Raw genomic sequence first — 244656 nt, 5'->3', positions numbered from 1 at the left:
CAAGTAAAAAGCAGCCAGCTGTATCACGGAAGAAACTTCATACCTGGCTTCAAACAGAAATACGTTAGAGACACTGGGGCCTGTGCCTGGTGCTGCAGCGCAGCCCCTTCTGCATCTACCTGCATCCTGGAAGCAACTTCCACAAGGTTCCTGTGTCCTGCCGGGCCTGGGGCGGCCGCCGGGGCACCAACCGCCTGCTGTGAACAACCCTGTGACGTGTGTAATGCAGCGGCTGAGGATCCTGACCGCTCACCCCCTTCCCAAGCCTGCACGCGAAAGGCCTGAAGCTGCTCCCGTTACGGGTCTGCGCACAGAGCGTATCGCGAAGGAAGCAGGCGGTAGTTTCTGAAGGAGCTGGCGAGCAGCTTGGCTCTAAAGGTCAACTGCATCAAGTTGCACAGACACAACCTTGCTGCAGCTGATTTCTAACCTCTCTGGCTTCAAACAATCCTACCAACTCAAACAGAACAAAGGCGTGGAGGGAATATAAGCAGTGTGCCATGTCCTGTCTGTGCTCTCCAGGCAAAAGCAACTTTCCGTTTATTCCTGTCTTGTTTATCCCATTCTGCATCACCTGAGTTTTCACATCTTAGGAGCCAGGGAGTCATTCTGAACCTGCCCAGAGGGTCTCAGGGCACCAACCAACCTCCCCCTAAGCCCCAGAGCCAGTCAAGATAACGACATCCTTCAGCTGATATAAACACACTCTTTGCTGCCATGTGACTTTAAAACTCATTTAAATTTAATTCAGCCTTACTATAGAACAGATGTTTTTGCTAGAATGCATCTCACACACAATGAAAAACTCACAACAGTGTCGGTAAATGTTAACGTAACTGAACAGTGTCGGCTGTGTTTCACGAACATGAAGCAGCAGCTCTCTCTGCAAAGGCCCCGCTGTCCCGGGTGGGACACGCAGCGGCAGCCGCGGCTCGGCCGGCCCCGCGCTCCGCGTCCGGGCTGCGGAACGAGCCCCGGCTGCTGCGGGGGGCAGCGCGGCGCGACACGGACCGCAAACGCTGCTGCGGGAACCACGCACCACGGCCCCCGGGCTGACACCCGGACAGGAGAGCAACCCCGGCCCGGGGTGGGGGGGCTGACACCCGGACAGGAGAGCAACCCCGGCCCGGGGTGGGGGGCTGACACCCGGACAGGAGAGCAACCCCGGCCCGGGGTGGGGGGGCTGACACCCGGACAGGAGAGCAACCCCGGCCCGGGGTGGGGGGGCTGACACCCGGACAGGAGAGCAACCCCGGCCCGGGGTGGGGGGGCTGACACCCGGACAGGAGAGCAACCCCGGCCCGGGGTGGGGGGCTGACACCCGGACAGGAGAGCAACCCCGGCCCGGGGTGGGGGGGCTGACACCCGGACAGGAGAGCAACCCCGGCCCGGGGTGGGGGGGCTGACACCCGGACAGGAGAGCAACCCCGGCCCGGGGTGGGGGGGCTGACACCTGAACAGGAGAGCAACCCCGGCCCGGGGTGGGGGGCTGACACCCGGACAGGAGAGCAACCCCGGCCCGGGGTGGGGGGGCTGACACCCGGACAGGAGAGCAACCCCGGCCCGGGGTGGGGGGCTGACACCCGGACAGGATTTGTTCTGCTCTGGACTGGACGAGGTGCTGCAGCGCAACTCACATGATCACCTGTCCAGAACGAAACAAGCAGTGCTGGCAAAACAGGACAAACTTCAGGAATAATTTGTCTCTAAAGATTTTTGATGCCTCGTTGGCACACGAGTATTAAACTGCAACTTTTTATAACCCTTCAGGAAAAGCATCTAAAATGCAAGACCCTTGTAGTTAAAGGCCAAGTGTAGACACTGACACCACAGATTTGCTCTAGAAGCATTTTAATTTACAAACAGCAATTCCCATTGACTTTATACCTTAAAAAAAGCAATTTACAGGCAAGAAACAAATTCATCAGAACAAAATAAAGCAGCACTGAAATATTCATGTCACAAATCTAAAACCAAAGTGAATACAAGAGTAAAATATCATTTGAATAAATATTTTAAAATTCATGCTATAAAATAATCCTTAATGGCAAGTTATTAACCGTTACAGCATCAGCTTAGCTAGCTTCATTTACTTCATATGGTGATGAAGTGTGGAGGTGTGAGGTTACCGGTTTATATTGCAAGATAATGACACAAAGTCAAGTCATTCAAACTGTTCAATTATTTATCATGAAAAACAACCATACGAATAAAACATATTTAAAAATACACTTTTTCAGTCAGAAACAACACTGTTAAGCCGTGCAAGAGCTGCGCCCCAGGAGCCGCACGCCTGCAGCTCGGGCGCTGAACTCGCTGCACCTGCCGCCCGCCAGAGGCCAACGCGCCCGGTCACGGAGACACGGAGACGTGGCTCCGCGTCCCGCAGGACACGCAGGGCACGGGAACGCGGCTCCGCGTCCCGCAGGACACGCAGGGCACGGGAACGCGGCTCCACGCCCCGCAGGACGCACAGGGCACGGGAACGCGGCTCCACGCCCCGCAGGACGCACAGGGCACGGGAACGCGGCTCCGCGTCCCGCAGGACGCACAGGGCACGGGAACGCGGCTCCGTGTCCCGCAGGACACGCAGGGCACGGGAACGCGGCTCCACGCCCCGCAGGACGCACAGGGCACGGGAACGCGGCTCCGTGTCCCGCAGGACACGCAGGGCACGGGAACACACGTCCCGCAGGACATGGAAACATGCGTCCCACAGGACACGGGAAGACGGCTCCGCACCCGCAGGACACGGGAACGCGGCTCCGGCTCCGCATCCGCAGGACACGGGAACGCGGCTCCGGCTCCGCACCCGCAGGACACGCAGGACACGGGAACGCGGCTCCAGCTCCGCACCCGCAGGACACGGGAACGTGCGTCCCAGGCTTACTTGTGTTTTTAGCTTTTTTTTTAATGTAAACTTGCGAAACTTACGTTAATGCCGTCACAGGGACGTGCAAGTAGTATTAAATCTACAATATTAAATACAATTATTCTGGCACTTGTTAAAATACATGTAAAATGCACACGGATTATAAACGTTGAACATTTTGAATGACTTTACTAAAACTCCAATTCAGTCACTGAGTATTATGAAATTTACAATTCATGAAATAAACAGATTCATATAAAGAATTTACATAATTCCCCCAATACTTTCAAATATAAAATTTAATAAATAACCCTGACCAGTCAAAAAGCACCATTCAAGGGTAAAATTCCCTTGGAAAATAGATTAGGTGTTGCATATTTGAGTCCCTTTCAATGGTTTCGTGTGAAACCTGTTTAGAAAATTGACAATAAAAGAATCACAGTAAACTAATACAAAAATTCAAATTATATATATATATATATTTCAAGGTAAAGCTCGTTCAATCTTTTTCCCAGCCCTTGATTTTATTCCTGCTGTTCTCCCCATAACTCAGCCCAAAGCCACGGAGAGGCTGCCCCGCTCCGCTCTGCAGGCGAGGGGAGCGGGGGCTGCCGGCAGCGCCAGCGGCGCCGGAGGACGGCGCCTCCTGCCCCACAGTGACTCGACAGTATCCTTCATGCTATTGAGAGGTTTCACACTACAGAAGCAGAGCCAATCTTGAGGCCTTGTTGACCAAAGTGAACTTATAATATACTGTATTTACAAAGCTATTTTCTAAATGTATTTACAAGTTTAAAAGAAATCGTATGGAAGATAACTGATTAAGAAAACTAAAAGAACTGTTCAAAACCACAAACATTAGCAAAGGTATAAAATCCTTTCTTTTCACAGTTTGTCATAATAGGTTAAACATCAAGGACACTGTCACTGTTTTCACATTTGTCTATAATTAAAAAGGTAGATTAAGAAGAGACTCAATTATGAACCAGCCTATATAATTTCATGATTTATTTTGCTGTCAAATACTTCACATATTTATCGACTTCTGCATTTATCGTGAATGAAATGTGTAACAGCTCTGTGCTAACTTAAAACCGTACAGACACACGACACCGTACAGTACTTCCATAATTTGCTTAAAAGAGCCCGGCATACTCTGTTGTGGTGGACTTGTGAAATGAACTTCAGTCAGATAATGCTTCATGTTTTGTGACGATGCTAATCCTGGCAAACCGTTATGTGACAAGGCACAATTTAGTTGCTGTTACCAGGCGTGAAGTTCGTTTCCCACCAGAGTCCCACGCTTACGCGGCCCCGGTGGCGCTCGGGTCAGCCCCGGCGGCGCTCGGGTCAGCCCCGGCGGCGCTCGGGTCAGCCCTGGCGGCGCTCGGGTCAGCCCCGGCGGCGCTCGGGTCAGCGGGCCCTGGCGGTGCTCGGGTCAGCCCTGGCGGCGCTCGGGTCAGCCCTGGCGGCGCTCGGGTCAGCCCTGGCGGCGCTCGGGTCAGCCCTGGCGGCGCTCGGGTCAGCGGGCCCTGGCGGCGCTCGGGTCAGCCCTGGCGGCGCTCGGGTCAGCGGGCCCTGGCGGCGCTCGGGTCAGCCCCGGCGGCGCTCGGGTCAGCCCCGGCGGCGCTCGGGTCAGCCCTGGCGGCGCTCGGGTCAGCCCCGGCGGCGCTCGGGTCAGCGGGCCCTGGCGGTGCTCGGGTCAGCCCTGGCGGCGCTCGGGTCAGCCCTGGCGGCGCTCGGGTCAGCGGGCCCTGGCGGCGCTCGGGTCAGCCCTGGCGGCGCTCGGGTCAGCGGGCCCTGGCGGCGCTCGGGTCAGCCCCGGCGGCGCTCGGGTCAGCGGGCCCTGGCGGCGCTCGGGTCAGCCCCGGCGGCGCTCGGGTCAGCCCCGGCGGCGCTCGGGTCAGCCCCGGCGGCGCTCGGGTCAGCGGGCCCTGGCGGTGCTCGGGTCAGCCCCGGCGGCGCTCGGGTCAGCGGGCCCTGGCGGTGCTCGGGTCAGCCCCGGCGGCGCTCGGGTCAGCGGCCCCGGGCGCTGCCGCACCGCGGTCCCGCGCTATGGCTTGGGGGTCACGGCGCCGCGGGCGGGGCGGCCGCGCGGCCAGGACGGCGCACGGGGTCGCTGCCCGCGACAGCCCCGACAACGTTCTGAACCTGAACCTGCACAAGTAAAGTGATGTGGGGTTTTGTTTGTTTTTGTCAGAGACAATTTTGGATAAGTCACTCTTTGGTAAACTCAAACCATTTAAATACATTTACAAATACAAAGAACTAGATTTAAATAATGTTAAGATTGTGACACGGACAAATTCAAGAAATATAAAATTAGAACCCATAACCTGCTATCCTCAACTCATACTTCCATGGGAAAAGTCACACCAAAGGCACCACAGCACAGGCCCAAGGTAATGGGTTAAAAATAACGGTACATTTCCTGGATTTTGCGTGTCTCAAACTTAATTCATCAAAGCACATTTTTTTTCTATTTAATGACTTAAACCAAACATTTAGGAAAAAAACCCAACAGTCTCAGAAACACCACCATGTGCTGTAGTGGGTAGACACACAGACCACCCTCCCCAGACACAGACACACACCTTCCCTTCCTGCAAACAGAAGTTCTGCTGTTGCTTCAAGGAGAAAAACAGCTCCCCCCGCCTGTCTGTTTAGGCGATCTGAGGACAAACAGGCGAGGGCCGCACCCACGGAACTGACGCTGCTCCGGGGGAGCGGTGCTGTTCTCCTGTCCATCTGTACGCAGGGAAGTTGACTCTTACTGCAGACCGCCACAAGGTGAAGAACTAGTGTATTTAGTAAAGCTACTGCACAAATACGCCCCAACTTCGTAGGAGCCAAAAAAAGCTTCACAAGATAGCAAAACCACCTTTTTGCTTCCCCGTAATTCAGGAATGACCTTTTATTGTCTAAATTCCAGGAGTTAAACAGCGTGCTCACAGACGTGTTCTCAGTATTTGCTAAACAGACGTAAGGCCCGGTTATCTGAAACGTGCATTGTAACGGAGCAGGTGATGAGTTCTGTTGACCGGGTAGTTTTACACAGCAGTGTGTGCCAGTTCGGGCCTCGAGGGCTCTCACGCTGTCGGGATTTGGGGATTTGTTGCATTTGTTTGGGATGGGCTTTTTTTCCTTTTTTTTTCCCTTTTTTTTTTTCTTTCTTCTTTTGCTTCTCTGTTACCATCGGGTTTCACATTTCATATATTATACTGACCTAAACTATGAACTTAGCACCATAGTGAAAAAAACATTTGGTGAAACAAAAAGATTTAGAGTATTTTTAAAGTTGTCGGTAGTTCCTTTATCCAGCAAACGACCACTGAAAGAGTCGGGAAGCCACAGCAACCCTGTGATACTCACACATGAAACAACAGACATATTGCTTGAAATTCCCATAGATTACTAGGTTTTTTTATACAAAAGAAGTACAAATTCCAAGTGCTGACGTGTCACCTGGAGCTTTATACAGGAAGTCAATGTGCACCTGAAAACGGCTCTCTGAGAAGAGACCTATTAAACACTGCCTGGAAATACTGTACTTGAACTCCAGCTCCCTCCGGTTTTAACCAACCATGAAGAGTGCTGAAGTTAAATTTAATTACCTGGTATGGTTCTACAGTACGAAATGAAGGTAGATTCGGAGGCCAGTAAAAACACATTTAAAACCACAATGCTACTTTTAAGTTTGCTAATATTTTTTTAAATATATATAGATATATCTATCTCTATATATATAAAAAGGTCAGCACCACAGGTTGTCCAGCTTGCGTTCTAGACAACTAACAAAACCCCTCAACAATTTAACCATAATTTAATAGATTTATGGCATTTGGTTTACATATGTTATAAAGCAAAGCTATTAAAACAAGGTAATTCACTTTGCTCACTTTTGCACACAAAGTAATAGTTTAATAAAATGAAAACCAAACATTCTTTTAAAACCAAAACCATCCTCCCAAAGTCCGAAGTCCTAAATCCTAAGGAGAGAGGACACCTAGCAGTTGAAAGAGTGGTACTCGGTATAAACTGTGACATACCTTTACATTACCTCAACCAGAATAGGAAAAGTGAAAGCATTTTTTATATATATAAAGCAAGTTTATATATATAAACAGACTAACTACCAAAAACAGTTAGTAAAAGCCAACTGATTTCATCGGGACACACGGAAGGAATCAAAGCCAGAACAGTCTGTCTCCCCAGTGCTGCGGAGCCACCACCAACAGCAGGAGCTGGGAAATGCAATAAGGGAGATGACAGACCCCTGGTGCACCAGCAGAGCTGCCACTCTAGTATCCTTCTCCACTGGAATTGTGTCTTGCCAGATCAACCAGCAGGAACACGTTAGCGGACTCTTCCTATCCTCTCCCCAGTACACTGTCTTTTGTATTTTGAGCATCTTCAAAAGTAAAGTAAAAAACCAAAACAAAACACCAACCCAGCCTCCTTCAAAAACAAAGAATACTTATGAGGCCTTCTCCAGAAACCATTTCAAACTGATTTCCAGAAGGTCAGGGAAATTAAAAGGCTGTTATACTTGTACTGAAGATTACTGAAAGAATAAAATATTCAAAAATACATTAGTAATGTGCTTATTTGTGTTGCACTTAGAATGTAATATTTTAATCAGATGTGTTAGACATTGCACGCATTTCCATACTAGAATCCATAGCTTCAGAAGCTGAAGCATCATTATCTACCTTGTGTTCCACAAATGCTTCTGTTCTGTCTGGAGACTCGACCCTGTTTCTTACTTCTGTTACCCCAGGGTGATTCTTTCGCAAGTGCTGGTTTAGTGTACCCTGGAAAGGAAAACATTTTCCACAGATCTCACAGCGAAAGGGCTTGTCATCTGTGTGCCCCCGAATATGATACTCGAGTTGGTCCTTGCGGGTGTACTTCTTCCCACAAAACTTGCACACGAAAGGAGTTATTCCCATGTGCAATCGCATGTGTCGATCAAGGCTCCCTTTCTGGTTGAAAGACTTTCCACAGTAAATACAAATCAGCCTCTCATTGTACGGATACCAGTGACCTCTCGTATTTCTCTCTCGTGGACTATTTTCATATCCCGGGTTACTCACCATGGATTCACTGTCAGCCCCTTGCACCAAGCCCTGAACATCAGAGTGCAAGTGACCCGTGGATACCCGTTTTTGGCGTGCGCGACCCCCTCTGAAGCAGCTCAGCATTGACCTCGAAGGACTCGTATTGCTCAGGCTCCCGAAGGCTTCAGACACACCTGTAGCCTGTGATGAGGCATGAGTAAACGAATAAACATGTTGTAAGACAGACCCATAGGAACCGACATTTACTGCCACCACCTGCTCTCCATCCACCATTTCTGTGTGGTATCCATCGTCGCCAAGGGAAGAGCTGTCAGAGCAGCTTGGCCTGTCGGACTTCTCCATTTTAACCTTCACCTCTGCAATCTGACTTTCCCTTACTATCAGGTCTCCTTGCTCATGATCACCTTCAATCTGAATCTCATATTCAGAGATACTCCCACTGCTTCCTCGATCTGAATGCCCTTCTTCTTGCAGACGGCTACGCAGAGTTTTGCCTGGCGTAGTTTCCATCCTAAGATCGCTGCCAGCTGCTGACTGTCGCACCTGAGAGCAATAGGGGGGAGATATCTCAATAGGATTGGCAAAGTAGCTGCTGTCTTTAACTCCATTGCGATTTTCTGAGTTTTCTTCAGCACCAACAGTGACAGAGTCAACGTCACCAACACTGATCTTTGAATGAATACTCTCCAGTATCTGAGTGCATTTATCAATGACGCACTGCATCTGTAGGAAGCTCGCTGCAGTTAGAAAACTAACAACATCCTTCAGCTGTAAGGACATCCTTCCAGTGTAACAAAAAGAAAGCAACTGTTCAAAAACATTGGGATTTTTAATAACTGATATTGATAAGCCACTCATGGTGCTTAATGCTGAATGGTCACGGAAATATGGAGAACTGGCAGCTAAGACAGCTTTATGGGCTCGAAATGGCTGACCCTGAATGTGCACAATTATGTCACACAGCTTTCCTTGCAAACGGAGTTCATTTAACTGGCTCAGAACAGTGTTGCTGTACTCGGGCACATCAAACTGAATGAAACTGCTGCTGTCCATTTCTACTGATGTAAAGAGTAATCTGAAAGAAAAACAAGAAGATTTACAACTGAGAATGAATACAGAGTTTTCCATTTCAAAAATAAACGCTTGCACATATTGAAGTTAAATCACCACACCGATCTGTTTCAGGTGTGTTACAATAAAACAGTTGATATAAATACTTGATATAATACCAAAAGTAGAGTCTTAATCTACCCATTTCAAGGAATTCCTAGTGAAAGGAAACATTGAAGCGTGGTCTCGATTCCAATCTATTCAGCCAGCGTGCCAGAGGTTCGCAGACAATAATGGATTTGAGTCAACATGCGAGGCAGCATTTGAAGGAAGCCGCTTCAGCCACCCATGGACTTTCAATTTTTTTAACTCTCCTTTTGTGATCTTAGTTATTATTTTTCTTAATAAACCACGATGTGAATTTTGATGCTCATCTGACACGGCAGTGATTTCCTGGCTAGAATGATTTGACATTTACATTCTGACCTAACTCACAAGCCATGGATTCTCAAACTTGCCTGAACCACCGGGAAAGGATGTTCCAAGGCACTTTGGAGAAAAGTGTACATTTCAAAACGAGATCTAAAGAAAAGCACTTTACCGATTTTTCACAGAGTATTATCACCAAAAGCACACGGGTACTTGTGCCCTCGAGAGTGTCTGTCTGCACCAGACACCCCCTCACATTTCCAAGACCAGGCCCCTAATCAAGTGCCCAAGAACCTTCAGACTTTTATTGCTGTTCTTGTTCTTATAAATGCAGAAGTCTAAGCACATAATAATGCCACCATACCTGCTCTTCCAATTGAACAAATAGATCCCAACATCATCCACTGACTTCTGATGCAGGAAGCGTGTCCAATGTATCACAACATACTAGTGGGTTTTTTTTCTATTTATGTCTTATGTTACATGCTGTAATGGGACACATGAACAATTTAAATCAAATTATGAAAATTCAGGCAGTCTAAAACCAAAAATCAATAGGTAGGAATATGATAAAAAGCCTGTGAGGAAGAACTGAAACTGTATCAGCTGGCTGTCGCTTAAAGCTAACATTCATAATCTTCACAAACGGAACTTCTTTTTAGCAGAGAAACACGGCAATCAGCGTCCTGACTTGACCAACATTATGTCTGATAATTTGTTTGATGCAACATTTGATTTCTGACCTATGTCTGACTTGTATCAGCTCACAAGCTCCAAATGATTTTGTGGCTTTATTCACTGAATAGAAGAACTGTCTTGCCACAGCTGTCTTTACAGATGGCTGTGATCGTGTCACTCCTGTTAATCACCTTTCAGTCCTTATTTCCCTCATCCGATATAAGAGCATATGAAACATCTTTTCCCCTGTTTTTACATGACAACTGCAGAAAGTCCAACAACGATGTTAGCTGCTCTCATTGGTAGGAGTAATGCATTTTGTCTTGCTTCAGCTTCCACCCGGCTGTGGGCCCGTGCAATGGTAGGTTAAGGTCCTGTACATTTTAAGTCCACTGCTGGGCAAGTGGGCTATGAATAGGTCATCTCTTGACCTTCCTGCCCAAGCAGGTCAAGGTGTTTAAGGTTTTCATAGACCTTGTGTATGCAAGAACTTGGCTGCAAGCTTTCTAGTTTTAAAGCAGAGGCCAGACCTGGAGGCTAAGTTCAGTAAGTCTTAGCAGCCAGCGCTCTGTGTTGAGCCTCCTGTCCATTTCTGTAGGAGATGATCCACACTCAACGGAATCACAGAAACTCTCTTTGTGTCTGCATTACATTTGTGTGTCAGGGCCTCCTACAGCAGACGCAGACCATGGTACAAATTGACTAGTAGTGGATTGCTGCCCCACGTCTTCAAACAAAAGTGTTCATTGAAGTAACCTGCGAACATGACTGTGATACACATTCAACGTTTCTCCTTAGATTTCAAAACAAACTTGCTTTAAAAGTTATGTTCCATGAAGGTCCTTATTTCACTTAAAAAACCCCAAGAATAGACAGTGACAAAACATATTTGGTATTTAATTTTACTGACATCATACAGTAGCAGCAGGGAAGCATCATATAACTACGACACGACACTGTGTCTGCCAGCGGCGTATTAGTTTCTGCTGCTAAGTCTGCACCTGTTTAATTTCATTCGCTCACTGATGCATGATTCGCCGTTCTCATAAACCAGTGAATGATACACACTATGCCCATTTCAACTCACACAAAGGTGTGAGAAAAGATCCCTTGCCATTTTGCAGCATGAAGGTTCATTTTGTTTGCAGCTTCTCCAATAGGATAAAATGCTCTTTATTTATGGCATCTTTTGCATCTGCAGTGATCTCAAAACCCTTCCCAGCTCAGTTCAACACATCATTCTGTTCGATGCGCCTCCACCGGCTAAATAAAACAGCCAGCACAAGCCGCGTGTACACATAAATACCTGCCCACACGTTTGTAAAGCTCAGTACTGTTTTGAACAGTCTACAGTACAGTTGATTCCTCACTCAAAAGCCATCCAAAAACCCCCTAAATGAGAACTAAGCTACCTTTCCAGTAGCCTAATAACACTAACGCAAAAGTTATGGAAAATCAACAAAAAATCTCAAAACAAACAAAATCTCAGAAACTCTCAGACAAAATCTCAAAAATCAATGGATATGGAAGCAATTAGCTCCTTTCTTAACAAAGCAGGATTTCAAATCTTCATTCCTCTAAACGTTAACCATCCACAAATCACTCTACAGAGGTGCGCTAAGTTTTTGGAAGTTTGAGTTAAGCTTAAAAAAGCGCCCATTGGAATCAAAGGAAACGTAGACAGGCCAAAACTTTAAACAGTGAATTATCTGTAGTAAAGCACACAGTAAAAGGTACATACGCCTTATTAACTAGAAAACAGCTTTGACAATGAGCATGCCCCACTTCTGCTTTACACTAAAATACAGAACCTGTTACAGCAGTGGAGACTACAGAACAATTTAAAACTTCATTACTTTACCTCAAAAAATGCAGGAACCCCCAGTTTCCTCAGAAACTGAAGCCAGTTAGTATAGGTTGAAATGAAGTTTCTAGAAAACGGAGCTCTTGGACACTTTCAGCAGTGAACATCAGAACACTACGGGGCAAGGCAGCGTGGTTACTCCTCTGCAGTCAGAGGCAGCGCTCAGAGCGCCGCACAGCGCGGGGCGGTCAGCCCGCCGGGGAGGCCGCAGCGCCGCACAGCAGCCGCGCCGTGCGCAGGGGCGCGCGATGCGTACAACACCCGCACCTTCTCTAGCAAGGGTTTTACTAATTCGGACTTTCGTTCAACGAAAATTGAAAAGGATTTATTTTTACTTCACCAAAATTCAAAACATACGAAAAGAAAACCACTTGAAGAAGTGGATGGCTTTAATATCAAAATGAAAAGCAATTGATTTATATGCATCTATGCACACACACACACGTATGCTAATATTGATAGCTACAAACCTATTCTCAGTGCTTAGTATGGTGCAGCAGGGAAATTACTGGAACTGCATATTTAGCGTTTAATAGAAAAACCCCAGCAGCTTCTTATTTGAGCAAATATCCAAAGAAAGCAGTTGAGAAACTGAAGCCAAACTGCCGCCCTCATCCCAGTTCTCGAACTGTCCTCACAACTGCCTGTTTGTACATAAGCAACTGAAGGGTAAAAATAAAATTACTATCAATGCATAAACAAAACTTCACCCAACAATTAGAAACCTCAATACAAATAATCTCTAACTATTGGCTCTAGAAGTCAAGTTCCTACAAAAGCAGCTACAGGTATTGATTTATTTCTGAATACAGAAAAAAACCAGTTACTGGAAGGCAAACTGCAGATAACCGAGATCAGCAGAGGTGTGCTGTCAGGTAAACAGAACAAAGGGGCACGTTTGTGATGCATACACAGATCAGCAAGATCTTATCGGTAATGAGCAGAAACGTTTATTTTGTGCACAGGTTTCATTATATACCCATTGTGTAATCTTAAATAGTTACTGTCCAAGTTTTCTGAGTATCTGACAACCTTGAGGTGTATGCGTCAATGAGCCACTCTCAGTGTGGACAAATCCCAATTGAAAGCATCACATCTGCAATACATACACTCAGAAATTTAAGAAGTGGGGAGGGACAGAGGAGGAGAGAGCTTTTGTACCTCCTGCTATTACAATAATAAATTATTTGCTACTAAGATGACACTTGGTCAGCGTTATGCATTTTAATCTATCTACTTTTTCTTTTTTGTGAACCTTAGTCATTCTTTATCAAACCATAAGTTTTTAGCTCCAACGTTTCTTTTAAGCAATGAAGCAGCTATATTCTCCAGCCATAAGCACCATTTCTGCGGCAGTTAGACAGAGCTCTGAAGAACGCGCACTCGTGTTTTCCCCGAGCGCTCCTCCTGTCAGAAAGGATCCCGCAGCTCTCCGGAGCGGGCAGCGCGGCGCAGGCACGTCCTGCTTCCAGCCGGGAATTCATGGCATGGAACAAGTGCAGCGCAGCTAATCGGGCGCCTCCCTCCTTCCCCGGCAGCCACGCTCTCCCGAATCAGCGCTTCCGAGCCTGTTCCAAATTCACCCTCAGCTTTGGTTTGTTCTAAAACAAATCCAGTTCTACGGGCTGTGCACACGCGCCGCGATTCTGAAGGGCCGGGGCCATCCCGGCGGCCGGGGCTCCACGCGAAGCTCCAGCGCCGCTCCCGGCACGGCCGCAGCGGCCGGTCCCGCCAGCCCGGCAGCACCGCAGCAGCCGGTCCGTGTCCCGGCCCCGCAGCCCGCCCGGCCCCGCTCGGTGCCCGCTGGGGGCCGAGCAGACCGAGCCCCGGCAGCTCCCGCCGCTGTCACCGCCCGCGGGGCGGCCCCGGGTCACAGCCCCGGCGATGCCGTGACAGCTCTGCGGGGCGAGGCCGGGAGCGAGGCAGCCCCGCAGCCGGGGCCGGCGGCAGCAGCGGAGGAGCCGCCTCCAGGCGGCCCGCGCCGCGGTTCGGTCCCGCGGCAGATCCGGGCCCGCGGCCGAGCCCTGCGCGGCGCCCGGGCCGCCCGCCCCGCCGCCCCCGCGGGGCCTGTCAGGGCGCCCAGACCCCCTCCCAGAGCACGGCCTCCGTCCCGCCCGGGAGCGCCGCGCCGGCCCCGGCCCGGCAGGCGCTGCAGCGCGCGGCCCGCCCGCCGCTCACCTGCAGCTGTCAGGGCGCCTCACATGGCGGGGCCCGGCCCGGCCCGGCCCGCTGCCACCGCCGCTTCCCGCCCGCTCCCACAGCTGCTCGCCCGCGGAACTGATTTCTCTGGCAGCGCTTCCGCTTCCGGGTGACGTGCCCCGGCAGCGGGCGGAGCAGCGGCAGCGCCGGGGCGCGGGGCCCGGGACGAGGACCCGCCCGGAACGAGGACCCGGCCCCGCGGCTGCGAGCCCGTGGGGCGGGAGTTTGAACCTTCCCGGAGCCGGTGCGCGCAGCTCCCGGAGCCGTCCCGGTGTTCAGCGCCGTCCCGCCCGTTCGGCAGCTGCCGGGGCCAAGGACGGCAAAAAACGGAGACAAACGGGCCGGGAGCCCGGCGGTGCCCGGGTCACCGGGCCTTGTGACAAGCAGCTGCTGCCGAGCGCGTTCCGCGGGGCCCCCGGGCCCGAGGATTCGCCGTTCGCTCCGGCGGGACAGCGGGAACCGCTGGGTCAGCGCATCCGGTTCCTCACAGCAGCGGCACGGGAACTCCGCACAGTATGAAGTTTCTTGCATACTTAGACAAGAAAAAAAACTACATGTTTTCTGTACATGGTTCAAATGTACCTGCGGGCTCTTCAGCCGAGCAGCCGCTGTCCCGCCCGCCGGCGCGCTGTGCACAGCCCGAACACCTGAGCAACAGCGCAACGACACCTCTTCCATAACTCTGGACTAACATGGGGACTAAATCAGGTTTTAGTTCAGTGTTTTCTTAGGCTAGGCTTAGTATGTTGTCAGTATTTCAAGAAGACACATTACTAGATACGCTTCTCCTTTATATATTTAATAAAGTTATATATCAACAACTTTTGGATTTGTACTTTTGAGCACTCATTGTTTTGGCAAAAGTGAAATATTAAATACTAGTACTAGGCATGCATTCCTTTCATTCAAGCTTAAGAAAACATTTACAAAGTTGACAGATAACATTTATTAAAACATGTTATACAAAAAAGGGACATGGGACTCTTCTATAAGAAGAAAATACTGAATAACAACATTAAATTAAAACCATGCTGTACAATTAGGACAGCAATATTTATCGACAAAACTATCCAACCTCTGCAATACAGGCATAACATCTCACAAAATATCAAGATATGCAAATTTACTATTATAAATGACTTGTTCAGAATAAAAACTTATCTTTCATTAAGGAAGATTCACTTGACTTGCATAAACAGTTACATTTCTGGAAGAAGTATGGAATTCAATGAATAATAAAAAAAGGAGCAGCAATCGACAGACACAGGCTTCAAGCAAAAATCAGAACTTACAATTTAATCACATTAAAAATATACCGTTTTGATTTCCAGCATCTTCCCCTAGGGCATGGACAGTTTACAGCTTATAGCTAAAGAAGCCTAGCTATCCAATGAAGCATTTAAATGACAAAAACCAGCTTTCCTTTGTTATGTTGAGAAAGGTTCTTATTCTGTTAAAGCAAAATACCCAATATACTGCTGTAGGCTCTCATAATCCAGAGACAGGTCACCCTTCTGGCACCAGCGCAGAAGCATTGAGATGACAAGACACGATGTGCCTCCTTTCAGGCTTGATAATAGAGGGATATCAAATATATTTTATAGAGAGAAACCCAATGCATCACCTTTGATCATCCGCCTGGGTTTTGGTACAGGACAAAGTTTCTCGACCCCAGAAACACCTCACATGAAAAAAACAAGCCAAGACCAAAAATTGTAGTGACAGTACCTTCTAGAGTCCACCTGCTCACCCACAGAACACCAGGTAACGTTTAAAAAAGCCAAACAAACCCACAACAGTGGTGTGTGAAACAGGAACATCCTCCCCCAAAAGGGTCACGTACACACCTGAGCAGAGATCTTAACCCTCCTAAATAGCTGAATTTTTCAAAGGGCAGTTACACAGATTGCATGGTAGTTAACACACCAGTTACAAAACGGAATGAAAAGAACCCAGTGTCCTCACCGCTGACAGGACAGAGGATGGCTGTTCTGAAAGCCTCCTGTGTGTACCACAGCCCTGGTTTTCAGAAGACATTCACTTTACTACAGCCAACAGTGATCAATATAAAAATGCACAAACGTTGCTAAGCCGTGGCATTTAGCGTGATGAAGCTTAAGGGACGATTAATGACATTTATCACATACATATGCATTCATATTCTATACATGGATTGCTCCCTCCTCCCCACAAACAAGGAATAACTTCCTGTATCTTGAACAAGACCACTCCTTCAGCAAAGATTAAGAGCTTCACAGCAGCTGCATCTGTGTATCTTGGTTTACTGTGTCCAACTGGATTGGCCATAAAGGGCAGAGCTTCAGCAGCAGGGGCTGCACGGTGACACGCGGCAAGAGGCTGCGGCTGCCCCGTGCCAGCGGCACCCAGGCTGACGGCAACAACCCACCCTGCCCGAACTTCACCGGCGCTGCTCCCAGCGCCTCCGCGTCACCACAGTTAACAGCGGCAGCTGCCAGCAAAGGTGCAGGGAGACACAGGAGATACTTCTGGGGAAGAAACACAGACGGAGAAACTGAAGAGCTGCTTGTGGGAAAACAAACGGGAAAGACACTGAGCACACGTACAGAGACACACCCCGTGCGTCACTCCCAAGGGGACTTTGGCCATGCCAGAGCAGGGACCCCTCCGAAGGGAGACCCGAGCTGAACAGGCGCACCCCTGGAGGGGCTGCGGCTCGGTGCCACCGCGAGCAGTGACACCCACCAGCGCCGAGCAGCAGAGGACACCCAGGTGGAACCAGGAGCGTCAGAGAAGCCGGCACGCCCAGCAGCCCAACCTCCGGTGGATCGGGCACCTCACAGAAAGAACCGGCACGAGCGAGCCCGGCTTGTGAAAACAAGGGAAACAGACTGCAAGGGCAGGGAGCAGAGGCGTCAGACTTCAGTTCAGCCTGAGGAAGGGGGAGGAAAGATGTTTCAATAATGGTTGAAGTACTTTTTTTGTTATATTTTTCCCACAATACCTGAATGAGTGATTAGAAGCTTGTCAAAGGGCAAGAAACCAAATTCAGGAAAAACACAAGTCAACAGTTTTGCCTGTGGTAAGCAAAAGTAAGGATTTCAGACACATATCTCAAGCTTCCCTTAAATCATCAATCCTCTCAACTACAGCTCATCACAATCATATCAGTATTTTCCCGCAATCGATTGTTTTCATGTAAATTAACATCAGAAAGCCAAGCACTACAAAATCAGTGGAGCAACATCTGTTGGACTTTCAAGACAATATCATAATGTGGTGTAAAACGGTAATAGGCAAATATTAAAAAGTTACTATTTGTGCTAAGTCATTAAAAAAGAACACGGTTCTATAATATGATCTACTGTACCTATTATAAAACCTTTAAAGTGTCTCTCGCAGTACATTGTATTTTAAAGCTTTATTTCAAAGTAATCTAACTGCAAATAAGAGTAATGTTTAACTTTGAAATGTCCCATAGAAAAGTCATTCCAAGCTGGTAAAGAAAGTTTTACTGGCAGCTCTGTAGGGTGGTCTGGGTTTAACAGAAATCAGTTTTTGCTCGAGCGTGGTTTTCAGCCTGGTGTTTCTGACCAGCCTTCTCCACGGTTACATGGGAAGAGGCACATTTAGCCTTTTTATGCTACACTGAAGTGACAATTTGAAAGGGGCTGAGAACTAATGTAATATACAAGATCATTTGTGGAATGAGTATGACGATACCTTCCCTCAAATGTGACGATGGTACTTGCAGAAATGACACCCTGTATGTAGTAAGGCCTTGGAGAATGGAAAAATAGGGCCACTGAGTGCAGGAACCCTTTCCTCTACGCTCATGTAAACAGGCAAGCATTATATATATATTTTTAAATATTAAAAAAGACAGTGTTAGCAGTGTGGAAACAAACCATAAAGGGAATATAATTTCTAAAGTTAAAAAACATACTTATAAAGTTTTATGGTGTGGGCTTTTTTTTTTTTTTTTATAATACAAAGTGCTTCTATACATTAAGCAGGTTACAGTGTTAGTGAGCAAATCCCTGTTTTGTTACCTTGATTACAAGGGTTATATATGGCCACCATGGTATATCATAGAGTTCAATTAAGTGCTAAGAATAGGAACTCTGTGGTGCTGACCATTCATGCCCATTGCCAGCAATGGGTTCATCATATTTGGGAATATCTGTTTTAACAAAATTCCATACGAAAAATATCTGAAGCATTAGAAGATTAAGAATTAAGAGCCTCTTAAAAAAAAAAAAAAATCAAAGTTTGTAAGCAGAATGCCAGAAAAGAAGTTACAGTAACTACAGCCCACTGAGCAGTAAACCCCCAGCTTATGCCAAACATTCATGTTCAGGATACAGTTCAGTTGCATCTTCAGACAGTTTGTAACTGGGAGTTCAAAAAAGCATCTAAATAGTAATTCTCTTTGTGTGGCTTTGCTTCACCATACAGGGTCATCTGTTTCAGTACGTTATCCTGCACATTGCAGTACCTAATACATAAACTGGGGCCAGACAGTCTTAAGCCTTTGATGCTGGTTGGGTTTTTCTCCCCGTGTTACCTGCACTGCATTTGGACCTCATCTCTTTCTGCTATATTCCATGCAGGCTCTGGAGGCTCTTTCCTTTTTATAATGTTGCGGTAAACTACAAAGAAGGGTTAGTTGCTTCTGCATAGGACCGCATTAAGCTTTCACCCAAAAAATCCCATTGCCACCTTTACAACCGATGCATCCCCTCTACCTGCAGAGCTGGCAGCATCTCTCAGAACTACCAACACCGCACCTGGCCCCAGGAACAAGAGCCCAGCGTGTGGATCCTCATCCTGACGGAGCTGGATTTTCCCCACCAGAAATCCAGACTCCGGCCGTAAGCGTGGTACCATGTTCTGCAGTACCATTAGCAGATCCAATGACTATACTTTCCACAAACAACTTCATTTGAAGAGGTAAACAGCTCTGGCTGCTTGTGATCACATGTAACCAGTCACAGTAGTTCAGTACCAAGAATCTGTATTATCGTTCTTACTACTCAAAGAGTAAAGAATTAAAAGTATAAATACCTATCAGTGACTAAATAATTTTCCTAAAACAGGTTTCTGAAACTAGACAGAAGTTCTCAAAGAAGTTTTTGTACCAATAAAAACTCATTTTGTGAATGCACAGAGTTTGGTACTTGCTACTGTAGTAAGCCACAAAAATCTAAACAGAAAACTACAGTTTAGCTCTCACGATGTAGCAATCAAATCAAGCCAAGCCAAGCCATACAGCATTAGACCCCAGCGGATCAAAGACAAATTATACTTGATACACAGTGAAGTTTATATAGTGCTCAACTATATTTAAGTGCTTTACAGACTCTAAATAGAAGTCGGCACAAAATTAAACAATGTTTGTTTTACTGAAGATGGATAGAAAATGGAAGACAGATAAAGGAAAGCTAAACCATCTTTAACACAGCCTTTCATTAACCAATACAAGCAGATGTAGGCTGTCCGCTGATGCATGTTAAGTATGTGGGCAGGTAGAACTCCAATTTTTTTTCATTAAAATGTGAATCATGTAACCTTGAGCATCCTAGTTCTCTTTTTCATTAAGTAGGTCTACTTGAATTCTTGCTTCATGTATTTGCAGGGTTTGGGTCAATTTAGAGCTGGGGTTTACTGTGAATTCAGGAGACTTAGAAAAACAACAGGGCTTCTAAATACTGCTGTGATTACAATCAATGTCACAAAAACCTTACAGACCTAATTTTGCAAGCACCTTTCAGATTAACCACTTGCACTTCACACATTGAACACCTGGAGTAATACTGTGGAAAGTAAAAGTTCGGTCTGCTTACACTAGCATAATCATTAAAACTTGATTCTTTGAGAATTTACAATAGCAAGTACCAGACATTATTTGCATAAGTAGTTTCTTTTGCTTACTCTACTAAACAAATATAGCACTAATGTCTTAGTTCATCTCAGTAGTAGTCTGCTCAGCTTTAGAAGCTTGATACGACTTGGTACAAGAGGTCACATGCCGATGAAAACTGTCCCGCCACATAAATCTTTTCCCACAGATGTTACACTCATACGGTTTTATGCCGGTGTGAATTTTCATATGGCCTACAAGATGGTGTTTCATTTTAAATTTCTTACCACAGACACCACAGCCATAAGGTCGAAGGCCAAGGTGCATACTCATATGCCGATCTCTCTGACTTTTGTGTGTGAAGCTTTTACCACACTGACAAGGATACAGCTTATCAGCATGTGAGAATCCAGTGAGGGATGTTTCTTCTTTGATTCCCGAGGCCATTTCAATGCCTTCACCATAGCCTGCTGCTATCATAAGATCCTGTCTGTGAGCACTTAAATTTCCATCTGCCCTTTCACCAGAAAATTCTTCCATAGAAGAGCCATAGAAGTCAACTTGTTCATCATAATTACTTTCATCTGCCTGTTCATCAAATTCTGCTTCCATCTTTTTGTCACCTATATGAAAGTCTTCAACACCTGAAGACTGGATTGAATGATCTGCCTGAATGGCATTCATGGATTCAGAAACTTGGTGTTCATCATACGGATTATCAACACCTTCACAGTCTTGTTCAAACCTTTCTGGTTTCACATGGATCCACCTCTTGTGAGACATGATGCTGGGTTTGCTGTACATTGGTCTGGTGTACTGATACTCCGCGCTGTCACTGGTTCCTTCTTCACCATCCTGACTTGTCATTCCAGTGCTGAGTCTATCATGTTCTGTTGAAGAATTACTGGGAAGGTACTCATGTTCTGTCAACTGACACGACAGTTCATCTTTAGAGATCTCCTCTTCGTTCTCACCATCCCTTATTTCCTGAGCTTTGTGGAATTCCGTCTGTCCTCCCGAGCCAAGTTCAAAGGTCTCAACAAGGCCGTTGTAACTGCTGCTGCTGGGGGACTGATGGTCACTGACATGGTTCATCTTCTGGCAGAGGACGGTTGGGTTCCCCTCTAGCACTTCCGTGCATTTATCCACTACATGCCACATCTGAAGAAAACTTGCTGCTGTCAAATAACTAACAATTTCTGGAGCAGGCATTACCAGCCGACCTGTATAGGTAGACAGAAGAATGTTTTCAAATACTCTGGGATTCATCACATCAGGCAGGACTATTCGTCTGCTGTTTTTTAGGAGAACCTGATCACAGAAGTAAGGTGAACTGGCTGCAAGAACAGCTTTATGAGCTCTGAAGAGATGGCCCTGCACGACAATGGACACATCACATAATTGTCCTTGCTGGCGCTGCTGGTTTAACTTCTGCAAAATGGTGCTAGAAAAATCTGGAAATTCCACTCGAAAAGAGCTTGACCCAGACTCCATTGCATTACAAATTTAATGTTGTGCTGCAAGGAAAAAAAAATAAAATCAGAATTTCTGCTTGTTAAAGTACTGATCTTCCAATTTCCTTCCACACTTTTGTCTTCAACAAATAACACTCAAGCAGACTCATAAGGAACTCAACCCCCCATTCTGTGGAACCTGTGCCACCGCTATACTTCTATGTCTCCTACCCCAACTCATTTCTCTCTTTTCTGAAGGTTGTACTGAGACCACAGATTGCTATACCAGCACATTTTGTTGTGTTTCTTCTATCCACGAGGACTCATCAGCTACAGCAGGAGCTACAGACACCACGTTACCCAGTTGAGATAGATGAAGCATTTCAAGCATGAGTTTAGGAGAACAAAACCAGTTATTTGACAAAATGATAGTAGAGTTCTGACTGCAGGATGTTGCAGAGCTTGTAACAGCGCAGGAAAGACTCTGTACTTCAACTGCCAATCATCGCACTGATCCCCAAACGAAGACTGGCTGTCCTCTTAACAAACACCCCAGTGAGAATGAGGCGTATGACTCCTAGCGATGTTTCCCTGTCATTTTATTAACGGAGAGGTGGAACAGCAACACTAGTGCAGCTGCAGAACTATAAACCAATCTTCTAGTTCTGAGTTTTTCCAGACATTATTATTTAAGAAAAACCTTACGGAATTTGAAATATTAATCGGGAAAGTGATACCTCTGCTGTACAGTATTTTTTTAATGTGCCTTTATATTTGTAACAATCCAACAATTATATGCAAGAAACTCAGCTAAGGTCAGAGTTTAATGTTTCTGTTCCCACATGATCCAGGTCTTATTCAAAAGTTACCAGACTTTTAAGCAGTAATATAATTCTTTAGAAGCTCTACTTAACTTTTTAAACTGAATTTGAAATAAATTTGTATGTTATTATCATTAGAAATAATGACAGAAATTTAAATGCAACTACGAAAGACCAACACTGGCTGAATAAGTCAAACCTTTGAAATTTTTAAATGTCATCCTTTCAGACTATTCTCAGATTTAAGACTGTTTTTCAATACTTGCCTACAAGAAGACAAGCCTTCGGGATCCGGGCAACTGACACGTAAAGCGGCGCCTACTGAGCTGATCTGCGCCCTGCCAGCCTGAGCACGGGCTCAGGACGCACCGAGCTGATCTGCGCCCTGCCAGCCTGAGCACGGGCTCAGGACGCACCGAGCTGATCTGCGCCCTGCCAGCCTGAGCACGGGCTCAGGACGCACCGAGCTGATCTGCGCCCTGCCAGCCTGAGCACGGGCTCAGGACGCACCGAGCTGATCTATGACCTGCCAGCCTGAGCACGGGCTCAGGACGCACCGAGCTGATCTATGACCTGCCAGCCTGAGCACGGGCTCAGGACGCACCGCGGGAGCAGCTCCGGGTGGGAGCACTTCTAGTGACCGTAAGTTCTCACGTAAACCAAAGCTATCAAAACGTAAGTAAAATATTTTCTATTAGTAAAGCCACATAAATCAAGAAAATTTTGTTTTTCCAATGGGGCTTCACTTCCTCCTTTTACAATCCGTTCCGTTTCCACATTTTCTTTACCCCAACACATAACAAAGTCTATTTTAATTAACACAAAGTGTCCCTGCTGCAACACCGAGTCAAACACACAAGGCACACGTTACTTGCTTAAAAATAAACCCCCCGTAAGAAGCGCCAGCAGGCGGGCCCCGCCGCTCCCGCACCGGGAGGTGCTGTTAATGCCTTCGCATCCGCCGGGCAGCACCGGCGGGGCCCGGCCTGGAACAGCGGGCCCGGCCAGGCCCCGGCACCGGCCCCCGCGGCCCAGCGGCTCCGCCCGGAGCGGGGCCAGGAGCGCCGGGGCCAGCACCGCCCCGCCCCGCCGGAGAGCACTCGGGGGGCGGGAGGGCCGCGCCCGGGCGGGCAGCACCTCACCTGCGCGCCTCGGGCTCTCTCGCATAGCGGGATCGACCGCGGGCCCGTGTCGGTGCGGCCGGCGCTGCCTCCGCGCCCCAGCCAGGCCGACGCCGGAAGTAGCCCCCCCTTCCTGTCGATAGCTTCCGCATCCTGGCCACGTGACGACCCAGGTCAGCCCATCTGCTTCCTGCCCGCGAGGAGGCGCGAGAGTTGGGGCCGCGAGGGGCAGCCCTGCCCCGCCCCGGCCCCGCCCGCCCCGGCCCGGCCCCGCCCCGCCCCGCCCCGCCCCGCCCCCTCCGCGGCCGCTGAGCCCCGCTCCAGCGCGCGGGCGCGACTCTCCCTGGGCAGCGGCGGCGCCCCCTGCTGGCACGGGCTGCGCACACCAGCGGCGCTCCGCGCGCCCCGCGTCCGGCCCGCCCGGCGGCAGAGCCCGGTGTTGTACAGACAGCGATCCAGGCAGAGCACCAGCCTCCCGGAGTGTGAGTGCTGCTGGGAAATCAGGGAGAAACTGAACATCCATCGAACCTCCTGGAGGAGAAATAAACGATAATACATTGTTACTATGGTGTCCCATCTCCAGCCGCTCTCTGAGGGCTGTGGGTGATTTGTTAACACCCACCTGCCTGCCCCACGGGAGCAGATCTGGAAGCAGAGGGCCCAGCAATGGGCATCTGGCCTGCCCTGCCAAACGCTACTGCTGCCAAAGAGCGAATTAGTTCAACAAAACCAAATCTAAACCAGCATTTGGCAGCCGCAGCTAAAGAGAGCGTGATCATTTTATCAAAATTTCTCGGTTGCTGAAAAATATTGTTACAAGAGACCACGATGTGCTCTGTAATGTCTCATGAACAACACGGGAAGCATTAACTCTGGCGAGCGTCAGATCTCTGCAAGTTGTTTGTGTTACAGGGAGCAGAAGCACGCCCCGCCGACCCGTCACGGGCTGGTCCCCTGCACCGGTTCCCCGCACCGTTCCCCGCACCGGTTCCCCGCACCGGTTCCCCGCACCGGTTCCCCGCACCGCTCACGGCGCAGCGCGGTCTGGGGGGGGGAGCGCAGGAGCGGAACAGCGCGTCGAGCGGAACAGCGACCCCCCCGCGCGGGTCCGCCCGGCAGCCGCTGTCTCCTCCGGAACAGCAGGTGGCGCCCGAGGCCGCGGCGCCGCCCGGGAACGGCCGCGCTGGTCGCGGTGCTGCCAATCCCGACCGCGCGGGGCTCTGCTCAGGGTACAACTTCTAGCAAACAGTATTTATTAAGAGTGTGTGTTTAAGAAAACGGGGGATAAGCTCTGGATTTTCAAATTAATCACAAAGACTTCAATTAGCCTCGAGTCACCAGTGAAATGCCGCGGTCTGCAGAAGGATCCCACACGGACAGTGCAACGGGTGCGGTGACAGTCACAGCTCTGTCCCACCCTGTCACAGCTCTGTCCCATCCTGTCACAGCTCTGTCCCACCCTGTCACAGCTCTGTCCCATCCCGTGTCACAGCTCTGTCCCATCCTGTCACAGCTCTGTCCCACCCTGTCACAGCTCTGTCCCACCCCGTCACAGCTCTGTCCCATCCCGTCACAGCTCTGTCCCATCCCGTGTCACAGCTCTGTCCCATCCCGTGTCACAGCTCTGTCCCACCCTGTCACAGCTCTGTCCCACCCTGTCACAGCTCTGTCCCATCCCGTGTCACAGCTCTGTCCCACCCTGTCACAGCTCTGTCCCATCCTGTCACAGCTCTGTCCCACCCCGTCACAGCTCTGTCCCATCCTGTCACAGCTCTGTCCCATCCCGTGTCACAGCTCTGTCCCATCCCGTGTCACAGCTCTGTCCCACCCTGTCACAGCTCTGTCCCACCCTGTCACAGCTCTGTCCCATCCCGTGTCACAGCTCTGTCCCACCCTGTCACAGCTCTGTCCCATCCCGTCACAGCTCTGTCCCAACCCGTCACAGCTCTGTCCCATCCTGTCACAGCTCTGTCCCATCCTGTCACAGCTCTGTCCCACCCCGTCACAGCTCTGTCCCATCCCGTCACAGCTCTGTCCCATCCTGTCACAGCTCTGTCCCATCCTGTCACAGCTCTGTCCCACCCCGTCACAGCTCTGTCCCATCCCGTGTCACAGCTCTGTCCCACCCCGTCACAGCTCTGTCCCACCCTGTCACAGCTCTGTCCCACCCCGTCACAGCTCTGTCCCACCCTGTCACAGCTCTGTCCCACCCTGTCACAGCTCTGTCCCACCCTGTCACAGCTCTGTCCCATCCCGTGTCACAGCTCTGTCCCATCCCGTCACAGCTCTGTCCCATCCCGTCACAGCTCTGTCCCATCCTGTCACAGCTCTGTCCCACCCTGTCACAGCTCTGTCCCATCCCGTGTCACAGCTCTGTCCCATCCTGTCACAGCTCTGTCCCATCCCGTGTCACAGCTCTGTCCCATCCTGTCACAGCTCTGTCCCATCCCGTGTCACAGCTCTGTCCCACCCCGTCACAGCTCTGTCCCACCCTGTCACAGCTCTGTCCCATCCCGTGTCACAGCTCTGTCCCATCCCGTGTCACAGCTCTGTCCCACCCTGTCACAGCTCTGTCCCATCCCGTGTCACAGCTCTGTCCCATCCCGTGTCACAGCTCTGTCCCACCCTGTCACAGCTCTGTCCCATCCCGTGTCACAGCTCTGTCCCATCCCGTGTCACAGCTCTGTCCCACCCTGTCACAGCTCTGTCCCACCCTGTCACAGCTCTGTCCCATCCCGTCACAGCTCTGTCCCACCCTGTCACAGCTCTGTCCCATCCCGTCACAGCTCTGTCCCACCCCGTCACAGCTCTGTCCCATCCCGTGTCACAGCTCTGTCCCATCCCGTCACAGCTCTGTCCCACCCTGTCACAGCTCTGTCCCATCCCGTGTCACAGCTCTGTCCCATCCCGTCACAGCTCTGTCCCACCCTGTCACAGCTCTGTCCCATCCCCTGTCACAGCTCTGTCCCACCCTGTCACAGCTCTGTCCCATCCTGTCACAGCTCTGTCCCACCCTGTCACAGCTCTGTCCCATCCCTTCACAGCTCTGTCCCATCCCGTGTCACAGCTCTGTCCCACCCTGTCACAGCTCTGTCCCATCCCGTGTCACAGCTCTGTCCCATCCCGTGTCACAGCTCTGTCCCATCCCGTCACAGCTCTGTCCCATCCCGTCACAGCTCTGTCCCACCCTGTCACAGCTCTGTCCCATCCTGTCACAGCTCTGTCCCACCCTGTCACAGCTCTGTCCCACCCCGTCACAGCTCTGTCCCATCCTGTCACAGCTCTGTCCCATCCCGTGTCACAGCTCTGTCCCATCCTGTCACAGCTCTGTCCCACCCTGTCACAGCTCTGTCCCATCCCGTCACAGCTCTGTCCCATCCCGTGTCACAGCTCTGTCCCACCCTGTCACAGCTCTGTCCCATCCCGTGTCACAGCTCTGTCCCACCCTGTCACAGCTCTGTCCCATCCCGTGTCACAGCTCTGTCCCACCCTGTCACAGCTCTGTCCCATCCCGTCACGCGCTGCCGGTGTCCGGCAGCCGCACTCGGAGGCCTCAGCCCGTGTCTCCTCACGTGTCACCCACAGTAAAGCCACAGAGATTTTCTTTGATTTTGCTTGAGCAGAAACCCCGCCGAACGCAGTGTGGCCCGGGAGAGCCGCTGCCCGCTGCGCCGCGGAGCGCTGCGGCGGAACCCGCCTCCCAGGCGCCGCGCCGAACAGAGCCCGCCTGCGCGTCCGCTTCCAAACGAACAGAGCACGGCCACGATTCTGAGTCCGTATCCTTCCTACATTAATAGGAACTTTAATACAAGCACGAGAAAAGGGAAACCTGATATTTAATACAACACAATTGTCTAGTTGTGCTTCGTAGTCATTATCAAACTACATTAACAAATTAAGCAACGTATGAGAATGATAAGTAGCAGGGCAAGACAGTTTCAAATGGGGAAGGACCTATTTTCAGATGAAATTTGTGAAGGAAACAACTATGTAACATTGCAGCTGCTGTGTAAGAATAAGCCCTAACGCGTCAAATCTCCGTGTTATCTGACACTATTGTAGAATGGGAGAAAATCTGGGCATTGGTGCAAGTTCCCAAAATATCGTGTGTGTACAAACGTATTATTTGCTCACAAAAGGGAATGTCACAATGATAACATAGATACACTTCACAATGCAACAGAAATTATACGTAAAATTTTACAGCACTAATCAAGAACAGGAAAGTATTGAGTTCCACGCCACCTTTAAATTTTAAGCAGACACACATTGCAAAATCCGTTGAGCAAACCTCAAATAATACATTATGAAGATACACGTTTCTTTCTGCTTCTCCCCAAGCAGGGGAGGCTGTGTGCTGAGCGACCAGCCCGCGCTGAGACGCCAGCAAGGATGCTCACGGAAAACAAACCAACCAAACAAAAACCCGTTTATGATTCAGCTACAGACTTGTCTTTATTGTACTTATAAAATATACATAGCCTTTTATTGAATTGCCTGCTGTCGAAATCTGCAAGAATTTTATTGCTTTTCACTGTCCTGGAGAGGAATAAAGCATCAGCCTCTGTGTAATTTCATAAGAAGCAAGGACAGTAAATCTAATTTTGCTGGATATGGGATTGATGATAAAAAAATCATGCAATGACCAAAATTTAGAAGTTTTGGAATACACAGTATCTGTGTGTTTCTCCTCATTTGTATGTTCCAAGCATTTTTTTATGGTTTTATCTGAACACATGTCACATCACAGTGCTCTGTATGAGCTATTTCAAGCGTTGTGTTTATAGATATTCCCCACATAAGCACATCAGCCTGTTCCGATATTAAATCAGGTTTAAGCCTGTGCACTTCACAGCAGCATCTCCTCCTTCCCTGTGAAACGGGACGGGGTTGGCCCCGCGGTACGGGGGGTGAAGGGCACCTGCTCATCTAACAAAACCCCTACCCGGCCCGTGTCCTCTGGCCGAGTGAGGGATCAGAGCACGGCGCCCGCACCGCCTGCAGCGGAGCCGCCATCCTCAGCTTCAAAACGGGGACATCATTTTAAAGCAAACGTGTAGCTCCTGAAGTTCTCAACGAGACGCACGGCGCGCTGGTGCTTCTGCGCGCGGCCCTGGGACCGGGGCGCCCGAGCCGCCCGGGTGCGCTGCGGCCAACGCGGCACCGCGCGGCGCGCCGGGGACGCGGGGTCCCCGTCCGCCTCCTCCGGCAGCGCGGGAAGGCACCTGCACCTCAACTGGAAACGGGGCTGCAAGCACCTTGAAATTCAGTTCTGAATCGTGGTTGTGGTTTTAGACGTTTTCTGAGGGGGAAAATCAAATTATTTGTCACGTATCTCAAAGTGCCTTATTCCAGGTATCCCCCTGGGTCTGCTTCTGCCTGAACTCCTTCTCTTGCGTTTTTTAAACTGCACAGGCTATGAGAAGATGCTTATCTGGGGCACCACGGCCAAAAAGAACGTTAAAAAAGCCATTTGGCGTCACACGCCATATCCTGGTATTATCGAGAAGCAGTTTGATGCCAAATGCCTGCAAGTAAATACGTATTTAGGAACAAACTGATACCAGGATCCTGCAAGAATAATTTGTTATCAGATGATGAGTCTTTAAATCTCTTAGATATTGGATACCTGAAAAAATTCAGTTCATTCTTTCTTGGGAAACAAACCTTATTTTAAGTGTTTTACTGTCTAAATTCTGTCATGAGGCCAGGAATGAGACATAGAACATTGTGTTAATACTGACGCCATCTCTTTTCTTTCAGCAACCTTGATGAAAAAGGAATTCCGAGAAACACAAATGAAACTTAAAATCAAGTCACTGGAGGAGAAAAACGCAACATTAACCTTCCCTTAGATGCCCAGCCCCGAAAATCACCCGTGTTCCAGGGGCTGAACCTCCGGCACGCACGGGCAGCGAGGGGCAGGAAGGGCCGTCCCGCTGCAATCCTGCAATCCCCCAGGCGAACGCGCGCTCGGCGACGCGCCGGCTCCCGCACCAACCACGGGGCCGCTCCCGCACCGACCACGGCGCCGCTCCCGCACCGACCGCGGGGCCGCTCCCGCACCGACCGCGGGGCCGCTCCCGCACCGACCGCGGGGCCGCTCCCGCACCGACCGCGGCGCCGCTCCCGCACCGACCGCGGCGCCGGCTCCCGCACCGACCGCGGCGCCGCTCCCGCACCGACCGCGGCGCCGCTCCCGCACCGACCGCGGCGCCGCTCCCGCACCGACCGCGGGGCCGCTGCCGCACCGACCGCGGGGCCGCTCCCGCACCGACCGCGGGGCCGCTGCCGCACCGACCGCGGGGCCGGCTCCCGCACCGACCGCGGCGCCGGCTCCCGCACCGACCGCGGCGCCGCTCCGCCGGGTGCTGCCGTCCCACGCCTCGCGGGCTGTGCGGGGGCCCTTCCGTTCTGCTGCCTCTAGAAAGCGAAACACTGCCTTTCACACCACTCTGTTTGGAGAGTGGTGCTGGTGTAATTTTAGCTTTCACACCACTCTGTTTGGTGCTGGTGTAATTTTTGCTTTCACACCACTCTGTTTGGAGAGTGGTGCTGGTGTAATTTTTGCTTCTGTGACTTTCACCTGCCCACACCTGCCCTGCTGTCGGGAAGTGGCCAGTCCGAGCAGCACAGACGCTGCTACTGGCACAACTTGGCTGATTAACACAATAGATCACTCTCGCTGTGCTGGAATCAATGACAGTGGTTAAAGGTCTGTCCAATTGCTGTTTTTCCAGTAATGAGTTTATAACAAAGCTGCCACCAAATAGTTTAGTGTCATGTGTTTTCTCCTTTATTGATTTCAATAAAAAGGCTAATTTGGAGATATGCTGGATTGCCATTTCTGAGTGGAGGGTAGTTAATGTAACTAACGGCATTGCTGCAGCACCATGGAAACATCAAACCTGCCTCGCACACAGAGAACGGGCTGAGTCCAGCAGACAAAGGAGGGTGTTCCAATGCAGGTTCTGGCACGACGAGACGCGGCAGCTGCCAGGACGCGCGTTGACGGACCTGCCGTGACCAGCGCGGCCCAGCCGGCCGGCGCCCCGCTCGCCCTGGGCTCTGCGCCCCCAGCGCCCTCCCCCAGGCTGGTCTGCACGCTGCCACGCTGCGCGGACGGCAAGGCCGAGGGCCCCCGGGGGTCTCAAGGACGCACGGGCCCGGGACACGCCGGCCGCGGGCGCTGCGCTGCGGACACACGTGCGGGGCTCCCCGCGCGCGGGGCGCGGAGCGGGGCCGGCTCTGCTCTGCTCCGCTCTGCTCCGCTCTGCGGGGCCGCGCCCGCGCCCGCTGCGCTGTGACAGCCGGCACCGCCGCGTCCTCCAGACCAGGACCGCTCCTCGCGCTCCCGGCGCAGCAGCAGCGTCTCTGCAGAGAAACGCCTGGTCCTCTGAGCCAGGGAGCTGCAGAGGCCCCGAGCGCCGCGGCGGCTCCTGCACCTCCGCGTGCTGCTGTGATCACGGGGATTATTCCTTCCTGGGCTCACATTTCCCTGGGCTTAGATACGAATCTGTTCACTGCATCCTCTCCCGAGTGTTAGGATTACAAATTCTTACGCCTTTCAGAGTGCCGTGAGCAGTGCTTAGGAAACGGCTGCCATAGCAGAAGCTGATGCAAGAATTACCACAATAGTTTAAGAACACAGAACTTGCCTGGAGTAAAACGTTTTAGTGTCAGACCTTGAGGAATGTGGCTCTGAGCCATTTGAGATCGTGCCCTTAGCTTTTTAAAGAATTCTGGCTTTGGAAATATTAGCCTAAGCAGTTCTGAGTAATATTTCGGGAAAGTATTATATTGACTTTAGCTACTTTAAGTCCAGCATTAGTAACAAAACTCTAGTTAAATACCTGATGAAAAAACAGCCGTTCTCAGAAGACTGGGCCTGTTTAAAACCAGCACCCGTTCCGGCTCTGTTAAAGGTTCCCTTGTTTCAAAAGTAATGGATTGAAGAGATTTTTTTTTAAGAAAAAACCAAACCACACCAAACTAAGCATAGTTTGAGAATGCAGAAAACCTGCTCCTGTGATGGATTCTAAACACTGAGCTTCATTCGGTACGACCTAACGGGAGTGTGCAGACACCTGCTGAGGACTCCCTGTCTGCAGCCGGGCTCCGCAGCGTCCCCACGGCCACCAGCCCCAGCAGCTCCTGTTCACCAGTGGGCTGCTGCTGCCTGTGCTTTAGCTCGTCGTGACCCTGCAGGTATCCCTGCATTTGCGGTATGCCGCCGTATGCTGTGTGTGCAAATCTGCGCACGCATGTGACCACTAACACATATATAAAGATGAGTAGCACACAAAGACCTGCTTTCTCATTTCACCTCATTTCACTGTCGCCTAAGTGGACACAAGCACACAGGTGCGTCTCCAGCTTATGTGGTATGATAGGAGAGTTCTTAAGTTTTCATCTCTGCTTATAAATGAAATTGCTCAAATCACTGAGGTTTAAGATAGAAAAACACAACAAAAGCTGCTCAGCTGAATGATTTTTGGCACAATATGAAGAAAAAAATAGATGCTGGCTTCTCTTTCAAATAAGTGTTGTGCTCTGCAGAGCAAAGATCAAGCCAAAGTTCACGTTATCAGCTCCCGTAGCTCACCTGGGGCTCTGTTATTGATAGGTCTGTCATCCTCCCTAATATTGAAGGGGTAATAGCAGCCGATGATTAGGCCACTCTCGAGCTATTAACTACATTTCTTATCCCTTTTATAAGAGCTTCTTAGCCAGCTGGGAAACAAAGGCTGCCTTCAGTGAACAAGAGCCCAAATTGTGGGTCTGCATCCTGCAACCTGAAAGACACAACTGTTGCACTTAGAGGAGCCTCGGAGGGCAGCGAGGGGGTGGATGTCAGAGGTTGCCCCGCGGCGCTATCTGAAATGAGGGGGCTCCGACCGCCTCTCGCGCTGACAGAAGCTCGCAGAGAAATTACAGAAAATTGCCTGTTTTGTCAACATTTTCTCGGGAGGTTTAGAAAAAAAAAAAGGACTCTAGTTTCAGAGAGTTAAAGGGGCTCAGTCAGCCTAGAAGTGACTGACAAACACTCCATTATTCATCTATGTAAAAAAGTGATATTTTATATCATTTCTTTGAGTGATCATTAAGTGACTGGATAGTGACACTGACATGCAAGATAATCCCAGTAATATTTCCAGTTCTGGTTTGAAGACAGGCTTGCACATCCGTCAGCACTGACAATAGATCCTCAAAAAGCAGTGGTGATGAAGAACCTGCTCCCAGTACAAACCCGAAACACTGGGGGCATCTGCACCTCAGACCTTAGCACAGGGCGGACTAGAAACGGACTGTGCTGTGGTGAAGAAGACAGGCACCAGCCTCCGCAACCGATCGCTTCACTTTGAGTGAAACTACAGATATGACCAACAGGACTTCTGCCCACTGCAGCTGGAAAAGTCGCTTTTCCTGCATGGCACTCGTTTCAACCATACAGCAGATTCTTTCCTGGGTAGAGTCTACACTGTGGGCTGATACTGAGTCAGAAAAGTTTCTGCAAGAACGAAACAGCTAGTACGCTTGAAGACAAGGGATTTGCTAAAGGTTGGATGTGGATGGCGGAGAGCCCGGCCTGCGCGGCTCAGGCTGCCCCCAGGACGCGGAGTCCCGGCCACTGTCACCTCAGACCCGCCGTGCGGACACGGCGACTGTGGTGGCTCATTCTCGGTGGAAGGGGCAAGCAAGGGGTGTGTAGCAGAGGAAAACCCTGGCTAGTGTCTCTTACCGCGAGCCTGCAAAGAGTCGTGTTGCGGTGTAAAGCCGATCCCTGGCGCTCTACTGAAATGGCCCTGCCGTGTCTTCCGGCACTTCTCCGGCACTCAGGGCCGTCATTGGCACCTGCAGAGGAGTATCCGTGGCACTGCAGCCGTCGCTTTGCGTCAGGGTTCGAACTGTGATGCTTCCCCTCGGCCTTCTGCATTAAGCAGAGCAGATGTGAGAAGTGACTGAATGAGGCCCATGAAGGCTATTTACACCTTAGCTGAAATGATGTCTCTTAGCTACAACTCATAAACCCATCAATAACTTGTTGGATTTGTAGGCTCACCGCTGGTCAGTAGATCTTGACAGATTGCCAGGGAAAATGTTACAGAGCAACTCAACTAAAAAGACAGTTTGGAACAAATACATATGAGCTTCCTAAGGGACACTATCTGGGATCAAGTAGGAATTTTATAATAAATGTGGCTTTGAAGTATTCTACTGACACACTTTTTGAGAAAATCTAACTTTACTTTGGGCACACGGTGCCTTTGGCGCTGCTGCTGCTGGTGACAGAAGATGTGGAGAGGGAAGCGTGCTAAAGCACGACAGAGATGTTGTTCGGAGCAGGACTGAACCTTGGGGCGCTCAGCAGGTGCTAGTGGCAGAATCAGTGCGATGTAAGACCTCCAGCAGCACGGGCCGTGCGGATGCGGGGTGCCTGGGTGCCCTCAGACTTAGAGCGCAGGGAGAACGTATTTTGGCTGTGGGCAAGAAGGAGAGCAGATGGTTTGGGAGAGCAAATTCTGCAAAGAAAAGTGGTAAGCAAACATCAGGCAAACTGAAAGCTGTGGTAACTGTGTTACTCAGATCCAAACTTGAGGGCTACTCTGCCCAGTTCTCTCCATTCTCACAGCGATGCAATACAAAGATCAGTGAGTCCAGAGGCAGGCAACAAAAAGGGTTCAATTTGACTGTAAGTAACTTGGTTTTGCTGAGACAAAAAATAATGTAATAATGAGAAGTCAAAAAAGTCCACAGAAAATCATGCTCTCACCTTTAACCTTTCTCATGATGTCTCATAATGTCAAGAGCAAATGCTGTTGAGGACAGGAAAGGCTTTCCCTGGTCATCCTGTGGGTATGTGAGACACCTCTTGAGCAAACTCACATTTGGGATAGAAACATATGCTGAACGCTGCCTTATCAGAGAGTTTACCATTTCCATTGGAAACAGTGCAATCTTTAGAACTCTTTGTAGTCCTGCTACCTACAACCCTTCCCACAGTGTCTCAACTAGACAAACGTGACAAATTCTGAGCAACAGGGAAGAGCAAACCACTATTGGTTGAAAACACAGAAATTCAGAATTCTACCAGTTGGCAATATTCAGTAATGTGTTTTGTTTGTATAATTATCTTTCCCTCTCTCCCTTAGCTTATACTCTCCATTTGGAATGTTTGTAACCTTAAATTAACCTGATTTCTATCTTCTGATTAGTGAATTGGGCAGTCCTACCTTTAGACTTTTTCATGTGCAGGAAGAATTTCTACGTAGAAATAACGCATGTGTGACTGATGTCCACTGGCGCTTCATATTATTGTGTATGATTTTATCAAAGGAACAAGATTAATGCAACATCAGAGAGTCCAGTAGTATTCTCAATAACCACAAAGTCACGCGTGCAGTAAAGTCGCGACACCGTCCCGAAGACCGGAGCCCTCCTGCCCTGCCCCGCAACGGCGGCTCAGACGTACCGGCCACGCCGCACCGGAGCTTTCTCTGCAAATACTTTTTAAAGAGAACCTTTAATGTGCTCTGAAAAGCCTTTTGGACCTGAGCTCTCTCGCAATGTTATTAATTTTTTTATTACAGATCTTGTTATTTTCAGGGTTCCCAAGGGACCTATTAACAGCGGACTTTTATGGAAATGAAGAATGGTTAAACTGGTGAAAATAACTGTGCACAAGTCATAAGTAAGTAATATAAGCTGCAGCAAGGATACTGTGTGTTGTTTTAATTTCCAAAATAGCAACAGTTCAGACATTTAATTGCATTTTTTATGACTTTTTTTCATAGCTGCCTAGTGTAAAATATGTTGCCAGTAATATATAACTGCTAAAAACTTTTAAGATTCTTAAGCTGGCATTAGATTTCTTATCCTATTGGAAAGGAAGGTCACTAAATGTGCTTTTCATCCTTATGAGGAAAAAAATGTGGATGGTGGATGCATCTCTCTGCTTTTATGTTCTTATATCATCACTATTACCCAAAATCTTTTCTGCAGTAAGAAATATATAGGACAGTGAATTATTTATGTCTTCCCACAGTCTCAGGTGTGTAAAGGGAGCTTTTTCACCATGAATAGCCAGTTTAGCTTCATTTTGTAATAACCAACTCCCAGAGCCATGGCCACATGGACCCTGCGGTCCCTGCGCCCCGTTACGTGCCCCCCGGTGTCCGCGTGTCCCCCCAGCCCGGCAGCACCGCTGGCGCGGTCCCTGCGCCACGGAACAGCCGCGTTCGTTAGAGCGCATCTCCCCGCATTTCTGAGCTGCTTGAGACAGGCGATCGGGAGGCTGCAAACAAGTCTGACGGAGCAGGCAGGACCTGTCTTTTCCCCTAGACATGGTGGAGAGAGTTCAGCGGCTGACAAGCGTCTCAGTTTTTTCTTCTTTCCTTGTTTTTGGCTTCCTCCCTCGCCCCCCAGCCCCCCTGTAACATTGACAGGAGAGCCTCTTATGTACTGTGGACATTCAGTCGGTATCAGTTCGCCATCCTATAGGCTCACTGGTAGAGGCCCTTTAGGGTTATATCTATTAGCATTTAGTAATGCATTACACATTCTTCCATGTGATGCACTGCTAATAATTCCTGTGGGGATTATTGAAACAATACTGCCACTGGGAATATACATGGCAACTGTTCAGGTTAATGGCCCAGTGATTCATTAGACAAGACATTCTTGGAAAGTAATTGATCGCTTTAATTGTTTCACTGAGCAGTGAGAACCGCAGCTGCTACCTGGCTGTCCTGGCGCGGGCCCAGAGCCTCTGCCGTGGCAGTCGCGCGGTACGTGCCCCGGAACTTCCCGCCTGTCACTCTTTGGCTCAGTTTCTGAGTCCTTCAGGGGACCTGTGGTGTCATCTCAGACTAGAATAGATGGGGAGGGACATTCGGCAGGCAGTCCCAAACACTGCCTGTTCTTTGGCAGTTAGTGGTATAGTGTTACGGGATAGTCTTATTCAGTGGGTTTGAAAACACGGGAATTTTGCAAAACTTCATTATGCTCAAAACAGCAAATTAGCTGGTGAAAGTCATATTGCTCAGAGTGAAAGCAGGTATGATTTAGATGGCTCTTACAATTGCAGAGGAGGTGAAGACTAAATGGCCCGTGGTAGTGAGAGATACAGGAGAATGCAGGGACTGTATGACCACCTCTTACGTCACGTACCCCATTTTGCACGTGGTAATGTTCCCCTTGCTTCTGCTGCAATGACCTAAGGAAGATGAACAGAACTAGCACAGCTCCTACTATATCTGAGATTTAAAACAGCATGTTGGTCTGCGCAAGCTGCCGGTTTTCCTGCCCTTCCCTGCATCCACTATGATGTGCAGCTGGAGGCGACACCTGCCTTCTGGGGTTTGGCTTTATGTTTAACACTAGTAAAGGCAACACAGCAGGAGCTTCACGCCTGTGGGTGGCTGGATGGGTTTCTGCAGGGTCTTCCAATTGGTGGTTGTAGTTGTCTCTGATCAGAGATTTATAGCCACCCCTTCCTAGTCTGGCAGCACAAAAGCTGGCATTTGCATTGAGTGGCAGCAAGAGCCGTTCCCTGCGGGGGACGCACCCCGACAGCTTTGTGCAGCCCTCTGTGTGTGTGTGCGGCTCGGAGCGCCATCCTAACGCGTCAGAGAAACCCGCTGCAGCAGAACTGGCGCTCAGGTATGGGCACGACACTGTATGGAAAGATCTGCTTTAACGACACGGGGAATTGCTGCCTCCAGGTGACAAGGAAGGTTTCTTTTTGGAATGAGCTCACCGTAGAACGGCTTGTCCCAAGATGAAGAGTAAGAAGTCGCCGGCTTAGGGAGCAAGATCTGGTGCTTTGCTCTACGTGTCTCTGAGCGGCCCGGGCGGAGGAGCCGTGCTGACAGGCGGCCTTTCCGAGACGGCATCGCGTGGCGTGGCACACGTCTGTGACGTCCCTGAGATGTAAAGGTCACCTACCACACAGAAGAAGAGGCTGTTAAGAGAGGCACAGAGCTACTGCTGAAGACCAAGGCAGCCAGCACCATACTCTGCTCGCAGGTGAAAGCACTGCAAGCCATGGCTGCAAACCTCTGTGAACCATGCATCCCTGCTTATTAAACCACCACTGTGGCAGTGGTGATGATGATTCTTACAGCATGTGGCCTTACAAAACACAGAATGTATATCAGACAACATAATTTCTGAGCATTTTAGGGGTCAGACCAGAGAAATTTGGCAACTTCTAAGATAAATGTAGCCCAGGAGGCTATAAATTAAGGTTACAAATTGTAGGAGACTTGATGATAAGGAATACACAGTCGAAAGTGTGATAGATAGTAACCTTTTGTAATTATAGTTTGCTTAAATACTCCCTTTGAGACGTCATCATTATAATTTACTCTGGCTCAGAACGTTATCTTCGTGAGGAGTCATGGTGATTGATTACTTGATGAGTGTCTGTGCGGTCAAATGGGGAACAGTTGGGTAACTTCTAACAGAGAGAAGCAGAATCCCTAAATTCTGAAAATTCCTGAGAGGACAGTCCTCTAGATATTGTGTACTTGATCCAACTGCTTCACCTGGCACATAAATAATGTTGCTACATCGATTTATGAAACCTGCACACCTTACAGAGAACATTGCCCACGTTTGAACACTCCTCTGCTACACACGTAAGAAAAGCAGTCTATTAAAAAAAAACCAACAAACCAAAACTGGAGGACACCTTGGAATTTAAAGCTGCAGATTCTGAAATGCCTCACTATAGATCAGTTCTTTCATGAAAAGACACATGAACCTGTTTCTTGCTAATGGAAGAGAAATGAAGGCTGCTGGCCAGAGCAGCTGCCTGGCAGCCGGGCACTTACAACTGGGCACCCGGGCACGCGGATCGGACCAAAGGTCCTGTTTCTGACAGCGGCTGTCGCGGGTGCGAGGGAGAACCACGAGAACAGAGCCTGCAGGCAGCAGTTCCTCCCACGGGGCCTCCCCAGACAGCGGCCGCGGGACACTGAGCGGAGGGACCGGCGCAGGGTCCCCATGGCCAGGGGACACTGAGCGGAGGGACCGGCGCAGGGTCCCCATGGCCAGGGGACACTGAGCGGAGGGACCGGCGCAGGGTCCCCACGGCCAGGGGACACTGAGCGGAGGTACCGGCGCAGCCTCCTGCCGCAGGGTCCCCACGGCCAGGGGACACTGAGCGGAGGGACCGGCGCAGCCTCCTGCCGCGGGGTCCCCACGGCCAGGGGACACTGAGCGGAGGGACCGGCGCAGCCTCCTGCCGCAGGGTCCCCATGGCCAGGGGACACTGAGCGGAGGGACCGGCGCAGCCTCCTGCCGCAGGGTCCCCATGGCCAGGGGACACTGAGCGGAGGGACCGGCGCAGCCTCCTGCCGCGGGGTCCCCACGGCTGCAAGGAGCTGCTCGCGCTCCAGAGGAACCGGAGCCCAAAGGTTGTGTGTATGCATGCAAACTCCATGTATCTGCCTGTGGGACAGTAGAGTGAAGTATGTTTTCAGAGAGATGCAGTAAGACTGGCTTCAGAGAGAAATTAAAGAATAACCTCAACTAGTTTGAATTAGGAAAGTATGTTTGTCGTATGAAAACGTAACATCACTGTCAACAAAAAAACACCACAAAGAGCATACCATTGTTTTTTGGTGACTGAAGAAGGTTATTTGGTGTTTTAGAACTGGCTTAAATGATGCAGCTCAAGGCAATCTTCACTAATCATTGTTTTTAAAAGTATATAAAATTCAACACAAACCTTTAAAAAGAGATATCTTAAACACAATATCAATGTCAGGGAGAGTAAAACCTTCTTTGAACTTCCTGCCAACTGCTAGTCATTTACTGAAGTTTTATAGCATTAGCTTAGTAGTGGTAGCCTTCTGTATCTGTCACATCTTGTTTTATTTGTATCACAGGCTATAATTATATTCATACAAACTTTACCTTATTTTACAAGCCGAAAGCAGCACCTGATTTATGCTCCCTACAAGGCAATTCTTTCTCTTCTGGATGTCATATGTCACAGAAAGGAGCGAAGCTGCAGCACCGCTGCTGTCCCTCCGCCTCCTCCATGTGCGTGCCTTCGGGACACCGCAGATACATTAAACAGCGACAGCAAGCCCCGGCTTCTTTCCCCTCTCGTGCGATGCTCACACTCAGGGGCTGCCTGTGCCTTCACAGTAGAATTTGTAGGTGATGACCTCTCAGAAATGCTAAAACATGTTCCAGAGAACCCATCCACGTTCAGCCCTCTGCGCTTGCAGGAAACCCCTCTGAGAGCACAGCAAGGCCTACAAGGGCAACCAGTTACTCCATCTCATTAGCAGAAAGGTGAAGGGATTGAACAAACACAAGCACAAGCACGGACTGAAGGCCCAGAGAAACACCGTACTTGCCCGGGCTGGCCGTGGCTCTGGGGAGAGCGCTGGCCGGCCCGGGCGCTGGGGCCGCTGTCCTCCCCTGAGCCCCACGGCCAGCGCGAGCGCCCTCGCCCCTCTGCGGCTCCTGGGGGAGAAGAGCCCCTTTGTCCCACGGAGGCCACACTGGGGGCGCGGGGCTGTCAGACGTGCAGCCCAGGTCTCAGGCTGGGTTTGCCCACACAGGCACAGGTTACTGGAGCCGCGGCAGTAACATGCCTGTCTGTTCTGGAGAGCCCGTGTGGCTGTGCCCCCCAGGCAGGTGTGTCCGGGGCTGGGGACGGCAGTCGGGCAGCCCAGGTGCAGGCTGGCGGTGGGCTGAGGACTGGCGGGAGGGCCGTGAACGCGCGGCTGGGGGCAGCACTGTGGGCGCAAAGAGCCTGAAGGCTTACATTTTAAAGTAGGAGCAATGGTGATGGCATGGGGGTATTGCAAACCCCGCTGTACGTACCCTGTCCACTTTTGGCTAGAGCAATGACATCCTTGTTTGATCTGTAACTTCACTCAAAAAACTTCTAGAATAAATTGCGGACAACAAAGCTTTCCTGAGAGTTCAGACTTACACCACCAGTGTTCCCCTTTCAAAGGCACTGGTGTGAAGAATTTTGTCTCTAAACTACTGAATCTTCCAGCAGTATCCCTTACTTCACTTTTACAGAAATTCAGCTGCACACCCTGTCAAAATGCCATTAGCTGACTAGAAAGACATGGCTTTTGGCTAAAAGATTAAAATCAAGATTTATGGCCTGCAATGCTTCCCTGTAGGGTCATTCCCCAAACCTTCCTGCAGAAGGAGCCGGTGACACTGTCTCCTTTCCATATGTATGTTTCAACATCTTCAAGCTTGCTGCTTGAGTCTCTTAAGACTCCTTTCAAAAGAACCTTCTGAAAACTCTTAGTGGTGTTAGTAAACATGAAGCAAGCTTTTGTCGCTGAGCAATGACTTGTCTGAGGGTGGCTGGTGTTTAAGAAACAAACATTCAAAAAGTAAAAAAATAAAGAAAGCCTCTAGAAAACAAATCTGAGCTGAATACTCAGAATGTATTTCCTACGCACAAATATTGCAGGGGTTTAAGGTTCCAGATGAATTGGATTTTTACATTTCTGTAGAAAGAACTGGGAAAAGAAAAGCCAACCTCAGAATCCACTCCAGTCAGTCACAACGTGTGGAAATGCCAAGCTTTGCGACGTTTTGCTTCTTGTTCTTTTACATCGTTAACACGGGATTCACAGCCCAGTCAGCTCTCACAACGCAGGCGTCATGCAGGGGCCCTGCCCGCGACACAGGGGTCCCGGGCTGTCTCCTGCCCCGAGGGGCACAGCTACGTGGATCAGCAGTGAGAGTGCAACTGGCATTGCTTGAGCTTGGGAACAGCTGGTAAAACTGCATGATTTATTCTGTACATTAGCCTTCCCTTCCTATATTTCCTGTTAAATGTGATGAGCCTGTTAAGGGAATGCTTTTGCCTGTGATTTCTGTGCATGTACAAAGTGAACACACGGTTTCTTGTGGGTACACTTAGGGGTCAGTTAACTATTTACAAGGAAAAGCTGCTGACTGGGGTACAGTGCAGTGTGAGCAAACCCCCCACGCCGGGCAGCGGGCCCGCCAGGCTGGGCCTGTGCGCACCTGCCGTGTATTCCCCCAGGGTCTCTGCATGGCTCACTGCTGAATGAACAACTGGCCATGTGAGAAGGATGGCCAGAAAAGCGATGTTTAGCTCTGTTTGGCAGAGACCTTCAGGAAGAGAGCAGCACTGGATGTGCAAACCCCTTGCATTTCTGAGCCACCACTGGACCCAAATTCTCCAGCATCTTCCCAGGTAAAGAGTTCCCTTCTTAAATCCCTTCCCTGTTCTTGCTTCCACCATGCCATTTCCCCAGCAGCTTCCCAGACCCTCCGCGGCCGCGGTGGGGTCTCTGGGGACACGTGGGTCACAGACGGCTGCAGGAGGAGCAGGCCTCTGGAGCCAGTGCCCAGCGAGTGGGGCTGAGGAATTTACAGCCCTTCTAATGCTCACACATTATTTCTCTCCACAGTTGTTACTGAGCAGCCACGTGAGCCTTCTGTGTTGTGTCAGCCAGAGACCTCTGACGCAGAAGGAGAGCGCTTTCCAGTGCTGTGTTCGTTGCTATTATTCTGAGTTTCCCATCTCCAGACCTGGGGAGTGTTTCAGATGCCTCACAGGAGGTCGGCGCTGTGGCTGCCGTGCGCGGGGGATTTGTTCCGGGGCGAAGGCGTGCGGCTGCCATCGTCCGGGGAGGCTCGGACCCGAGCCACCCGCTCGGCAGAGCTCAGCTCCGGCGTCGCTGGCCCCGTGCGCGGGAGCCTCCTGCTGTCCCACTCTACTGGCTTAAGACAATGCGCATTTCTGTGTTGCTCATAAACAAATGTATCTAAAACACCACACTTTATATCCACTTACAATTCTGAATACCTTTCCATTTATCTAAAGCTTGTTGAGGTGAGTTCCTATAAGGGAAGACTTATTTCATTTCCATGAAATGTTTATATTTTCTGGGAAGTTTCTCTCTCACCTCTTTAAATTTTACTGCAGTTGGCGTGCAGCCTGCAGCAGGGTCCTCCCAAGGAAGCTGGTGAGGCAGGGAGGTTCAAGAGGGACTATAAATTTCAAACTCTCTGGGTTAGAATAATTTAAGTGCACCAAGTTCTTAACCTTTAAAGATCAATACAGACTTATTTTTTTCTTGTAGTGCTGTAAAATTCAAGAAAAAAAACAAAAGGCACAAACCAAAAAAACCCACCGAAACCAAAACCAACCCATCCAGAAATCCCAAACCTGAAGTAAATAAAGATTGTATGTGAACAGGGGATTGATTCTGAACAATGTTTCTGGAGCTTCAAATTATAATGTCAGAAGGATGTCTGTTTTGGCTGCTCCTGAGAATAGCCATCTCAGGAAGGTTTTCTTTAAACAAAATCCAAAGACCCGTGACCCAGTACTCATCCTTGCAGAATGGCTGCAGTTCCCTTTCTGCATCTAATTTCTTTGTCTAAAGCCCAGAAGGGACCTGGCCTTTTCAGCACTGATTTTTGGACTGGATTACAGCTGGCAGATGTGATATGGCCCCATGGGTAAGGGGACTGTGGCTGTACAGACCACTTCTCCTCACCTCACCCTGCTGCAATTACAGCTTCTGACTAGTTTGCCGAGTGTCCAACTTAATACCAAGCATGTATGGCATTTGTATTAAAGAAGGCATCGACTAACCTGTTCTGTTCTCAGAGTATCAATGAATTGCCTCGGTGGAATCTCTAAGCGTATATTCCAGGCATCTGTATTTGGTTGGCTTTTTTGGAAAACAAACAAACAAAAAACAATCAACCAAACTACTTCAAATGTGGCTCACAAACTTTTACCAAAAAAGACACAAAGAATCCTGATGCAGAATAAATCTCAGATGTTGTTTAGCCAGAAGGCACGTAAGGTAAATGCAACTTAAAAGAAAGACTTAAATACCATATCCTGTTTACTATTTCAGCCAGAACTTGGGGTTAGAATTTTCCATATTTTTCCTGGTGACATCACAGGCACCTAAGCCAGGTTTAAAAATCTTATTTTAGCAGAATATATGAGATCATCAATCTAATATGGGAAATATAGGAGCCTGTTGTCAATATTTGACAAGTCAGTGCAGGATAAGCTGTTATATAAAATACAAATTCACGTTTAACCTGTAACCCTACACACAGTTTCCAATAATAATCTTCAGTCTGAAACAGTTTGGTCCCATGAGCAGTTTTTGGCATCTACAAATGGAGTTTCTAGATAAGAAGCCAAAATGAACTTTATCTCTGTAATCCCAGATCAAGTTCTGTATGCCCTCACTTGAAGAAGAAATAAAGGATACCTTGTGCGATAGTGACGAGGCTTTCTGTATAGCAAGGATCATCTTTACAAACCAGATCCACAGCACAAAACCACTCAGCACACACAGTCCATGTGCTGCTTCCCCCGCAGCGCTCGGCGCACCCGGCGCAGGGGTCACACACACACCGGCTCGCACAGCGGCCATGGCCCACGGTGACACCGGCTGGTGACCACGCTCCCACCGCTGCCCGCCTCCAGAACCACCACCTCGGCAACGCGCCTTCCTTCTCAACGACAACGCTAGCCTTGCCAGGCTCGAAGAGGCGAAACTGGATCCAACTCACCTCTGCAGAAGTCTGGGAACAAACTGTACCAACAGTTCTATCTTCTACAGACTTCGTATACAGGGTAGAAGTGGCAGAGTTTCTCCTGAAAGAAACATTTAAATCGGGAGAACTCAACCAGTGCTGAAAAGGGATGAAACCAGTGTGTTAGAGTTAGCTATTGTCTACTAATCCTATTCTGTATGTTTTCCACCATTTTTTTCTGGCATAGTTTCTAATTCCCAGAATCAGTTCCGGGCAGCGAGATAAGCTATGAATTCACACTTGGAAATCCCCCCTTGATAGAACCATAGAACCAGTTTGGTTGGAAGAGACCCTCAGGATCATCGAGTCCAACCATAACCTAACTCTAGTACTAACCCCTGTCCCTGAGAACCTCATCTCCACGCCTGTTCAAACCCTCCAGGGACGGTGACTCCACCGCTGTCCTGGGCAGCCTGTTCAGTGCTTCACAGCCCCGTGGGCACCGGGCGGCAGCGCCACCGGGGGGGAGCGATCTACCGACCACCTGCAGACAGCGCTCAGCACAGCACGCTGGGTCTTTTCAGTACTAAATCCTCAAAAACCAATAAGGCCTTGCAAGAGGGGTAATTTCTAACTTGCACGTTCCAAAAGCGATTCAGCAGGAGAATGCATGAATAGACCTTCTGAGAAGCCAACAAATAGCAAAGATAGAGTGGAGTCAATGTTCATGGTGCTTCTGGTGACATCAGCTTCATGCGAGGCTGGTTTTATCTGTCTTTGGCCAGCTGGAGCCAACAGGGACCAGCAGTAGGATCCACGGCTGGCTCCCCAGGGTGCACGCAGCCACTGTCTATCTATCGTATCGTCAAAAAAACACCCCAAACACGTTCAGGCTTGCCAAGCCTTTCCAATAGCTGACTGAGAGCACGTCAGGGCAAAGGTTTGTAAAAGTGCAGCCCGCTGTTCCACAGCAGCATGGCAGGGGCCAAGGCAGAGATCCACACTAATGTGATTTGTCCTCCCATAGCTTTCAAGATAAGAAGGGGAATGTGGTATTGATTTACCTAGGAAAAGTGACACCTCCCAACATGCGGAACGCATTCCTGCCCGTCACTCAGCGCTGCTCTGCCTTCCGGACAGGGCCGCTCGTGTGCGCAGTCTGCAGCAGGAGCGCGCTGCCCGGCCTGGCGGCCCAGCAGCCCCAGCACGGCGGGTCCCGCCGGCCCCAGCAGCCCCAGCACGGCGGGTCCCGCCGGCCCCAGCACGGCGGGTCCCAGCGGCCCCAGCACGGCGGGTCCCAGCAGCCCCAGCACGGCGGGTCCCAGCGGCCCCAGCACGGCGGGCCCCAGCAGCCCCAGCAGCCCCAGCACGGCGGGTCCCAGCGGCCCCAGCACGGCGGGTCCCAGCGGCCCCAGCACGGCGGGTCCCGCCGGCCCCAGCGGCCCCAGCACGGTGGGTCCCGCCGGCTCCCCCGGCCGCGGGGCCGGCTGCGGGGACCGCGCGGCTCCTCCACCTGCAGCCGCGTTTCTGCTGCCGGACAGGGCACCCCAAACAACTCCTGGCAAATGTGAGCTTAAACCAACTCTAACTCAGAACCAGAACCATCCGCAGAAACCAATGCAAGCGGGGGGTAACCCAAAACCGGTCAGCGCTCCGGCAACGTGACGGGTTGGATGTACCGGCTGGGGATGTTGTTACCACACAAGAACGACGGTCCCGGGCCGCAGCCCGCACTCCAAGGGCCGCTCTCCCCGCGGCACCCAGGCAAGGCCGCACTCCGGGGTGTCTCCAGAACACTCGCTCACCGCGGGAAGGGAGCGCGCTCCGCCCGGAGAGGCTCTTCCGACGGTCCCATGGGGGGCCCGGGGGAAACCCCGTACCCAGCCCGGGCGGGCCATGTCCAGCAGCTGCTCCGGGCCCAGGCAGCTGGTTGGCTGAGGAACCTGTCTATTGGTCAAAGAGCCTGTCTATTGGTCGAGAAGCCTGTCTATCCTGTCCTCCTGCCCCGCCGGGTCACGGCGCGGGACACAGACCCTGACGCGGCGTCGAGCGCGGTGGGGACGGTGGCCCAGAGGAGCCGTCAGCCGCCCTGTTGAGAGTCCTGGGCCCTGCCGAGTGTGTACAGCTGCCACAGGCATAAATCCCATGAGATGGTTTAATTAATAATTAGTTCAAGCAGCTTCTAATCCATATTTTTATTTGACAGACCTAAGAAGTGATATGAGCTTATACTATGGAGAAAATCTTACAGAAAAGAAAAAGTCTTGGAAATCTATCCACAGCTGATCACATGGGAAGGTAAGTGGCTCTTGCTTGATAAGTTTCACAGTTTTCAGTTGTAGCTAGTAAATAATTAAGGCCGATTACACTCAGCTGGTTAGTAGTTCTTCCCAGGGCCTGGGGATTCGAAGTAATGAAGGGCTGAGCAGAATGGAATGGATATTTGCCTTTTGTTGATATTAAAAAGGTGAGAACTGGAACTGTGTCTGGGAGTAGTGTGAAGCTGGGCTGTGGTTGTGGCGCGGCAGCTCGGTGCCGGCTCGGTGTCCGCTCGGTGTCCGCTCGGTGCCGGCTCGGTGCCGGCTCGGTGTCCGCTCGGTGCCGGCTCGGTGTCCGCTCGGTGCCGGCTCGGTGTCCGCTCGGTGTCCGCTCGGTGTCCGCTCGGTGTCCGCTCGTCCCGCCTGTCGGAGGCGGCGAGGCGCGGGGCCCTGGACCCGCCTGCGCGGCACAGGAGGCTGCGCCGGCTCGGCTCCAACGGCCACGGCAGGAGCTGTGGTGAAGTACCTGAAGGTAGAATTTGTGAGCTCTGTACTAACATGAAAGTAGTAAATAACTGTGATTAGCTAGGTAATTCACAGGCCTGTGAGCCTGGCAACAGTCACAGGAAGGATCTGCACGAGGTGATATCAGATTCAGTCAATAAGAAGGCAAAGCTGTTATCAATGCAGATAACCTGGGTTATGGAAAACATTTGTCAGCTATCTGAGATTTCTTTTTAATTATGAGAAAAGATGGAAATCCATAATTGGTGGTCGATGTGAAATGGGAATTTTTCCTGGGGAAGGCTGAGCCATGTGTTTCCCCTTAGCATTTGCTGGTGGTGGTGGCCAGGCTGGGAAGAGAAGGAGCCCCGAGCACCCTGACACGGCCGCTGTGGTCTGCGTGGGCAGGGTGGCAACGCGGGCACAACAGACTCAAGCGTGTCATCTGGTTTGGTACCATCTGCTGTTTTCTTCAAGAAAGCCGAATGTCATAAGCATGCATGACAGGGCAGATAGTAAATATGGTATCTGGAGTGGAAATGGGGGGTTTTTATTTTCCGTGTGTTTGGCATTGCAGTGAATGCTGCATACCTTATTTCATTATCTGAGTTCAAAGAGTGGGTATGTGAAAGTACAGCAGAGAAAATCACTGAGGTGTCGAAGTGTTGGGCAGAGCGTGTCCTGAATGTTTGTGCACCAGTGCGGCCCTGTCAGTGCTTCGCCTCCTGCTGGGCAGACCCTTGGGGACCTGGGCCAGACCCTCCTGCTGGGCTCCTCAGCAGCAGAGTCCCACTGCAGGGCAGGCTCCTTTGCCAGCCCACGTTTTATAGTTATAGTATTGATAAGAGACTTAGCATGGGACTTGTTCAGGTATTCCCCATCTTTCTTTACCACTTGCAGCTGCCCTCTGTCATCACAGTCATCTTACTGTGCAAAGCGAGTCCTTTTGGCACTTCTGACGCTGCAGAAATAGTGATCTTCATTGATAAATGTCCTTATTAAAAAGGAAATCACTTTTGTCTTTCTAGTTCATGCTGGGTAGACTGCCTACTTCAAATGATTTTTCAGCTAGGAAAGTAATGATATAAGTAATTCATTACAGACTGTGGTCGCTATAACTGCAGTGAGAAAAACTGTTGGAAATCCTTTTCTTTGTAGAAGATACTTTCTAGGATAGTTAAAACCAGTGGTACATGCAGAGGCCTTTGTTACATGAATGTCTCTCTGGGGAGAAGGAAAAGAGAAAGGGACACAGAGGAAAAACTCTGTGAGCAAGGTTATTCCTGAACTGAATGTTTTTCACACTTGTTGGGAGGCCCATGGATCTTAGATGAGCAACAGCTTAAATGTTCTTGCACAGAATCTAATAGCAAAAGGTTCTTTGCAGTGGCAAATAACGTGAGCTCCACAGTAAGATGAAGCGTGTTCTCTCAGGTTACTTGTGCTGTGTGATCTAGCATAGAACAAGCTACGCAAACAATAAATGACAGAATCAAAATGCATGGAAGCCTTTTTCCTGTAGCAATATATATCTTTTAGTGAAACACTCTGGTCTCACAGAAGTAATGCACCGTTGTGCCCCTGAGGCCACTCCTCTGATTCCACATTTTATGGTCTAGCTCTTTATTCCTAAATTCAGCAGATGCATGGCTTGTAGCTGGTCCCAGCATGGAATGCATCACAAGCAGCTTGTCTATTAGCAGTGACCTGTGAAAGAGAAGAAATAGTGTTTGTATCCTCTCTAGCATTTTTAAGGCTGAAAAAGAAGACTTGGAAGATTTCTTTCATTTTTTTTTTCTGGATCCTGCATATTGCTCAATATTAAGTATCTGGATTATAAAAAAAACCCCAAACCTGAAGCCCCATGATTCATTTATTTTTCTGTTGGAGGGGTGGAAATGGAGGATGAGTTGTAGAAATCCTTGGGAAGGACTCTGCTTGAACAGTAAGAGAACTAGAAATTATCCACAGCTGCTCCCTGGGATTTTGGCTGAATAATCCTCCTCACATGGAATTTTAAAGGCTTTACTAACAGTATGATTTTTAAAATCATCTGTTTCAACTGCTGGGGAAAGTTTTGTAGTGTTTTGTGTTTTGTTTTGGTTTTTTTCCCCAAGATTTCTGTTCAAACCTTAGTCTTTTCCTTTTTAGTAAGAGATTATTGTATTGCTTGTTGTTATAGCATAGTACATACTAAGTAATCACAGCAGCCTTCTTTTGTCCTTAAAAATGGTCTGTTACTTTTGGGGTGCAGTGCTAGGCTGTGTGCCAGGCTTAGACTGGAGTAATAGAAGTGACGCACAGCCTATAATCCCAGTTAATATCTATCCAAATTCCTGAGATAATGCCAGACAAATATTTGTGTGTGTGTGTTTACCTGTGTATACACACACACACACATATATATATATATGCATCAAGTCCCTGCAGAAATGTTTTGGAGTACGTGGTCCACATGACGATGAGAGACACAAGCAATAGCAAGTCAAGGCTGCAGCTGCGGCTGCTGAGAGCTGACAGCCACTGCCTGTCCTGACTGACAAGTGCCCATCTCACACGGAAATGAATAGAAGTTCTGGTCCCTTTTGCATTGTGCTTCCGACTGGCTTGGCCGTGGGCAGCAAAGCCAGTCTCCCGTATGCGAGGTCGTATCTCTTTCTGGCAAGTAATACTGAACTGGCCACCACCAGAAGCACGATAAACTCCACGAGGACCTAAGCAGCATTACTTCAGGATCTTTCCACTTCCAGTATTTTTTGTATTGTTCCAATCCCAGAATGCTGCAGCTTAGTCATAATGATATACGTTGCTTTATTTGCTTTCTTCAAATTTTCTTCATCACAGCCTTGTCCTTTTCTTTCCCAGAGCTTATTCACATCTCAGCTTTCTTGGTGTTTTTGGACAAGTATTCCAAACAAACATTCTGGAGCTGCTCAAAGCAGACACCGATCTGTGAGGGGGACGCTGAACGAAAGAGAATCCGTATATGTATATGCCCTAGTTAAACAACACCTGCATACTGTGTCATGTCTCAGTTGTGGCATTGCATGGGGACTCCAAGTTCCACTGCAGACTGACTATTCTGTAACAGGACACCAAAGCATAAGGCACAAAGCAGAGCTAATATTTTCTTTGTCTCTTATTTTCCTTCTGCTGGCTCCAGGAGCCTTCCCTGGCCTACCCACAAAAGCCAGCTTTGTACGTGAAGACACAGCAGTCCAGTGGTTTGCGTCTATAATTCCTGCATGGAGATTAAAAAGCAAACAAACAACAAACCAATCAACAACAACAAAATCACCAACAAATAACAACAACTCCCCACCCCCTGTAAACTAAGGAAGAGATTGTGCTGTGGTATATTTATTGAATGAGCATGCACACCCTGAAAACATTTATTCAAGTTTGGTAGAGGACAGGCATAACAGAGAACTGGTAGTTTCAATTCCTTCACAGGAAAGTCTGGAGCTGTGTTCTGCAGTTAAGAAGTACTGATGTGCTGTGGTTTAACCCCAGCCGGCAACTAAGCCTGACACAGCCACTTACTCACTCCTGCCCGATGAGGTGGAGGAGAGAATCAGAGCAGTAAAAGTAAGAAAATTCATGGGTTGAGATACAGTTTAATAAATAAAGTAAAATCTATGCATGCAAGCAAAGCAAACCAAGGAATTCATTCTCTCCTTCCATGGCAGGCAGGTGCTCAGCCACCTCCAGGAAAGCCGGGCTCCATGACATGTAATGGTGACTTGGGAAGACAGACGCCATCACTCCAAACATCCCCCCTCCTTCGTGTTCCCCCCACTTCATATGCTGAGCGTGACGTCAGGTGGAGGGAACCCCCTGGGGCCAGTGGGGCAGGGCCAGCGTCCGGCGGCGTCTCCTCCCGGCCCCCCTGCGCCCCAGCCTGCTCACTGGTGCCTTGGCGCTGTGTGAGCACTGCTCGGGAGTAACTGAAACATCCTTGTGTTGTCAACACTATGCCAGCGTAATCTCCAAAACATGGGCCCATAATAGCTGCTATGAAGAAAATTAACTCTACCCCAGCCAAAACCAGCACACGATGATATCATGAATATTGAAAAAATGCACTTGTACTTTTTGAAGCTAAGTTTCTTAACTCCTTTCCTTATGGGGAAGTCAAACCGTTCTAAAAGCTCTGTGTTACCAGATTGCCCAACTTGCTCAGAGTGCTACCCGCGTCAAAGAGGGTTTGAAATTTGCTCTTTACAAGTGTTTTTTTGCAGAATGTTGTACTGCAATACTATTTTAAGAAAGATAACATGATGGGCAAGGGAGAAGGCAGTGGAAGGATTGGCTCCCAAGTTACGGAAGAGTCTGATCTTGGTTACCTGGAACCATATGACCACCAAACACAACAGGACTGCAGCAGGAAAAGGGAGGGAGAGCTCAGTGCTTCCCTGGAATGGAATGACATGTTTCAAACTAACACTTGGCCAAGAAGCTTTATTATTGTTGGTGTGATTTCAGAGTTGTAAGGAAAAAGCTCATGTGCTGATGGGGAGGACTTGCACTCTTGCTTCATGGTGCTTAGAATTCTAAAATAATCCCTTGAAAAAAGAGCACAATTGGAATCACAGTTGAATGTGTTGATTCTTCTCCTTGCAAAGTCTACAGAGAGCCTTACTAAAATAGGAAAAATCATCTGTGTGGCCTTGAAACCTTATATAATGCTTCTGTGTTGGGCCAATAAAAAATATCCTAACCATTATTTTGTCTGAGCTCAAGTCTTGAAGGAAATGTTGGGCTGAGTAGGAAAAAAGTTCTACGGTTACAGGTCTTATAATTCTCAGAGCTTTCCCCCAAATACCCCCTGCTCCCAAGCCCTGTCTCCAAACACTCAAACTGTGGAAGTGATAACCTGCAGACTTGGCAGTGTACATGACATTTTACTAGGGGAGCTTACACAAATATTATCTCAAGTGAAATGAGGGTTTAATTCTATTATCTGTGGCTTTTCTTTCCCTGGGGTCAAAAGTACAGAAAGTGGTCATGTTGTCTTTATAGCCCAAGAAACAAAAGACCTGTTTTTAAACCAAATAATTAGTCATCCAGAACTAATGTCCCACAGCACTAACCACTAAGGGGCTCTGGAGCGATCGGAACCAGTTTGCCGTTCCCCAGACGCGCTGGTCGGGGTGCGCTGCAGGGGATGCTGCTGAGGCGGCCGGCGCTGCGGTGGGGAAACAGGAGCGGGCTCTGCAGGCACTGGGAGGAAACCCTACCACGGCCAGCCAGACACGTGGTTTTAGCAGCTCTTGTGCAGAACAAGAGGAGTCCAGACTCAGGTATCTGCCTTTCAAACTGTTTGTGATCCAGATCAGGGAATTCTGAGGTCTGTGAAGACTGAAAAGTGCCAAAGAAGATTTTTTAGCTGTGGAGCTAAAACCTTAGTAACTGCAGTGCCTGAATCCCGTCCCCTTCAATTCTGCTGAGAACGTGCGCTCCAGGGAGCTCGCGGTCTAGACAAAAGATGATGCTGAAGTTCTGTATTCGCCATGCAGTCTGTTTGGCCCTCGCTTTTGTTACTTCTGTCTCGGTAGTGAGTACTCTGAGGAAGAGTGGCACCGGGCCTCTCTCACCAGGATTTTGGCAGAGGATGAGGTCAGAGGTCGTGCAGAAGAGCTTCTGGAAGCGGCGTGACCTGAAGGAGTGAGCTGGAAGGCTCCGTGTCCGTGGCGCGCACGTCCCGCGGTGCTGCCGCGGCCGTCAGGCGGCCCCGCGGCCGGAGCTCTGCCAGCCTGGCTCCGGGCGAGCGGAACCCGCGGGCTCAGAGCGGCCACGGGGCTGGCTCCGGCACCCACGTCTGCCGGGGTTAACCCACAACATGTACCTGACAGCCACTGAGACTTTCAGCTCTCTCGTATTGTTTGTCAGGTAGAAACTGCAGTTGTCGCTCAGGATTCAAGAGGTACTCTCACTTTCTGCTACTCCCAAAGTAATCTCAGACGTTTCTTTCAGATTGTTTTTTCCTCAACACTGCATTGGAAGCTCTGAATGAATGCAAAAAGCGGTTGGTTTAGTGAAGAAGAAATGAAAAATGTGATTTGTTTACAGCACGTACTAGAATAATAAGATCCAGTGATAACTGCTATGGCAGTTACAAGTGAAATAGTCCTTCACCCTAAAAGATAGTATGCAGACTCTGTTTGTTCAGATGGCACGCTGTCCTTTTGGTCTAAAGCTATTACTTAAATTTTCCACATAACAACTTCCCAAAGATGCCTTTGAAAATTTCTAAAGACAACATGTACTTAATACTTTAATATAAGCAGGTTTGATTCAATACAGATTGTTCAGAAGCACCAAATATCTATGGATGTATCTTAGGTTGTATCTAAATCTGTACTTCCGTGCATAGTTTTGTGTCTGAAAGCAATCCCAAGCCACATGGTCTGTGAAACAGCACAGTGAGCTTAGTAGAAATATGAACCATGTGAACTGTGATGCCACTAAACCACAGATCTTCCTTTTGTCTGTTTTGATAGCCCTTGATCCTCCAAGGACGTGGAAGTATTTTTCAGTCCAGCAACTGAAAAATAAGGCCACTTTGGATTCTGGAAAGAAAAACATTCTGTTTAAATCCATCCCCCTATACTTTTGTTTTCAGACACTGTCTGTCAGTCTAGCCTTTGAAATTAGCACAAATACCCAGGAGAAATATAATCCTGCTCAAGGCTCTGAATCAAATACATTGCAGCCGATAAATAGTTGCCCTTTGACTTCCAAATGATGTTTAAACTCTGAAACAGGTACAGTAACCTTCGATAATCTGCTCATCAGTTTTCTAGGTTAAATAAATGGATATATTAGTTTCCTCTAGATTTCATTGTTCTATAATAGCGAGGGGAATGTAAGATCAGCACCACGAAAAAGAACTGTCTGCTACGCTTTGTGGAGTCTATTAATGAGCCTCTGGAAGAAGGATCTTTGTCGGCCCCGAAGTGGCTCCGTGGTGCCCAGTGAGACAGTCGGCATTTCTGGGGCGAGGAAGCTGCTGCGGGGAGGTCCCGCCTGCCTCGATCAGATGTGCCCGGCTGCAGGGGGTGGTTGTTAGACTGGGCAACCGTGCTTAGGATGGGCTGGGGAGACGCTGCGGCCGCACCGCTGCCGGCCCGAGCTGCCTCTCAGGGTTTGCCCGTCCTTGTCTGTATCCCCGTATCCTTGGCTTTCACAGTTACTTGCTGGAGACTGATTTACTTGGAAGAAAGCACATAAAAAGGACATGATCACTTCAGATGTTTAAAAAGCAATAGAAACAAGATTAGTTAAACTGCTACATAAAATTGGGCATGCTCAGTAAAAACCGCTTGGGAAATTGTGTACTTAGATGAAAATACTTCTAAAATTCGTATTCAGCTCAGATTTAAATGAGTGGTTGACAGAACCCATTGTACAGTCCATAGAACTCACATAGCTCATGGTTTTAATGCTTGTAAGAGTCTTCATTTTTTACAAAGCAAATCAAGAAACAAAAGTGAAGCTCATATAGTACAAAGTGTTCTCGATGTACCCTAAGGACAAAGCAGCCCCAAACTCTGCCAGCCTGTGTGTCCATGAAATGGTGTCCTGCTGAATTATCTTTCGGTAGGACCCTGTTACACATTGTTTTGAATACAAGGGACAACAGTCAGCTTGTCTTCCTTGTCACATAAGTCATGAGAACAATTGGAGCATGTACAATTACCTGCCTCAAATCCATACTTGTGTAGGACAGACAGTCAATGGGGAAACTGTGTAAAATTCATTGTTTAATGCAATTTACAGATCATTTGGAGAGATAATTTATGGAATTATAAAGGTCTGACATTCGCTGACCACTGAATTACCCTTTAAATTATTCAGTGCTTTGGAGACGATGTGCTGACCGCTGTGACCTGCGGGAGCGGCGGTGGCCGCGGCGGGGGGCGCTGCCGGCGCTGCGCCGCGGGCCGGGCACACGCCGCTTGTACACCCTGTCGCTGGTAAAAACAATTCATTAAGTCCAAACTGGTTCTGCAATATGAAGCTATGAAAAAGCATTAAAGTGAAGGTCATATCAGGTCAAGAGTCCCCAAACCCTCTTCCAAAAAGAGAGCAAGCCGCCCACACCTCTACTTTATTGAGGCTGAAATCAGGTTAGGTCCCTGTTTGCCATAAGTAACAAGAAACGTGAGGCATTTTTGGCAGGGTGGTGGGGGTACACGTACTGCGGTCAGCAGGAGCCGGCAGCAGTCGTCGTAACCGGGCTGCTGAGGCTGCGTGAGCAGGAAGCGGGTCGGGTGTGCTTGGGGCAGTGACAGTGGCACTAGCCCTGTACTCCAGAAGCCCTTGCTGGCAGCATTATAGGTAGTAATGGGTTTTTTTCTACTTTGGATTAACAAGTAGATCTCAGAAGCCAAAGAAGAAAGCAACAGGACTTCCCAGCTGTTCTTGTCAGTGTGTTACTCAGAGATTAAATAGTCTGTGTCACATTTATAGAAAAAGAAAATTTAAAATTTTGTTATGGATTTCAGACTATGTTAAAATGAAAGCGTTTCCTTGGCACATCATGCTAAACAAATGAAGTTGATGGGGAAATTGCTTTTCAGAGAGTCACAGAAATGGCTAGCAAATGAACAGACATTCAGAGGTTTGTGCAGGAGTTCTCAATACTGATAGGGTCTGTCCACACCTCGTGCACAGTAGGCAGAAGTTAGAGAGTAACATCTACGAAGAGATGACAAGCTGAAGTGGGTCTAGGCATATGGGTGGCAAAAGGCTCTTGTGTAAGAAACCTTTTGGTACAAACGAAGCATCTCCCACAGCTGTACCAGAGACACTTAGACACATGGTTTAGAGATGGACTTGGCAGCACCAGGTTAACGGTTGGACTTCGTGATCTTAAAGGTCTTTTCCAACCAAAATGATTCTGTGATTTCTGTGTGTTGGAAATCTGTCCTGTGGCCTTGGAAAGCAGAAGGTTGGATTGAATACAGTGAGAACTGACACACTGCTTTCACTGAGCAACTTCTCCTTTAATTTGTTTTCTCTTTGTTTTCACTGTGATATCAGAATGCAAAATCCTTGGGCTAAACTGAGGAGCCCATGAGAAAAAGTAAATGCCCACTTTGATTAATTGAAACATTTTAATGTGGCTTTCCAGAGGACCCGTGCCCGTCCCCTTTGGGCTCCAGCTGCGATACTGCTCAGCAGGGAGAGACTGGACTGTCACTACAAATCCTGAACTACAGGTAGGGATTTTTTTTCTCCTGCACTGGGATAACTTAGTTCTTAGACATCAGATTTAATTTAACATACCCTTGGCATAAACCCCTCTTTGCTTTATTTTCTTTCTCAAGATCCGTGATGCACAGGGGCTGAGGGTGTGGGGATGTGCACTTGTGTGTAACGTAAGGTACTCTGCTCCGTCTTGCCAATGTCCAGGATTAGTAATTGACAGTTCGAACTCAGTGGAACAGTTCGGTTTTGACTGTGCCGCCTGTTGTGTCAGTGTTGGTACAGTAACTAGCCAGCTACACGGAGAAGGAGCTGAGGGTTCTGACTCACCGTTAGGTGGTGCCCCTGCCTTTTACTAAAAAAAAAATAGCCAAAATCAGCCCGACACACAAAAGACTCCACTGTCCTAATTTTAATTATGCTAATAGGAGCAGCTCTAAGAAAGAATCGGTAGGGAAAGGCTAAGTTCTAATGTGGGAATAAATTATATATATATATATATATATGTATACACGCTTTTAATGAAAGAGCTGTTGGCTGTGGAAACGGTCAGCAGGGCAGAGCCGGTTCTCCGTGAGCTGAGCTGTGGCGTGTTGCGCCAGAGCTGGGGACGCGCTGCCCGCCGCCCGTCCTCGCCAGGCGCCTGCGCCGAGTGCCTCCCGGCCTGTCCGCGGCGGCGCGTGCAGCTGCGGAAAACCACATCCACGAGGGGGTCGCTGACCCCCAGACGCCGTTTTACACGCCGGAGCACGCTGTCTTCTGCAGCATTGCCTAAGCTCCTGTGTTGGTCTGGATTATTTTGGGTTTTGCCAGTTTATATGCCCTGTTTTAAATCCTCTTAAAATGACTTGCCTTGTAACCTGCTAAAAGAAATGCTGTGGTTCTTATTGACTGATTTTCATTTTGTTGCTGTCAGCCCCCTTGCCCAGTGGTGACAAGACATGGATATTATTCAGTAGAGCAAGTAAAGCTCATGATGTGATCTCTGTAGTTGCGAGCAACCCACACAGTTCAATGCGATGTTTTATGCGTGTCATCCCTAGGCAGCGGCTTTGTTCTGAGGCTGAGCTCATGGGATGAGGTGAATGAGCCAAAATCCGAACCTTTGCTGGTGACCAGCAGTGGAGTGAAACTCGAAGCTGCTGCCCTTTACTCCGGGTCCCACAAAGGCACCCAAACAGCTGGCTCAGCTGAAAGAGTTTGGCTGGAACCACCTAAGGTTTTAAGAAAACAAATGTTCCCTGAATTAGTTATTTTTGTTTCAGATGCTTCTTAGATAAACTCCACTATCTAACTTGGAAAAATTGCAGGTAGGGGTGGGGATACTGTTCAAGATGTTTGGGCCTGGCTTGATTTAGACCTTATTTTACCTTTTTGAGAAAACGATCACCCCCTTTTTCCTGTCCATAGATCCAGGACGTTCTGACCATCTTGGCAAGAGCACAGGTCTGGGAGGCGCCTGGTGCTCCCGGGTTCCTGCAGCGCCAGCTAAATCAGCAGCCTCGCTGCTGCACGTCAGCTTTGCCGCTGACATAGTAGAGAATAGTGAACTGAACCAGCAGCCTCAGGTTTGACTAATAACTACAGCTTCTCTGATGGTGAAAAGCATGCCATATCCTGTTATTAGCAGATCAATGCGACTAATTGGAAGACACAAACCAAAAGCTCTGATCACAGAGATTTCATTAGTTTTCGTGTAAAATTTTAGCCCCTACATTTTGATGATCTAAATATTATCTCTTTGTTTTAATCTCTTGAAACATTCAAAATTGCTATTATTTTTATAATTTGCTTACCTGCAAGTACAGAAACCAGAACGTTGTGTTTGTCGTGTCCCGTTTTTTCTTACACTTGGGTCACTCTCCTGTCCTCGTGATTGCTGTTACAAAACCTGCCATCCCAGCCCTGCCAGTCTTACCTTGGTGTCAGCAGAAGCAGCTGCCGCCGCCGCGTGCTCCCCGTCTCAGTGAATTACCCACCATTCTGGCGTCACCCGGAGACTGTGCTCAGGTTTAACCTGCAAGCTGCTTAGCAAGAGATTTTCTGCAGCAGTTCTGGCCTCACTGTCAGGGAACATTATTTTCCCTTCTGCAGGTCTGCTGAGCATAAAGCTGCAGTATTCAGTTGGAGGGAACAAAACAGCTGGCATTTGCTTTTTGAAACAGAGATGCAATCACCTGCAAAGCTGAAGAAGGCAGCACTGGGGCAGAAGGGTGTTGCAGAGGGTGCCGGGCTGGAGAGGCAGCTGCCGTGCTGCACCCTCAGGCAGCGGAGCCGGGGCTGCTGCAGCGGCGGGGGGCAGCCCGCTGCGCGCGGTGCTGCTGCCACGGGGTGTCCTGCAGTCCAGGGACTGGAGAGGTGACGTGAGTTTAGGCCACGCTGTCAGGCGTGCGCACGGCAGGCTGAGCACGGCGCGAGCTGCAGCGCCCGTGGGGTCCTCGCGCTGGAGAGGAGTGACTGCAGCCCCTCCAGCTTTGGCAAAGCTGGTGCCCACAGGCCCGGCTGAAGAGGTGTGGGAAGAAGTGTTCTCTCTGAGCTGCATCACTTTCATCCTTTTTGTGCTGCTTATTCCTTTGACTTCAGAGTTTCCTGGGAATCCTACCTCATCTTTTGCCCCAGGAAGTTTGCTGTGCTGATGCTGTGGGGAGTGGCAGCTGTGCCTCAGCAGTCTGGTAAGACTGTCCCTTTGTTCCCTGACGATGGTGGAAACAATACTCGAGAATGTGGTTTGCACCTGCTTCCTTTCTTGCATGTCATGTTTGGAGATGAACTTTTAGGCTGTGTCAAACATTGAAAAAACCCCCACCAAACAAAAGCGGTAGTCATTGGTGTAGGATTTTCTTTCTTGAACCCTTTCCAAAATGACTGGCTGCGTGTTACTTCATCTGCAGGTGAATAAGAACATTCTCTGGGGCAATAGCATGCTCCAAAGACAGAAGCAGTTGCGTTGTTACTGCATGTGTTTAACAGGAGGATGTGGATCCACCCTGGTGCCAGGTGAGACAGGAAAGTTGCCGGGGCAGAACGACTCCGAGTTTGCTGTGTTACTCTCAGCAGTCCAGCTCCAGGTCTAACTGGAGACAGGGTACGGTTCCTCGCTGCGGACAGGGAGAGGTGCAACTCAGCAGATCCTTTCCTTGTCTGGAATACCACGTTTCTACTCAATGAGGACACAGAATCATAGAATGTCCTGAGTTAGAAGGGACCCACAAGGAGCATCTAGTCCAACACAAGGGGCAGCTGAAAGGAAAACAGACTACTTTTAGATAAGCACGTGGCAATTAACATCTGGCTTGTGTTCCTTTGAAGTTCCTTGTTTCCTTTTGGTAAGACCAATTATCATCCAAAACAAATACTGCAATTTCTAATTTGAAATTGCCCTTAGCTTCTGGAAGATGATCATTTATTTCTCCTGCTTCTTACCTCGTTTTTAACTTTTCTTCTTCTGTAATATTTCTTTGGCCTGAGTGAAAAGCTGGCCTCGTACCGACTGCCTTTCCATCCTAATTTCATCTGGTCCTGTAGGCACCTCGTGGAGCTACTAATGCAGAAGCTCATCTGCACACAGACCCTGCGTTTGCGGCCGCCCTCCCCTCCGGCGTCTTCTGTTCCATAGGCCTTGGTAGGAGAGGAAGCAATTGATACCAGATCTTGGCCTTCACAGGCTGACTGTGCTGCAGGTTGACTGGACGGAGTAGGAAAAAATCGGCCTCTTGTGGAAATTTTTAACGTTCAGACATAATATATTGAAATGTAAAATGCATTCAAATTGGAGACTAGGTGTGACAGCGTTAGTGGCTTACCGCAGCTGGAATTCGGTGCTGAGCAAGGGAACCGGCGCGGGTGCGCTCTGGCGCGGATCGGATGGCAGCCAGAGCACGCGTGCTGAGCCAGGAAGGTTTTCTGTGGGTATGCAGGGGGTATTCTACCCCACAATAGCAGCACACATTTGCAGTGGCCAGCCCTGCTCTTTTCCAGGAGACGTATGCATTGAACAGATGGGTCATTGCGCTGAATGGGAGATTGATCTCAGCAGGTTAGCCTATTCAAATAGCTGTCTGTAAATAAACAGAGGGAGTAAAATATCTTCTCAATTTACCAAAAACCCCTGGGCCCTCCTTGAGGAGGATGGGAGCGGCAGCGCAGGGCCATGTGCTGCATGGGCCGTGGTTGTGCCGGGACAGCCCCGGCTCGACGCCGTCCCGCTCCAGGAGGAGCTGGTGGTGCCAAAGGCCGCTGCCGTTGGGCACGGAACTCCCTGCCAGGTCAGGCCATGAGCTTCTGTGACTGTTTTACACCATCCTGGGCCTCTGAGTGTTTTCCAGGACACGTCCTCACGGCGCTTCAGCAGCCCGGGCGCCCTGGTCCGGCACGGTTCCCCGGGCTGGCAGGTGAGGAGCCCTGGCCGTGCTGGCGCTGCCTCCGCAGGGCTCAGGCCCAGCTGCCCTCGCCGTGTTCCGGTGGGAGAGCCCTGCCCGGCACTGCGGCACAGGGCACGGCGGCACAGGGCGCTGCGGCACAGGGCACGGCGGCACAGGACGCTGCGGCACAGGGCACGGCGGCACAGGACGCTGCGGCACAGGACGCTGCGGCACAGGGCACGGCGGCACAGGACGCTGCGGCACAGGGCACGGCGGCACAGGGCACTGCGGCACAGGACGCTGCGGCACAGGGCACGGCGGCACAGGGCACGGCGGCACAGGACACTGTGATACAGGGCGCTGCGGCACAGGACACTGCGGCGCAGGGCACCGCGGCACAGGGCACCGCGGCACAGGGCACCGCGGTACAGGACACCGCGGTACAGGACACCGCGGCACAGGGCACCGCGGCACAGGGCACGGCAGCACAGGGCACGCCGGCACAGGACACTGCGGCACAGGGGCACAGGGCGCTGCGGCACAGGGCACTGCCGGTTCTCCCGGGTGTTTTGCCCAGTTCTGCATCTTGCTGAACATCCAGCACGATTTCCAAATACTGCTTTGAATTGCCAGAAGGAGAGGGAAAGCTCTTCAGCATCACTCACAGAATTTTGTAACAGATGTGACGTATGCGAGTTCGTACCAGTTGCAGTTTCACTAGTCTTTATGTAAAAATATTATAATTGGATGGTGTTGGGCTGGGCAAGGCAGCAATATTAGATTCAAGGGGTTTTGGTAAGGCAGAAATTCTGGGGATTTTGCTTTGTTTTGCTGCAGAAATACAAAGTGAGTCTCGTCAGCCTTTCGCTCTGTGTGGCTCAGACATCTTGTCCTAGTTTCCCGTTGATTTTCGTTGCTGTGTGTGGATTGTGCGGAGCTCCGTCGGTGCTGTGCGCTGCCTGGAACGGGGCTGCTCCCAGCGCTCCCCGCACAGACCGTGCGCTGACCGCCCCCAAAGGGAGACGCTGCTCGCTGGCCCGACTGACAACTGATCTTGTTTTAACTTAAGATGTCAAAATAACATGGAATAAAATCCGTGAGGAATGGTCTCCCATTGCTCATGGAGAGGAGGAGGGATTCCTTCTTGCCTCCTGCAGAGTCCTGCGGTGGAAGGTGGGGAAGGAGAGGTGGGGGGGACGAGGCGCGTCGGAGGAATGGAGCGCAGGGCTGGCGACCGCAGGGACGCGTGGCTGCTGCCGACGCGCGGCTGCCGGGGACGCGTTTCTGCGGGGAACCGCCGCGCTCCCAACTCACAAAAGGCTGAGTTTTCAGCATTTAAAGGTTTAGCTGCTGCTGACAATAATCACACCCTCTTCCCTGCCCTCGTGGGGGACGATGGCCTTTCTGACTGTAGTCTGTGTGTTTGACAGTGCAGCTTTTTGCCCATTCACACACCGTGGCAGGTGAGGCCGGCAGAGGAGTTACTTGCGTGTTTGTGCAGTATCAATAGCAGGTGGTGCAGGTTCACAGCCCGGTTCGGTGGCCAGAGGCTGCAGCAGGTGCAGTCAGGGCAGACTCTCCCTGTTGCTGTCTGCTATCAGTGTTTCGTGCAGGAAACGGAAGAAAATTGGCCCACATTTTCCGTGGCCTCCAAGAAACAATAAAACGCAAGCTGGGGCTCCCAGGAAGGGCTGCCGGGAGCATGGCGGCCTCGTGCACGGCTGAGCTGGGGCGCCGGGCCCCGATGCCGCAGCCGCACGGAGCAGTGGCGGTGCGGCACGGGGCTGCCCCGTGCTCCTGCCGGGCCGCCAGCCGGGCTCGCGGCACGGAGCGCTGGACTCACTGGGCCTGTCCTGTGTTCGGGGATGCTTGCAACAGTTACAGTGGCAAAGAGCGTAATACAGAAAAATATGGAGACCAGGACCATGACATTTCAGAGTAAAATTGCAAGGAAATTAGGTTCAAAATATGAGTTTTGTTTACAGAGTAATCTAGCCACAGCAGACAGCTTCCTGCTAGATTCTGACCGTTCTGGAATTCAATCTTCAGCTCTATCTCTGCACTTTCTTGGAAATGCTCTTTCATGCAAAATAAAAAATCTCACTTTTGAGACGTTTTATGGCTCCTTATCAGGCCAGCTGAGCAGAGAATGAAATAATTTGAAATGGGGTCACATCAGCTGCTGTTGCGCTCCCGCTCTGCGGGGAGGTGCTGGGGACGTTCTGGCGGGTTGCTGGCTCTTGCTAGTTGGTTGCAGCTCGTGCCCCAGCTCAATTAAGCAACAGAATTATCATTTAGGCAATTATTGTCTTCCGCTCAGAAGTCTGGAGCAGTGCTAGAATATTAATAGCACATAGATGCCGTAAAGGAGAAGAGTTTTAAAGTAGAGAGTAACTACTCATAAGAAACACTGGGTGAGAACACTGAGTGAAGAGTGATGTTGAACCCCTGGTAGTGCTTTGACGCAATGGCTGAGCTTGGTTGGACAATGGGGCTTTACTGCTCTCCGTAGACTTTCACAAGAGGCTGAGAGCTGCCCTGACGCGGGGCAGGAAGAGAAAGTCATCCGACTAAATTTCATATAGCGCTCCACAAAATGGCCAAGTGCAGCTGTATCTGAGCTGAGAGCCCCTTGGATGTGTGAAGTGGGAAAAGTCTGACCACTGTCTCTACCCACAATGCAATAAACCTCCCCACTAGCAGAGCACAAGGCATTAGTGCTGTAAGAGCTAATTGCAGACAGGAGATTCGTTCAACACTGTTGATAAGATATTACTGCCTTCACTTGGTACTTGTCAAGAAAATATCGCACCTGTCTTGGAAGGGAATTTTACCACATCCGCTGAAATGGGAGAATGGTAACATACCCATGGTAAATAAACACTGGTATCAGAACCTGAACTAAACATTTTCACTTGGTTTTTTGCGTGTTGTGCCTGGTTTCTTTAGCTATTAATATGAGGACTCTAGAGGATAATTTCCAGCAAATAGTTTCTTTGACAAATTTATTTTCATTTTCTGCCTGTGAAATACCATGAAGATTTTGTGTTTTTTAAAGACTGACTCAAGTGCTTTTCCACCTTTTGTGCTAATGATTATAAATATTTGGAATTCAAGCTATGCCGCCTAACAAGGAGTGGTCAGACAGCGTATGTGGTGTTGTCAAATCTTCTTTCTCATACAGATTGAGTTAAGAAATCTGGTGCAAAGACTTGTGGCATATGGACATGGAAGTTCATTTCCATGTCTTTAGTCTATCGCGCGTGGGTTCCGAAGGCACACGGCTCCGTGGGAGGGCGGGGGCCTGGAGGGGTCACCCCTGCGCAGCGCAGGCTCAGCACCGCGGGCCCCGAGCGCAGCGCAGGCTCAGCACCGCGGGCCCCGAGCGCAGGCTCAGCACCGCAGGCCCCGAGCGCAGCGCAGGCTCAGCACCGCAGGCCCCGAGCGCAGCGCAGCGCAGGCTCAGCACCGCGGGCCCTGCGCCCGAGTGCAGCGCAGGCTCAGCACCGCGGGCCCCGAGCGCAGCGCAGGCTCAGCACCGCGGGCCCCGAGCGCAGCGCAGCGCAGGCTCAGCACCGCGGGCCCCGAGCGCAGCGCAGGCTCAGCACCGCAGGCCCTGAGCGCAGCGCAGGCTCAGCACCGCAGGCCCCGAGCGCAGCGCAGCGCAGGCTCAGCACCGCGGGCCCTGCGCCCGAGTGCAGCGCAGGCTCAGCACCGCGGGCCCCGAGCGCAGCGCAGGCTCAGCACCGCGGGCCCCGAGCGCAGCGCAGCGCAGGCTCAGCACCGCGGGCCCCGAGTGCAGCGCAGGCTCAGCACCGCGGGCCCCGAGCGCAGCGCAGGCTCAGCACCGCGGGCCCCGAGCGCAGCGGCCACGGGCCGGGCCGGGCGGAGGAGCTCGACACGCTGCTCCCGCACAGCTCGCCGGTGCCGTCTGGCCTGAGGGCTCAGCCCTCTCACCTGAGGGCAGACGGTGTCTCCAAAACCCTGCGTAGTGCAGCAATACTGTGCGTACCGACCGTTTTTTGGAATGGTGTTAATTCCAGGCTTTGCTGTCTCCCAGAGGAGACCAGCAGTTTGCACCCTCTGCTATCTCACTTTGGCACGACTGGTGTAAATATTGTTGAGACTACTGGAGTCGCAGCCTTTGGGGAGAGATATGTAGCTTCAGAGTGGAGGAGATTCTCTGCATTGGAAACTTGTTTATGTATGCGAAAGGAAGGCATTGATAGAACAGTGTGCGAATAATATGTCCAACGTGTGGCTACATACTGGGAGAAGAAAGAACAAAAATAGCTGAAGTTTCAGCAAACTTTAACTCGTCCTTTCCTTGGTCTGGCATCCCTGGTAGCTGTTGGTGTAACCACAGCTGATGCTTGTGGTAGACTCGCTGACTCTGCCTTTCTTGGGCTCAAGTATCCCCTGTAACTTCACCTTTTTTCTGCTAAATAATACAGCCCATTGTCTGCAGTTCCCCTCAAGACATTTCAAACAGTTCTTAGTGTCAGCTATAATTCTGTCAGTAACTCAATCCAGGATGGGCTCTCACTGTTTAGCAATGCTCTTGAACTCTGTAGCTCCTTGGAAGCAGTTGCTAAATTAATGTAAACAACGCCCTTGGGATAACAGACGATACTACTTTTTTATTTTTTATCTGTAAATAAAATAAGACTCATTTCCACTGGGAATGCAACTGGCCCGGTAATATGATCCCAGCCCGGGCTAGCTTCAAAGTCCACATTTCTTTGTCAGGAGAGGAGTCAGTCCTGAATGTGAACATGATCAGGGTCCCACACTTGGAAAGGACAGCAGATGAGATGAAATATAGGAATAAAAGTGTGGGCTGAGATGTCATATTTTGTTTTCTTGAGAGGCCAAGGGTGATCACAAAGATCAAGAGAACAAAATGTGCAGAGGCGCCAGCACTTCGGTGTCAGCTGCTCGGCACTTTCCCTGCTCGCCCGGTTGTCAATGGATGCAGTAGCTTGGATGAGCAGAACTCGCTGTCCTCCTGGCAGGATCCTGTGCCGATCCCAGCGGCCCCTTCCCCACCGACGGAGAGCCAGACTCCAGGGGTTTTTCCCACCCTGCATTTTGGGTAAGGTGGCCCTGAATATTAAAGATCCAAACTGATAACTTTGCACTTCGTGCTTCCTTCTGTACATTAGCACAGTGCCTGTGCTCTCCGGCAGTGGCTCTGGGTCAGTCAGAAGCTGTCGGACGTGGCTTGCAGTGGCTTTGGGAAGGTGCTGCTGCACCCCGGCTGAACACGGGACGAGCATTTGACTCGCAAGTTTTGAGTTGGTCTGATCCCCCTCTTCCCTTTCACTAAAAATGCAGACGTGGACTTATAACTATAAAACAAATACTTCTCTAAAATGTCTCTATTTGAAATGTATTATGTAAATCATCAGTGTGACACCTGGAACCTACCAGCTTAAATGGATAGGTGGTAGCAAGGGCTTTTGTGGGATCTTCAAAATACTTCTGTATTCAGGGTTCAGAAGGCTGCTCCGGGGTGGGCGGGAGAATCCGCTGCAATGCAGCCGGCGCTGCAGGAGGTCATATCTTTGGCAAAAGAGCTCTCGTTACGGTCAGTAAGCCCTGCAGCCTCTCCGGTGCATCGCGGTGCTCGCGCGCTGGCAGCGCGGTGCCTCCGCGTGCTCCGAGCAGCACGCACCCTCGCTGAAAGTGGATTAGGAAGGTTTTTTATAACTTCCTGAGAAATTGCTCTCCCCTTCAGTAAGTTTTTACAAGTGTCTTGGATGAAATTTTTAGGATTTTTCAAGGTTCTTGAGACTGTTAATAATCCTGCACAGGGCCTCAGGGAATGAGCAAGATGATCTAACAGGTTGTTTCCATCGCTTATTTCTGTGTCGTTTTGATTTAAGGATTTTCTGCATTTATTGGCTGCTGCTTCTCTTGGCCACTTTATACACTGTCTAGTGATTTTACCAATCATGGGTAATGGCAGAGGCTACTTGAGACACCACGTTGTCATGGAAACACAATAGCATCTGGTTGGGTCTAACCTCTCTCTCTCCTGTATCAGCCCCCATGGGAAGCAGAAATTCAGGCCTTAAAAGTTAATCAATTTGATGTTAAGTTTTAGAAGTGATTTTCTTTTGGTTGCCTGGGTTTCCTGCTGGACATTCTCATGCAGGTTTAATTATTTACACTACTAATACTATATTAAAATTACAGCAACTAATTGTTAGCACCACTAACACTGTAGTTACCAGAGCCGTCGTAACTCCTATTAGCACTCCTCTTGTTAGTATTATTGTTTGCTTGCTCGAAAGGCTGATTTGGTTTCTGTTTCAGTCATCTGCTGATGCAGCCATGGATGCTCTGGGAGATGCGAACCAGAGAGGGCTGGGCGAGGCCTCCGGGCCGCGCGGGGCTCCGGCGCCCTGGGCGGCGCGTCCTGCGCCCAGCGGCTGTGACCCGACCGGCGGCTCCCGCGCTCGCAGACCCTGCTCAGAGCCGCCTCCCGGCCCCCCGCGCCCTCTGGGTAGCCTCGTATTCGGAGACATGTGACTCAAGAATGTGTTCCCCTCTTTCACTGGCGGTTTTGAGAGTCTTCCCTTTTTCTGGGAAGCACTGGCCATCGTGTGGGCAGCAGCCTGACCCCGGCCCTTTACGAGTTCCATGTCATGATTCAGTGAGCACTTCAGCCTTAGAATTCTGTTATATCCTCCTCCTACTCCCATTTAAGAATGGCAATATCTACAGGTCACAAGGGAAGGAAAGCACCTTTGTAATAAAAGTGCTGGTGAGCACTGTTGCTATGGTATTTGTCTCAGACAGGCAATATCACTTCATAATTGGGTGCATAGAGAACAGTAGTTTCAGGTAATCTTTAATAATTTGCAGCTTCAAGGAATCCATGGGAACCAGAGCTTTTTGTTGTATTCAGTCCTTGTGAGTTGTGGTGTTTGGATCAGTTTACTGACATTGCACACCCTAGTGAGCACATACTCCGGCATCAAAGAGCGGGCTAGTGCTGTGATACTTCAAACAGGGTGGAAGAAACCTCGTATAGCTATTGTTTTAAATTGCCATTGCTGATTACAAAGAGGTACAAACGGTCAGTGCTGGGTGAGTGCTGCATCATTAAGAGCCGAGCAGATTCAGGCCCACGGCAGATTGTGTTATCAGAATCGCCCGCTTCTTCCACTTGCTTTTCTACAGCAGCTGCTGCTGCCAGAGAAGGCCGAAGAGGACAAAAAGTTGAAGAGGATTTGCAATACAAATGGCTTCTGGCAAACAAATACCATGTCTCAGCTCACTCAGAGGTGACAGCGGGCTCTGCTACCCCTTTCTTGTCCTGGTCCATGGGAGTAGGAAGTCTTTAGGAATTTTACGTAAGAGTTGGCTTTTATTGAATTTGCTTAAACTCTAAGCCAGTAGTTCCTCACAGTGAGAATGCCGACAGGCTTATCTCTAGTTAGATAAAGGAATTCAGTGAGGAATTGCCCTCTACGAATGGTGTATGCTGCAGGAGCTTAGTCGTGCCAGGACTGGATTAGGAAATGACAGATGCAACTGTAAGGCCCTGTCTCCTGTGCTCCCGTGATTAGATCAGGCTGTAACCTTGCGATACAAAAAATGGAACCGGTTTGTACCTCTGAAGCTTTTGGAGACAACTTTAGAATGTAAATGGACTATAATCAGCACTGCTGCAGTATGGAGACAGCGCCTGTCTCTGAGGAGGGTGTTGAGCCGGCTGTGCTCGGCTGCAGCGCAGCAGCTCCCGGGGGCGCGGGCGCTGGAGGCCCGGGCTCCATCAGCCGCCTCTGCGGGCGGGGCGCGGGGACGCGGGCGCTGGAGGCCCGGGCTCCATCAGCCGCCTCTGCGGGCGGGGCGCGGGGACGTGGGCGCTGGAGGCCCGGGCTCCATCAGCCGCCTCTGCGGGCGGGGCGCGGGGACGCGTCTGGGGGGCAGAGCCCAGCGCCCCAGCGCGACGCGGGAGTGCTGAGCTCTGCTCACCATCTCATTGCTGTAACAGGAATTTATACTGGTTTTCTTGTGTAAACAGCAACAGCATGGATGTCCTTGGTCTTGTTAAACTGAGTTTGCCTCCGTAAAATCTGTGCGTGGCTCTGCTGCAGCTCGCAGCGCCTGTGCCCGCTCCATGCTTTTCTGTTTCTTTGAGAGCTCCTGTTACCCTGCTCTTCCCTTCTCTCTCCTCCTCATGTGTTTCTGATCGGTGCCAGCCCGTATAAAAGCCCAGAGAGGAGAAACACTCTCTGCTCTTTCCGTGCGCTGGTAAACCTCTTCCTGAGGCTTCGCAACCCTTTGGAAGCACACAAGGTACATTTCATACTTTCCAGGTACAGTGCATGAAAATTCTGCTAAGTAAACACTATAAAGTAGGTTTTGAGAAAATATTAGTCACCATTATGCAATTCCAAAACCAAAACCACAAATAAAGTGCTAGTATATTTTGTTTTATTGGTTGTGACTGCAAATACTGTGTACACAAAGGAAACCTTTGAAAACCAACCAGCCTACGATTGTATGCATTTGACTCTTACAAGGCAATTTGTCTGGTAATCTCGGTGTTAATTTTTTTCATCTGGAATACACAGCTGATCCACCGGATGGTGTTTTCTGTAATATAGCTGAAAAATCCACACAAGGTGATTTTATTTTTTCTTCTGATTAGCTTATTCTCTCTTTTTTTTTTTTCTGCAATCTTACCTGCTCTTCTTTTTTGTATTTGCTGTTAAGTATAGTGAAAATAATGTTTTATACCCTGTCTTTTCACTTCGGAGCTTTCAAAATAAACGTAAGCAATGTGTACTCCACTGAAAAAAAACATACGAAGCATTTAAATCCTAATTTTTCAGGCCTGCCAGAGCTGCATCTGTTTAAACATGTTGCTTATCTGCATGTGTACGGTACAGGAAGCTGGAGCGCTTTTCAGAACTGCCTGCAGTTGTCTCTTTTTTATCCTTCTCTTTCTCAAAACAATTTTAAATCTACAAGGAAGGGCAGCGGAGGTCGCGGTTCCTGACCCAATGCTGAACTGAGGCTGCCTGTACCGTCTTTTTGATGCTCCGACCGGGTCACTGCACTGGGGGTTATTATTGGCTCCCTGTGTCTGTGCGGCACAGCCTATCCCAAACAATTTCTGAATTACCACTGGCATGATCCTGTCAGGAAGGACAGGAGCTGGGAACGTCTAGACACAGCTCCCCCGGTGCGCGGAGCCCGCGCGGGGCGGGAGGGGCCGGGAGCCGGCTGGCCCGAGGGACCCAGCTCATGCCCCGCGGTTTGCTCCCCGCGGTTTGCTCCCCACGGTTTGCTCCCCGCGGTTTGCTCCCCGCGGTTTGCTCCCCGCGGTTTGCACCCCACGGTTTGTGCCCCGCGGTTTGCTCCCCGCGGTTTGCTCCCCGCGGTTTGCTCCCCGCGGTTTGCGCCCCACGGTTTGCTCCCCGCGGTTTGCTCCCCGCGGTTTGCTCCCCATGGTCTGCACCCCACGGTTTGCTCCCCACGGTTTGCTCCCCACGGTTTGCTCCCCATGGTTTGCTCCCCACGGTTTGTGCCCCGCGGTTTGCACCCCACGGTTTGTACCCCATGGTTTGCACCCCGCGGTTTGCTCCCCATGGTTTGCACCCCGCGGTTTGCTCCCCATGGTTTGCTCCCCACGGTTTGCACCCCACGGTTTGTACCCCACGGTTTGTACCCCATGGTTTGCACCCCACGGTTTGCTCCCCGCGGTTTGCACCCCACGGTTTGCTCCCCGCAGTTTGTGCCCCGCAGTTTGCACCCCACGGTTTGCTCCTGGGGGTGGCCAAAGAATTTAAGATAAGGAAATCTATGGGCCTTAAAACTGGGGGAATTTTTAAGTGCTTTATTGCTTTCCATAGATTCTAAAGCCAGCTGTCTGCTTTTATGAGCTCTTTAAATCACACATCACATTATCTCTGAGCTTCAGCTGCACTAAACTGTCGTGAATTTGTACTGATTCTCCTTGACTTTATTGTGTAGAAATTAACAGTGAGGTATGATTGTAGGGTTGTGCCAAAGGATTCTCAGTGTTCCGCAGCGCTCCGGCACTTTGCGGGCGGGTCGGCCGTCCTGTCCCGCACAAGGCAGAGCGGTCACAGGGCCTTTGGGCGCCCTGTTCCCTGTTCCTCGCCCCGATAGGGCAGAACTGCTGGAGAGAAGAGATTAAATCTACTTCCTAACCTTTCCAGCCCGGTGTCTGCGTGTTCACCTCGGGTTTCATTGGGTTCTTTAGGAAGTTTCATCCAGAATGTGCTGGCAACTTACTTAATAATGATATATCAAAAATTATTTTGTAATTCACACATTAATAAATACCTTATGATTTAAAATAACAATACAGTCATTTTGAACTTTATACTGCAGCATATTTTCAACAGAAAAATGCCCTGATCAGTTGGGTTAGTCTGCATCTAGTATTAAACTTTCACCCAGATTTGAAACAAATCTGTAATAAAATTTTGAAATAGGAATGATTAATTTTAATTATATTTTTGAGAAGAAAGCGGCATGTGTTTCTTTGAAAGCAGCTGGGCGGCCGTTCTTTGCGCAGGAGCGGCGGAGCTGCGTGGGAGCGGAGCGCTCGCCCTCGCCGCCCCGTTCAACAGTCGCCGCTGTCCAAAGGGACAGTTTCTGGCTCTCCCACCTGGCCCCCCCACCGCACTGTTTTACAGCATGCGCGAGCTAGTCTGTGTGTCAGTAGGAAAAAGACTTTCCAGACACTTTTCCCACTATTTTATTTCTTAAATGCACACCTCATTTATATTTATAGTGTAAAAGATACAATCATAGCACCTGAGACAGTAGAACTCCGGCTCCATCGCCATTGGGCGCACGGAGAGAGCTCAACACAGAGCGACGAGGACATCAGCTTGCTTCAAATGGAGCAACAACTTTGTTTGTCACACCTGTTGTAAAGTTCATTTGCTCACCGGGTAAAACAGGAGTGTCCTCTTTGTCACTGAGCAGAAAACGGCCTAATACAGCTGCAGCCAAATTTGCAGCATGAATTAATTTACACTGCAGTTGTTAGTTATATGGAATTTAATAACAAAAGGAAAACAACCCAAAGAGATGATACTGCATGTGCTAATTAGCTTTTGAAGGTATCAGTGGCATTAGGGAAGTGACAGCCCATGCCTTGCTCCCAGCCATAATCCTTCAGGTGAGCAATCGTCACACTTGTGCCCAGGCCACGGACAGAGGGTCGCGTGTGGATTTGTAGGAGAGACGCTGCCGTTCGCCCCGGAGCGCGGCTGCGGGTCTCGGGCGCCGGGCGGGGCGTCCCCGCGGCCGGCAGGTGCCCCGTGCAGCGCCCAGGAGCGGCCGGGCCGTCCCTCTGCCGGCGCCCCGTGCAGCGCCCAGGAGCGGCCGGGCCGTCCCTCTGCCAGTGCCCCGTGCAGCGCCCAGGAGCGGCCGGGCCATCCCTCTGCCAGTGCCCCGTGCAGCGCCCAGGAGCGGCCGGGCCGTCCCTCTGCCGGTGCCCCGTGCAGCGCCCAGGAGCGGCCGGGCCGTCCCTCTGCCGGCGCCCAGGGCTCCGCTGCCGAGCTGCCCGCGCTGGCGGAGCCGCTGGGAGCCGCTGGGAGCCGCTGGCAGCGCGGCTCCGGGGCCGTCCAGCATGGGCAGCGCTGCAGGTCAGTGTATCTGCATCTCTTTTTCTTACATCCTGCAATAACTGTGTAGCAAACATTTTTTTAAAGTTGCATTTGCCTGTGAATAATCCTATTTAAGAGTCTTTCTCATGAACTCAAGTGCAGCTTTGTATGACAACAGATCCCATTGCAGAGGATGCAAGAAAAATCGGTCTGCTTCCCTTAAGGCAAATGTTTGCAGAGAAGTACGTTGACCTGCCTATTGCTGCTCCAGCCTGCTGAGGCTGGGATGTGAGTGCGTGTGCAAATAAGGGGTGTTGGCGAGCGCCGTCCCGCTCACCCCGACAGGCTCTCTGGTCTGGCTGGGCCCCGAGGCGCCCGACAGCCCGTGCTGCGGGCTGGTCACCCGCTGCGTCTCGGACCGTCCTGCGTTTTGTGGATGAACCAAGTGGCAAAGTGCAGCCGGCCAGCCTGACCCAGCGCAGGTGGGAGGGGCGGCGCCGGGGCCGCGGGCAGGATGCGGCCCGTGGGGCCGCTGGCGCACAGGAGCTCCCGCGCAGGGCCGCCCAGGACCGAGGATAGACCTGCGCTTGCTGAAATACTGTGCGAACCAAAACCACTTTGAGAAGAGCAGTAATAGTTAAAAATAACGGAACTAAACATGCTGTTCTTCCCTTCGCGATCTTCTTTTTCTCTTTTCACTCATGTCTTTAATACATATTCAGAAGTAACCTGAGTTACAGCAGGTTCTGTGTGGATCACTCTCCATTGACTACAAAAGAGTCAACTTCAGCAGACAGTGTATTTTAAACATGTTCTCTCTCAGTGCTGCTGTTTCGCAGATCAGTCAGCGTTCTGATTAGACAATTTTCAGAGCATCCAGATTCTCAATTATCAGCATTCGGAAACAATAAACCAGCACATTTAATTTCTAAAAATAGAAAGAATCTCATCTATTAATTTACTGGGGGCAGGAGAGCAATAATATAGACAGAGTTACAGCCCTGAAGAGTTTTATGTTGTGCTTTAGTCTCTCCAACAAGGTATATAAAATGTTTTGTCTCTCCGTCTCCAATCTGAATTTAATATTCACTCCTATTGAATCAGATTCTTCAAAGTCTGCAATAAGCGGATTCTTTGTTCATTTTAACATGAGTGAACTTAATTTTTCAGGTTACAAAGGAGCTTATGATAAGTAGTTGTGAAGTTAAATAGAAAACCCAGGGAGCAATATTTATGAAGAAACGTGGCCAAACGCATTTAAAATGCAGAATATTCAGGACCCTGCTAACAAGTAACCTCTTCTGTTCTCTGGTTGGCTGCAGCAGCTGGTCTCCAGTTTGCAGGTACGGTGTCAGCAGCAGAGCATTTGTTTGGTGACAAAGGAATATAAGTTGCCGTGGAGATTTTTAATTAACTCTTCTCGTGTAGCTCTGCCTGCTTATCATTTCAGATTTTGGATATTGTTCTTCAGAAATGTCTTCTTAATCTCCTCAAATTAGCATTTCAGCAAAACAGTGTTTCCATAATGCACCGTTCATTCCACCTTTTTTTAAAGGAACAGTTAGTATTTACTGTAATTAATTCAGCCTCGAAGAGCAGAAGAATCCTGAAAAGGGAACCTGCACGGCTTCGGCAGCTAAAGCAAATGAGAACTCTGACTGTGAACAAGAGAAGCCGTGGTGGTGACTTTCCTGCCTTTAATCAGACTAAGATCCTTCTTAATCACTTCTTATGATTTGTTCTTGTCAATAAGCTAAGGTGATTAGATAATTTGGTGAGGAATTTGGATTACTCAGACTCATTTATTTAATGCAGTAACATTAATTTAGCAAATAACCTTGCAGAATCTATTAAACTTGCTCGTTGCCATTTTAGAATGGCTGATTCTCTCAAGCAAGGGAGTAAAGATGCATATTTACATATATAAGTAGAGGGGATCCAGCTGGAGGAGGCAGAGAGTGCTGCTACAGCAGCCAGAAAACGTCTCCCTTGCTGTTCTTTTCGGAAGTGTGGAATGTGCTGTCACAGGACCCTTAACGCCATTGAACCAGCAGTGGGTTTTAGGGGTTTTTTCATCCGAATTATAAATGTCATAACTGCTTCCAAGAATATAGAATCGGAAGCCTTTTCTGCCCTGAAAATGGAGGGATGAGTTGAAGCAAATACGGTTTACAGATACAGGTTAATGCCATAAGCTAGAGGGAGCTCCACCACAACGAAATACACAGGTTCGGCTTCATTTATCAATGTGCTTTCCTGGCTTTGTCTGCTTCTGAACATAAAGGACCCAGTTTTATTGCAGATATTATCTACACCATTCTGTGATATGAATGTTATTGTTTAAACTGTCGCTGAGACGTCAAACAGCTGAAACCCTTCACCAGCACCATATTTATGCCAAACCGTTTGATAAATACACTGCTCTTTTTGTTCGCCATCACTGTCTTTGTCTTCATCTTAATGCTCAGCCATCTTTAATGAAAACGCGCCGTCAGTGAACCCGGAGCACAGGTCCGCGTGGGGAGCCCGTCCCGTGCCGAGCCCGCGGGTCCGTGTCCGCCGGCGGTGCCGGAGCTCTGGACCCGCCTCTGCGGCGCCGCTGTCCCGGGCTCAGGTGTTCCCCAGCGCTTTCCAAGGTGATCTACACACCAGTTCGTCCTGCCGCCAGCCCGGTGTATTCCACGCCTGGGCTGAAGAGGATGGGCAAGGCTGGCCTGCTCTGCAGGAACAGGGGCCGTCACGACGGGAGCGCTAGCAGTCTGCTGGCTGCTGTCGAGCATCTCGGAGACAAAGTAATCCATTAATAGTCCCAGTAATTCTACAGTGAGCTTGTTACCCATTTTATAGTATTGGCTGAAGGACAGTATTTGTCTGCTATTATTATTAGACACAATTTCTGTATAATAATGATTTTTAGTTTGTTCGCATCCCCGCCTCACCTCTGGGTGCTGAGATTTCCTGCCCGCGCTCGAGGTCCTTCTTTCTTACCTCCTGGCCCTTGATCTCAGCGGATGGTATTGCTCTAGTCGTGGAGATAGTAAGAAAGCACCTAATATCTTCTCATTGATTTCTGTTAATGAAATACCACTTTGCAGCGAAAGCAAAAGCTGAAACCATCAAGGCTGGGTTGTGGCTGTGTATGTGAACTTTATTTTTGTCTATATTGGGTGTGTAATTCATGGTGAATCATTTACTAAATGAATTTGGCCTCTTTTCTGTTTGTGGAATGCCCACAAACAAATTATGACCTCATTCCACTTTTTAGAAATTATATTATTGTTTTCTTCTGTGAATTTAAAAAGCTTTAAAATGTAATAGACGAGCTCCCTTGTCCTTCTCCATTAGCCCAGTGGGACGCGTTGGTGGGGCGCAGCGGTGTCCTGTCAGCAAACAGCAGCCAATTTAAGATGGGTTTCCAAGGGTGCCGCGCAGAACCCCGGGGTGTTTGTGAGCGCGGCCGCTGTGCCGCGCAACACGGACCTGCAGACAGCACGCAGGGATTCGTCTGAACCTTATTTATTTTCTGCTTTTAATGTTTCTTCTCCGGCTTCTGAAGAGTGAACGAGAACAGCAGGACGTCTTCATTTCCCATTTCTTGTGGGAGACATGGACTAATTTCTGCTCCTGTTATAAGTTATGGTAAACTTCCTGAGTTATTCCTTACACATAGGTATATGGTTTTGTGCAGCATTTTTTATGCCTCTATGTTTTAAAAAAGAAGTCTGAATGCACGAATATGTGGGGGAAGCTAGAAGTGTATGCAACCAAAATATTGAAGTTTTCTAAGAAGCTGAAAAAAAAATTGCTGCTCACACAGGCACAGAGTCCTGTTCCCAGGAAAGGGAGTTGACCGAAATTGTCGTGAAAAATCGGTGGTGACTTTTCTGAGGTGATTAAAAGAAAGAAAATTAAAAGAGGACTGAATTTTGGCTTGAGCCTCTCGTGTTGGTCGTACCACCTCTGCGCCTCTGCACCTCTGTACCTCTGTACCTCTGCACCTCTGCACCTCTGCGCCTCTGCACCTCTGCACCTCTGCGCCTCTGCGCCTCTGCGCCTCTGCACCTCTGTACCTCTGCGCCTCTGCACCTCTGCACCTCTGTACCTCTGCGCCTCTGCACCTCTGCACCTCTGCACCTCTGTACCTCTGCGCCTCTGCGCCTCTGCACCTCTGTACCTCTGCGCCTCTGCGCCTCTGCACCTCTGTACCTCTGCGCCTCTGCGCCTCTGCACCTCTGTACCTCTGCGCCTCTGCACCTCTGCACCTCTGCACCTCTGTACCTCTGCGCCTCTCCACCTCTGCACCTCTGCGCCTCTGCGCCTCTGCGCCTCTGCACCTCTGCGCCTCTGCGCCTCTGCACCTCTGTACCTCTGCGCCTCTGCACCTCTGCACCTCTGCGCCTCTGCGCCTCTGCACCTCTGCGCCTCTGCGCCTCTGCACCTCTGTACCTCTGCGCCTCTGCACCTCTGCACCTCTGCACCTCTGCGCCTCTGCACCTCTGCACCTCTGCGCCTCTGCGCCTCTGCGCCTCTGCGCCTCTGCACCTCTGTACCTCTGCACCTCTGGGCCTCTGCACCTCTGCACCTCTGTACCTCTGCACCTCTGCACCTCTGCACCTCTGTACCTCTGCACCTCTGCACCTCTGCGCCTCTGCGCCTCTGCACCTCTGCACCTCTGCACATCTGCACCTCTGCACCTCTGTACCTCTGCACCTCTGCACCTCTGTACCTCTGCGCCTCTGTGCCTCTGCACCTCTGTACCTCTGCACCTCTGCACCTCTGCGCCTCTGCACCTCTGCGCCTCTGCACCTCTGCACCTCTGCACCTCTGCGCCTCTGCACCTCTGTACCTCTGCGCCTCTGTGCCTCTGCACCTCTGTACCTCTGCACCTCTGCACCTCTGCACCTCTGCACCTCTGCGCCTCTGCACCTCTGCACCTCTGCACCTCTGCACCTCTGCACCTCTGCACCTCTGCGCCTCTGCACCTCTGCGCCTCTGCACCTCTGTACCTCTGCGCCTCTGCACCTCTGCACCTCTGCACCTCTGCACCTCTGTGCCTCTGTACCTCTCCGCCTCTGCGCCTCTGCACATCTGCACCTCTGTACCTCTGCACCTCTGCACCTCTGCACCTCTGCGCCTCTGCACCTCTGTACCTCTGCACCTCTGCACCTCTGCACCTCTGCACCTCTGTACCTCTGCACCTCTGCACCTCTGTGCCTCTGTACCTCTCCGCCTCTGCACCTCTGCACATCTGCACCAGCCCTCGCCGGGCGGAAGCTCGGGTGTGCTGTCGCGCTGGCGCGTGTCCCGGGGGGCAGCCCCGCTGCCTGCGCGGGTGCCTGACGGCGCAGGAAAGGGCCCTCTGCGCGGCGCGGGAAGGAGCCGCCAGGGTTTGCGTCTGGGCTGGTGAGCTCCATCCTGTGAAGATCCTCAGCAAGAGCCGTGGCCTCACAGGGCTGGGTCCAGGTCTTTGTAGACATATCGTCTAAGAAGTCTGTCCTGAGACACTTAATAACGTTACCGTCATCGTCACATGCTGTGCACGTGTCTGTGACACTACAGAAGACTACCACGCATAGTTAAATTGCAGTTCTATTTTGTACCGTTTTCAGGAAAGAGGCTTTTGAGGCCAGATCCAGAAGATACATGTAGCAGATCCATTTTGTGTTACAGGTTTAGTGTCGATATAGGAAAGAAATAAAGACCTGCCGTGGCTTGTCAGGAGTATCAGTTCAGAAACTGAGGTGCAAAACGTACAATGCAGATGTAGAGTCTGTCGCCCTGTGTCAGAGGAGCAAGGTGTCCCTGACAGCTTTTCCGCCTCTCTTTTTTCGCTGTGTCCATTGCAAGTTTTACATTATTTACTGATAGAAGTCTCCTTTTCCAGGGGAATTGCTTTCTGCAATGCCACCGAGTCAGCTGCCTGCAAGCAAAAGGGACAAGCACGTGTTCCTCGTCCAGGTGTTTTGCGTTGTTATGACCCTGTGTACCCACAGTACAGCACCAGATTTGCTGGAAACATGGCAGAGGTGAGTAAACTAGAAATTTCTGGATGTCCTGCTTCGCACAGGGTGTTTGCAGGAGAGCTGCGTGCCTCGCTGCCCGGTCCCGCGTAGCCTGTTGTCCTCACTGTGCTGTGGGTCCCGGCCCCGGTACTTTGATCAGAGGTGAGGCTCCTGCGGGCTGGGGGCTCGGCTGGGCTGGCACGGCCCAGGGGGGCTCCTGTGTGCCGGTGCTGGCTCAGAATCCAATAGTTACAGATGTGTCTATTGGTCAGAGGTGCTTTCATTTCTAATTGAAAACACTAGCTTCAGAAAATGTTGTTTTATTTGGGCATCTTGTTCATGGAAGGTGCAGAGCCTCTGTTGTGGTACCTTTACTGCATGCTGTTTCTCCGTGATGCGTTCATTATACAACGGCTCTGTCCTGCGACAGCAGAGAAACGTGGGTGCGTGGCTGATGTCGCACCAGAGCTGTGGGACGCTCCCTGTCGCCATAACTGGCGCAGCTGTGTGTGGTTCGAGGTTTTACCTCTGACGTCTTCAGTCACCTGGGAAAGAGATTCCAGCTGTGTGAAACTTTGCTACTCAGTGAGGAGGTAAAAAGGAGCATATTTGCAAACACCAGCTGTTCTGGGAGGGGGCAGGCGTTGTCACGGGGAAGGTCGGGTCCTGCCCCCTCGTCCCGTGGCGCTGGGCGGGTCTCGGCCCGGGGCCAGCGCGGTTCTGCGGACGGGCCGTGCTGCAGCTGCGGTCCCGGCGGCAGGGCCGCGGGTTCAGCGGTGACCGGTCGGTACCGCCCTCGTGGGGATCGGGTCTTCACCTTGGGGGTTGGTGGGAAGACGATTGTCTGGTTCAGCGGGCTCCCGAGCGGGCCCCGGATGAGTGGCAGACACTGTTCATTAAGCATGCAAGAAATGTTCATCCTTCTGAGAACTCTGACTACAGAAGTGGCATTAATTTACAGGTCAGGACATTTGTTTCCAGCAAAATGCCTGAACTTGTTTCTTAAAGGATTTTAATTTCTGTAACACAAAAGCAAAATACTTAATCGTTTGTAAATATCCTCAGAGATCACACACAGAAAAGGACTTCTTTTGAAAGTGGTTTTTCTTTCCCTCTCTTGACTTGAAATGAACTTTCCAATGTAGATACTGTAAGAAAAAGGGGTTTGGTCAAAAGTGTCAAAATGGAACTTGCGCTTTCGCAGCAAACCGGGGCTGCGTACGGATGTTACCAACGTCTGTCCTGAGACCGCGCGGTCGTTCCTCAAAAATAGAATAGAAAGGCAGAAAGTGATTTCTAAGCTCTGTACCGCTGATAATCACTAAAGCCTTTTATCTGAGACATTCTCTTGATTTTTTTTCTTTATCTGCTATTTAATATTGAATGTTTAATTATTAAGAAGTTCTTACTGGTTTTATGAACAAACATGCAAGAAGCAGTTGGAATTGGTTGTCAAAGCCATGGTTTTGGTGTCACAGTTTCGGATGGCTGGGGGAAGCAATAGCCTGAAAGGCTTTCTAAAAGGTAATTTTAGATTGAGCTGTTTGACAATCTTCAGGTTTTTTCTGTGTTTGCTGAAAAGTCCTGCTCAACACCTTTGTGAATGGCCCTAAAACAAGAAAAGAAGCTTTTAAACTGTGTTTGTTTCTTTGGCATATATGATACTGCCTTTGCCTTCTGATACGACCGCTTGGGATGCAGCCTCATAATGCAGGTTTCCTGTCACACTGGCACCTAGCAGGTTGCCATAGTGACAGACGTAAGAAACATTACTTCAGAAATGTTGGTTTATTACAGTTAAAGTGCATTTTGAAAAAGGTTCAAATTTCAAGTTACTCCCTGTGTTCTGTGTAGGAATAAGCAGAATTATTGGCTTCTGCTGACGGGAGCGTTTGCAGCTCCGTCCCCGCACACGCTCGCGAGGGCGCGCGGGGACCCGTGCGCTCCAGACTTCGGGCGAGGCGGCCGGCGTCCCTTGCTCTGCAGCCCGTGCACAAACGGCCTTGGCTGCTTTGCTGCGTTCAGAACGGCCCTGGCTGTCAGGCGGACTGGGAAGCGCTGAGTCACTGCCGCCTTAGATGCGCTGTATCTTTTATTTATAAAGGGCATCTTACTTCAGGCTCCATCGATTTTGTTCACATTAATGTAGAAGAGACACAGAGGGGGACATCTGGGGAGATTTCTGAGGTATTCCTGGCTGTGTTATGTTCCAACAAATTAATCAAATAACAAGCATTCCGTAAGCGCTCGCGGCCTGTGCCGGGCAGTCTCTCGGATCTAAGATGGGCTTCCCACGTGCGCGCGAAGCCCGTGGAGACTCGGGCGGCAGAGCTGGTCGGCGTCCTGTGCCCCGTACACAGCGCCCGCCGCTCGGCGTCCCGTGCCCCGCGCACCGCGGGCCGTCCGTGCTCAGTGTCCTGTGCCCCGCGCACCGCGGGCCATCCGCGCCCGCCGCTCGGCGTCCCGTGCCCCGCGCACCGCGGGCCGTCCGCGCCCGCCGCTCGGCGTCCCGTGCCCCGTGCACCGCGGGCCGTCCGCGCTCAGTGTCCTGTGCCCTGCGCACCGCGGGCTGTCAGCGCCCGCCGCTCCGTGTCCTGTGCCCCGCGCACCGCGGGCCGTCCGCGCCTGCTGTCCTGTACCCCGCGCACCGCGGGCTGTCAGCGCCCGCCGCTCCGTGTCCTGTGCCCCGCGCACCGCGGGCCGTCCGCGCCCGCCGCTCCCCGGCCAGGCCCACCCCGCTGCTGGCCGCGTCAGTGGCATTGAAGGGTGCACTGGCGGGGAGGAGCTGGGGCACAGCTTAGAAACAGGTGGATTGAAGGTTTGCAGGAGGAATGTTCGGCTCCCGAGAGCCGTCTGGCCACAGGGCTCCCCTCCCCTGAAAGGGTCCCAGTGGGGACAGCGACGGGGACCCGCAGCGCCAGCAGCGCCGGCGCCAGCCAGGGACAGGCTTTCTTCACCAGGGTCGGGAAGGCCTGAAGTGTTTCAGTTCAAGTATTTGAAACTGTACGTTAAAGATGATGGGCTGGTTCTGTGCATCCGCCCGAGCAGCAGCTGCACTGCGGTGCCCCTGGTGCAGGGGGTCACAGGTACAGAGAAAAGTTACATCTTCACTTTCTTGAAAGCTGTATCTTTCCATTCCCTGTTCAACATCACTTTGCTGTACACAGGTGATAAGCAGTGAAACCAGTTTGAAAGTACAATTCATACCTTGTGACCATTGCTGACTGTGCGTTTAAAAAACAAATCTGAACCACCCACAAAAAAAGCCCGTGTTACTCCCACGGCCCATAGTGGTCCTGTCCAGAAGTTCCTTTATAGGAGAACACTTGGCAATTATTAATACCAATGTGATCAGTTGGTTGACTTCCTGACCTAAGAGCTGCGCAGGACAGAAAATCACCTGTTCTGCGGTGGACGGCTGCAGGGCTGGAGGCAGTTCGCACACCCTGCGCCTTGCGCGTGTGCTTGCAGCGGTGCTGGCGGTCCGTACTGCGGTATAGCCACAGGTGGAATGCTGACACCAGGCCTGCCCAGCACCCTCCTTCCAGCGCGAGCTGTGCCGGCAGGCTCCCGCGCCAGCGAGCAGCCTCGCTGTTCTGACAGCGCCCTCCCTCCCGGCTGACGTGGCCCCGCGCGCCCGCGGCCGGGAACTCGGTGAGTTCCTCTGGCATTCCCTCCGTGCACCCCATGCCGTGGTGTTAATGGGCTCCGTGTTAGGGAGATTAGGCTTCTTCTTTTGCTTCTGGCTCATTCCTCATCTTTCTGCTTAAGCAGACACGACTCTATTTCCATTTAACACCAGCCTTCAGTTACCAAGACAAGTGACAAGCACCAGCACTGGATGAATTCTTGTCTGGCATGATTTTGTTTCTCTGTCCCTCAGCTGGCAGTTGGGCAAAGAGGCAGTTAAAATGTAATGCTCCAGGTGTGGTACAACAGTAGAGAACAGTAAGAATAATTGACATGGGGAAAACGTCCCTGTTTTCTCATCTGGAAAAGACTGAACCTCTCTTCTATTGAAACTTTGAAAATAAGAATAAAACGGAACTGAAGAGCACAGGTGCAGTTTGGCACAGGCACAGTGTTCACGGCCGCTGTGTCTGCAGCTGACGGCCGGTGGCCATCAGCGAGTCCCCTGAAGGGTGGGCCGTTTGAGCTGTTTCATGAACGAGATGGACACAGAGCCAGAGGGTGTAATGTGCTCCAGCTTGCAGCAAAGCCTGTGGAGAAAACCTGCATCAGGAGTTAGAGGAGCTTGCTGCAAAGAGCAAAGGCTTTGGCACTAGGAAAGGTGAGGCTAGTTGAGGATCTAAGTCTTAAGCTTAAGTGAAACTGTGCCCTGGCTTTTCTCAGGTGTGGGAAATAGGCTGAAAGGAAGCAAAATGTAACAGCCTTTATGTCTGATGGTGTTCTGGATACCCTCATGCAAACATTGTCTTTTATTTCCTTATATCCCTGCATGAAACCACACACTTGTGGTTTGCTGTGTAATTAGTTTTGGTGCTGAGAGAAGACAAGAGAACTTCTTGTTAGATGGATTAAAGGGATCTGCGCTCTACAGCGTTTGAGTGACAAGAACCATGTCAGACCAGTCTGCTGTCGAGTGGAAGAGGTGGGAGCGCAGCCTGAGCGAGACGTTCTCCCGCCTGCGTGGCAGAGGCGGCGCCAGCTGGCCCTGGCGAGGAGCGGCCGCGGTGCCGGGGTCAGAACGGCTGCGGCAGAGCCGGCGCGGCTCGGTCCTGAAGGCAAACAGCCCGGTTCCTCTTTGGCTGGGTTGAAGGTCTCCTGCTGGCGCTTGTGTCTTCCTCCCAGCAGAATCAGAAAATGTTCTCAGGTCTAAAAGAGGGATGGGGAGGAGGTTGGCACCAGCTCTGGACAAGTATTTGCTAGGTTGCAACCACCGTTTTGGAGCAGTGTTTACATGCAGTGTGCAGAAACTGTAATTCTTGTAGAGTAAAAAGCGATGGAAAGTAAAATATGATGAGAAGAACAGAGCTCCTTTGCCTGTGGCACAGTGTCGGTGTGTCTGAAACCCGCCTTCAGCAGCAGAGGAAGAGCGAGAGATTCCCTTTCAGTTTTCAGTTCCCAGGAGTTCTTCTAACACCAGATGTTGGCACAGCTGGTACCGTGGGAGACTGACCATGCGCAGCGCTCGTGAGTGCGCTGTTCAGCCCCTCGCAAGCACCCCGTGGTTGGGGACAGCTCAGTGATGCTCTACCTCGATTTCTTAATCCTGCTTGTTTCATTAAGATTATCGTCCAAAATAGCTGGTTCCCAGCTTCACAGACTCTAACAGCATTCCGGCAGTGTCACGTTTATTCAAGATCCAAATCCTTGGGGTGCTGCAGAAGTAAGCTGGTGAGGAACGAGTGCTCCAGGTTTGGATTCATAGAATTCATCCCATGCTGGTATAAAATGGATGAGGGCCCCATAAGCCGCCAGCCGGCACCCGCGCGGGCGGAGCGGGGGCTGGGCTGGGCACGGAGCTCCGGGGCGCCGGCGCGGCGCCTCCCCGGGCCCGGCGCCCAGGGCCCCGCGCGCTGCCCCCGCACACGTGCAGCTGCAGGCACCGGCGACTCTGTCAGATCTGCGTCCGTGGCTATAAAAGCATCGGCGGCGCTCGGGCTGCAGATGTGCCCTGACCGCATCTGCCCACGTGCGCCAGGCGCCTTATTTCTGCAGATCCTTGTGATCCTTACCTGTTGTGAATCATCTTGTACCCAGACTGTCGGCTCTTCAGGGTAGATGGTGTTGGTGCAACACCGTATAGCTGCAGCTGAGAAGGGTCACGTGTGGCTGAACGATGTGTGCCAAAGCAACGAGGAAACGGTTGTGAAATGCATCAAGAGTAACAGGGCAAGAAGGGCAAAGAAAGCGATTTAAATGCTCTAAAGAAGAATGAACAGCTGTGTAATACTGATGCAGGAGATGAGGAAATAAATCATTTGGTGATGATCAGCAAAATAATGGCATGAAAATAACCAGCAGCGTGACCACAAAACCAGACATGTGCAGAGGGTGAGGCTCAACATCGCAGCATCACAGCCCTCCGATCAATAGTAAGAGTGTTGAAGCTGAGAACTGCATGCAAAGCTGTCAGGGCACACACAAGCCATAAAATCTACGGTCTTTGGTACAAAGTGACAATTGTCTTTCTCTCTCTCTCTCTCCTGTTTTTTTTACACCTTACTCTATGACTCTGAAATGTGGACAAGTTAGTACAAGAACATCAGAGGGACCAGAAATCATTAATCAACAATACCTCCAAGCTGTTACGCTTATAAGTGTCAAGATAAAATAATGAGTAATGATTTTCTGCAGTACTTTTTCACAAATTGTTTTAAAAAAATACTTAGAAAAATATCAGCTGTTATGGGCTGCACTTTTTTCCTAGCTGAAAGAAACAAATATGTTAAACCACAGTGCTATTTTAATGGACAGGTGCAAAATGCAAAAAAGGGGTGGAAGCTGTAGGAAGATCTTGTCTGTGGCGAGTGACAAGCGGTCGGGATGGCACACTGAGAGCGGCTTTGACGTGCTGCTTACAAACCAGAGGAGAAGGGCTTCTGCATTCATTCGCTGTGTTGTGAAGTAGCCTGAAAATGAGGAATTGTGATTTTTAAGAGTCGTGCAGCTCACAGAAGCCTTTGAAAAACCGATGGACACCTGCCTGCAGAACAGCTTCTTTTCCATGAGTTTTCCTGCGCTGGGTTGAACGTTTCCCGGCGCGGAGCTCTGGCTGAGGCGCGCGGTCCCGGCGTCGCCTGTCGCCCGGGGAGCCTGCGGGGTGATGGATGGAGCTCCATGCTTCGCACGCGTCCTGCTCCTGTTGCCTCTGGTTTAGCATCTGAACGTAGAACTTCTTGTTAGAATTTTCCACAGCAGGAATTTCTTCTTTGCATTTGAGATGAACAAACACCTCAGGAGAAATAGTATCATCATGAAAGGTCAGAGCGGTTCTCTGTGAAACGTCTTTTAAAGAAAACTTCAAAAATATCAGGGTAGGTCAGACAAACTTTTCAAAACTCAAATAACTGGGAAGTTATCAGCCCACTTCAATTAAATGATCTTACATTTACATTATCACCTGAAATAACACTTAGTTATTAGTATTCTGTGAATACGAAGGCCAGCATTTTATACTGTTAAGACATGGCACTGAGGAGGAGAAGGAAGAGCTGGGAAGCAGTGCCGGGGCAGAAGCGCCGTGGCCTGGCAGGGCTTTGGTGGGCGTTTGCTGCCCGTCCTGCCGCTGCCGCCGTGTCCCCCGGCGCGGCTGCCGGAGCCGCCCGGGCGCGCGCTGGAGCGCCGCACATCTGGGGAGGCAGATGTGCTCATCTGTGCGGGGGCACCCGGCCGCTCCCCGCGGGAAACCCTTTGCCAGTCGGGGGCCCAGCGGCTCCTCGCGCGTGTCCGTCCGCAGCGTCACCCTGCAGCCGCACGGCACGCACGGATCCCCCATCCTCATCTCGACATTAAAGAAATAGATTTAATTGTCAGCCCTCTTAAACAAGCGTTTAATTCCATTCTGTGGGGACTAAAGACACTCTTAAATAATTGAGCAGCTAAGAGATTGGTTATTTCTGTTTTCATTGCCCATATTGATTTAAGTGTAGTTAATCCTTTCAAATGCCCATGTCGCGCAGGGCCTGATGGCTCTCTTTAGGGCAATATTGTTCCTCCGGCTAGATTATTTGACATCAAGCATTGTAATGTCACAATAAATCCTTCATGTGGGCTGTTCTTTTCAAAGAGAAGTACCAGATGGGGACTTTGCCTCTTAGATCAAACTCTTGGTTTTACTAGTCAGAAGTTGGGCTTGTGAATAATTTTCATTAAATTTTCTTTTGTGCCTCATAAAGGCTGCCTCTGCAGCAGTGACATTAAATAATCAGAAGCCCAATTAAACAGGCATGTGGACATAAACCAAGGTGTTCCCCTCACTGCAAATTAAATGTAGTTGTGTGTAAAATAATCTCATTTGGGATATAACCTACTACAGCTTGCAGGATGGATTTTACAGACAGAAGTGGGGATGGCTGAAGCCAGGAATCAACAGACATGTTTTACAAGTCGTTGGAACTTTGCTTTTAGTTAAGTCCTTAGTCTGTCTATCTGCCTTGAGCTTGAGCCAGTTAGCTGAGAGATATTCCACTTGTTACGTACAAATGGATCCAAATGGACCCAATACATTTTTGTTGTCTGAAACTTCCCTTCGTTGATGCAATCATCGTCTTTTCCCCCTTTACGGTGCTTTTCATCACCGCCGAGCCTTTAGAACAACCCCGGTACTGGCTGACAGCGGAAGGTAGCGTTTCCATTGTCGTTCTCGCTGTCACCCAGGAGCTCTGGCCCCGTGGGCTCGGCTGACGTGGTTTTCTCCTGCTCACGTCGGTTGTGTCTCAACGTGCCTTGGGACGCGGCAGCAGCAGGAGCGGGGCTCACGATTTCAGTCTGTGCTCTGGGGAGTGACTCACTCTAATATCAAGCATCTTGACGCTACCTGCACCAACCACCTTTATATTAACCAAGAAAAAAGTCATTCTTATTAATAAGAAATTCTGCTTTTATTACTGCTTTTTTTAGTAACCAGATGTGTATTTGAATTTCCTGAATTGTATGCATCATCTGGATGAAGCATCTGGATCCCTCTCATTGTGTAGCCTTTGCTGACATGGAATGTTCTGGACCGGCAGCCAACGGGAAGCGGGGCCGGTGCCGCTCAGCCGCCCGAGCGGACGCGCGGCACCGGAGCCGCCGCCTGGCCCGGCGCGGGCACGGCGCTGCTGTCCCGCGCCTCCGAGCGGCGAGTTCTCACTCGGGAGGCAGAAATGCTCCTGCGTTTCACCTGCCAAAACGAAACCTGGGTTTACCCCGAAGATAAAAGTAAGTTTTCCCAGTCGAGGTGCAGCCACAGTGTGTTTGTAGCTGCAGACGGCGGTCCTTTTCCTTTATCCTCACAACAGTAAGGACTGAGCAGTAGGAAGACTCTTGCAACAGCGTTTTTGATCGTTTTGATGTATCTGAGGCTGTCATCCGCGCACAACCTCCATGGAAAGGGTCCCCTCCCTTTTCTGCCATTTGAATGATGTTTCCCTTCAGGGGTATTCTCTGAAAAGTCAAATTATGTGTTCTGTGTGATGCAGCGCACAATAAATGCCGTGAACTCCTCCCCTCGAGCAAGCCGAACAATCCCTGCAGACCTGTGCAGGCATCACAGGCCCATTCTTAATATTCCAGAAGTGACTTTTACAGTCGGTCTGGTTCCGCGGTATGTTGTGCGGTCGCATTCTTCACCTGAGCGGTCAGACGGCGCAGGTGCAGGAGCAGCCGCCCTTCTGCCCGCGCACAGCACCTCGGCTCGAGAGCCCGGCCTCCCCAGCCCCAGAGCACGCGTGGGGACGAGTGCCCGGAGCTCCGCCCGCGCGGGGCGCTGAGCGGGGACCTGCCTCCCGGAGCCCTGGGGCTGGCCGGGGCCGCTGCGGCGCGGTGGCCACTCAGAGCTCCACCCTGCCTGGAAATCCTCTCAGCCCGGACAAGTTCCCGCAGGCACATCGCGCTAGATTCCTGCTGTTCTTCCACAGCGCATACGATTTTTACAACATCTAGAGCGTTACGTGGTTGATTCTTTCCGCACAGCACCGCACTTCCATTCTCAGTTGCACGAGACAGACGCGTTTCCTTTCTTTCCCAGTTTTGTTCGGTTACTTTGAGGGCTGAGGGTGATTTTCAGGACTACTTTCAGATGCGGGATTAAGTTGGACTTCGTATTTCAAAGGCAGAAAATGGTCTCCAGAGATACGTGGAGGTCTTAGGGGATGAGAGATGCAGGAAAGGGAGAGGGGTTCACATAGAATTAAGCAATGTCTTTTCACTGATCACTTTGGCAGTGGATCTAGTTCCTAAGAGATCCGCAGCAAAATGCAGCGTGCCCTTGTGTTGGCTCTCCTGCATGGGGGACGGACACCTGGGGCTGGGCCCGCGCTGCACCCCGGCTTTTCATACCTGAGCTCCGTGCCGAGCACACAGAGCTGTGCCAAGGGAGAGCGGGGGCACGGGCTGGATGGCGAACCCGGCACAGCCGCTGCTCTCGCCAGCCCTTGCAGCTCCTCTGCAACAGCTCTGCTGCGACAGCACCACTGCAACAACTCCGCTGCAACAGCACCGCTGCAACGGCACCGCTGCAACAGCACCACTGTGACAGCTCCTCTGCAACCGCTCCTCTGCAACAGCACCGCTGCAACAGCACCGCTGCAACAGCTCCTCTGCAACAGCTGTTCTGCAACAGCACCGCTGCAACAGCTCCTCTGCAACAGCTGTTCTGCAACAGCACTGCTGCAACAGCACCACTGCTACAGCACCATTGTGACAGCTCCTCTGCAACAGCACCACTGCAACAGCTGTTCTGCAACAGCACCGCTGTGACAGCTCCTCTGCAACAGCTCCAAATCAGTTACACGTTTGCTCAAACAGATTGCGTAAAGAATTGATGATTCTTACTGGCCTGCTTGGGGTATTTACAGCATAGTAGCATGCCCAACGCTTTTTTTACTTACTGATTGCCTTTATTCCCTTCTCTTGCACAGAGCTGCCCTGAGCTCTTTCTGGGTGGTCAGAACAGATCTGGCGCAGAAGAATGTGCAGTTCAGTTCAGTCTTTCTAATGTACATTCGGTCCCTTTTTTTCACAGTCAGTGTTAAGAAATACATGTTACTGACAAATGCTGCTCTTATTAAGTAAGAGTTTACATATTTGGTACATTTTTAAATGACGTTTTAAAGAAGTTTTCTTAAGATTATAATGGAGACAGTCTGTCAGGAAGGCAGCGAGCGCGGCGAAGGGGAGCATTCCAGCGGCATTACCGGGGCCTCTGCCGCCGCACACCCAGCGCGCAGGCTTTGCGGCGCTATGCCCAGAGGTGTAAGAATAGCTGTGAACAGCTAATAAGAATCAATGCTATTGGAGACATCTGTTTCAGTTTTCATTTTTCAGTGTTATTAGTGCTTATTGGTACAAGGCTCAGGAATGCAGCCAATCCCTTTGAAGTGAAGTGTATTGTAAGGCTAGAGGCATTGTGAGCCTTGTTGATGACCCTGTGCGTAACCTTTCAATTAAACATCCCTAATGCAGGGAATGAGAAAAGACCTCTCTAAAAGAGAAGACTGTTATACTGAAAATCGCCTTTCTGGCATTTTAGTATTAATTTTGGATTGTGTAAAGTAATCTCCAAACAAATAACAGCTACTTTAATTTTTCAAGATTCTTTCGTTTTCAAAAAAATCGGTGACTCTGGTCATGGGAATGTGCCACTGTTCTTTTATTAGTAATATATAACAAAAATCCTTACTCTGTGTACAGTACAAGTCACCAGAGAAAAGGGCTGCTTTCCCTACACCTGGAAGATAAGACGGAGACGAACCAGCGCTGCAGTCAGCCACCAGCGCCGTCCTGCTTTCCGCCAAAGTGGGTCCCGTCACACGCGCCTCAACGGAAGCGGGATCAGGACAGTCTGACTGTCAGTAAACGGGTCTGCACGAACCCGCAGGTGAGGAGTTTTCCAGAGGGGCGGGCCCGGCGCAGCGCTGGGAAGCTGCTGCGGCAGCCGGCCGGCCCGGCAGGGCTGCTGGTCCCCGGGCGCTGTCACCCGGCCCGGCGGGGCTGCTGGTCCCCGGGCGCTGTCACCCGGCCCGGCGGGGCTGCTGGTCCCCGGGCGCTGTCACCCGGCGCGGCGGGGCTGCTGGTCCCCGGGCGCTGTCACCCGGCCCGGCGGGGCTGCTGGTCCCCGGGCGCTGTCACCTGGCCCGGCGGGGCTGCTGGTCCCCGGGCGCTGTCACCCGGCCCGACGGGGCTGCTGGTCCCCGGGCGCTGTCACCTGGCCCGGCGGGGCTGCTGGTCCCCGGGCGCTGTCACCTGGCCCGGCGGGGCTGCTGGTCCCCGGGCGCTATCACCCGGCCCGGCGGGGCTGGCTACAGAGAGCGTCTCGAGCGCCATGGTCGTGTCATCTGGAGAAGGTGTCTGGGCCATGGAGGAAGCTGATGCTCAAATGGCATCAAAAGATGGGACTCTGGTACCTGACGTGTTTTAAAGAGACCCGGTGCTGACTGAACACAATGCTGACAGGTGTAGATGAACAGGAGCAGGACCAGCGGGACCAGCCTCATGGCGTGACAAGAAGCGGGACAATACACGAGCAGTGACGGTGGCACCTTCACCTCTGCTTCTCATTAGCAGTGGGGAGGATCAGCTTGGGTTTTCTACAACTGCTGCAAAGTTTGAACTCATTAACTTGATTTTTTCATAGAGTGATTAATACAGTTATTTAATTGTACTTAAATGGAAAGAGTTGCAAATATTAGCAAGAATCAAAATACATTAAAAAGGGGCCGAGAGGGAGATGAGAAAAGTGCCAGGAGTTGGCCTCAGAGATGAGACGTTACAGCGTACACATGAGTGGGAGGGGAATTACTTCGGATCATAAAAGCAGCAGTGATGGAAGGAATGAATAATGGCAAACCTTGGGCTGGCAGTGAACTCTGCTGGGCTGTGGGACTCTGAGCAACGGGTGGAGTCGCTCTCTAAGGACACTTACATCACCTGGGACAAGGTAGAGTAGAAAATGTCTTCTGCGGCGGAGCGGTGCACCCGCACTGTGAGGCGGCACGTCCGCGTGCGAGGCGGCCGAGGCGCGGGGCTGCGCGCCCTGCGGCGGAGCGGCGCGCCCGCGCGGAGGCGCCAGACAGCCCTCGGTGGGGTGCAGAGGCGCCTGGTTCGAGTGGCAGCAGCCGGGGCTGCCCACAGCGTTCATGCTCCGGTCTCGTGCCCGTGGCTGCCGTAGCTCGTTGGAGTTCTCTGCAGTGTCTGCCCAGCGCGAGAGCGTGTGAGCAGCGCCACGTCTGCTCTCTGCCCTTCGCTGCACCCAAGCGGCGCGTCTTGTCTGATGCTGACGTTAGCCTGGGACATGACACAAAGCATCCGTCTGTGGATCTTTTATTTAAGAGTTAGTCACACCTGCATTGTGTGGTAGCCGTGCTATTCAAGGTAGACATGCGACATGGGCACCTTCCTTGTGTTAAACGCCATTTTCCGTCACCATTGGTACACGGCCGCCTTCTAAGGCCGGGCTCTAGTCCCAGCCTGTAAAAACCTCTGGCAGGTAACGGCACAACACTCTGCAGCTGAGCAGCAGCAGCAAAGACTTAAATTCACCCTGTGGCTTCAGGAAAGTGACAGACACTATGGGAAAACCAAGATGCATTTTAGGGACCTTGTTCTCACAAGAGGATTAATTCACTGAACAAAATCATATATATGCACAGTATTGTCTCACTCCCTTCCACCCCTGTTTAAAACAATAGGATCAAAATCCGTGCTTACCTAAATCCATTTACTGCACTGGTTACAGAGAAGCCCGGTGGCACGTTGCGATGGTGGGTAGAAATGTGGAACAAAGAAAACCGGCCCACCGTGAAAGTGGAAATAGAAAACGGCACATTCCTGTGCCTGGGGCGTCTTCGCACCTCAGTATCCTTAATTGCGTTCCAGGGTATTTTGGCGTTCCTTCTATTTGCATTCAGATCTTTCATCAGGAAGTTAATGTTCTCAGAGCAAGTAAGATCTCAAACCCCATAAATCCTAATGTTTAATATGTTAACGATATAGAGATAAGTATTTAATTTTACTTTATGCATGACAGAGAAGCCAATGACAAATAGCACTGAGTAATATTTATGAGTTCCATGCCTGGAGGAATAATAAGCACCTTAAATTATTGTAAATTCTGACAAGGCACATACATTGAAGACTTTATAAAACTTTATACTTTATGCATGTAACTACAACACTGTTCCTCTCCCTGTCGCGGTTCAGCTCCTGACAATTCCAGCTGCTGTGATCATCTTCCCAAGCTGAAACAATCTGTGAGAATGTCTCTACTGTTCTGCGTCGTATTGCTCTGGCCTGCGCATCCAGCTGTACGTGAGTGCCATGGGAAGGGCAATACGGAAATCTATCAGAGTGCTATGGAAATTGCATAATGTTATTATATGGCTAGAAACAAAAGAGGGTTGTCCTTTCCTGCTTTTCTTTCATTATTTGTATATTAATGTTGCACGTTCTGCACCTCCTCATCTGGAATGCAGTTCGCAATCCCTTCCCACCCACACCACCAGGACGGGTTCCTTTGTGAGCGAGCTGAGCGTGTCTTCCGATGATAAAACAAAGACCTGGTAGAGCGTTTGTGTGCATTGCTGCCTCGTCAGCCTCGCAAGCGCTGGGGGTTCGGCTGCAGTCAGCGGTGGCTCTTGGAATGGGCTGTGCTGGTGAACATCCCTGCCCAGGCTGCTGGAGCAACAAGCCTGCACCTCCATTCTGTGAGCCCCTGGAAGCAGCTGCGGCGCAGAATGAGGAGTGCGGGAACAGCAGACAGCAAAAGAAGTCTATAGGAAACCACTTAATTTCTTGGATTTTCAAGGGCACCTTACAATGGGACTCAAAAGAACAGTCGCAAATGAACACGAAGGTACCAATCCCTCTGGCTGTATTTGGCTCTGACAGTGATGGCAAATTGAAGCTGCCTTGGTAGTCAAGAAAGTGTTTACAGACACTAATGAGAGAGGATGACAACCTTGTGCAAAATGACACGGGTGCCAATTGCCGTTGTTAACACTGTACACTGCAAGATTTCAAAGATGTTTTGCAACTCACTATTTTAAGAGCACAGTAGCATGGAGCAGCTGCCAGAGTGAACAGAAAGTGACCTGCTGCATGAATGATTGGTTTTTGCTCTGTTCTAAAAAAAAGGGGGGGAAACAAGACAGAATTAGATACTTTAACTCAAAGAGTTTTTATTTGAAATACACGTGTAGAGCAGAGGCAGTGGTTGACACATCGATGGGCACAGTTGTGTGACTGGGTTTCATGACATCGCTTAACCAAGCATGATGACATGGAAGGAGGTAGGAGGTGGGAATTTTCCTGTCTGGAGTCATGTTTAGACTGGTAAGGAGGTAGTTCTTCTATCTCTGAACACCACATCTTACCACCCATCCTCCACAGTGCGGAGGTGTGCGGCCACGCGTCGGTGTGCGGCCCTGGCCCCGTGTCGGTGGGCGGCCACGTGTCGGTGTGCGGCCACGCGTCGGTGTGCGGCCACGTGTCGGTGTGCAGCCACGTGTCGGTGGGCGGCCACGTGTCGGTGGGCGGCCACGCGTCGGTGTGCAGGCCCGCGTCGGTGTGCGGCCCCGGCCCCGTGTCGGTGTGTGGCCACGCATTGGTGTGCAGCCCCGTGTCGGTGTGCGGCCCCGGCCCCGTGTCGGTGTGCGGCCACGCGTCGGTGTGCGGCCACGTGTCGGTGTGCGGCCACGCGTCAGTGTGCGGCCACGCGTCGGTGTGCGGCCCCGTGTCGGTGTGTGGCCACGCGTCGGTGTGCGGCCCCGTGTCGGTGTGCGGCCCCGTGTCGGTGTGCGGCCACGCGTCGGTGTGCAGCCATGCGTCGGTACACGGCCCGTGCCGTGCCGGGCTCTGCACCGCGGTCGTGTTGGCAGCGGTACCAGCGAGACTCCCCCCTCCCCCGCTCATGGTCACGCTGTTTGTTGGGGAAAAAAAAAAAGCCAAACAAACAAAAACCCCCAACAAACAATAACACCAAAAAAACTAAACCTGAAAAAAACCTGCAGCGGTTCCCAAAGGAAGTGTCCTTTTCCCTCTTTTCCTTAAGGGCAATTTACACAACCTGTACCTTGGCTGGGACCTCTTCCAACAGACGCTGCGTTTTGTTTTTGCTCCGTTAATCAGGCGTGGCAGGAAACTGTTCCCAGTTGTGCCCTGTGCATCCCGTCTCTTCCCTTCTCTGTTCCAAACGTGCTTGGATTTATTAAGGTACAGAAGACTTTGAGAAATGTGATGTTGTGGCCTTGCCAAAGTAAACCGCAAGTGATGATGAAGCAATAATGTGTTAGTGTCTGCAGCTGCGTAGAACACAACCCCGTGTGTTTAGTGAGCGCTCCGTGCACACGCAGCTGCCGCGTGAATCTACCCAGGCTCGTGTGCTTCCCCCAGTTCTTTAAATTCTGATACCAACTCTTAAAAATATGTTGGGTAGAGAAATCTTTAGTCACATCCACCCATTTATAACAGCAACAAATGATTCTTGCCGATACCTTTAGAAGAGACCTTGTGAGCAAGACAAGGCTGCAGAAGGAACGTTCCTCCGCCCGCACGAGGAAACCGCGGCTGGGGGCACCACGGCTGGGGGACACCAGGGCTGGGGGCACCACGGCTGGGGACACCACGGCTGGGGACACCACGGCTGGGGACACCAGGGCTGGGAGACACCAGGGCTGGGGACACCACGGCTGGGGACACCAGGGCTGCGGAACCCAGCGAGCGCATTTCCGGCGGGAGGTGATGCTGTGGGGGTGGTGGTGGCACACGTGCTGGCGGTGCCGGTGCATGGATCCTGGCGGTGCCGGTGCGCGGTGCTGGCGGTGCCAGTGCGCAGGCCCCACTGCACGGGTGCTGGCGGTGCCGGTGCGCGGGTGCTGGCGGTGCCGGTGTGCGGGCGGTGCCGGTGCGCGGATCCTGGCGGTGCCGGTGCGCGGGTGCTGGTGGTGCCGGTGCGCGGATCCTGGCGGTGCCAGTGCGCGGGTGCTGGCGGTGCCGGTGCGCGGTGCTGGCGGTGCCGGTGCGCGGTGCTGGCGGTGCCGGTGCGCAGTGCTGGCGGTGCCGGTGTGCGGATCCTGGCGGTGCCGGTGCGTGGATCCTGGCGGTGCCGGTGCGCGGTGCTGGCGGTGCCGGTGCGCGGATCCTGGCGGTGCCGGTGCGCGGTGCTGGCGGTGCCGGTGCGCGGTGCTGGCGGTGCCGGTGCGCGGATCCTGGCGGTGCCGGTGCGCGGTGCTGGCGGTGCCAGTGCGCGGATCCTGGCGGTGCCGGTGCGCGGATCCTGGCGGTGCCGGTGCGTGGATCCTGGCGGTGCCGGTGCGCGGTGCTGGCGGTGCCAGTGCGCGGATCCTGGCGGTGCCGGTGCGCGGTGCTGGCGGTGCCAGTGCGCGGATCCTGGCGGTGCCGGTGCGCGGTGCTGGCGGTGCCGGTGCGCAGGCCCCGGCGCTCCTTTGGGCCGCAGCGGGAGCCCGCGGTGCAGCGAGGGGGACGCGGCTTTGGGACGCGCCGTTGGGTGTTTCGGTGTGTGCCGCAAACCTGGCTTCTCCTCTCTGCTGGGGGATTTGTTTCTGCATTTGGCATCTTCCCTTTCGCAACTGGGTTTCTAAAAATCACATAATAATATATGCAGCTAATTCTGGGCACGTATTTCTAGTTCTGTGTTTAACGGAAGCAGTGCAGTGCCCGCCTCTCGCCAGCCCTTGCTGTGTTTTGCATTTTGGGTGAGAGACATGTACACAAAGTGTCTTGAACAAATAGTAGCATTCTGTTGTGCTCAGTGCCCATCTGTAATTCATTTTCAGCTCATTCTAAGACTTGAACTAACGAGTGTGCTGGGGACACTCCGGGCACAAATAAAACAGAACTCAGAAAGCTGGTAGGTGCCGTTTTCCTTGGCAGGAGGCGGCAGCGCTGCCGCGGGCCGTGCCGGGTGCCGGAGTCGCAGCGCCCGTTTGGAGATGGCGCGCTCTTGATACATTATTGTTTATATTGTTGAGTCTTATAACTTTTGCCCTCTTCTTGTTCAGCAGAATTAATTCACAGCGCTCTGCTGTTTCTGAGTTATCGGCACCACCGAATAGTGCAAGAGCAGTGAAAATACCAGGCTATGTCTTTTCCTTTTCAGTATCAGCGCTGTATTTTTCTCTACCTTTTTTCGTGATCAGTTTTGCTTCAGTATAGTATTTCCAAATGATGAGCTACTAAGTAGGAGATTGGGATCAGAGAGCTATTGAAAAAATGGAACATCTTTGTGAAAAAATGCAAAGCAGAATTGTGGAGGAAACGGATGATGGAACAACCAGCGATATTTCCAGGGATAAGCAATGGCGATGGCGCTTCCCACCTTCATTCAGTCAAACTGGTCAAACTGATAGTGATCAGACGTGTGGCTCTGGAGCTGCACACGCTGGAGCCGCCCGGGTCCCTGCGCAGCGCCAGCCTGTGTGGTGGGGACACCCAGTGTTGTGGGGACACGGTGTGGCAGGGACACCCCATGTTGTGGGGACACCCGGTGTTGTGGGGACACGGTGTGCGGGGACACCCTGTGTTGTGGGGACGCCCCATGTTGTGGGGACACGGTGTGCGGGGACACCCCGTGTTGTGGGGACGCCCCATGTTGTGGGGACACGGTGTGCGGGGACTCCCCGTGTTGGGACACGGTGTGCGGGGACTCCCCGTGTTGTGGGGACAGGGTGTGCGGGGACTCCCCGTGTTGTGGGGACACGGTGTGCGGGGACTCCCCGTGTTGTGGGGACACGGTGTGGCAGGGACTCCCCGTGTTGTGGGGACAGGGTGTGCGGGGACTCCCCGTGTTGTGGGGACAGGGTGTGCGGGGACTCCCCTCTGGCGCGGGCGGGTGCTGCGGGGCCGTGGGGCCCGGGCCGCGCTCCCGCAGCGGCTGCCGCGCTGTCCCGGGCCGCGCGGGGACTCGCTGCTGGGCCGAGGTGCCATGTGGGATAAACCCACGTCTGGGCTGTCGTCGGCTGCTGTGGAAGGTCAGGCCCAGCTCAGTTCTTACTAGTCTCTGCTTAAGAAAAATGAATAAAAAAACATAAAACAATTTATTGTAAGTGTTGCAAAAGGATTTTTAGAAGCATATTTCAAAGCTCTGCTTAATAAGGGTGCATAGTGTTCTTGCCTTTCTTCACTCATTTAACAGGATTAAATGAGGATGCCTCCCTCTCCAGCCCCCGTTAGAATGACTGAGTTACCTGGCAGAGGCGTTTTGAAGTGGTCAGAGTAGGGGCAGGCTGGGAAACGAGCGAGGTTTTAATCTTACAAGGCTGTATTTCTCTGCTCTCCAAACTACTGAAAGTATTTATTTGGGAGGAGGATTTTCCTGCGCTGCCAAGCAAAAGTTGCAGAGAGTCTTTAAAACGTCGCTGTCAGTGCCTCCTGGCACTAAACCCGAGAGCGGTCTCGTGTCTCGGGGCCGCACCGGCTGCCGTCGGGAGAGATCGTGTCGCTGCGCGAGGTGCCTCTGCAGGAAGGAGCGGGTGACCGTCGGAAACGGGTAGCTGGTGCTTATAATATAGACTCAAGAAACTGATTGCCTTTTGCTGGCAGCAGGTTTGTTGTGGTTAAATATATTTTTTCTTTAGCCAAGAAAAAATACTCACACAAAAATGGCCGGATGCGCAGCAGCAGAACAGCGCTATGGCGTGAGCGGCGTCCGCGGCGGCGCCCGCGCGGGACTCGTTCTTCCCGCCCGAACCGCTGGGAGGTTCTTGCTCTCACAGGACGGCGCTCAGCCCGCTGCACCGTGGTGGGTTTGCTCCCGTGCTTGGCCCTGTCGCAGGTCGGGAGCTCCTCCGCAGAGCTCGCTCCGGGCTGTCGCTCCCAGCACGAGTACCTGTGCTGCCGCTCCTCCCAGAAGGGATTTTATAGACGGGGTGCTGGAGCCCTTGTGAACGCTTGTCAACCCAGCCCTGTTTGCTCATTCCAGGTTCACTGGAAGGGGACCCGCTTCACTCTTCGGCCTGTCGCAGCAGTTCTTTTCACACGTTTTCTCTATCTTTTTTCCATAGCCATCTCTCAGTGAGATCGCTCCACTGCCAACCAGCTCTTCCAGGCTGTGCAGCCTGGCACGGGGAGACAAAGCCGACTGAGTCAGCTACAAAAACAAGGCGCCGCCCATTATCCTACAGGCTGGACTGCACTGCTGCTGGGGGATCGCGAGTGCCAGACAATAAATGGATCCTCTCCGGTTAATCGTCAGCCCTGCCAATGGGACGGAGGTTGGTTGCTCTTGCAATAAAGGACAAAAGTCTTTTCTTCTGCTCTTTGTTGGCGGTAACAAAGCTGGTTGGATGCAGCTGGGATCAGGCCCACAGCTGATGCTCCTCTCCCGCCCCTGGGCCATTCCCCTCAGCTCAGCTGGGCAGCCGGACAATGCGGGGGCTGCGTTTTCCACAGCTCAGGATGTCGGGGCTATAGTTTGCACAGCCCGAGAATACGTGTATTCTCTCCATTGATGTTCAGGGGCTTGGTACCTCTTTGTTTGGTTTGCTTTATTGAAAGGTAAAGCGGAAGAGGGGATAATGCCCCTGCTTAGAAATATAGATGCACAGTGACCTAAAAGGGACGAGAAAGGAACATTTCAGACATGAGAGCTGGAGCCGCACTCTTTGGGGGTGGAGAGGGAGGGGAGCTGTGCTGCCCCACGCGAGGTTTCCCGGGGCAGGATCCCTTCCCCGGTCCCGGTCGGATAACGGCTGCCCCGAGCACAGTCGGGGTGATGTGCCGGTTCCTCCTCTGGCAGGGCCGGCACAGCTGCATGCCGGCAAGCCGTCAGAAAACAATGATCAGAAAATAGTACTGTCTGTTTTCTGGTATTGGAACTCTGCTTCCCCACTGTGTTTGATGTAGGTGCATCAAAAGTACAGGATAATTTTTTCCACTCTCTGTTTCTGTATTTTTGCGGTTACCTTTCTCCCAGCTGGGGAGCCAGCAGGCAGATCCTGGCATGTCCATTTTCTACCCACTTGCGCTCAGCAAGAGATGGAGCTGTGCAAGCCATGGCTGCCTCGCTGGGAACCCAGCCTTGTTACCGGCCTCCCCACGTCCTGACCAGCTGGGCCTTGCAGGAAATCACCACACAGGATCGTCATCTCCGTGAAGTCAACTGCTACAAGGGCGGCCCAGCATCTCGCTACCTTGCCCGCAGGTCAGTGTATGTGGTGGCTAGGTTTCATTTAATATGCATGTCAGGCTGCTGAATAACTGTTTTCATGCCTTCAGTGCAGGGTAGCGGGGGCTGATAAGCATCTTTAAAGAGATCATTTAAGTTGTATTTACCTATGCACACAAATAAAACTTGAGACAAGACAGGCAACAGCACGTTCTCTGGTATCTAATGTTAAAGATAGGAATGGTTCTTAGTCCATTTACTATTTTCAGATAATGTATTTCCTGATTTTGCAGGTGTCATTGGATTATTGATAGTTATTGTGTTCTATCTGCATATCAGTGCTTGTACTCCCTCCGCAAAAGATGCTCACCTAGAAGCCTATGGAAATTGAATACATATTCAGGACTCAAAACAATCCTTGCCTGATGTATTCAAACACAGCAGCAGAATTTCATCACCTACCTCACCACTAAATTCTTTTCAGATCTTATCTTTTCCAGTCATAAGCTAAAAAAGATGCATGATACAATATCCTACCAGTGCTGCAGGGGATGTGACTCCATGGGTAATTTGTGAGATAGATGTTGGGAGTGTCCCTAACTGGAATTGTTTGAGGATAAGATTACTGAGCACAGTGCTGAGACGGTGGATCACCCACTGGCCTGGGCGAGGATTTCCAGAGGGCTGCTAGGACCTGCGTGCCAGACAGAATGCTATTGAATATCAGTTGAAATTGTGTTTCTAATACAGTTCCTTGAAACTCAACTAATCCTTCCCCAAACATTTCTTTCAGCTTTTGGATGGTGGTTACATTAGAAATCCTGTAGGCTTTGATCATAACAGGCAACATGGTTATAGCAACCGATGTATGAAACACTAATGGGGCTGACTGGACAGACTGACGAGTCAGCGGCGTCCCTGGCGCACAGAGGGCGGCCCGCGCCCCGGGTCGCGTTCCTGGCCGGTCTGCTGCGCGGCCGCTCGGCGCGGCCGGCGGGGAACGGCCACGGGCAGCTCCTGATCCCGTGGGGCTTGTGTTGTGGGTCGGCTCTGAGCGTTCTGATAGTGGCAAGAGAGGAGGAAAGGTTTGGAGACGGAGTTTGTGTCTGTAATCTCAGTTTTCGTTGAAGCACTGAACATGCAGTTATTTTAAGAACCAACCTCTTCTTAGTGTGAGGTCTCTCATTGTCCGAATAATGTTAGTTCTCCCCCGGCCTTGCACTGAATTCACGAATAACTAGGACTGAAAACCATTCAAAGCTTCACCAGGATTCAGGGAAGAAAGTGTTAGTCCATGGGAGTTTTAGAAGACAGGAAACCATTTCTGTATGTGAGAACATGTCTGTGCTGGGCATCGTGGCGAGCGGCGCTGTGGACGGGCCACCGCGGGCCGGCAGAGCCGCTCTGCCCGACTGCAGGGCATGGTTTTCCTTTTGCTGCCCACGTGTTTGTACAAGAAAGACCTACACGTCTGACTGAGAAGAAAAGAATATTTGTACCTCGCGTATTGGAGAAATTGTTCCAGAACAATTGTCCTTGTGAAAACCTTGCTCTGGGCCGCTCCGGGCGCCGCGGCTGTGCCGTTGTCTGCCGTGCCAGTGCCGGTCCGCGAGCAGCAGCCTCTTGCCGTACAGCACGTGCCTTGGGCGTCTGACCACAAGAGCGGGCGGTTTTCTTGCAGAGGGACCCAGCAGGTTCTGTCGCTGGTGCTGTGGCCTTTCCTCACCACGGGCGCTTTCTCTGTGTGCTGTGTAGCTGTGGAGATGCTGGTTTCATCATGTCCTACAGATGGAGCACATGGGGCACTTTTTTCGAGTATGTCTTACCTGGAACACTGTTTCACACGGTATGAACATATGTGTGCACTGTGCAGCTATGTTATCTCATCTTTTCATCGGTCGCAGCCTGTGTCCTGGATTCATAATCAACTGATTCCTGCATTGTTGAAGGCAGCTCCCGGCAGCTCGCGGCGCTCAGAGGGACGTGCTGGTGACCCTGCACACCGGTGATGCTCATCACTTCGCGTAACCCTGTGCTTTCCTTCAGGTTTCAGTTTTAATGCTTTAGCAGCCATAACAAGTCTGAAAAGCAAATGATGTGAAGCCTCAAGTATAGAGGGCAAGATTGTTTGATTCTCCTGCAAAACTGGAAAAGGAACACCACAAACACCTTTTGGTTTTCACATAGATAAGACGTTGTTCATGTCACAGCCACGCTAGTCTCAGAGAGATGAAACATGCTGTTTTCTTTTTAAATTGGTGCTTCCATTCCCCACCCCCCAGCCACCCATACAGTCCTTACATATAAACTTCTTTTCAACAAAAGAGTATCTTTAATTCATTAAACATTTCCCTGCCCTTTCTATCTGATTGGAATAACTGCCTCTGCTCTTTGGCAGCCTTTCTGACAATGAAACTATTCCCCGAATCGTCGTGCCTGTGAGCGCCTTCTCCGATGGGCAGACGCGGCTCCTCCGACAGCTGCTGCAGGACGCAGCTCCTCACGGAGTCTTTGGGAGAATGTGCTGAAGATATTTTCTCTAATTCTTTCTCTACCCCGTACACACCGGCCCTCTAAACGCTTCCACGTTGTTCTCAGGCCGTTCGTGGGTTTAGGTGCAGGTGGTTTGCTCTGCTCCTCTCCTGGCTCTGATCCGGGAGGACACGGGGGGTCCTGGCCACGCTCAGCCCCCCAAATGTGGGGTCCCTGTCTGACCCCCACATGGGACAGCCCAGGTGCCACCAGCACCAGCATCGCTAGGGACCATCGTTAGTAAAAAATGTAATCACTCATATATGCATTTGCTTCCAAACCAGCCGTTGGAGGGTTTTTCCCAGCCTTCGGAAAGTTAGCTTTTCGTTCCGGCCTGTCAGGTTTTTCACCAGAATAAAAAAGACTGTTTTCCACCAGTGTTATATGATAAAGTTTGGCAAAGGAAATTAATGATGATTGATAAAATATTACTCCGTGGCCTTGATTAAGCCTGTTCATTTTTATTTACTTAGTCTGCAGAGGTTTGTTTTTCTTCCTGTGGTGTAATTGTTGCTTTTGGTACAGAAACACAAATATTCTCGACTTGCAGATAGCAGCTCCAGCTTTCAGGAACTCCCGTCTGGCAGCTAATGGGGCATTGCTTCATTAGCAGCTCGAGCAGGAGCAGAGCCGGCTCCCTCACCTGTGCCGCGGTTCCCTGGAGCGGGCGAGGAGAACAGGATCGCGAATGTCAGGGGTTGGGAGGGACCTGGAAAGCTCATCCGTCCAACCCCCGGAGCAGGAACACCAGATGAGGGTACACAGGAACAACGTGAGGAAAAGCAGAACCCGGTGAAGCGAGGGCTGGCGATGGGGATGTAACAGCTGTGAACCGTTCGGTCCCGCCTGTCTGGAGGTGGCTCTTCAGGGTCCCCTTCAAACATCTGGATGCTGCTGCATGTTTAGAGCAGAGTAGGAAAGAAAAAAGTACAGCATTCTTCAATGGGAGCTGAAAATTGCGGAAAGCAGTTAATAGGTTCGGTGTGCAAGTTTGCATAATAGTTTGAACATGTGAATTAAGGTCCAGAAATGTTCTGTGATGCCCTCAGGGGCATGTCTTTGCAGTAGCTCTGTGTAGAGATAAGCAAGGTACCATGAAAATGAATTTGTGCTTTTGGTAGGTACGGTAATTTGGGTAATTAGGGCAGGCTCAGCACCACCCTGACGCAGAACAGAAACCTGCACAGAAATTCAAAGGAACAAAGCTGTCAACTTCAGTGAGTTCCTCGCCCAGAAGACCTCACTCGCAATCACCCATGGAAACCAGGTACTTGCACAGGCAGGCCGTCCCGAAAGCATCCAGATCCACAGAAAGGACTTCAGTTCCGAAGGAGGTGAGATGTTTAGAGCTTGCTGCCAGAACTCCCCAGCGGTGCTTGCGGGGCGCGCAGGCTGCCGGCAGCCCCACGGAACCGCCGGCAGCGCCACGGAACCGCGGGCAGCGCCACGGAACCGCCGGCAGCGCCACGGAACCGCGGGCAGCGCCACGGAACCGCGGGCAGCGCCATGGAACCGCCGGCAGCGCCATGGAACCGCGGGCAGCGCCACGGAACCGCCGGCGCGGACACCGGGAGCCGTGGAGCCCTGGCACGGCTGCCTGGCCGCAGCGGAGGCCGAGAGAAGCCGGTTCGCACCTCATCTGCTCTGCCCGGCACCCACGGCCGGCAGTGCTGGCAGCAGAACCGCGCGATGAAAGGCCGAGATCTGCCCCGGTTACGACACTTCCCTCCCACCCAGCCCAGCACCAGCGATGCCCCTGGGGCTGCTGAATCATCGCTGCTGCACCAGCATCTGGCGCTTTGCAAAGCGTTCAGTGTTTAGTGCCTGTCTCTGCTCCAGTTCCCACTTCGCTGAAGTGACGAAACCCTGCACAACACCAGCCTGACACGGCTCCTTTCTCCTGGACAGGAGTCATTTGCTGTATTGACAAAATTGCCAGGTATGTGGAAGGGGAAGGGCTGGGGCTGTGCTCACATGCTCCGAAAGCAGTTGAGAAACCTGAAAACACAGGACAATCTGATGTAAACAAACAAGTTCTGCATATTCTCCTTTCCCAAATATTCAGAAGTCTTAAAAGAATTGGGCGTGTAATTGAAAGTAGCCGAAGGCAGCTTTATCCTGTGCTACCAGCACTTACGCAGCCGATCGCCCGAAGTTTCACTTGGCAGGTTGACAGGGTTATGCATTCTCACATGGGTGAACAGTTCTCTAACAAAGCATCGCAGCTCCAACAACACAGAAACCACATCATCTTGTTCCACTGATTCTTATTTCAACAGCCTGGAACAGAAATTTTCATTCTTTGCCCCAGTCTTCCTGTCGAGCCCCTTGCCTGATAGAACCGCTTTCCAGCCCCAGAAGCTGTTTTCTTTTACCTCTTGGATATCACTTACATTGTCTTTGAGAGGCAACAGAAATGATCTTTGCTGTGCAAGGTCCCTTGTGCTCCTTCCTTGGTTCTTGGTGGGCACATTTGAGGACGCCGTTCTCGGTGTCACCGGACGGGCAGCAGCACTGTGGGTTCGGAAGGGCCGTGGTCAGAACCGGCCCCGGCCGGGCTGCGTGGCGCTGGGCGCGGGCGCCGGGGCCGCCCTGGTGCCGAGGCCGGAGCCCAAGGTCACCCCACGACGGAGCGCCCAGCAGCAGCACCTCACCGGACAGTCCGGTGGAGAAGGGGAGGGTGAGCCTCCTGGAATTCTGCGTTTGAGGGAGCACAGAAAGTTGCAAATTCAATAGCTCTCTTAAACCCAGTGTATCTCCCACTTCTGGTTACTTTGTTCCAGGCTAAAAAAACATTTTTTTTTTCTGAAATATGACAAGATAAACAGAAAACCCCATAATATGGGCAGAAATGACACAGTACTGAAATCCGAAACTTTATTCCAGCACTATCACTATTTTAATCCATGTATCTTCTGTTTCCTTGGTACTCTGCATAACTTAGAAATACATGAAGTGGGAGAGCGAGTGCAGGTCCCGAGAGCTCCGTCCCACGCGGGAGCCGGGCTGGGGCGGGAACAGTCCGTCTCCCCACTCATTCATAGTGAGCCGTCTTAAAAACAAGAAAGGAAAAAAGAAAGCAAAAAGGAAGAAAGGCTCTTCACACCGTTGATTTCTGTTATTGAGGGGAAAAAAAGTGCTTTTCTCAAGGGCTGCTCTTTTGAGAGACAGAAAAGTCCATCTACAATACAAGTCGTATCGTTTAGCAGAAGCACAAGTGGGTGCGTTTCTGGCTCCGTCTGCGGAGCTTGGACGTCGAGCGGCGTTCCCGGCGTGGAGACAAATTTATTTATTCATTAACTTAATATATTCAATAAACCAACCGGCACACAGACTTATTCTTTACAAGTAATTAGAATGTACTACAAGCATACAAATGTGCCTAAGATTGAGAACTTGGGTTATAATCTAATGAAAATATTGTCGCTGAATTAATTTCCTATGTGGTGCCAGAGCCGTGGAATAAAAAGTATATTGAGAGTCTTCAGAGCCCTCCTGTCAGCAGCCTGGCGCTGCCGCTGCTTCCGGCTGCAGATTAGGTTTCAAAAGCCTGTTCTTTTCACGCGTGTTCTGGGTGTCTCACCGGAACCTTCCGTGCTTGGGAGACCTTGCGGAGGTTTCCGAGCTAAGAGGAGAAACCAGCGGTGTCTGCTGCCAGTGTCATTCAATGCATCAGTCTCACAGAAATGCAGTTCAAACGCAGATCTACTGGGAACTCGAGGAGCTGGTCTCCCTGTGCCGAGTTGCAATCTCAGGAGCTGCAGATGGCAGCAGGTGAAACTCACCCTGTGTCCGTCTGTCCTGGGGCAGCCGCAGCCTCTGTCTGTCCCAGCTGCCACAGCAGAGGGGTCAGTGCTGCTTCAGTCCTTCTAAAGAGGATCACATTTCACACTTGCCTGGCATTTTCATTTTCTAAGCATTTTGATAACTAATTAATGATGTATCAGTGAGGAAAAGATGATTTTTTAAGAATGGGACATTAGTTGCCACCACTCAACCCATCCAGCGAGCGGGCACAGCGCGGCTGTGCCTGCTGGCTCCTCGGGAGAAGCTGCCATCCCAGGCAGCGTTGGACACTCGTTCCTTGACCCACCGCGGGAAGCCCGACGAGCCCGTGGACCGCGGGGCGCTGGCGGCCGGTTCTGCCCCAGCCAGCTGGTGCCAGGGGTCCAGAGAACCAGCATCGGCCCTGCTTGGGCAGACGCTTCACATCCAGGCTGCGCCCCTGGAGCGCCGCTGTTCGCAACCTGCCTTCAAACTCACTTGGGTTTCATTCTGTGTAGTGTACAGATCTCAGGGCTTCTCCCTCTTTATAGTAACCAAAAAAAGAGACCAGGTTATCCAGGTCTTTGTGATTAATTGTTATTAGTTACACATATTTTGCCTGCTTCAGTAAGCAGCAGGTTTCCGTTGCTGTGTCCTGCATGAAAGGCTGTTGCCACTGGGAGCATAATTACCTGGTTCCTCCTCTCAGTCCTAAAGCAGAAGGTTTTCACATAGCACCGAGGTGTAAAGAAAAATCAAGGGAATGCACCAGATCACAGGGAGCACTTGTGTGCAGTGCTTATCAGCAGCTCCTTATCGGGTTAATCTGACAACACAGGTGTGAGGGGATGCCCCAGCTGGGACACATCACCCCTAATCTGATCAGCAGGAACTCTTTGTGTTTCGCTGGACACCAGTTTACTCGTGACCAGCTGAACAAAGGAACAAATTAAGCAAGGCTGAGGAGGCAGAGCGGGTGAGGAGGGAGCTGTCTGTGGGTGTGCAGCTAAAACCATTACACAGCCCCGCAGACACGCTCCCCGGGGGAGGGCATGGTAATTACAGAAGGGCTGTTTAGAAGGAAAAGGCATTTCAGATCCCGTGTTCCTCATTTTAATAATACAGACGACTGCGTTGTGAAACACCTTCCTTGGAAAAGCATCAAGTGCCGTGACCGAGTCGTCGCTGCGCCAGCGCGGGGAAGGTCCCGTCCCCTGGCTGGGGAAGAACCGCTTCAGACCTCCAGCCTCCCGGCACCATCGTGTCACTCGCTGTCCTTTGGCCAGTAACGTTACCTTGCTTCCCAGCTTCCATTTGTCACCTGTCTCTGCTCAGTTCCCAAAACAGAGTCTTGAACACTGAGCTGAAGGAGCTAAAAGTGTTTTGGGGGAATGTGTCATAGTCCCAATACTCCAAAAGGAGGTTGATGGTTTATGCAGGAAATATCTGAGGTAGAAAGCTGTAGGAAATCCTCCAGAGCATTACCCTTTTCTACAGTAATTGTATGAAAAAAGTCTCAACTCTGACAAAACCACTTGAATTCTGAATAAGCTTGCTTAGAAGTAAAATACCATGGCAAACTGAAAGGTTTTTTTGGGAAGGAGAAGGACACACAAGCACAAGACAATGAGAAAAATGTGTGCGCTGCGGAGAGATGACAGGAGTGGTCTGAGCGCTGGAGCTCTGCTCACAGCTCCAGCTGTGGCTCTTGGTGCCTCTAGTAAATGCTCGTGGTAAAAGCATTGCATTTATCTGCCTGTCTTCCAAAATCTCTTTTCCTTTGGACATCATCTGACTATGCCAGAGTCTAATTAAACCCTCGTTATCCGTTGCCACTGAGAACGGATCTCGTAGTCACAACCAGGTGAGGTGACCCGCTGGCACAAGCGCTGAGCAGATTTCTGAGTGGGCAGATGTTGTCCCTGCATGGTTCCTCGTGGACACACCATCCCAAAGGCACACAAAAATACCCCTCCATTCCCATTTTTTGGTTAAAGAAAGAGAATGTGATGCCCTCTTATTAACTAAAGGTCAAAAGATTGTCAGTTAATGTAGATCCAGAGGGCGGAGAAAAGCAAGTTCTCTATCAAGCGCCAGTAAAACGTGCATTGCTCTAACTCAGTTGTGTTTGACGTAACTCCCTGTTCGGCCTTATTCTCCCTGTTCGCCCGCGTGCAGCCGGGCTGGCCGGGCTGGCCGAGGCGCCGCGGGACGGGCGCGCGGTGGCGGGGACCCCGGCGCTCGCAGGTGCGGCCGCGGCGCCGCCGCCCCCGCGCTGTCCCACAGGCTGGGAGCGCGAGTGGCGGCTGTTGCTGTGATAAAACTGCAGGCCCGCGTTGGTAGTGGCTTTCCAATAGAATCGTTTTGTTTCCCCATCACCAGTAAACAGAGAGATCGCGTACTCCACCACCTCTCACATTTCAGAACGTACCTGCTGGTTCTGGTGCTCATCACCCTGTTCCGTCTGTGACGGAAAACAGCCCCACAGCAGCCTGACTGCAAAATTTGGTGTTCAGGAAAGAACAGTTTTCTGAGAATGCAAAAGTGTGTTTCATTCTTACTAATTGGTTTTATATTTGAATATAAATAAATGAGAAGAAAGTATGTTTTTTATTTAGTAGCATTTAAGGAACAATCATTTTATACGGTGGGGCTATACTCATCATGTTTCTTTTATGTTATTGAAAATATTGATAAAGCAGTAGATATTCATTAGTTACACCATTTCCAAGTGCACAGAAGGATGAACATATGTGTTTTCATTATAAGAGGTAATAATAATTAAGAGTGACAGCACCTTATCCTCGGGATCTGCCTCCCAGCAGCAGTTTGGCTGATAAAAACCCAGAAGTTAAGATAAGGCAGCAATTATTAAGACAGATCTTTTGAAGGGCTGTTTGAACTCCTGTGTCCAGCAGATAATCTGATTCCAGGGCGCTGGGAGGGAGGGCTGCACGGGAGCAGCACCCAGGTGCAGCCCCTCAGCCCTTGCACCGGCATTTTCACCTCCAGCCATTTCCCTGGATGCTGCTGCTTTTGTTTGCTACAGCTGTGGCGTATAAATCAGTCTTCATTCTGTCTCACTGACACCAAAGAGAAACGCAGCGCAAACAATGCAGAACACCAAGCCCCAAATGTATTAATCATCTTTTTTTTTTCTGATCCCTTTCACCTATCTTTTTTTGGGAGATTCAGAAATAGCTATAGGCAACTCAGTAATTCTTCCTTCATAAATATTAGATGCATGCAGAGCATGAATATTTGAGTAGCTAACTCTGACTTAGGTGAAACCAATTGCTAATGGCAATTCATTTTTCCTCGGTGACATTCCACCAATAACAAGCACGAGGGGGACGGGATGATGCAATTTGGAGCTGGACAGAAAAAGGGAAAGAAGGCGTCAGCTGGGAATAAAGATGCTTTATTGATCAGGCCCTCGGGTGGAACTCGGGGCCGTCTCCTCCCGCACCGTGGAGAGGGCGCTGGCGGAGTTGTGCTCGCAGTTGTGTGTGCAGCCTTAGCAACTGAATAGTGAAACAAGTTTTAAAGACTTACCACTGATTTGTATGATGTCATTGAGCTCCTGCCTCTGTATTGTGCCCTGTGTGATGTGCAACCTGCAGCAGGAAGGACCAGGCGGGTCCCCGACATCCCGCATCCCCGCCGGTGACACCGCGCTGGCCGTGGGGCCGGGTGCTGGCCGTGGGGCTGGGTGCTGGCCGTGGGGCTGGGCGCTGGCCGTGGGTTGGGTGCTGGCCGTGGGGCCGGGTGCTGGCCGTGGGGCCGGGCGCTGGCCGTGGGGCTGGGTGCTGGCCGTGGGTTGGGTGCTGGCCGTGGGGCCGGGTGCTGGCCGTGGGGCTGGGTGCTGGCCATGGGTTGGGTGCTGGCCGTGGGGCTGGGTGCTGGCCGTGGGGCCGGGCGCTGGCCGTGGGGCTGGGCGCTGGCCGTGGGGTTGGGCGCTGGCCGTGGGGTTGGGCGCTGGCCGTGGGGCTGGGCGCTGGCCGTGGGGCCGGGTGCTGGCCGTGGGGTTGGGCGCTGGCCGTGGGGCTGGGTGCTGGCTGTGGGGCTGGGCGCTGGCTGTGGGCCCAGGCGGCTCCATGGCCCGGCCCAGCGCCCCCGCGTCCCCGTCTCTCGCTGGCTCTCGCAGCGCTGTGGTTGTAGCGCCGGTCGGACTGAGCAGCCGTTGGGGGAAGTGCTGTCACTTTGGTCCCCCGGCAGCTGAACTCACCCTGCTGCACCGGGGCTGCGAACATGTGCAGAGATGGTGTGACCAGCAGTGGGGGTGGAAGCGGGGCTGCCCCTTCTGCTGCTATCCAGTTTGCTCTAAAACTCTATGTTTTGGTTTTTAATTAAAAAAAAGAAATTGTGACTTTATGCCTGAGGCACAGAAAAGAAATGTGTCGTCTGTGGACATGGACAATGGCACTGAGCAGTCAGATGTGACCAGATCAAACCTCAGCTGAAGTTCAAGTTCATGTTTACATGGCCCAAGAGACACAAGTGCATATCTATCATTTTATATTGGTCTCGAATTTGCCATTACTAGAAGAGTGCTTTATAATGCATCGGTGATGCTCATCCCATTAGTCCGTGTCAGCCTTGGTCAGGCAGTGGCGCTGGCTCGGTCCTTGCACAGGAGCCGCTGCCGGAGCGAGGACTCGGAGCCCCAACGCGCCGGTGCCGGCGCCCTGTTCTCCACGAGCCCGCTCGGCTCCTCCGCGGCTGCGCTGGCGCCGCGCGGGGGTCCCGCAGCTCCGCCGCGTGCTGCCGCTCCAGGGCGCCCGCGCCGCCGGCTCTTCAGCTCTAATGGCATTGGGCAAGATAACAAAATAACAACCGCGTGGCCGCTTCTCGGTTAAAAACCCGGGCGCAGCTTCTCTGGCTGCCCGGGCCTGGAGCTGGGGCACTTTCCACACCTGCATTTGCTCTGCTTTGCTGCCCTTGAAAGCATCTCTCCTTCAGAAAATGTCTGGTGAAAACCTAGCGGGTTTTGGTCAGAAATTTTCCATTTGAGACATTTTATTTCTATTATTCAAAAAATCAAAGCATATGCTTTCTGTAGGTGAAAACAAGCTTTTAGCTTTTGGTTTTTGCCATCATCATGGCAAACTTCCAAGGGCGCCTGTGACCAGTGTCCAGCTTGCCTGACAACAAAACCGGACGGACAGGACCAACCGGGTCTGCGTCCCCGGCTGGTGCCGCGGTGGTTGCGCCGGCACCGAGAGGACGTTGGCGGCTGCTCGGCCACCGCGGCCCCGTTTTGCCCCCGGAGAGCGGCGGGGCCGTCACCGCGCAGAGAACGCGCTCGCCGTCCGCACGAGCAAAGAAAGAACCGCACGCCGAGAGGAATTCCTGCTTCGTTTACAGGTTGCTTTTATTTACAAATATACTGAAGTGTAATATTTCTCTTAATTTTCCGTTTCTGTTTTTCTGTAGGGGTGTGCGCACACGTGCACATGGGAGGAGCATCATGTACGAGAAACTCGTGTCTGAGCTGCCAGGCAGTGGTGGCAGGAAAAAAGATGCAGTGAAATGAAATTTAAAAACACTAATAAATAATTTAACAATGACAAGTAATTAAATTAAAAAAAAAAAATCCGATCTACATACATTATGGTTGGTTGTTACCAACAGAGGGAAAGGAGCAGAGAATCTATGGTGAGAGGCAGCTGGTTAAGTACGAGAGAGCATAGTCATATTTTTTACAAGTTAAACAAATTGTAACAGACAGCTACAAAATACTACATTTTGATAACATAAATACAGAATATATAAATATACAAGTAATACAGCCATACACAGCTAAAAAAGAGGGTGTTCACTTAAAAACAGAGTTCCCAAAGCAAAGGACCTGGCAGTCCCTCCCAGGCCCTGCGGAGCAGACCCGGGTGTGCGGGGCCGGGGCGCCCGGGCGGGCTGTCGCGGGGAACGGTTGTTCCTTTATTCAGACCGCCCTCAAACCAGCAAGACGGTGCTTAAACCCCACCAGAGCCTAAAGCCTTCAGGCACCTGCCAAGCGCCCGATGGCGCCGTAACCGCGTGGCCAGGCGCCGAAGCCGCGGCCCGGCGGGCTGACACGGCCCCGCGCGCGCGGGAGCGGCTGCGGTTCGGAAACACCCGCGGGGGTTTGGGCACGGGCAGCAAAGCGCTGCCCTGAGCTCGCGAGACTCTGAGACTGCGGCTCCAGCTCCCACGGCTTTCGTGGGCTTCAGTCACCTCCGCGTCTTCACCATAAGGCTTGTTAAGAACCCTTTCCCCTCCCGCTGGATCCCGCTGTTCATTTCTAGTGACTTTTGGGGACACCCAGAATTACGATGACACGGTTCAAAAGGTGCTCTCACAAACCCCCGCCTGCAGCATTCCTCGCGGGCTCACAGAGCCGGGTTCCCTGCGGGGACGACTTGGGACATACCTCTGATTCTTACGGAAACCGGAAGGGAGTCCTGAGCACAGTAGGAAGAGGTAAGTAGGTTCACACCACCCCTGGAAGGTTTGCCAGCAGGAAGGACCGTCCCCATGCGACGGCAGCACGGCGAGCGGCTGAGCTGCTGCTGACAGAGCGGCAACGACCCCTCGGGAGGAGCCGGCAACATCATCGACCTGTGCGGGCGCCTGAGCGTCCGCCGCAGCGCGTGACGCCAGCCCGAGCCACAGCTGAGGCGCCGTTAGCAGCGACTGAGCCAGGTGATCTGGAGGGTTTGATGACAGAGTTGAAGGAAGAAAAAAGATCACAATGCCTAGGATGGTGTTTCGATCTTTGTGACTGCAACCACCTCTCTTTACTCCCAGCAACATAATTGTCTCCCATGTTGTGACAGTGACGCACACCTACCACCAGCCCCCAGCTGCTCACACTACCAGGTTTAGTCCATCGCACTGTGGTGAACAGGGGCTGAGAACAGCCGGAGGGGTGGGACCCACCCCCGCGACAGTCACTGCGCAACGGGGACGCTGGTGCCCGCCAGAGCCCGGCAGCGCCACCGAGGGATGGAGGGATGGAGGGGTCGAGGGCAGCGCCACCGAGGGATGGAGGGATGGAGGGGTCGAGGGCAGCGCCACCGAGGGATGGAGGGATGGAGGGGTCGAGGGCAGCGCCACCGAGGGATGGAGGGATGGAGGGGTCGAGGGCAGTGCCACCGAGGGACGGAGGGATGGAGGGATGGAGGGGTCGAGGGCAGTGCCACCGAGGGATGGAGGGATGGAGGAGTCGAGGGCAGCGCCACTGAGGGATGGAGGGATGGAGGGGTCGAGGGCAGCGCCACCGAGGGATGGAGGGATGGAGGAGTCGAGGGCAGCGCCACCGAGGGACGGAGGGATGGAGGGATGGAGGGGTCGAGGGCAGCGCCACTGAGGGATGGAGGAGTCGAGGGCAGCGCCACTGAGGGACAGAGGGGTCGAGGGCAGCGCCATCGAGGGACGGAGGGATGGAGGGATGGAGGGGTCGAGGGCAGCGCCACCGAGGGATGGAGGGATGGAGGGATGGAGGGATGGAGGGATGGAGGGGTCGAGGGCAGCGCCGCCCAGCAAACCTCCCCCTGCAGCCATCACAGGTCGGGTAGCGGCACAGGAGGGACCTGAGGAAGCCGATACCCAGCATGTTCATCCTGATCTCACAGTCATCTTTTTGAAACATCATTGAGCAAACACTGAAACCTAATCAATCATCTTTTAGTTAATTGCATCTTGTCACCACTTATCTTAACATGTATTCCTTGCTTAGCCAAAACAACATGATTGAAACGCTGTGAAGAGCTCACTTGATGCATTTATATTAGAGAGGGGTCAATTTCCTAGGGAAAATGATCACTGCGAGGCGCAGGTAATAAACTGCTGTCGTGACCTCTGGCCTTCGAGCTCCCATATGTGCAATCATTGTTAGTGTTTCTGTGGAAGTGCCAGATGCTAAGAATTTTTGGCAAGTTTATCAGTTTGACTCGGTGTAAGATATTACCGTGATATGGCCCATTACACATTTTACTTTCACCTGATCGGTGACATTTCCCTTGACAATAGAAGAGTAAAGCAAAAATCAAAAGGTCAGGGGTTGCTACATAATCTTTTACTGCAGGTCCCAGGTTAAAACCACAATGATCACACTCCAGTAGGATAATTCATTCCCCCAAAAAAGTGACATTTACTTTGCTTTAATGAGCTCCGGCCTGTGCCAGGTACGCGGGCTCTGCTGAGCCCCGTGGCAGCTCGGGGAGCGGCCCCGGCAGAGGCCTCGGCTGCGGCTCGTGGCGCCGGCGACGGGACAGCGTGGGAACGAGCAGCTGGGGCATCGCCACACGGCACCAGAGGAAGGGGAGATGGAGAGCACGAGCAGTGCAAAGGAGAAAGGAAAGGGTGCCAGTCATCCGAGAAACCAGCGAGAGATTGTGATTGCTTCAGCTATAAAATGGGGTGTCTGATTTTTTCCTTGGAAGTGGATTGTTTGTTAAACATCCAGCCCAGAAGCAGAGGTAGAATTGGGACAAGACAGTTCTCCGAACTGTAGGTCACATTGTAGTTCTCATATAAGTCCCTGTAAACGCTAAAAATGCCATTTTGATCCTGCCGGTAATGAGGGATGAAGGAAGGTTCTGCCTTTGTGCAGAGTCCATAAACCTGCTGTGTTTGAGAGGGTGAAGATGCTTTCTCTGTTAAGTAGCACAGCAGAGGGGTGGAGAGAAACCTGATGAATCCATTGAGACAGGAGGTGACAAATGTTTGTAATGTGCCACATGAAGTTCACTTGCCTTCTGCCTGCAGGCAGTGAGGATCACCTGAGTTCTTTACAGATGTTTGCTATCGTGCAGAGAGAAAGGAAATTGTTATTTTGAAATACAAGGAAAAATAATTGAAGGGGGTCGCTAAGGAAAAGAAAATTCTCCCAACTTCAAAACATATCCAGGGGCTCACGACTCCCACCTGAAACCCACATCCCTGTCAGAGCGCGAGAGAACGGTCGCCAGCAAAAGCGCGGGGGGCGATGGACCCGTGTCCCGGGGCCTGGCCAGGGGAGCCGGGACGGAGCGTCACCCGTGTCCCCGCAGCCCCGGCCCTCGCCCGCCAGGCTGCGTGGCACACGCGGCCCCGCGCTGCACACGCTGTCCTCCCCTGCACTGCACACACGGCCCCGCGCTGCACACGCTGTCCTCCCCTGCACTGCACACACTGTCCTCCCCTGCACACACACTGTCCTCTGCTGCACTGCACACACACTGTCCTCCCCTGCACTGCACACACGGCCCCGCGCTGCACACGCTGTCCTCCCCTGCACTGCACACGCTGTCCTCTGCTGCACTGCACACACACTGTCCTCCCCTGCACACACACTGTCCTCCCCTGCACTGCACACACTGTCCTCCCCTGCACTGCACACACTGTCCTCTCCCTGCGCTGTCCCCGTCTCCACACAGTGAGTGCCGGACATTGACTCGGAGAGAAAACTTTGCTCTCTCTAGAAAACACGGCTGCTCCCCGTTTCCATGCTGGGGAGGAGCGTGATCTTATTTCTTCCCTTGGCCCATGGTCTGCCCCTTGCCCTCCAGGACACGAGGACCGCGCCGCGGTGCCGGCTCGGCGGGGCCGCTCTGTGCCGGTGCCGCGGGTCCCGCTCCGGCGTCCCCGCCACGGCGGGAGCCCCAGCGCCGCGCGCTCCTGCAGGAGCTGCCGAGCCCCACGGAGCCGCTGCAGCGCGGGCGGGGACCCGGCCCCAGCCTGGAGCACTTGGATAAACCAGTGCTTTGGACTTGTTTTCAGCTATTATGGTCAATATATTAAAGGTATTTACTTAAGAAAGTGCCTATCCTGCCAATCTTTCCCCATGAGCTCTATTTTGAACACACCCTATAATTATCGATATTACCCTGGCAAATTTTCCCCATGAAGTTTTCTCCACAAAGAGCCATGACCATACTTGTCTGCCTCTCTACATTATAATTATCACCAGGCAATATTTATAACTATACTATTATTATTTATGATATTTTATGCCCTACAAAAACCTATGTGACATATGCTCAAACTTCAGCACCTGAGACACTCAGATTTGCCTGGGACATCAGTGTGCCCGTGCTCGTACGCCGGCACCAGCGGGTCAGCCGCAGCGCGTACTGGAGGCAGCGCTCGGGCTGCACTGCGGCTCAACACCCCTGAACCTCCCCGTGGGATCTCGCTCGTACTTTTTTTCCCCTGGTTGATCCACATTTTAGGCCTTTTAATGGTTCGGGCTGGAACTGTGTATCACAGATTGTCGCCAAGGTGAGATAATTAACTAAAGGAGCGCTTACTTATTCCAGATGGACAATGGAGCACAGCACATTTATGCCTCATGCAAAACATAAATAAACAGAACAGAATGAACAACATGTTTGCCAATCATGGTCTAGACTTGAAATTTGACATTGCAGCACCTACAAACAAATGTAAATGTTTTATTCTCACACTTCAAAAAAATTAAATAAAACTCTGTCTTGTTTTAATTATTTAAGATCAATACTAACCTAAATGCCTCTGTCCCTAACATGCATCTCCTCGCCAGGGCCATAGACCTTTCTTATCATGGAGTCACTGGCTTTCTCCACAAATATCACCGTTAACCAGTCTCCTCAGTATCATATGCATAAGGGCTATAAACTAATGAGCAGATCTAAGTTATGTAGAAAAAGCGTAGAAAGGAAACAAATGTTGAACGTCACATTTACATTAACTTCTCACAGTTCAAATGGCAATTTATCCACAACATAGTATGAATCATGCAGTAAGAAAAGGGAGGAACCTCCAGTTTCTTTGATTTATTTGTCATATGGTCGACTGATGTCAGATCAGTGGCTTTAAAAAGAAAAAAATAAAAGGGTTTTACCATCCAAAACAAGAGAGAAAGGAGGAAAAGGTGGAAAAGGTCGAAAAGGTCTGGCTTTCCGCAAAATCCGTCTCCTTTACACGATGGGCTCAAGCCAAACCAAACCAGAGGCTGCTGACGAGCAGGGTCTTGTGTTCCTTCCGCGCTTGTCTCGTGGTCTGGTGCAAGCTGGGAATCAAGGGCATGGGACTGGCGGACGTGTTTTGGTTATATATATATGTATGTAGGTAGGTATTTATATATATATATACATACATACATATATATGCACACAGATACAGTCTTCCTAAAAATGCTCTTTGCAGTCCAGAGGCAGCTGGAGTCACTGTGAAGGAAGAGCTGGGCAACATATGGCTGTAGAGTCTGCACTGGAAAGAGTCACTGGCTAAAGACACGCCGGCTGTTTGTTTTCTTTATTTTCATGAGGCGAAATAGGAGCTCTGCATAGAGTACAGCCTGTCAATGGGGTTTCCTACTCTAGCCTGCATGGAGTTAACTTCGGAAGAGGCAAGAAAACAGTCGCTCAAGCTAGTTAAAGAGGTATCACTGTCGATATCATGAAAAATGGAGTCGTTTCCTGCAAATGAAACGTATACGTTAAGCTGGGTTCTGCGCAGCCAGGAGGACACAGTACACACGGATGCTCACGTGCTGCGCGCGGCAGCGAAAGGGAACGCTCCTGGTTTTGTCTGTACGTGTTACCGTAGTTTTGCTCTAAGGGTCTGACCTACAAAGAAGGGCAGAGCCCAGGCGGCCGGGCGGGCAGCGGTGCCGCCGCGGTGCCGCGAGTCGCTCACAGCCGGGTCGGCAGCACCGAGGGGCCCGGCTGACGATGTGAGCGAACGGCAGCGGGGAGCGATTCCCGGCTCCCCGTGAGCCCAGACCCGCGCCCACGGGGCGCCGGTGCCGCCGAGGCAGGTGGCGCAGACACCGAGCGCCCGCGCAGGGAAAAGCGCCTGAGCCGTAACAGCAGCGGTCCCTGTTACACACAAGGTAACTGATCTACAAGTGCGACAGGACCGAGGAGGAGACCCCGCTTCCCTGTCCTCCAGTGATCTACAGTTGGAAACACACTTACATACATACAGCACCTTCTCTTTCCCTTAGCAACTGAGATTTCGGCTTTCTCCGCTCTCAAGGTACGAGCTCTAGCTCAAGTCCTGTAAGCACTAAGAAGTGTTAGTCCGGCTCTTTTCCTCATGCGCTCATTTGCAATGGTTTGTGCTGTCTCCTGCGCTGGCTTGGGAGCACAGAACCTGCCTCTCGAGGAGTTTTGCTTAGAAAGCCAAGCAAATTCCCAGCAACAAAACGAGAAGCCACCTAACGCTCATTTGCACTTCAGATGTCCTCAGTTCCTCACAGGATTTACCAAATTGCCTGGTGTGCACCCTGGACTTGTCTCGGTGGGAAAGGCAGTAACGCAGACCCCACGCAGCTTTGTTGTTGGCCCGTGCGCACGAAGGGATCTGCACGTGGGCCGCTAAGTGACGGCTCCTGGCCAGCAGACAGTCTGACGTAACAGGCCCTTGTGGGCTACAGCAAGGCCAACAACCACAGTCTCACAAATACACTTACATTTTATTTAAATGCCACCTTCAATTGTCCAGAATAAATTACTAGGCATGTAATGCTTCTGGTGCATTGGGTGTACCTATCCACTTGATGGTGCGTGTCAGGAAATCATGAAAGCAAACCATCATCTTGAGTTTGGGCAGAGAATAAAATTATGCAGGAGAAATGTCCTGTGGTGACACAGCTCATAGTAGCTCATGGGCTGTTCTTTAACAAATCCGTGCATCAGTCTGAGGGATCTTAGACAGGTGCTTATTCATTTTGGAATGAACAGCTTATTTCTCTTTATTAGACCACTTTTCAAGGCACTTTTTCCCCAAAGTTTCTAAGAAAAAGGAAAAACTTGTGAGGGAGCTAGAATTTGGTACTGTTTATTTTTCAATGTCTTGGATAGTGGTTTAAAAAAGTGGATCTGGAGAGGCGATGCTGCTTGGTTTATCAGTTATCAGAACTGCTGTGAAATGCTTCTGGCGGGTGTTCAGAGCCTGGGATGAGCTCTCTCCTACCCTGTGTGTACGTGACAACATACACACCAAGCTGACTGGTACAAATTCCCTGAGACGAATCCCAGAAAAAGCATAGTAAAAGCCATCAGCTCTACTGAACCTGCGGTGTACCAACCAGCATCCGACCCCTGCTATTTCTGATGCGGCAGAATGATGCAAGCCTTACCATAAGGGTTCATGTGGTCGCCTGGCATTTGTGGCGGGGTAAGACCCTGCTGAAACGGGTCTGTGCCATAACTGCTTTGATCCATTGCTACAATCTGCTGCTGTGGTGGTGCCAGTGGCGTGTAAGACGTCATCATCCCTTCCATTCGGTTGGACATCACTTCTGCAAAGCAAACGAGAGCACAGTCACTGCTTGGGAGCAAGGCGGCCGCAGCCAGGAGCACGGGCTGCGGCGCGGAGCCCGAGCGCGGAGCGAGAGCCCCGTCCTTCGGAGCGCCTTCCCAACCGTGTCTGAGAGCACCGTCCTGAGCACTAAGCTGAAGGACTTGCAATTTCTGACTATATAATTCCTGGAGCTCCTGGGGGCTAGACCGTATCTTCCCAAGTCTGTCCTGTGCATGACATGGCCCTTTATTCTCTGACTTCAGCTGGTACCGGTTTTTCTGCCCTGCATGAAGAGGCGATTTGAGGCTGAGGCCTGGGGGCTGGAGAACCTGGAGAGCAGCGGGGCCCGCGCGCTGCGGGCGCAGGAGGCGCCGCCCTGTACCTGGGACACTGAGAACGGCACTTCCAGACACCTCACAGATTCTCCCCCCTTTGCCTTTACCACGAGGCCCATACCTTGCCCCAGCCGCTGCGAGTTCTGCTGCTCTTGCTGCTGCTGATGCCTTCGTGCTAGTTTCTTCATCTGAACAAAAGAGGAAGAACAGAACAATCTCATGGCTCTGAATGCAACCATTTTGTTTCCTTGCAAAACTCTCTGCAAACATTAAATCAATTAATTCAGACCATTTATATTCATACACTCACCACTCTGGGTTCAGTTTCATTTCTAAGCTTAAACATTTCAGTTTCCAGCTCATATTTGCATGCAAAATTTACTCCCAACCTCCCATTGCTTTGAGCGTAAGAACTTTGTGTCTGTGTTGGAAAGCTGCCTTTCCTGTATGGATGCAGACAGCCGTGCATGCACAATCTGTACAGGGCGGCCCTGGGATCTCTGCAGCACGCACCGCGGGGAAAGGGAGGGAAACCTGTGCTGGGGACAACCTGCGTTTTACTTTTGAGAACCTGACAGACAACCCACCTTTGCTCTTTGGTTTTGGAACCAGACCTGGACGACTCGCACGCTGAGTCCTGTTTCAGCCGCCAGTGTTTCTCTGACCTGCAAGAGGAAACGTTTCATGACATGATTTTAAATATTTTAAAAAACCTAATCAGTTACGTTAGGAGAAAGATGCCTGTACTTACAATAAAAATGCATGGCCAAAATTACTTTAAAAAATTCTTCCTATTTTTGCCGTTTGTTCAAGTTCTGCCCTTCATGCCACTACCAGTTTCCTAAGCACTGAACAAGTAGCCTGAGCTGTGTAAAACGACTCTCGGTTATTTCATGATTTTTATTTTACCCACAAAACAGTTCTACGCAAACGGTACCAATCCGGCTATGAACATTTTTAATATTTCTGAGGTACAGTTTCATACTTTAAAATGGCAAGAAGGCACACTGCCCGGTCCCAAAAACGTGCTTAGTATGTCAGCGGGACAATGTCACGTTTGAAAAACAGCAGCTTTCAGGATGCGCCTCAGTTTATTTTCCAGTCAAACTTAGCAGGAAGCAATTGCCCGGGCTGCTTTGCCTACAGATGTGCTGCTCGTCAGCGAAGCAGCACGTTGCACCTTCCCTGCTGCTCCAAACGAGCAGCAGCAGGCGCAGCGGCAGCGCGGCTGGCGGGACAGCGGCCCCGCCGCGCGGCGACACCTCTCGCCGGGCTCTGGCCGCCAGGGCCGCCCGCAGCCCGTAGGAGCCAAACGCGGCTGCTCAGCCCGAGTCGGCCCCGGAGCTGCTCTGCACACCGGGGGCCAACGCCAGGACTAAGCAGCTGCTGGTCGCCCAGGCGGAAGCGGTTTGGGCTGCGTCGCTGCGCGCTGCCCCGGGCGCTCCGCTCGCTCCAGGCGGCGGCTGCTGTCCCGGCGAGGGGCAGGGGCTCTCGGAGCTGTGGCCTGACCCCGTCACCCCCGTGCTCTGGTGCCAGAGCTGACTCCAGGTCCCTGATGAAGCGTTTACCTTCCTACAGGGCTTGGAAGACACTTCAAAGGACGCTTTGAATGCTCGTCTCTGCTGTGTAGTAAGTATTGTCCTTGGCCGTTTAGGTCGTCTCGGGTCCTTCCCATCATCGCTTCCTTTTCCTTGGTTTACTTGTCCTTTGGTGGGCTTAACATCTCCATCTTCATCATCACTTTTAACTGGTGAAAAATAGACAGGATATAAAATCAGATGCCACAAAAGCACAAAAATGTGTTGAATGTTTAATTGAGGACATGTAACCGATCAGGGGATGGAAATTCAGAACGTGCTTCAGTAGTTCCCGGAACGGGGCACAGAGGGACGTTGTGCCCTCGCGGCGGCGCCGGGCGGCGTGTGCTGACCCGCAGCCCCAGAGCACCGGCGGCCGCCGCCCGGCGCCGCGGCGGCACAGCCGTGCCGAACAACGCCCAACGGGCCGCAGAGCCTGCTCAGCTGAACACAGTGCAAACTCCGGTTATTGCTCTGACTATCTGGCACTCTAGAGATAACATTAAATATCATCTTTGCCATCTCATTTCTGCATCCCACAGAACACACCACTATTCTTTGTCTGGTTTTTTCAATGTGTCTATATATGCATGCACAAATGTATTTTTCTTGGTAAATATATACAAATATATATGTGCTTGTGTAGACCAAATAGGTTATTTATATTTTCTGTAGTTAAATGACAATCATCTGTACAATCTGGTGATAATGCATGTGTTAGTATATTGTACTTAGAAATCTCAGTCCCAGTGGCAAAGGTTGACGTGTAAGTACAAGTTTCACTGTGAAAAACAACTTTCAACTCAGCATATTCACCAGACTACTGATTTTTCTTCGAGTAAACGTTAATACACTATTACAGGGACTTCAGTGTGAAGAAGCACAATGCAATTTTTACATACTCAAAGATTACGCTTAGGGAATTAACAAATTAGACTTTAATTCATTTTAGAGTCTGATTATTATGCACCTAGCAATCTAATCACCTTTTACTTTAATAAGCATCTTTTGCCTAATGATTAAAGAGAAGTTCAGCCATTTTAATAACCATGACATTATTAACTTTCCAGCATGCCATTTCTAAAGAAAGGTTTGTGAGGATTAATATTGCTCATTGGAGAGTTACTTTTGTGTCCAGTGGATAAATATTTGATTGGAGAAGGACGCACACTCAGCCGGGGCTCGTGAACTGATCTGCTCTCACACGGGCATCTGGGGCAGCTGCGTTTTCAGCGTATTAGACAATGGGAGACAGAACATCCCACTTCATTTGTCAACTTGTTTTTCAGGTTTGGGTTTGGCTAACAGAGAACAGCGAGGGCAAAAGAGCATCTCCAGGAGCGAGAAACTGCCCCTCGCGCCAAGGGGAGGCGGAGCAGAGCCAGGCAGGCTGGAGCGGCTGCGGCAGCGCGGCGCTGAGCGCTCGGGCCGTCCCGCGCCCCGCTCCCCGCCCGCAGCCCCGCTGCGTCTGGACAGACGGGCGGACAGCGCCACGCCGGAGCTGGCGATGAGAACGACATGCTGAAGGGCAAACTCACAAAGAGCCCAAACCCTGTGACATGAGCTTCACAGAGCAGAGCACTCGGGGTCCTGCAAATACAGTATGGCAATCAATAACATGCTGCTCCAAGAAAGGCCCCGGTCCTGCGCGTCCCGCTGAGTCAGCGCTGACCTCTGTCCTGCAGCATTCCTGACATGAAAATATAACTCTATGCCATGTGGAAAATACGGCTCTCAGATTAGAGATTATGGATAATGACTGCTCCTAGCTAAGCCAGAATAATGCATTTTCCTATAAAGCAGAGGCAAACATTCATGTCATTTGCACGCCTAATAGAATGGCAATTGTTGGTTTTCGTAGGCATTTTCTTGGGAAACAAGTGCTCGATTTCGATGGCTGGCAGCAGTTCGTGTACACGCTGTCCCGGGAGCAGCCCTGCACACCGGCACAGGGTCCCCGGTCCCCTGAGCGCACATGGAGCAGCCCTGCACACCAGCACGGGGTCCCTGGTCCCCTGAGCGCACATGGAGCAGCCCGGCACACCGGCACGGGGTCCCCGGTCCCCTGAGCGCACGGGGAGCAGCCCGGCACACCGGCACGGGGTCCCCGGTCCCCTGAGCGCACGGGGAGCAGCCCGGCACACCGGCACGGGGTCCCCGGTCCCCTGAGCGCACGTGGCATTCCCTCCCTCCGGGAGCTTTTCTGTCCTTTACTAAACAGCCAGTTAAGGATGGAGTCAGGGATTGCTTCAGCTGTTCCTGCTCATTTGCATGGGCGGCGTGTGCATATGGATAAAGTGGATGTGTAAATGGATATACTTTTCTATAAGAAAGATCTACAAACCTTTGCGGCTTTTCCAGTCAGAGCAGGTGTGGGAAAACTCACCTGAGTCTGAGTCGTCGGGGCTGACCGAGCTCAACAAGTCCTTCTCTTTTTCGTAGTCACTCTTGCAGAGCAGTTGCCCTTCCTTGAGCACAAACTCGTCGCCTTTCCTCAGCTGTCGCTCACAAACGCAGCAGCAGAAGCAGCTCAAGTGGTAAACACACTCCAGGGCTCTCATCACGAATTCCGTCGGGGCGATTTTTTCCATGCAGCCGCTGCACTTCGCGGCAAACAGCCTGTGAGAGAGAGGCAGGAAAGTCACCGCATGGATTTAAACACGGCAAACTCTTTAACTACAGCCCAGCTCGGCGCAGGCTTCTGCACGCTGGGACACCTGCATCCCTGTCTCGGAAACATCACAGCCGTGCAACTCATCCAAACCCCTTTGGTCTAGGGCTTCCCAAATCACCTTTGCTGGATGAAAAACACTCAGATTTGTCCTTATCTCACTATTTTGTTTCTCTTCAAAGAGAGAAACAAAAAGGAGCGCTCACGGTTTGGATAACTTGTTCAAAACCAAATTAGTCTTAATTCACCTTTTAGAGGAAGGGCCAATTCACACTTTTTCTTATACGGGCTCTGCAGTTTCAGCACTTGAACCCCGTTCTGAACAGATTCCACGACTCTCCATTTTTGGTGCTGTCTGTCTCCGAGGAGGCCGATAAACGAACACAGAAAGCATGAAAACTCCGGGTTATTGCTGGGGAGAAGACGACACACACGCGCAATCGCACACATGCAACTGATAAAGAGAGGAGTGGAACAACATGGCTTTTGCTCGGATGTTGAGTTATTCCAGAACAACCTGTCTCTGAAGGGAGTGCTGTGCATTTTAAATGGTGTGAAACATCCTTTGGCAGAGATAGGCTGTGATACAATCTGCTACATTACCACTATAATCACAAGCTCTAGAACGTACACTGTATTCCAGACCAGTTCTTCTGAAACCTCTCTAAACCCCGTCCTTCATCCACCATTAATTTTCTAAGATAAAGTTAGAATGATTTAGATTAATTTTATTTTGCTTTTCTAATGGCAACTGGGAATCTCCCTAAGCGAGCTTTTAGGAGAGGGCTGCTCCAAATAAAGATGAATAGCTAAGCTACGTCCCTGTATCGCACAGTGGCCTTGGTGATTTGAAATTCAGTGTCCTTTACGGCAATACATCAAAGTACAAGGTGCATTAATATTTACATTTCAGCAACAAAATTAGCACAACTGCACCCGTGTGTTCAGAGGAAAAAAGGACATTCTGCCTCTCAGGACGGGCACGCCCATCGTTATTTTCACCCTCGGAGTTCTCCCCCGTTTTAGAAGAGGCGATTCTCTGATGTCAGAAGGCACAGGCTGCGGCGATTCTGATTCCTCCATTTGCTGAGCGGGGCAGCACAGCCAAATGGCAGCCGGGATGCTGGCGAGGCGCGGGCCGAGGGACGAGGAAATGTGAATACATCCGCACAGGGCGGCCAAGGGAAGGCTGAGTGCCCAAGAACTTGTGGGTTTTCCCCATCTGTATCTTTCGATCTAGTAGCAAAGATCTCCACTGCTGCCCTTGCTGCCTCGGCGTGGACCTGCGCACGAGCGCGGTCACGGCCGCGTGTCGAACCAGCCGCGCCAGATGCGCCGAGGGCTCGTTCTGGGTGCACATAAACTAAATCTGCTAAAGGGACACTGGTGCCACACGGGACTTATGGCCAGCGCCAGTAAGAAGGCGCCCTTATTTCATAGGTCTGTTGGGTTCGTCTGCAAAGCTTTTCTTCTGCTGGGTGCAAACTTTAACAGAAAGAGAGAAATAAGATTTTATGTTCTGACCGGTAAACATAACAAAAATATGATAATGCTTTAGCTAGCAAATTCTTCAGCGGGAAACATTTTTATCTATATACAATAACATCTCTGAAAAGATTAAAACACGAAGGGGAAAAAAGAGCAAGCAGATTTTAAGCACTTTAAAAAGTTGTTTCTATTTAACTGCTTAAAGCTATTCGACTCAGCGGAATTAAGCTTGTATCGTTTGTCTGAAGGCTGTTGGTACAGCGGAGCACACTGCAAGACTCGAAGCTCAGCAGCTCTGTGTGCAGGTACCTGTCTCCCCGGACCGGCACAGCTCACCTGTCCCACGGTCCCCCTGCAGGAAACCCCACCGTGGGAGGGATGGGGCAGCGCAGGAGCGGGAGCAGCTCTGACGGGCTGTGCGGGCCCTGCCCGCAGGAGAAGCCGCTGCTGCCGAGCTGCGGCCTCGGCTGCTCTTACCAGTGCTCTGGGAAATCTTCAAAAGGAACCGCAGAAACGAGCGCGATCCCGCCGCTGCGGGCGCTGCGACCCGCGCGAAACCTCGGCAGCGCCGCTGCGGTCCCGGCGGCCGCGCCCAGCGCCGCGGAACGAGAGCGGGCAGGGCGGCGGCCGCGGGCCCCGGCACTCCCGCCCCGGCAGACGGACCCGCGGAGCTGCGGGCTCCGGCACAGCCCCGCACAGCTCTGCGGGCTCAGGCACAGCCCCGCACAGCCCCGCACAGCTCGGCACAGCCCCGCACAGCCCCGCACAGCTCTGCGGGCTCAGGCACAGCTCCGCACAGCCCTGCACAGCCCCGCGGGCTCCGGCACAGCCCCGCACAGCCCCGCACGGCCCCGCGGGCTCCGGCACAGCCCCGCACAGCTCCGCACAGCTCGGCACAGCCCCGCACAGCTCCGCACAGCCCTGCACAGCCCCGCGGGCTCCGGCACAGCCCCGCACAGCCCCGCACAGCACCGCGGGCTCCGGCGCAGCCCCGCACAGCTCCGCACAGCTCGGCGCAGCCCCGCACAGCCCCGCACAGCTCGGCACAGCCCCGCACAGCCCCGCACAGCACCGCGGGCTCCGGCGCAGCCCCGCACAGCTCCGCACAGCCCCGCACAGCACCGCGGGCTCCGGCAGCAGCAGCGGGGCCGGCGCATCCCGCGGGTACGGCCGGAGCTGCCCCACGAAACGTGCCAGTGAAAACACCGATGTAAAACAGTTCACAAATTATTTTAAGCAGGAAAGCACAGAGCCCCTGCACATTTCTTCATAAAAACAACCAGGTTTTTCCTTAGCCTGCGCTGGGGAGTGTATCTGTATTAAATGGTCTGAGCAGCATCTTCCCTGTCGTTCTGCTTTACAGAGTGCTTTGTTTTTTTTCTTTCTCTCCAAAACAAAAGATTTCTAACAAATAAATAGAAAATATTTTTTGTTATTTACTGGCAATGGTGCTTTGGCAGCAATGTTTCAAAGGCAGTCTTTCAGTTATAACAAACCATATTGTTGCCAATGTAGCAGTAACTCCTCCAGACATTAACTGGACTGACACCACCGCACGGACTTCGTGTCTGCTGTTTGTCTGCTGTACAACATCAGAGATGTACAACATGCTCGGTCCTCAGGTACCCTCTGCATGACAACACACACACAGACCGCGCCGCGCTGGGTCCAATTCTGAGATTATAAAATCTTCATTAAATCTATCTTATAAAGTGTTTATAGGTATTTTTTCAGCTTCCAGAGAGTAACCCACGGTTATGCACTCTTCTTGCACAAGGCAATCGCACAACAGGAAACTAATCTTGACAAATGACCAGACTTTGATATCTGTGATCTAAACCACTGCTCATTAGACTGTTCATTTTATAAATGAACGGTAATAAACCTGTTGAGAAGTGTAGGATAGCAGGAATACTTTACAGATCACCCCTTTACAGGTTTCAATCAAAGCCATAAATTTGAAGGGGAGAATGCAGATATTCTGTGCTGAAACAAAGAGTCAGTCCCACAGCAACCACATTTAAAGAAATATTCCTTTTGCTTTCTATACATTTTACAAATAATTTGCATAACTCTGCCTTTTTACCCCCATGGCTGATTATCTCCAGCTCTCTTAAGTTCATGTCAAACCTCAAAATCCTTGGACTTGTTAAAGTATGTGGAGAGTGGAAATCAAATGCCTTTATGAGAAGCCCCAGGAAATCTCCCGACTCCAAAGCACAACGAAAACATTCCAAAGAAAATTGTTCAATGAGGACAAAGGAGAAAAGCAGAACAAGAAAACCTTGTTTTGAATCACTGATTGCAAGAGTTTTATAAATAAATTCTGTTGCCTGGACAATTCTGAAAGACAACTCAATAGGTTTAGCAGTTTTTAAGTGCGTTTGCCTCTATGCCTGAAACACTTGGGGGATTCAGCCGAGCTAAAGCTTGGAGCAATGGTCTGTCTGTCCATCAGAGTATTTGTCGTAATTGCTGTGGAGCAACTTTACTAGATAGTAAAAAAGTTTTCACCAGCTAAAGCTGGGTGAACGTAACACATTAATTTTGCATATCTTTGAGAAGCAATGAAAACGCTAAGACATGTGGTCCTGTCTTTAAACAGTAGATGAAAACGTTCAGCAGCGGAAGAGGCCATAAAGATTTGATTTGTCAGGATATCGCTGGATCAGTAAACCTCAGAACCGAGCACCGCCACCCGCCCCGCTGTGCGTTCTGCACGGGCACAGCATCGGGCTCCGCCCGCCCGCGGGTTCATCGTCCCCCGCGCGTGACCCGCGCACGGCCGGCCCGCGCGCTCCGGGACCGCGGCGCCGCTGTTTGCTCTGCGACGTCCTGACAACACCGCTCCTTCCCACCGCTCACCAGGCCCTTCATTTCCTCCTGGCTGGGGGCAAACACATTTTAATTGTTTTATGAAAACTAATTTAATCTGTGCTGAGAGATCTCTGTGTGCAGGGCAACATTTGCTGTTCATATGAAGTGTGGTTCAAGAGGTTTGTTCCACAGGACAGAGGGACAGGAACAGCCTGGTTCAGCCAGGTGGTTTCCTTCCTGCCCTCTGCCGCGCAGCAGTGACCAGGAGGGCATTACGCCCCGTTTGACACGTGCAAGGGGACAGATGCTGCGTCTGCCTGTCAGAGGTGTCAAATCAGTTTGCTTGCTGTGCTATTCTGACATTAAGTGTTGCAAGAAACCAAAGCGGATACCTGGCTTGATTTAATAAATATACAAAGAGGGTGATCACGAGCTTCTGTAAATATTGTAGGTATAGGCTCTAGCTCTGGCGCTTTTCTTTCTGAAAACAGCCTGTATATGACATCTCTATCCTGCCTATACACCAGCTGGGAGTTCGCTTGGCACTCGTGTAGTACAAAATATGTTAGAGCTGAAGTAAAATATATTATGTTTTTCACACAACTGAGTTTTATTAAGAGAAGAAATTAAATTACTAACAAATGACATCTGTTACTTGTTCTTTGGGAGAAATTTTGATACTTCCATCATCTTCAGATGACACAGAATGGGGAAAATACCATGGATGGGGTTTTTTCCCAGCATAGTACTTGGACACTTGTGTGGTGCCTGACGGCTCACGGGTGCTTATTAAAAATAAAGATAAACTGTTGCTTGGTTACGCTGAATTCTGAGCATTCAAAACATCTCAGATGCACTAAAGCAAACCAGAAATATCGTAACTTTACTATGGGGGGGGGAGGGAAACAAAAACAAAACAAAAAACAAGAAAGAAACCCTAAAAATACCCACAATCCATTTAAAAGATTTTCCCAGCAGAAAAAATAATTACATAGTTTATTAAAGCCAATTTCATAGCTGAAACTCCAGAAAGAGAAAGCTAATTCCCTTTCACCGCCTCATAATAAAACATGCAAGAATTAAAAGTTTCTAGGAATGGAAACAAAGAAACCTTTTCTTTTCAGGGAGGAGAAGAGGTTTCTGGAGCGTGTGCGCTGCAGGGAGAGCGCCCAGCGGTGCAAACCGCACCAGCGCTGCGCCCGGGGACACGGCCGGGGCTGGAGTGCGGCGCACCCGGTACCCGCTCACGGTGGTTCTCGGGGGACACGCTCCCGGTGCTGTCACGGGAAGCGGCGCTGCCGCGCACAGGCAGCGCTGGCACGAACCCCCAGCCCCGCGGCTGTGCCCGGAGACGGCTGGTGTCACAACAGCCGCGCGAACGTCACCCTCTGATTCCTTCCCATAAGAGCAAAAGGTCCCACTGGTCTCGCCAGAGCAGGTTTGGCTCACGTTCAGCATTTCCCACCTGCGCCAGGGCCGGCGGCGCTGCCCGCTCGCCACAGGCCTGTGCCGCAGCGGGCCCGGCACCTGCCACAAAGGTCATTTTCTCTCTTTACGTGGCTTTAACAAAGGCAAACGTCCTCTGTGGACAGTGAGCTGACGGCCCCCCTGGGCAGGGCGCAGGACCCGCACCCGCTCCACCAGCCTGGGGCCCTTTGTCCCCGGCTCCCCCGCCACGCCACGCAGCCCCGGTGCTGTCTGCAGGGCAGCGCTGGCACAGCACCTGCTCAGCACCCTCCCGAGAGCTCCTCGGCCACCAGCCCCGCAGCGGAGCTCAGCGTGGGCTGCAACCACAACCCCGAGACAACTGCAAAGACACAACAATGGATGCGCTAAAATGCATAAAGGCACGCAGAATTCAAAGCTGCCATCCTAACGTAACTTGCTCAAGTGGGGCCAGAATGACCTAAAAAGTTACATCTTCCTTAACTAGAAACTAAAACATAAAATGTAAAGTGCAGAGGAGTCTCTTGCTTCAAGCAGAATGTGACAGAACAGATTCTTCTCTTTGCTTAATTTTCATCTCCTAATTGACCACTTTGTTCAACTGTCTTCCATCACTGCCACGCAGTTCTGGTTTATAGCATTTTTCCTTACAACGCTTTGATGGAAAAATTTATGAAGAATCGAATTATTGCTGTTAGAAGGGAATTAAAACAATTTTTCATTTACAAAGTCACTGATATTGCTCTACTGTGCTCCACCTTTGGGAATCCAATTGCTCTTCTCAGCTACTCCCATTCCTCTTTATAGCACAGCAATTGCACTGTACAGATTATAGCTGCAATTTTCTGCTAATCTGTTCTGTAGAACAGAAACTGTTATAAAAGTTAAGGGTGCCAATTGAATTGATAAAGCCACGGCTGCAATTAAGAAGCCTAATAGATTAACAAAATACGATTATTTTGTTAGAATCATAATTTTAGGCAGTGCAAACATTTGGGAAATAGTGTTATTTTTGCCTATGAGTTTAAAAAAGGTTAACTGGGCTTGTGCTGTTGTGCGTTTTGTATTGCTTCGAATCATTGCGAAGCGCTATAAAAGCATAGCGTGTGTTGGGGAGTTTGTCCTCCTGCTGTACTGCTGAGCTCGGCCATCGCCAAAACCAACCTTTTTCATGTCTCTTCCTTTGGATTTTTGTTCGGTTATTTGCACACATTACACTAAGCGCCGCTGTCCCAGCTGCTCGCCCCACGGCTCCCGCGGGCGCGGCCCCGTCCCAGCCGCTCCGGCGCGGCGCTCTCTGATGAGACGCCGTATCCTTCTCGTTCGCTGAGTGGCACCCTGGATCTACAGCCGCCTTTGAATTTACATCACAAACAACACAGGGAAATTCTCCTAATGTAATTTCGATATGAAAATTCACCCTAAAGGCCCTATAAGCAGGGAAATTGCACTGGTGGTGATTCACTACCCCGGCCTTCACTTTTACAGAAAAAAATAATCATGTGTCAAAGCAATCCAAATGCAATTTCTAAGTTATTTCTTGGCTGGCAGGAATGACTTAGGGAAAGAATTTACACAGGGCCTTTCCTCTCAACTAAGAACATTAACAGGAAGAAACGTTATTTGCCAGTATAAAACAAAATCACTTCCTGTGCCGGCTGCACCGACGCTGTACGAGAGCTTGTGCCCAAGCATCAGCACAGCCAATTTAGCAACTGATTTGCAAGGGAGAGATACCTTAGTCCTGTGGTGTTAATGTCTTTGCAGCGGGGGGTCTATTGCCAGCTTCTCCAAACTCATCAACACAATCTATTATTAATACCCAGAAAGGCTTTATAGTATCTTTATAGCACAAGGCAATGAAAGCTCTGTGGTGTAATCTGTTATCTATATTGCAAAAACATGGGAAATAAAACAAAACATAGACACTTCATAAACAAAATGTTTCATCTGTTACATCTCTCTGCCTCTCCTATATATAAAGCAGTAGGGTGCAGGAAAGGCATTCAGCGAGATTTGCTGTGAGATGTGGGACCAGCTTCTTCTAAAATGTTACTTGAAATGTGACAAAATCTAAATTGAATGAAAATTTCTGCTTCTTTCACTGGGATGAAAATCCTTGTGTCTTTGCAAGTCAGGCTGCATTTGATTTGTAGAGCAAAGGGGTTTAGGAGCAAAACGAGGCATCTGAAAACCCTGAGGGCGAGATGTCCGTGCTCCAGCGCCGGGCACAGCGCAGCGAGGGGCACAGCACAGCGCGGGGCACAGCACAGCACAGCGAGGGGCGCAGCACAGTGCAGCGAGGGGCGCAGCACAGCGAGGGGTGCAGCACAGCGCAGCGAGGGGTGCAGCACAGAGCAGCAAGGGGTGCAGCACAGCGCAGCAAGGGGTGCAGCACAGTGCAGCGAGGGGCGCAGCACAGCGCAGCGAGGAGCGCAGCGCAGCGAGGGGCGCAGCACAGCGCAGCGAGGGGTGCAGCACAGCGCAGCGAGGGGCGCAGCACAGCGCAGCGAGGGGTGCAGCACAGTGCAGCGAGGGGCGCAGCACAGCGCAGCGAGGGGCACAGCACAGCGCAGCGAGGGGCGCAGCGCAGCGAGGGGTGCAGCGCAGCGAGGGGCACAGCACAGCACAGCGAGGGGCGCAGCACAGCGCAGAGAGGGGCACAGCACAGCGAGGGGCGCAGCGCAGCGAGGGGTGCAGCACAGCGCAGCGAGGGGCGCAGCACAGCACAGCGAGGGGCGCAGCGCAGCGCAGCGAGGGGCGCAGCACAGCGCAGCGAGGGGCGCAGCACAGCGCAGCGAGGGGCGCAGCACAGCGCAGCGAGGGGCACAGCACAGCGCAGAGAGGGGCACAGCACAGCGAGGGGCGCAGCACAGCACAGCGAGGGGCGCAGCACAGCGCAGCGAGGGGCGCAGCACAGCGCAGCGAGGGGCACAGCACAGCGCAGAGAGGGGCACAGCACAGCGAGGGGCGCAGCACAGCACAGCGAGGGGCGCAGCACAGCACAGCGAGGGGCGCAGCACAGCACAGCGAGGGGCGCAGCACAGCGCAGCGAGGGGCACAGCACAGCACAGCGAGGGGCGCAGCACAGCGCAGCGAGGGGCGCAGCACAGCGAGGGGCGCAGCGCAGCGAGGGGCGCAGCGCAGGGACACGGGCCCGCCGGGCACTGCCGCGGCCAGAGCTGGAGAACGCGTCTCCAGCAGCACCGAGTGCCCGCGGGCACGTTCCCGGGGGCAGCTGCTGCTTCGGAAAGCGTTCAACAGCAGAACTGGAGCAGAGCTGGACCTTTTCTTCTGTTGTTGATCTACAGGTCAATATTTTACAGGAAAAGCCCAGAACCACCCTCCAGTTTGTCCCTAGGAACAGCCACAACCAGAAATGTCACCTAACAGCAAACACACAATTTAAAACCCAAGAAGATGTCATTTGAATAAACAGATTGTGGCAAAGACGGGACTGAGAGGGGCTATGGAGGAAGTTTTGGGTCCTTGGTGCGTGTGTGTTTGCAGTACAGTAAGAACCAAAGCAGCTCTCAGCACAGGCCTGTGTCTTATTTCCCAGATGCCCTTTTATTTTCTTTGCCTGTTGCAAATAAATCGTTCTTTTGTAGTGTTTCTCTTTTCAGTCCAACTGTCAGCTATTATTTTTCTATTTCCTCTTTTTGTCACTTTGCATTATTTTTGGTGCTGTAATTCCCATTTGTTCCCACTCCTATCTTCCTGTCTGCCATTGTTCCATTTTTTAATCCCCAGTTTTACTCTTCTTCAGCTCTTTTTTGGCCCATTCTCAGTGGGGTTTGAGAGAATACCCAGGCGTGACTCCCTGCTATAGCAACCACACCTCCCCAGGAAAGCCACAGCAATCTCTTCGGGAGCAGGAAAGTCTTTCACAGGCTGGCAGCAAAAGTAAATCCTTCTTCAAGGAACAAGGAGGATTAGCAGCGAGCAGTGGGCTGCAGACTTAACCCTACCCTCATTTCTTTAGAGCACCAGTCACTCAGAACCCTGCTGTGATGTACAATTAAACAGGACCCAAAAAATCCTGAATGACACAAGAGCCGGATTGTGTAAAGGTTTAATTCCAGTTTAATACCTTTCCAAGTTCAGAACTCAAAGATAGCAATTTAACCCAAGAATCCCCATCCAAGCGTGAAAAGTTGCTGCTTGTCTTACAAAAGTCTCCACTATATTCTGCTCTAAATCGTGCTCTATTAGTCTGACCCTCAATGGATGACATTTTCCCCAGTCATCTCACACTGTCTCTCTTTACTGTCCGTCTTTCACAAACTCTGTTCTTCTGAGGAGACAGAGGAGTCTGATCACGGAACTTCGGGAGAAACCCCGCAAAAATGCCACTAACAAAAGGAAAGAAACACTAAAACACGCCGCACAAAACCCCCTCAAACAGACCAGCCCCACTCAGGCACCTGGAGCTGTGTCCCACAGCAGTTACCGCTTGTTCTTGTAGCGTGGAGTCACTCTTACTAACATCATGGCAATTACTTGTTATTAATATTACAATGGAAAATAAATATGTCTCTCAACACAGGCTTTTTCAAAGACTCCGAAGATCTGATTCATCTCTTTTACGTTAAGGAGCAGACTGGCCTAGCTATTCTAGTATGGGCAATACTACAGATGCTCTATAAACCAAATTCTTGGATTACACGGAACTACCAAAACCTCCTCGCCTGTGCAAGGGGAAACGTGGCCAGTGGAGTCCCAGAGACGGGGCTACCGGATCTGTGCCGCAGCCGGGCCCGGGCACGCGGGCTCCAGACCCGCACCGGGGACTTGCCAGCGGGCAAGGCGAGCGCGCGCCCAGACCCGGCGCTGCCTGGAGCATCGGCACAGGGGGTTTAAGTTATTCCAGCAGTTAAACATATATCAGAGAGGACACTTCCACATGTGTGAGAGCGAAATCCCATTAGACACCAACAACATTATTAGGCATGCAAAGAGGATTATTCCCTTAAGCCCACAAGACTAGAAAGGTTTGTCTAAACATTTTATTAACTTTTTCAGATTTTTTTTTTAATTAAATGAAAACTTGTAAGGAGGTCAAAGCTGGAAAATCTTGCTTAACTTTTAGTTATGTCTACGTATATCTATTATACACACACGGAAAAAACAGAGATGCCTGTTAGAGAGAAAGTGCACAAAGTCCCCAGCACACCATATCAGTACAGCATCCCCTTCTTCGGGTGAGAAAATGTGTATGGCTTGGAACTGCTCTGTAAACACACAGAAACGTCCCATGGTGTTCCCGAGGGGGACATAAATGTTTCCAAAAATCAGGTGCTTTGTTGAATATCTGGCTGAAAAAAATCTTGCTCTGACTGCACTGTCCTTTCTGTGAAGCTGACAAAGCCCTTGGGTTTTATTTTCACAATATTTGCTGAAATAGAATGAAGTTTGCTTACCAGAAATTCTGAGGTTCTTAATACCATCTGCTGGATACAAATCAAGAGGCAGCTGTGTCAGTTTAACCTCCAGTAAGAGCAACGAGGAACTGCCCTGCGGCCCGGGACAGGACTGACCGGCTCCCGCGCACGGCTGGGACACTGAGGACACTGAACGCCACTGGGGGTTCGGCCCCAACCTGCTCTCTGCCCCTCGCAGGACCCAGCTCTGCCACCACGGTGCTGTTTGCAGCGTCGCTGCTGCTGGAAGGAAAGCTCTGCCGGATCTCACATCCGCCCGTGTCACGGGGCACAGCCCAGCCTGCCCGGGCGGCACGGCGGCACACGCGGCCACGCGACCCGCGCGGCGACGCGTCCCACGGTCACGCCAGGGGCACGGCTGATCTGCACGTTTGTCTTGTCCTCACTTCACTGACAACGGGCACTAAAACATTCAAGATTTGCTGCTAGCACTGCACCGAGCAGGCAGGAAATGTAGAAGCTTGGGTGTACAAGTTAATGAAATATGGTTGGGTGAACATAAGCTCTTCATTTAGACAATAACAGTTACTGCTGCAGTTTCTTTGTACCCACTTTATGAAAGTCATAAACTCTCCAAAGAAAAGCACAAGCTATTTCACCCTGACGGTCTTTGACTCTCTCTCACTACCTGCTGGCACAGTTAGAAAGTATGAACTGCCTTTGAACAGATTAGGACCAAGTTAAAGTGTGACAACATCTTAAGCTTTCTCCACATGTTGCCAATGATTTCCAACTAAAGATGTTACCCTCATCACTTCTGCCACAATGATAAGAATCTATAGCCCACTCCCTTGAGGAGATAAAAGTGGTTTAGCTGGAAGTATAAAGTACTCTGACTTGCTAAGCTGAGGGCTGGCTGTCCCAACCTCGCTGAATTTTTCCTCTACAAAGCACAAAATCCTTATCATTAGGGACTTAAGCTGCTTTTTATTTTGAGACAAAAAGAATACTGTTTATTGGCATCCAACTCAAACCAGCTGTAAACAGTTGCTTTGATGAAGCAGCAGCTCCAGCTCCAGCATGCCCGAAGGCACACACCCACTGAGTGTCAGTCATTAAAGGAAGAATGTAAGGTGTATACAGGGTCAAAAGAAGGCCAAGGGACATTTAAGACCTCAGGGATCCTGGATAGCCCGGGTTGCCTTTAGAACCCAAATGGGATTTTAAGCTATCCCCTTTGTCTCCGGAGGCAGCTCTGGGCTCAGCCCGGACTTTACCCACAGAACAGCAGACTCGCAGTGTTGGGCTTTTGTCCCCAAGGTGCGTGTGGAAGCCACGCGGTGAACTGTGACTTGACAGACCCCGCCGGCTCCAGAAAGCTGCACCGCAAGACGAACTCGGATCCACGCAGAAGACTTGGGCCGCAGAAATCGTGTTTGTTTCTATAGACGTTTGAGACACGGATGTGAAAGGCACTCTAAGTAATTTTAATTCTTGTACTGACCTTTCTCATAACTTATTTCTTTCATCAAGAATCACCTTAGTGGCTGCAACAGCTATTTAAGTTAGAGATGCCTCACCAGCCTTTTGGTGTGAGAAGTATAAAGTTGTTATAGAATTAAAGATGAAATGGCAGGAAGATAAAAATTTTAATTAAAAGTAAGTTTGAGAACCAACAGCAACAGCTCTGTCACAAAACATGTCTCTACGGTTCTAACTCCTGTTGTAATCAGATAGATACCAGCAAGAAGCCCAGACCTCCGGACATGCATCCGCTGCTCCCCAGGACTCGGGAACCGGCCCCGGGGACAGCCCATCCCTGCGCGGGGACGCGGCGCCCGCAGCCCCGTCACTGGCTGCGGGGCTCCTGCGGTGAGCCGGACACCTCGTGTCGCTGGCTGGGAGGCGGCCGGGGAACCCCACTGTGCGTGCAATTAAATACTGAGGCAAATCTGAGACGCTCCTCATGGACACCTCCCTCTTACTCTCCCAAAGGACTCTCTTATAACACCGAAGTAGAGACGGTTCTCTGCCAGGCCATCCCCAGTACAACGCTGAAACTACCTGTAAACCTGTGTCGTATTTCAGGTTCAGCGCCCACAGCAAGGGACCACATATGAGAAGCACATCCTACTCCAGCAGGGAGTAAAGGACTGAAGAAATGTGGAGGCGAGGCTGAGGAAGCGCATGAGAAAGCATCAGCAACAGCGGTGACACCTGGGCAGGGATCTGCAGAGTGCGGACACCCCCCGGCTGGTCTGCAGGACCCCGAGCTGCGGGCATTCTGGAGCACGGACAACCCAGCACAGCCGGCAGCGCTGCGACGGTCCCAGCTCCGAACGGCAGCGCTGCTCATGGGTTTGTGCTCCTTTAGAGGACCAGAGAACAGTTCAGTGTGAATTCAAATGTTGACTGAGCTGCTAGGTGGGCCAGGTTAACCAGATCTCATTCATGCCACATGAGCTCCATAGTTCATAGGAAAGTGGTGTTACTGTAGAAGGCCCTGGTGCTACCAGAGATGTGGCTCCTCCAGACACAGGCTCAGCAACTCCTCCTGCTCCCATGGCTGGGAACACCAGTTTTGCCAGTTCCTCTGGCAGATACAGGGCACATCCCCCTGCCCACATCCTCACAGATACCACAAACAGATACCCTTGTTTTGAGGATTCAGCTCAAAATTGCTCTTGCCAAGCGCACAGTCAGTCTGTCCCTGGCCAGACCTGTGCCAGCGCCATCCTCCCACTGCCCGCTCACACACCCGAACCGGGAGCTGGGCCTTCCTGCTGCCCCCCCGCCCGTGTCCACGGGCACATCTGCAGCCGCGGCCGCGCTGGCGCCTGCCTGGCGTTCGGCCTCCGGACACCCACCCCACGCCGCTGGAACTGCACCTTTCAGCTGGGGCTTGCACGCCAGACCAAAGACAGCGGGAAGTTTGTGGTGCTGTTAGATTGTACAATGTTACAATATACTCTGGCATGAAGTTTTCTTGCATAAACTTCATAAAACCTTTCTGAAGGAGATAGTAGTACATCTTCATTGTTACGCTGATACCTTTATAAACTTACTCTAGTGATCTATAGGAAAAGCAAACCGGACAGCTCTGTATTTATGGGCATATTTTAAAAGCCGCTTATATTTAACAACTGCATTTAGCTGCGTTAACTGCAAGTTGCAGTAATAAAGGCTCTGCACACTTCGATACTAAATTAAAAAAAGTTCTGCTGTTCAATAATACATAGATGCTGTTTTTTTCATTACTCTTTAATATCATTTCCATTTAGTTTATAAATAATTGTAGCTAGCTAATGAAAAGAAATAAAACCTGCCTCCAACCCATTCCCTAGAGCAAACTAAACTCCTCTTTTTAAAGCTTCTTAATCACCGCCCAGTTCTTACAAAATTAGCATAGTAATGGGCTTTAAATTGAGCCTCTTTGTTTTTTAATTAAGCTCCCAGCAGGTAAAAATAAAACAGATTATTGAAGAATATGCCAACACTAATAGCCTGAAACTCTTTTGACAATTAAAAAGATCCCATGTTAACCCTTCTGAGGAAGCTCGCATGCTAATTAGTCACTCTCAGGCCCACATCATCCAGACTCCATCCACCTCGGGAGGAGCGGGGCAGCGGCTCCCGGCGGACACGGGCCCGGGACAGCGGCTGCTGGACACGCGTGGGCAGCGCCACGGGGCCGGGCTCGCCACGCGCTGGGTGACGTCACGGTGACGTCACGGTGACGACATCGCCGGACTCCCGTCTCCGGCGGGGCCGAGCCGTGTCCGCGGGGGGGAAGCAGCCCCCCGGCCGGACCGCAGCCCCCCGGCCGGACCGCAGCCCCCCGGGCCCGGCCTCCTCCGGGCCGCTGCTCCCCTGCCGGCGCCCCGGCAGCCGGCTGGGGGCTCACACAAAGGGCGCCCCTCTCTCTGGAACCGCAGCGCTCACTGTTTGGCGATGCCTCCTTGGAGCCTCTGCTGCACTTCGTACAAAACAAATGAACTGGATGCCCGAGGCAGCAGCCCTGGCCGGCATTGCAGCCCCCGAGGCTTGTTTGAGTGTCTGCCTAGCAGCGCCAGCGCCCCAAACATGCCGGAGACACAGCTATTCTTTCTTTGCTTAGCAACATCAAACTGCCCAGAGGCGAAGGTAAACCTTCAGCAGAACGGGGGGTTAAGAAAGAGCAATGTCGAAGCCTTTTCGCAGACAGCAGCGATTCTCTGGGAAAATTTACTAGAAATTGCTGGCAGCCTAGAAATAGGAACAGCACCGACTTTCACTGGTGGGTCTGTCAAATATTTGGAAACCACTTTCCAGGTCCCACGCTTTATTTCCCGTGCCTGATGCAGGCGGCGCAGTGTGAAGCGCTGGCTGCGCTCCACTTGCATCCAGCCAGAACTATTAATCCCTCGCGCTGAGGAGCGCTGTGTCCATCCCAGAAATGAAATCAGCAACATGAAAAGACCATTCATTTCCAAGCACACTGATCACTCTGCATCCTTCAGAGACTCGCAATAAATGGTACCAAATGCTCTTGTGTACTCAGTAAAAGCCTGTCAGGTCTTAGGCAGCTGCAGTAAGTACAGTCACTTGCTGCTTTATATTACACCTTATACCGCAAGGGTCACCATGATGGAATTAGAGGCCGACAGAGAATGTGATCGGATTTAAGGGCAGACTCCAGCCATGAATATATGCTGCCTTCTCTCACTGAAGCATTTGGGAGCCTGTGGCACGTGTCCTAACGTTTCTGTTTCAAAAATAGATGACATTTCCTGTGTCTCTTAACTGATACCAGATAATTTGGAGAAAGAAGGTGCACTGGGCTTATAATGCAATACAAATTAATTAGGCAAAGACCTTCATTTACTCTCAGTGCAGGGACAAGCATTGCAAACTCCACTGGACTTCTCTGGACCGTGCCCTGTCGAAATAACTAACACCAGCAGGATCATTCAAAACAACATGAATCTATCACAACCGAATTAACTTCCCACGAGCCCTCTCCTCACAGACAGCTCATGTCCATGGAACCGCTTGCTCCTCCTGGGAACAGTTCAATTACGGGGACTTCTCCAGGAATACACTTTCTTTAAAGCAAAGAGCTGCAATATTGAGAACAGGCTTGCAGCATTTTCAGCACATCTGGTTGAGAACAGCTGGAGAGGCCGCATTCAGTACAACCTCCTTTATCCCCGTGCTCGAGGTTTGTCAGCTCTTGGTGGGGCTCCGGGGCTGCGCCGAGACCAGCGGCCTGCGAGGAGGCGCTTCCCGAACTCCGCAGAGCGGACGGTGCAGAATGCAGAACCGCCGGCAGCAAACAGCGCAACTCCAACCGTTTCACACCAAAACTTCCCACCAGACCCAGGATAACAATTCCACATGCCCACGAGAGGTATACTGCAATGTCATCCTGGAAAGTGCACGTACATACATTTTGCATTACATATCTTGTGCCATGCACATTAAACAAGCCATTCTATGAAGCTGTGCTAGTGACCTGTTTTGGAGACGCGTACTCATCCCAATGCATCTCAAGAACATAGACACACAAGAGGAGCTCAGCACAATGGTGCATGTAAGAATACTTCAGCCTTATTTGACAGTTTTTACCAGGCCCAGAGACATTCCTCGCTATATGAATAACCCCTGTCCACCACACAATCCACCAAAATGGAAGAAACGCTTCTCCACGTCTAATCCTGATTGGTTTTCAGCTGTGGCTGCAAATGGAACTACAGTGAACAGGCCATTATCTCTACCCGCGTCTGACCTTTTGCAAATGTGATCCAAGGTGACCTTTTACTATTATTGCAGCAGTAAATGCAGTTTTTCAAGGAATTCTCACTGGAGCATGTTTTACATTAGTAGTTGGTATGCATCAGAAAATCCAACTTCTTAGCTGTTTTAATAAACCCTACGCAGCACTCTCTATAGAGATGTTCGATCTTATATGAACCTTATATGGAACCAGCATTATTATCACCCAGCCGCTCTCAAGCAGCACCTTTCAACGGGCAGCGCAGCTGTCCAAACAGCGCCTGCTGGACCCGGGCAGCACACAGGTACTTGTTTACTCTCCTCCAGCAGAATACACGGAGGTCATTCTTCTGGATTTCATCACCGACCCTTGTTTTGTGCTTTATATTCAACCTCTCAGGAAATCAGAGAAACGTATTATTTCCTAACAAAAATATCTGTCATCTGATCATGGCCGGCAGCTTCAGCCTCCCCCCTGCCCCCAGCCGCGTGCTCTTGTGTGATGTCTCCTTGGTGGGAGTGTGTTTTATACTGGCAAAGTGTAGTACGGTTTCTTTTGGATGAAGGATATCCGACCACTGCCTGTTGAAAGCTCACACCGTGCTTTGCCTCATAACGAAGCTGGACTTACTGGTTGCTCAACAGGAAAAGAATTGCTGAGAGAAGATGCCCTTGATTTCAGAACCGTCTGCCACGCTCCCAGCCGGCACAACGGCAAAGGTGTGACTACAAATTTCAAATTCAGAAGAACCTTTAACTCCTTATCGCCACATCAGGCTCTCTCAGCCCCGTAAGGGGACGCTAACGCAGCGGTCACCTCCCGCTGGCTGCACGCTGCCGGCCTCCGCCTGGCTTTTCCACACGTACTCGGGGTTCACAGCAGCAACCCCCTCCTTCGGCGTGCGGCGCGGCACGGGCTTGGCGGCTGGGATCCCGCTCACAACAGCCGCGGGTGCCGGCAGCGCACCGGACGGCGCCGGAGCAGCCGGCAGGATCGGGCCCGCGGCCCCGGCCCAGCCGGTACACGCAGAGCCAGCGACTGCTCCTGCGCTTCACTGTCTGTTGTGAAAGCTGACGGGGTCATCAGCTGCCAGAGCGGTGCAGAAAACACACAGGACAATGTACAGAGCTCAGCACCAGGCCCAGAAGTGCCATGTAGCCCTGTGGGTTTTTATTTTGCTCCCACACACGCTCTAGTATTTGACATTTCACAGAATGTATTGGTCAAAACTATCACCTAATTGCAGTAATGATCTCTTGGTTAAGAGTGAACTCCTGGCAAAGCTTCAAGCCCTAATTATTTCAACTGAATCCAACTGCAAGAAAACAACCACCCTTAAAGCTGTCATTTCTTATAGCGACCGTTCCTGCCACCCCATGAAGCAGACACGCCACGTCCTCCACGTCCATCCTCCGGCTGACCCGCAGCAGCCTCGGAATTCCACTGGGTTTGCGATTCCCATTAGAAAGACCAAGCTCTGGACAGCTTTGTGCATCAGGCCGGCTTGTACCTGACAGCAACTCAGCAAACAATTTTGTAAACCTGAAAGAGATAATTACGTTTCCTGCTCTCCAGACATTGTCTTCATTTTTTTCTCTCGTATTTCTGAAGTAATATTTTCCAATTTAATTTTTGCCTGTCTTAAATTATCTGAAAGTGAGATAAGCTACCATTAATATTTTATTAGACTTGGCGTTATGCAAATTAGAGAAGTCTGGACTTAACCATCGATTACCCCTCAGCCCCAGCGGACTGCTCTCGTGCTTCCCCACCCACTGAGCGCCGGCCCTCAGCACCCTCAGCTCGGGAGCGCTGCACCACTGCGATGCTGCACCGCTGCGATGCTGCACCGCTGCGATGCTGCACCACTGCGATGCTGCACCGCTGCGATGCTGCACCGCTGCGATGCTGCACCGCTGCGATGCTGCACCACTGCGAGCGGCCCGTGCGGCGCGAGGGAGCCGGCCGGGCCCAGCCCCGCAGCGGCCGGCAGCGCTGCTGGGAGCAGGAGCGCTTGTAAAGACCTTTCGATGGAGGCGACACACAGGAAAGGGGTATGAGCGCTGTTTATGTGATTCCCACACTCGGAAGCAGTGAGTTTGATCGGGCTTGCAGCGCTGTAGCTGTTTACTTCAGCAATTCGGCCCGTTCTCACAAAAGAAGAGGGACAATCAGAATTAAAGGCAGCTTGAAATGCTCAACCTCAAGTCCGACTCGCCTGTTCCTCCCCTGCGTCGAACCAACGCGGATCAGAGCACCCACGTGCAGGCGCGGCCCGGCAGCGGCCGCCCAGACACCCCCACAACGGTATTTCCTAGGGAACCAAAGTGAGCGGTGCTCCCAGCTCCCAGCGCGTCTGCGACCACCAGACACCACGGGAGCGATGGATCTCCACGCTCCTCTTTTTGTCACCCACCAGAATTAGAAGCGTGATATACTTAATTTAAACCACATTTCTCAAACCTCTGAGTGGTTTAACAGAGCTGAGAAGCTTGTCACTCTGTAGAAAACAATTCTGTCATATTTCTATCTAAAATTCATAAACTATAATAAGCAAACTTAAAAACTCAAATTATGCACGTGTTCTTCCCAACACATACACTCTTCTTTAACACACGTTTTCTGGAGCCCGGGGCAGACTTTCTAGACAGCAAGATACAGAATAGCAAGATGCATTTGCTACAGGTATATAACTTAAAACTGTTTGTAAGAAACATCCTAAATATGTCCCCTGCTGTAAATGTGACATCTTTACAGCATATGCTTAGTAAATAAAAGCCCTGGGAAAAGGAGGAAAGTCAGGATACCTCCCATATAACTGATTGTAAATTCTTGGGCACCAGGTTTATATTCTTAATAACCTACTAGTTAGACTTAGTGTGTCTGTTCCATCTAAGTCAATTTAAATGAGGTGTACCAGATACAGTACATAAAGTGTTTCATACTTGTGGAGATACGTTTAACTATTGTTTCTTTAGGAAAATCTAATAGCTAGCTCCATTTAATCACTGTCAGATGTTCTACATGTTGCAAGTGGGAACTTCCTTGACACAAACTGCTTTTAATCACGAATCTCTAACATATCTTGCATACATCTCAGACTGACTTTTGCGATGCATTAAAACGTTGTTGTAGTACTTCTTTTTGGTCATGTTACCCTGGTCGCTTTTTGCTTTACTGGGTACTTAGCAAAAATCCTGCAAGGTAACGTTTTCTTTCCCTGGAAAAGGCCGCGAATTCCACGGGGTTTCATAAAAACGAAAGCACAGCTGCAGCTCCAGCGCCGCTCCCGCAGGCTCCGGCGCTGGCTCGGCCCGGGCCGGTACCGCCGGCTCCGCCACGCGGCGCGGGCAGCGCTGCCGGCGAGCAGCCCGGCCGGGGCACGCGAGGAGCCCCATAACCAGAGCCCTCCCGCCACTCCTGCAGCTCCTCTGACTCTAAAACGGCAATCAGAGCCACCCCCCAACGCGCCATCAAATACACGCAGGGGATAATCTCGCCTCCAAAAAGCTGGAGAAAAGGTGGTGTCGAGACTGGTTTGAAGTGGCCTCCTTAATAGAAAAGGACGGTCCCTTTCTGTGTACATCATGATTTGCTTTGGGATTTCTCTTGTGCCCCGTAAGCCTACAGGATATTACAGCAGCTTTTGTGTCGCTGGTGACCCAGCTGTTCATTATTGAAAAATTCCACTGCTTGATGCTGAGGGCAGGAAGGCTGACCCCTCATCTTATGGACGTTACTATCTTTCAAAAGATACAGGATTAAAGGGCCGAGCAAAATCTGGAGGAAAGCTATGTCTGGTTTTCTGTGTTTTCGTTGTCTTTCGCTATATTGGCCCAGAGAGGGATGTTTGTACAGGATTTAATTAGTTGGAATCAGGCTGAGATTATTGTTGAGACTATTTACTCAGCAAATCTCCAGTCTGAGCCGGAGCTCGAAATGAGTCTGAATAAGAAAATGTAGGGAGTGTTCAGTCTTACGGCTCATATTCTGTAACGAGCTGCGAGACGCGGCTGTGAAGGGTCTGATCACGTGAGGTGCCGAATGCCCTTCGTTCCCACTGGGACCAATATAGCACGGGGGCAACTATCATTGAGCTTTAATCAGCTATAAATAGCAAGTGAGAAGATCACAAAAGCCCTTGAGGTTTAAGAAGAACTTACTGCATTCTCCTGGGGAGCACTGCTACAACACCAGGGCATGGCACAGCACAAGCAGCAATAAAAGGGACGTTGTAAGGATCCAGTCATTCCATATACATCCATTTTTTATAATATAAAAGCTTAGGATTCGAATATCTAATTCATATTTATTTTCTAAATTAGAGCATCAAGATTTGGACATGAAATTTGGGCCCATCAGTTTCAAAGGAGAAGAAAACATTGCTGTTTCTAGATACAAGTGAGGTGGCTGGAATCAGAAGCTGGAGACGCAATCAAGTATGGGGGAAAGCAAGGAAACAGTTCTGCAGGAGGATAAGACACCGCTCAGAACAGGCACGTTCGCGGTTGGGCCTCCTCCGGCAGGAGATTCCCTGGGATTCGCACCCCAATGCCAACAACGCACACAGGCCCCAGAACGCACGTTTTCTTGTAGGAGCATCTCTACCAAAATCATGGAGAGCCGCCTGCAGACACACGTGGTCATTGCCCAGGGTATTGGAGGTGGCACTGAGACTGTTACAGAGACGAGAAAAATGTGTGGGGTCAGCTCCCCTTAGCCAGGCAGAATCTTCATCAAAAATTACTCCCTGCGATTTATTAGGCTGGAAATCTTTATGATAAGGCAGAGGTAGCCGCAGGACCTTGTGCCTCAAACGCTCGACAAGCCCGACAGCGCGGCTGCAGAACCGCCGGCCGACAGCTGGGCGGGCGCAGGAACCAGCAGGCTGCTGCCGCAGAGAAGGACGCTCACGGCGAGGCGGCCGCTGCTTCGGCGGCGCTGGTTACTATGGCACGAGCCTGGCGCTGCCTGCGGGGACGGCAGCTCTGCCGCACGGTGGGCTGCCGGCGTTACCACTCCCGGAGCCGCTCTCTGCAGAGGGGAAAAGCCCTTCCCGGGAGCACAAGGCCCCTTGTTGCCTGGCTGCACTATTTCAAGTCCAATAATATTGTTTTAAAGTCGCTCTTGCCAGACTGAAGTGTAACAGATACAGAGAAAGCAAACACGCAAACTCCAGCAGATCCTCACCAGCCCGACACCAGCACCCGCACGGTTCCACAGACAGAAACGCACTCTGACCCGCACCTCAACACCCAACGCAGCAGGCACACCGAGCACCTCGGCTGCCGGAAAATCAAAGTAAAGCAAGGAAGTAGAGGAAACATCAGCACTGCTCTTAGATCCCAGCTCTGACTTTTTAGCAGTTTTGAGCAAAGTCCTGGCATTGGCTCAAAAGGCTTTTTGTGAGCAAGAACGTTGTCAGCATTTTTCCTTTAAAGACATAAAACCTTAAGTAAAAGAATAAAGCCAGACTGAGATTTATGCTGCAGCTTTCTTCCACCCTCACCCCCCTTTTGGTAAATTACTGATGTTGACGTATTAGCCAGCTCTGCGAGCTGCGGGCACACGGCTTCAAAGGCAGAGGTTACCGCACCAGAACGGCGACGGGCCGGACGCTCAGCGCCGGCTGCGCACCCCGCGGCCGAGCACGGCGGAGAAGCGTCTCGCTGCAGCTGCTGCGCGCCCTGGGAGCCCCCCAGGCCTCCGCCGACTGCCTGCAACGCGCCCGGTGGATCGCAGGGCCCAGGGAAATTATTGCCGTGTTTGTAGTACGTGGCTATATTATCTGCCTGCAGAAACCATAGCCCTCCTTGTGCACTCAGACTCTTCGCCCTAAAGAAAGGAACAGAATTTGGATAGCAGCAAGATGCAGACAAACAAACAGAAAATCCTCTTTCAAATATTTTGCTAGTGATCCTGTATGAAATGGCAAGTGTGCATTCCTCCCTGCAATGCACTGTGAGCTTTCACAAACAAAGCTTTTTCTGAAAGTCAAGATTTTACAAAGCTCGGAGCGCGGAGGAAGAGCTGCCCGGCCCAGCTCAGACTGGAACCCGGGCGCTGCGCTGCGCTCCCAGGGCCCCGGTCCAGCCGCGGCTCGGGGCCGGTCTCCAGCTCCGGCAAACGGCGGCTCGGGCTTCGGGGAGAAGTGTCTGGGCTGAATGGCTTCCTGCACCGCTCAGCCAGGACTGCACATCGAACATGTCCCGTGAAACTGGGAAACTGTTCATGTCCTCCAAGAGGAGAGCGGTGTATGTTCACTGAATTATTAGTTAAGAAATTAACCATGAAGATTTCTTTTTTATTTAAGTAGTGGAAAAAAACCAATAACTTTAAACAAGGTAAATTTCCATGAGGACCGGGTCATTTAAAATAACTGTGCCACAGAGGTTTTCCTATGCCCCAGCTGCAGCGAAACTCAAACCCTCTGTTTGCAAACTCGGAAGCGCCCAGGAGCTCTGCAGTAACACAGCAAGGCTGTGCGCACGCAGCAGCTGACGCTGCGCTGCCAGCACACGCACCCACCGGGCTCAGCACCACTGGAAGGTGAATTAAGGTGGATTTGGGGCTGGGATAGATGTGGGACATGGGGTTTTGGTGTGATTTGGCAGACAGATCATGGACACACAGCAGCACCCTAAGGGCAAACCATTTGAATCCTTTACTGCTGATGCAAACGAAGATACCACTGGGTACCTGTGAAGCACTACAGCTACATCTCCCGCTGCAGGCCGGCCGGCGCCCGACCTTACAGCGCCCTGGAAATCCCTCCATGGCACAGGCAGCACCAGGACCCTCTGCAGTTTCGGGGCATCCTGCCCCATCTGGGCAGGTTCCCCGTGCACGCTCTGGAGCCGTGAGCAGCCCCATCTCACACGCCAGCACCTGCATGGTGCCAGCATCCACCCAGCACCGCGGCACAGCCGCCTCGGCTGCGAACCGACGCGCAGGCTGCAAATTCAGCACCGTGGCTGCGTGGTTATTCATCCGATGAGCAGAAAAGCACTGCAGCAAGCACTCATTTGTCTGGCTCTGCAGCCACATTCGCTCCTTTGTTGAGCCAACAGCACAGCGACATGACAGCTGAAGGCAGCCAGGCCGCCGCTCTGCCCCTCCGCAGCCCGTGTTCAACAGGAGCTCATGAAAGCCCTTCCCCCCCTTTTTCCTCTCTCTCTCCTTTCTCCTCCTCTTCACAAAGAGCAATCGGGTGGTTAAAAGCCCTGATCTGATAGCTTCGTCCAGCCGCCTTGCACCTTGAGAGAATCAACATCCAGGCTGTGGACAGCGTGATTTCCCTATCGGCTCATCCTTCCATGGAGAGCGACCGGGGGCAATATTTTTGGTGATTTATAAAGAAAACTGATTTTGCAGACAGAACATGAAAGACACAAGCTCTAGATTACCACTAAGATTAGCATGCAAAAATGTATTTGAATTTCTGATCAGCAGGAGGCTTCAAAGGGACCAAGTGCAGATTAGCAGGTGTTACGTGAAAAAAGAGAGAGAGCTTTTGTGCTACAAAATTGCACGAGCAAAACAAATATGTCTTTCACTTTGAAGAGCTGGGGAGGAATTTGTGGCTATTGCCATGGAAACTCAACAGGCCTTACGCTGGAAAGCCAGATTTTGGAGACAGAACTGCTGTTATGTCTGTATGCTGCTGAATACAACGTGTCTTTATCAGAAGATTGGTGGGGAAAGTTAAATGACAATGTGACACCATTACAACACCTTTGTTTGTTTCAGCTGAATTTCGCTTATCTGAAAAAGAGCCCAGCAGGCACTTGCTTTCAATAGTGAGCCCCCAGAAATTACATTAATTTGGAGAAAAATTTAATGCTCCAGAAGACCTTGACGATCATTAACATGCAGCTAAACTTTCGGGGCCAATATGGTCCTGCACAAAAATTGTGTAGGGTCAGTCTTTGGCTATATGTTTTCAAATTCTTTTTCCACTTTTTTCAGCCGTTTCATCTCTGCGTCATAACTGAACAGCACTCACATGCACCACTGGGCCCCGATCAGCCGCCCATGATCTTCAGCCAAACCCCGCCGGGTTTGCAGAGCACGCTGCCCGGCTCTCGGTGCCCTGGGCCACCGCGCTCCGCGTCACAGCCCCTGTCCTCAGCCACCCATGATCTTCAGCCAAACCTCGCCGGGTTTGCAGAGCACGCTGCCCGGCTCTCGGTGCCCTGGGCCACCGCGCTCCGCGGCACAGCCCCTGTCCTCAGCCCCTCCGAGCAGAGCTCCACACACCGCCCGGGCACCACGAGCCGCCGAAACGTCCCCAGGGGGACGGGAGACGGGTCCCTCTCCAGGCAGGAGGGAGCCGGAGAGCAGAGGCGGCGACACGGGCCCCCTCCCGCGGGACAGGCTCCTCCTGCCCCCCCGTGTCTGCCCTCGGCTGCCCAGCGCGCCCGGCCCTGCTTACAGGGGTTGTTTTATAAACAGAACACCTCCACAATTAACCAGGCAGTCTACCACTAACTCACCACCATCAGCACACTTTAAACACACAATTAATTAACTGATGCCAAGATATTACACCTAAAGGTCACAGTATCTCACGGCTTCCTCTGCCCCGCTGAGCCTTCGCTCACCAGGGCCCATGGCGGGTCTGTGGCCGGGAAGGTGCCTGCAAACCGCGGCTGTTGTGGCACAGCCGGCTCCGAGGCCACAGACCCGCACCACCAGCACCACCAGCACCACCAGCACCACCAGCACCACCAGCACCACCAGCACCACCAGCACCACCAGCACCACCAGCACCGAGCTGGCCAGACCATGGCCCAGCCAGGTCACCTTGCACAACGAGCAGGCAGCGAAGGAACGGCAGAGGCTGCTGATTTTGTGCGGGTTTGGACTCCCGGGGAGGCCACGGCTGCCGCCTGTGACCAACCTCCCAGCCGGGAGCACGGGGCGCTCAGGGCGCCCGGGAGCACCTGCGCGGGGCGCGAGGCACGGAGGAAACCAAGGGCGGGGACAGGCGGGACCAGGCCGCTCGCTCTGCTCCGCCTGGGGATCCTGCGCCGGGCGCCTCCGAGCTGTGTTCCATTACGGGCAATCCTCCTGGAAGACATTTTACTTCACACCTTCCCTGGGGATTTTCTGGTTTTGGGGGCCTTGGGGGTGGGTTGAAGGCAATAATAATTAGTTTTGCTCCACTTACAACTGGTCTTCCTAGAAAACCCTGGGCAGGGGGACCTGGCACCGCGTCAGACACAAGGCCAGTCCGGAGAGCGCTGGCGCCGCTGAGCAGAGCTGTGCTCCCGTTCTCAGGAGTGTCAGAAGATACTTCCTAAACACACTGCATTTCGGGTAGTTTTTTCCTGATGAAAATCTAAATTTTTATTAAACAAAAAACCAACCAAACAACCAACTAGTGCTTGAGTGAGAGTAAGCCTGTAAGTGCCCTACCGCCTGAAATTCATAACACATTCTGTACAAGGCAGAAGCAACAGCAACGTCCAGGCGTAGACACCAACTACCTGTGAAAAGAAGTGTGTGCAGCAACAGTCACCGGGAGCGCCTGAAACCCAGCGTGCCTGCTAGAACATGCATCCCCTGCCTTAGATCTCCTCTCTGACTTCCACAACAACTGGCGTAGAACACCGACTTCCTCCCCAGCACGGCTCACCCTCGCCTGCCTCTGTCAGACCTGCAAGCGCGCATTCTGCCCCGAGAAATCTGGCAGAAAACAAAAGTGCTGTCCTTTTCTGCTTCTTGGCTACTTATGAAAAGACCTACAGTATTAAAGCTAAAGAACTGGTTCCACAGAATTCCACACAGATAAAGCATACAATTTGTTGCAGATACTGACTGAATTTCAGTACCATTTTCATTCAGCTAAGAGGGAGTAAGGACTTTTGTTTATAATCACTAACTAGTCACATGCCTGTATATACAAAATAAAAGGCAAATAACACTTGCATGTGAAAAAGAAATGTGCTTTAAAATAATAATCCTTGAAGCATATCTTATATGGGTCAAGCACTTTTAGTTACATCCAGATATTTTTGAAAGCTAGGAAGGGAATATTTGGCTCTTTCTCCATACCATGGGTTTCTGAAAAACTTCTCCTCCAAGTGTAAGCACACGAGAAATATGCAAACACAACGTTTAGTTAAGTGAAATTTAAAATGTAGTCCTTACATTTTTAGCTTGCTTACATTTCTAGTAACTAATATTTATATTCATATTTAATTCTAAGATAGGTATGGCACAATAAATATAATCAATTCAAAACAAGCAAATGTCACTTCAAAGTCTGGGTTGGAAATGCCCAAAGATTATTCTGAACAAATGAAGAAAGAAAGAAATTTTACAGTATAGATCAAGAAGTTGAGGGAATAACTTACAGTCAAATGCCAAGATTTTACACTGTCACTTATGTAAAACAGCAGAAGACAAGGCAGCTGAATTTGTAACTCGCAAAACCCTGACAAGTGTGGTCAACCTCCTGAAAGCAATAATTTATTATCAGAAATGTCACGCCTACACAATAGCCTTATTGTTGATTCATTAGGTAATTTCCCTTGAAGACCAGCTGTTTCTGGTGCGCTAGGATGAATAATGAGGAAGATATTCAGCGTTCAGGGTACAAATGACAGCCATCAGGAGGCCGGACACCGGCAGCCGCCCGCGGCACCAGCCGGGAGGGTCCCGCCCCCGGCAGCGAGCCCGGCCGGCTGCGGCGCCTCCCGGGGCCCGGACACCGCGCGGCTCATTGTCACCCCCATTCCCACCGCCGTGCCCCGGGGCCGGGACACCCGCGCGGCTCATTGTCACCCTCCGTTCCCGCCGCCGTGCCCCGGGGCGGCCGCTCCCTCCCAGCAGCCGCGTTCGGCCCCAGGTGCTCCGGCCGCGCCCCCGGCCGCGCCGCAGGCAGCCGCTGATCCTATTTTCCAGAAGTGCCTCTTTTTTAACCTTAAGCCAAGTGCTATCTAGATAATAATTATTAAACTATAATTTACTACAGCTGGTAGTACTATCTGCTAGTAGTTTGGTGGTGGTTTTTTTTTTTTTAATTTTACACAAATACATTATTTGTCCTTCAAATGATCCCTCTGAGGGCTACATCTCCATCACGTAAGTAACACTGCAATTAAAGTGAGTTAAATTCACCAATAAGCCGACAAGCACCATGTGCTCTATGGTTGGTGTTCATTATGCTCAGTACATTAATGCTAACACTTTGTCAAGTCTTTTCATGCTACAGCCACCTAAACTGCATTAACCAGGGGAAAAAAAAGGAAATGTGTCTAAAGCCTGCCACTCCATCAGCCCTTTAAAGTGAACCTGGCTGCAAAACTCGGGTGGAACCATTCCTTTGCCTTGCAGAACGTGTTTATTTGGAAACACAAGGGCACGCGGGCAGCGCCGCACAGGGCGCGATGGCACCAGAACCGCCGCTCCACCGCTGAGCTCTCAGGGCTGCAGCCAGACCCAAACCTGGACCCGGACTGTCGCCTCTGTGGCAGATTCCATCAACACACCCAGTGTGCTGACACCGGCGGGCACGAATGCTCACTGAAACACAAAGGAGAACACACCCTCTCTGCCTTGCCCAGTGACGGCTAAAGCTTGGAGATGACGGAAGAATAACCCAGTTCTAGAGGCCCATCATTTTCAAGTGTCCCTGTTCCCACTACATTTTCCTTTCAGCTGCAATGGCTTACGGTGGATGCTGCACCGAGATCGGAGCCTCAAGGACACCAAGTGCAGAGCCCTCCCTGCTCCCATGGCCACTTCCTAGTTATTGGCCCTTTAGAGCCTCAAGTCCAAACGTGACAAGGCACTCAGTACAATTTTTCCATAAAGAAATGGATAAGCTGTGCCCCACTACCGAAGGTCTGTTGACAGAAGCGGCTTTGCAATTAACAAAATCTTGTCCTCAGTTCAGTTTCAGAATCTGATTATTGTTCCGCATTTATCTTAAGCAAAGTAGCTGACAAATAACTAAAAAATAATGTGATAAAAACCATTTATAATGCCAGCTTATTCCAGGTCTTTCTCTCTAACTAGTTATGACAAGGCAATAATGCTGGTTATGCATTTGTCTGACTTTAAATTGGTTACTTACAGCCATGATGGATGAGGGGAAAGATCGCCTTATTCTGAAAAGCAGCTCTTGATTTCTGATCTCATTTTTGCAGGTAATGAATTATATCTAATTAGTAGGTTCCAAATCTAATCAAGAGGTTGAGATGTTGACCCAGAGACAGCAAAAGAGGATGAGGAGGCCTCCTTTTATGTGTTTTTGTTTTGCTTATCTTAAATAAAGAATGCTTCATAAATACCGTATTCAGGAGAGCACTGGCTACACTGGCGAAAGATGGAATCAATTCGGAAAGCCTCTGTTTCAGTTAACAGTCTGATGAAACTCATCTCCACACATGTATTCTTTCCATTGGGAATGTAAACTCCTCATTCACCACTATGGGCTATTTAATTTATTATTTAGGAAAACTATTAGAAATTGTTGTTGTTGTAAGCAAATCAGGCTCCAAGTGAAAGAAATTACCTTTGATTAAATGAAAAAATCCTGTGAGTTAAGAAAAATTTCCATCAGTTCTTAAGAAATAAAGAATTATTAAAAAAAAAATCAAGGACCTGGAATGGAAAAAATAGCACAAGGGATGAATGGATAAAAAAGTAGCTGCAAATCAAACAAAAAAGCTACATTTTAATCACATTTTGCTAATATAGGTGCAGTTTTCCCCACTAGAACCAAAGCCAACATATGAGTACAAAATGTACCCTGAGGTCAGTCAGTTATTCGGCCACGTTCGCTGTTCGCCGGCTTTCGGGTCAGGCAGCGCAGAGCGGCCCCGGGCAGCGCCGCTCCGGACCGGACCAGCAGCCCCCGGCAGAGCGGCCCCGGGCAGCGCCGCTCCGGACCGGACCAGCAGCCCCCGGCAGAGCGGCCCCGGGCAGCCCCGCTCCGCTCCGGACCAGCAGCCCCCGGCAGAGCGGGCCCGGGCAGCGCCGCTCCGGACCGGACCAGCAGCCCCCGGCAGAGCGGCCCCGGGCAGCCCCGCTCCGGACCGGACCAGCAGCCCCCGGCAGAGCGGCCCCGGGCAGCCCCGCTCCGGACCGGACCAGCAGCCCCCGGCAGAGCGGCCCCGGGCAGCCCCGCTCCGGACCGGACCAGCAGCCCCCGGCAGAGCGGCCCCGGGCAGCCCCGCTCCGGACCGGACCAGCAGCCCCCGGCAGAGCGGCCCCGGGCAGCCCCGCTCCGGACCGGACCAGCAGCCCCCGGCAGAGCGGCCCCGGGCAGCCCCGCTCCGGACCGGACCAGCAGCCCCCGGCAGAGCGGCCCCGGGCAGCCCCGCTCCCGACCGGCGGCTCCCGGCAGTGAAACGACGGGTCCATAACACCCTGTCTTTCATGCGAAGAGGCTCAGTGACCAGTTCCAACAATGCCTGTTTCTCAGGCAATACCGGTTTTAAGAGCTCATTTTTAAAGCCAGACAACTCTATTTTGTGTATTTATCTACTTATTTATGCATTTCCAAAGATCACCACAATATTTACTCTGTTATTAAACTCCATGCGTCAGGTACTAATGGCCTGTAATTATCTTTGAAACTGGATTTGATGTTGCAAAGTTACACAGTGTAGACAAGTGTCTTAATGATGAATGTCAGTGTCAGGGCTGCATCAAGGGTTTCATCACGAGAAACACTGTTCTGCTGCTGCAACTTAGAAAACACACCTGCCATGCAGAGCACATGGAAACAGATCAACACCAAGCTCTTCTGCAAAACCAGCCCCAACGACCCCCAAAAATCTGCGTGGCAATCAGTTTCAAAATGCTCTAGAAGAAAACCGTAGAAAATAAGAACTCCAGTTACCAGTGCTCATTCTGCAGCTCGTGCTCAACTGCACAGGCCTGTGTGGACATATTACTACTACTTTATTCAATAATATAGTTCACAATATAATTCCACAAAATTATCATAAAATCAAATGTTTGTGAGCGGTATTTCCTTTGTCTCCCTCGAGTTTGGCCAAACCAGCATGTTCTAAGCCATTCTTTTTGTGAACGAATGGCTGAGAGCTATCGCTGCCAATTCCCCATTATGTCCCTTTGCCCTCACTCATTCTGTCTTCACAGAGACCAGAACCCCCAGCAGCAGGAACACGCTGCCATTAATTCAGTTACCCAGGGAATTTCACACCTTGGCCAGGCCCTTTACGGTTCTCATTTTAGTGCAACTTAATCTCAAATGGATGCAGAAAGCTGTGAAGAAGGGCAGCTCAAGCTGAAGGCGGCAATTAAATGATAATTAGGGCTTTACTTCATCTTGTGATTGATAGAGGCTTACTGGGCCCAAACTGCATCTTGTCATCTACTAATAGGCTAGGGGAGATACTCCACTGAGTCTGAAGGATTTTGTCTTATCTCAAGAGAGATAATCTACTCAACAAGTAATCTCCTGCCTGTGGTAAAATGCCACTGTATATTTACCAGGCCACTACTCTTCCCGCTCCGCTCTGACCCGGCCCCAGGACCGTCCTCAGCAGCCAGCAAGCGGGGACTTTTCTCTCCCATTTCCAGCCTCCTGGGCATCTCTCCCAGCTCAGCCCCCCGATGGGAATCAGCGGTTCCCTGCCCTCAGCACAGACCCTCGCAAGAGCCGCCCGGGAACCTCAGCAACGGAAAACTTTGGAACTGCTTTCAGTCTCCACGGGTCCTCAGAAAGCGCAGCCAGCGGCAGAGCCCGGCCCGGCAGAGCCCGGCCCGGCAGAGCCCGGCCCGGCAGAGCCCGGCCCGGCAGAGCCCGGCCCGGCAGGAGCTGCTGCACAAGCCGGGCTGCAGCTCCTGCTCCTCTCAGCTCGTGTACTCGTCTGTCTCATTTGGGCCTTTCTAGGCCCAATTACTTATTATAAACAATTCAGTTTATCTTTATCAGAATCATTATCTAAATTGGCTACATGACACATACTGTTTTCCTAACTGCACTCCTGGGAAAATCTGCTATAAAATCTGTGATTTTGTACTTTGTAATTATCCCTCTATGGGCTATAAAACATTACACTTGTGTTTAAAATAGGTATAGCTAGCATTTTCCACTGCTCAAAATGGAACATTTATTCTACCTCAGAAAATAAAATGCAGCAAAATATTTGGTGCAATCCACACAGAGGTTTTGCAGCAGCCATGTTGCGGCTGCTGGTCCGACTGCAAACACAAAGGAGTTTCTCGTGATGCTCTTCGTTTTCACTCCAGAGTTTCGATCTCTCGCTTGATACTTTTTCTCTGGGCAAGGCAAAGGTGACCTGAGTTTGTCAAGTGAAACATGGCCTTAGCTGGCATTTTTGATCTGGAAATGATGAGGTGTCAACAACAACAACTAACAGGATCATACTCCCAACGCCATTAATTTTCTCTTTTCAGTATCCTCCACATTTCCTGCTGTAAAAGTGCTGGCCAGCTCTTCCCTGTTGCTGACTTTTGTTTTCCTTACTGTTTTGAGAAATTCCTCCTTCCTGAGGATTTCTGAATCTGTTTCACACAGTGCCAAGCCAGCAGCTCTCCCCATGATTAAAACAAAACACTTCAGTTCTAAAGAGCAGAGACCTCGCCTCCCATCTCGCACACCATGAGGTGTCCCGGCCTCCCTTCTGAGCTGATTCTGCTTGCTTGACGTACTTTCAGAAGTTCAGTAACTAGCGGTGGAGGGGTCATGTTTGCCCTCAAGTTGCTGCTTTTCATGCTTGACATGTTTTTCTACTGTCCGGTCCCCTAGCTGCAGCAGGGTCACCAGGATGGAGAGGAGGGTGGGGGTTACAGAAAGGGTATTGTATTACACAAGCCCCAAAAGGTTTCGGTTACAGAATGTATATTGTCCATGCCTATTGGGCTTGTGGAGAAGTATCAAGTTCACTACATTCTCATTTGGGGACTTTGATCCTTTCAGTTAAAAAGAAGCTGCTTAGAATTACTCTGCAGAGCAAAGAAATGAATCAGCGGCAGTCGCTCACCCGGCACTGAGGAATGCCAATATTTCTGTTAGCCGGCCCGATCGAGGGAGATCTACCCGCTGCGGAGGGCTGGAAGGGGCTCTGGTCCACCAACACAGCCGCGGGCTCCCCCTCCTTTCAGAAGGGCCGAGCCCCCCGTGCTCCTGACCCGCGGGGCTCTGAGCCCCCGCGCCAGCGACGCGGCTCGCTGGCTGTCGGCACTTCTGTGCTCCCTTCAAATGAGAGTATGTTCATGCTCCTTCTGTAGCTAAAGCAGTGACGGGAACGGCAACCGCGCATCTCATCTCCTCTCCTCTACCTCATTCTGTTTCTCTAGGTTACCCATGATCACCCAGGTATTCCTGCTCAGGTAGTTCACCAAACACATACAAAACATATGGAATCGCCATAGCAGTTGTTTCTGCTGCTCTAATTCTCCTGCACCCCTGAGAGCGGCAAACATGTCTCCATGAGCTTTTATTCTCCCAAAAAGCATGAAATTCTGTAATTGTCTCTTCTTATAGAAGCCCCTGTACTTTTTGCCTAGAACATATTTATGCACACACTGACTATGCTCTTTTATTTCCATTTGCATATATAGTTCCTTTACCCGGTAATCTTCGTTAATATAATTGTTATGTCCTGATGAACTATGAGATGCACATACTATCTTATTCTTTCTCATTGCTAAATCAGGGAGACCTTACATACGTGGTTTTTAATCTGTATTCAACCAGAAGCAGAGTAACTTGGAGCCATCAGGTGCTTCAGGGTCCATGCTGAAGCTTTTATCATCAGAACACCCAACCATCATCGAGACAAGGCCCTCAGAAACTGCCATCATACACATAATATGCCAAGCCAGCATAAAGCTACATCATCCAGCATACGACAAAGAGTACAAGTGCTCCAGCTACAGATGCTTCTCCTGCTGCAGCAGCTCAGGTGAGCCCCGAGCACCGACCGGCCTGGCGACGCCCAGAGCGCGCTGGTGCCGGCACCCGCGCAGGACCCGCTCGGCCCGGGAACAGCAGCCGGGGAACAACGGGACATCAAACATCCCTCCGGCTCTTTTCTCCAGGTTTCCCCGACCACCGCACTAGGCCGGGCTCTGCCGGAGAGCTGCGGCCCCCAGCGCAGCGCTCTGTGAGCGGCGGCAGAGCCGCACTCCAGCACCGCTGCTGCGGGAGCGGCCGGCACCCAGGCAGCACCGGCGGAAGCGATGCTCTGGTGGATGGGGTCAAAAGGGACCCAGGAAGGCATAATGAAGCATTAGCTGATTTTTCAAGGGGCTCTGCTTTGTTGCATTAGCAATTTTCTACAGCATTAAGCAGTTTCATGGTACATTGTACTGTGCTGCCTGAAATGGTGTACAGACTGTTTTCAGCCCAGAAAGCTGAAGGATTTGAGTCTTTAAGTACCATGCTCGGCAGAGACTGGTAACATCAGCGCAGCGACCCACCGTAAGCTTTCCAGTGCAACAAAGCGGATCCTCCTCACCAGGACGGCAGCGCCAGATGACCTATCTGCTGTACAGCATAAGTACTCGCCTTCCAGGAAACACAAGGGACCGTGTCAGTTGTGGCGTATTAAAAACGCAACACTCGAGTACAAGTGACCCGGTGCAGCACACACAACCCACCAGGGCTCCCCGACCGGCGTCACAGCAAGGGCCACATCGACACAGGAGCCGCGCTGCACCTGCCGAGCACAAGACGTGGAGGAGAGCGCGGAGGGAGATGAGCACCGCATGGCTTTTGGGGTCTTTGTTCTTTAAGATCTCGCCTTTCAGAATCATGTAACATTTCTAGTAGTAACAACAGTAATAATCTTTTTTATTGTTGCTTGACTTCCAGTATTTGAATCAGGTTGGAATCAATGTCTTTGGCAAGGAGGAATTCCATAAAGTGTTCTGCAATCTCTTTATTTACAACTATAATCCTAAAACCACAGCCAACTCACATTGGGAGAGTAAATAAGCAAAATGCCGTAAAGATAGCTTGAAAAAAGGAGAGTGCTCATCTATTACAGGGAGTTCTATCTCACTTAAAATTTCATGAATATTATTAGAAATTATGGTCATATTTGTCACTGGAATATTTCTCAACTACTATATTAAACTTCATAGATCAAACTATGTGCGGTTTTTCAAAACAAATCCACAAAATAAAGCACAACAGAGGTGCTCAGCACCCTCTGACACGCTGCTGAGGGGCCTGTGCGGCCTCAGCCCGGACCGACTCCGGCTCCCAGCTCACCCCGGGGCTGGAGCTGGAACAAAGCCCCGTCCTCTGCGTCTCCTCTGGACAGGCGTCCGGCACAGAGCCGCAGCCAGGCTGCCCGGGGACACGGCCCGGCCGGCGCGGCACACGCCAGGGCAGCAGCACCCGGGACGAGCCGAGCAGGGAGCCGGGCTGGCAGAGGCGCCGGGGCGCGCTGGTCGGGGCCGAGCTGTACGATCGCCGCCGTGCCAGAGCGCTGCCCGCGGAAGGGCTGACCCGCTCCGCGCGTGCCCCTGTCCGGCCTCAGCACCCACTGCACCCCCGGTGCTGAGGAGGGCGAGGCGCTCGCACACTGACTGCTTCGCACAGCACACCGCTGTGCATTCACCTGCATCTGCCATGTCCTCTGCCACCCGAAACACCTGGTGCACGCAGCCGGAAGGCTCAGCTCAAACAGCCTGGTGCTGTTTCTGGGCCGTCCTGTCCTAGGTATTCACTCAATACTGCACTTCACTTACCACGTTTTTAATCTCTGATTCTCCTAAGAGGTAGAACTTCTCTGCATCTAAAGACCACAAATTCTCTATTTCTTGACACCTTCCAGAAGACAACCGGACTAAACGGAATTAACCAAACCCAGACTTCCACTGCAGAGAACTAGAAGGCTGCCCTTTTCACTAGTCGGTGTAAACTCTTACTCTTTTTACCAGGCAGCCGACCCTTCTAATCAAGAGAAAGTTTGAATAGAGGAATACATTAAAAAGAATATAAAAGTACATGTATGAATGTAAAGCTGTTCGATGGAAACAGCCACAGATAAAGATCCCTGGAAGTGTCATCGTGCACTGTTTGTAGATACAGCTGTACCCATATCTCTAAATTACAAATGATAATGAGGTGTAAAGATTTTATCAGGTACCCAGCCTGCTTGAAAGGCCTTTGTGTGCTGGCTGGTGCAGTTTCATGTGAGGTGGCAGGAATTTTGTTTTCTTTCCTAAGTGGAACATCAGATTACACAGGTCTTATTTCACTGCTGATTGCAGCCGTCCACTTAGCGTCCTGACAGCTCCTCGGGCGCGGAGCGGGGCCGGTGGCGCTGGCTCGTCCATCACGGCTCACGGACGGCGCGGCCTCGCCTCGCCCGCCCCACGCGCTCCAAACGCGGTGGCTTCCTTTTAAATTCCCGCTAACTGGGTTTCTCAACAATTTTGTGACAGCCTGTCAGCTTTTGTTCCAAACAAAAACATCGGCTGAAAACATCACAGGCCAGAGCTTGAATAATACAGTAGTTTTTTTGATACATTTCCTGGCAACGACACAGCTGTGTGGTGTTCTGTCTGATTTCCCGCCAGCACTGCCACTGCACGGCCTGAGTGTTGCTGGCTGCTCTTCAAATGCCTCGTTTTTGCACGGCAGCAGAACTACGAGACCATCACCCCACCTCCCGCGCTGCTGTGCCCGCCCAGCCCCCCGAGGCAGGACATGGCCCCCCAGCCCGCCATGCCGCCGGCCGAGCGCCACGCTGGCAGGTCTTAAAGAAAAAAGGGTCACCTTGGGGTCCAAGGCACAACGGGCACCAGCTCAGACACAGGAATAACTCAGCGGGACACAAACGCAGCCCCGAGCCCCAGGCACTGCAGTACAGGGACTCAGCGCTCCCCGTCCCAGCGCCCCCCAGGTCCTGCAGCTGAAGCTGAGATGCTCCAGGAATAATCGCTGCCCATGGCCCCATCCCGCCCAGTCTTCCCGAAGAGCCGTTTTGCAGAAGGGTCTGGCTGAGGATCTCCCTGATCCAGGTGACCTCCCGAGCGCCTCCGGTGGCACTGCCAAAGCCAAGAGAATTGCACATCAGTATGGGACACAACAAGGACCCTGAGAAAGACTTTCCCCCATGGAAGGAAATATGGCAGCAAACAGTTTATTCTCTACATGATCGCTGTTGCTCTTCTCATCTAACAAGTGAGATGAGTTACAACTGTAGTTGATGTTTGTTGCTGCCAGATCCAGGGCAACAGCAGGAGCACCCACAGCACCAACCTGTGCGTCAGCATCAGCCTCATCCAAAAGCAAACTGGCCCATCAGTCCAACATTCTATAGCCATTAATTACTGCTTTTGGCACCTTGTTCAGCCTCCTTTATGACTTCTGATTTCTGTCAGCTTTTCTACTTGGTTACGTTAAAGGAGGAACTCTCTCGGTCCTCTTTAATGTTCTTAAACTCACAAACCACAAAGCGTGTTCTGCTTCTGGCAGCACATAAGATTCACTGCACTGAGCAGCCTCGTGTTCGCACCTCTGTTGAAAGACAGAAACAACCTCTTCGGCACGTGAGAAAGCGAATGGCTGCGTGTCACCGTGCCGAACGCTCCCCCGACCGGCCAGGTGAGGAGGGCGAGGTTTTGAACGCTGTCTGCGAGACAGTCCCCAACGAGCGGCAACCAGCACACAAACTCCAAGCCACCTGTATGTGTGAAACAGTTATCATCCCGCCTGCTTTCGCATAACACCCCGTGGAAAATGCATTTGCTTCTATTTGGGAAACACTCAGTAAAAACACCAAAAGCCACAGATGAAACCATATAAAATAGATTTGTGTTTCCTTGCCCCAGTATACTTGACATAACAAAGGGCATGTACTTCCAAATGTAAATAGATCGCACTTGCACAACACTATTCTAAATAAATCTGGGGCTAATGTTGTTTATGAGATACACTGAGGAGGTTAAATTGTTTCTGACTAGGTGGTTAATTAAAGGATTTATTTTGCAATTGCAGAGGACCCATAATTCACGAGTTACTGCACAATAAAAGTGTTGTAGATGTGTAAAGTAACACCAGGATCAGCTCCCCCACGCAGCTCCGTGCGCCCCTGCTTCGTGCCAGCGGCCCCAGCCCAGCGTTCGAGAACCTCTACCAAGCGTGGCGTGGGGCTTCGTGGGGCTTCGTGGGGCTTCGTGGGGCTTCGTGGGGCTTCGTGGGGCTTCGTGGGGCTTCGTGGGGCTTGGCAGCCTGTTTAGTGTGCGGCGTTCTGGTTTTCAGTGCAGTGGATGCACCGGCTGAGGTGGTTGGCTCAGGGCTCCTGCCCACTACAGAGGAGAAAATAATACATGGGGATTAATTACCAAACAAAAGTGGTCTGGAACAGAAGAGAGAAACAGCCCGATAAGACTTCTTAATAGATGGTTCTTGTTGTGCTTCTCTCTCAAAAGACTCCTGAGGATCTTTGAGCTCTCCAGCGCAGCCTCCATCAGAGGACACGTTGCATTTGTATTTCGTTTGGCATGGTCCAGCATTTGTTTTACCATTTCCTCAAAGTAATCTCAATGTTTGATGAAATGTGACACAGAGGAAGTGTGAAAAAATAGAACATGGTTCTCCTTTTAGTTAAAACTCTGATTGTTTTGGTCCATATTAAAAAAATGATTTTCCTATATATTTAGCCCTCTAAAATCCATGCCATTCGGCTACCAGCATTAATGACATTAGGGTGAATTATAAAGAGAAATCAAATTTTCCATAGCATTTGAACGCCATTAAAATGCCAAACAATAAACTACCAGACTGCAAATTAGATCAGTGGAAATATCAAACACATTGCGGTATAAAATCCATAATTGCATTTAGCGCTTTGGCTCCCAGGGGACAGGCTGCTAAAGATCATCACCGTGCCACATATGAGAAGCTATTGACAGAACGATAAAAATCGACAGCCTAACCAAATAAACACTGCAGGCTTCATTAAATATTCAGCAACTGAAATTTGACTATCATGTGCCTTTTTTCCCACTAGATGCGTCGTGCTGCAGCGTGGGGTCTGCGCCGCGCCGGCAACTGGAGCTGTGCCCCGCAGGCCTGCGCCGCGCCAGGACGCGGCCGGGGCCGCCAGGTACCGCACCATCAATAACCCGGCTGCGGCTCAGACAGGGTTATTATTCTCCTGAATGCATTATTAGCCTCAGCCACAGGAGCATCGGGCTCCAAAGACTTTAATTAGAGGCACTGTAATATCTGCAAAAGTTTAACGCTTCTCCCATGGGGACAGGGACCTCTCGTCCCTCCCAAAGTGCTCCCGAGGAGCCGAGCGGGAGGTGACCCCGCTCTCCCTCCTGCTGCCGGGCGACCAGCAGCTGCCGACCCCGCGCGCCCCGGGATGGAGCAGGTCGAGCTGCCGCGGGGCGGCCAGAGCTGGGCCGGACACCCGCACTGCGGAGCCGCGGAGCACGGTGCACGGCGGCGCGGTGCACGGTGCTCAGCCCCACACCACGGCTCGCCCCACGGCTCAGCTCCCACGGGCTCCAGGACGCTCATCGCCGCCCGACGTGGAGTGAGGGCAGTTTGCTTTATACAAGCTCTGGCTTTTACACTGTGAAAGGGACACAAAGGGAATAAGTGTCCCTGGTGGAAAACAGGACGGTGCTAATATTGAACCTTCTTAGCTACTTATTTCTTGTTACTCCCTTGCATTACCTGCTGCCAGGAAGAGCGGGCCTGCGGGTCATGCAGCCGTTCTTTTTGGTCACGGTGAGATAACAGAACTACAGGAGAGGCCGCTACAGGCAGAGGGCACAGAGCTACATGCCTTGCAGAAGAAAAAGACACCTAAGAGGAGGCAGTGTGTCCCAAGAGTTCTGCAAGCAGGACAACACCTGCTGCTCATGGACCCAGCCTGACCAAAAGGACAAGAGACTGAGACCTGGGACAGAGTTTCGGTACCAAACTGTTTAAAATATACCAGCATATGTCTTAAAACGACACGGAACATTCCAGATCCCGGCAGTGGTTCCCAGTACCCTGTCGCGGTACACTTCATCCTGCTCGCACAACCGCGCGCAGAGCGGCACACTCGCTGCTGCCATAGAAAACACAACAACAAAAGGCTGCGCATTTCCTCTCTCTGTTCCTACAGGCCTTGAGTCTGAAATTAGAACAAATAAAATGTATAATGCATGCTCTGGAAGCACCCAATAGGGTTATAAGCAGCCATTCCCTCTTCATGGAGAAAAAGTTTATGTAAATGACTGATGACAGTGTTATTGTGTGAGGAATATCAATGGAGTAATTACAGTTACATAGCTTGCTGCTGCACTGCTGCTCTAAGCCTGTGTTAATTTTTCACACCACTCCCTTGGGAAAGATCGCAGTGTGCTCCTAAGAGCAGAGCTAATAATCGGAGCTCTGAGCCACCGCGCTGAAACTAGCCCCAAGGTCTTTCTGAGCAGACTGCTAAACACTGCCTGTCTCCCCAGAGAGCCGAGAACAGAGATAAAATGATTAAAAACTGCCAAATTGGACTGGCAATCACTTGGCTGTACTGTCAGCCCAAGACAAGACAAATCTCAGCTATTTTTTCTATTGTGAGCTGGAGATGTAGGAGAGCACAAAGGCGCCAACAGGGCTGCCTGCACCGCTGCTCTTCCCAGGTACCGCGTCAACAGCTGCGCACACACACGACGTGTCTGACTGTAGTTAACACCAACACAAACCAAGAAGCTGAGAAAACCCATGTCTATTGAGGCCTACCGGGACCTTTATTATTATGAGTCAATTCCACTTGTTTGATCCCAGAAATAATTTCAGGACTGGGCAGATCAGGCTCAATAACTACACCTTGCCCCACCTGAGCAGGTCCCTGAGGTCAGACACTGCTGATACTGTTTGGCCTAAAATTTTAGACAGATTACACACACGGGTCAGTCCTGTATAGTCAAAGGCAGCACAGGGATCAGGTGACAGAGCACATCTTAAACTTTGTCCAGTAAATGTGCTTTTGAAAAGTCAGCCGAGGTTCCCCAGCACCCCCGCTGTGTGAACAGAGAGGATCTCGACCCGCACCGGACACCAGTAAAACAAGGCACCGCTTCCCACCGAGCTGGGAGCAACACTCCACACCAGCAGAGAACAGTGCGCCACAACCAGCCTACCAGCCGGAGAACAACAGCCCACCGCAAAGCAAGCGTCAGCATTGCCATAAACCCCTCCGCAAGGCCGCATCCGCCTTTCCTGGCCAGGGATGCGGAGGAACAGCCTGAAACGCTGCGGACAGTCCCACCGACCTCCAGCATTGCTGGTCTGCGGCCCCCGAGCTGCATCTCCCGCGTGCGTCCTGCCCAAGCGCCATCGCTGTGATGGGGTGAAAGGGTGGCAACAGGCACAGACATCTTCTGCCTTTCCACCACAATATTTTTAGCTTCAATTAATTGCATGAAATCAGAGGTGCAGGTGTCAGCATTCATGTAACCACATGTCCAGGCCCTTTACTGGAGTGTAACTGTCAAGCAGATCATGCATTACAATGGGGAAAAAAAAAAGCTCCCCCAGTGTGGAACTGGGGCTGACTGACTCCATCCTACCCATCCGCAGAGAGATGACATGGGGGCCTTTCTCCCTCACCCCATAAATTTCTCAAACATTTGTTTGTGATTAAAAATACTTCTACCCTGTTCCCTTTTGAAGCAAGAGGAAGAAATCTGGCAAGACTGAACACTGGCAGCTGGACGGGAGAATGCTGGGCTACAGGAGGCAACTTGCTTTAATAAATGCTCCTATGTTTCCAGGTTTCACTGAAACACCCATTGCCACGTCTACTCCCCAATCCCTCGTTTACAGCAGAGCCAGTGGAAGCCATTGCTAGAGCTTCAGAGAGATTAAGATGTTATCTCAGCCCTGAGTTCCTCTGTAAGGGACTGACCAGGTCCTCCCTGCACGGGGCTGCCCGGGCACCGCGCTGTCCTGCCATCGGCACAGCTCCCGCGCCTGCGGCAGCGCAGCACCACCGTGACACCCACCGCTCCTGACCCTCAGAGGTCTGCAGGCACCACCGCGGCACCCACCGCTCCTGACCCTCAGAGGTCTGCAGGCACCACCGCGGCACCCACCGCGGCACCACCGTGGCACCCACCGCTCCTGACCCTCAGAGGTCTGCAGGCACCACCGCGGCACCCACCGCGGCACCACCGCGGCACCCACCGCTCCTGACCCTCAGAGGTCTGCAGTCTGGAAACGGGACACTTTCAAAAACCTGCTCATGGAAGAGGGAGGGGAGCAAAGCAGCCTCAACACAGGAGTTATTGCACTTCATTTCCACCCTGTTCTGGTGGTTCTGTTCTCAGCTCCACATCACGTAGGGATGGGCAGCAGGGGGACTGGGGGGAAGGTCTGCAGCAAGTCCTCCTGTCTCCACCCCGAGGGGGAGCAAAGGCAGCGCAGCGAGAGCGTGTCCCCAGGGCTGCCCCGAGGTGAGGGCACCGGGGGCTCCCGGGGCGCTTGGGCCAAAACGCGTCCCCCCGGGACACGGCCGCGCTGCCCAGCCCTCCCAGCAGCCTCTTCCCCGGGACAGCTGCATGCTGGGGCTGGGCTAACACTGCGCTAACACCACATCTAAGGCAGATTACACTGAAGATATTAAGTAAGTTTTAATTTATTCCACTGATAGCTCATTTTTAGCAGATTCGTTTTGATCTGCTTCAGTGCCTTGTCTGACACATCCTGCAGGTCCACCCTGGCTCGCTCTGGCTGTGTTGAAAAGCACCGTCCTTCCCTTTATACCCCACGGCTTTTGCTCTTCATCAGGATAAGACACGCAGAACCCTTTCCACCTATTCCAAAGCTGATCTTGCACAGAGAAACAGCAGAACCACAACACAGAGCTCTGCAGAGTCCCCTTTATTGCCTCCCAGTTATCTATCAGTTAAAACTAATGTTTCCTGCCTGTAAAAGCAGCTGTTAGGTTGAGTCTCTACAATAAATTCAGGAATGATATGGCCATATCTGCAGCTCCTCTCCACTCAGCCACACACACATACAGCCGCACACAAACCACTCAGCTGGGAGAGTCTCAACAGGCACATGCTGGCAGGCTGGGCAGGTTCCAGCTCCCGAGCTCTCTGTAGGGCACGTGTGGAGCGGACGCGCCGGGGCCGCCGCAGCCGGACACGCCGCGCCGGGGCCGCCGCAGCCGGACACGCCGCATCGAGTCTGCGGCCGCGACACGGCCCGGCCGCGCAGCCCAGCTCCATCTGCAACGTGACGGTCCCTCGGCAGCTGACAGACCGTCTGCGGGGAAACAAGATGGGTTTGCTCACTGTGTCTGTTTCCTCATTTCCAATCCTGAAAAAATAAATCCACTAGAATCTAAACTTTCAAACACGAAAATGTACTTTTTCACACACTAAATATACAGTCTACACACACACAAGATGCACACTTAAAGAACATTATTATGAGCAGAGGGTCATATTGTAAACAGAAAAACAACTTTCTACTTCAGCTGCTACAGCTCCAGATGCTTTCTCTGTTCTGCAACACTCCAGACACATATGATTAAAAAGAACATACCAGGTATTACAGCTATTAAACTGTTAGATACAATTTACAATGGCAATTAACCCACTTGTCGTTGGTCTTCGCTAAAGTTAACCAGAAGTTTGTCAGACATTTAACAGTCCGTGGAGCAGGCTGAGTTTGTGACTTGTTTCACAGAAGTTTGCTCGGTTATTTCTCCCCATCACTAGCTTTTGTTCTAACTCAGTTTGCCAAATTTAAGAAAAACATGAGGCTAACTGCTATGGGGCTTTTTATTTTTGGTGCATTTATACCAAGTGTTCCACTTCGTTTGTGTCCAGCACAGGCTGGACGCGTCCCGGTGCAGGTCACCAACGCACAGCGGGCAGGGCAGAGCCAGGCGAGCGCCGCGGGGACCCGGCACTGCACAAAACGTCCAGGCACCGGGGTCCCTGTGGCAAGGACACCGGCCCGGCCCCTCGGGGCCCCCAGCCCCACGCCGGCAGCCCCAGGAGCGCCGCGAAGCGTCCCGAGGGGCCGTGGGACGCCCGTTCCCGGAGCCAGGGCGAGAGAGCGCACCGGGCTCAGCACAGCCGGCCCGCCAGCGGCGCCAGGAGACGCAGCACGGAGCTCTGGCACGGACCTGGGTGGACAGGGGTGGTAGGACTGGCCAAAGACAGGAGGGGAGTGAGCATCCAGCAGTGCTCTCGTTATGGGAAATCTCGTTAACTTTGATAGAGGTCTGTGAACCAGGAGAGCTGCTGGTGCTCATGCCCTTAGAGTTATGAGGTTTGATGCACTTTTCTCAAGGATTACAGGACATAGGCTCCCCTACTCATGAGAAGCAAGACGTCTGGGTGGATGTCTATCTTTCCCACAAAATCTGAAGAATTTCAACATTTGAGAGCATGTACAAGTCCCCACAAAGTTACTCTGTTATTTGTGTCCCCACGGGAGCAAGTGCTGCAAACACAAACCAGCCTCGGAGCACCCACCCGCCAGATGCAGCACTGGAAAGGACCAGCAAGAGCTGAAGACAAGACAATGCCCAAATTAACGTTTTCTCACAAGTCTCTACGCTCAGCTTGTTGGCTGTCACCTCTGACTAAATTAACGCAGAATTTGGCCCCAAACTTCCCCAGATTTTTAGCTTAACGAAGACCCCTGGGTTTAGCAACTCCACCAGATGATGAGAAGACCAGTTTACAAAATGTCTTAACTTTCTAAGTTTATTTCTGGAGAGCTGATAATTTGGGGCCTGACAGCACGTGCGAGTCCTGCCTGAGCAGGAGCCCCGCGCGGTGTAACCGCTTCCCGCTGCGAGGGCACCGTGTCGGATCGGGCTCCGGCCACACGCCGCTGCCGACACCGGCTGCCCGGCCACCGCCAGCAGCCCCTCCAGCCGCTGCTCAGCCAGCTGTTCTTCCCGTGGCACAAGCGGTGTCAGCACACGAGCCGCCTTTTCTATTCTCTTTTGCTTCAGTTCTCAGGGGAATGAACTGGGAGGTGCAGATTTTATTATGCTAATGAAATAAGAACACAACAGCCCTCCGAAGCATGCAAGGCAGTCTAGGGCAGCGCTAAAAACTTCTCCCACAGGAAAAACAGATACAAGGCTGGCTTTGAAAGTGGGCGTCTTCTACACTAACCACGGCATTGTCAGGAAACCACAGCTGTCCACCACATGAGCGGGCTCCAATGGAACCGCGCGGGGGTGCGCTGACAGACGGAGCCCGCGGCGCCGGGCGCTGCTCCCCGGCCGCAGCCAGGGCACGGGCCGGGCGCTGCTCCCCGGCCGCAGCCAGGGCACGGGCCGGGCGCTGCTCCCCGGCCGCAGCCAGGGCACGGGCCGGGCGCTGCTCCCCGGCCGCAGCCAGGGCACGGGCCGGGCGCTGCTCCCCGGCCGCAGCCAGGGCACGGGCCGGGCGCTGCTCCCCGGCCGCAGCCAGGGCACGGGCCGGGCGCTGCTCCCCGGCCGCAGCCAGGGCACGGGCCGGGCGCTGCTCCCCGGCCGCAGCCAGGGCACGGGCCGGGCGGTGCCAGCGCGGCCCTCCCGCCCGCCTTCCAGCAGCGGACGCGTGGAAGGGCCGCCTGGCTGTTTCTGCCATAGCAACTTTGCCTCCCCAAGCCCTCTTCTTCTTGGCTGCTCTGAACGGACAGTGTTTGTTGCGCGCACAGCGCAGCGCAGCAGGAGACCCTGCGCCGGTCCCGCCGGACGCCCGGTCCCGCGCGGCCCCCTCGACGCGCTGCTCGCCCGTCACCTCGTACGGGGCACGCACAACGGCTCGGGTCTCCCGGAGAAAGAGAACAACACATACCCAGGCCATTATTGAAATCAGTTTAGTAAACAAGAATCACCGGAATAGTTAATAAGCACAGCCTTTCTGTGTTAAGTAGGAAATTAGATCCACTGCCCCATTACTATTTTGAGTGAGGAAACAATGATGCCTTTAATTATGCATAGTCTGCTTTATTTGAACTGTGTTGGCTGTTGTGAGGGAAATAATCAATGTAAACGCCTCCTGAGGTCGCTCCTGAGGCAGCCGTGAAATGAACTAAGTGAGCAGAGCTGCGCTATAATCATATCAAGTAAATCCCCAGGTACTAGCCCGGGAATCACACACACATATGATTTATACACTCTCAACAACTCAACACTGACACCCCGAGCCATTTCAACAGCAGAGCTTGCATATTGCTTTGAGTCCTTATCTACACAGGACAAGTCACAGTTTTGAAGTCGGAATCAGTTCTGTGCGTTTTAAAATGAACACACCCGACTCCGAATTCAGGGGAAATGCTGCTTGATTATACACCGTGGAACTCCTAAAACCAGCTTGTTTTCTAGGGTTCTTAAGCAGAACTCCCCAAAGGATTTCTTTACATTAAAGATAATTTTTATTTCAACACGGACAAAGTTTAGAACCAAACCCTACTTTAGTGAGAGAAGCAAGAACTGGTCTGGAGGGATTATCTTTTAATTTCCACATTGCTATAGCATTTACCCAACAACAAACTTTGGTCTGGATTTGTTTACAAAGCCACCCAGCTTTTTGTTATTTTCCAAGTCTTTGAGTTCAAGCAAATATTTTAAATATGAGTATTTATTTTGAGTGTGAATTGGCAGCGTGTGCTAAAACCGTGAAGGAAAGAATACACCACCTGAACCACGGCTCTCTGGGCCGGGTTCCCTCAGCAAACCGCTCCCAGTGACACAGACACCGTGGCGGTGCCACAGATCACCCCATACGCGCTTCTCAGTGCTGCCAGAAGCCTTCGCCAAGGAGCTTCTGGGAGGAAAGAAACGAGAAAAACGAGGAATTGTGTCAAAGAATCTATTTGGCTGCTACGGCTTGTAGGAAAAACTGCGGTGTGCAAAATCCAGCCCTGGGATAAACACGGAACTTCTTCCAGCTCTGCTTGGGAGGAATTTCCTCCAGAATTCCTCAAGACCCGCCGTTCCCGCAGCGGCGCGGCCTCCGGAGCCGGCACAGCCCACCGCCCGCCCAGCAGCGCGGGGACCCATCCGAGGTGGCCAAATCCTGACTGATTTACATCCACGTGAGCCTAATGGCTTCAGTTTGCACCCTGTAAATCACACCTGCCACGGGAATCATCCTGCCACTCCCTTGCACGCAGCTGAGCCTGTGATGGATTTGGCAACAAGACTCAGGTATCGCAAGTCCCAGGTCAACACATCCATCATTTACTGGGGATGGCACAGAAGTCCTCCACTAATCCAGTTTTCACAGCTGGCTGCTGCAAGAACTCTGTTCAGTTAACCCCGATGAGCTTGTTTTCGCCCAGCCCATCTGCCCCTGCCATGAAAACACGATGTCACACCTGTGACATCACCTGTGACATCACCTGTGACATCACCTGTGACATCACCTGTGACATCACCTGTGACATCACCTGTGACATCACCTGTGACATCACCTCATCCAGCTGCACACAGGACCTTCTTGAAACGCGGATTTCTGTAAAGCAGAAAGCGCACACAGCGCTGCTCCGTGTGCACGGGCTGGACATGCAGAGCGGGCACAGAGCTGGGCCCATGGCCATGTTCTCGAAAGCCGGAGCAGTGCCACGAGCTGCGGGACGCCAGGCCCCGCACCGCCCGCCGGGCCCGTCCCGCACCGCCCGCCGGGCCCGTCCCGCACCGCCCGCTGCTGCGCACAGCTGTTCCCAGCCCTGTTAAATGTCCTTCTGTGACAACTGCACCCCACGCGGCCCAGGGACTGTGCGGAGCTGGGACACTTGTGTACGTTTTTTCACCCCAGAACGGGGTTCCTAAGCTGTCTCAAGGGCACAGTGGGAAGGGTTTTTGCTCGCAGCTGAGCTACCACAGCATCCGCTCAGCACCATTCTCTGCAATCCCGTCGCTGCGGTTGAGGAACCATATCGTAATCTCAAAGAAGTTTCTCAGTGCGCGTTGGGATGTTTGTGTCCAGACATCTGCTCTCCACTCCAAACACGAGACTCCTGCAGGTCCCTGATCCATGTGTTAAAGGGAGTTTGATCTTCCACAGAGACACGCACTGGAGTGAACTTCACCCTAAGGAGTTAAATCAGCTTTTGCTATGGAAACTCTCATGATAAAAATAGATCCTCCTGCTCTAAAGGATTTGTACTGTGAATGATTTAAGCGGGCTTATTGAACTATCCTGTGCGGTTTGTTTTGGTGCACAGAAATCACATTTGTCAAAAAATTCTTTGTTTCACAAAGATTCATTTGAATAAGTTCTGCTGTACTTGCCACATTATGGGAAAATACTAGCATCTCCTTCTCAAATGGAACAGGCAAGCTTAGAATTCTTAGTGTTTTGGCTAGAAATAAAAGTTTCACAGAGCAAGAGCATATGGTGGTCTACAATTATTACACATAATCCTCCAACGCATCCCTGAGCATGTTACCATAAATCTCGAGCAGTAAGTCTGAACAGGACCGTGAACAAGTACCATTCCGCAAGACTTCAGACTCTTCACGTCTGCAAGCAAAACAGCCACTCCAAAACATGCTAAAAATCCAACTACAGGCTACAGGCTATTATTTGTGTTCTCTGCTGAATTTGACCATTTAAATGCTCTAATGGTGATTCTAGACAAATCTATTCAGCCACATGTTTTATGAGAGTTGGTAGACACCTTATTTTAAGATTATTTGAATGCAGAAATATCGCTGCTTGACTTTAGTTTTATTTTTTGTTTTATTTTTTTAAGACGGCTGTTCTGGTCACCTGAAAATAAACGGCAAGTGCCAAGGCACATCCAGTCGCCCCAGGCTTGGTGGGTCCGGAACACAGCGACCCGACGAGTGGATGAACGGCCCGACCACTGCGCAGCGGGAAACGCGCTTCTCGACCCACGGGCATAATGTTCCTAATCCCAGCTCCTCACTTCACCCCATGTAACATGGACAAGACTCACTAGTGCTTTGTCCTTGTTCACAAGCTGGGAGCAGCAGTGGCACGACGCATCCCGGCCCTGCGACACCTCAGCACGTCTGCCAGGGCTGGGACAACGGGCATCGCCAGCGCGCAGCCGCAAATCATGGAGATGCTCCGGGAGCCCTGAACAGGCTCCTGTGCCACGCACAGCCGGAACGACCTGAAACTCCTGTCCCCTCTCTTGAAATAACATGCGCAGAAGTGCAGGAGGTTTCTGGACCGGGCTCACAACACACCCGCACGGCCCCGCACACTCACATTTTCCAGCCCCTTAATGAAAATAAATCACACGAACGTCACGCATATTTTAAGCTGACACCCTGGGGGATTTTCAGAGCAAAAATGCCTTAACCAGAAAACTTTGTATTTTCCTTGCTCTCAAAAACTTAGAAGAATTCATATACAAACGATGACAAATACTTCATTCAAAGAGACAGTTACTCCCAGAGCGGGGGGAACAGGGCCAGCTCAAGTAGTTAGAGCGGCTGCATGCAGCTCGCCCCTCTGCTTCGAGACCACAGGAATTGTTTATCACTGAGACTCTCCCAGGCTAATTGAAACCAGCCCTGACTTTTGAACCTGCCAGCACTAAAGAAACTTTAAGTGTTTTCTCCTACTGAGATTTGGCCTATGGGGACTGCTCATTGCTCACCCCTCAGTCAGTTTCAGTTCATTTTATTTCCACCTTGAATGAATCCTTAGTCTAAAAGATGTTTAAGCAATTCTCTAGTAAAACACTTCATTTATAGGACAATGAAATTTTGAGACCATGTTGCTCATGTTGCATACTTCTAAGGACATTGATACTAACTAACTTTGAACCCGTACATTAAGGATCCCTAATAAGACAGTTTCAACGGTATCTTTGCAGTTTCCATTTCACAAATGTAACTTACTGACACTTGCAGCATACAGCACGCTCTCACTTAGGACTTGCACAAACTCTTAGAAGCAGAAATTTGTGCAGGGAATTAGAGTCCAGTGAACCTGAAGCTGGTTTAACATTTGCTAAAAGCAACCTGAAGAACACACCTGTACAGCAGACTGGCCTGGTGGGACGAGCTGCCCGCGGCCCGCCCGGCACACAACGGGAGCAACCCTTTCCATGCACATCTCCACTCGGATGCTGCGATAACAGGACCTACATGTAACGCCTACTAAAAAAAACGTTGGAAAACATTGCGACCACGACGCTGTACTGCTAACGTGCAATCCACAGCCCTATCGCCCATGGAGAACGCGATACGGTCAGAGCGCCCGGCAGCCCAACACCCCGAGCGCTCTCCCAGCTCTCCGCATCCCCCCGGGACACTGCTCCGTGCATCCCAGATTAAGTCAGGACAAGCAGGCAGGCAGCAGCACATTTATCTTCTCTGCAAACATCAGTTCCAAGAGAGATTCCACAGATAAGACAAGTTCATTCAAATTCATTCATCTGAGAATAGAAACCTGAGCCAAAACTAACATGCATTTTATGCTTATTTACAGACCACCAGAGACTAAAGGATTCACCAAGAAACTCACAGGTACCTTGTCTGCAACGGTCGTGAAATGCCACAGCTCGTTCTCCTGGGAGGTTTCACCGCACACCAACCTGAAGTTCAGCTCCTTCCCAGGGCTCCGCTCCCTCTGTGGTCCCGCACGGGGCAAGGAGGACGCTGGTGCCCGCTGCTGTCTGAACAGACGATCCACCGCGCTACCACAGCAGCCAAACCGCTACAGGCCCACAGGCCCTAAGAAACGCTCGCAACTTCATCACAAAAATAACTTCTCTGCACTCTTAAGAGTTGAGCACGTTCATCTGCCCAGAAGCTCTGGGCACCCTGAAGAGCCACCCTGCTCTGCTGCCTCCAGCCACTGCAGCCCAGCCAGGCCCCAGGAGCACCGTCCTCATCTTGTAACTTCTGGAGAGCTCAGCAGCAGCTGATAACGAGATGCTACGGGCCTCACCTGTGCCTCCTGGGACAGAAGGAACGAGATGCTACGGGCCTCACCTGTGCCTCCTGGGACAGAGGAACGAGATGCTACGGGCCTCACCTGTGCCTCCTGGGACAAGAAGGAGCAGAGACTCGGAACAGTAAAAAAATGGCTTAGGTGTTTGTCTCCAAGACAATGTCAAGATGTAGTGATGATACACTGCTGGGTCCCTTGCTTAAAGATCAGCTCCTTCTCTGACGTCTTCTGTATGTGGTACACGCAGCTATTAGTTGCCTCTCCATATGGAATACAGCAGACGGCCTGAAAAAAGAGGCCAGTTTAAAACTTCATGCGTGTTGTGTCCAGAGGAAGTCAGTGCTCAGATGTCGTCTGTCCACAGGCAGGCAGCAGCCAGGTCACGTCGTATTTGAATAGCAATGAACAGGAGAGAGGCAGGAAGAAAGATTTTTCTCAGTGAACCTATGTCATGATCTCCTGTAGAAAAAAGGACAAACCTAACCCTCTTTTTCTCATTCTACACCTTTTCCTGGCCATACCTCTCCCTGTGGGAAGGATATGAGAGAGCAAACAGCATGTGATAGATGTTAGTTACAGTGCTTACACGTAGCTAGATGCTGTTCGGGTTTGGTGACTCTAAATGCTGAGACATTTAACTATGAAGATCAGGAGGGCAAGAGGACTACGTGGCCTCAGCCGCTGCAGCCGTGCGTGCAGGAGCCGCGAGAGCAGAGCGCCCAGACGACACGGGCACAGCTGCGCGGACGCACAGCCTGGGCTGAGCTGGCACGGCGCCCCGAGCCAGGTCCTGCTCGCTGCCTTACAGACACAGCACGCGGGCTCCAACGGGGCTGACGGCTGTCCCTGGTCACCCCGGCAGGACCCTCCTGAGCTGCTGGCGATGCTGGCATGCGTCAGCAGGATGCTCTGCAGGCCACAGCACCAATACTTTCCACACATGCCCATACTTCCAACCTGTGGGCACTCCCTCCTGACAGGATGCAGGAATGCTTGGGGGCTTTGGATGAGCTCCTGGAGCGGGAAGCGCCGCGTCAGCACGGCACCGTGCCCGGCTGAGAAACGTGGGGGCGTAAGTCGAGTTCACCTGGAAGTGGGACAGGGGGTAAAACAGCTTGGGAAATGCTGACAGAGGCTGGTTGACACTCAACCTGTCCCGAGGAAGCCTCAGGAATGCCTTTGTGCTCAGTATCGCGCAGGATCAGCCTGGCAGGCTCACACGTGCACGCCGGTTGTTTCCCTGGGACCGCAGCAGGAGCAGCAGCATCCCGTCACCCCCATGTGGGAGCAGCCCCGGTGCCAGAGCTGCGGCCAGCGGGAGCCACCCAGCACGCACAGGGCCAGCCCGCCCAGCCACCTCCTCACAGCCGCACGAAGGGAAGAGCTTAAACTGTGCTGCTAGCTCCTTCTCCTCTCTGGGCATCCATGCCCAAGCCCATGACCTGTGCATACACCATCTTAGAACACGCAACAAATTAGCGCTTCCTCTACTGAGATGATGTTGCCTGTGTACCAAGCGCCGACCATTCCACCACAGACCTGAGAGGAAAACGGACTGCTCGTGCTCTCTCTGTGCTCTCAGCTGCCCCAGCCGAGATGCCCAGAATAAAACACACAGAGCAACTTTGCTGAAGATGTCCCTGTAGGTGCCGAGGCTGTACAGGACATCACTGCTTCCTCTGTGGGACACACATTAACACATGTTATCCTACAAGAATGCAAAAAGCCATTAGGACTCAGCTGTATGATAGTATGGAGAGGCCTTCACCTGCAGGCTGCAAGAATGAGATTGTGGGCTGCAAGTTTGTGGGTTAAGGAAGCGGGTTTAGGAAGCGGGAGATGTCAGTTCAACTCTCCCCTCCCCTTGCGGGGGTTCACACCTTTCACCATGCTGGAAAACACCCTCACCTGCGAGCTACGAGGTGTCTGGGGCAGGTCCCATCTCCACCCTCCTGCAGACCTGCTCCACCGCACAGAGGAGTCACTGGACGTGTGTCCAGGCACCGGCGTCACCTGGGCAGACGAGCAGCGAGGGCACTTGCCCAGCCAGGGCCAGCAGGTGCCCGCCCCAGGCAGGCTGCCGGCCGTGGCTCGCAGGGTGCTGGCCCGAGCGCTCGGCTGCCGCGGGAGCGGGAGGCAGCAGCACCGCCGGCTCCTCCTCTGGCAGGGCTTCCAGAGAGGCTTTTGGCTGCCGCTGCATTTTGTGAGAAACCTGATCATGTCAGCGTGCATGGTGTGCCCTGGGCAAGCGTACCGGCGTGCTCTGGGCAAGCGTACCGGCGTGCTCTGGGCAAGCGTACCGGCATGCCAGCATGCTCTAGGCAAGCGTACCGGCGTGCTCTGGGCAAGCATACTGGTGTGCTCTGGGCAAGCGTACCGGCGTGCCGGCGTGCTCTGGGCAAGCGTACCGGCGCGCTCTGGGCAAGCGTACCGGCGTGCTCTGGGCAAGCGTACTGGTGTGCTCTGGGCAAGCGTACCGGCGTGCTCTGGGCAAGCGTACCGGTGTGCTCTGGGCAAGGGTACTGCTGTGCTCTGGGCAAGCGTACTGCTGTGCTCTGGGCAAGCATACCGGCGTGCTCTGGGCAAGGGTACCGCACCGAGCCCACGGGCCCGCAGCAGCTGTGGCTGGAGCGTGGGCAGCAGCGAGGGCTGCGCAGAGCCCCGGCCCCCAAACCTGCCCCGCGCCTCCAGCCGGGTGTCGAACTGTCCAAACCACCCAGCTCAGCAGCGGCCGCGCTGCAGCGGCTCCGCCGGGCTCTCGCGCCCCCCGCACAGCGGGCAGGGTCGCCCCAGGCCAGCCATGCAACCTTCAGAATAGATCTTCAAATATCAAAACTGTACAGGCCAAAGCTCCTCGCTGCCCCCCCGGAGGCCCCGTGTCGCAGAGCCCGGGGGGGAGCGTCCCCGCGCAGCCCCCGCCCGCACCTGCCGCGCCGCCCGCCCGCTGGGACACGGTGAGTCAGGCAAACCCCCGCCTTCAACAGGGAAACACAAAACCAGCTCCGATGCACTGAAAACAACCGCACGCATTAATTACAGCTATTAAAAGCTACTCTGTATTTATACTTAATAACAACATCTTTACTGGGGGCTTGAGAGTTCACGCTCATCTGACAGCCCTTTTCTGGAAGGTCTGAGTAGATAAAGTTGCGTAAGCTTCGCTCTGGCTTTGTCCTGCTTCGGTGAGTGTTGGAGACTTACACTGCTGTGAGACAAAAATTTGGCTCTAAAAATGTGAAATGATGAATCTAAGCTCTACAAAATCCCAGCATAACACAAACTCAATTCAAATACCAGGCACAAAATATTTCTTTTAAAAATTCTTGCATTTTTAAGCAGAAATTCAGCCCAGCCCATGTGACGCTGGCTGGCAGCCGGCTTAGCACTGCTCCCTGCTGTCAGTACCAAACCAGCAGAAATTTACAGCCGTGCTCCCTTCCAAACTGTCACAGAGCGCGTTACCCAAACCAAGCAGCGATCTGCCCGTCGCACCCTTCTGCGGGTCAGGGCGTTCTCTGTCCATTACGGGTGAGCAGAGCGAACATCCCCCTTGGTAACCTCTCTTCTGTTTCACATTTTCTGTATTCTAGCCCCAGCATTTGTAGTCTGTTCATTGTCTACCGTAAGTCCCAGCGTGCTGCACCCACGCATTGCTTTGGACAACTTCTGCTCCCAACGGCATGGCATTACTAAATGCATATTGTGAATTCATTTTGAAGAATAAAGAGTTTATCCGGTTTGTTTTTCACAAACACGTGTACAACTAAAGCTTAACTGCCAGGCCATTTCAGAAAGGCTATGCAAAAGCATATTGAAAACAACAGCTTTACAGCAAAAAGCCAAGTGAAATGTTTGTCCCCGTCCCTGCTCGACGCCGCAGCCCCAGCGCCCGGGGGCCGGGTCACCGTCCCGCCCGGTCCGGCCTCGCCGAGCCGCAGTCCTTAACGTGTCTGGGAGATCAGAGAAAAGAGAGCAAACCGCAGCGAAGGGGACACGGCAACGGCCGCAGGGGACGCTCCCCCGCCTGCCCAGGCCACGCACACCGATCCGCTCCGAGAGCAGGAGCCGGTCATCTTCCACCCCTTGGCGCAGCAACCGGCTGAACGCGGCTTGGCCCCGCGCTGCCGCAGCTGCTGCCTCCCCGCCAACAGCAGTGATGCGTCCTTCAGGCAGGAAACGTAGCGCCACGGCTCTTCTCTCCCTCCGCAACGCTGCGCTGGGTGCTCAGCAGTGACCCCGCTCCTCTCTCCAGTCATGGCGCAGGAGCGCTGGTGTAGCCGGAACACGAGGCAGCGCTGACCCGGAGCTGTGACTGACCCTGCTCCATAGTCCCACTTTTTGCACAGACTATTAGCTGGTAAAAGATTCTGCAGATCCACCTAAAGCTCCTTCCTCCCTGAATTTCCTCACGATGCGATCCATTGAAGTTTCAGGACAGCCTTTATTACAGCATCTGCTGAAGCTTCAAACGTAAAGCAACATTTTGAAAAGGCAGCAGCTGTCTCTGCAGGCAGGAAAACCCTTTTGTAACCAGATTGAACTCTTACACGTAGCAAGAGATGCAGTTCAAGCAGTAAACTCTTGATCTTCACTCCAAAGTCTCTACTTTCACTTATCAGCCTGACATCTCACAGTGGGGCCACCTGCCCCGACCACGGGCTGGCTCGGGGCCGGCGGGCTGGAACCGGAGCGGGAGGGCGGGCGGACGGAGGTGGCGGCTCCCCGGGACCCTCCAGCGCAGTTCAAAGTGACACGTTTCAAACAGCCCTTCCTCCGAACCCCATCGCCTTCAAAGCACAAACAGCTTTACAGCCTGCGGCGTGCGCAGTTTTCCCTGGGGACGCGCGAGCGGCCGCCCGGCGTTCCGGACCCCGCGTTCTGGACGAGCTTAACGCGGATCCCCTGCTCTGGTACGTCCTTTGATTCCTGCCCTCCCACTTGCGCCAGATCCTGCGGATCGCTGCCAGAGCTCCCACACGGAGAATTTTACGCAGAAGTACTGCAACCCCCCCAAATAATAATCATTAAAAAATAAAATCAAATAAAAATGAAAGCTCCCCAGCAATTGGACTCCGAAGCTCAAGACAAAACTTCTCTGAAGTAGAAAATGAGTTAACACATAATTAGGGGTTTTCCCAAAGAGGCCGAATAATTTATGGAAAGTTCCTGACATGTTCCTGACATGTTTGGTCCAGTAACGCCTCTGTACAATATTCAACTGTGACATCACAGCACCAAGAGACAATGTTTTCAAAAGAAAACTCAGCTCTTGTGAAGCCAACGGAGTAGATGCTCCAGAAACTGCTAAACTTAGACCACTTTCCTAAATCGCTGTTTTATAAAGGAAAAGGAAAACATTGCTGGCTGTGTGCAATGTGTGCTGAAGTCGTGGGATCCCGCTGTAACAACCCCCTTCCCCTGTCACGGCCCGAGCGAACTGCGCTCCCCAGGAGGCGACCGAGCGGAACCAGAGCGCGCTGCCCACGGCCCCGCGACTCGTTACCGAGCCGCTGCGCAGCAAAGACGGGGCCCGAGAGCCGAGCGGAACCAGAGCGCGCTGCCCACGGCCCCGCGACTCGTTACCGAGCCGCTGCGCAGCAAAGACGGGGCCCGAGAGCCGAGCGGAGCCCGAGGGCCGGGCCGGGCCTGCCGTCCCACACCGCGCCGTGCCGCACACCCTGCAGCGCGCAGGAACACGACTGTCCTCACAAAGAGAGGGGCTCCTCCGCACCGAAGATACACACACTGTTTATCTAACGGTTGGAAAGTTTACAAGAAAACAGCAAACTTCGTGCTGTGGTTGTGGAACTGAAGTAGTGCTTTACTAGAACCAGGTTTTTTCGGTAATTCTGCGGTTGTAACAACTATTTTCTTTACATACTGCTATAGAAAAGGGACTCTTTTTAACTTAATTGAAGACACTATCAAGAGTAAATATACTGGGGCTTTTAATAAAAACAGTATGAGGAGAACATTCAAAGCTAAATAATCAGAAGCAATTTGTGTTCATGAGCAGAATGATGTGTCATTTTTTTCCCTTGCAGCGCTCTGCACTGGATCAGTTTGAGACTGTGGCGAACTAAACCTATCTTAAAATAATGAACAGCAGCGAGGGCTGAAGATAGCTTGAAAAATACGCTGGAAAGAGAAAACATATGCCACAGAGTGTGGTGCAAAAGTCATATTTCATGCATGACTTTAGAGAACGTTAATAAGGATTAGAACCATACTCCAGCAGAATAACAATCAGTCAAAGAAGTGTAATTAATTTTTCTTTAGATCTCCGTTAGACAAAAATACAGGAAAGATAGCATTGTTGCCTATAGATTGTGCTCCAGCTAAGAAATATAGCCCCTAAATACACGTTGTAACTGTACACTGTAACTGGAGTGTAGAACATGACTCATTTGCTTTATAGTTGTTGGTTTTATAATATTATGGGTCCAAAAATATTTAAAACTTCAATTTTTTTGCTTTGGCCAATAAATATGATTAAGATAATACATCCAAAAACATGTGTAAGCTGTGTATGTGGGACATATGGAAAGCAGATGTGTTCTTAATTTAAATATGACCTAAAAAAATCAGCTGATTACCAGGGATGGTACTCTGTGAAGCCGCGCGGCTCCGGAGCGTTGCTGCTAGCTCAGCACCATTTTAAAGCAGGCGCTTGGCTCCCCTGGTGCCTGAAACCCCGAGCGCGGTGCTGCAGAGCGACGGGGCCCCGGCAGCCACCGGCGGCTCCACACGAGCGGCCCCAACGGGAAACCAGCATCACTTGTTTTAAACACAATTGTTATCGAAAACGTTTCAAAAATATTTCAAGTGTATGTTCCAGCATATGCTTACAAAGCTCCAGTTGTGCCCTTTATAATGCTTTTTCAACCATAATGATAACAAAGGCCATGCTCAGTTTCCATTTTAAGTCTAGCTCTGGATGCCAAAATCAAGAGGCAAAGCCATGTCCGTCTCACTGGTGAGAAATGATGCTGAGGCGGTCGTCACGTTTTTCAGAATCGTACCAAATCCCAGCGGAGACCGTCAAAGGGACGAGAGAACTTCCCAAAGCACAGGCTAATGTGAACCCGTGGCTACTCGGACGCACCATGGTAAATAGAGACCCGTTATTTCAGGCAGGCGGTTGTCAGCATTAGCAGATCCTCGCTCTCCTGCCAGCTCCAGCTTGGCAGCGTCCACGGGAATCGCTCCAGCCACAGTGCCCGGCACAGCCGCCAAGATGCCGCGAGACGCTCTGCCCGCTGTGGGTCCAGCCGCGCTGGGCGCCAGCGTCACGGGCACTCGGGGCCCTACTGCTCCATCCCGATCCTCAACGATTTCTCCTCCTTCTCCCCCCCGCCAGTATTTTCCTGTCCCTGTCCCAGAGCCTGTCCTCCCTCCGGGAAATCTCCGTTTACGTCAGACAAGGCAATGGGACATGCAGTTACTGTTGGACCCTTGTCCAAAGCCGACCGCTCGTCCGGCTGTGCGGTGCAGCCGGCGCTCCTCGCCAGGCCGGGCTCCGGCACGCGCGGCACAGCGCGCTCCCTGCCCGCCGCCCCGGCACACACGCAACAGCCTCCCCAGCGAGAAACTAAAGTTCCACCCTACTTGTCAGAGCTCCCTAATACAAGAAGCACAGAGATTCTTCCACAATAAATCCTAAAAATTTAATCCTGTGATGCAGCATCACTACAGCAAGGAAAAGAAAAGAGGGCTGCAGAGAAGAACCCAGCCCATAGGCTGTTGGGGGCATTTTCTCATCATCATCAGAGACCTCATGATCTGAAACATCTGCATTGTCTTATGCTGGTCATCAAGAGCCACTGTCCCTCTGAACTCCAAATGTTTCCCTTCTCTGCTGTTCGATGCCTCCCTGGGTCACAGGCCCTCACACACAAATCATTTCAGCCTTCAGAGGGGCCGAGAGGGAGGCAGGAGCCTCTGAAATTCAATCCCCAAAGGTTTCTTCTTTTCTCTTTTTTCTTTTTTTTCTGGTCCAAACAAAAGTTATTTCATTTCAACGCAAACGCTGCACAGAACTTGAACAGCGGAACACCGCCCGGGTTCTGCGGGTGGACAGTCGTTTCCCTCGTTTGCTCAGAGGGGCAGGAGGTGTCCCCAGGAGCTGTGTGACACAGCGGAGCTGCCAGGACGGGGCTCAGTTCCCGCAGACCGTGTCCCCGTCGCCCCGAGCTGGTTCCGCAGGGCTCCCACCGGCACCGCGGCTGCCGCAGCTGCTGCCGCGGCTGCACCAACCGAGCACTGAAGAGCGTGAAGTTTGGACTCGTGAGGTCAACGGGATCCTGGATTGCTTCCTGACGCCACCTTTTCTGAAGTACACGCAGCCCTTGACTACACTGCTTTGCTTTGCATTTAACTCTTCCGATGTGTTACAATGCTCCTGTTCTCGCATTTCAGCGGGGCTTTCTTTGACAGCCCGAGGTTTTGACAGCTGTTTACAGTTTTTCTGAACCTGTGGCCAAGCACACCCTGACATCGCATTGTTGGCTGCAATTCACCTACTAGCGAACTGTCCTTCAAAGCTGAGATGCTGGACGGTCCGTGGCCAGCCTCACCCGTGAGGGTATTTCACCGTCTGCCGCTCGCTCCCTGCAGCCCCGTCCCGGCTGCAGCGCTGCTGCCAAACCGACACCTGAGAACGGACGCTGAGAGCGGAGCTGTGTGCCCACAGTGCCCTCTGCTAAGGGAAAGCCGCTGCCCTGGGGGTTCCTTTGCGCACTGTTCTTTTAAAAACAAGGCAGTGTGCATGTTCCCCTGTTCGCGCTGTACGACAGCAGCCACTGCTGCTTAAGATGGAAAACCCACGGCAGGCGAAGCGGCAGCGAGCTGCTCCGCACAGCTGACGCGAGAGCGCTCCCGGCGCGGCCCGGCGCGGCCCGGCCCTCTGCCGCCACGGGAAGACACGAGCGCCGGGACGGGCCCCGGCCTGCAGGAGCCCTGGGCAGCGGCTCTGCCAAGGGCTTTGAGATCCGCCAGGAAAGAGCCGCGGGAGCGAGGATCTCCCGGGAGGCGGCTGCTCCGGCGGGAGCGCGAGGTCGCCAGGAGACTGGGCGGGGGACAGGGAGGAGAAAGGGGAATTCCTGAAAGATAATTTCTTAAAGCATTTAATTAGCACTGACTTTTAACATCTAAAATTACTTTTAAAATATGCATAGAGATGAGAAACACAGAGAAGCTGCACACACCTTCTAAACCAGGGCTGGTGAGCAGCGCCGACCGAACCGGCGTGTGGCAGAGCAGCTGAAGCTCCGCGCTGTGTCTCTACCGGTGGTGCCAGGCTGGATGAAAGGAAAATAAATCTTGAAACACTCCCATTCCCTTGCGTTTGATTCCAGCTTGAAAAAATACTTAACACACACACACACACACACACACACACACACAAAATAATTACTCCATCCCCCAGAATGCATCATTCTTTTAAAATTTCCCAGACTTCTGTTACAAAAATTACAGCAACCAGTAGAAACTTCACAAATCCACCGAGGAGGCCACTCTTCAAATACCTGTGGTTTCCCACATTTTCCAAGGAAAACAAAAAGATTTATAGTTTCTCATGTTAAATCTGAGAGGCTAAACTTTGAGGGACATACTTGCCCACCTGCTGCACGTGCATTAGTTCTAGCTGAAGAGAAGTCAATGAAAATGGAGAAAGAAGAATTTGCAGAGCTGGTTAAAGTAATAAGATTTGTTTCAGAGCATCTGATCTTTAGACTAACAGACTTCCAAACAGTTGGACAAGTAAATAAAGCACCACAGGGAAGCGCTGGTTGAAATAGGTTACCGCAGGGATACGCACAAAGGAATTCCTACAGCTAAGAAAGGGCTGGAGCTATGAAACTTCTAACGCCAGCGACTGCGGTGAATTGCTGGCTCCTGCAACACTTAGCAGCGGATTCTACAGGTACCCGAGCTTCCAGGAGGACATAGAACTCTGCTCTGAGCTTTGGGAAGTGTTACATCCACTAACAGTTACCACCGAGCAACAGCAATATTTGGCACTTCGCATTGATCCTGTGCTTCTGAAAAGAGGTTTTTTAGATCCACTCACTCCTTTTTCTTGATGGAAGTCTTGAAGAAGCTCAGTGGCACACTGCACTACCGCTCTTACACACACCATGCAAAAGGAAAAATGTCCTTTAAAGGCCGTACTTTCTTTAAATAAACATGAAGAAAATCCAAACAAAAAACATTAGCCCGTGAATCCTCCTTCCATCTCCCTGGGACTCCCCTGCCCCACAGACACAGCGGCCCCGGAGGCAGCGAGCGCTCGGCACGCGGGGCAGCGCTTGGTGGGACACGGGGAGCCCGGGGGGACACGGGGAGCCCGGCGAGCTGCGGGGAGCCCGGGGGAGCACAGGGAGCCCGGGGAGACACGGGGAGCCCGGCGAGCTGCGGGGAGCCCGGGGGAGCACAGGGAGCCCGGGGAGACACGGGGAGCCCGGCGAGCTGCGGGGAGCCCGGGGGGACACAGGGAGCCCGGGGGGACACGGGGAGCCCGGGGGGACACGGGGAGCCCGGCGAGCTGCGGGGAGCCCAGGGGAGCACAGGGAGCCCGGGGGGACACGGGGAGCCCAGGGGGACACAGGGAGCCCGGGGGGACACGGGGAGCCCGGGGAGACATGGGGAGCCCGGCGAGCTGCGGGGAGCCCGGGGGGACACGGGGAGCCCAGGGAGACACGGGGAGCCCGGCGAGCTGCGGGGAGCCCGGGGGGACACGGGGAGCCCGGGGAGACACGGGGAGCCCGGCGAGCTGCGGGGAGCCCGGGGGGACACGGGGAGCCCGGGAGCCCGGCGAGCTGCGGGGAGCCCGTGCCGCCCCGCGGCCGGAGCGGCTGCGCCAGCGCCAGGCAGCAGCTCTGCCCCGGCGGAACACAGCGCAGGGAGCAGACAAAGCGGGAGATGTCCCACGTCCATCCAGCGACGAGGGGGTGGAGGTGACACTGTTGTAAGGTGCCATCTGATCAGGACTTCTTTTCTGTGCTTGACATGAATAAGGGGATTAGGACGGCGAGTTTCCGTGAGCTCACTCTATCGGACAAAAGGCCCTGAGGTTTAGTGTCACACTGCCTGATAAAAGTACAGGAGGCTGTCAATCACGGGCTCCTAGGTACTTGTGTCAGTGACATAATCTTATTAGAAGATAAACCAGTGAAATCCTTTTCATGATGAAAAGTTACATTTAATTGCTCCTGTGCTTTTCTTCTCTTTCACTTGTTCATTTGTCCATTTAACTTTGTTAACGTTAGCTATTACAAGAATATAACGGCACAAAGATGCAAGTCATCTGCACTATAGCTGCGCTCGTAATAAATGGGCAGCTAAGGATCCTGAAGGTTGGCAGTGCCTGTGCAGAAACGGCACCGGTTGCGATCTTTTGAACAGGAGGTCAAAAGAGTTACTGAATTAATTAGCAGGAGTGCTCATGCACAAGGATAAAGTTAAATGTTATGTCAGTTTCTTTAACACCAAAATAAGCTGACAAAAAGACTGAAAAATGGAAAAGCTCAGACTGTGCAACAAAGGGAGATTTTTAATATCCTCTTACAGGAGCAAATCCACGTTAGCCTTAGTAAAGTGACTGTTCCACTTTCAGCCAATTTCAGGCTGTTTCTTTTCCACGTCACACACAGGCACCTGATGCTGATGGCACCAATCACCGCACCCCGCCAGGAACGAGCCAGGAGAAGACCCGGCACAGCCCCGGCAAACACGGGGCTCGCGTCCCACCCGTGGCCCCAGCCTTCCCCGGAGCCCCCGCCCGTCACCCCGAGCCCAAGGCGGCCACCGTGCTCGCAGCTGGCGCTCGGCCGGGCCGGCCGTCACCCCGGCAGGTGGCACGGCATGGCACAGCACAGCGTGGTACGGCATGGCACAGCACAGCATGGCACAGCACGGCACGGCACGGCATAGCACACCGTCACATCACACGTCCCGGTCGCACGGCACGGGCGCTCCTCGCATGTGCCCGTCTGTGCCCGCGCGGCTCGCTGGGCACGTCTGTGGCCCGGCACCCAACACGGCACGGCCAGGACCGCCAGGCTGAGCCACCGCGGTCACGGGGGAGCCGTGGGCTCCGCCAGCGCCAGCGGGACCGCCCGGTCTGGCTCAAACTCGCCAGCAGCGCCACAAGCAGGGACCAGCAGGAAGCCATGCAGTTTTAAAGCTATTCTCCAAGCGTTTTCAGTTCGGGAAGTGAGCTGGGACGGGACCTCGCTTTAACAGGCCTCGTCCCACAAGGGCTCAGAGGGTCAAGAAGCGTGTCCTGCAAAGCGGCAGCGGCAGAGGGACGGGACGGGACGGGACGGGACGGGCGGCACGGCGGAGCTGCGGGTCCCCGCGGCCCCGCTGCCCAGAAGACGCCACTGAGAACCGAAGGCGCGCTCGCCGCGCGGCTCCGTCACCACGGGGCTCTGGCGCTGCAACCCGTCCTGCAGGTAACTCCACCTGGCAAACGCTACTGAAGGGCCTCAGGAAAATGAAGCACCTCACGAGTGCAGGATCCCAGCCCCAGCGAGAAGCCATGCTTCTCAAAAGATGTAGTTTTAAAGCATCATATAATTGTCAGAATTGAAAAACTACAAACATGTTCTCAGTAAACTAGTGCCATTTAGAGCCAGAGTCCCACTAAAACAGGTATCACACAAAGTGTGCATATTATCCAAATAATTTAGCTCCACATACTGTTCGTTATTTTATCCAAGTGCCTGACTGAGAACAAATTAGCACCCTAAGCTGAAATGCTTTGAGAAATTAATGCGTAATTCTCTCTCATAACTCAGATGATCTTAAATAAGTCCTCTAAAGTTCTTCAAGAAAACCACATTTTCAGTAAAGACTAACAAAAAAATTCTGACAAATGTCTTAATACTTTGCTTTTTTAGTAGAAATATGCATGAAAAATCATGAGAGATGGATCAGAAGGGTTGACAGCAGAACAAAAGCAGCTGAAGAATGTGAATGAACGTTGGTTAAATCAGTGGTAGCTGGTGACCGAGTGCAAAGACAATCGTTACATCCCTGGGCTGCCGATCGCGAGTCCCCCCACTCCACAAACGCTTTGCCAGCGCAAACCCAGCTCCAGCTTTTGGGAAGGCAACTTCAAAACACTGCAATGCATTACAAATTAATTACCTGACTTACTATTTTCTCTCAAAACAACAGTTTCTATATTATGTATATTTACCAAATCTTTATTATGTTTTCAAATATTTAATCACACATATTTCATACCTGCCAGTTCTGCGCTAGACTCTAGAGACTCCAGTTGCTAAACGGAGAAAGCCTGTCAGAAACCCTTGCACACGAGCTGGTTGCTGTGCACCCGAATTCCCGTCGGGTTTGCCGTGAAGCCACCGGGAGCTGTGGGACACGGGCACCGCACCAATCCGCGACCCAGCACCGCGCCGACCCGCGATCCAGCACCGCGCCGGCCCGCGACCCTGCACCGCGCCGGTCCATGACCCCGCACCGCACCAATCCGCGACCCAGCACCGCGCCGACCCGCGATCCAGCACCGCGCCGGCCCGCGACCCTGCACCGCGCCGGTCCATTAGCCCGCACCGCGCCGACCTGCGACCCAGCACCGCGCCGGTCCATGACCCCGCACCACACCAATCCGCGACCCAGCACCGCGCCGGCCCGCGACCCTGCACCGCGCCGACCTGCGACCCAGCACCGCGCCGGTCCATGACCCCGCACCGCACCAATCCGCGACCCAGCACCGCGCCGGTCCATGACCCCGCACCGCACCAATCCGCGACCCAGCACCGCGCCGGTCCATGACCCCGCACCGCACCAATCCGCGACCCAGCACCGCGCCGGTCCATGACCCCGCACCGCACCAATCCACGACCCAGCACCATGCCAACCCGCAACCCCACACCGCGCCGGTCCATGACTCCGCACCGCACCAATCCATGACCCCGCACCGCGCCGGTCCATGACCCCGCACCACGCCAACCCGCGACCCCACACCGCGCCGGTCCATGACCCCACACCGCGCCGGTCCATGACCCCGCACCACGCCGACCTGCGACCCCACACCGCGCCGGTCCATGACCCCGCACCGATGGATGTTTAGAGCGCTCACAGCAGCGATGAGGAAAGAACAATGGGTGAGCTGAGCGCAGAAATGTGTCTTTACTGATCGAACTTCAGCAAATCCAAGAAACCACGAGGAAGTGCTGTCAACTAAAGCCTGAAACCTAAGAAAGTAGCCATTCAAAGCACAGTAGGCCCTTATAAACAGTTAATCCACGCAGCTGCAGTAGTTAAAGCAAACACAGCACCCTTCACTGCGCCATCAATTACACCTTCCCAGAAAAAATTACACAAACTTTGTAGGATTTTTCAGAGAGAAGATGGATTCTTTTGGAGACTTGAGGTCAAGACTGGGCTGTTTAAAGTATATTATTAACAAATAAACATTTATTGCAAAAAAACCCTATAGGCCTTTGGGGAGGAAAATTGTGTTATTTTTGGCATCAAATGACACAAGCCATTTCTGACATGAATGGCTATCACCAACGGACTGATGAAATGGCAAATGTCTCACACTTAACTTCCCCTGGCTTCCTGAATAAACTTTTTCAAACACTTTTTTCCTTCTGAAATGGCAATAAACTCCATGTAATTTTGGTTTTCTCTCTGTTCTAGCTATTTCAGGATCCGTAGCTGGAAAGGGTTGAAGGTACTTCCAGATGGAAGCTGAAGACTCCCCAAAGACCAGCACGGCGATGAAAATCACATTGTTGGATCCGGGGCTGTGAGCTGCCCCTGTTCGTGTGGATTCAGGCTCGAGCGACAACTCGCAATCGGCTTTCAGATGGCTGGGTGAAAAAGCTGAGGTTTAATTGTGGCATCCAACAAATTGAACGTTATAGCTCTTGTCATTGAACGTATCCGCTACGCACTCAGACAAACCCCTGCCAAATATGAGCTGAATCTTTAAGTAAGAAGAAAGCCACAAATGGAACAGGCTTCAATTACGCTCGACAGCCAATATTCATAGGACACGTATAAAATGAAGAAGGCTCCTTGCCTTGGGCTTGATTTCCAGCCTTTCTGTAAGACACGGATCAGCACAGCGAGCTTGGCCACCGCCAGGCAGCCGGGGCCACCGCCGGGGCAGCCGCGGGGCTGCGGACCAGCCCGTGGGGCTGCAAACCAGCCCGTGGGGCTGCGGACCAACCCGTGGGGCTACGGACCAACCCGTGGGGCTGCGGACCAACCCGTGGGGCTGCGGACCAGCCCGTGGGGCTGCGGACCAACCCGCGGGGCTACAGACCAGCCCGGGGGGCTGCGGACCAACCCGCGGGGCTACAGACCAACCCGCGGGGCTACGGACCAGCCTGTGGGGCTGCGGACCAACCCGTGGGGCTGCAAACCAGCCGTGGGGCTGCGGACCAGCCCATGGGGCTGCGGACCAACCCGTGGGGCTACGGACCAACCCGTGGGGCTGCGGACCAACCCGTGGGGCTGCGGACCAACCGCGGGGCTGCGGACCAACCCGCGGGGCTACAGACCAACCCGCGGGGCTACGGACCAACCCGCGGGGCTGCGGACCAGCCCGTGGGGCTGCAGACCAACCCGTGGGGCTGCGGACCAGCCCGCGGGGCTGCGGACCAGCCCGTGGGGCTGCAGACCAACCCGTGGGGCTGCGGACCAACCGTGGGGCTGCGGACCAGCCCGCGCTGCCGTCACTGTGAGGGACCGCGGGGAGCGGCACCGCCGGCCCTGCCCCGCGCCCTCCCATCGCCTCGGCGCGGCGACACCGCGCTGGGCACGGCTGCTCTCCTGTAATTGCCCTGGAATCGCCGGGGATTCTCCCACATAAAATTAATGCAGGCGCCATCAAGGCTAATTTATTCCACACCCACAAAGCGATGCCGGGGAACTGGCACGGGCAGCGGGGCCAACGCAGCGCAGCTCTAAGGCCCATGGGAGCAGGAGCTGCAGCTCCGAGCACCGTCTGCCTCCCCGGACACCCACCCGGGGCCCAGGGACCCCCCCAGGGCCAGGACGGGAAGCTGACGCTGGGATACAAACACTGCGTCCTCCATGGAACCTCCTCCCGCGGCGGCTCGTGCCAGGGGCAGCGGCTGTGGCGGGGACCCCCCTGCGCGGGGATTCCGCCTGTTCCTCCACTAACTCAGTGGCTGTCGGTTGTAACGCCGCCTTCTCCCCGCAGCCGAATCCCTTGTTTGTTGCAGCTCCAACCACCAGGCCTGCACGTTCAAACACACAATACCAAGTGGAGATAGTATCGCTGCAACATTTCACATGCCATTTATTCCCTCAAGTAGCTTTACTCCCTTTATACTTTTGCAACATTTCATAAATGGCTCCTGACAAGGACCTGTCTTTTGTACTACAAGTACTCCCATCGCTGTCTCATCTGTAAAAAACCAGTGTTGCTTGTCATCCTACACACACAAACCAAAAGGCACATGCTGGACATCGCAGCATGAGCATCAGCGCTCACGCGAATGCTGCAATAAGCACAAACAGCACACAGCTACAACACTGTTATTGTCAACCACTCACAGCTTCCACAGGAAAATGTGCAGAGAGCTGCCTTGCAGCTTGGGAAAATGTTGGTAAATGAAGTAGTGAAGTAAATAATTTCTCATACATGTGTGTAAACAAATAAAAGTGAGAAAGTCTTTGGACATTGCAAAGCCTGGGCACGTCTGGCTGACAAGAAAGGGAATCGCTACAGGAGCAGCACCGCCCTGGTGCAGACAGATGCCCAGCACGCTGAGCTGCTGTCCCAGAGCTCGGGGACGACCACGCTCCCCTCCCCAGCGGCACCGCGTGGGACCTGGCCCACCGGCTCACGCTCCGCATGCCAAACTTCTCTTGTCATCAGATGAAGCCCATGGCAAGATCCAACCCAGAAGGCAACTCACAATATTAGACTGTGACTTCTATTTGGGGGGTTTCACCTGTGAAGAGCCCCATCCCCAACACCTTCAGCAAGCGGCTCCACTGGGCTCTCTCTAGGCACTTGCTGTCAGGCAACCTGACCTTGCACGGCACGGCAAGCTGCTGCACGCCAGGACAATTGGCTTCCCTGGCATTACTCATGGGAGCCTCGGGAGCCGGGATTTGCCGGCTCAGGCGCCCGCCGGGGCCCAGGAACTGGCAGCGTCAGCTGCTGGGCGCAGGGCGCGCTCCCGCGCCGGTGACGGCTGCAGGAGGAACGTGCTGCCAACCTCCGCCAGCACCGCAGCCCACTGCGCGCACCGGCGCCCTGCAGATCGCGCTCTGAAGTTATCACAGATACGGACTGACTCCAGCCCGTGTGCACATACAAACCTTCACAGAGCGGACACTCCGTCTGCAAACCACGATTATTAACAGGGAGGATCAGCCCTTTCTCCCCTGTCAGTCAGCAATGCAAACCTGTGGCTGCCCAGGCAGACCCGCCGGCGGCGGCCCCATCCCACGGAACCCCGCTCACCCGCCAGCGCCTGCGCGGGCCCTGCCCCAGCCCTGCCCCGGCCCTGCCCCGCCAGCTCCGCAGCCAGCTCCGCAGCCAGCACAGCCCCGTCTGCTCTCGCCGGGGGCCGGAGCGGGGCCGGGCTCCCAGCTGCTGGAAGGAGAAACTGGGGGGATCGGGCCGTGTGCCCAGCAGCCGCAGCCCCCAGCGGTGCTGGGGCCACCCGACCGTCCCGCACCGCAGCTTCCCCTCGCCGAAGGTAACTCACCTCTTCTGTGGTCATTTCAGTGTTTCCGTTTGCATTTTTTGTCTTATTTTCATGACTTCCTACAGTGCTTTATTGTGATTTGCTAATAAACCTCTTTGTACGATACAGAATTAAATACTTGTCTCATCTCACATGCATTATCAAAAGAAATCTCAGCAAGTATGCCCGCATCCCCCCCATAAAAGCAGGTTAAAGTTGTGACACAGAGAGAAAAGAAAGCAGTGACGCTGCTTCTGTCAAGAAGCCACAGGAACAGCTCTGTCGGGTGACAGAAAAGTGCCAGCTGTGGGCAGGACGAGTGTGCCCAAGGGCAGGATCCCACAGGCTGAAAACAACTGTCCTGTGGAGCTGCTGTTAGTGAGAACTGTAACCTCTCTCACTAACGGGTGTTGGCAGGTACCACGCTGCAGCCCAAGGGTTCAGCCCCATGGAGCTCCCAGTGACCCCAGTTCCCGCTGGGGCTGGCACCTCCGGACCGCAAATGCTGTCCCAGTCATCCCATCCCATCCCATCCCACCCCATCCCATCCCACCCCATCCCATCCCATCCACCCCATCCCATCCCACCCCATCCACCCCATCCCCGTTCCACAGCAAACGCGCTTTCTCGCCGGTACCCGCCGGGCGCACGCGTGCCCTGCGTGCAGGGAGAGCAGAGCAGCAGTGATGTTCCTGTCGGTCTGAGAGAACAACGAGTAACCGCTGGCTGTAACTAGAAATGCTTTAAACAACGTTAATAATTTCTTCTGCAAGTTCAAATTTGCTTGCTTCCTATCATAACAATAACCTATCATAAAAGTAGCAACTGAAAAAAAAAATAGACTGTTATTCTCTGTTTTGTTTTGGTGGTGGTTGTTTTCGTAACCGGTGAACGGTGATTCAGGTCACATGAAGGAACAAACACATGAAAGCAAACTTTCTAACAGCTACCAGGAGGATTTGGTCCTCAGCATGTGCACATAAATTCCATTAGCTCTTACTGGGAGAGTGCACGTGCACTCTTGTACATTATAAATAATACACTGATTGCAGTAAAATCAAGAGCCAAATTCTCTCCTTTGATGAGCAAGGATGGCTCTCATTGAAGTCAACAGGAATTGCATGTTCACAAGTTCATGTCAACATTTGCAAAGGAAGATTTTGTGCTTATTAAAAATATATTATGTTTTGGAAGCAAACCAAATGACCTCCACGACAAGTGTTCTCTGTAAACGCACGGGCTTGTTACAGGAGCATCGGAGTACACACCCTTATAAAGTTCCCAAGAAACATGTTACTCCTTGTTTATGTCAATATTAAGGGCATCTCATCAATTTCTACCATAGCAGTTCTGCTGTATCTATAGAGAAGATCACTGTAAAATTTCAAACCCAGCAAAAGAACAAACTGGAATTAATCATATTAACAATTGCTTTACCGTAACACAACCTCCCGAATGTCTGCTTGCTCAGCTGCCCACGGACAAACAGTTTTGAGAGGAAACCCGCAGCCCCGCGGGAGCGCGGCCACGCGCGGCGCAGCCGGTGCCGCCGGCTGCCACGGCCCCGGCGCGGCCACGAACCCGCTGCCACAGACCCTGCCCCGGCTGCGCTGACCCGGCGTTTCACCTCCTGGAGACACTGGACGCTTACTGTTGCATACAAGATACTTCATTTTAAGGGGTTTGCTTTTACATTAAAACTGCACAATATGCTACACATGACACTTTCTACTTATCACGTATATTTAGCATCCAATAAAGAGCAACAGATCTTGTGTTGGTCATATAAAAGGAGAAAACATTTGTTATGGGTGATGTGTCGGGGATCAGGCAGAGCCTGCTGTGCAAGATGCTGCTCTGCAAGGGGCCGCGCAGGCGCCGGCCCCGAGTCCCGTCGCCCGCTCCGGCGGGGGCTCCTCGCGCCGCGGCGGCAGCGCCGGACCCGCAGCTCCCCCGAGCCACGCCAGACACCAAACAAAGTGTCGAAGAGCTGCCGCAGTTTTATGTTGCATTTAAAGAGGCTTCTAGAAACAGGATCATTTGCCCAAACAAGGCACGCAAGATTTCAATCTCTACAGCATGCAGTTACAAACACATTGAAACCAAAAGTCAGCTCATTCTACTTTACAAGTATTATCACTTTTTTCTCTCTTATGGTCTCTATTCTCAAACTCAGACATCTAGCTTTACTTTCCACACTTATTTTAAGTTAAACATGAATTTGTTCACATATTTTTGTACTTGGTTACTGAAGGAGAAAAGCGGCACCAGTGCTGTTAAAGCTCCCGCTGCAGCAAAATCATCTGATCTCCCTGTTACATCTTTTAAAGTGTCTGAACTCAGAAAACACCTCCGCTTTCTCAACAAAATTCCAATACTTTTTTATCAAACAAAACCCAGTTTTAATCATAGCTTTAGATGTAGCGTACCACAATTACATAGTCTGCAAGGTGTATATTCAATAATCATTCCCTGCCCACTTGATATATTTATTCCACTTAAAGAAAGGAAATTTCTGTTCTTACTTCCACACATCTAAACCCAAAGTAACTGCTCTAATTTCGTTATCTGGCTGCTAGAGACTTGGCTGCTGAGGTTCACATCACGTTGTTACTTAAACCTTACTCTTTGTTGCAGAACAAAAGTGCAGTTTTTACATTTTGTAACGAACAAGAAACTGTCATTTCATTGTGAGTCAATCTCTGCCCGGTGAGTAACGCGAGCAGCCCCAGCCGTGCCAAACCCCTCTGCCCTGCACCAGCCCGGCCAAGAGCAACACCGGCTCTGTTTACCTTTGCTGGAGATTACTGCACAATTGACTTCACACTTGTATTTATTTACTTGCTGTCTTACCTCACTTGAGCAATAACGTGACACACCGCGCAGGCCAAAAAGAGAACCCAAGAGAAGCATTTATCCCTGTTTTTCTGCAAGGATGTTTGACCCAGCACACCCTTCACAGGGGACCTTGTCGTGGTCTTTTTCCATCTCGCTGGGGTTTAAAGTTCACGGTGAATCTGCATTTTATGCAACTCGTGACACGGCCCACGCGGCCCAAGCAGAAGAAAATCCCTTTCTAACACTATCACGAACTGTTACCATTATATTCACGCACCACGTTTGCCCGGAACTGCCACAAGGACTGACCAGCGCGGGGAGTCTCGTGTCAGCCAAACAGAGAAGGCACCAAAAGGCGGGTTCCCATCGCCGCCCCAGCCCGGAGCGCACGGCGGCCCCGAGTCCCGGGGCTGCGGGCCCCGGAGCCCCCGCGGGCACGCGGAGCCCCAGCCGCGTCCCCCCGAGCCGGCCGCGCCGCTCCTCCCAGCACAGGAGTCGTTAAATGACATGAAATTAATTCCTGATACAACGAGGAGCAGCAGATTTAGGAGAAATCTGAATTCTGTCTGGAATGAAAAATAAACCCCACAGCTGCACTGTGAAAAGCGCACCCCTTTTTCTCCTGAGTATTTGTCAGGCTATCTGACTACACTAAACAGCCTCCGGTTGTGACCAACTCTGCGCCCACCTTGCCCATTCACCGGAGCAGAAAGCCTGATACGACGTGCCGTGCTTTGGAGGTTGCTCCACAATGGGGGCAAGCAAGAGGGGTACGTATTTACAGCTGAAATACACTAATAACATAATCAGTCCAAGACATTTTAATTCTAATATTTTATCCTTATATATTACTGAGAGTTCAAAAGGTGTGATGTATGCTTTTGAACTAGTTCAAAAGTTCAGGCCAAAAAATAATAGATACAATTTCTAAACAGAATACAAAATGTTACTGTTTGTTATATATTTCAGTGAAGACATTTTTGCAGTGTATTTCGTATTATTGGTTATGTTTTCTTAGGTTAGTAGTTAGCATTGTAAATTATCCTCTTATTAATCTGATTGCATATTGCCTACATCGCAAAAAGATCCTCCCTATCATTTTCTACTATGGATTAGTGCAAATTACGTATTACCACTGCAATTACTTTGTCCAATACGGTTACCGTGAATGTAGCAGAAAACCAAAATGTCTCCCCAAATTCTCCACGGCGTTCCGCTCCAGCTCCTGCTCGTGTTCGCTCAGCCCAGCGCCGGGCGGTGTCCCCGGGGGTCCCGCAGCGCCGGGGGGTCCCGCAGCGCCGGGGGGTCCCCGCTGAGGGGGCACCCGTGGGGCTCTGCCCGCCCATGGCCGCTCTGCTGACGTCATCGGCAGAAATAACAGCAACTTTTCCGCCACACTCCCGCTTTTGGAATTGTTTCGAAGAGCTCAACGGCCCGGTTGTACAGAGGATTTTTAACCGGGCTGGTGTGGCTGCTAGTGCAGGGCTGGTCGGATTTTCAGCAAAAATGCCAGAGTATCTCAGCAGTTTTTAAAAGCATTTTTAGTGGATGACATAACTCAATCATTACTCCATGTCCTGGGCATGTGCTCAGGCCACCCCTCATCCCTGAGTTTCAATCCGTTCTTACGCCGTTTCCTAACGACGCTGCACAAGCACGAGAGCCGGTCTGACACGGAGCACAGGGAGCGGGAGCTGCTGCTCCTCGCAGCTCTGCCGGGTTCGCATGACGAACGACTGCACTGGTGAGCGTAACGACACGGCTCGTGTGCCTCGGTTACCAACATTTAAAAAGAAAGGAAGAAAAATAAAACAGAAAACAAGTAAAATCTTCCTGTTAGCAAACAGTTGTTACCCGTTCTGCATGGAGCAGGATGTGGGAGCTCGAGTCACCTCTGCACGGCAGCTCCTGCCTGCATTCCACAGCCCGCGCTGCGAGAAAAACACCATTCACCAGAACACTGGGCAGTCACTAATAGGAAGCTTTTGTCTTATTTCAAATATAAAATGCCACCACGCTGGGAAACAGCAGCCTCAGCGCGATACTGATGTGCAGGAATGTCCCGGGTCCGGCCAGGGCACCGTGTCCCCGCTGCTGCAGCCCAGCCCGGCAGCGCCAGGACGCGCAGAGCGACCGCGCAGACACCCAGAAACGCGCCGGGTCTTTTCCAACAGCAGCCAGTAACGATGCCAAAACAACGCCTGAGCTGTCCTGAGGAATCTAACAAAACCCCACGTATTGCTCTTTCCTACCCTAAGCAAAACTTAGAATACATTAATGAAAAATTATTAAATAGCAACTCTGATTGTTTGCTGCCCTATCCCTTGAAAAAATGCTCTATTTTACAGCCTTTATTTTCAAAGCTAGAAGAGGAATACGGATATTTCTAGAAATTATATGTACTTCTTACATACGAAATATGTAACCTGAAACACAGCATGTCTTTTTTTAACATCAACGATAACTAGGGCAAATCGTTATGTAACGCTGAGCAAGGAGATAAAAACAAACCAGACAGCACAATCACAAAAAACCTGAAAATATACAAATAGGAAAAAAAAAATATTTATAATTATTAACATTTTCTATCAGGAAGCACTGGGGTACAACAAATAAATTCATTTAAGCAAAGAACTGGAATGTAACTGCTGCAACCCCGTTTGTGATCAACGCTCATTCTGGAGGTTTCAGTTTGTCAGAAAGAAAACTTCTTTTCAAGAAAAAAGAAGAGTCAGCGTAAGGTTGAACGTTTAACGGCCCCGCGGCGGCCGAGCCCCCGTGCAGCCCCCGTGCAGCCCCGGGCTGGCGGGAGCCAGCGCCCGCCGCCGCTGCGCCTCCTCCCCTGAAAACTGCCGTGGAATGTACCTGCCGCCCCCCAAACCTGCCATTTTAGCAAAACAGGTACTTTGCATTAAATCAGGGTGTACTTGTGAAAAAAAATGTGTTGAATTACTTGTATTAAAAGAGTCTAAAATACACACACAGCTTAGATGCTGGTTCCACTGATGTACAATGATATTTTTGTGACCAAATACACTTATTGGGCACCTCTGACCATTTCAAACTGTGCTTGGGCCACTGATCCACCTCCCCAGGATTTATTCGGACACTCCAAGCATAGGTGCAGCTCCAAACAGACAGCTTTAACAACAAAAAAAGGAGGAATGTTTTCACCCTTCCCCCTAACGCGCAACACCCTGATCCGCGGCCGGGCAGGAACCGCGCCTGACCCAGGGAAAGGTTTAAGGTCTGATATCTGACCCATCAGGAGCTTGCTTTCATTAGAAAGACGAGACACCGGTTTGCAAAGATACACACACAGCACTTGATTATAGTCCTGGGAGTTCTGGAGAAATCTGACCTTTAAATTACATTACTATGGACAGCAACATCTATTTAAAGCAAATTTCAGTAACTAAGATATTTAAATAATCTTTATTCTCCCTCTTTTTTTTTTTTTTGTCTCCCCAGAGGTCTGTTAGAGGACCCGGGATAAGAAAAAGCGTGTGATTTACTGATCCTGGTGCTCCCCTGTACCGACCCGGCTCCGTCTGCCCGCTGCAGGGCCAGCTGCTCGGCACAGGCACCGCACCCCGCGCAGCGCCAGCGCTGGAGGGGACGGCACAGCTGCTCGCCCTCCTGCCACGCTCCCCCCGACAGAGCCGCCGGCCGCCCCGCACGGCCCACGCAAACCGCCCGCACCATCAACGGCCGTTCTCACGCTTTAGCTACCACAGGAGAGTATTTCTCCGCATCTAAAAGGCAGCAGACAGAGGCAGCACACAAACAATGCCAGCGCAGGTTCACGTGTTTGCTCTTTGGGGCTAATAAAATTTCAGAGAAAACAAATTCAGATTTAGCGTGTGCCCCCCCTTCCCCGGAGCCGCGGCTGCTGTCAGTCCGCAGGGCACACACAGCAGGTTACCATGTCATGTCACACGAGGTGCTGGGATTCAACAAAGGCTAACATGGTGATATCTTTTTATTGCTCGTCAGCCTGGTTACCCCATTTCCCCCTGTACAATTGGACACCTTGGAAAATAAGGAAAGTTCTGAAGCAGTGACGTGTCTATTTTCAGTCAGAGAAGTATTTTTGTTTTCACAAAGCAATATTCTAGGATCTTGCTGTTTAAGCTGCAAAGCGTTATCCTTTATTTTACAACAACTGAAGACGGGACTTAGTGGGTATATATATATTTTTAACTAAAGTAAATATTTACATTGCCAAATAATGTTTTTTAGGCAGCCTAAAGACTACTCTAAATTCTTTCCTAATTAATAAAAATACCTGAGGTAGTTCTACGTACAGAGGCAGAAGTTTCATCCATCTACAACTATAGCTACCACAGCGAGTTTTATTTTGTGTAGAAGCAAAAGGCAGAGTCCATGGACATGCTCCCTACACAGGGGCACGAGAAAACGCAGCTAATGCTGCAGGCCTGGCCCCGCAAGGGCAGGATCGCAGGATCGCAGCGGCCCCGCGGAGGGGAGCTCCGGGTGATTTTCATGTGAAGCGCCAGGCCCGTGGCAGAGTCTTTGGTAGTGTGCTGGTGAGGGCTGCAGTACGAAATAACACGTTTTGTTGTAATTCCTGAACAGGGGGACATTTATCTGGGCCATTTATACAAGAGTTATAACCCTAACAATATTTATACTCAGCATGCCATGTTAGCATTTACTACCAGTTTCCATGGAGATGGATTTTCATGCTGTAGCTATGAAATGCACATTGTTGCCACTAAGCCACTTCAGGCCTTTCTGGAAGCCTGCTGAATGCCTGACAAAAGTTGATGCAAACCAATAGTTGTTGTTCTTTGTTTGTTGCCAGACTTCTAGCAGAGCCATATTATGTCCTAGTGATTGAAGTGCCCATGTTCGCCCCCCTCCCGGCACAAAAAGGATCCTCAATTTCGGTGACAAGCATGAAGTGGGCTTCTGCAGGGGAGGACAAACACGGCGCGGGGCAGGGGCTCTGTCTCCGCGCAGGGACGCGGCGCGGCGGGAGGCCGCCTCCGACAAAGCCTGACATTTGGGGATAAAGCCTACATAAAATAAAGCGCGGGCAGCGCCCGGGCCGGCAGGGCCGGAGCCAGCGCCGGGCTCCTCCTGCCGCGGAGGCTCGGCCGGCGCCAGTCCCTGCGGCTGGGCCCCGCGGGCACCGCCGCGCCCGCCCGCGCACCCTCCGCGCCCGACGGCGATCGGCGGCAGCGGGAGGGCACCGACGGCGCTGCCGAGCCCTGCTCGGCCGCCCCGGCCCCGCCGCCGGACAGCCCGGCCTGGCCGCCGCGCTCCGCGGGCAGGGCTGCGCCCAGGCGCTCCCCGGGGCTCCCGCCGGCGGCGGCACGGGGCTCGCCCCGGGCGCAAGGGCCTCGCGGGGCGGCTCCGAGCCCAAACAGGCCGCCTTGCTGCCCTCCGACGGCGCCGCAGGGTCCCAGACCGCGGCGGGTCCGAGCGCTGCGGAGCCCGAGGCGGGGGCAGCTCCCTGCGCGGCCCGGGCGCCGTGCCTCGAAGTTTCTCCAGTCCCGCCCGCTGCCGCCCGGGTCCCCGCTCGCCGGGGCTGCCACCCGCGCAGCCGCGGGCCCCGGGGCGGCGTTTCCCCGCTCTGCCATGCTCCGGGCTGCAGCACTGTGGCGGCGACCCGCTCGGAAACACGCTCCGAGCCCGCAGCCCGGGCCGGGGCTGCCCCGCCGCACTCTTACTGTTGGTAGTCCTGCTTGCAGTAGAGCTTTCGGTCCCGGAAGTAGCAGCTGGTGGTGAGCGCTTGCTGACACGCCGCGCACTGCAGGCACTCCTCGTGCCAGGAGGACTCGTTCACCCGCATCAGAAACCGGTCCGAGATGGGCCGCTGGCAGCCCTCGCAGACGGCCTGGTGCTGGCAGTCCGACCCTGCGAACGGCAGACAGCGGCGTGAAGCGCCTGTCCCGGCCCCGCTCCCCCGGCCCGACCCGCTCCCGGCCCCGCTCCCCCGGCCCCGCGGCCGCCGGCGGGCAGCGCGGCCCGGCCAGCCCCGCAGCTCGGCGACATCGCGCTTGACGGCCGCCGCTGAGCTCGCGTCCCGCAAACGTCGGTGAAAAAGTTCCGCGCCCGCCGGCAGCCCGCAGCAGCCCGGGCCGGGTCCGCCGGAGCGCAGCCCCGGTACCGAGCGGAGCACGGCGCTGCCTTTTGGCGCGGCCGAGAGACGAGCGGCAACTCACCCAGCAGCACTCCCAACGTGGCCGGACCCGAGCGCAGAGGGTGGTCTTCCATTTTAATACCGTCCAGCATCTTTGAGCAGTCCGACTGGCCCCGCGTAAAGCAACGTTCCAAGGACTCGGGACCTGTTGCGATGTCCATGGGGCGGGCGGCGGCGCAGCCCGGCGCTCCGGGGCGGCGGGGCAGAGGCGCTGCCGGGCGGCGGGGCCGTCTCAGCCCCGCGTCTGGCCGAGCTCGGGGACACTCTGCGGCCGGGAAGAGGGAGTCGCTTTTATTTTTATCTGGGAGACATGAGGAGCGTTTCCTGCCTGGGCTTCCAGAGACGGGGGGCAGAGGAAGGAGCCGGCGCCGCTGCCCATGGGGGCAGCCCGCGCTACACGGGCGCGCACATGCCGCGCACACGGCGCAGGGCAGCCCGCGGTGTCACCTGCTCGCCGGAGCCCCACGCCCTCCGCGGAGGGCCCTCCCGGGGCCGGGCCGGGCGGAGCGGCGGGGCCGGGCGGGGCGGCGGGGCTTCCCCGGCGCTCCGCAGCCCATGTGCCATGCGGCGTCCCGAGGAGCCGCGCCGTTTAGAGCAGGGGCCGCGGCGGAGGAACACACCCCCCGGCGCCTCACCCCTCCTCAAACTTGCTGACATTTGAACTCCATTGGTGCGCGCCGTATCGCTGCGCCGCGGTGATCCGTCTCCTCGACGTCAAATAGTGCCCTGGCCCCGCCGGGCCCCCGCGGCCCCCGAACCGCGGCGGCGCCCAGAGCGCGGGGCGGGCGGGCTCCGCGCACCCCGGGGCGGCCGGCGCGACCGAGCGGGTGCGGGCAAAGCGGGCCTGGGGCGCGTCCCCGCGGGCCGTGGCCGGGGGAGAGAGCGAGCGCGACCGCCGAGGATCGCGGCGAAGCGGGGCCCCGGCAGCTCCGCTCCGCTCCCGGCCCGACGGCGGCTCCCGGCTCCTGCCCTGCCCGGGGTAGGTAGCAGCGCGCGTCCCCGCTGGGCCGCGAGCAGGTGGCGGCGGGACCGTCCCTCGGGGCAGCCGACGCCGCCGGGGACGCGGGTCTGTCCCGCGGGCAGTGGCGGCGAGACTGGCCCCGGCGAGGGCGCGGGACGGGGCGCGGGGGTCGCAGCGCGCCCTCCTTTCGCTACCGGGCGGCTCCGCACCGTCGCGGCGGGGCCTCCGGCGGGAGGGCCCGGCGGCGCTTGGCGGGCAGCGGCCCCGGGGGAGCGGCCGGCGGCCCGGCCCGAGCAGCGGCCCGAGGACCCAGGACCCTCCCGCGGCGGCCCGGGAGCGATCGGCGGCGGCCTCGATCCCGCTTCCCGAAAAGTGCTCGGGCTGCGCTGCGCTGTTAACGCGCTTAAATCGCTAAAGCGTTTGAACGCGTAGAGGCTCCGTTTGTGTGTGCAGTGCGTGCATTTGCACACAATGTGCGCGTACAGAAACAGCCGTATTTTAACACACTGTGCTCTCTTATTCCGTCTTAGAAAACAAAACAAATGGGAAAAGCGATACCCGCCGGTCTCCCCGTGCTAGAGGGAGAGCGCCTGAAATCCCGCGTCTCGGGCTTTCCTTTCGTTTTTGTTTTTCTGCCGATACCGCTAAAAAAAATCTAAATCCGAGGAAATAAAAATCCAGAAAGGATTCCGTGCGGAGTTTCTTAATGTGACCCATGATATGCTGTGACCCTGCCGAAGGAAGGGAGTTTATTTGGTAATGCTCCCAAAATATTGATATTTAATAAGCAGGACAAGTGTTAACTTGAATTACTTAATGCTTCTTTTTCTGGGTCTTAAGATAAAGCCTTCTTTTTATGCCGTTTTCGTACAGAAACATCGCTGAAAGAAATTAATGATTATGTTTTAGTTAAATATTTTGGAAAAGGTTTTCAGTAATAGAGCTTATTTGATTTTTGTTCTGGACAGTACAAATCTGAAAACCTTTGTAGCTAATGCTGAAAAAATAATATATGATTATTTAATTCTGAGATCAAGATAAAAGCTGCTTAGATTTCAGAGTTCAATCATTGAAGAAAAAGCTTCTCGTTTACATTAATTTTTTATGTTCCCTTCATATTTTCTTGTAAGGATTCAGTGTTTTCCGTCACATAGGGCTTCCATCAAATTATCTTCTACAATTGCAAGGAAAATTAGAGCCTCTCTTTCCGCAGTAGTTTTCATAACTTCTCATTTTAAAATAATAATAAAAAATAAAATAAATAAATTAAAAGCAAACGAGAGCAAGGCTGCGCGGGACAGTGAGAGCGGAGCGGGAGCCTCCCAGACTCGCACCCGCAGCAATAATTCAGTCTTTGTTCGTGGGCTTTTACTCAGAAATATCACACCAAATATTTGTTGCTTCTTGCCATGTGTGGGTACGAACGCTGCACCGGATAATTATTAACTCTGCCTGTTACCCCGAGAACAATTCGATGAGGTGTTACATTCGGTTTATATAGTGCTTTTAACGAAAAACAAAATACAATTAAAACACCCACGCACAAAACCATCACAGAAATAAAACCAAACCAAGACAAACGCAACCCCACCTCCCCGTGGCTTGGTTCTAATTCCCTATTTATTTGCAAGGCAAATCTTTTTGTTTTGAGGTGTTTTGTTTTAATGTTGAGACTCGAGCAAGAAATGCAGCCAGGCACAGTTCCGCGTTTCCTAAATACAACAGGGAAGAACGAAGCACCGGAATAAAGAGCAGAGGGCTGAGCCCGCCGGAGGAGCCTCGGCGGCCGCTGCGCTGTGTGTTCGCGCGAACCGTCCCGCAGTGCCGCTCCGGCGGGACGAGCCGCCCCGCTCCTTCTCCTGCCCGGTGCGTTCGCAAGGCCGTGCCGGGCGCTCCGGGGAGCGCTGCGGGCGCTCGGCGGACAGTGGGCGGCGAGACCCGTCTCCTCCGTGGGGCTGCAGATGCGTGAGGGACAGAACCGCCTTGCTCGTTGTTCGCTCGGGACAGCGCGGCGGGCTCCGGTCTGCTCGACAACGAGAACAGAGGAACTCCCCGCTTTCCCTGCGTAAGCGTGCTGTCTCCGCTCGGGGTGCGCGGCTGCCTGCGCATCCCGGCTCCCTGCATGCGAGCAGCCCTGCCGGGCTCCCCGCGGTCCCGCCGTGCCCCGCCCGCTCCCCCGGCTGCCGCCGGCGCGTCCTTGAGGGATGCCAGGGATGCAAGACGCCCCGAGGCACGGGCTGTTCCGCAGGCTGCGGCGTTTGCTGCCCTGGTGCGGGCCGTACGGTCCAGCCGTGCACTGCGTGCAGCCCCGCGGGGTGCGCTGCCGGATCCGCGGGTCCGGGGTGCACCCCGGCTGGGGAGGTGGTGACCGCGCAGCGCACACGACACGGCCCAGCTCGGCTCAGCCGACCCCGGCCCGGCTCAGTTAGGTCCGGCTCGGCTGACCCCGGCCCAGCTAGGCCCCGCTGCGGCAGGGCCTCGGGCGCAGCCTGCCCCCTGCCGGCGCGCGGTGGCACGGCCGGGGCTCCCGCGGGCTCGGCGGGGCCGGGCCGGGAGCGGGCCGGGGTCAGCAGGGGCGAGCAGCGCCCGCAGGGCCGGGCGGTCCCTGTCCGGCGCCGTGGGTCGGGACACGCGGGAGCGGGGCCGGCCGGCCCGGGTGTTGCCCCGCGGGGAGCCAGCGGCGCTGCGTGCCTCTAGACGGGGCGGACCGCCCTTCCGCCTCGCGTGCGCAGCCCCCGTCCCCAGCTCGTCTGCGGCGCCCCGGCGGCGGGGCACGGGGTAACCCCGAGGGGCAGCCACGGAGGCAGCAGCTCAATTCGTCCTATTTTTCTCCACCCACAGCTGGACTCTGCGCCTCGCTTCCCTGTGGAGCCCCGGTCTTCCCTGCCCGCCAGTGGCCGTCGCCGAAGCATCGCTGCCTGAGAACCCGCCAGCGGCTGGGGGAGCGCGGGGGCACCAGCCCGGCTGCACGGCGGACAGGGCCCGAGCCTGTCGCGGGTGCAGCCGCCGGGGTGGAGACTGGCGGGCGCCCCTCGGGCGACCTCGCTGCCGGCGACGCGCGGAGCTCCCTCCGTGTGCCGGACGCTCTTCAAACAGCTCTGCAGCCGCAGCTCCGACCGAGCGCTCGGCGGCGGTGCCCACCCCGCACTGCCTCCGCGCCGACCTTCCCGGGCCGCCGCCGCTGCAGCGCCCTGCAGACCGGGCAGTCGTGCGGGGGCCGTCACACCGCCCGGCCCCGACGGCCCGGGAGCCCGGGTGAGGAGGCTTCCTGTCCGGGAAGAGCCGCCGCCGGGTGCGCTTGGCGATGACTGATTCTGCCCGCTCTCCCTGCCTCAGAAGGATAAATGTAAGCGAGCTGCAAAGTGTAGTTACTAATAACAATAACAATAAATTACCGGGCTGTTGCTCAGTAGCACAAACAAACGCTTGCCGTGAACCACGCGGAGCCTCCCCGCGCCTCGCAGCCGCCCACCACGGGGTCGGCCGGACCGGCTGCGCCCCGGCCCCAGGGACGGTCCCGGCTTGCCCGGCAGCCTCGTGGAGCAGGTGACCGGGCCGCGCCGGGGTAGACTCGCACCAGGGACCAGGCACGGCCGCTCCACAGCGAGGCCGCCAAGGTGCCCGGCTGGCACGGCCCGCGGGTGGGTGGGCTGGAGCCGGCGGGGTCTGCGGTCCGGTCCCGCCGCGCTTGGTGCCCGCCCGGGGAGCAGGGGAACCCCGCGCTATCCCGGCGGGAACAGGCCAGCAGACCACGGTCGGAGGCAGTGCCGCGTGGAAGGCGGAGAACACCGAGCCGGTATTTTAATTAAGCAGGGTCTCTTTGATATAGGGAGCCTGATGCTATCTCTGCGCGCTGTTCCCTTCACGGCAGCTTTTGGGTAAGAAAATTGCTGAGAAAGCTAGATCACACGGAGTGCCGGAGCCTCTCCGAGCAGCCAGAAAGCCCCGGGGAAAGCGGCGGGTGCGTGTGCGGCGCGCTGGGAGTTCCAGCTCTGCTGTGGAGCGGTGCGCGCTGTGTGCATTTTTGGGGGGCCTGGAGGAACTAGAGTCAATTTACCATGATTAAAGGCACAAGCAAGAAGGCGCCACACATTTGCATACGCCTTCATCTTTCCTAAGTGGATTTTTGAGGGCAGCGCAGCAGACAGAGCTGGGCTCCGCGTCCCCCTCCGCCGGAGGAGCGCCCCGCCGTGCCGCCTCGGGAACTGGAGGTCTTGGACTCCTCGCCGGCCCGAGGGCCTCGGCAGCCGCGGGTCGGGTCTCGGCACCAGGGCCCTGCCGCGGCCGCGCTGCCCTGGAGCGGTGCCGCTCCGCCGCCCGGTCCCCGCTGCGGCGACAGGCGCGGCTCTGCGCTGCCCTCCCTCTGGCCGCGGCCCAGCGGCTCTGCCCGGCGCCGGGCACAACGCGCAGGGGCCGCGCCCGCCAAGAGGACTCCGCTGGCGGCGGGCACCGAGCGCCCCGGCTTCCGGCTCAGCCGCAGCCCCTCCGGCTCCGTGTCTGGGCACGGCCCGTGTTACCAGCGCAGCCCCATCCCTCGCCAGGCCCCCCTGCCCTGAGCCGCACGGCCCAGCCCGGCAGCAGCTGTGCTGCGAGGTGCCCAGCGCAGACGGCCGAGGCCCAGGGGCAGCAGTGGCGGACAGGGACTCGGGTCCCTGCGCAGCCTTTTGGGTCCAGTTCGGACCAAACTCAAGCGCTCTCGCTCCCAATCGGTTCGGCTTCCCGGGGCCCCTGCGCGCCAGGCGCGGGCCGAGACCCGACGGGGCGGCCGAGGCGCTGCTGGCAGAGGCGTGGCGCGCACATGTGTCCCCGCGGCGGCCGGTGCCAGGTGCAGGGCTGGGGGCAGAGTTTACCGCCAGGCTCTGACGGCTCCGCGGGTATCCCAGCCCGGGGCTGGGGGGAGGGAGTTGTCTTTTCCCAGTTCAGGGCAAATACTTTCGTTTCACTGGGAAATTTAACCTCTCCTTGGAGTTGGATCCATTATACGGGTTTAATATCCGCTCTTTTACAGCTCAGTGTTGTAAAGGCAGCAGCCAGGTCTGTGAACTCTGACATGTGCACCCACGGGGGGGCAAGGAGGGGGTTGCCGGCGCGGGGCGCGCCTGCGAGCGCAGCCTTTCATCTGCGGGGCCGCCACACCGGCCCCGCCGGCCGGCAGCGGGAGGGGGCGGCGGCGCTCTCCCCCCGTGTTGCCGGGCCGGGCCCGAAGCGTCCGCGCTCCCGCCTGGTCCTTCGGGTCCCCCGCCGCGGCAACCCAGGGGTTCTGACGAGGCCCCACCGCTCCACCGGTCCCGGGGAACGGGCTGGGCCGGCGCGGCGGAGGCCGTGCCCGAATCGGTGGCCTCCCCCGGGCCGGGACACGGCAGGTGCGGGGGCCGGGAGCGCCAGCTAGGCGCTCCTCGCCGAGGGCTGTCCCTGTCAGCGGTACGCGCTTCCCGCAGACACCCACTCTGGAGAGTCGCCTCTCCCGCACAGGCGTGAACGGGGCGGTGCGTCGGAGGGACGGGAATGGACGAGGCGACCCCGAACTTCCCGCTTTTTTTCCCGCGAAATGGCAGGTGCGTGGGGCGGCCCGGGCGGGGGCACCGGGCCAGCGCTGACCGCGGGTCGGGCCGGGCCCTCGGACATCCGCAGCGGGGCAAGCGGGACCGGCAGAGGCAGCCCGGCCCGGCCCGGCCCCACGGGCACGGCGAGCGCTTGGCGCTGCCGCCAGCGAGCGGTACTGCGGAGCGGCGCCGGGAACCCGGTGCGGACGGCCGCGCCAGGTTGCCCCGCAGGTCCTGGCGCCCGCGGGGCAGCCGCAGGTCACCGTGAGTCCCGCCGTCCCCGAGCATCAGCCGCAGCTCCCGATGCGGGCGGGCTGCCCGTGCCGAGCGGCCCGTCGGGCCGTGGCGACCGCGGGAGCGCCTGTGCGGGGACCGGGTTCCCGCTCCTCGCGAGTGGGGGAGCAGGCTGCTCCTCTGCTTTGACGACGCGCTGCGGGATTTCTATACATTTAATTAAGGAGTGTAAACCCCTTTTTTTTTCGGGGAAAAAAAAAAATAGCATTCCCACAACGAGAATCCTTTCGCCCTGCGGCTGAGCAGCCTCACGGTTACAACTAACGTCTCTCCCCGCCGTGCCGATCGCAGCACGGACCGCGGGCGCTCCGAGCCGTTCTCCGTCGTCCTCCGCGGCGCCGCGGCCGGCGGGGAGTGGTCAAGACGGCGCCGGCTCCCCTCAAAACCGGCTTCATCGCCCGCCCGCGGTTCCGCGCATCCCTTGCTCCCAGGACCGCCTGGGCCGGCGGCGCAGGGTTCGCTGCGCGGAGGGAGCCCCGCCTGTGCCCGCGGCCCTTCCGCGTCTCGCGCGACTGAGCCCCCTCGTCGCGCAGCTGTCCGCACGGGGACAACGCAACGGCCGATGTTTGTCCCGTCCCTGACCAGCCCCGATTGCCCGGAGCCCCGGTGAGGCCGGCGCGGGTGCGTGGGCCAGGTAGGGCGGCGGCCCTGGCCCGGGGCCGCACGGACACGGGGCCGCACGGACACCGGGCCGCCGGCGCGCCCTTTGAGCGTCTTTTGCGCGCCCGCGCAGCGCCGCGCTCCCCGCGGGTGGGCTACGGACAGGAGCCTCCGCCGTATCGGCGCTGCCCCCGGCTCCCCCGTCCTGCCCCGCCATCCCGGGGAGACCGGGCTGGTCCCTTCTCTCTCCGCCCGGGGCATCCGCCGGCGTGGAAAACCAAAGAATTTGGAGAGAAAGACGAGAGGGCTTTGCCTGCAAGACGTTATCACTTTTTACATAAATATATTAATAGTTAGCAATAAATGCAGTAATGCAGCCGGTGGAGAATTGTGTTACATTATTTGATTGAGCTTTTCTGCTGTGACTCTGCTGAACTGACTTTGTAACCAGAAATCAGAAAACGACCACGTAAAATGGGGAAAATCAGAAACCTCTCAAATAGATAGTGCTGCTAACCTCGCCGTTCTGAGCACGCCCTTGAACAGCGGAGCGGATTGCTGCTTTCTGGTTTGTATTAGTGATTATTGCACTGTCATTAAAGAATGCAGGGGTGGAAATATTTGCTTCGGGACTTAAGCTCACGCGGTACAACAAGAGGGAAGCAAAACGCCGAAGTGTGCGTGCGGCATAGAAAGAATAACGCTCAACAAACTCTAAGAATACCCGAAAGCAGGAGACCCTGAGTGGGGAGGACTCGGCGCTCCCTGCTCCGCCGAGAGCCCGGCGCTGCGGAGCTGCTCTGCCTCCGCTTCAGATCCATCTTGGCTACAGGCTCTGCTCCCCAGCTCCCTCACGCACACGCCTGGCAGCTTGTCATGCAGAGTGCCTGCGTGATGTAATTCCCCAGCATGACTATTCTCACCTGATGCCAACTGATCGCTCTGAAGATGCGCACGAAGCTGCAGGCTCTTCTGGCAGCATTTTCTCGCCCTCTCTGCTTCTCTTGCATGGCGTTTCTGTCTGCCACGCCGGGTGCTGGCAAGGCACGACCCGGAGCAGCCCCCGGGGGTCTCGGGGGCTCCATCGCCCGCAGTGGGGCTGTCCCGCCGCTGCCGCAGCCCCCGCCGTGCGGGACACCGGCGGCACGGAACAACACGCTATTTTTGTCTCCCGTTAACAATAAGCACAAAGCTTACTATTTCTAGTTAGCTTGGAACGTGAGTTTATATAAACTCAGCTGTGGCATCTGACTGAAGAAGAATCCATTCTAAAGGTGTTTTCCTTAAAGAAATCCTCTGATCCCGGGGCTCAGAGGTTATCACGAACAATAAACACTTTCACCCTCAGCCTCCTTTAGACAATGACAGACGAGCCAATTTGGCACTCCTCCCCGCACTACAGATTTGCTCCTCTAATTATTTTAGCATTTTTATTTTGGGTCAGAATAAGAGATTTGCATTATTTTCACTGGATTCCTGGTGCCCGGTTTTGCCTCTATTGCACGTTGAGGTGTCCTGGACCTCACATGAGGAGGACGGAGGAGAACGGTCAAAGGGAGATGGAGACGGTTCGACCGCTTCTGGCCCCAGCCTCGGCTTTACTCTTCCCGCAGAGATCCCCCGGGTATCTCTGAAGTTCAATATTTGCATAATGCGGGGAGGAAAACTGTTCCCTAAGAACAATCCGATAAACGTGTACCGAAAGAGTCGCATTTAGCAACAGCTCCGGAGCACCCTTTCAACCCGGGTGAAAAGGGGCTACAAAGCAGATAGCTGGAACACGGGATGGAGAATTTCCAAGTCTCATTTTCAATGGGACTCCTGCAAACGTAAACGCGTTTGGTTGCAATCTCGGTCACGCAAAAGCTTGGGGGGCAGCATGCCGCCCCCGACAACCATCTGACGCTTTTGAAGCAGCGACTTTTATAGCATAAATTCTGATTTGTCCATTTCACACAAGACCGAGAGTTAAACTCTCGTTCAATCCGTAGCATTTTTAAGCTCGATTAAAAAAAAAAAAACAAAACCCAAACAAACAAAGAAAAGAAACCCCAACCAAACAAAAACCAGCCGAACAAACAAATCCCCAAACAAACAAAAAAATGAAACCCAACGAAACAGAACACCCCCCACCCCCAGGCTCAAGCAGCTAGTCATATAAACTCATCGATAAATGCATTTCCATGTCTGATTTGGGCTGCAACGGTATGATTAGAGTAACGGGGCTGTTAGAGCAGCACAGTCGCGCAGCCCCGCCATAGGCGAGCTCTGCACCGTCCAGAGCGCCCGCTCAGGACCCCGGCCCCGCTCAGCCGGGCTCAGAGCTGCGCTCAACGAGGCGAGTTAAGGAGAAAAGAGAATAGAAAGGAAAGAGAGCGGCGGCCTCGCCTCTCGCTCCCTGTGCGGGCTCTGCGCGCTTTCCCAGCGGAGCTCCCGGGTCCCCCGACCCGGCGATGCGGGACCCCCGGCAGCCCCGCACCTCTGCAGCCCCGGCTCAGCCCCACGCCGGCTGCGGAGCCAGGATCGGCTGGGACAGACACTCAGACTCAGATTCTTAAATACTAACAGCACACGAGCGCCCAGGTCTTAATTTTTACTAGTGTCAAGGAATAAACCCATTGCTCATAAAAGCGGGGGAAGACTGAGAATGTTGATGTGTTGTTATACCGGTTTTTTACATGACAGGTTATAAGATTACTCAGGAGGCCAATACAGCACGTTAAAGGGGCTCTCACGTCCCGTTTTCCTCAGCTGTGAAAGTTGGTGAAGTGATAGGATTAGGGGTCATACACATTTAGAGTCCTGTATCACTTGGAGGAATTTCACAGCAGAACATAAGTAAGAAACCTCAATTAGCTGATTTCAAGCTATCATCATAGACTGGACAGCATGCAGTATGTTTAAAATGTTGTGTCTAATGCCTTTTATTCTAGAGATTATTTTCCTTGGCTTTGTGTGAGAAAAAGGAGCTGCAATCAAAGATTCTAAGAAAAAGTGCGGTTCATTAGTAAACTATGATATCAAGATATTAATAAGATTCATTAATGTAAGATATTGATAAGGTATCAAAATGCTGCTGTTAAAATGGAAAAAGGCAGTTGTGAAACCTGTAAGATTTCAAAGTTCCAAGTTGAATTGGCCAGAAAAGATGGAGAAGTGTTGCACACCGTTAACGTTTCGTTGTGAACGCCGAGGGCGCCTCTGTTGCCAGAGCAGCCGCCGCTCGCTGCCGTTGGTTTCAAACAGCTCCGGTCCGTCCCCACTGGCCGCGGTGACCCTGGGACCCCAGCGCTGTCCCCGTGCCCCGGGCAGGGACGGGCTGGAACTGCCCCAGCTGGGGCGCTAAGGGCTGGGGAGGGACGGACAACGGGACGTACGGGGGCAAGAGATGGCAAAGATGAAGAGGAACTTTCAGGATAATGTTTTGTTTCCTTTTGGCAGGTGAAAGACATACAAAGCAGTTGTTGGTGGCTAAACAGAGTTCTCAGCGCTCTGAGATGCACGACTGAAAACACTGCGTGTCCATCAGCAAGAATAAGTGCTTCTAAAATATAATTACCTTGGAAAAAAAAGCATTTTAATTTCAATTACAATTGTTCTATGAGAGACAGATGTGAACTGCTAAAATGTTTATAACGTGGCTTAACAGTAAAAAAACCCAAATATTAATGAAATGTGTTTCACTGATGGGATTTGATTGGCATACTGTATTAATTACAGGCCTTTCACCTTTGAAACTGCTGTTCTAATCCTGTCAGTACCCAGGGAAAACAATTTAAAGCTTGTTTAAATATTCTAAAATGATATAGAATCATACAGGCATCACAAAAAAAAAATATAGAATTTCAGCCTTAGTTGCCTTAAAAAGGAGCATCTGCCAACATACGTGTTCTGGTTATCATTCTACAACATCAGTACACCTAGAATATTTACAGACACTACTATGCGCAAATAATATCTGCTGGACCCACAACTTGGAATGGAAATCCAAACGGTAACCGAGTCTCTCCCGCCACGGCCGAGCCCGGCGCGTCCCCAGCAGGTGGAGACGGGAGCGCCGGCGCCTCCGGTCCCACGCGCCTATAAAGCACCAAGGAAGGGCAGCCCATTCAGGAGCCTAAGCCCGGGTGTGCAAAACCCATCACTTGGCTTTACAAATAGAAGAGCAGTTTAAAAGCCATGGATCTTAAACCATCCTTTATTTTTATTCCTAGTGGCCAAAGCAGAGGCTCCTGCCTGATCACATTTGTAAGTTTTTCTTTGCAGGCAGAAGAACCAACTCTCTCAGCCTCAGAGGCGAAGCATTATTGGGGATGTGCCTGTACCCACAGAAAAGCCGAATTTCTCTCAACCCAACATCCACAGATTCAGCACAGCCTGAGATGGGACACAGAGCCCCCACCCGCACCTGCAGCGCAGCAGCCGGGGCGCGCGGCCCCGCAGGAACGCCGGCCCAGCCGCGGCACCGCACGGCCCCGCGGCACCGCACGCACGGCAGGGCCTGTCCCCGCGGCACCGCACGGCCCCGCGGCACCGCACGCACGGCAGGGCCTGTCCCCGCGGCACCGCACGGCCCCGCGGCACCGCACGCACGGCAGGGCCTGTCCCCGCGGCACCGCACGGCCCCGCGGCACCGCACGCACGGCAGGGCCTGTCCCCGCGGCACCGCACGGCCCCGCGGCACCGCACGCACGGCAGGGCCTGTCCCCGCGGCGCCGGGCGAGAGCCGCCGCTGCTCCGCGTGGCACCTGCAGCTGGCACCGCCGAGGGGACAGCGGGAGGACACTGTGGCAGAGCGCTGTAACCCTCTCCACAAGTAGGAAATGGAAATGAAGAGAAAATACGCCATTTATTTAGAGCCCAGAGCCCTTAAGCACAAAGAAACTCTTTGGCCCTTAAGCTTCTATCAAGCTAATGTTGGGTACCTGATGCCCAAGAAGCAGCAGAATGAACCAGCACCACTAACGGGCACCACTCGCTGGTGCTGCTCACACACATGGGCGACAAGCAGCACAAGCAGCCAAAGTCCTGCAGTAACCCACTCCTCAAGCCCTCAGCCCTCTCCCTGCTGGGCTGGGGATGGCGTCCCATGGAAGGGACCTCACAGGTGACATCAGCCGCCTGCTGAGAAATCCGGCGCAGGACCTAAAGTGAGGAGCATAACCTATGGGCTGGTTTAGGTACCCAAAGATAATGAGTTTGCAAGTAATAAGGATGGGATTTTCTCCGCAGCAGGAACACTAGCATCCAAAGCACCATAACGCAGTAAGCAACTTAGCCCCTCTGTCAAAATGGGAGTGGAAAGAAAAAAAAATAATATGAAAATATTTCAAATTCTAAACCCCATTTTAGTGTATTCTACATGTCCTGTGGCAGTGTGTTTGATGTGATTTGGATAGATCTCCACTAGCACATCAAAGTTTATTGACCTTGAAAAAATGGATGCATCACTGACGATAGAAGACTCGGTGTTAGACTATCAATGCACATTTCATTTGATCTCTGTCTTAAATACAAGTCAGACCTTTGGACTCCATACAGAGTTGGACTTTAGCCTTTTCCTGTAATTATTTGGCGTCTTGTTAACATTTTATGAGCATGTCTGTTTAAATAAACTTATTTGATGTGCATTTATTTTGGCTGTAGCCAGCTGTATAGGATGGATGTGCTTCCCTCTTCATCTTTTAAAAGGAATCAAAATAAAGCTGAACAATGGAACTGCAAGGGGAGTAAATTTAAATACAGTGTTTGTTTCATTTAACAACAACACAATACAGTTGAAATCAAACAGACCTGACAACATTATTTATGAGGATTTAATATTTACATGCTAAGTATAGAACATTTGGATAATTACAACTGTAAAGCATCGGTTTGTTTGCCAGTTGCATTGACTGACACATCTGAGCGCTGCAGGAATAATTTGTTTGCAGTAGTGGACTGTAAAAAAGGCTGGAGCTTCAGAGGGCTTTTTAGTACCCCACTTCTACTCCTTTTATTCACCTTCCGAATACTTTTAGAGAAACAGAATGTCTTCAGAAATTTTACTTCTTTGCATGAAAAGATCTTACGTATTCGCAGGTGTCTGTTCTCTGTATTGCAGCACGCACAGCCGCCTCCGGGGCTCCCCCGGGCTCCTGTCTGATGTTTTCATATGGTCAATATGTTAAAACGACAGTGCTGTTGGGAAGGTATAGTAAAACCAAATCACCATCATGAGGTTGGAAAAGATCATCAGACATCACAAAATGTGACAGAACTGATGGATGACCTTGGGGTGTAAGTTTGCATATGAGCACCTTTAATGACGGAAGCAGTGTTAGGAGTTTTCAGGTTGACGTGCCTGCGCCTGAGCCTGCGCAGCAGGGTGTGCTGAGCCCACCGCCTGCATCCCCACGGTGGATGACGCGTTCCCACTCCCCCACCCCGGTCGGTTCACGCTGGAGGTCCCCAGAGCGAGCTTGTGCAACCCACTGCAGAAAATCAGTGTCACCTTCCACGCAGCCCCTGCCGTGGCCATGGAGAAGGCAGCTTCCCCAGGGAAGCCCCGTGACCGCGGGTGATGCCCCAGCACTGCATTGGCTCTCTGAACCTGCTTCCCAGCCTTGTCACATCGAGTGCATCCTCTGAGATGCTGAGGACAATTAATGCCCAGCTGAATAACTCTCCAGGGCTCACTGAAGAGCAATGAATATTCCAGTGCTCAGAACCCTATTGCCACCCTCACAGATTACTCCCCTCATGTCTCACTTCCCAGAAAAATAACACAACTGCCCTCTGCCCTGTACACTTGGTCCCCCAGGCTAAACTGCTTCCCAGTCTTTACTTTCCAAAAGTCACTGTTTTCCACCGGGTATCGTGCTGGCAGAGCTACACGTAACTATTGCCTGTATTACTTTCAAAGCATCAGGAACTCAACGAGAGACTTTTCTAAGCGGGTCAAACGGAGAGCGAAACCTGCACGGTGGGAGAAACGCTCCAACACCCAACCCTTTCTTTTCTCCCTTAGCTCCATCTACCGACCTCACAGCAGATTGCAGACACTGGCAGAGCGCTGCACATACCAGACATGCTCTGCCTTCCATCGATAATCATTTTAAGGTTAATTCTTCAAGAGATTAGAAAAACACTACTATCAGGCAAAAGACAAGTGCTTGTGTATGTTTACCCCGCAGGGTTTTTACATCAGAAGTGTGAAGTGAATTACAGGGTACAATAACCCAGAGGAAAGTTAGCTGCTGCTTGGTGAAAAACATTTTGGAGCCAGTTCAATAACCCACTATGAGACCACACATCAGAGCTGTATTTATTTAGGGAGCCAACTGAAATGGAGCCTCCGAGGAGGAGCCGACATCAGAGCCGAGATGCAGCCGAGATGCAGCTGAGATGCCGCCGAGATGCTGCTGAGATGCAGGAGGGCGGCGCGGGGCGCGCGGGGCCGGGCCGCGGGGTTGGGGCAGCCTGGCTGCTCAGGCCCTGGGTGATGCTCCGGCTGGGATCGGCTCTGCCCTCTCAAGTGCCGGCACCCCGGCTGCCTCTGGGCTCTTGTGGGTCTCTTCTGCCTTTTGCTAAGGGTGCCACCCCCCGAGGAGCCGCGTGCCCTCCTCGCACCGCCCGGCACACAGGTGAGAGCGTTTCCCATTTGGGATAGCGGCGGCGTTACCTCCCTGGTCTGTGCTGCACGGTGTTCTAAGCTCGTTTTTACCAGAGGAAAAAAAGAAAATCAAATTTGAAAAGCGTGTTATCATTTAAACTTAAACAAGCAGTTTAGGGCAAAATGCCAAAATCCTCATTCAGGAAAGAAGCTTCAAAATCAGGCTCTTAAAATCCACTCATGTGGCTTAAAGCCATTGAGATGAATCACCAAAGGTTGAGTTTGCCTCCTGCTCTCGGGTACCACGAGTCCCTGTCATCCCGCCGCCATGAGCACACAGACCAGAACCTCACATCCTAAAGGGAGCACCAGGAGTCCCATATAGCCCAAGGGCTCCTGAAGCTGCGGCTTCAAGAGCAATATTGAACCCCATGGCACCTATGATAAAACCCCAATATTGTATATAGGGAGGGTCATAGCCACTTATTTAAGAAAAGGCTGAATGAAAGTGGTGGAATCACAAAGAACTGCATTTTGCCTTTTCTTTTCATTTTTAACAGCACTTTGAGGGCTCATATTTTGCAGAATTAGTTAGAAACCCCACAGTTGTTCCTGGGGCAAAGAGCTTCAAGGAGGAGCAGACACTGTCAGCCGTTTCCCTCCTCCGTGGGCCCCTCCTCCTATTAACAGCACTGGGCATATACTCCAAGGTAAAACTTGCTCTACTTATGTTAAACGGATAGTGTAAGTAGTAAAGTCTCTTTCCCTTTTGGTTTAAATGAATTCTTGCCACTTAAGTTCATGTTTATTTTTATAATATGGACTCTCTGTCGTTTATTGCTCCCAAAGGGACTCCAAATACCATGATGGTTATGAGTGAACCTGGGAATATACTTCTGAATTGCTTGTGATTTATCCTGTTTCTGATGCACATAATAACACAGTTCTTCCAAAGCCTGTTTGAGGCTTTTAATTATTAATTTCTGTACTTTGTGTGGCACCATGTGACAGTTATTGCTGCAGTGAGTGGGAATTACTGTGTCTGTGCTTTCCGGTAACAGCATTGTCATTGAGAATTTCCTATTTCAGGCTGACTCCTGAATGACTCTGGAACAGCTTGAACCTGTCCCCAGCGACAGAACAAACGTCACTTAAACCTCGGCCCTTGGCAGCATCGGGATGCTGAGGGGAGCAGAGCTCAAGAGGAAAGATGGACCAACAGGAACCATGAGGATACGTGGCGCGAACAGAAGCGCGACTTGCCCTCTGAACATGCAGCCCACCTTCCAGGTTACCCCAAACTTCACGATACCGCTAACTAAAGACAATACAAGCATAGAATGACTCTATATACAGGCAGATATTTACTCCTTAGTACCACTTGCCAACAGCTCCAGCCCCACATAACTCTTTGAAAAGCCAACAGATCCAAACAGGTAGCAGTCTGCCGTCTCAGAGTGCCCATCTGCTCCGACGCAGCAGATCCCGACCCACGGGGCGCCGTGCAGGATCCGTCCCCCGGAGCAGCACGGGACGTGTCTGCTGCAGAGGCTGCATTGTCCTGGGTGGCAAACCGGGTCTGTGGCCTTGTGCCCTCCCTGCCTCGTGCACCTGGACTTTCCCCGGAGAGCCGGAGGTGTCACAGCTCAGGTGTGCGCCTGGCCCGGTGCTGTGTGCAGGGCTGGACCCCCGCACCGAGGACACTGGGACCCGGGTCCGCGCGGAGGAGCAGCTCTCCCTCCCCGCTTCCTCCTCTGTTACTAAATCTGTTTAAACTAGGGGAGAGGGGTGAGGAAGTGAGACCTTTTGGAGAAGCCACATAGATGTTTGTTTTCCTTGGGGGTTTATATCAACATTGGTCTTGACATTTTGCCTCTTATTATGTGTGGCTCTTTAAAGGGTGAAATAATATTTTCTTTTGCTTGAGAAAAGGACAAAGTTCAGACAAAGCGCTCAACCCAAAATCATTTTCTTCTTTCCCAACAGTTTACACATTGTCTGCGCTGGGGCTCTGCGTAAAGCACCACTCTGCAAACAACAGGAGCCTGGCAGGAGACGCTGCTCCGTGTCCCTGCCCGCACCACGGCCGCGGCCCCGCCACCAACCCACCGCATACGCTCCCTAGCAACTGACTTCAAGAGGTCGCATAATTGGCAAAATGTGCTTCCAAGTTAGAAAATACAGTTTTTCTACCCATCTAATCTCCCTCCACCTGGCCAAAGCCCGTTTCCAGCGCAGGCTGTTTGTTTGTGCACCCACAGAGCTGCTGGCGGCACCAGCCGAAGCCTCAGCACCAGCCCGGGCGGCGGGAGAGTTCCCGCGCGCTGCCCGGAACGGCCTCCCCGGCTCTCCCGCCGAGGCCCCGCGCTGCCACGGCTGCCGGGACGTCACCGCCTCCGAGCAGCAGCCGCGGGACCAGCCCATGGGGCTGCTTCATTAGGATCAGTCTAACTCATCTGACTCTCCAGCTGTACCCCAAAAGGAGTACAAGCAAGAGTTCAGCTAAAACGCAGGCTTTAGAACCATTTCTGTGCTGCCCCACAGAGACAGCCCGAGCAGGAAACCCCGGCAAAACCTGTTAGTAATTGCAGAGGCTCAGATATGATTGAGAAGCAAACCGAGGGAGTAACGTGGGAACTATATATATATATATATATAGTATATATGGAAGACAAAGATGTGGGAAAACCTCAGGCTTCAGAAAGCTGCCAGTTTTTGGGTAACTTCTCCCAACAGTGTTAAGTGAAGAGTTGCTCACACGTCCTGTCGCAGCTCCACCATGTGCCCTGAGCCCGCTCCGGGAGCCGTGTCCCTCCCAGCGCCCGCGGGAGCACGAGGGGTCGCGGGCAAAATGGATTTGGTGGGAAAAGGTGCACGAGGCAGAGGCTGGCGAGCCTGGGGAGGAGGATGCTGCCGGGCCTGGTGCTGCTGGTCACAAAGGGACACAAAGACCAATTTCCTCTGCTAACCCATAAACCTAAGTGTCAGATCTGCAAGTTGTTTCTTATTAAGGTAAAGTTATACTTCATTTTTAAATTAGATAAGGTTAGCCACTTCGATTGCCCTTTGTAGACAGATTATTTTGTGAAAGATGCTGGAATTTTGGGTTGACCATATTCAGTAGAAAGCTAAATACCTAAATTGTAATAGATTTAGATATTTAGAGTTTCTATAGATACAGAACATCATGTTATAAACACACTATATCACTAATTTGCAGAATTCTTTTACCCCAATATTTAATTGTAACCTAATTAATCTGCATAGTATGAAATCAAGTGAAAACAGACCCAAATAATAATCTGTAAACGTCTGGTAGTAAAATGGGATTTTTCTGTAACTCGTGCATTTCTATTTCAGACATGTTTTTCTTATTCCACGTTCTCTTTAGGAATGTATTTCACAGACAGTCTGCAAGCAATACAAACCCATAAAATATGTATCAACAGAAAGTCAGTAAGTGCTTCGTAGTGACAGAACTGGTTGCGATAAGAAGCGAGCAGAGGCTGCACCGCGCTCCGGGCGGGACGGGACCCACGCAGGCGACCCCGGGTACGACGCGCTCCCGTTACCTCAAACCAGCTGTTCAAATGCTGTAGGACACGCAGCAGACCTCTGACCCGCAGGTAAAGAGGGAATGAATGCAAATCATAATTCCCCAATTATTCGGGGGTGAAATGTGACGCTGGAGTTAGTGCTCACCAATCAGGTTAACAAGTTAGCTGAAACTTTATCTTTCTGTACTTGAATTACTGGGAAATCATCCTGCTGCTCTGATCGAAGAGATATCGATCACCCCGTGCTCACAGAGGGCTGCAGGGGCTGGGCGCCGTCCCCGAGCGCGCGGCGCAGCGTCCCCATCCCGGCGGCTCAGCCGCCACAGCCTGCGCTCCGCAACCAGGGAGCGCCGTGTGGTCTCTGTCCCGCACGCGCGGGAGCTGGAGCGAGCACTGCAACGCATCTCTGGTCTGGAGGCCTTCTAAGCGGTCGTGCTTATCAGGCATTTATCCACAGGCAATGAGAGTTGCCAAACAAGAAGCTAACAGCTCAGGAGCCATCCACATGTCCAACACTCCGCGCTGCGCGTGCAGCCGCTGGCCTTGCTCAGGACAGGGTGGGTGAGACCGGGAGTGCTGCCCAGAGCCCCCACGCAGCCAAGACACCACCTGCCCGTCCCCCCACCCACAACGCCTGGGCAGCCCCACAGACAGGGGCCCGCGCACCCCGCTCTGCTGAGCAAAGCTCCCGAAACCGGCACAGTGTCCCGCGGCCCCGCCGCAGCAGCGATGGCAGCCCGGGCAAAAGCTGGTGCTTCTTGGAGTTTAACAGCTCGTGGTAAATATGGTGTATGTTGTCAGAGTAAGATTTATCCTTTCCTTTCATTCTTCCAGCTGTCAAATGTGTTTGATTTTTCTCAAGCTTTGAGTGTAGCAGGAATTTAGCCAATATATACAACTGATGATGATTTTCACTTCGGTTTCAAGCATCTGCCATTCATAACAAAGCCCGATTAAAAATGTAAGAAGATTATTTTTAGTTTTCGAATGTGGCAGAGCCTTGCTACAAAACATGGTGTGAGGCATGAATAATTAAAGAAAAACAATCAAGGTATATCCAACTCCATAAAGCAAGAGAGCAAATCCACCCCGCGGCGCTGCCTGCGCTGGGACGCATCCTGCACGCAGAGCTCAGCGCAGCAGCTGCGCCTCCTGCGCGGCCGCCCCTTCAGCGCTCACCGACCTTTCTGTACCTTTGTGTGTCCCACGGACAGGGAGTCGCGAGGTAGAGAATCCCTGCCCTGTGACCAACTTCTGCATGGCCTTAGAACCTGCAAATTCTCCAGGAAGCAATGGGGGAAATGCAGGAGCAGCTCCGCAGGGGTGGCAGGAGCAGACAGAACTGCCTAAATGCAATTTTCTCTCTGTAGGGCTCAGTGGCTCTGCGCATGGAGAGAGGCTCCGGTCCCTGCTGGGCTGGCCGAGATGCAGCTTTGGTGCTGCACGAACCCTGCCAGCAGCAGAACACGCAGCCCAGCCTTGCCCAGCAGGAACCTGCCCCCGGGCTCCCCACAGCAGCACCGGGGCCCAGGGCCGCGGGAGCCTCCGCCTGCCTCCTTTTCCCCGCGTGGGCGTTGAACCGCCGCGGGCAGGCTGCTGTGGCTCGGCACGGGACTCACTGTGCGTCCCCGGCGGTGCCAGCCACCGGCGGGCAATGCCGCGGCAGGACACGGAGCTGCTGCGCAGTGGCGAAGGAGGGGGCTGCGGCCCCGCTCTGGCTGCGGTGGCTCTCACTCCTGAATGTTCGGTGTATGAAGATGTAAACTACGAGGATTGGTTGTTTTAGGGATTCACTTACTTTTACTCACATTATAAAACCATCTCTAGTCTCTTGGAAGGAATTGACATTGACAGGACCAAATTGTCTGATAATAAATTTATCAAGATGTTAATGATCATCAGCTTCTCTGTGTACTACTTGGCAAAATCACTGCAGGTCTTCCTATTAGCTGGAACTGCTACCCATTTAGGGCTTGCTTTGAAATTTTATCTTTCCATCTTGTTTTCTGTTTCCTCCTTTTTTTTTCTTTTTTCAGAGGCCTCATCTGTTTGCCAGCATTCTCTGATCAGCATCTCTCATGTGTTTCCTATTAAGGCTATGATGTGTCTAGCCATTTTACTTCTCCTGCCCTTTTAAGTGGTGTCAGTCTTTTTGCTTTGCTACTAGTTGCCTTTTATCTCTGCAGTCTCCAATTCTCACCGCACATCATTACCTAACTCTTGAACTATCTTCCTCTTGCTCGCCGTGACAAATCTCAGAGGCCCGTGGCCCTTGCCAGGATGTAGCTAACGATGCCTGACCGGCCGCCGGGGAAGGTGGCTTCCCACGAAAAGCCAGAGGCTCCGTGGGCTCAGTGGTGGACGCGGTGTCCGCCGGGCACCCCGGCGCTGGGCGTCGCCTGAGCACGGCGCTCCGCCAAACCCAGGCAGGTTGTGAGCGCAGCGCAGACCGCGCTGCCCCGCCGGGCGCTGTGCCCGTCCCTGCACCTGGTCCAATCCTTGGCTCCCCAAACTCCGGGGTGTTGGGTCCACTTTATTGCACCAGGACAGAGCCCGAGACATGACTCTGTGCTGGTGCTGGAGCCTTTAGAGATTCAAAGACCTTGCATTAAAGGGGAAAACCCCACTGAACATTATCCAGTATTGATCAGGGTGCTCCTTATGGCCCCACGAGCTCTTTGAGTGTGAGAATTTGTTTGGGGTGCCTGTTCTGACTAGTGCCCGTGCTTTCATGATTGTTTTTCTTGCAGGATTCTCTCTTTTAAGCCATTTTCCTGCATGGTGCACTGTCTATGGTCACCTTAATGCATGGCTTATTTGTATTTCATGCTGCATTTAATTCAGAAGTGGATGTCACTAATGATCCACAGACACCACCACACAGCACCACATAACCTCAATCTGTAACTAACTATGGATAGTGTTATCCTACACCGTTACTAAGAATAGCTTCTAAATACACAACCAAACCCCAAACTCCAGGGCCTCCCCCACTGGGAAGGACGGGTGATCTTCCCAGCCCAGCTGTCACGGCCCTTCCGGTGGCAGGAGGCTCTGCCGCTCTGGGGGACTGTCCCCGAGCCCCAGGACGGCTAATCCGGGGTAACAGGCACTCCCTGGTATCTGCACCAGCAAAATAATTACAGAGCTCTCTTGCGGGCAGGGCACACGTGGTCCCAGCTGCTCCCTGTGCGAGCCCACGGGACAGACCTGCCAGAGAAGTCAGAGCCTGGAACGCCAGGCTGGTGAAATGGGGCTCACCAGGGCCGGTGGCACGGGGCCGGGCAGGCGAGCGCCCTCCCGCCGCCGCTGCCCGCACACACGGGGTCACCGTGCGGCGAGCTGGCAGGAGGCTCAAATCACCCCTTGAGGTAATGCAGCCGCTTTTCCCGTGCCCTCCACAGCAAATGCTGCGGGACAGCAGAGCGCCCTCCTCTCCCGAGCCGGATGGAGCAGCACCCGCGCCACGGAGCGGCACCCGCGCCACGGAGCGGCACCCGCACCACGGAGCGGCACCCGCACCACGGAGCGGCGCCTGTCCCCGGGACTCCCGCGGCACCTCCCACCGCACCGGCACCAGGGTCCCTGTGCTCCCACCCGCTCTGGGGTGGTGGCAGAGACAAGTGGCCAAATAAGAGAATGAAATTCACAAGAATAAACGAAAAATGCCCCTGTGAGGGTTTCTCTAAAGGTGTATAAAATAAAAGTCAGATTACACGTGGTCTATACAACTTGCCTGTAAAGTTGTTTGCCCGTCTCCTGAACTTGCGCTTTGAGATACTGAAGTGGTAACCAGAGTCAAAGCACAGAGCTACTTCTCATCTGGCTGGAGAAAATCTACACGTTGCTCCTTGGAAAAACAACCCAACCCAAACCCAAGCGCCAAGGCTTTCTATTTGTGTAAGAACAGGAGTAAGCGAGGCAGAAGCAGCGACGGTCTCGCACGGCTGTCTTTGGTGGGCAAGCGCTGCCGGTTTCAGCGCGCACAGCCTCTGGCATTTCTCAAAATGCCACAGCAAGGGCTGCACAGCGACACCAGCAACGCTGGGAAATCACAAGACAGTCCTCATTTTTCAAGTGCAAAGTGAGTGATAATTGTTTAAGAATTCAGCCCCATACACTGTAGCAGAAAGGTGTTCCAGTTTGGTTTTCCAGGGGGTATGAAAAGGATTTCCTGCAGTGTGGTTCGTTCAACTCACTTTTCATAAGCTAGTTTTCAACAACATCATCCAAAAGCCATTAGTTTCATTGTATGTATCATGCAGGGTTATTTAGTAGGTCAGAAGGAAAATGTACATGGACAGGTGCTTTAAATTACAAGATGGTGGAGGTGGTTAATAAAAAAATACTAGAAAACATTGGTAACCTTATTTTGGGTTATGAAATGGGTTCTGTAACTGATGGGCAAACGGCTTAGGGAAACACTGAGATCCCTCAGAAGTGGTAGGTTCAAAATGCATTCAGGAAACCAAGCTGCTCCCCAGAGATCAGAGCACCGTGCACGCTGTCCAGGCATTCTGCACCTTTAAAACTATTTATTTCCTTTTAGATATCTGCACCGTGGCGACAATTAATTACACGAGGCACATGTCCTCTATGTGTGACACAGACAGAAACCTCAAAACACTCGTGTTTCTTGGCACAGCCTGGAAGGCGTGAGAGCTGTGCCGGGCTGCCCGGGTACGCTGCGGCTGCCCCGGCAGAGACCGAACCTGCCTCCACCCTGCTGGCTCTGCGCTGCGCAGACACCAGGAAGGAAGAGGAGACTGTCCCCAGTCACAGGTGCTTCAGCCACGGCCACCTCCACCCCCTCAGAGCACCCAGCATCCTACCGAGATAGCGTAACGGGTCTCACCATCTAATAAGAACCAAGCAAGGGGCTGGTGGCAGCTGAGCAGCCCTGGTGTGCTCTGGCCACCAGGGTTTTCCAGAGCCTGGCAAACGACCCCAGCGACAGCTCAGCAGGCTCCTGCCGCTGCCCGCAGGCTGACAGCACACGGGCGCAGCACGCGGAGCACGGCCTGGGGTCTCTGAGCACCCGGGGACCGCTGCGGTCACAGCTCGTCCCACCGCCCCCCGGCCCCTCGCCCAGAGCCAGCCAGCGCCCACGCGGAGGCAGAGCAGGGCCGTGACACGGGTCAGGGACAGTCACCGCGCGGCCGGATCACCCTGACATCCTGCTGGTGTCCACGAGACAGCTCAGGAAGAGGTACTAGCATAAAGAAGAAAAACACAGGAAGGATTTAACAGGGAGATGAAGAGGATTTAATTATTTTATACATTGGAGGCTACTTATGGAGATGACTACTGAAAGATTGGTGCTTGTAATGCATCTGTGTAATAGCGGGCAAGAAGGGCAAATCTGGTTTGTGTAAGAATTCCCCAGCATCACCGTATCTTATCTGATTCCTTTGGCTCAGAGATCAGGCTGGAAATCTAATGGGAGTCAACTGCTTTCCAAGATGCTGAATGTTTCCTAATTATTCCAGGTTGGAAACATGTCAACAGCTAGAGCACAGATGCTTTAGGATCTATTAATTCCTGGCCAAATCCAGACTGTTCCTCTGTTCTTGAAGCCCATGGCACAGGAGGAAGGATGAAGGCAATTACGTTGCAGGAAGACGCTGCTCAGTCCAGCGGGCAGTAGTGGGAACAGGCACATCACTGAGGGCACGGCTGGCAGCCGGGACTGCCACAGCTTTGGGCTGCGTGCCCAGCGTGTCCTGCCCGGCCCAGGGGTCCCTCCAGGCGGGGAGGATCAACGAGGACAGTCTCCTGCCCACACACCTGCAGGGTGCTCTCAGGCTGCAAACGGGGGTCCCTTCTGAGGCCTGACCAAGCTTGTCCTGCCTGGCTGCAGAGAGGTTACATCTTTAACTAGCCGGGCTGACGCTGCCCAACCTGCCCAAACTGTGCCCTTTCACCACCCCAGACCTCACTGGGGTCTGACCTCAGGGCTGGGGAGAGAGGAAATCCCCAGAGTCACAGGGAACAAGCAACAGGAACGGAGCACCCCCCAGTCCTTTCTGCCTCAGACGCTGTGATGACGCATCCTCAGCTGACGATGCGCAGCCAGCGCGCGGCTGAGGGGCCAGGGTCGCTGTCCGGGCCCCGGACCGTGCGGCTGAGGGGCCGGGGTCGCTGTCCGGGCCCCGGACCGTGCGGCTGTGTGCTCTGCTCTTCGTTAGAGCCCTCGCTCACCCACGAGACGCGCCCTGGCCTGCGTGACCCGTGGTCACCGGCAATTCCAGCTTTTCTCTCTTTCCTCTGCGTTTTCCCCGTGTGCAGATTGCATGCTGGCAGATGAGCTGCTCTGCCCTCATGCTTTTCTGATTGCTTGGTTTGCAGACGTGGAAAGATTGAACAACTGTGCCAATGTGCCGTGAAATCTAATGAACTAATTGCTGCAGGAGCAGGTGACATTTCAGACTTTCACCTAGAAAGTATACATATGTGTACGTTTTGCTCTGGTATAGCATACCTAGGGGTGTCTCCTTTCTAGCAAGAGAGGATAGAAGAATCTGTAGGATGCCTTTGTGTCATTCAGTGTAGTACGCACGTCATTATGCCGACAACACATACTTCAGAGAGGGATATTGCACGCTGGCAGCATAGCAGGGACCCCCAGCAGCAGCTCAGCCGCCACCTCACCGCCCGTGCAGCAGGAGCTGCGCCCCAGGAGCACCCCCTTGGCCAGGGCCTGGGCCCCTTTGTCCCCCACTTTTGCTCGGTCACACTAGGTGTCCCCATGCTGATCAAAGAGCTCCAGCAGCTCTCATGATAGCGGTAAATGAGGCATCATGAATGTGGCCAATTATCACAGAATTGGAAACGTTGTGTTGGCAAGTTCCAGCACCTGCGGCTGGGGGTGGCCTGCGCTCGTCTCCAGCGCTGACAAACGAGGGCAAACGGACTGAACACAGGAGCCAGGACACCCACAGGGTGGCTCCGGACTGTGGGTGCTGTCCAGGGCTCCTGGACCTGCCTGCGGCTGCGGAACCGGCCCTGCAGCTCCCACGGAGGGGCTGTCCCGAGGGACCGCAGGGACTGCCGCTGGCACCCGCTGTGCCCGGCGGTGCCAAGCTGGGCTTAGAGAGAAGCCCAAGGGGCTCATCCCCTGTCCCTGGAGTGTGGGCACAAGGACGTCAGGCGGTTTTCATTAAACTTAGTGAGCAGGAGTAAAACTCTAGAAGATTACGTGTGGGCCCAGATACTGCCCTGAGCAGCATCCCGACATGTTTCAAACTGAGCCTAAACTAACATGGGATCATACATGTGTTTTGAATGTTTTTGGCATTTCTTTAGCGTGCTTGCAGTGTTTGTACTACTAAACCACAGCTTCCTTCTTTGGGGAAAAGAAGAAAGGTCAGAGGAATATCTAATAAACACAAGCAGAAAAAAGCAAGACACTTTGCATCCTGCTGGTGTGTAACTGAACTGCTCAAGCTACCAGGGAAGCGCCATGGGGGTGTTTGCTGTGGTGGCGCACGGCCGCCCTCGTGCCAGGCCAGACGAGCCCGGTCCCACAGGGCGGACACGGCTGCCGAGACAGCCGGGCGAGCTTGGCCACGCACGGAGCCGCCCCCGCACCACACTCGCGTGTCTCCTTCCAGGGGTATTGCAACTACAAAAGGCACACCCGTCAAGTTTTATATTGGATGGATTAAGAGGAGTTCACTTCAGTAAAACTTCATAAGAGAAAATCTTGCAGTTTTACGGTATCTACGTGTGAACTTTCCATTCTCTCGATAAGGTTTTTCATGTTCGCACCCGGAGCTCAAGCTCACGCTGAGCGGGCACGTGGTGGTGAGTGAACGCGTCCCAGCCGCCGTGCAGCTCCGCCCCGGAGAGCCCCGCCGCTCCACCGGCCCTCAAATCACCCGTTTTCAACCTGCCACATTCAAATGGCCCCAAACAGGGAAACCCAGAGCCCTCAGATTCAGTTTTGTGTATCAAGCTAAAAATAAGCCTCAACATTCAAAGGAAGAAACAGGTGAAATGAGTGAATTTTGCCTGGTTTCCACCCAGAGCCCCAAAGCCACTCAGGTCATACCAAAACTCACGCAGGTTCACCAAGAGCTCACCTGGTTTCCAGTTTCATTGCCAAAGTTCCGCATAGCTTTACAAGAACCCCAACTGAATCCAGAGTGAATCCTTGTGAAGCCCTAGGTATAATACTTCTGTATTCTGCCTGTACCCAAATCACTGCCAAATCAAGGCATCTATAAGTATTGAAAACACTTCAGTTACTAAAGAGTACCTGCACAGTCGATAGTCAATTAAAATCACTGACGAGGGTGGGGGGTGTGTTATGTTTCCATTTGGAAGCAATTCAACTCAAATTCTAGCAAAGCTCCTCAAAGCATATTGAACTGATTTAAGGAGTTTGCATCCAAAAAAACTGAAATTTAAACAATGAAAAAAGAGGCTAAAAGGCGCATTAATAGTTGTTTATAAATCATGCCCTCAAATGTTAAGAAAACACGCTGCCTGCCTTGTTGGCAGAAGGGGAAACAAGAACATGCAGCAGAGGCGCAAACCCGGGCAGGGACTAGGTGCCCGGCACAGCAGCCCGGCCCCGTCGCCCCGAGCCTGCGGGCGCTCCCCATGGTGCTCCCCACGGCGCTCCCCACGGCCCCGAGCCCGCGGGCGCTCCCCACGGCGCTCCCTGTCGCCCCGAGCCCGCGGGCGCTCCCCACGGCGCTCCCCATGGCCCCGAGCCCACGGGCGCTCCCCATGGCCCCGAGCCCACGGGCGCTCCCCATGGCGCTCCCCACGGCGCTCCCCGTCGCCCCGAGCCCGCGGGCGCTCCCCACGGCGCTCCCCGTGGGACAGCTGTGGCCGTGCTGTGTCAGCCTGTTGGGACCTGCTTTCAGGAGGTACTTCTTTAAAGCAAAATGCTTTTCCTATTCTTTCTGAGCGTCTCATTTTTAAACTCAGAGAGCAAGCTCCACCAAGACAGAGCCTGAGTCCAACGGGACAGTCTTAGCACACCTGAACAGTGTTTTTCCTTGCATGCACTTCCAAAAAAATGAAAGTGAACTGCTTTCATCTCTCTGAAAACAACAATTTCCTATGAAAGATTTTTAGCCCTGAGGGTGCTGTGGGTGCCTCTGCCCCTCCCCATCAATATGCTTTTGCCTGCACAAATGGAAAAAATTGGGGCAGCCCCCAGGCTATTAATACTTCTCCAGAGGTTTCTTTCAAAAGGAAACAAAACCCAAAAGCATAAAACAGCCCTAGTGACTGCTGCAGAGTGTCTGGAAAACCCAGAGACTTCCCAGAACTGCTCCGAATTCAAAATCCCCCGGGGAAATGGGCCTTGCTTTATAACTCCAGAAGGGGTGGAGCACACGCGAAAATAAAGACTCAGGAAGAGCTGCGGTAGTGAGGGAACTCACCCGCGGGCTGCGGGACAGGCGAGACGCAGGGACGCGGGAGCCGCCCCGAGCTGCTCCGGAGCGCCCGGCCAGCGGTGCCTGCGCCTTCCCGCGGCGGGCAGGGCCAGCACCTGCTGCCAGAGACGAGAGCTGCCCTCACTCTTCGGAAACTGCAAACAAACCGTCCATAGCTGTCTGTGCTCTGCCACAGCGGCCGCGGTGCTCCAGCGCCACGGGGAGTTAGGGTCCGAGAAAATCTTTTGGAGTCCCGACGTGTTACGTGCCAAAATCAGAGGCAGCTTGGAAAAACATGCCTGCAGTTAAATAAATAGATCCCCTGCAAGCATGGTGAAGCCTCCATCTCCCTGTGCCCGTCAAGCACAGTTTGCTCACAGGCATCCAGGCTGCATTCTGCTGACACATTCGTCTTTATTTGTGCATCCTGCAGAGCTGCATAACTACCTTTCTGACAAAAAGTACTGACGGAAACTTGAGGCTCTCTCAAGGCTTATCATGTGGGTTCAGTTCACGGAGCTACATCTCATTGTACGCGAGGACAGACGCACGGGGGTCAGCCCTGCATTGGAAAAGGAGGCTGTTCCCTGCACACCGAGCTGCCCCGACCCCATCACTGCAGCGGCAGGACACGCAGTCACTGCCCTGGCACCAACAGCCTAGATCCAGCTCCAGCCCACCCCTCACGGCAAAGCAGCTCGTGGAGCAGCTCCAGCAGGGACCCCGCAGTCCCCGCTCAGCCTCCTGCCTCCCTCGCAGGCCGCAGCTCCCGAGGCCCCGCTGCTCTGCTGCCCTGCGACTGAGACAAGCAAGAGGTTTCTGGCAAAGGACTGATCAGCCCATCAAGTGTTTTCCTGCCTACCAGGGCACTTTGTGTGAATCACAGCGCAGTCAGAGGGGTTCACTTCATGTCACACCCAGCTACATTCCGAAACAGCTGTTCTCCCCAAAGCCTGCCATCGGTAAGGACTGCAGTGCCGCCACAGATGGGTGCTCTACTGTTCACAAAACAGCTGCCGAGATCCCCAGACCCCTCATGCACAGAGAATGCCATTATCAGAACAGGCAGGAGGCAGCTTGGCTCCTCTTCCTTTCCATCATGTTTCTTTGCTGTCTGTGTCTTTCTCACAGCTTGAGCAGTGGAGGAGTGAGCCCTCCTTCCATTTACATCTCTTCCTCCTGCAAGGGCACAGGGTCGCTCCCAGCACGTGTGCTGGGGACAAGGCCTCCTGCCACCGCTCCTGGCTCTTCCCGAGAGCAGCTGGCTGCCCGCAGCGGCGCTCGCGGTGCTTTTAGCCTTTTGTATCATTCATGATGCTACAGAGTCTGGGCACAGCCAGAACGATTGCAGCCCCTGCGCTGCTGTCCCAGCCCATGCAGGCGGCGAGCGCTGCGGCAGCACAGCTTGCCAGGCTGGGGGTGTGCTCGCCCAGGTGGCAGGAGCCCGCTCGGAGACCGGCTGGCGGCCCTGGGTGCTGTGCAAACGTGCTCCCAGCAAGGACGGCACACGCCCTGCCGACCAGGGGGAAAAGCAGCCCCGAGCCGGGCCTGCCTGGCAGGCCGGGTCACGCACACAGGGGGGCTGCGCAGCGCTCAAGGGGGCTGGGTGTCAAACCGGGCCGAGCAACCTGGGCTGCGGGAACTAGGATTTAGCACACCAAGGCAGAGCTCCCCATGGTTTCAGTACTTCAGGTGAGAGCTTGCTTGTGCAGGCCAGGCTAACAGCCCAGGGGCCAGACACTTATTACCAGCTGTTTACAAAGCAGTTGTATCACACCCGGGATCAGCAAACCACTGACAATTCTGCAAGAGAGCTCACTTTGTGGTGGATTTCCAGGGAAAATCCCCCAGTCTCTGAACATCAGATGCCTAAACCAAGCCCTGAAGCCCTCTGTGATTCGCTGTGACAAACAGGGACAGCTACACAGCCCACATCGTCCCCAGCACCGGGTGATGCTCCTGCATGTGTGTGACCTGCCGAGGTGCCGGGGCCGCCTCGCTGTGCCCGAGCAAACACGGCGGCTGTGCCGAGGCCAGCGCAGACCTCAGCACGCAGCTCTTTAATCTGCTCCCCTCCTCCTCGCTGTTATTTACAACTGTTTAAAGCACCTATTGAGCCCTGTCTGTAAAGGGCCTGGCTGCTTTTTGATCATGAATCTTTTCCTCGCAGACTCATCCTGGACCTGCGCTGCTTTCCTGAGGAGCTGCACACACTCCTGCTCTGTTCGGAGGAGGAGTCCCGAGCGGGGATTATGGAGCTCTAAGAGCGGAAGCGGACTGCTTGGCAGAGCATTCCTTGAGATTTGCCAGCCTAAGCACACAGATGTTTCTCAGATGGGTGAATTTGGAAATGAAGATCTACGTGGCATCTGTCAAAGGGCTAGTGCTTCTGATCTGTGACAAACACTGCGCAGGATCCTGTCTGTCCCGCCAGGCTAACGCTGCACACAGCACAACTACCCATCACTGCAGCTAATCCTGAGTAATGTATTAATCGTCTTGTGCACGCTCGTTTGTACCTCATAACTCTCCTGTCCATAATAAAAAAATCTCCTGCTGCAGTTGTCCTTCCAGAGGCAGGGAGAGCTGCGGCAAAGGCACCCAAATGTTTTTGGAGGACAGACCACCCCTTAGCAACATGCTGGCCACAGTAGCCCCTGCAAACCCCCTTGGAGGGAGGTGTTTCTGAATTTTAACGGCGGTCACCTTCCTGCCCATTATCTCGCACGAGGAGCTGATCGGAGGAGCGAGCGGCTGCTCGGCCAGAGCCGGGGCGGGATGCTGGCAGCACACCCAGCACGGGCTGCGCAGCACGGGGAGACGTCGGTCTCCAAAGAGCCCCAAACCGTGCTCCTCCCGACGCGTGTCCCTCAGCACGCACTTGCAATGGCAAAGCTGCTTCGGCAGCGCCCGCTCCTGCGCGCGGTGCAGTTCCTGCTCTGAGCAGAGAAGATGAAAAGGACGTACAGACACCAGAGCACGTTTGCTCATCAGGAATCCCGAATCATGATTCTTCACTTTGGAGTATGCAATAAAAATCCAACTGCAAAGTGCTTGCAGTTGGTGTAATATTCTGTAAATCACAAAAGTAAGAGAAAAGAATTAGGCTACAGGTTTCTGAGGAGTTATGAATAATGGTTTGTCAGCATCAGTTCAGACCCATGCTAAAAATCTTTTAAACTAATGCATTAACTCTTTCACTGCTGCTGCAGATGAAAGCGTTGAGGTCACAAGATGTTACAGCTTCAACATCCTGCTCCAGTTCACCCAGATACACATCTGCGTTTGCTGGAGCGGATCCCCCGCTGAGTGCCCGGTCCTGCACTCCTGGCTGCAGGGAACAGGGATTTCACCTCCAGCCTTCAGGGTGCAATGCTCCTCACCGCTTTGCAGTAAGAACAGAGGTGTGCGGCACAAAAAGGGACATGGCTTGCTGGTCTGAACAGCTGCATGGAGAACACAGTTGGTTTAGGCACAAGGTTAATAACACAGAGGCTTTGCAAAGTGAGCTGGAACACATCAGGCTCATTCAGCTACCTTGCACTTTCCTTGGGTTGCTACTCCGGTGCGCCTCCCGCTGACCCTGCGGCCAGGCCAGTCCCGCGCCCCGCTCACTGTGCCCAGCGCGGCCCCTGCCCGCGAGCAAGAGCCTCGGCAAACGGGGCTGGGGCCAACAGGACCTGCCGGCAGCAGGACAGCAGGTAAGTGCTTCCTAAGGTGACCTTGCCTGGCTCCTTTCTCACTGCTGGAAACCTCATCAGGCTCCTCAGTCACTGAACGCTGGTGTCCTGCACCGGAGAGCTCGCCTGTTCCCACCCGGCAGCCAACAGGCAGCGGAGCAGCCGTGTGAGCGGGGGGGCAGGCAGGCGCGCTGCCAGGCCGGCATACCAGACAGCACGTCTGACCTCGGGAATACTGATTAATACGAGGACATGACTGTCTGCAGAACGTCTAGCAAAGCGCAGCACTGAATTTCATTCATAAACAGCTACAAAATGCACAAATCCACCTGTGAGCCTCCCAAGCCTGGTGTGTGTTGGTTCCCCCCCCTTCTCCAGGGGCTGAGGGCAGCAGAGGTGCTGGCTGCTGGCACCGCCTCCCTCCCACCACCCAGCACTCCAGCACTCGCCTTCAGCTGTGCCAGTAAACATGCTAAATATTGAAACAACATAACAGCAACAGTAAATAATATTTTGACCTCATACACCCTTTGATCTGGGGATAACAAACATTCACAGCAGAGTTCAGTGAGGAACAGATCCTCCAGTGCCAACCGCCCGTGCTCTAGACCACGCTGCTCACAACTGAAGCAAGCGACCTTGCCACAGCTCTCAGTTCTCTCTCTGGCCTGCTGGGGTTCATTCTGCGAGTGCTGCAAGGGACTGCGGCTAAAGCTCGCAGGACAGAGGGACAGGATGCCCGAGCCAGGGCCGTGTGGGCAGAGGGTGGGGAAAGGCCGCCCCAACGGGGACACACAGAGCATCTGCTTGCCCCTCCAGCTGCGGGGAGAGCTTCACGATGCAGCAGCAATTCCCAAGCTGATGTCTGGCCATGGTGCCATTTGGAGAGTAATTTCTTCTTTTTGAATAGTACTTGCACTGCTATTGTAAAGGCACTTATAGAAGCAACTGCTTGGGCTGTCATTAAGGGCTTTACCACTATAGTTGAGTAATTCATACACTTGCATCCTCAGCTAACAGTGTCATCTGTCCTGGCACAACTCTCAGAAGTTTTGAAAGAGAGCAAAATTACACAGTCTCTCATTGCTAGAAACAGGGATCCCAGCACATGGATGAACTCATCAACTGGGCAGGGTGACAAAGCCTGACTTGTGCTGCAATTGCTTTCACATGGTTTGCATCATCGCGGCATCAGCAGCGCGAGCGTTCCCCATGCCAGACAAGCTCCTTGGAGCAATAAAGCAGTTCACACCAAAGTACCGAAAGAGAAACCATCTTCAGGGTCTGCCTAGCAGAAATGACGGAGAACACGTCGCAGAAGAGCCGGTGGCTGGCGGAGCAGCGGGACCCGCTCCGGCCGTGCCCGGGCTGCACCGCGGTCTCCCCGGGGCGGCCGCACGGTCCCTGCGGCCGGTGCGCGGCGGGCGGGAGCTGCCGGGCCCGCCCGCGCCCGGGTGAGCCGGCCGAGGGGCGCGGGACCAGCGCTGCGGGGGCCGGCGGGCACAGGGGTCCCACCCGCGCCCCGGGGCCGCCGGGCACAGGGGTCCCCACCCGCGCCCCGGGGCCGCCGGGCACAGGGGTCCCCACCCGCGCCCCGGGGCCGCCGGGCACAGGGGTCCCCACCCGCGCCCCGGGGCCGCCGGGCACAGGGGTCCCCACCCGCGCCCCGGGGCCGCCGGGCACAGGGGTCCCCACCCGCGCCCCGGGGCCGCCGGGCACAGGGGTCCCCACCCGCGCCCCGGGGCCGCCGGGCACAGGGGTCCCCACCCGCGCCCCGGGGCCGCCGGGCACAGGGGTCCCCACCCGCGCCCCGGGGCCGCCGGGCACAGGGGTCCCCACCCGCGCCCCGGGGCCGCCGGGCACAGGGGTCCCCACCCGCGCCCCGGGGCCGCCGGGCACAGGGGTCCCCACCCGCGCCCCGGGGCCGCCGGGCACAGGGGTCCCCACCCGCGCCCCGGGGCCGCCGGGCACAGGGGTCCCCACCCGCGCCCCGGGGCCGCCGGGCACAGGGGTCCCCACCCGCGCCCCGGGGCCGCCGGGCACAGGGGTCCCCACCCGCGCCCCGGGGCCGCCGTGTCCCCCGCGCCGGGCGGAGCGGCCCCGCCCCGCCCCTCCTCCGCCGCGCCCCCCCGCCCCCTGGCGGCTGTTCCCGGCCGCGAACACGCCGCAGAACCGGCCGCCCCGCCCGGAGCTCCGCACGGCGCCGGCACAAAGCCGCCCTTTCTGAACCCACGCCTTGCTCTCCCCACGCGTGCGGACTTTCCTCCGGGCACACAGAGCCCCAGGACAGAGGCGATTTGCGAATGACCCTGAGCCGCGAACAGCGACTGTCCAGAATAGGAGTAGAAATCGTGGTCATTCGTGGCCATTTAAGCCTATTCACGGCAGGAGGTGCTGTCTCCAGAGAGCTCTTTGGTGCAGAGGGACAGAGGTTGACAAGCGCTGAGCAGAGGACTCGAGGGGGCCTGGCACACATTTCTCCGGTCTCTGCTCTTCCTCGTCAGTCCTCAGCTCTAGTTTAGAGTCAGGTACAACATCTCCTTCCCCTCATCCACCGAAGCACAAACAGTAACATCCTTCCCTCGAGCACTGGTTCTAAAAGGAAACACCCTCCCACTGTGGTTTGCAAGTGTAGAGATTCCGCAGGGAGAATCAGTACAAATTATTCACACAGTTGATACAGGAGAAAGTACAAGCACATTATATATGCAGTGTAGTGTACTGCCATTGAAGTTACATTCCTATCTCTAGGTACAGAATTTGTAATACATCTGTTAGGAAGCACCGATGAACACTCATCCCTGCAGCCGTTTGAGCTGAGAGGCACCATGACGCCCCAGGCAGCGCTGGGCTCGTCCCGAATCACGGGGTCACAACTGTTTGTACAGGACCGGGGCGGCGCTCCGGAGCGGAACCAACAGCCAGCGCAGAGCTCCCAGGAACGTCGGACACGCCAACCCCAAACCCATCAACTGTTCCGAGAGAACCCCTGTGAGTGCCAGCAGCTGACGGTGCACAGTCTAATCCAGCCTGCCTGTTAATTTCCGAGTGACGCATTGGTCATTCTTATTCATTGTGATGTTCATTAGTACCTGGGGAATTCATTACTAAACACATACAGGTTACCCGCATTGCAGCTACTGGAAGAAACAGGCACTTCTGTCCTCAGTTATATTTTACAGCTGTAATGACATCAGTAAAAAGCATTTTTGGAACAGATTTGGAACTGAGAAGTCAAGGCAAATCTTAGATGCCACAGTTGTGAGGAACTGCCACAAATACCTTTGGCAGAGCTGGATATTAAAAGCTGTGAGCTTGTTTGGCCAGAGTAAAGTAATAAACCACTATGTTCAATCACATTGGAATGCAAGGGCTGCAGCGAGCGTGGCGATACCCCTGCGGCCGTGCCCTTCCCAGCGGCTGCTGCACGCACAATTGCAGCTAAAGTCTGAAGGAAAAGTACATTCTGATGTAGAGAATACACAAAACTATATTGCAAAGAGCAGCAATGACCAAAAACTAATCATCATGACACTTCAGCATGTATGAGCTAAGAACAAGAGACCTGTTGCTGAGAGGCAAAGGGCAGCTGGGCTAAATTAGCTGAGCAAGTTTGAGTCTGGATAGTGTCATTAGGAGAAAAGCAGAACTATGCCATAAACTCTAATGAATGCATTAATGGATGGCTTGTGCCTCTCAAAAGGGGAAAAAACGGTTTAAATAAAGTTATTAACACAGCCCACCTGTGTTTGGCTCTTGGACTATGTTGTTTAAATAGCCCATTAACTCTTGGAGTAACTAATCTTGAAAGTGAATATAGCCTTTCTGAAGTAGACATTTAACTACATTCATATAATTCAATTAGATTGAGCATTCTTAGTCCAAAGCCAGTATTCTATGCTTTCATCTCTAATAATGGTGCACAGACAAACTTGGTTAATATGGTGTTAAAAAGAATTTGCATTTGTAATGGTGACCAAAAGAAAATTGCTGGACTGAACCCTAAAATATAACACATAATTTCAGTGGTCTGAGTTAGCATTATTATAATACAGAATTTTAAGGTTGCATTTAATTCTAAGATCAGTATTATAAGAGCAAGCTGAGTTTTATGGCTCTGTGTTCAACTCACAAGGGAAAATTACTGGTTTTTAAGAATGATATTGAGATAGAATTTCTTTTCTGGGGAGCAGAGCTCACGTCAGTTCGCAGAAAACACCCTGGGCTGCCCCTGCTGGGGTTGGGGCAACGGGGAAGGGCGAGGAAGAAGAAAAACAAATCGTGGCCTCACCAAGTTCATCCAGTTAATAAATAGTTAAAGCAAATTCATTAGGAAACAGGAATTTTATAGATTTAGTTAAAGGTTTCTTCCTATTTATGTCACTGAGAAATGATAAAATTCCTTTTATCACTCTACAACTTGTTAATGTTTTACCCCAGGACCACTTCATCTGTAATAAACATCTTAACAAAATATGCATCCCTAGGGAGGAACCGTTAATTTCCTTAAGGCCTCACACATGTAATAGGTTTTTATTGCATGCAGGTGCTTTGTGAAATTGCATTGACTTGTAATAAACGTCCAGTAAAGAGCAGGTAGCACCTAGAGGGGAAGTGTTTGTGCACCTGTCCGAGGGAGAGCGAGCGCAGCCCGGTCCCGCGGCTCCGCGGCCGCCGCAGCCGCCCGGCCCAGGCGCCTCCGAGCACAGCCAGGTAAACGCTCGGGTTTACAGCGGGGTCTGACCAGCTTCACAAATATACGCTAGCTGAATTTAATACCTATTCAAATGTATTTATTGCTGCTTTGGCTAAAACTGCAGCATGAATGACAATCAAACCCACTCTAAAGGGCAGGGAAAATAATGCATGGCAGATTTTCCTTTTCTTTTGTAGGAAGTTATCCGTGTAAGACTCTTCAAGAATTAAAATATTTTATTAATCTGTTTAGAATTAAGTATAAAGAAAGTTCAGCATAATTCTTACCACTAATAACGTACCTATGGTATTTCAATGTGGATGGCTTTGCCTGAAGTGTTTCATTTTTAAAGGTTATTGTTTCTTACAAACCCTTTGAACCACGATGTAGCGAGTTTCCCGTGGGCGCTGGGTGGACAGGGCTATTGAGCTCACCAGCGCCGTTAGCGGGGAGGAAGCCCCGGGCCCAAGGGGACCCCGCAGCAGCAGCGCCTGCGCCCGCAGCCGCGGCTCCGTGGTTCTCCCTGTGCCGGGGACTCCGGCAACACCAGCCAACGGGAACTGCTGACCCCCCGAGACACGGCAGTGGCGTCTGAGGGGAACCCAGGAGTTCTGTGTTGCCATTGGGGGCAATCCTACAGGGTTTGTATCTGAGGAATTTAAGTTTAGTTACAAAGTCTAGAACTGACAGAAGTTCTTCAGCAAAGCCTCCACATATTCTCTTCTTCTCTCCCTCCCCCCACCTCCCCTTTTTTCTCCTTTCTAAATCCTGTTTCCCAGTGAAAGGATATCAAGGCAAGACTGCAGCTAGAAGCCAAATAAACGGTGCTGAGATGGTGAGTAGCTGAGGTTGGGAACCTGAGACGCGAGCGGCCCGAACGGCCCAGTCTGAGCAGCTGGAGGGCGGGGGACGCTCCCCACCTGCCCCGGGAGGCATCGGGCAAACCGCTTCAAAAGCTGCCGTGACACTTAGAAATCTAAGCTCGCTTACAGTTCTACCTGAGTGCATAGGAGAGCCTTCTGACCTTTAACAGGACTATCACTACAACATGTACGATGCTTTTTCATTCCACATTTGTGCATTTTTGAAAACTGCAACCATATGCACGATTGAGAACATAAATGCTTTGGCTAGCCCAGACAGGAGGACAAACTTCATAGTCCAAAGCATCACCTGAAATATTTATTAATGACTGAAGCATTTCAGCTCAGCAAAAGTCTGTAAGAATCTGAGAAGTATTTTAAGTGTGTTTAATTAAAAAAGTTATTTACTTTTCACCAACACCTCTCTGAACCGGGTACATACTGTAAAAACTCAGCTGTGATTTTATTCAAGTCAAGAGTAACAACAAATATCGAATCCTGACTTTTGGGAGGGAGGGAGGGGGGGAAACGTGAAGTTGCTCATCACTGAGTTGTAAGAAAACTATTCCTACCAAAGTGAGTGAAGACAACAAATTCAGAGTTTTATGTGAATAACAAATAGCAGGGAAAATAATACGAGCACAAAAATTTAAGAGCAAAGACTAAGACAGTGAATTCTGAAGAAAATCTCCCTGCATTTAAATGGCAGAGGAAAAAGAAACAATAAGTAACCTCACACCTGAGCTAAGATGGCAAAGAAATAAATAGCACTGCAAAAATCAGGAAAGTATTTAAAGACATAAGTCACCGAGCGCAGCCCATTAAGGGCGAAGGGGCTGAGCACACACAGCGCAGCCCTGGGCTCTGACCCCGGCGCGGCACCCCCTGCCCGGGCAGCCTGATGAATTACACGCACGGCATCCACGAGGGCTCATTAGAAAACACCGCACCGGCTGCGGGGGCACGAGGGGGTGCGGGGGGGTCCGGCAGCGGGTGATGCTGGGGAAGGAGCACGAGAGCTGCTCCCCCGCACCCCCCAAATCTGCCATGTGGGTATTTCCTTCCACCCAAGCGGCCCCCGGACGCTGCGCAGGCTGCACCGGCCCGGGGCCGCGCTCCCCGCGGGCACGGGGCGAGCCGCCCCCTCCCCAGCACGGGGCCGCGCTCCCCGCGGGCACGGGGCGAGCCGCCCCCTCCCCAGCACGGGGCCGCGCTCCCCGCGGGCACGGGGCGAGCCGCCCCCTCCCCAGCACGGGGCCGCGCTCCCCGCGGGCACGGGGCGAGCCGCCCCCTCCCCAGCACGGGGCCGCGCTCCCCGCGGGCACGGGGCGAGCCGCCCCCTCCGCAGCGACACGGGTGCCAGGGCCGCCCGCCCCCGGGCCCCCAGCCCGGCTGCGAGGGGCAGAGGCACCAGCGGCCCGCGCGGGACGGGCCGAGAGCAGCAAGGCGCCCGTCCCGCAGCCCTGATAGAGCCGCTTTTCAAGGGGTCCAAAAGCAGGAACCGTCCTCTTCCAAGAGGGCGGGTTGACGGGGCTGCAGGCCGGACCCTGCCCAGCACAGCCGGGCCCGCGCCCTTGGCCCGTTCCCGCAGCCCCGGGGCTCACGGGCTGCCCGGGGCGCCGCGGGTCCTGAGCCACGGCCGCTGCCGTTCCGAACACCCCCTCCGAAAATCTCGACATAGCATCTTGCTTTTCAAAGGGAAGGAAATAAAGGACAACCCACCAGACGAAAACAAACAAACACAAAAAGACCAAGCCAAGGAAAACAATCAGCCCCTTCAGCACTAAGGGAAAAACAAGACAGGAGTCAGAGGCAGATGTAATTAGGAAACATATGAGAAGATTCAAAAAAGTTCAAAAGAGTATGAGCAAGGAAATGTATAAAAAGTAAATAAAACACATTGTTTAAAAATGTTTCATATTAGACTTCCCCTATAAACGTTTTACTTTTTATTTTATAGATTTCATGCTATTCTAATCAACTTTATTTTTGTAACTTCACAACTGAAACTGCAAACCTTACGGCCTGTTTTCACATTCTGGTGTGTCCTGTCAGTCTTTTATTTCTCTCTGGATGGGGGGAAAATAAAGTCAATGAAGTGAGCCAAAAAATTCTAATTTCAAAACTTTTATAGAAATTTCTCCTGAAGAAACTCAGGCACCACATCACGGAAAGATCATAAAGGTTCGGTGAAAACAGTTCCAACTCCGGGCAAATCAAAGACTAAATAGTTTACTATTGCTTAAGAAGAGTACGTAAACTTGTAAAGGATATTAATGAAGGTGTAAACTCTTATTGAGGAAAAACGAATCTCTGCTGTAGAGGAGCGGGGGATTAAACAAAGCACACACAGCACCTCATCTGCCGCGCCAGAGCGCCGCGATTAGAGAGGCCGGGGGAGCTCAAACGATTTAGAGATGCAAGGCTTTGCTGGCTGCAGTCATCTGGATGAGGGTCCCATCCCATCTTTACAATCAAAGAGTTAACTCTGATGTCCCAGCGCACAAATAAGTAAATGTGGGATAATTAGGAAACAAATTCTGCAAACATCTTGAAAGGGGCTGGAGACCTTTGATCTTTATAGAAAAGAAAACATTACAATACAGTCTCGCTTTCGGGGTCTGCACACATTTTATACCAAGGCAGAGGATGGTATCTTTCTTAAAAATCAAGTCACACCTAATTCCATCATACCCTAATTATCTTAACTGATTTCATATGTCTAAAGGTATTTCACCAAAAGATTAGAGTAGAAAGAGGGACTGACAAAATAATTAAATATGCAATTTGCCAAGCTTGGGCAATATGGCTTTGAAATCACCTTTTCAGGAAGTTTTACAGCTTGTTCATTGACATATATATTGCAGCCTTCAGATTCTTATTTAAGCTCTTTTGATTACTTTAATGGATTAATACCCGAGTACCATCAATGTAAAGTCTAATACTCAAACCTGTTTCTAATTTGCCAAAAGTTGCACTGTTTCCTTTTGGTGTTATGATAAGAAAAAATAATCTGTACCTTGATTCATATATATATTCTTTTAAATTGTAAAATTCCTTCTTCCAAAATAGCTCTGCAAAGGCAGAAATGGGCCTGTATCTGGTATCCATTTTGGTTACGGGAAGTCCTCCCATGTTTTCTAAGTTTTAGGTGGCCTGACCAACATACACACAGCCATCAACAACACGTGGGGTGGTGGTTTTACCAGGACAGTGCAGAACTGCCGCTCTCATCCTTCCGGATTTGAGAAACAGCCCTTGTAAGGATTTCATGTCTGGAGCCTTCACAGCTGAATCGCTTCACAGGGCACAGAAACCAGGCGGCGCGGCAGCACCTGCCCGGCGCCCGCAGGCGCTGTCCGGCCTGCCCGGAGCCTCACGCCCCGGAGCCGCCGCGGCAGCACCGACGGCCCCGACCGCGCAGCACCGGGCGGCACCAACACGCGACCGGGCCACTGGAGGACACGGCCGAGCTCAAACAAGGTTTGTGTCCAGCAGGAGGACACGGCCGAGCTCAAACAAGGTTTGTGTCCAGCAGGAGGACACGGCCGAGCTCAAACAAGGTTTGTGTCCAGCAGCCTTTGGCGAACGTCGCCCATCCCAGCTCTCACCACAACCCACAGTAACACATTTCACGGTATAACGGCGCGTGGTGTGAAGAACCACCTTCCTCGCCTTGTTTTGCACAGCACAACATAGAAATGTCTCACTCCTGCCACACACACATGTACATATATGTATACACCCCCCAGCTTACCCAGCCCCTTGCTATTGAAAAAGCCAGGCTCTTCCACCCTGATGAAATATAGGAAGAGCACTGCTGAAGTTGAAAGGTATTAACAAAATAAAGTGAAAATATACATCTAGAAGAACTGATTTGGCTGTGGATACACATAAACATCACTACTCAATTACAACTCAAGCATGAATCAACCAAACAAGTGTATAGCACAGAAAGACAGCCAACTTCTCAAACACGTTAATCAGTAAATTTCACTTTACCTAATTAACCTACTTGCTCTGCCCTGTGTAGAGACCAAAAACCATCCGAAATTCCTTGAGAAACAGCCTCCTCCTTCCACACGTCCTGGTTCCCAGCCCCGGCAGCGCCCACAAGGCCCAGCCTAACCCTGCACCCGCACACACCACCCCTCCAGTCCGGTTTAAGTGTCATAAAACCACCAGGAAACACAAGCTTTAAACGTTTAAATAGAAATCAAGCTTACAAAGGCACAATACTCTGGCCACCAGGAAAGGAACAGACCTTCAGCCATTTCTCCAGAGCCAACACACATTCTTTAAGGAAGAACAGTTTTTCCTTGAGATTTAACAAAGCAACTTAACCCCAACCAGCACAGCCTTTCCTCTTCTAGCAGAACTCCAGCCTAACTGCAGACTTCCTCTGAAAGATAAAAAATACGAGCTGGCACTCACCATTCAGCAGAAGCGGCAGGAAGCAGCGCCCGAGGCAGCCATGCTGCAGATAGCACCGAGTGCCCACAGCTGCAGGAGATGATGGAGCAACCGCCCAGCCAGGCCCTGCCCCAGCTCCCTCCTTTTATTGCCAGCCGCAGCTGGGCCTTGCTGGCCGCACCTGGTTCCCTTGCCCCGTGTGTCCTGCTGGTTTCAGCGGGGCTCGGGGTGCGGGGCGTCCGCGCCCTTCCTGCTGCTCCACAAACAGACACGGCACTGGAGGGATGGGCTTGTTTTCCTATTGACTTTTTTCAGGTTTATTATTTCTTTGTTACACATTATCATTTGAAGCCATCAGAAATGACCCAGGAGAGAGAAAGGGCATTTGGTGACCACAAACACCTGTGCACTGTTCTTGGTTAGAATGGCTGTCCATGGGCTATGTAAAGGTCTCGGCACGGGATGGACTCTGGTCCCTGCTGCCCGGGGACACGGCCGAGGTCACCGCTCCGGCGCTTCACCGGCACCTCTAGAGCTGAGTCCCGGTCATGGGCAGCCTGAGTCCAGATAGGCAGGAGCGGCGCTGCTGCCACGGCACTGCTGCCACCATGGCACTGCTGCTGCCACGGCACTGCCGCCATGGCACTGCTGCTGCCACGGCACTGCTGTCATGGCGCTGCCACCACGGCACTGCCGCCAAGGCACTGCTGCCACCGCGGCGCTGCCACCACGGTGCTGCCGTCATGGCGCTGCCACCATGGCACTGCTGCTGCCATGGCGCTGCCGCCATGGCACTGCTGCCACGGCGCTGCCACCACGGTGCTGCCGCCATGGCACTGCTGTCATGGCGCTGCCACCACGGCGCTGCCGCCATGGCGCTGCCACCACGGTGCTGCCGCCAAGGCACTGCTGCCATGGCGCTGCCCGCTGCAGACCCGCCTGCTGCACGGCACTGGTGCCGGAGGGTCAGGTGCAGAGGGCTGGGAGAGCAGGAAAAGCGTATTGCTGCTTTGAGGCTGAGACGTGGTTCAGGGCCTGTTTATTTATTAGTGTCCATAAAGTTCCACCAAGTGACCCACCTTAGGATTAAAAATGTCTGTAAAGTCACAAGTGTTCCCTGGAAGCCACAGTTCAGTAGACACCTTTAAAACCAGCTAATTGAACCACAACAGAGACACCAAACTGACGCAATCCTTTCCGTCTTTAAAATCATGCACCTACGCTATATTTCAGGGTCAATTTATCACAACATGCCCCTTCCTCACTGGTGCATAGCAAAAGGGAGCGCACAGACATATTTATAGCAGTCGCTGCTTATCAGATGGTATAAATACGTCTGTGCTGAAATAAATCAAGACACGGATGTGAAGCTCGGTGACCCGTGGCGGGAAGGAAGTGTCGCTGAGCCCGCGGTCCCCGCGGCACGGCCTGGGTGCCACGCACGGCCCGGCTGCCACGCCGCGTCTGTCCGTCCATCGCCACGTCTGTCTGTCCATCGCCGCGTCTGTCCGTCCATCGCCACGTCTGTCCGTCCATCGCCGCGTCTGTCTGTCCATCGCCGCGTCTGCCGCGTCCCCGGCATCGCTGCACGGGCCGGGGCGTCCCCGCGGGGCTGCTCGCTGCTGCGCGGCTTTTAATCTAGTTTCCTATGAAAACAAGGTTCTGTGATCCCTCTGTGCTTGTCTGTCTGCCTGTCCTGCCCAATAGCTTTGAACTCTTTTCTTTACTGATTTAAACCAGATTTCAGAGAGGTAGAAGTCTCAGGGATAATTAAGTTCCTAAAAGTTTCATATGAATAGGCATTTGGGCAGAAAAAGGAATTTCGAATTAGAACAGGCAAAAAGTTTGCATTAAGGGCTTAAGCCATCGACCGGCTTCTGCGGAGCACGAGGGGCACTGCGGGGAGACGGTGGGAACAGTGCTGGCTGTAGGTGGGAAGAGCAGAAAATCTCTGTGTAATTCGGATAAAAGTCAGCAGGAAACCACCTCCGGTACCTCCAGCGCTCACCAAACAAACCGGTTCTCACGTATCCCCAGAGTTTGTGTTTCATTTCTGCTGGCAGGGTGGCCAGTTCACGGACACCATGGCCCTGTCCCAGCCAGCGGGGAACCATCAAACGCAGGCGCTGATCTCCAGGCACCGCCAGCAGCTCTGACTGGGCTAAACCTTCCTGGAAAGGCCTTTTTCTGACTCTGGAAAGCAAGATTTTAGCTATAACTGCAAAGAAAGAAACACATGAAGGATGATGTGCTGCTTTGCACTGTGTGGCTGCGGTTGCGCAAGGACAGAGGTGACCCGCAGGGTTTTGCAGCGACGTTTTGTTCACGGGCCGGTTGGCAATCACGTGAATCAGCAGCTTCACGTCGTGCTCCCCAGAACCAGTCGCTGCTCCAGGCCATGGGGGCTCACGCTCCCGAACCTTCCCCTGGGTGACAACGGGCACAAGTGCCACCTGGCGCCACCACTGCGCTGCACAGGGCGGCCTGGGGCCGGGGCAGTGGTGGCGGCAGCAGCGGTGACAGCAGCGACAGCCCCGGGCAGCACGGCCAGCGTGTCCCCCTCCGCCTGTGTTGTCCCGCCTGGGACTCTGGGTGTGGACACGTGTTATTTGATGTCGGGTTTCTTCACTCACTCACGTTCACTTTGGAGGAGCCCCCAAGGATCCACTTTGGTCCTGCTGAATGTTCAGTCGGGGCCACAGAACAGGTCAGCGCAGCCGCCCTCCCCAGGACGCCCCGAGCTGGGCGCTGC

General features: G+C 52.5%; 3 protein-coding genes and 1 long non-coding RNA gene across 10 annotated transcripts; 1 reads left to right on the top strand and 3 right to left on the bottom strand.

The window, feature by feature from the left end:
- Positions 1-4698: 4698 nt before the first annotated feature.
- Positions 4699-20421, bottom strand: ZBTB34 (zinc finger and BTB domain containing 34). 5 transcript variants are annotated; one of them, XM_082067464.1, is made up of 3 exons: positions 14153-14246; positions 9797-9918; positions 4699-9028 (listed from the first exon to the last, which is right to left on the bottom strand). In XM_082067464.1, the coding sequence occupies exon 3, from the start codon at positions 9004-9006 to the stop codon at positions 7507-7509; it is 1500 nt and encodes a 499-aa protein (XP_081923590.1). In that variant the 5' UTR covers positions 9007-9028; positions 9797-9918; positions 14153-14246; the 3' UTR covers positions 4699-7506. The 5 variants fall into 5 exon arrangements, with proteins under 5 accessions (XP_081923590.1, XP_081923593.1, XP_081923591.1 ...); XM_082067467.1 differs by lacking the exon at positions 9797-9918 and having other exon boundaries at positions 4699-7686; positions 7969-9028; positions 14153-14244; XM_082067465.1 differs by lacking the exons at positions 9797-9918; positions 14153-14246 and adding an exon at positions 20303-20421.
- On the bottom strand, positions 15443-23559 carry ZBTB43 (zinc finger and BTB domain containing 43). The gene is made up of 2 exons (XM_082067477.1): positions 23433-23559; positions 15443-21532 (listed from the first exon to the last, which is right to left on the bottom strand). The coding sequence occupies exon 2, from the start codon at positions 21507-21509 to the stop codon at positions 20115-20117; it is 1395 nt and encodes a 464-aa protein (XP_081923603.1). The 5' UTR covers positions 21510-21532; positions 23433-23559; the 3' UTR covers positions 15443-20114.
- A 22423-nt stretch (positions 23560-45982) lies between these two features.
- On the top strand, positions 45983-110512 carry LOC309447447. 2 transcript variants are annotated; one of them, XR_014185614.1, is made up of 6 exons: positions 45983-46064; positions 46156-46247; positions 55851-55938; positions 77779-77920; positions 97582-97791; positions 98493-98622. It is a non-coding gene; the product is annotated as an uncharacterized lncRNA (long non-coding RNA). The 2 variants fall into 2 exon arrangements; XR_014185613.1 differs by lacking the exons at positions 97582-97791; positions 98493-98622 and adding an exon at positions 110418-110512.
- A 5357-nt stretch (positions 110513-115869) lies between these two features.
- Positions 115870-200469, bottom strand: LMX1B (LIM homeobox transcription factor 1 beta; the record flags this gene model as incomplete). Of its 2 annotated transcripts, none has more annotated exons than XM_082067986.1 (8): positions 115870-116404; positions 118072-118233; positions 118692-118758; positions 119158-119235; positions 120139-120317; positions 122534-122766; positions 199836-200022; positions 200331-200469. In XM_082067986.1, the coding sequence occupies 8 exons, from the start codon at positions 200467-200469 to the stop codon at positions 116247-116249; spliced, it is 1203 nt and encodes a 400-aa protein (XP_081924112.1). In that variant the 3' UTR covers positions 115870-116246. The 2 variants fall into 2 exon arrangements, with proteins under 2 accessions (XP_081924112.1, XP_081924113.1); XM_082067987.1 differs by having other exon boundaries at positions 118093-118233.
- Positions 200470-244656: the final 44187 nt, after the last annotated feature.

Source organism: Streptopelia decaocto (genome assembly GCF_964273445.1).
Source record: "Streptopelia decaocto genome assembly, chromosome: 17".
NCBI lineage: Eukaryota > Metazoa > Chordata > Aves > Columbiformes > Columbidae > Streptopelia > Streptopelia decaocto.
Note: the sequence above shows the minus strand (reverse complement) of the source record. Positions and strands in the feature narration are given on the sequence as shown.

Bases quoted from the DNA above. Each gene is read 5' to 3' on its own strand.
- ZBTB34 (XM_082067465.1), bottom strand. From the start codon at position 9,006: ATGGACAGCAGCAGTTTCATTCAGTTTGATGTGCCCGAGTACAGCAAC.
- ZBTB43 (XM_082067477.1), bottom strand. From the start codon at position 21,509: ATGGAGTCTGGGTCAAGCTCTTTTCGAGTGGAATTTCCAGATTTTTCT.